The following is a 285,071-nucleotide window of genomic DNA, read 5'->3' on the forward strand; positions in this document are numbered from 1 at the left end:
ATGAAGAAATAAGAGGAGATAAGAGAGAAGTTTTTTTTCATCCCAAGGACCACATTTGCTTCTGGGGGGGACCACATGCCAGGGGTGGGCAGGGCCACCAAAAGTGGGTGGAGCAATGAAAGCAAATTTTACTTTTTACAGTGGCCTAGTTTCTACATGCACTCACACACACCCTCTCTTCCATCCATGCAAGCAGGAGGCATATCCCAGAGTTCAAGGAGACGGAACAGTGGTACCTCGGGTTACAGACACTTCAGGTTACAGACTCTGCTAACCCAGAAATAGCACCTCGGGTTAAGAACTTTGCTTCAGTATGAGAATAGAAATCGCGTGGTGGCAGTGCAGCGGCAGTGGGAGGCCCCATTAGCTAAGGTGGTACCTCAAATTAAGAACCATTTCAGGTTAAGAACGGACCTCTGGAACGAATTAAGTTCTTAACCCGAGGTACCACTGTACAGTCAGGCAAAAACACTTGGGAGTGCAAAGCAGGGACCCTAACAAATGCGGCTTGGGGAAGATTCCTGCATTGCAGGGGATTGGACTAAATGATCATTGGAGGCCCCTTCCAACTCAACAATTCTAAGATTTCTCTGGGCCAGAGAGAGACCCTGGCTGGGCCTTGGGTTCCCCACCCCTGAAATATGAGTTTTGCCCCTGCAATTCTTGAGCACGGTTAGAACAAGTTCTGTGCAAAGCAGCCCCTGCAGTTTCCTTTCAAACCTAGAGAAAGGAGAGAACAGCTCTTTCACAACTTTGCCTATTTGGCTGATAGCATTTATTGAGGAACGACAAACCTCCCTAGGGAGTGCTAAATACCCATTTTGGACGATCTGGAATGGACTTGGCTGCCTGTGACTGGGGACGGGGCAGGGCAGGAAGAGGTGAAGGCTCACTTCCTCCTCCTCCCTTTGCCCTTCTTCTTCCTCTTGGACCGTAGCAGCGATCTCACCAGGTACCCCTTCCACAAGGCTTGGATGAGGGTGGCGGCTCGGACCAGGATGGCCAGCTCCTTCTCGGCCTTCGCTTTCTGCTCCGCCTTCACCCTCCTCTCCTCCTTGATCTGGCTGTATTCCTGATCCAGCAGCGCAAACTTCTCTCTCAGCTCTGCCAGCTGTTCCTTCTCTACCACATAGACCACGTCAATCTCCTCGATCTCCTCCTGGGGATGGACAAAGGCCTGGCATTTAAGCAACTGCCTCAACATCTAACGGAACTGATCTTTGACATATTCTGCACCAATTCAGACATATTGTGAGCTATAGGAGGCGGCAGCATGTGATGCCCCTTGCAGCAAAGTGTCTTGTGGTGCCTTAAAGATGATGGCCCCCTCTGCACTATGCTTTGAAGGCAGTCATAGGTGGTGCCCACGGCAGGTTCTCAGATTCTCAATTCATGGAGACCTCTCCTTTAAGTTGCTACAAGATTCTTGAATTGTGAACCAAGAAAGAGACGGGAGACCAGTGGTTCTGCCCACCGACCTGTTCTCTCACAAGCCTAAATAGGGCAAAGAGTTTTTAAAGCCCCTCTTACCCAGTGTGAGCAGCAGAAAGGGCCTTGGCAAACCTCCCTTCTTTTGTAGCCTGAGCGTGCTCCCTAGCAAGTTGCCAATGACGCATTGGCGCAATAAGACCCTGTATTTGGTTTCTATGTTAGCCATCAATGAAAAATCTACGGTACTTAAGTCGCGGACAGACAACATGGTGCCCTCCAGATGTTGTGGACTACAAATCCCATCATCCTTGACCATGCTGGAGTCCAAAACATCTTTGAGGGCACCATACTTTTTTTTTTTTGCACACCTGTACAAGCTCACATTCCGGCTTGAAAAGAAAACATGAACTGAAGGATGCTTTTGTTGTGGTCCAATTAACCAAACCAGCAATGCCAGACCAGCTGGCTGAGCAATTCTAAATAATTTGTGAGGCGGACGGAACAGCTCGGTTTCCTAGGTAATGTTGCAACCATGGAGGTAGGAAAAGGAACCCAGCTGATGTAAGGAAAGTGGGAGAGTTATCCTACATCAGTGCCCTGGGAAGTTTTGCTGCTTAACGTTTGTGAAATGACCTCTTATAGGCAAAAAGAATTGGCAGAGAAAAGGCTCAGACTTTGGTTGACAACAGTACCTGCTTTTCTAGCATCTCAATATCATACTTCTGGACCCAGTTCTCTATTTCCATCTCCACTTTGAATTTTTTCTAGAATAAATAAGAGAAGAAAATCATTTCCAAAATTTCAGGGTTAAGCTGGGGCGGCTGGCTATACTAGTCGATGACATTTCCATTGAAGGCAACCAACAGTCTCTGGAGAGCTTTAAGTGTACAGATATTCTGGGCCTGGTAACACTGTCAGCTGGTTCACACTTTGGCACCATGAGACTGCGTGAAATTGCAGGCTCCTGGGGATGAGCTCAGCTCACAATTACTTGGCTCCCCACCCCCAACCTTTTGAGGGCCACAGTTTACTACGGTGAGTAAACCAAGGTTTGGCTTAGCATGTTGTCTGAGCAGCAACTCATGGTTTTAAAGCTCCCTCCTCAGTTACAACTTGTGATTAGTGAGGAAAGAGCTATGATTCTGAGTTTGGACAACGCACTCAGTCAAACTCAGCACATTTATGTAGCCTTGCTAAGTCAAGTAAGTGGCTGGCTCCAGTTGCATAGTCATTTAGCTATAAAGACTGCAACCAGCTGAGCATATTAACCTGGGATAGGTGCTGTTTATCCCATTTATATGCACCAGAGATGCCCATCTTCTGTACACTTGTGGTTTCCATTCTAGAGCCAGCAGCAGGCCATGGCTGGGTCTTTTCTGGCATGAACTGACTCCTGCAAGACTTCTCTAGAGCCAGAAATGGTTTCGCAGTTGAAGTGTTCATGTAGGTGCACAAAACCCAATGTGTTCTGAAAATGCATGAAGGCCTCCCCAAGGAAAGCTCTTAAAAAAAAAACTTGTTAAGCCTAGCCACCTTCAGAGTAAATCGACTTGTTCAATAGGTAGAGTTTAAATGCACAACAATCCTTTCCAGTCATAAAGAAATTGTTGTCCTTTAAGTTTGGCTGGGAGACAATTTAAAAATTGGAAAGTATTCTTAATTCAGATACTGAGTGCCGCCACCCCTGGAAGAATGTACAGTAGACCAGTTTGATAACATTGGTTGCAATGGAGGAAGGGGATTGGCCCAGGTGGCTGTTTGATTCCAGCTCTATCCCAGGCTTGCACTTCTAAGCCACCGTGGCCAAATCAGTCCACTAGATGTATGCTACAACCTGCCATGTGTTAGAATCAGGGATGTCCAACCAGTAGATTGCAATCTACCAGTAGATCCCAGCTGCTCCTGGTAGATCGTGGGATCCTTATCGTGTACAAAAAGTTAATGGGGGAAAGCTAAATACTGCACAAACCTCCCCCCCCCCCAAAGCTCAACTCCTCTGGGCACTTCCCTCTTAAAAAAAGCTCAGCAACTCTGGGCAATCCACCCACCCCACGCACACTCCTCCTTCCAATTTCAATGGGTAGATCACTGCCAGTTTTTTTAAATATATATATTGGGAGTAGATCACAGTTTCTTGGGAGTCGGACAAGCTTGTACTAGATGATGCCCTTTCTTCCAGCATCACTTGGAAACACCATCTCTATATTAACTACAGAGGAGCTCATTTTCTAGGGCCGGGTTCCCCAAAGTTGGGTCCCCGGCAGATTTCGGACTGTGTTCCCCATCATCCCTGACCACTGGTCCTGCTAGCTAGGGATGATGGGAGTTGTAAACTAAAAGTAGCTGGAGACCCAGGTTTGGAAAACCCTGGTCTAGTGCAGTTTTTGCCAACCTGGTCTCCTGGTTGGACCATGTTTGGACTGTGATTCCCAGCTGCATTAGCTGGGGCTCATGGGACTTGCAGTCCAAGATATCTGGAGGGCATTGGGCTGTTGTTCTAGTAAGAATGCTTAGACTGGCAGCACCTCTGCTTACCTTCCGGAGATTAAGTTCAGACTCCCGGTCCTCCAAAATGAGGGCATTTAGTGCAGCTCTGAGCTGATTCAGCTCCTGCTGCAACTTGGCACACTTGCCCTGAGACCCACGTAGCTCCGTCTTCTGCGCCTTATCCGCTTCTGCTCGGGTGCGCAGGATTTGGTTTTCGGAGACCTTGGAGATGTTGTACAAGTGGGTTTTGAGGTCCTTGATTGTGGCGTTCTTCCTGGAGATCTGAATGGCACCAAGATGGGTCAGAAGGACTTTGCAATCCAATGCACAAACACCAATTCATTTCAAATGACAACACAAGTCAAGAGAACAATTTAAAATAATGCTGCTGAGGATCTGGGAAGTAGAGACCGGACATGGCTGAAGCCTGCTGGAAGTAACGTGGAGGGCCTTTTTGGTATCGGCACCCCAACTATGGAGAACCTCCCTAAAGAGGCTCCCTCAGTGCCTTCTCTATGTCTTTCTGGCAGCTCTTTATTCACTCAGGCTGTGTTTTAAATCTGTTTTATTTCCTTGACTTTAATTAGGATATATTGTATTATTATTGATGGGCAGCTGCATAAGTTTTAAGAAATCCTCAGTATCAACCAATGGCACCTCCAGCCTTTATTATACTGGAGCTGTCTACCGATCCTATAGCTTTTGCAAAAGGCACAGCTGAAAGCAGAAACTGGGAGATAACTCCTGTTCTAACAGTTAAGAGGTAGGTAGCCTGTCTGACGTAGTCGAAACAAAAAATAAAAAAAATTCCTTCCAGTAGCACCTTAGAGACCAACTAAGTTTGTCATTGGTATGAGCTTTTGTGTGCATGCACACTTCTGTTTCAGTGTATCTGAAGAAGTGTGCATGCACACGAAAGCTCATACCAATGACAAACTTAGTTGGTCTCTAAGACAGCTGCTGGAAGGATTTTTTTAAATATTTTTTAAAAAATTGTCCTGTTCTAGCAGTGGGTGTTAGAACAGCGACACGGGTGGTGCTGTGGGTTAAACCACAGAGCCTAGGGCTTGCTGACCAGAAGGTCGTGGTTCAAATCCCTGCGACAGGGTGAGCTCCTGTTGCTTGGTCCCAGCTCCTGCCAACCTAGCAGTTGGAAAGCACGTCAAAGTGCAATTAGATAAATAGGTAGTGCTACAGCGGGAAGGAAAATGGTGTTTCCGTGTGCTGCTCTGATTCGCCAGAAGCGGCTTTGTCATGCTGGCCACATGACCTGGAAGCTGTGCGCCGGCTCCCTCAGCCAATAATGCGAGATGAGCTCCGCAACCCCAGAGTCGGTCATGACTGGACCTAATGGTCGGGGGTCCCTTTACCTTTAATAGTGGGTAGCCAATGTGGTACTCTACAGAAGTCGCTGGTCTACAATTCCCATCATCCCTCACTACTGGCCATGCTAGAGCAGCTGGGAGTTGTAGTCCAAGAACATCTTTTTTCTCCTGCCAGCAGTCTTTCTGGTTGTGTGAAATTTTGCAATTCTTTTGATACAATTTTGGGCTGGATGAATGCTCGATTGTCTGGACCAGTCAAATCCCCAACTGCCTGCCCCACTGCTGCCACCCCATTGTACCTCATCATCACGACTCTTGATCTCCGCTGCCAGTTCCTCCTCCAAAGCTGCAATCATCTCCGTGTTTTTCTGGTCTCGCTGGTTTATTTCATGTATAAACCGATTTTTTTCTCTTTCTTCTGACGGGGTAGTCAGAAGCTTCTCAAGCAGGAACCCCCTGAGCTCCACAAGGCCTTTAATGAACTGTGAGACAGCCAGCTGCCTGAAATTGGCAATATCATGTATTGCCTGATAAGCTAAGGGATGAGCAAAAAACAGGCGTACAATATTTCGGACAGAAGACCTTAAGCCTTGTATGTGCAAGATGAGGTAGCCACTTGGTTCCTCAGTGTCACTGAGCCACCCCCTGGCAGTGCCCCTTTGCAAAACGCCTTCCTCTTCAAGGCGGGTGAGCGTAGCCTCCATAACGTTTGAAAGCCGCAGGTGTTCCTTAAGAGCCCCTGTAAGTTCAGGTCCCAACACTGCACTCATATCCTCAAGGTTCCTGATGATGTAAGAGAATGCGCTGACCAGCTCCACCTTAAATATGGTATCGTCCATCACAGATATAATCCTCTTGGTCTCAACAGTGGATAGCTTTGACCGACCAGGCTCTAGGATCTTCAGGGGTATTCTAAGATTCACCTTTCTGGTCAGGTTGGCATCTGATGGAAGGCTGGACAGTTGGACTACTTGGGTTGCCATGTTTTCAGCCAGGTATCCTCACAGGGTGCGCTTTCACATCCACAAGTAGCTTTAGTCTTCAGTACCAAATAAGCAGGTGCTCCAGCGCATCCGACGCGTCAATATCTGTGAGCAAATGGACTATAAAAAAACCCGCACATGCACACTTTGGTCCCAGAATCACAGATACAGAATACTGTATATTCCTGCGTATAAGACTACTTTTTAACCCAGGAAAATCTTCTCAAAAGTCGGGGGGGGGTCATCTTATACGCCAGGTCATATTTCTTATATGGCGAGTATATCCCAAACTCTATATTTTAACTGGAAAAGTTGGGGGTCGTCTTATATGCTGGAATATACGGTATATAAAAAAGAGACTTGACTCTAGGGCTGGATGATATCTGGTTTTCAACATCGTGATATATCTCCAGCTAAACATTGCAATATGTTGATATATCACAATGTATGGAGCTATGTAGAGGAATTGGCTGGCTTCACGGTTTTTCCCGCATCGTGACTGTTGCACAGCACACACAAACACACATCAAGATTCACAATATATTGCCAGGTCAAAAATTATGAAACTGATATCATGATATGGACTTCAAACTGGTTTTGGATGATATATCGCCCAGCCCTAACACACATCATGATGCATGATATATTGCTAGGTCAAAAATTATGAAACTCAATACGGACTTCAAACCAGTTTTGGACAATATATTGATATATCGCCTAGCTCTGCTTGACGCCAGGGTGGATAAAAATCAATGATTTTTTTTAAAAAATAAAAAAACAGATTTTTTTTGATTTAAATCAGATTTTTTTTAAAATAAAATGCTTTTTGAGGAAAATATATTACCATCCAAAGGTTATTCCATCATGAAATAAAGATTAGTTTTTTTAATTATGTAGAATAAGGTTGCATATGTTTAATTTTTGGGGTAAATAAATTCCATTAATCCATTCACAATGTCATGCTCTTCCAGAGGTTTTTGTAAGATTATTGGGCAGTTTCTCTGCCTACAAGATATTATCACAGATACTTGGTTTACTTTTTGAATTTGACTCAACAGAGATCACATGCCTCTTCTTCACAGCAAAAATGTTATAACATGAACAGAGTTGAGAAAAAGACATTAATCCTATTGTTCTACAAACCTATGAATACAGAAACAACCCCTTCAATGCTAAGTTTCAAGAAGTTCAGTGAATAGAATAGAAACAATATTTTTCTGATTGTTTGGAGTGGACAGTATTTAATTTTTTCATGTGTAGGCTGGGCTGACAGTCTAAGTTTCTTAAAATATATATATATATTGTTTTTGTTTAGCCAAATTAGTTAACAAACATGGATGTTTGTTTAAGCAAATAACATATGCTGTAATGTTATTGTTTCAGTTGAATAAATCTATTTAAATTGTTATTATTAAGGTAATGATTATTTTTCTCCTTCCTAAGTACAACAGTAAAGTTGTCCAAATATGAATGACTAACCTATTAAACTGGGGATAAAAAACTAATATGAAAAGTTGTTATTCTAAAAATCTTCATCTACTTGCATATTAAAGTTATACCAGCAAGAATTAGTCTTTATGTAGAAAACTATGATTTAAATCAATTTGATTTAAATCAAATCCACCCTGCTTGACGCCAAAAAGGAATTGCTTCCATGATTGCAGGAGAAGCAAAACCTATTTGCCATTTGTGGTCCTCACACAACCCAGAACAGAATAATAAGGAAATATGGTGCTTTATATGCCCTAGAACAGACAACTTAGAAGGGGATAAGTGATGAGAGAAACTGAAGAATGGGAAAGCAGAAGAGCTGTAATAGGTAAAGGGATGGTTTATGGTCCATGAGAGGTGAAAAAACGTTTAACTCAGGCTTTACCCTCAGCCAGCCCCAGCCCCCTTGCTGGCCTTCTTACTTAAAACTAGTTCAGCTCAGTGGTATGGCATCTGTTTTCCTGGGGTGCCACACCCCAAACTTCTCTACTGAGTCGCTACTGAAACAAAGCCAAAGTAACTGCTTAATTCATCTCTCGCTCCTTCCTTTCTCTTCATGCTTCTGGGGCTCATCACACACAAAACCCCCCCAAAACCTAGCCCTATACAAATTATTTATTCTGAAGTCCCACAGGGTCCAGGTAGTCTGATGCATAAAAGGATAAGCCTTCTCTTGCTGTTGCTCTCCAGCCCCAAGAACTGGTGCTATACTGCTGCCGAACATGGAGGTTTCATCACAGCTAATAACCCCTAACAGACCTCTCTCCATAGATTTGTCTAATCCTCTTTTGAAATCATTAAAGCTTGTATATATTGTCACAGCGCACAGCAGCTACCCAGTTCCACACCTTAACTTTCTTTCCCACATGTATATATATATACATTGTTGTTTTTCTCTGGTCAGCACACTCAAGGCAGCTCCCAGTTGCAACCTCCTCCAAGCAACAACCCTGCCAGGGAGGTTAGGCTAAGAGATACAGAGAGCTTCCTAAATTTATGCATGTTGCTTATTAAGTTTGTACAGATGCCCATCCATAGATTTCAAAGAAAGAGAATAGTTAAATGTAAAACATAACCTATAATAACAACAATATAATATGCAGTACACAATATAATAATCTATTATTAAAACAATTTAGACTTTCCTTAAACTCACCCCAAAACAAGTCTTGCACCCCCCACCCCCAAAACAGGTCACTGCTACCACCGCCTCCTTTTTTTAAACAAGGCCCAGCTTGCCTGTTGCTTGGCAACTCCAATTAGCGTGGTGGTGGGAGAAGCCACCAATCACATTCTCCGACGCTTCTTTGCCTATCGTTGGCATCATATAAAAGGGATGTCCAATAGCAGTGCGGAAACTATAAAATGAGAGTATTCTGAGCCCGCCCCCAACCCTCCTTCGACATTCCACTCGCTACCAAGGGGTCATAGACGCAATAAAGCCGCGTTTTACGGTTCAGATTCCTTCTTAACCATAGAGGTGAAAATTTCTAGAACGACACACATACGCTTGACTTGAGCGTCCATGGGTGGAAAAAAATTGAGGCTTATCTCTATGGTAACAACTTTACTTCGAAGGAAGTTCGATTTTACAACGGAAGTGCCCTAAAGACGGCGCTGGTGGCTCTCAAATTTTCCCTGACTGTATGCCATAGAAAAATTCCTTCAGTAGCACCTTAAAGACCAACTAAGTTTTTATTTTGGTATGAGCTTTCGTGTGCATGCACACTTCTTCAACTTAGTTGGTCTTTAAGGTGCTACTGAAGGAATTTTTTTATTTTACTTCGATCCAGACCAACACGGCTACCTACCTGTAACCATGTATGCCATAGACTTAGAGACTTTGGAAGCAACCAGTTCAAAGATTGGGCAAAGGACACTACGCAGGTTGGGGCAGAGCAACTCCCCTGCTTAGTCTTCACAGGGTGGAAACAAAATAAAAAAATTCCTTCAGTAGCACCTTTTATTTTTTTATTTTGCTTCGACAGGGTGGAAAGTTTGCTTTGGGTGCTCCTTGCCACTCATATGGTGACGTTCAACATTTGAAGACCGAAAGTTTTAAAGTTTGTGTCTTACCTCTATACCAGCTCCTTAAGAACTCAGGGGTGGGTCAATAGGGCTATCTTTCGCCTATCACAGAAGAGCTCGGTTGGGTTTTGCGCACGCGTGTAGGGCGGAGCTAAAAAGTTTACTGACGTAAAGCGGATGGTTCGTGCACACTGGTTGTTTTTCCTTGTAGAAGGCATGGGCGAGGGATATAGAGGTAAACCATCATAAAGTACATAAACAACTTCCGGTTTCTTCTTATATCCCGCCCTATGACGATCGGGGCAGCAGTTCTATCTAGACGGAACCTGCAATCCTGTAAAACACTCACTTGGGAGTAAGCACCAGTGAAACCAATGGTGTCTTCTTCCGAGTTGACATCGCAGTGCCCGGCACGTGAAGTTAGCCTTACTGCACTTACGTAGGATGCTGCCTTTTATTATTATCATTACTGTACTGTATTCTAGATTCAGGTAGGTAGCCGTGTTGGTCTGACGCAGTCGAAATAAATAAAAAAAATTATCCAGTAGAACCTTAGAGACCAACTAAGTTTGTTATTGTTATTATTGTTGTTATTATTGAGTCAGACCATTGATCCCTCTTGCTCCCAGCCATTTCCGGAGACGCCAGGGATTGAACCCGATGCCTTCTGCATGCAAAGCAAATGCTTTGCCACCGAGCTACTGCAAGGAAGATGGTCCATCAAAGAAATAACACAAAAAATATATAATCATTGATAATGCTAACCTTTACTTGAACTTTTCTTATTTTAACCCATGTGCAACTGTACTCACTCCACGTGCCTATTTTAGAGTTTTGTTTCCCACCTCTGTTGTTATAATTGCTCTCTCTGTTTTATATTCATTATAAGATGATTCTTTTTAAGCTTGCAACTTTCATAAAGCAAAGGCACCACGAGAAAAACAAAACAAAAATTAGGGCAATTAGGAAGGTGTTCCTCTCTCCCCGCAGTTTCATATGGCGTGTTTTATTTTATTTGCGTAGTTTTATGTGCGTGTGTCGCTATCTTTAAAAGAGTGGTATTCAGGCTTGAGGGGCCGCCTTGAGGCCAGGTGAGGGGCAGCAGCGACAAGGGAGGGAAGGGGGCGGTTTCAGACAACAATCGTGTCCCGTGTCGTCCCCCCAATACTCCCGCCTTCCAAAAAGGCTGTGGCCGGCCTAGGAATTGCTTCCGCCGGTAGCAAGAAGTAGGACAGCGGGGAGGAGGAAGGGAAAGAGCCCCTTCCCCTCCAGCAGCCTCGCAGGCAAGGAAGGCTGAGCCGCATTATGCTCTGTAAAAGTTCGGACCTTCCATAATTGATAGTAAGAATAAATGGTAATCATATAGTTGGGGGAGGGGCGGGACAGAATGGCTTATATACTAAACGGGGCTTAGAGGTTGGAGTTGAAGTGATGGCGACACGATCCAGGTGTTAAGTGCCGAAGGCTGGGCAGCACTCTGCCCATGCCTAGAGGCGTTCTTCTTTATTAAGAGGGTATCGTCTGGCAGGTAAAGGTAAAAAATAGCCTCTTAAGAAGCAATTCCGTTTTGGGGTGCAAAATTTGAACAGTGGCTACAAAGAATGGCTTTTAACATCTGGTTAAGGGAGGAGGGGGTTGAGGGGGTGCAAAATCGAAACCCAACAGTGCTGGCGAGAAGGGTACCCCCCCTCAAAACCCCAGCCCAGCAACAACAACAACAACAACAACAACAGCCCACCTTTTACTGTTTTAAAAGTAAAGGGTCTTATAGAAGCGTGCAAAACAAAAGACCCCTGCGCTTTTATTAAACTGGATTAAGGGGGAAGGAGGGGATCTCGTTGCAAAACCGAGCGAGCCCTGAAAACAGGGTGGGCGGAAACATTTCCGAGAGCAAGATAGTCCAGCTGCAAATTGCGAGAGGCCTCCCCCCTCTTTCCCTTCCCCAAGTTTTGAAACGGATCGCCCTGTTTTTTGCACGCAGCGATGGATCACCGAGGCGCTGTTCAAAAGAGAGGCAGGCGCCTGGCGATGCTGGCTGGCCCCAGGCCGGCTAAAGAAGAGCAACATCTCTCTGGTTCGCCTCCGCTCGGCCTCCGCTCACTCTCTCCCCGCCTCCCTCCCTTTCCCTCCAGGGATGATCCTCCTCCTAAGTCGGAAGGGCTGCTGAGGTCAGAGACAGACGCCAGCTGAGTTTGGGACGCAGCAGCGACAGCGAAGGCGGTTTTGCGCGGAAAGTGAATGACGGCGCAAGTCGTCAGCTGACGCTTCTTTTGCAACAGTAGCACCCTCTCTGCCCAAAAAGCCAGGCAGGCAGGGTACCTGGTGGGGGCTCCATGATGCGGGCCAGGGTTCCGCCGAGATGGGTGCCGTTTCCTCCACGCGCCCGGGACAGTCCCAGGTCCGCAAGATGCGCCTGATCTTGGACGAAGTGGCGACGGGACCCGGGGTTTAAAGGGATATCCTGGAGCAAAGCAAAAGTCTTTTTTGGGGGGATGGCTGTGAATCCGGAAGATGACGACGTCCCCCTCATTCTCACCTTGGATGAGGGCAGAAGTCAGGGTCCCGAACCGGAGGGGCTACCCAGCGAAAGTAAGTTCAACTCTCTTCTTTCATTTGTTTGCTGTCCAGTTTGCATCTCCTGCAGTGAGGCCAGCCTCGCGCGTCCTTTGGCAGCTGCGTACACACGCCATACTTTTTTAAAGCCCATTTTCTCCACCAAAGGATCCTGGGAACTGTGGTTTCTCCACCTTCGGAGCTACAATTCCCAGCCCCCTTGACAAACTACAGTTCCTGCCGACCTCTCAAAAGAATTATGAAGGCTCACAGCAATACATATCAAGATAAAATCAGAAATCAGGTATGTACATGCACAAAAGGGGGAAAAACGGCGCAAGATGAGATTGGCTGGAAGCACTAAAGGGTGGGGGGAGGGTTGGTGGTGGTAGGGAGAATATATGTTTGTATCTAAGTCAATTTTGTATTTTAGTTAAGTTTGTATTTCAGCTAACCTTAATTCAGTTTTGAATATTTTATTTTAATGTTTTGTTTATTATTTGGTTATTGATTGCAAATTTTGCAACAATTTGTTTTAGAATTTTTGTAAATTTTTGTGAACTGCTAATAAAGATAGTTTTCCAGCTTAAAAAAAAAGACAAACTACAGTTCCCTGGAAGCTTTGGTTGCCACGGCGAAGCATAACTTTAAAAGTATGGTGTGTACACAGCTTAGTGGTAGGGCAGACATGTTGACAAGTTGCTATTTTTTAAAATGAAGCTTTATAACAAGATTTTGCTGAGATCTCGGGATGCAAGTGCAACCGAAAACAATTTGAGCAAGGGCAAATAAAAATTAGAACATGCAGAACCACGCTAATGATGAGCAGAACTGATGTTTCCTTATGAGTTAAAAGCCTGGGCAGGTGGGGGGGGGAGGAATTATTGGCCCCTTGGCTCGTGTGTAACAGACTAGGTGCCAGGTGAACAGTTCTGCAGAGCGTGTTCCAAATTCAAGGCACTGCTGCAAGAAAGGCCCTTTCCCCAATGGCGTACAATCTTTTGATGGGGGCACCCAAAGGCCCATAGCTCCATGGTGGAACATCTGCTTACTCCGTGGAGGCTGGTCCTTTAAAGCAAATGGGAAACAGCCCCACCAGCCTCAGTTTGCCTTCAGGCAGCCCTCACCTTCCTGCCTTCTTACAACCAGTCAAGGGGGTGGTTTTGCCTGCCATTACCGGTAGTTGCTCTGGCTCCACTCATTGTTAGTTCCACTGCCTTCTACCTTTCTAGCCTCCATTGTCTGCTTTGCATTCAGAATTCTGGTGCCAGCTTCAATCCCTGGTGTCTCCGGGTAGGGATCGGAAGGGGATCCAAGTCAAAAACCCTGGAGAGATGCAGCCAGTCAGTGTAGACCAGACATCCCCAAACTTTGGCCCTCCAGATGTTTTGGACTACAATTCCCATCATCCCTGACCACTGGTCCTGTTAGCTAGGGATCATGGGAGTTGTAGGCCAAAACATCTGGAGGGCGGCAGTTTGGGGATGCCTGGTGTAGATAGTACAGTGGTCCCTTGGTTCTCAAACTTAATCTGTTCCGGAAGTCCATTCCAAAACCAAAACGTTCCAAAACCAAGGTGCGCTTTTCCGTAGAAAGTAATGCAAAACGAATTAATCCATTCCAGACTTTTAAAAACAACCACCAAAACAGCAATTTAACATGAATTTTATTATCTAACGGGACCATTGATCCATAAAACGAAAGCAATAATCAGTGTATTGTGCTATAAAATAAATAAGACAGTATTGTAGATGATAAAAATAAAAATTATTATTTTTCCTTACCTGCACTGATGATAGTCATTGTTTGGATGGGGGGCTTTTATCCATTTCTGCAGTCACACAATCAATCAATCAATCAATCAATCAGTAGCTGAACTGGGTTCCACACAGTCGCAAAAACAAATTCACCGAAAAAGCCTCAAAGACAAAAACGCAAAATAAATATCAAAAACAAAAGCGCCAAACTTAATCAGTTCCAGAAGCCCATTTGACTTCCGAAATGTTTGAAAACCAAGGCGTGGCTTCTGATTGGTGCAGGCGCCCTGGAAACAATAGCCGACAGCCGCATCAGATGTTCAGCTTGAAAACCGGAACACTTACTTCCGGGTTTTTGGAGCTTGAGACCAAGGTGTTTGAGAACCAAGGTACCACTGTACTGAGTTAGATGGCCAAAGCTTTGTGTCTTCCTGTGCTATGCCTAGATTGGCCACTGATGGCGAGCTGCCTAATGGGGAGGTCCATAGAGTAGTGGCTGCATGCTTACCGTTTTTTTGTGTACATGTGTCAGGGAGTCATAGCAAGTGAATCCCAATTTCACATTGGCATGAGCCTGCACAATAGATAGGTTTGTGCGTGCTCCTTACATATTCAGCTTCCAGAATCTTTATATTCTGCCTTTTGATGGAATTGATCTTCCAGGCAGCTGACTCTTGTGCTCGAGTCCTGCTTGCAGGTTTCCCACAACCATCTGCTTGGCCACTGTTGAGAGCCGGATGCTGGACTAGATGGGCCATTGGCCTGATGCAATAGCTCTTCCTATGTTCTTAGATTGCAATAATGTGTATAGATACCCATAGACAGATCCCACACTTGCACCATCCAGCCATAGTTAGTTCCATGGCTGATGGGTGGGGTCAGAATGTTCAAACTCTCTGGGTTGGAAACTCAGATATATATAAGCTAGGTGCCAAATGCTCCTTAAACCAGGGTTACAGCCGCCAAAACAGAATGCCGAGTTGCCCTTTGGGGCTCACAAGCCGTATTTTTCAGCACGACTTCTGGGTTCCTGAAATTCATTCTGATTGAGCAGATAAAATATCACGGACAGAATTCTACAGGATGTGTTGCTAAGTGTGTGAAAACAGGCAAGGCCCGAGGATTTCTGTATTTTAATGTGATTTCTGTATTTTAATGTTTGATGGATTTCTGTATTTTAGAATTTCTGTTTTGTTGGAAGCCGCCCAGAGTGGCTGGGGGAACCCGGCCAGATGGGCGGGGTATAAATAATAAATTATTATATTATTATAAGGACCCACAGGCATGCACCTCCAGATGGTGGAGACGTCTGGTGCCATCCTGTTGTCCAGGCATCTTCACTTGGTCACAAGTGGCCGGTAGCCAGGTGCAAAATGGGCCTGGCACCTGGTGAATTTCGAACATTGCTCTGTAGTCCCTGGGCAACTGTCAATTTTAGCTGGGTGCTCTTTCTAGAGGGGTGTAGGGGGGTTAATAAGCTTGTTGCGTCTTGATTCGTTACTGGCAGATGGATTAGGCTGATCTCCCCCTTGCTGAAAAGCTGCAAACCTCTCTTCCCTCTCTTCCCCAGCCCTTCATTCAGCAGAGAACCTCTTTTGACCTAAAGTTTCACTTCCAGTTGGGCAAGATGCCGTTCGACTTGTAGTGCAATGAAATACTTTTTGCTGGTGTAGTCCCATTAGGTACAGTGAGAATCCCTGGGGTACCTGGACTGAATTGGGGTTTTCTATTCTGCGTGAGATAGTTAATTAGAATTGGAGGTTAATTTCAAATGTACCCAGACACTGGAATGCATTTTAGTGGATAATGTGGGCAAACTGTAGTGTGAGCTTTGGCTCGCTTGCTGGAGTTATCTGTCCGCTTTGCAGTGGCCGTAACCACTTCCTGTAGGAGCCAGTCCCTGTGGGTTCTTGTGCTAATATGCCTGCTTCAACCTCAATATAGTAATAAAAATAAAACAGGGCATTGTGTCCTGCTTTAACTACCTGGGACTTAGGGAGGAAAGTATTTGCGAATATTAATTTTGCTTGGGGACGCGAGGTGGTCATTGTAAAATTGATCCTTGGTCTTGGGTCTTCAGGGTTCGTTCCATGCTCACTGCAGGGACGTGGGTGGCGCTGTGGTCTAAACCACTGAGCCTCTTGGGCTTGCCGATCGGAAGGTTGGCGGTTCGAATCCCCATGGCGGGGTGAGCTCCCGTTGTTCTGTCCCAGCTTCTGCCAACCTAGCAGTTTGAAAGCATGCCAGTGCAAGTAGATAAATAGGTACCACTGCGGCGGGAAGGTCAACGGCATTTCCGTGCAATCTGGCTTCCATCACAGTGTTCCGTTGCGCCAGAAGCGGTTTAGTCCTGCTGGCCACATGACCCAGAAAGCTGTCTGTGGACAAGCGCCGGCTCCCTCGGTCTGAAAGTGAGATGAGCGCCGCAACCCCAGTCGCCTTTGACTGGACTTAACCGTCTGGGAGTCCTTTACCTTTTTTACCTTTTTACCATGCTCACTGTGATGAATGAAGGAGTCTACTTTTCTAGGAGGGACACAAAATGTAAACATAGTCCAGTGTGTGGCAAGTACCTGAGGGCCTTGGAGCAGTTGGTTGCAGTTAAGATAGGAACCAGCTGATGTTGCTGTCAACAGATACCTTTGCTTATCAGGCCTATTAGCAGCGAGCGGGGCCTAGACATGCCGAGGATCCAGGTCCAGAAGAAACACAGGGACATGATTGCAGGAAGGGTAGCAATAAATTCTCAGTAGCATTCTCAATAGGGATTGTATGCAGAAGAGACCAGTGGAGCAATGTTTTGTAAGAAAAGAATGGATCTTGGAAATGATGAAGAGTAAGGTGAGATGTGGAAAAGACTGAATATGGAAGAAGAGGGAAATAAGAAAACTATCTTCCCCTCCCTTCTAAAGCTGTAGACGTGGGAAACTAGGAATACAATTGCAAGTGTGTGTTTGAGGTGGGAAGTTTTGAGAGGCAAGAAAACACTGGAAGGACCTTGGCTCCATTGCACGTCCCCCTTAAATTTAAACAATGTGAGGGAAGCATTTAATATTTTACAAATATTCCAGTAAATGCTTCTCTGTAATGTAACATGTAAACCAATATGAACGGAGTCCAAGAGAGGAGGAGGAGGAGAAGGAGAAGGAGAAGGAGAAGGAGAAGGAGAAGGAGAAGGAGAAGGAGAAGAAGGAAGGAAGGAAGGAAGGAAGGAAGGAAGGAAGGAAGGGAGAAAGAAAGAAAGAAAGAAAGAAAGAAAGAAAGAAAGAAAGAAAGAAAGAAAGAAAGAAAGAAAGAAAGAAATTCCAGGGACCAGCCTGGATTATCCCCTCCTGGCTAACTTCCCAAAGGTACACCTAATATTAGCTTTTGTTCAGACTACCAGCTGGTTTTTAGAAGTATTCACCACACATGCAAACACGAAAGAGTGAGGTGTGGATTCTAAGCACCAAGGCTTCCCAAACTAATTTCATGTCCTCCCTGTTCAAAAAGCACAGAAATGCAGTGTTCTGGCTCATAAGCTCGACTTGGAAGGAGCTTGCGCTTGGAACCCCTCAGGCACTGAAAGTGGAAGGAAAAAAGAGAAGGCAGCAGCAATCAGCCACAGAGAACCACTGGACAGATGTTTCTGTTTGGTTTTTATACAATACTACGTATGGAACTGGGATGGGCAAAATGAGATTTCAAGGCAGGGGGGCTACCAGCAGCAGGATAAATCTTCTGCCTGCGCTTCCTTGGGCAAAGGAGTTTCTTACGAGCATCAGAGTGACTAAGGCAACTAAATCCAGCAGGCCCATGTTTTGCTTTCATGCTGGCCAAACCCATCGTTTCTCTCTCTCTCTTTTTTAAAAAATAAATAAATCCAAAATGCCCTGAAAACTGACAAGAAGCAGAAATATGGCAATCAAATCTTGCCAAACGGATGTGTTCCCTGGGAGGCCATGAAAATCTAATCTCTGTTTGTTTTCCAGCCGTTGTTCCGCTCTGTGCGTCAAATGTTCCGAGTCAGCGTCAACGAGCGAAAAGCAGCCAGACGCAGTAAAAAAAGCAACAACACACGTTGTCATCTCAGAACTGCAGTTTGAATGTCTCCTAGTGCTTTGGAAACCTTTTATCGCCTCACAACCACCTGTTCCCGCAACGCGGAGCAGTTTAACGGCCGTAATATTAACATTGCTACCCGCCCATCCCTCCGTGCAAAACAGAAAAGGGAAAATTCCTTTTCTTTTTCATTTTCAACTATAGCAATGGAATGCACTGAAGTATAGTGTTTTGAAAGCGCCCAAGTCAGGCTGCCTCTGCGTGCAAGGATCCTTTTTCAAGTATCCTGGATAAAATTATCAAGGACAGCTGAATATGAATTTTGGCCTGCTGTATGAAAGCAACAGCCTATCTAGTCATACCAGTGTTAGAAACTCAAGATATATAAGCTTTGTTGTTGTTGTTTAGTCGTTTAGTCGTGTCCGACTCTTCGTGACCCCATGGACCAGAGCACGCCAGGCACTCCTGTCTTGCACTGCCTCCCGCAGTTTGGTCAAACTCATGTTCGTAGCTTCGAGAACACTGTCCAACCATCTTGTCCTCTGTCGTCCCCTTCTCCTAGTGCCCTCAATCTTTCCCAACATCAGGGTCTTTTCCAAGGATTCTTCTCTTCTCATGAGGTGGCCAAAGTATTGGAGCCTCAGCTTCACGATCTGTCCTTCCAGGGAGCACTCAGGGCTGATTTCCTTAAGAATGGATAGGTTTGATCTTCTTGCAGTCCATGGGACTCTCAAGAGTCTCCTCCAGCACCATAATTCAAAAGCATCAATTCTTCGGCGATCAGCCTTCTTTATGGTCCAGCTCTCACTTCCATACATCACTACAGTACTGGGAAAACCATAGCTTTAACTATACGGACCTTTGTCGGCAAGGTGATGTCTCTGCTTTTTAAGATGCTGTCTAGGTTTGTCATTGCTTTTCTCCCAAGAAGCAGGCGTCTTTTAATTTCGTGACTGCTGTCACCATATAAGCTAGGAACCAAATAGCTTCTTAAACCAAGGTCACGGTCAACAAAATGGAATGTCTAGTAGCCATTGGGGGGCAAGATGGCTCTAAAAGCAGGCACCCCCAAACTTCCGCCCTCCAGATGTTTTGGACTACAATTCCCATCTTCCCCAACCACTGGTCCTGTTAGCTAGGGATCATGGGAGTTGTAGGCCAAAACATCTGGAGGGCCGCAGTTTGGGGATGCCTGCTCTGAAGTCTTATTTTTCAAATGATTGACTGACTGTGATTGATTCGCAGTTGAATATCTGGCTAGTTTAGATGATAGACTTGAGCTAGGTTAGAACTTTGGAAGCTCAAAGAAGAAAAGCCAGTTGATCCTGTCCACATATCTATTGGCCTATTATTCTAACCTCTTTTCTTTTTTAATGGTGACACAGACCATTCATAATGTAGGGATATTCTTCACAACTGTGAGCAGGGCAGTGAGGTAGAGTAAATGAAGACAAGCTACAACAATTAACGATAATGTTCTTCACTGTTCCTGCTTAGGCTGCACAGGAAAAGCATTTTGGGTTCCTGTGTGGAGAAGGGCTTTCTTTCACGCATTGGCGTTGTACTGCATATTAAAGTCTTACTTCATAGACCTATAAATGCAACACATGTGCTGAATCACCAGGGAGTTTTCGCCTTTTCAAAGAAGCAGGTGTGTAGAGTTTTAAGTGGCTTGCTGTACTAGAATTTAAACTAGGCCGACAATAAATGAAATAAAAAATAAACTTGCAAGGGAATCAAGTTCTCTGTATTTGCAAACATCCCCACAGAGAGATGTGCCTTGGAAGTGTACCGTAGCTGGGATAGATCTTTATAGTGATGTTTGATTGAGTAAATGAGCTGGGAATTCCGTATAAACAACATCAGCATCTTCATGAATTTAAAAGGTAAAGGACCCCTGACAGTTAAGTCCAGTCGCAAACGACTCTGGGGTTGCAGCGCTCATCTCGCTTTACAGGCCGAGGGAGCCGGCGTTTGTCCACAGACAGTTTTTATGGGTCATGTGGCCAGCATGACTAATCCACTTCTGGTCCAACGGAACACCGAAACCAGAGCAGCGCACGGAAACGCCGTTTACCTTGCTGCCGGAGCGGTACCTGTTTATCTACTTGCACTTTTTGGCGTGCTTTCGAACTGCTAGGTTGGCAGGAGCTGGGACTGAGCAACGGGAGCTTACCCCGTTGCGGGGATTCGAACCGCCGACCTTCTGATCAGCAAGCCCAAGAGGCTCAGTGGTTTAGACCATATGAATTTAGGACAGAGGAAAAAACTGGGAGGTCTTGGATTAATACCTCAAGAGGTGCAAACTGTTTGAAAATATCTATATATATTGCTACCTTTTGGTGTCTGCCTCCCTGAAAGTTTAAATTCTGAAAGATGCCACGGGAGTTTTCCAAAATAAATCACTGTGTTGTGGTTCTGTCAGCCAAACAACAGCTTTCAAACAGGTCGATCTGCTTCTGTCAGCTTGTCTTTCCTCTGTGTGTGTTCAGAAGAAGAAATCCTGACTTTGCAGTGCCGGAGACGAGCAAGCCTGTTGCGTGATCTCTTTTTGACAGACCCGCCCAAGCTTGGCCCATTTAGTACAGGGTGGAGAGAGAGAGAGAGAGAGAGAGAGAGAGAGAGAGAGAGAGAGAGAGAGAGAGAGAGAGAAAGAAAGTGAATGTGTATGCTGGACAGAATCGATTGCATTTGGAAGACAGGAACTATTATATTTTCCCTTTGGCAATCATTTCTGCATAGGTTTGAAGAATTCCTGCTTACTTTGGCGCCAAATTCTTACAGCGAGCTACAAGTACTCCCCATCTGTTTGCATGTATTTTCACTTGCTGCTATTCAGCAAGGCTTGGTTCTCCTCGTGGTTTTGTCTTTCCTGCTCCTCTTTGGCAACTGCTTTGGGGCTTTTTTTACAATACCTAAGTTGATCAAAGATTGTTCTGCCTATTTATAAAAGGCAGAAGTCTTAACTGGGAGCGATGATGTATCAGAAAGTCTCAAAACACAATTGGGAAAGGCTGGAGGTGTCTGTGCAGGGACTGATAAAGAAGCCGTGCCCAGTGACATGATAATTTTGTCTTTGTCCTCCACCTCTTACTCCATCTCGTGCTCCATCATATGGACGGTTTATTTTATTGTAGTATTTGAATTTATTGCACGGTCTATGTGGCTAGGCGCCGAGACCTAAATTGGGAACGGTGCATGTAACGTTTTGTTTGAATCTCAAAGGCAGGGGTTTGTTCAGCCTGTTAGCCAGCTGAAGCTCGTGAGTTAGTAAACATTTGCTTTTCCCTTCCTTTTTTTTATGACGGCATATGGAAGCTGTTCCTATCTAGAGGCCTGCCAGAACGGCTTCCAACACTCAGATGAATGGAGATGCTTGCATCCCTCAACTATCATTCCGCAGGCCTGGCGTAAGCGAGACAGCTGGCTTGGATGGACCTCTTGGGATAAGTCACAGGGGCGTGGAGTCAGCGTTGCCATCTGTGCGACGGATCGACCCCTGTTTCCTCGCAGCTTCTCTCTCTGTGTTCCACAAACTTTGCAAGGCTTTAGCTCGGGGGTGGGAAATGGTTTTTTTTGTTTTGTTTGGGGGAGATGTGGCCCAGAGGCAAAAGTGGGCAGAAGAATGTGTGTCAATTTCACATTTGTACATTAGGCTGGTACACACACACACACACACACACACACACACACACACACACACACGTTTCCTCCACCTTGGCTAGCAAGCCGCATTGTCAGTGTTCAAGGATGCAGGCTGGTGTCATTGTGGATGCCTTTATAAAAAGTGAATGAATGAAGATTGGCAATTCCACCTAATAATAATAATTTATTTGTTAGCTTGCTTGCTTGCTGCCCATCTGACTGGGTTTTCAGATGTCTTCTAAAAGTCAAATAGCTGTATCTCCTTGACATCTGATGGTAGGGCATTACACAGGGAGGGAGCCACGACCGAGAAGGCCCTCTGCCTGGTTCCCTGTAACCTCACTTCTCGCAGTGAGGGGACCACCAGAAGGCCCTCAGAGCTGGACCTCCGTGTCCGGGCTGAACAATGTAGGTGGAGACGCTCCTTCGGGTATACCGTGTTTCTCATATTATAAGACATGTCTTATATTTATTTTTTCCTCAAAAAAACACACTATGGCTTATTTTCAAGGGATGTCTTATTTTTTTCCTCCTCCTGCTGCTGCGGCCAGCATTGCTGCTGCGCCTATCACTATGTCTTATTTTCGGGGTATGGCTTATATTCCTTGAATGCTTAAAAATCCTGCTATGGCTTATTTTATGGGTATGTCTTAAAATATGAGAAACAGGGTACTGGCCCAAAGCCGTTTAAGCCCTATTAGGCTTAAAGCGTGACAATAAAGAGACCTTTCCCCTCTCTTTCCCCCTTTTGACCCAGATGGAGGCAACTATGACTTGGTCAGCGACACGTCCAGCCCAGCCGCTGGGGACTGCCACCCTCGACCGAGCTGCGGAGGACAAAATTGGGAAATGAACTACCAGGAGTCGGCAATTTACCTCCAGGTGGGCCCTTTTCTTTGCATTACCTGGCAGAGAAAGGCGAGGGTGTGAAATAAGAGGGTGTATGGCTGGCAAACTGAATTCCTTGAAGCACTCCGGATTCCAGCCACTTTCAGTGGTCCTCACTGAACCTGCTTGCTGTTTGTTCCCCCCCCCCCTTGCTCCTTATTCCTGTCCCTGCAAGGAAAACGTGATGTTGCATTTGTCACTTGGACGTAATAACATTATTAGAGAGTTGTATCCAATAATGTAGGGACCCAGGTGGCGCTGTGGGTTAAACCACAGAGCCTAGGGCTTGCCGATCAGAAGGTCGGCGGTTCGAATCCCCGCGACGGGGTGAGCTCCCGTTGCTCGGTCCCAGCTCCTGCCCAACTAGCAGTTCGAAAGCACATCAAAGTGCAAGTAGATAAATAGGGACCGCTCCGACGGGAGGGTAAACGGCGTTTCCGTGTGCTGCTCTGGTTCGCCAGAAGCAGCTTTGTCATGCTGGGCACATGACCCAGAAGCTTTCTGCGGACAAACGGTGGCTCCCTCGGCCAATAATGCGAGATGAGCGCCGCAACCCCAGAGTCGGACACGACTGGACCTGATGGTCAAGGGCCCTTTTAACTTTATCCAATAATGTAATAACATTATTAGAGAGTTCCCTTTTTTTTGCCCCGTAGATCTGCACCACTGTGCAAGCTAAGGAAGATCTTCGCGGCCTAAAAACATGCCCAAATTATGCTGGTTTGGGCTGGCAGAACCCAGGCATTATCTTCAGTGGTGGGTAAAGATAAACACAGTGGATAAGACAGATAAAAGAGAGAACTGTACTTTTCTGTGTATAAGACGCCCCCCTTGTATAAGATGCCCCCTTTTTTTGGGGGGGGGACTCCAAATTGAGAAAATGGGGGGGGGAATTGCCCAGAGTTGTTGAGCTTTTTAAAGGGGGGCATTGCCAAGACTTGTTTTTTTGGGGGGGAGGGGGTTGCCGAAAATCGCTCACCCGCGGGACCAACACAGCCAATCACACGCACACCGACAAAGCGACCAATCGTCTGCATGCTCGCCGACATCAAGCGCCAGTCGCCCACCCAATTGCCGCATCAGCCTATAGCCTGTGGAACTTGCCGCAACAACCAATCACCCGCCAAAACGCCCAGGGAAATCTACGGCTCGCGGCAGCCGCCCAATCGCCCTTCCGACCTCAACACTATCCATGTTTAAGACAACCACAATTTTTGAGCTTAATTTCTCAAGAAAATAACCTAGTCTTACACATGGAAAAATACGGTACTCTTGTCCCCATGGGCCATCCAAAATGCAAATCCTGAAAGTCAGATCAGAGCGCAAGAACCCTCTCCCCTCTTGCGGTTTCCAGCAACTGGTATTCGTTTGCATTAGTCCCTCCAACTGTGGAGGCAGAACAATTGTCATCATGGCTGGTAGCTATCGATAGTCTTATCTCCCACCCCCAGTCATCTTTTAAAACAATCCAATCTGGTGGCTGTCACTGCCTCCTGTGGAAGTGAGTTTCATAGTTCGACTATGCACTGCGTGAAGTATTTTCTTTTTCTCTTTTTTAAAACAAGTATTTATTTGTTTTTTCAACTTAAAATCTTACAGAGGTATATCAAACATAACATTGACTAACTTACTTCCTATTTTCCTAACTTAAAATACAACGCCACACAACGCGTGGCCGGATCAGCTAGTAAATAATAAAAAACAAGATTCCAAGGAATCTCCTGGACTTCCATCCTCCCCCATGTGGGTTCTATTATTAAGCACTTTCTCCCGCATAATAATAATAATAATAATAATAATAATAATAATAATAATTATACCCCACTCTGGGCAGCTTCCAACAAAATATTAAAAATGCATTAAGACATCAGTCATTAAAAACTTCCCTAAACAGGGCTGCCTTCAGATGTCTTCTAAACATGAGATAGTTGTTTATTTCTTTGACATCTGATGGGTGTTCCACAGGGTGGGCGCCACCACCAAGAAGGCCCTCTGCCTGGTTCCCTGTAACTTTGCTTCTCACAGTGAGGAAACCATCAGAAGGTGCTGGATCTCAGTGTCTGGGCTAAACGAAGGGGGTGGAGACGCTCCTTCAGGTATACTGGGCTGAGGCCGTTTAGGGCTTTAAAGGTCAGCACCAACACTTTTGTGCTCGGAAACATACTGGGAGCCAATGTAGGTCTTCAGGACCGGTGTTAATGTGGTCTCGGCAGCTGCTCTCAGCCATCAGTCTTCTATGATAATCCAAACCCTTTACTTCTTCCATTATGTCCAGAATCAACCTTAAACTACAAGTGCTATTCCAATCCGACTATCGATTTTAACTGTTTACAGTGGTCTTTAAGATACCGTAAGTTATAAATTTCCCCAATTCCTTATTAAAATTTTGGTCTTCCTGATTTCTGACTCTTCCGGTCATTTAAGTCATTTCAGCATAGTCCATTAACTTCATCTGCCATTCTTCTCTGGTAGGAATTTTATCTTCTTTCCATTTCTGGGCCAGTAACATCTGTGCAGCTGTGGTCGCATACATAAATAGTTTTTTTTTCTGCTCCTCTGGGATTTCGGCACCTAGAATTCCTTAAAGGAAGGCTTCAGGCTTTTTAACAAAAGTTATTTTCAACTTCTTCTTTTTTTGCAACTCATTGTATATCATTTCCCAAAATCCCTTTACCACCTTACAATTCCATCACATATGACCAAAGGTGCCTTCTTTTTCTTTACATTTCCAGCATACATTTGAGCATGTTTTATACATAAAAGAAGTATTTTCTTTTATCTGGCCTGAATCTGCCAACGTCCACCTTCACGGGCTGTCTACAAGTTCTAGCATTACGAGATAAGGAGAAAAGCTTTTCTTTGTTCGCTTCACAAAGTGGTCTGCCGAGACCCTCATGTGAACCACCGTGAAGTGCAAATATATAAATGTATATGCGCCAACAGCCTTCACATATACAAGGAGTTTCAAAAATGTGTACAAAATCTCATGCTCGAGGTCTTAAAAGTCCAGTATAAAGTGCAATAATCAAGTCCGATAGTAAAGTGCTATGATGTATCATGCGTTCTTATCTCTTCCCATGCGTTCTTATCTCATCCGACGGGTGGCCAGCTTCTTCCCCGTTTCACAGGAATGGTTTCCTTAGGGGGCGGACTGGACATTTAAGACCTCGGGCATGAGATTTTGTACACATTTTTGAAACTCCTTGTATATATGAAGGTTGTTGGTGCATATACATTTATATATTTGCACTTCACGGTGGTTTACCTTTTCATTGTTTTGCTAACATTACCGTATTGTCTGTTTGTTGCTGCTAAGACCCTCATGCGGGCCCTCATGTGGAAGAAAGGTTTTGGGAACAGCTGACTTACATACCACACTGGGCTTGCTGCCTCTAGCGTATTTATATGTGTGTGGATTTTGTTGATTAAAACCCTAAATCAGGAAGGAGAAAACAACGACAAATTCTTCACGCACCCCAAGGATGCCAAAGCGCTCTCTGCCTACCTCTTTGTACACAACCATCCCTTCTACCTAATGGAGCTGACCACAGCGTTGATGCTCTTGATGCTTTCCCTCTGTGAGGCGCCTGCGGTCCCTATGCTTCGCCTCGGCATCTATGTAAGTATCTTCAGAATCGGGCGGAGGGGAAGGGCTTTAGCGGACGTGGGCAGGAAATTGAAGATTGGCTATGCAATGCAGTTGATGGGCCAATGCAGCCGCTGGTGGAATCTAGACACATTAAAAAAATGTGAAGATGCTTTTTTTTTAAAAAAAAACAAAAACACCCACGTTTTGAAAAAAAAAATATTGAATTTGCCATAACTCACCGTTGCCGCCTAGTGTCACATTTGTGTAATGCACTTTACACCACACTTAAAACATTTTTATTTGCAGCTGTATAGCTGAGTCTGTCCTGTCTGCATCTTCGAACCATGTTTATTTGTAAAATTTGGGTGATATACAGGGGTACAGTGTAACTAAAGGGCCTTGTGTTCCCAAATGCTTAGCTCCAGAGCATAGAGAGCAACTCCTTCTTGATGTTCATCCGGCACACCTTCTCCAGAGTGACCCTAGAAGCCCATCCTCTGTGGCCGACTCACCTCCTTTCTAATTATTATAAGCCTCCCATCTGCCAACAGCTGCTGTTTGAATAAAAAAAATATGGCGTGTTAAATGCGTGACAACATTTAACAACAACAATACCCCACTCACCCGACTGGGTTGCCCCAGCCACTCTGTGTGGCTCCCAGCATAATATAAAAACACGGTGAGACATCAAACATTAAAAACATCCTGATACAGGGCTCCTTTTAGTTGTCTTTGGAAATTCATGTAGTTCTTTATCTCCTTGACATCTGGTCGGAGAGCAGTCCACAGGGTGGGTGCCACTACCGAGAAGGCCCTCTGCCTGCTTCCCTGTAACTTCACTTCTCACAGTGAGGGAACCACCAGAAGGCCCTCGGAGCTGGACCTCAGTGTCTGGGCTCAATGACGGGAGTAGAGATGCTCCTTCAGGTGTACAGGGTTGCATTTAACATTGTGTATAGTTTGGTCTTTTAAAATGGAAAGGATCATTTTGCTAATCTATACCCATGTTTTCCAGTTCTGGTGGTGGGGGTGGGGAAGAGGAACAGATTTCCACAGAATGATGGATTCCTACTTGAGTACTAGGTTTTAACGAATTTAAATTGGTGAAAGAACAAAGCCAGTTTGTTGAACTGATGATGTTGTTCTTTGCCTGCCTGGTTACAGATCCACGCGACCTTGGAGCTGCTTGCCCTGACTGTCGTGGTGTTTGAGCTCTCTATGAAGATGAGATGGCTGGGCCTGCACACCTACATTCGACACAAAAGGACCATGGTCAAGGTAGACTGCTGGTAACCTTCTCACCTAACTGATCTGCACTGTTGCAGGAACCAGAGTGCAACCTCTACAACATTTATTTTTTACTCAAAAGCAAATCCCACTCTTCCCCCACCTTATCTTTTAATTTAAACAATTTATCGCCTTCTAAACCAGTATCTCGGTTAAACACGAGAGTAAGAAATACCTTTACAGTAGTACCTCGGTTTAAGTACACAATTGGTTCCGGAAGTCTGTACTCAACCTGAAGCGTACTTAACCTGAAGCGGACTTTCCCATTGAAAGTAATGGAAAGTGGATTAATCCGTTCCAGACGGGTCCGCGGAGTACTTAAACTGAAAGTACTCAAACCGAAGCGTACTTAAACCGAGGTATGAATGTAAAACAAGACTAAAACCCCAACAGTGATAAAGACCCATTCATCCAGCTTGAAAAGCCTGTTGGAACAAAAAAATTTCTTCAACTGTTTCTGGAAAGTGCAGCTAGCGAGAGCTTGTTGTGTGGGAATGTTCAGGGTGGCAGGAGAGGATATATTGTTTATTAATATCCTTCCTAACTTGCGCTAGCAAGTTCCTTTACTTAGCAGAGTTTACATTCCCCTTTACACAGCAGAAAACCTGTTGCAAACTCGTGTGAGTTTCTTAAGACAATACACAATTCAATCTGGTTTGCCCAGATTGAAATGCGTTCTAATATTTTCCTGGTAAGACCCCTTGAATCCCTCCTAAAAGACTAAAGACACTACAGTCTTATTCATAAGCAATAAAAAGAAAATTTACTCACGATCAGGCAGAGCACAGTGTGATCCCTGAAGGCAGGCTGAAGGCTTAAAGTTTACAAACTTATACAAACAGGTTTACCCCATCTGTGGGTTGACCTAGTGACTGCAGTTAGCAGTCTGGGAAGTTCGCAGGATGAAAGGAAGATGGAAAAGAGATATTGGCAGTGTAACTTGGCCTTTTAACAGGTCTGAAAAGGTCACGCCCACCCACTAGTCACATGCAAGGAAGGATGCTCCAGGCCAGGAGGAACAGGAAGTTTCGACTGGCTGGACCAAACATTCCCTTGCACGTCCACTCTAGCAAAACAAGGAATGCTGTATTTGACTGCTCCCAGTGGATTACATCCCACATGTTGTATCTCGATAGGAATACTGTTCCTGTAGCCTGGATCTGTTCTGTCAGTTGCTTCTGAGCTATGTGGTTTGGCAATTTGGGGAGGGGTGTGTGTGTGTGTGTGTGTTGGCAAGATGTCCCATGACCCGTCCTTCTGAATCTTGGTTTATCTGAACTAGCCATTTGCATCTGCAGCTCTTTCTCTTCCTACAGATGTTGATGGGTTACTCCGCAGAGCAAAAGGTGGTTTGCGATTACAATTATCAGTCTTAGGTCCAAGCCTTATACTGTCATTTTTGTGGACTCTTGTTGCCGTGCATACCCACCCTCCCAAACCACTGCAACCTTACTTTTGGCCAATTATTTTCAATATATGCTACTTTCTCTATGACTTTGTTTATTGCTGGATCAGAAGAACATGGGACTATGCCTTCTACTGAGCCAGACTGTTGGTCCACCTAGCTCAAATGTTGTCTACACTGACTGGCAGCTGCTCTCCAGGTTTCCAGACAGGGAGTCTCTCCCAGCACTATCTAACAATGCCAGGGATCGAACCTGGAACCTTGAGACGCTGACCTTTCCGCAATTACGTAGGGTCTTTGTTGGACTTAGGTTTCAACAGAAACAGCCTTCAGTGTACTTAGAGGGGAGAAACCTTGGAATAGCTCCTATGGAATGGAAATGCACTTATGAGTGTAATCAGGTTAAGAACATCATGCATTTTTTGTTGATTTGCGCACATATACGGTGCCCAGAGAATTTTTTAAATCTCCTATTCTTAATTGGTTCTCAGACCGATCCCGCCAGGAAGTGATAGTTGAACTCTTCGCTGATAAATACCCACAAATTATGCATCTGGTAGCCAAATTTTCTCTGGCAGCTGAGAAGCTTCGCTCCAGTTACGTTAATGCGTTGTAATTCAAAAATTTTATGTTACAGTTTTTTATGCTGTAGACTTTTACTCTGTAGACGTTCTAGGTTATATGTGTGTTTTCAGAACCCACCCTATTCCTGCGATACTCATTTGTTTAAACCTTTTTTTTATTATTTTGAACTTTGACTTGTTATAGCCCGGCATGGGACCTGCTAGTGAAGGGCAGGTAATAAATTTTATTGCCACCATCTCTTGTCTTGTTTCCTTGCAGAGCTGTGTTCTATTGCTGCAGTTTATAGAGGCAATCGTGGTGTTGGTGCGTCAGACATCCCATGTCCGGATCACGAGAGCCTTGAGATGCATATTTCTAGTGGACTGCCGCTACTGTGGAGCTGTCAGAAGGTAATGGGCTGGCTGGCCTCCATTGAACTCTGTGTACAGGGCCGGCCCTAAGGCAAGGCTGGGTGGTGCAATGCGCCAGGGCACCGTGCCGTGCCCGCGGCATCTGTGCTGCGCCCGCCAGACAGCCCGGCCGCCCTCCCACTCGCCCTGCTCCTTGCCTCCCTCCCGCTGCCGCCGCGGGTTCGAATCCCGGCCTCAGCCTGGCGGGTCAGGTCGGGGGCATGAGGAGGACAAGAGGCCGGGCGCTGCGCTGCGTGGCACCGCCCCCCCCAGCAGACGCCTCCGCCCCGGAGGACAACCAGGCAGCCCGGCCCACCCGCTGCGGCGCCCCTGAGCCCGGCCCACCCTCAGCGCCTGCCCCGCCCAGGCCATGTCCCTCCTCTGCGTCCGCGGTGAGTTGGAGCGGCGGCGGAGGGACCTTTGCGCCACGGCGCTCGATGTGGTTAAGACGGGCCTGTCTGTGTAGCACTCCTGGCTAGGATTGGGCGTAGAGATGGGAAGACCTGGAAAAAGACCGGAAAAATGGGGGGGGGGACAGGTTTCTCCCCGGTTTTTTCCATTCCCCCTCCCAGCCTTTTCCCCCCGAAAAATTGAAAAAAAACTCAGTTTGATATAGTTTGAATATTCCACACACCCACACCCAACTTTTCTGGAAAAAACTGCTTTGGGAAAAAAAGGGGAAAACTGCCCCCCATTTTTCCACCCCCCCGCCTTCCCATAATCTGGTTTTCAGCATCACAGTGTAACCCCAGCTAAACACCGCGATGTACCAATATTTCATGATGTCTGAAATAAGGATGGAGCTATGTAGAGGCGCAAAGGGAAAAACCAAGGGTTCTGCAGACATTGTTGAACTACAACTCCCACTCTCCCTATTTGCTGTGCGGAATTGGGGCTGATGAGTGTCAGAGTCCAACCACATTTGGAGGCACCCCATTGGCTGCCCTTGTCTTACAAGCATGGAAAGGAATATTAAGGAAGAACGTTTTGCTTTGAGCCAACTCCTGACTCAGCTTTCATTTCAGGAACCTGCGGCAGATTTTCCAGTCTCTTCCTCCATTCATTGACATCCTCTTGCTGCTGCTTTTCTTCATGGTCATTTTTGCTATCCTTGGTATGTACCTTTAAGAGTTATCTGTTCACGAGCAGTTTCACCCTCGCAGATGTTTTCAGCAAAGAAGGCAGCACTCTGTTAGAAAGGCACAGGCTGCCAAGCAAATAGCGTCTTTGCCAAGGTGAAAACAGGTTTGGGGATGGCGACAGAAGATGGTGTAAGAGGCTGAAGCTAAGGAGCTCAGGTCAGCAAACAGATAACAGTGTTGTTGTTTTTTAAAAAAACATTCTAGAACAGTTAAACAGTCTAAAAACCATTACCTTTAAAAGCATCTAAAATCAGTTTCAGATAAAAACATTCTAAAAGCAATTACAGTTAAAAGCAGGCTTCCAGCCAACGATTTCGTGGTGGCCAGTGACGGTATTCTTGAGCCACCAAACGCCTGGGTAAACAGGCGTGTTTTCAAATTCCTCCTGAAGGTTAGTAATGATGGAGATGTGGGAATTTTCAGGGGGGGGGCAGCAGAGGATATATTGTTTATTAATATCCTTCCTAACTTGCGCTAGCAAGTTCCTTTCTGTAGCATAGTTACATTCCCCTTTTTACATGCACAGCAGATAGCTGGTTGCAGGCTCGTGTAAGCCTCTCACTATTATAGAGATAGATTGAACTGTACATTCCTGGTAAGTTCCCTTGAACTTAAGATTGACGCAACAATCTTATTCAAAGTCAATAAAAGAAGTTTACTCACATCAGTTCACAGTTGGATTTCTGAAGGCAGACTTAGTTACAAATATGTACATGTGGATCTACCCCATATGGGGGAATAATCCCAGTGCTTTTGCTAGCTGAGAGCTAGCAGAGCAGTCCTAGCTAGAAGCTGGTCAAACAAAGAAGGAAGTCAAAAAGGAGGAAGGGTGCTGCGTGTCCTTTTGTTACCTGGACAGGTTAGGTCACACCCACCTATCACATGCAAAAGGAAGGATGCTGCAGCCAGGAGGAAAAGGAAGTTTCGACTGGCTGGACCAAACATTCCCTTGCATGTCTTCTCTAGCATTACAAGGAATGTTGTACTTGACTGCCTCTCATGGATCGCAACCCACAGGAGTCAGGGCACCTCCCTGAGAAGGGCATTCCACAAGCCAAGGAACCCTGTCGTGGGTCTGCATGGGAAATAGATTCCGCAAAGTGTGTGCTGATTGGAAAGGACTCTCCTATTGTGGGCCAGAACCAACTGGGCCGCCCCTGGTGGGTGGCAGTGCCAACAAGGTGTCAAAATAAACTTACGCAGGCCAGCTAGATGAGATGCTGGGAGACTCGTTAAAGTGATGGTGCAACATTGCTTCTACTTGCCAGCTGGTTGAATGTCCAGTTTATGCCTTTTATCATTTTGATGCTTATTTCCCCCCCTCTCTTCTCCCTCTCCCCCCCCCCCCAGGCTTTTATTTGTTCTCTCCTAACAAGTCTGATCCTGTAAGTAAAGCGTCAATTCACGGGGCTCTTGAAGGTTTGATCTTTGGGGGTTATTTGTAAAGCATGATGGGCAATGTGTAAATTGGCAACTGTCTGCGACTCTTGGCTGCAGCCTCCGTGGATGGGGAAGGGGAAGGGTTGCCATCCTGCCTGAGACTAGGTGGCAGCAGCTGTCGCTTTTGCGGCCAGAGGGTCTTCTAATTAGGGAAGGAAGCTCTCGCTGCTGCCCTTGCATTTTTGTAGGGGACTTCCCTGCAGTTTGTATTGGAAACAAACTCCATGGGGATTATTACAGACACAGCCTCTAAGGGAGCCCTTGGAAGCAATGTGTTGTTTTATGATGCAGGGCATGTTGTGCGACAACAATCAGCAGTAGTTCCGTCATCTCACAGATGTTCTTCTTCTGCAGTATTTCAGCACCTTAGAGAACAGCCTTGTGAATCTTTTCGTTCTACTGACTACAGCGAAGTAAGTTGCTTGAGCTTGAGAAATGTTTCCTGAGTCACATGTTATTTAAAGCACATGACTAACAGTTGTGCCCCCCCCCAAAAAAAGAATCCTGGGAGCTGAACATTCTTTTAAACCCATCCAAGTTGGTGACCATCACTACCTCCTGTGGCAGTGAGTTCCATAGTTTAATTTTGCACTGTCTGAAGAGGGGGTTTCTTTTATCTGCCCTGAATCTTCCAGCAAACCATTCCCAAGTCACTCATGCTTAGGAATAAGCTCCATCAAAATAAGTCTTTTCTCTTATCCAACCTGAATCTTCCAATGCTCAGTTTGATTGGAAGTCCACAAGTTCTGACATTATGAGAGAGGGGAGAATAACTTTTCTCTTCCCACTTTCTTCATGCTGTATATAATCCTACAAACCTCTGTCATGCCACCTCTTACTTGCCTGCTCTCTAAACTAAAGGGTTGTTTGTTAAGTGTGCTGGGAATTGTAGCTCTGCGAGGGAACAAGCTACAGCTCCTGTGACTTATTTTGAATAAACTAGATTATCTCTCTTTTGGGTTGCAGTTTCCCAGATGTGATGATGCCCTCTTATGCCAGAAGCTCCTGGTCCTGTGTCTTTTTTATCGTGTATCTTTCCATTGAGCTGTACTTCATTATGAATTTGGTAAGTCGCTGCAGGCTCAGACCTTCTCATTTAGACGCTTCTTTGTCCATCACCCTTGAGCTTCCAGTTGGCCACTCTCTTTAGAACAGGGGCGAGGGACATTTTGGCCCAACTACAATTCTCATTTGCGCCTCCCCACACACCAAGCATGGCTAATGGTCAAGCATGATGGGTGTTGTAGTTTAGCAACTTCTTTAGAACAATTGTTCTTTCCAGGCTTTCTGTGATTTCTTGGTGCTTAATTGCAAAAGTCGGGGGCAGCCTTTGATCTCTGGAATAGCTGCAACTTCCAAAGGAGGAGCTGTGTTCATCTGCAAAAGCAAAAATGAGGGCAGTTTGTAGCATCGTAAAGGGACGCAGGTGGCGCTGTGGGTTAACCCACTGAGCCTAGGGCTTGCCAATCAGAAGGTCGGCGGTTCGAATCCCTGCGAAGGAGTGAGCTCCTGTTGCTTGGTCCCAGCTCCTGCCCACCTAGCAGTTCGAAAGCACGTCAAAGTGCAAGTAGATAAATAGGTACCGCTGCAGCGGGAAGGTAAACAGTGTTTCCGTGTGCTGCTCTGGTTTGCCAGAAGCGGCTTAGTCATGCTGGTCACATGACCCGGAAGCTGTACGTTGGCTCCCTCGGCCAATAGAGCGAGATGAGCACCGGAACCCCAGAGTCGTTCACGACTGGACCTAACGGTCAGGGGTCCATCTACCTTTACCGTTAAAGATGAGCACACTTTGTTTTGCCTATGCTTTTGCGAACTAGATTTCCCTGTCATCAGAGAACACTTCTAAGTATCTAGTCCAGGAGGGGTTATGCTGAAATGAATATGCAAGCCTTGTATGGTGCCACAAGACTCTTTGTCATTTTCATGCATAAATGGGATGTATGGAATAGCTACTACTGGATTTTTGTTTTATGGATAGGCCCATTTCCTCATATTTTGATACTTTTTATTTTATGCAAATATCCCAACAAAGTCTGTCATGAGACACTGCTTATTTTTAAACTGTTATGATTTACCAGGTGCTCTCAGAATCCAGCATGCTTCCCTCCCTCCCTGGGATAAGGTGGCTTTCCATCATAGGGCTTCTCTGGGAGGTTCCCCTTCAAGTATTCTTCAGCCACCCAATTGCCTGGGTAAACAGGAGTGTTAAAAAAATTCCTCCTGTAAGCTAATAATGATAGAGACAGGTGCGATTCACTAGGGGGGAGCATTCGGCAACTGAGGAGCCAGCACTGAGAAGACCCTGCCGGGGTCAGCATGTGAAACTGATCCCACAAAGTGTGCACTGATTGGCAAGGGCTCTCCAAGCTGCAGAGTTTCCCAGCCCTATCTGAGGATGCTGGAGGTTCAACCAGGAACATTCTGCATGCTAAGCATGTATTCCTCCACTATGATTTGACCCTTTCCATGATGGGCAAGGCTGCAGCTACAGAGGGAGGTATTTGAGCCTGCTACACCTCAGATTGGAGAACTTTCTTCAGTACAGATGGGGTTCCAAAGTTTGTCCCAAACAATGATGTGACCTCTCCCTGCAGCCAAATTCAAGTGCCGACCTCAAAGTCACAGGGTGGATTTGATTTAAATCAAATCAATTTAAATCACGATTTAAATCACAGTCTAAATCACTAGTCAGTAAGACTTTATGTAAATCATTTTTTTTTACAGAAGGACTCATTATTGCTGGTATAATCTTTAATATTTACAACCAGAGGAAGGTTTCATTTTTGGAATAATAAATTTTCAGAGTAGTTTTTTACAGTTATATCAAAAAATACTGATTTGGTTATACTATTAGAAATACATTGACAGATAATTATGAAATTATTGTGAGGTTTAATAAGTTAACTGTTTATATTTGGACAACTTTTCTGCTGTACTTTATTGGAAGGAGAAAAACAATCATTTCCTTAATAACACTTTAAACAATTTATTTAACTAAAGCAGTAACATTATAGCATAGGGATCCATGTTTGTTAATGGATGTGGTTAAACGTTTGTTTGGTTTTTAAAAAAAGCTTAGACTGAATTTTAGCACACATGACTTAAAACAAATCCTTATTTCCTGATGGACTATAATGTAACTTAAATAGAAAACTATCTTTAGAAAGGTTTTTTCCTCCAAAAGCATTTTATTTTAAAAATCCAATTTAAATAATAATTTTAAAAATCTGGTTTTTTCAAATTATTTTTTAAAATCACTGATTTTTATCCACCCTGCTAGATAGATAGATAGATACTTTATTGTCATTGTACTTTAAATAGTACAACGAAATTGAATGCCCTCCCTTAAAACAAAAACACAATTACAGTCATACACATACAGTGGTACCTCGACTTACGAAGGCAATCTGTTTCGCGGCGCTCTTCGGAAGTCAAAAATTTCGTAAGTCCATTTCGCGCTTTTCGTATGCGCAGACCGCGTGTGCCGCTTCTGCGCATGTGCAGACCGCGCACGCAGCGAAAATACTTCCGGGTTAGCGGACTTCGGAAGTCGAAACCTTCGTAAGTCGAGGCATTCGTAAGTCGAGGTACCACTGTACTGTACATACACATCCCCCTATTCTGTTACACTGTCTTTGTTTAAAGTTGTGGCTTCCAAAGTTTTTACAGTGTTGGAGGAGAAAGTCGCTTATTGTTTCCTTTTCCTTTTGTGTTGCTAACAGTGCTTCCTGTTCTGTTGATCAATGACTCGTTGCTGATTAATGGGGAAAAGTTCCTCCTAAAGGTGCTCTTTCCTCGCATTCTGGTGCTGCGTAGAACTTGACAGCTGCCAATTGCAGACTGTAGTTAGACTTCTCCTCCCCCTCCCTCTTCGTTTAGCTACTTGCCGTGGTGTTTGATACTTTCAATGATATCGAAAAGAAGAAGTTCAGATCACTGCTGCTTCACAAGCGCACAGCCATACAACACGCCTACCAGCTGCTTGTCAGCAAACAGGTATGTGGCTCTCTGCATGTGTGCACGTGTGTGCATGTGAACGAGGCAGCCATTCTTTGTCCATGGCAGCCAGCACTCTTGCTAAGTACCACTGCTCTTATCAGCTTTGAGTGTTCCAGGAGTCTGCTGCTTTCAGTGGATCTGAAGCTCCAAGGTCTTCATGGATCTCAATATATACAGAAGGGTATATTTTACCCTGCTGATGATGCTCATCGACTCTTAAGGCTGACATCAAGGCAATATAATCAATAACAACAGTAACAATCAATAAATGATAAAATCAGAGCAGTTTTTAAAAGTGTTTTTACAGCCAAGATTGCTTTAAGAAATGGTTTTTTTAATACATCACACAAAAATCTGCCTCAAAATCCTGGCCTTCCAAAAAATTATTTTTTAATCTATCGCAGAAAAATCTGCCTTAAAGTTCTGGCCTTCCAAAACAAAAAAGGTTGTCACATTGTGCAGCAAATGAAAATAAACTGATTAGAAGACATGCAGGTGAATGTGCTGTTGATAGAAAAACTGCTGTAACTGGCAGATCAATTGTGTTGCCAAAATATACAAACAGCCATTGGATTTCTTGCTAGATTTGGTTTCTTCGTGTGCACTTCTGCTGAGTGTCTGACAATGTTCAGCTTCATTTATACTTAAAAAAGAGAGAAAGAGCACTTATTTATTTAGCTTTTATAAGCGTTCAAACAGTAAGCGTAACAGATTAGTCTGATAGGCAATTACAAGAAATCAATATCATTGATATAGGCACAGGGTCAATACAGTAAGGTAGCACAAGGAATTACATATTTAGATCTGGGAACGAAATAGAAGATAATATGTTTAACCCAAAGGCTGCCTTTGTGTTTGATAAACAGTGTCTTTTATCATTGGTCTCAATTGCACACACAGTGAGCAGAGTGTACCTTTCTATCTTGATGTCATTGACTGGTTGGATGCCGTGGAACGATGGGGGGAACCAGCTGGGGAAAGAAGACTCAAGAGCCAGAGGATTGGTGGTGGGACAACGATGAGTGGTCAGAGGGGGAAGAGAGAGCAGACAGGGAGGAGGAGATGTTGGACACCAAAGAGGCAACAGGGTTTAGTGAGCAGGAAGAGTCTGTGGCAGAGAGCAGTCCAGAATCAGAGGCAGAAGAGGAGGCTGGAGAGGAGGGAGGCCAAGAGGCAGAGACGAGGAAGAGGAAGGCTGCTAGAGAAGCCAGGGAGTCTCCCCCTCCTGCTGCGACCAGCTTCCCTCTTCCCTATTCTCATAGAACCAAAAGAGGTATGAAGAGGGTAGAGCAAAGATAGGCAAGACTAAGGAGCCTCAGATTGCTTGGGAAGGAGGAGACTTTGGGGGCAGTGGGAAGGCAGGGGACCTTTAGTCCTTGCAACTGCCTCATTGGGGCAAGAGCCACTGGGAAGTTTTGCTGTGCTCAATAGGCCTAGCTCCCTGAGCTGCCTTGTTTCTTTGAATAGTTAACTTCACCGAAGATGTGCGAGTCCTTGTGGACCTGCTCCTGGCAACCGCTCCTGTCGCCCGACCTGATTCTGAACACATAGGGCATATCGACTTGCACATATTATCCTCGTTTCTTCCCCTGGCTGTAAAAGGAAGACAGATTGAGAAGTTTTGTGGGCAACTGACTTAGGGAAATCCTTTTCTCCCTTCTAGAGACCCTCTGGAATCTCCTTCAAGCAGTTTGATGGGCTGATGCGGTTTTATAAACCTCGGATGAGCGCTCGAGACCGTTACCTTACCTTCAAAGCACTGAATCAAAGCAATACCCCTTTAGTCAGGTGGGGACCCCTCTATTTGTGTCGGGTGGTAGGGGTGGGGAGTAACTGAGAACAGAAATGGATTCCATGAAGAATTTAAAGACCATCAAAACACTCCTAATTCTGAAACAAAGGATGGTGTTCAACTGAGCTTTACTTGGCCTGGTGGCAAATTGGCAACAAGTGCAGGTTTCTGAGCAGCAATGTTAATACGCAGGTAGCTTATGCGTTTACACAGTAGAAGCTTTCATTGAGGTAGGGGAGAACCTGGTTTTTGCAAAGTTCCCCCCCCAAAAAAATAATATTTATTGATTTTCAAACATTTCAACACACACACACAAAAAGCAAAAATAAACATAAAACATAATCAAAAGAAAGAAAGGGAAAAAAGAATCAATTCTTACATTAACTTGACATTGTGGACTTCCTCGATTCCCCCCCACACACACACACTGGGTCCATTTTTAAATCTAAATTAAGCAATTTTCCTTTATCATCTTAAATCATTCTAACGCAATTTTTCCATTATCTCACAACCATTTCTAATCTACACAAAGGAAAAAAAACCATCGACTATCTTTAACCTATAATTCATTAATTAATCCGAATCTAAATTTATTTTCTCGTCCATCTCTAATTCCTCCTTTAGCCTCACAATTTATACCCCATAATTTTTCCATACATTCAAATATTATTTCTTCTATCATAATAACCTTTGTTGTTGTCGTTTAGCCGTGTCCGACGCTTCGTGACCCCATGGACCATAGCACGCCAGGCACTCCTGTCTTGCACTGCCTCCCGCAGTTTGGTCAAACTCATGTTCGTAGCTTCGAGAACACTGTCCAACCATCTCGTCCTCTGTCGTCCCCTTCTCCTTGTGCCCTCCATCTTTCCCAACATCAGGGTCTTTTCCAGGGAGTCTTCTCTTCTCATGAGATGGCCAAAGTATTGGAGCCTCAGCTTCACGATCTAATAACCTTTAACCACTTTTATCTAATTCTACCCCCCCTTCCCCTGGACTCCGGATTTCCCAGGTGCATCAACCAGCTCCATAAAACGTTCCAGTTTCGGACCATCTTAATCAGGCATCCCCAAACTGCGGCCCTTCAGATGTTTTGGCCTACAACTCCCATGATCCCTAGCTAACGGGACCAATGGTTGGGGAAGATGGGAATTGTTGTCCAAAACATCTGGAGGGCCGAAGTTTGGGGATGCCTGATCTTACTCAGAAAATAACCCATTGTTGCTCCTCACCCTATTCCCACTCTTTCGCCTGGTTTTTGCAAAGACTTAATGAAAACTTGAGGGAGCTTCAGCGAAGAACTCTCAGGTCTTTGGACTGGATAACTTAGTGAAGAAATAATAATAATAATAATAATAATAATAATAATAATAATAATACCCATCTAACTGGATTGCCCCAGCCACTCTCTGCAGCTTCCAACAAAATATTAAAAACACAATAAAACCTCAAACATTAAAAACTTCCCTGTACGGGGCTGCTTTCAGAGGTCTTCTTAAAGTCACATAGTTGTTTATCTGTTTCAGATAAACAACAACAAATGGAAGGGCGTTCTACAGGGTGGGTGCCACTACCGAGAAGGCCCTCTGCCTGGTTCCCTGTAACCTCACTTCTCACAGTGAGGGAACCACCAGAAGGCCCTCAGAGCTGGACCTCAGTGTCCGGGCTGAACAATGGGGGTGGAGACGCTCCTTCAGGTATACTGGACCGAGGCCATTTAGGGCTTTAAAGGTCAGCACCAACACTTTGAATTGTGCCCGGAAACGTACTGCAATGTGATTTCACATGAGCGATGCCCTGATTGTAAAATCCAACTCTTACAGAGGTCAATCTTCTCTTTCAGTCTAAAGGATATGTACAATTTCTATGAAGTTGTTGGTTTAAAATGGAAGGTAAGTGTTGTTGTTGTTGTTTGTTTATGGATGTGGGGTAGCTAAGGATGGGGGAGACATTCTATTCAGTTCACCTTTGAAGGTGAAACCTACCTTAATTGGTCTTCCCGAAACCATACACAAATCGAAACGCAGCCATCCTTTGAAACTCACACTTCTCTGAATTTCGCAGTGCCGAGTAAAACGTGTACAACAATGCATAAACCAGGGAGAGGTGTGCACTGAAAATAAAATGCATCGTATTAAAAGGAATTGCTTTGCAAAAAAGTGTACGTGAGGCAAAAACCGCATGCAAATATGTATTTTAGCAGCAATTAACACCAAATTGCTGGTGAATTTTCACGAGGACTTTTTTTAAAAAAAACCATTGCAGACTGATGTGGAAATGATGGGAGCTGAAAAATGAGGAACCGAGAGAGAGAGAAATTGACAGATTTGCCCATTCTTAGGAAAGGGGAAGGATGAGGGCATAGATTTATATGCTGTCAAAGAAGAGTTGTGTTGGTGGAGATAGCGGAAACTCGTGGAAGAGGCGTCTTGTGCAGTTTTGTTTTAGCTCTTGTTACTCCCAATAATGCTACTATGTGGAAACCAAGACATCTTAAAAAAAAAGGTTGTTCTGTGGCCTGTTCCATTTCCAGGCTAAAAGGAACCGGGAGCATTGGTTTGATGATCTTCCACGGACAGCATTCCTTATTTTTAAAGGTAAAGGTCTGGGGTTTCAGAGCCGGTGCAGCTAGAGTCTTGGACTAGGACTTGGGCCTCGAACCCCCACTCCGCCATGTTGAAGTGGGTGACCTTGGCCTAGCCACTCACTCTCAGCCTAACCTACCTCACAAGGTTGTTGTGAGGACAAAAAGAGGAGGGGGGAGAGCTATGTACGCCGCCTTGAGCACCTTGGAGGCAATGCGGAGAGATAAAAATGTTCTCATCCTACATGGGAAGAGGAACTGGCAGGACTGGGTTCAAGCTAATAATAATAATAATAATAATAATAATAATTTATTAAAAATAATAATACCACACCCATCTGGCTGGGTTTCCCCAGCTACTCTGGGTGGCTTCCAACAAGAGATTAAAAATACATTAAAACATCAGTCATTAAAAACTTCCCTAAAGGCCTAAACAGGGCTGCCTTCAGATGTCTTCTAAAAGTCAGATACAGTGGAACCTCGGTTTACGAACACCTTGGTTTACGAATTTTCGGTTTACGAACTATCCTAACCCGGAAGTTAGTAAACCGAGGTGCCCGAGGCCTACTGAGCGTCCGTTGCCTTCGGGGAGGCCGGGTCTTCGCTCCGATGCCTCCTGGAGGCCCAGAGCGAAGGCTCGGCCTCCCCGAAGGCATCGGAGCGAAGGCCAAACCTCCCCGAAGACACTGGAGCGTCCGATACCTTCGGGGAGGCTGGGCCTTCGTTCCGATGCCTCCCAGAGGCCGGGGAGCGCTTTCGCGTCTGCAGCCCAGTCGCGGAAACACTCCCCGGCCTCCGCGAAGGCATAGGAGCAAAGCGGCTTAATCCGTTCTAGACGAGGAAAAACACCCCCTAAAGCATCGGATTTATATGCTGTCAAAGAAGAGTTTTGGGGGAGATAGCGGAAACTCGTGGAAGAGGCGTCTTGTGCAGTTTTGTTTTAGCTCTTGTTACTCCCGATGGTTACTTTCCTCATCTAGAATGAATTAATCAACTTTCCATTACTTTCAATGGGAAAGTTCGCTTCGGTTTATGAACACTTCGGTTTATGAACAGACTTCTGGAACCAATTGTGTTCGTAAACCGAGGTTCCACTGTAGTTGTTTGTTTCCTTGACATCTGATGGGAGGGTGTTCCACAGGGCGGGCGCCACTACCGAGAAGGCCCTCTGCCTGCTTCCCTGTAACCTCATTCTTGCAGTGAGGGAACCGCCAAAAGGGCTGGATCTCAGTGTCCGGGCAGAACGGTGGGAGTGGGAGTAGGGTTTTAAAGGTAAGCACCAACACTTTGAATTGTGCTCTGAAATGTACTGGGAGCCAATGTAGGTCTTTCAGGACTGGTGTTACATGGTCTTGGTGGCTGGCCCCAGTCACCAGTCTAGCTGCCGCATTCTGGATTAATTGCAGTTTCCGGGTCACCTTCAAAGGTAGCCCCATGGAGAGTGCGTTGCAGCAGTCCAAGCGGGAGATAACCAGAGCATGCACCACTCTGGCGAAACAGTCCGCGGGCAGGTAGGGTCTCAGCCTGCGTACCAGACGGAGCTGATAGACAGCTGCCCTGGACACAGAATTAACCTGCGCCTCCATGGACAGCTGTGAGTCCAAAATGACTCCCAGGCTGCGCACCCGTTCCTTCAGTGGCACAGTTGCCCCATTCAGATGGATTCACATCCCAATTGTGAGTCAGTGCAGTTGTTTTCCTCATCCAGCAGCTAGCATGCTCCCAAGTCTTTGTATGATTCCACTGCCTAGTGGATTCCTGGATGCGTTCACTTCAGCTTGAGATGGCTTATGCCAGGTTTTCCCAAACGGGTCTTCAGCTGTCGTTGGACTACAACTCCCATCATCCCTAGCTGGCAGGACCAGTGGTCAGGGATGATGGGAATTGTAGTTCAAAAACAGCTGGAGACCCAAATTTGGGAAGTGCTTGCAGGTACAATAGATTTAGCAGCAGACTAAGGTTTTTTTTTATTAAAAAACCCCACTGTTGATGGATGGAAAGTCGTCGTGGGAAGGAAGGGTCTGAAATCAGGATTCTAAACATGTTTTCCCCTTAACACATTCCTTCTTTCAACAGGCATTAATATACTTGTGAATTCCCGGGCCTTCCAGTATGCCATGTGTAAGTCTGATGCAAACTCTCTTCATTTCCCCCCATTAGCTGCCCAGAAACGGGGTGTTCTCCAAGAAAATCAAATATTCTAAACCTCCAGTAGCTTGTGGAGCTGTGTCCTTCAGATGCCACTAAGGGGTGTGGGAATGGTAATGCAATAAAATACAATATATAAGAAATAAGATGCATTTGAAAATCGTACAGCGTCTAGCACAGTGCATTACCATTGCAATGACAGAGATAAAAATCACGAAGTGGCTCATGGGGGAAAATAGTTTGGGAACTACTGCTCCAGAGCTACAGGGCTAGTGAGAATCAGCTCAGCAAGTAGACGATCAGTAGAAGATCTTTTAAGAACTGGTGCCTGACTTCACTTGTTCGGAAAATTTCTTAACCACCTGTCATCAAATTATTTCAGGGTGGTGTTTGCTGCACCTCTTCCCTCCTCCTCTCTTTTTCCTTTTGTGTCATGCTGTTTAGACTGTAAACCTTAGAGGGAAGGGTCTGCCTTGTTTTGTTATACAGTGGTACCTTGGTTCTCAAACTTAATCCGTTCCGGAAGTCTGTTCCAAAACCAAAGCGTTCCAAAACCAAGGCACGCTTTCCCATAGAAAGTAATGCAAAATGGATTAATCCATTCTAGACTTTAAAAAAACCCCTAAAACAGCAATTTAACATGAATTTTACTATCTAACGAGACCACTGATCCATAAAATGAAAGCAATAATCAATGTAAAGGTAAAGGGACCCCTGATCATTAGGTCCAGTCGCAGACGACTCTGGGGTTGCGGCGCTCATCTCGCTTTAGTGGCCAAGGGTGCCGGTGTACAGCTTCTGGGTCATGTAGCTAGCATGACTAAGCCGCTTCTGGCAAACCAGAGGAGCACACGGAAACGCCATTTACCTTCCTGCCGGAGCAGTACCTACCATATTTATCTACTTGCACTTCGTGCTTTCGAACTGCTAGGTTGGCAGGAGCAGGGACCCAGCAACAGGAGCTCACCCCGTCGCGGGGATTCGAACCACCGACCTTCTGATTGGCAAGCCCTAGACTCTGTGGCCCACAGGCCACCCACGCCAAGGGTACTGTACTATAAAATAAATAAGACAGCATTGTAGATGATAAAAATCAAAATTATTTTTTTTCTTACCTGCACTGATGATAGTCATTGTTTGGATGGGGGGTGGGGTGGCTTTCATCCATTTCCACAGTCACACAATCAATCAATCAATCAATCAATCAGTCGCTGAACTGGATTCCACACAGTCACAAAAACAAATTAACTGAAAAAGCCTCAAGATCAAAAATGCAAAATAAATAGCAAAAATGAAAGCGCCAAACTTAATCTGTTCTGGAAGTCCGTTTGACTTCCGAAATGTTCGAAAACCAAGACGCAGCTTCTGATTGGTACGGGTGCCCCGGAAACAATACCCGCAACCGCATCGGACGTTCGGCTTCTGAAAAATTTTCAAAAACCGGAACACTTACTTCCGGGTTTTCGGCATTTGGGAACCAAGGCGTTTGAGAATCAAGGTACCACTGTACTGATGTTATGTATGCCGCTCTGGGGTCCTTTGAGGGGGGAGGGGCTGAAGCGCTTTTAAAAAAGCTTAAAAGCTAGGTTAAAAGTGCTTAAAACCAATCCAATTTTGGGTGACATCTTAGCTGAATCCATGTGTTTGGATGCTCTGTGCTGTGTCTGAAAGATGGGCTGATGGGGTTTTGTTGCGTTTTGTAGATACTCTGTTGGCAGTGAACGGCCTCTGGATCCTAGTGGAAACCTTTATGTTGCGAGGTATGAAATAATACAGCTCTCTTCTGTTTGCTAATCCTCGTGCCTATCAAGGTTTCAGTGCCCGCATCTGATATGGTGTTTTCCCTCCCTCCCTCCCTCTCTGCTTTTTCAGATGGGATCTTCTCACGAGATGTCCCTTGGAGTTACATTGTCTTCCTTACAAGTAAGTTTTGGCGCTCCCTGTTATGATCTCTGAATATACTCATTCAGAGTATATAACGCTATTCATTAAAAAAAAACAACCCCAGAGTGGCTTACAACAATTGTGCATAAAACCATAGAAGCAAAAGCCATATAAAAAAGTTAAAATCCACACGTAACCTTTCGCCCCACAAAGGTCCACACTCTTAAAGCTCCTTTATTTTTGTCCCAGAGCTTTCCCCGCGAAAACGAGCTCTTTAAAGCTGAAGCACAACAAATGATAATTTGGGTTTCCTGCAGGTTTTTTGTTTGCTCTGATTCGGCTTTAAAGAGCAGGTTTTCACGGGAAAAGCTCTGGAGTAAAAACATAGTGATAGGACACAGAGTTTTAAACTGTTAACCATGCCTGGAAAGCACAGAGGGAAGGTAAGTTTGGATAAGCTGAAACTCTTATGGAAAGATATACAGTGGTACCTTGGTTCTCAAACTTAATCCATTCCAGAAGTCCGTTCCAGAACCAAAGCATTCCAAAAGCAAGGCGTACTTTCCCGTAGAAAGAACAGTAATGCAAAATGGATTAATCCGTTCCAGACTTTTAAAAAGAACCCCTAAAACAGCAATTTAACATGAATTTTCCTATCTAACGACCAGTAATCCATAAAATGAAAGCAATAATTTACTGTACATACTATAAAATAAGACAGTATTGTAGTTGATAAAAATTAAAATTATTACTTTTTTCTTGCCTGCACTGATGATAGTCATTGTGTGGATGGGGGGGGGGCTTTTATCAATTTCCGCAGTCACACAATCAATCAATCAATCAATCCGTCAGTAGCTGAACTGGGTTCCACACAGTCACAAAAACAAATTAACCGAAAAAGCCTCAAAAACAAAAACGCAAAATAAATAGCAAAAACAAAAGTGCCAAACCTAATCCGTTGGACTTCCGAAATGTTCAAAAACCAAGGCGCAGCTTCTGATTGGTGCAGGTGCCCCGGAAACAATACCCACAACCACATTGGACGTTCAGCTTCTGAAAAACGTTCGAAAACCAGAACACTTACTTCCGGGTTTTCGACGTTTGAGAACCAAGGCGTTTGAGAACCAAGGTACCACTGTATTCTTATTTGCTCGCAATAGAAAATTTGATCATGGATTTCAAAATTGGAATGCGTACTGAAAACAATCATCAACCTTTATTGCTGTCTATCAACTTAAAGTTGGAAACTAAAATAAGTAATTGTAACATCCTAGGACCTTGCCAATATAAACAAATGACCCAACTAAAATGGTCCCAGGAAATGAGTGTAGCAGTGGGGCAAAAACTTACAGCTGACTTGAGAAAACAGGTGCTATTAAATTTAAAGAACACCAATCCCCATAGGAACATTTTGAAAATCTATAATGAAATTTTTCAAATCTTCGCAGAGCTTAACATTCCACCTAAAATCTGGTACCTAAATACAGCGCTAGCCCTTGGTTTGATGATGAATGTTTTCAACTTAAAAGAAAATTGCGCCAAGCATTCAAAAATAACCGTACTAAATTAGAACTCTCCTATTTAGATGAAAAAAGAAAATTTCACCATACTCTGGCCGAAAAGAAACAAAAATATACTACTAAAAAATGGTTACGATTACTCGACTCAATTCAAAGCAAAAACAACAAAGCGTTCTGGGTGCTAGTGTATGGAGGCCTGAAAACCGACAATTAAAATTTCCATCAATCACAGAATCTAAATGGTTCCAGTACTTTACATCCATATTTAATGATCTACATAGTGAATCAAAAGGAAACGAGGCCATAGATAATAAAAATCAACAGACTGAAGGAGTGGCCAAGGGCAGAAGAGGAGGAAATCAGGGAGATAGTTAGGAGCTTTAAATCAGGGAAATCACCTGGGCCAGACGGTCTACCGATAGAATTATTTAAGACATACATAGACTGAAGGGCAGAACCCTTACCTCAACTATTTACTCTCATTGATAAACATGGAATCATGTCTGACACGTGGCTTAGATCAATAATTATTCCAATTTTTAAAAATGGCGATTTATTCCCAATTGCTCACAATAGAAAAGTATTCTGCATGTGTTTAAAAGTTTGCATGGAAGGTTTCTGCTGAATCTCTATTGGCAGGGCATGACATGATACTGGGTCAGCTATATGAAAGGCTTGGTTTCTTGTTGTTTTCCAATGAGCCTTGCCAGCTCGGGGAACAACCCAGCTTCTTAAGCCTGTTGTCTCAGTGGTGGTATCTGCATTGGTCAACAGCTATCTGCTTCGCATGCAGAAGGTCCCAAGTTCAATGCCCAGCATCTCCAGGAAGGACTAGGAAAGGACTTTTGCCTGAAAGTCTGGAGAGCTGCTGCCAGTCAGTGTGGACAGTACCAAATTAAATGGACCCAACTTGCATAAGGCAGTTTCTTATGGTCAAGTGGAGGGTTTTTCCTGCTTATACAGTGCTATTGTGTTTTTGTATGTGCTGGGAGCTGGCCAAAGTGGCTGGGGAAGCCCGGTTAGATGGGTGTGATAAAAATAAAATAATAATAATAGTTATTATTATTATTATTTATTACGCTTTGTTAGAAGGTCCTTGTTAGAGGCCCAGCTCTTGATGTCCTTCTCTTCTGAGGAGAGGTGGGTTGAAAGGCAGGATAACTAGAATCATAGAGTTGGAAGAGACTACAAGGGCCATCCAGTCCAACCCCCTGCCAAGCAGGAAATGCCATCAAAGCATTCCTGACAGATGGAGGAGTTGATAAGGAGAACGAGCCATACAATCAAGCAGAGGCTGGGTACTTTTTTCCTTTTCTTGCACAGGGTTCCCGCTTCATGCTAGTGGTATATATCATAGAATCATAGAGTTGGAAGAGACCACAAGGGCCATCCAGTCCAACCCCCTGCCAAGCAGGAAACGCCATCAAAGCATTCCTGACAGATGGCTGTCAAGCCTCTGCTTAAAGACCTCCAAAGAAGGAGACTCCACCACACTTCTTGGCAGCAAATTCCACTGTCGAACAGCTCTTACTGTCAGGAAGTTCTTCCTAATGTTTAGGTGGAATCTTCTTTCTTGTACAGTAGTTTGAATCCATTGCTCCGTGTCCGCTTCTCTGGAGCGGCAGTGTTTTCTAGGTTGTCAAGAAAACACTTCTAGATTAGTCTTTGGGAGAGGATGCTAAATGACAGCTCTCTGCTTTCACCGAGTCCTCGAAGAGCTTTTGGTCTCTATTAAAGGAGCTCCAGATTCTTCCCATGTTGGCTGCTGGTCCACTTTCCCCTCAGACATGGGTTGCTTCCCTGAGCCAAGGAAGGTGTGTGTTGTTCAATTTAATGCCAAAGGTCACATCTGGTCTTTAGCCTGTATGTGATAGATATTATGTTCTCCGCAGTCTATGGGGTCGAAGTGCTCCTGAAGATCACTGGATTGGGGCCTGTTGAATACCTGTCATCTGGCTGGAACCTGTAAGTGTGTGTCGTCATTCTGCCTTTATATTTTATTGAGATTAATGCAGTAATTGTTTTTAAAAAAAGAATAGAAAAAGGGGAATTGAAGAGAATGTATAAAAATACCTTCTAAAAAGCAGAGGAAAACAGCAATAACAAAATAACATAAAATGTAATTTTATGAAACTAAACAGTTATATATGTAGATGAATAAAGTACCAGTAATTGTTTCGACAAATATGTACGTTTCAAATATCATTACATTTGTCCAGGCGCGGCTCCCGATTGGCTGCAGGAAGCTCCCGCAGCCAATCGGAAGCCGCAGAACCCGCGTCGGATGTTCGGGTTCCAAAGAACGTTCGCAAACCGGAACACTCACTTCCGGGTTTGCGGCGTTTGGGAGCCAAAACGTTCGACTCGCAAGGCGTCTGGGATCCAAGGTACAAACTGTATATAGTTTGTGCGTCAGAGACTAAAGCAGGGATAGGGAACCTCAGGCCTGAGGGAGGGGCTGGATGTGGCTCTTTGAGTCTCTCTATTTGGCCCTCGAGAATCTCTCCCAGGCCACACCTATCACACCCACTGCTTCACACCCTCTGTGAGCATTTTTGCTTGGTTAGAATGTTTGCGAACTCTGCTAATGTGCCTTCCTTGCCTGAATGGGGTAATTTTTTCCTTCCGGCCCCACCCACCACCTGCTTGTTGCCCCTGGGGGGGCGGGGGGCGTTGCCTATAGCAGCTCTTGGACTGAAAAAAGGTTCTCCCCAGGGATACAGGCTTACAAGTTCATCCCTGAAGATGTTTCTTCTTTTTTTCCACCTCTCTCTTTTCCAGCTTTGATTTCTCTGTCACCTTGTTTGCATTCTTGGGTCTCCTGGCACTGGCGTTAAACATGGAGCCGTTCTACTTCATTGTAGTCCTGCGGCCTCTGCAGTTATTGAGGCGAGTAATTGGTTGAATATGTACAGAGGGAACGGCAAACCGAAGCGCTGGAATGATTCATTGCTAACTGAGGTTTGATGAAGGCCTTGGCTGACGGGATGCCGAGAGGACAGTCTGGGGTCAGGAGAAAAGGGAGAGCGGTCGTATTATTGTTCATTTTAATTGCATATGGACTCCGTTGTTGCTTGCAAACGGTTTAGAAGCCATTTTGGCATGTAAGCGGTATAGAACAGAGAATGTTAATAATCATTTTGTGTCCCAGTTCTGGGCGCCACAATTTAAGGAGGGTGTTGACAAGCTGGGACGTGGGCAGAGGAGGGTAACCATGATGATCAAGGGTCTGGAAACCAAGCCTTATGAGGAACGGTTGAAGGAGTTGGGAATGTTTAGCCAGGAAAAGAGGAGATTGAAAGGAGATATCCATCTTCAAATATCTCAAGGGCTGCTACATGTAAGAGGGAACAAGCTTGATTTCTCCTGCTCTGGAGGGTAGGACTTGAATCGATGGCTTCAAGTTGCAAGAAAGGAGATTCCGACTAAACATCAGGGAGAACTTTCTGACAGGAAGAGCTGTTTGGCAGTAGAACGGCCTCCCTTGGGAGGTTATGGATTCTCCTTCCTTGGAGGTTTTTAAGCAGAGATTGGATGGCCGTCTGTCAGGGATGCTTTAGCTGAGAATCCTGCATTACAGGGGGTTGGACAAGAGGAGCCTTGGGATGCCTTCTGACTCCACAATTCTGTGATTCTATATTGTAAGGGGACCCAGGTGGCGCTGTGGGTTAAACCACAGAGTCTAGGGCTTGCTGATAGGAAGGTCGGCGGTTCGAATCCCTGCGACGGGGTGAGCTCCCGTTGCTCGGTCCCAGCTCCTGCCCACCTAGCAGTTCGAAAGCACGTCAACGGCGTTTCCGTGCGCTGCTCTGGTTCGCCAGAAGCGGCTTTGTCATGCTGGCCACATGACCCGGAAGCTGTCTGCGGACAAACGCCGGCTCCCTCGGCCTATAGAGCGAGATGAGCGCCGCAACCCCAGAGTCGGACACGACTGGACCTGATAGTCAGGGGCCCCTTTACCTTTATATTGTAATAATTTGCATTGTGTCTTCCTTTCGTTGCCCCAGATTAGTAATGCATTTAAAGATTGGGGTCAGTCGGGCACCGTGGGAAGTAAGCATCCTTCTGCAACTCATGCATGTTGCTGCCCGCTCCCTTTTTGTTGTTGTTGCAGGCTGTTTAAGCTGAAGAAACGCTACCGGAATGTCTTGGATACCATGTTTGAGCTGTTCCCCAGAATGGCCAGGTAACTTGAGAGCGGAAGGCACAGGAGACAGTGATGGCCACCAACTTGGATGGCTTTAAAAGAGGATGGGACAAATTCATGGAAGATAAGGCTACTAGCCATGATGGCTGCGCTCAAGAGGTAGTTATGGCCACAAACTTTACATTAGCTTTAAAAAAGATTCACGGAGGATTATGCTATCATAGGCTACTAGCCATGAGGGCTGTCTTCTGCCTCTGAATACCAGTTGCTCGAATCAGGTGTGAACACCGCTGTTGCACTTGGGTCTTACTTTCAGGCTTCTGATTGGAGCATCTTGTTGACCATCTGAGAACAGGAAGATGGGCCTTTGGCTCTTTCTATGTTCTTAAAGACCACAATAAACAATGCCAACATACAAAAACTCACCAGGCCCTTCTGATGGCATGTAGCTCTAGGTCAGGCATCCCCAAACTTCGGCCATCCAGATGTTTTGGACTACAGTTCCCATCTTCCCCGACCACTGGTCCTGTTAGCTAGGGATCGTGGGAGTTGTAGGCCAAAACATCTGGAGGGCCGCAGTTTGGGGATGCCTGCTCCAGGTCAAGAGGGCGGTGAAGCCTTTCTCATTGGCTCCCTCTTTTTCTCCTGGGATCCCTTCCATGTCTTGCGCGGTCGAGCTTTAGAGTCCTTGGGCTTCTCTGCTGAAGGCATAAGAACGGAGCAGATTCCCTTAGATCACAAAAAAACTCCCTAACAGAAAAGCCTAGCTGCCTATGATTTTAGCTTCGCTTAACCGTGGCTTTTTTCTCCTTTAGCCTAGGTTTAACATTGCTCATCTTCTATTACTGTTTCGCCATCATTGGAATGGAGTTCTTCTCAGGAAAGCTCTTCCCAAATTGCTGCAAGTGAGTACCCAGCTTTTTCCTTCTGTCTGGAAAGTATTTACTGTGCCCAGAGTTGGGAGCCTTAAAGAGTAAAAGATAAAGGGAATACCTGACCATTAGGTCCAGTCGTGACCGATTCTGGAGTTTACCTTGCTCTATTGGCCGAGGGAGCCAGCGTACAGCTTCTGGGTCATGTGGCCAGCATGACAAAGCTGCTTCTGGCGAACCAGAGCAGCACACGGAAATGCCATTTACCTGCCCGCTGGATAAATACCTATTTATCTACTTGCACTTTGATGTGCTTTCGAACTGCTAGGTTGGCAGGAGCTGGGACCGAGCAACGGGAGCTCACCCTGTCGCGGGGATTCAAACCACAGACCTTCTGATCGGCAAGCACTAGGCTTTGTGGTTTAACCCACAGCGCCACCCACATCCCATACAGTATAAGGAAGTGGGGAGACATAGGTTCAAATTCTGCATGTTTACCTTGCAGGATTGTTTTGAGGATTCAAGTGGGCTGGGCAGGGCAGAGGCTGGTGGGTGGGTGGGTGGAATGGGAAGAACTCTTATACACCACCCTGTGCTCTTTTCGGAAGAGGGTGATAAAATGTCATTAGTTGTCAATTTGTTTCTGGGCCCAATTCAAGATGCTCATGTTGGTGTTCAAAGCTCTAAACTTGGGCCCCAAATATCTGAAGACTGCCTCTTTCCCTGCAGAACCCATCAGGTGTTAACATATGCAGAGAGGAGCCCTCTTGGTAGTTCCACCTGCCCCTGAAGTTCGGGGTGATGGGCCTTCTCTGTGGGAGCCCCTAAGCAGTAGAATTCCCTCCCCACTGAGGTCCTCCTGTCACCTTCACTAAACAGTTTCCAGCCACTGCGGAAGGCGCACTGGCCTTTGACACCTGAGATCTGTGTTTTCAGGACCTGCCCTATTCCTGTGATTGTGATCTAACTCTTTTAAATTTTTAATTGTTGTATGTCACTCTGACACCTGCTGGTGAACGGATCATCATCATCTGATGATAATGATATTAATAATAGTAGTCATCAGCACCACCGGTCCTTGAAGCCACTGAGTTGCGTTGACTCTTTAATAATAATAATAATAATAATAATAATAATAATAATAATAATAATAATTAATTGCACCCCACCCAGCTGACTGGGCTGCTTACAGCATCACGGCCTTATGGATTCTGTTCTGGGACATAGAAACATTCTCCAGGTTACCGCCTCCTGCTCTACTGTCTTGAATTAGATTTGTAAAAAAAAAAAAAAGACCACCTCATCCCTTATATACCCGGCCAATTTCTGTGCTCAGCTGGAGAGGGCCTCCTGCAAGTACCATTATATCAGGAGGTCCATTTTGTGTGATGTCATAAACAGGGCCCTTAGTGTGGTGGCACCTATTCTTTGGAAGGCCCTCCCTTTGCATATCAGACTGGCACCGTCTCTTCCTGTCTTTAGAAGATTTCCTCTTTTAACAAGCCTTCCAAATGGATATTTTTTTTATCCCAGTGGGCATCTATATTAGATGTGAGTCCCCCCCCCCATAAGTGTGCACAATGTTGTTTTTTATTTTGTTTATATAGGTGCTTGTTTTATATACCGTATTTTTCCGTGAAAAAGATAATACTTTCCCCATCAATATAGTAGGCAAAAACTGCAGGCCGTCCTATACATGGATAGCAGAGGGGGAATGGGCGATTGGTGGCAGCAACCATCAGGAGACTGGCAGCAGCGATTTGGGGTGTGATTGGCTGCCGATTGGCTGCGGCTGCGGCAATTGTGCGGGATATTAACGGCAGCGGCAAGGCGTGTATGCAATTGGCTGTGTTTGTGTTGGCAACCCCCCCAAAAGCTCAACACCCCCCCCCCCATTTTTGTTGCGGTACCAAACAAATAGGGGTCGTCTTATACATGGGGCCGTGTTATACATGGAAATATACTGTAAGTTTTTATTGTATTGTGAAATTGCTTTGAAATGTTTCATGGGAAGCGATTCATAAATAAATGGATAAGGGTATATTTTCAAGCTACTGCGAGCCATTTTGTAATATTTATTATTGCTGTTTTATTATTTTTTCAAACATTTTCACAATAATCTTCACACCAAATAGTTGCATTGTTTTATGAATTCACTTCCCACCCATACTTCCGCAGAGTTTTTACTCAGACCCTTTCTACTGCATTATATCTTTTATCTACTACACAAAGTTTCTCTGTTACCATCATTTTATCATTTTTCTCCCCCGGCTTTTATCTCAAATCCTGCCTGTAATTTCATTTGACTATACTGTAGTATTTTTTTTTTTAAAAAAAGTTCACAAAAACATTTTGTACCTGCTTCTCCATTCAGCACCAGCACAGTGGCAGATTCCTATCGCTGGGTCAACCACACCGTGGGAAACAGGACGGTGATGGAAGAAGGCTACTACTATCTCAACAACTTCGACAATGTTTTGAACAGTTTTGGTAAGAGCACAAATCCAAGCGCCCTCTGCTGATGTAGCCAGGAAATGCCACTGGGGAATTTGGTAGGGACTTCTGCAAGAGACTGATGCTGCCTGTGAGCACGGTGGATTAAAATCAATGATTTTTTAAAAAATAACAATAATAAATTATTTGTTTAAATCGAATTTTTTATTTAAATCAGATTATTTTTATTTAGACTGATCAGATTTTTAAAATAAAATGCTTTTGGAAGAATTTTTTTTCTAAATACAGTTTTCTGTTTGTTACATTATAGTCCAAAGGCTATTCATCAGGAAATCTGCCAATGTATTTCTAATAGTATAACCAAATCAGTATTTTTTTATATAACTGTAAAAACTACTCTGAAAATTTATTATTCCAAAAATGAAACCTTCGTCTGGTTGTAAATATTAAGATTATACCAGCAAGAATGAGTCTTTCTGTAAAAAAAATGATTTAAATAAAGTCTTACTGACTAGTGATTTAAATCATGATTTAAATCGATTTGATTTAAATCAAATCCACCCTGCCTGTGGCCTCGGTCCAGTATACCTGAAGGAGCGTCTCCACCCCCATCGTTCTGCCTGGAAACTGAGGTCCAGTACCGAGGGCCTTCTGGCGGTTCCCTCGTTGCGAGAAGCCAAGCTGCAGGGAACCAGGCAGAGGGCCTTCTCAGTAGTGGCACACACCCTCCCATCAGATGTCAAAGAGAAAAACAGCTACCAGATTTTAATGTTTAATCAATTATTTTATTTTTCTGTTGGAAGCCGCCCAGAGTGGCTGGGGAAAGCCAGCCAGATGGATGGGGTATAAATAATAAATTATTATTATTATTATTATTATTATTATTATTATTATTACAGATTGTGTTGGGCAGGCTTAAGATTTTCCTTTGGCCTTCCCCACCACCAGCCTCCTTTTAAATAGGATAAACCATTACCAGCTCGGGATGGAGGGAGAATTTGTTTAGTGTGCTTTTTGCAGTGGATTGACCCAATCCAGCACTCCCAAGCTGAATTGCAGTTCAGAATGCAGCTCCAAGCAGGAGTGCAGATTTTATCTGGGTATCGTAAATCAGTCGCAGTTTGCAAAAAGCACATTAAAAAAAATAACATATTTTATATAAAACAATGTGTGGAATTGGCTGCATATAACATTCTCCGTCTGCTTGCAGACAGGTGAGTTTTAATGTGGTGTAACAGAGGGATCCAGTGGAACAGTTGTGCTACTGGGAACTTGTTATGCAATGGATTGGACAAAGATGACAGCAACCTGCTTATGTAGTCTCTTGTGCAAAGCGAATGACTTTCACATGGATACAACCCCTATTTTGAAAAAGTTCAAACTTCTCATAAAACAATGCAGACAAGATGCATATAATTTAAATGTAGATTTTTCATGCATTCTTAAAAAAAATAATGCACAAAGTGGGATGGAGTAGACCTATAATTGAGCTGTGCTCGGTCTACTCCTGGTCTAGTCTTAGATTCCTTCACCCATCAACTGTGCTGCCTAGGTCTGATGTGAATTGTAGTCTCAATACATCTGGAACACATCAGGTTGGAGAAGGCTAATCTACACAGATTACTTGGCAGCAGGAGTCTATACAGTCATACCTTGGAAGTCAAACACCTTAGTTGATGAACAAATCGGCCCCCGAACACCGCAAACCCGGTTTGCGAAAGTTTTTTGTGTTCCAGTTTCCGAACGTTTTTTGGAAGCCGAACATCCGATGCGGCTTCTGATTGGCTGCAGGAAGCTCCTGCAGCCAATCGGGAACCGCACCTTGGTTTTCTAACAGTTGGGGGAGTTGAACGGACTCCCGAAACGGATTAAATTCGAGAACCAAGGGACGTCTGTACATGATTCCTGCAAAACAGGCCCGGCGTGGGAGTTGTTCAGAAACATGGACCAGCCCCGTGATGGCTGCCCCTGTTGCTTTCCTTGATTGGATAGTGAGCCAGCCCCACATGGCCAATCAGAGATAATGACCTAGTGCTCAGTTCTCACCCAGGCAGTGAGCCCCGATTCACCACGCGCAATTGGCTCACTTTCGCCCAAGAAGGTCCATTCGCAGGAAGTGACCCAGTGTTCCAGTTTCATGTAGCCCCCAAACTCAAGACTACTGAGGGGGAACAGAGCCACAACAGTGACCATACAAGTGTTTGTTCTTCCCCTCTCTTTTCTTTTTCTTTTTGCAGTTACCCTGTTTGAGTTGACAGTCGTCAATGACTGGTACATCATCATGGTAAGTAGGTAGCACTCAGCCGCTCCCTGCCAGGAGCTTTCTTCTGTAATGATGTGGCTTGCGATTCCTTGGTGTCTGTGCTACTGCGCACTGGTTCATCACTAGCCATTTGATCATTGAGCATTGCAGGGAATATGCAAAACAAATGGGCACATGGAAGCAGTGCCTGATTTATGTATAAGCGAAACAAGCCTTAGCTTAGGGCCCCATTCCACTGAGCCTAGGGCTTGCTGATCAGAAGGTTGGCGGTTCGAATCCCTGTGACGGGGTGAGCTTCCGTTGCTTGGTCCCAGCTCCTGTCAACCTAGCAGTTCGAAAGCACGTCAAAATGCAAGTAGATAAATAGGAACCGCTACAGCGGGAAGGTAAACGGTGTTTCCATGTGCTGCTCTGGTTTGCCAGAAGCGGCTTTGTCATGCTGGCCACATGGCCTAGAAGCTATATGCCTGCTCCCTCGGCCAATAATGCGAGATGAGCGTGCAACCCCAGAGTCGGTCACGACTGGATCTAATGGTCAGGGGTCCCTTTACCTTTTTATATATAGGGTGCCTACATTCTGCATGGATGGTTATGTGCAAATGGCTTTAGATACCTATTAGGTCCATAAATTACCATATAGCATATATTCAACACAAAAAACAGCGACCATTTGTTGCTGGCAAAGGACAGCTGGACATATAAAGGGCCCCATTACCTTCAGTAGCTTAGGGCCTCATCAAACCTAAATCCGGCCCTGCATGGAAGTGAAAAGTAGAGGGAGGGAGCGCAATATGATGCTGGTAGGAGTGCTAGACTAATGCTGGGAAGACCTGGGTTCAAACCTGCCACTCTCAAGCATAAGGTCCACTGGGCAAACTTGGGCAAGTGTCCCTTGGTTCAAGCAGAGTGTCATTGAGGGGTTGAAATGAGTGTGAGAAGAGAGGGATCCCACATACAGTCCACGGAGCTCCTTGAAGGAAGACTTGGAAAATTTAAAAAATCTCCTAAATGAAGATTTAGAAATGCCCTATTATTCATGAGAACGAAGGCTGATCAGCTGCCCGTCTCCCTGGGTTAAAACAAATGAAAAACATTGCTACCCAAGGGAGGAGTTAGGCTAGGGGAAGATTTTCAGCGGTTGAATGGAAGCTTGGAGGGGGAAAGAGAACTATGATTCAGGCTTTGGAACATAGCTAGTTTCCTTGTACCAAGTCATATATTGTATTCCTGTCAACCCCAGTACAGTGGTACCTTGGTTCCCAAATGGCTTAGTTGCTGAACAACTTGGCTCCCGAATGCTACAAACCCGGAAGTAAGTGTTCAGGTTTGTGAACGTTTTTTCGGAAGCCGAATGTCCGACGCGGCTTCTGCGGCTTCCGATTGAGTGCAGGAAGCTCCTGCAGCCAATTGGAAGCCGTGGCCTTGGTTTTCGAACGATTTCGAAACGATTCCTGGAATGGAAAACCAAGGTACCACTGTATTGTCTGCTTTGACTGGCAGAAGGTCGCCACCTGTTTCCTGATTTGTTGCTTTTTCAAAACGTGAGGTTCTGGCGATTGGACCTGGGCCCTTCACCCTGCAGGTCATGTGATCCACCACCAAACCTATAGACTCTCCTCTTTGCACTCATGATCTCGGGAAGATGCCTTGTACTGAGACACACCACTGGTCTGCCTAGCTCAGCATTGTCTACAGTGGTTGGGAGCAGCTCTCCAGAATTTCGGGCGGGTTTCTCTCGGGTTTCTCTCTACCTGCCTGAAAATGCTGTTGGGAATTGATCCTGGGGCCTCCTGCATGCAAGGCGGGTGGCTCTGCCACTGAGCTACAGCCATTCCTCTATGCTGCAGGTGCCTTGGCTAGCCCAGGTTTTTGAGTCAGGATAACTCTGGTAATTGGGTGTCTTCATTATAACACTGAGATATCAAGTAACATAAGGAACATGGGGAAGGGGCCTTTTTAGGGGGCCAGAAGGATGCTAGATTCAAACTTTATTTAGTATTGTCCCCTCTCAAGCTGTTCCTAAAAAGAGTTATCTGGGGTGGGTCTCTGTCTTGGCATGCTTTCCTGCCAAATATTTGTGACCCATGGAAGGCGGGGGCAGGAAGAAACTTAAACACGTATAGCAGAGTTTCCAAAAAATTGATCAGAGGCAATTGAACTTCATCCAGCAGAGCTTTACTGGCACTGAAGGCAAATGAGCATAATGGTCACAAATCCAATACAATCAGGATTGGCACCGTCCATAAAAATCCAGTTGCAGCACTTAAAATAAAACTTAGGTAAAGGTAAAGGGACCCCTGACCATTAGGTCCAGTCGTGACCGACTCTGGGGTTGCGGCGCTCATCTTGCGTTATTGGCCGAGGGAGCCGGCGTACAGCTTCCAGGTCATGTGGCCAGCATGACAAAGCCGCTTCTGGCGAATCAGAGCAGTGCACGGAAATGCCATTTACATTCCTGCCGGAGCGGTCCCTATTTATCTACTTGCAACTTTGATGTGCTTTTGAACTGCTAGGTTGGCAGGAGCTGGGACAGAGCAACGGGAGCTCACCGCGTCGTAGGGATTCGAGCCGCCGACCTTCTGATCGGCAAGCCCTAGACTCTGTGGTTTGACCCACAGCACCACCTGCATCCCAAAATAAAACTTACAGTAACTTATAATAAGACTTAACCTTAACACTAACCATACAGAACAGAACACCAGAACAAAGAGATAGAAAGAGAAAGTTGAGTGAGTGAGACCCAGGCTCCTCCTGGCCTGACTATTCTAGTCAGTACAGTACAACCTTGACAGAAACATAACAGAACCAGTTTAAACCAGCTGTACTCAGCTTCCCAGAGAAATAACCAAAACACCAGAAACCTTTTTCCGGCTTCTCCCACATAGAAATAAACCACCTAGAATCCTCCTGAACTACTCAGAATGGGAAAGCTCTCTGCACATCAGGTCAATACTTTCTGCACTAAGAAATTAAAACTGACAATATTTTCCTTTCCAGGAAGGGGTGACATCAGAGACTTCGCACTGGAGCCGCCTCTATTTCATGATTTTCTATATTGTGACCATGGTAAGCAGAGTTGCCAACTATGCTATTTTGTGAAGCAGTTCTGTCACTACAGCCTGTATGTGTGATGCAGGCGTGGGGCCTCCAGGCCATAGCTGCCAAGTCTCACGTTTCCCCCGGGAAATCCCCGTTTTTCCAGCTGTTCCTAGCTGAAAAAACGGATTTTTTTGTTTTTCCCCGGTTTATTCTGGCACGGCAGCCATTTTGGAACTGGGCGGAGCATGCTCAAAAGCGACTTTTGAGGCTGCTCTGCCCAGTTCCAAAATGGCTGCAGTGCGACTTCTGGTGCGGTGGCCATTTTGGAACTGGGCAAAGCAGCATCAAAAGTCACTTCTGAGCATGCTCCGCCCAGTTCCAAAATGGCGGCAGCGCTACTTCCAGTCTGCTATTTCCGGCCCGGTCCCTTATTTCTCTGACAGCAACTTGGCAGGTATGCTCCAGGCTTTGTTGGACTCCAGCTCCCATCAGCCCCAGACAATGGTCAGGGATGATGGGCACCATAGTCCAGCAAATTCAGCAGGTCCACACACTCCCTGCCCTGTCCTGTAGCCTTCAAAGTCACTCCCAAGGACCAGAAATATAGTTTGCCAGCAAAGTAGTCAGACTTTGCTTTTTGGTGCATGATCATCTGATGAAGGGTTGTAGCATCATTTCTGGTTGATCCTAGAGTAGGGTTTCCCAAACTTACGTATGTCTCCAGCTGTTTTTGGACTACAACTCCCATAACTATTATTTAGAAGACATCTGAAGGCATCCCTGTTTCGGGAAGTTTTTAATGTTTGAAGTTTTATTCTGTTTTTAGTCCTCTGTTGGGAGCCACCGAGAGTGGCTGGGAAAACCCAGCCAGATTATTATTACCGGTATTATTATTATTATTATTATTATTATTATTATTATTATTATTACTACTACTACTACTGTATATTCTGACGTATAAGATGACTGGGCGTATAAGACAACCCCCAACTTTTCCAGTTAAAATATAGAGTTTGGGATATACTCGCCATATAAGAAATATGACCCGGCATATAAGACGACCCTCGACTTTTGAGAAGTTTTTCCTGGTTTAAAAAGTAGTCTTATACGCAGGAATATACAGTATTATTATCCCTGGCTAGCAGGACCTTTGGGCAGGGATGGTGGGAATTGTAGTCCAAAAACAGCTGGAGACCCAAGTTTGGGAAACCATGATCTAAAGCCTGGTTTGTTCCCAGAGCTCAGAGTGGGCTACATTGTGCTAACCCCCAATGACTGAACTGTCACCTTATCCTACTCCATAAGTCAGCTTGAGTAGAACAGAAAATAAATAATTTGGATGAGCTGTTTTTGCATTGCGCCGACCTTTTCCTTCCCCCACAGGTGGTGATGACAATAATTGTAGCCTTTATATTGGAGGCGTTCGTGTTCCGTATGAACTATAGCCGGAAGAACCAAGATTCAGGAGGTCAGTGGGGTCACCTTTGAAACCTGTTTGTTTCCGCCCTTATTTATAATAATATTTTCAGACCACCTCCCAGGCACCGTATCAAAACGGTGCGCGCGCACACACACAAAATGTGTGAGTGAAAAAAGCATTTAAAAAATCTGTAGAAACCGTACAGAATAATCATAAAGAGGCTGGCTCATCCTAAGAGAGTGGAAACAAATGAACATAGAATCATAGACTTGTAGAGTTGAAAGGGGGACTCCAAGGTCCATTGTCCAACTGCCTACATTGCAGGAGTCACAGCAGGAATCAACTTTTTAAAAGCACCTTCAAAAGATTCTGTAAGTTAAAAGCAACAATGCCTGCTGAAATATTGGGACTAGTGGCACTGAATGGGTGTAGCAGCACTTTTGAGCCATTTTATTTATTGATTGATCCAACAGCAGTCAGCCTTCTATGGGCCACACGGGACAGGAAGGCAGGACTAGCCGTCGCCTGATGTCATCGTACATCAGGTCCCCCAAATGTCAAGCCAAAATTCTTCAGCAATGAAGAGTCGCGTGCGGGTGCATTGTGAGCGAGCTCCCCCATTCTTCCTCTGCAGCCACGTCTTGAACTCCCCCCGCCCCCCGCTGGGCACTGTGTGATGACTTCGTGTGTGTGCCCCGGTGGGCATGGCTTGCCCAAAATGGCCTGGTGGGCCAAGTCAAAGAGGCTTGGGCAGGCCTGATTTTGCCTGAAGTTTCCTTGCCACTTCCCCCTTCCATTACCCAGACAAGCCTTGTCCTTGCCTTTCTCCTCTGCAGAAGACATGGGCATTGTTTTCGAGAGAGAAGTCTCTAAGGAGGAACTGACAGCTGTCGCAGAGCTGTATGGAAGGAACTGCATTGCATCGGCTGCCAGCCAGCTGCTCAAGGTCATTTCCCAGATGGACAGGCACAGGGTGAGTAATGGGGGCTGGAATTCCAGCATCTTCTGTTCACCACTTTCCAGGTATCCTCTCTCACCTCGCCACCACTTGGCTGGTCTTGTTCAGAATGGTAAGGCTTAAGTCACTTCTGATTTAGAATGCTAGAGGGTATCCCTCTGTGGCCACTGGTCCTCAAAGAGGAAGGGAACGGAGCAATTCAGATTCCCCCTCCCCTTCACAGTGTGGTGTACTGGTTAAGAGTGGTAGACTCGTAATCTGGTGAACCGGGTTCGCTTCCCCACTCCTCCACATGCAGCTGCTGGGTGACCTTGGGCTAGTCACACTTCTTTGAAGTCTCTCAGCCCCACTCACCTCACAGAGTGTTTGTTGTGGGGAGGAAGGGAAAGCAGAATGTTAGCCGCTTTGGGTAGTGATAAAGCGGGATATCAAATCCAAACTCTTATTTTTCTTCATCACATGTTGCATATTTTTCCAGCACACACTGGAATGCCACAAGAAGTATGTAGTAGATTTTTTCAAGAACCACACCATTGTGATGTTTATGGCAACTTCATTTGCCCTTGGCCATAGCAGTGGCTGCTTGGGAACCCACAAAAGTGGTGTCCCCAAGCCTATAAATTACACAGGATTATACAGAGAGGCATTCCCTCACCTTAGCTTTACCCAGGCATAGAAATTAAGTCCCATTCTCAGAGGAAAATCATGCCTGCATAATACGGGCTAGATGCCTGATTCATCTAGAACAACTCACTCGACTCGAGGCTGAGTTTTTTCTCCACAAAAGTTCTCAATACCCTTTTTTTTACAGTTGGAGTAAGCAGATTCTCCTAATAATATACTTTCAAGTACTTTTTTTTTTACATCGCTTCCAGCGTTCAAAACTCGCATTGTTCTAGGCGTATTTCGCGACAGGGAATTTCATTAGTGCGGGCAGTTTCTGAGCTCTGGGGGCAGTACTGTGCCTAAGATTTCCAATTAAAACTGCAGAGTGGAAGGAAAGGAGGACCTTTTTTCTGCTTCCCCACTTCCAGCTACTCTCTGAAGACTGGAGAAGAGACCCTCTTAGGGGGTGAGTGGGCAGGGGAAGAACTAGACCATGTGAAGAAGGAACATAATATTTTAGCTGCAGTTCATTCATTTTCAGCATTGTAAAAAAACGCACCTAGACATTCCATTGTTGCGCCCATAACCTAGGTTTCGGGTGCCATTAGCTCCTAGCTTTCATATCTCAGTTTTGAACACTGATCGTTTCACACGTAGACTATCTATCAAGCATATACAATAATTCCCACTACAGGCACCAGGTTCCCATAACTTCAGCTTCCTGACAAACACAGGTAGGACTGTAATACAGTGGTACCTCGGTTTATGAACACAATTGGTTCCAGAAGTCTGTTCATAAACTGAAGCGTTCATAAACTGAAGCGAACTTTCCCATTGAAAGTAATGGAAAGTGGATTAATCCATTCCAGACGGGTCCACGGAGTACTCAACCTGAAGCGTACTTAACCCGAAACATGGGTGTAATTGGTTCGGGAAGTCTGTTCATAAACTGAAGCGTTCATAAACTGAAGCAAACTTTCCCATTGAAAGTAATGGAAAGTGAATTAATCCGTTCCAGATGGGTCCATGGCGTTCGTAAACCGAAAATTCGTAAACCGAGGTGTTCATAAACCGAGGTTCCACTGTATTCACATCTTAACAGTGTGTACATGCCCCCCCCAAACACACACAGAGCTGCATGGGGGGGGGAACAAAACCTGTCCCCCTGTTGAAATGAACATAAATGAAACAAATTTCATTTATTTGTATCTAGTCATCAGAAAATTCCAAAACTGACATTTAACAGAAGTGAAGTAGCACAAGGTAACTTCAGTGGGAGTTAACTCCGATCTTAATAAGGTACAACATGGACAAGTTTAAATGCTGGATTTTCCCAAGCAAATCACATCAATGTTTCCATTTAATAAAAAGGAAACCTTGTTTTTGTTTTAACTAAAATTAAAATTAAATGCATTTATGCAAATCTGAAGAAAATCGTGTAAGACGTAAATGCCCCTGGCTTTCAAGAATTTATCTCCTCCTATCTGAAAGAAAGCCTGCAGTGGTCGCAGTTCTGCATTTGTCTTGAGTTCCCTGTAGATAAAGTTAAGAGATGTGCTCAGGTCTCTCTTGGTGGCGAGATCCCTGTGTGCTCCTAGCAGCACCCGTGTTCGCTACGATCCAACTCTGGCACCCTTCAGTGGCAGTTGCCTTCCTCTTACTGCTTCCCTTCCATCACTTTAGCAAACGTCCATGCTGTTCCTGGGGCGGCGGTCAAGGACCAAAAGCGATTTAAGCATGAGAATGTATGAGGAAGAGATACAGGTAAGATGTGCGAAACTGCTCTCATCCTACTTATGGTTATGCAATGGTCCCTGTAGCTTGGGGGACTCAGGGATCTTCTCGGAGGTTCCGCCAGCCCTGTAAAGGTAAAGGTAAAGGGGCCCCTAACCATCAGGTCCAGTCGTGTCCGACTCTGGGGTTGCGGCGCTCATCTCGCTCTATAGGCCGAGGGAGCCGGCGTTTGTCCGCAGACAGCTTCTGGGTCATGTGGCCAGCATGACAAAGCTGCTTCTGGCGAACCAGAGCAGCGCACGGAAACGCCGTTTACCTTCCCGCAGGAGCGGTCCCTATTTATCTACTTGCACTTTGACGTGCTTTCGAACTGCTAGGTGGGCAGGAGCTGGGACCGAGCAACGGGCGCTCACCCCGTTGCAGGGATTCGAACCGCCGACCTTCTGATCAGCAAGCCCTAGACTCTGTGGTTTAACCCACAGCGCCACCTGGGTCCCTGGTGTAGAACTGGCCAAATCAATACTGCCTAGGAGAGTGGGCAAGTTTCCCCAGCCTCATGCCTTTAAAGCAGAGGTGGGGACTCTCTGTCTTTGCCAGGTGCTGTTGGGGCTACACTTCCTTTCTATCTTCCCAGACCATTGGCTATGCTCGCTGTGGCTGATGGGAGTTGGAGTCTAGCCAGCTGTTTTTAATGTTGAAATGCGCCCTATATAATAATAGTAATTTATTATTTATACCCTGCCCATCTGGCTGGGTTTCCCCAGCCACTCTGGGCGGCTTCCAACAGAAATATTAAAATACACCAATTTCTTAAAGATTAAAAGCTTCCCTAAACAGGGCTGCCTTCAGATGTCGTCTAAAAGTCTGGTAGTTATTTTTCTTTTTGACATCTGGTGGGAGGGCGTTCCACAGGGCGGGCGCCACTACCGAGAAGGCCCTCTGCCTGGTTCCCTGCAACTTGGCTTCTCGCAGCGTGGGAACCGCCAGAAGGCCCTCGGCGCTGGACCTCAGTGTCCGGGCAGAGCGATGGAGGTGGAGATGCTCCTTCAGGTATACTGGACTGAGGCCGTTTGGGGCTTCAAAGGTCAGCACCAACACTTTGAATTGTGCTTGGAAACGTACTAGGACCGTAAGGTAAAGGATGGGCAATAAATGGCTCTCTCCATATGAACCTACCTGGACCCTCAGATCATATTCTGAGACCTTCCTTTGTGTGCCCTCCTTCATAAGAGGTCCAGAAGGTAGTAACACGAGAAGTGGTCTTTTCTGCAGTGGCTCCACACTTGTGGAATGCTCTCCCCAGGGAAGTTCAACTGGCACCCTCATTATACACTTTTAGGTGCCAGGAGAAGACATTCCTCTTTAATCCAGGCCTTTGGCTGATTGACATACATTTTAACTGTGTTGTGGAAGGGAGGAATTATTGGTTTGTTTTTGTTCTTATTTTTATTATGTGTTTTGTGTAGTTTTTTGTTGAGATGTGCCTTGAGATGATGGTGATTAATAATAATAATAATAATAATAATGCTATTATTATTACAAACAGAATATTGGGTTCGTGCACAATTCATTGCAGACATTCACGATTTGAGGGCAGGCTGCGGGTGTGGGAAATGAAATGATCCCAGTATTGTTGCCTCTTCCCACAGGAGTGGTATGAAGAGCACTCCAGGAAAGAAGAAAGGCAGTTTCCCTGGCAGGAGGACGACCGGCCGCTCCATCAGCCCCCGCCGTTTCCAGGCCTCCGCCAGCGCTCTCAGACCATTATCTAAGCCCAGCTCACCTAAGCTGCTGCTTTGTCTGCTGTGCATTAACCACCCCGTTTACTTACTTTGCAAAGTACATCTCAAATTAATGCATAGCGTAGTCTGGCAGAAGGAGGTCTCCTGGCACTCTTGTGTAACAAGTGTTTCGGCTCTCCCTTTTGCAAAAGCTCATCCCTGTCTTTAAGGCATAACCAGAGTACTGCAAGGTGGCTGGGCATTATGCAAGGGACGGGGGGCTGGTTAACAGGGTAGCCATACTTCTGGGATTTGTCTAGTGTAAAGCAGCCAGGGGTTGATTGGGCTATCTTTCCCCAGTACAGCTGGATAAAATGGTCAGCTGGAGTTATACAATCAGGCTGCTTATACAATCAGGCTGCATCAGCAGTTCCATCAGCAGAAAAAAACAAAACACCACAATTTACTGCCACAGTTTGCCTGTCTGTAACTCTAGCTAGGCTGCCCAGTTTTCAGTAGGACTGCCCTTTTGAGGTTCAGTTCTGTCCTCATCATCTCCATAATGGTTCAATAAGCTGCTGTGGCTCTACAGCATTTTCCCTTCTCCAACAAGGTTTGTTCCCTTGTTGGGCACAAGTCCTCTACTCTCAAACTGGACGAAACCTGGAAACTGGTGAATGAAGGAATCCCACCACTGCAACTGGCAGAGGGGCTGCTCGTCGTGGTGGAAGCAGCTCAGCCTGTGGGCATGTGTTAAAAGTGTTGTAAAAAAAGCAATAACTTTGAAAGAAGGAAAACTGACCAAGGTGTAATTACTGCCGTCACTGCACAGCAGGGTCCAGGTTGATCCTCATCACTTGCTGCAATTTAAAAAATGAATAAATTTACCAGCTCCTTATTAGCCGTTGGGTCTGTCTGACAGCCTTCCACCACACAAGCAAGAGGTAAATAGAGATGCAGCAGAGTTCTCCTTTGGTTTGCAATATGAACATTTGACGACATGTAATGCTTGCCTCAGATATGACGGTGCTGTAGCCCTCCCAAATTCTTCTCCGGCTTAGAATGTTACTCTGAGCTGGAGAAGAATTCCATGCCTCCCACCTACCTACCTAAACTCTGTTGCTTATAAGGGGGGGGGGGAGGTCTTTCTCCCCATGAACTATTATTATTCCCAGCAGTACTGGGAAATGGAGCTTTCCTTCTCCTCTTGACTGTATGCCGTAGCAGCACATAATGAAGGCAGAGACAGAACTTCCTGCTGCAAGATAAACAAGTGTGAAGGTGCTTTTATTGGTCCAATTTTAACTTTAGTAGGCTCAGAATAAGCCAAGCTATTTCCCAGGTGTTGGTTTTTTTCCGGGATGTGTGTGTGTGATAAGAAGAAGAGGGCTTATTCAGAGCAAATCTGTGTTACCACTACAAGTGAGTAAAACAGCGGTGTTTGTGTTTGCAGAATCCCAGCTGACCCGATCTGTCTCAAAGACAGACGAGGAGCTTTCCCTACAGTGGTCAGGGAAGATGCTCCCTTGAGAGAGATTCTGTTGGCAGAACAAACCATTGGCCTCGCAGCACCTGCCTCTAGGCAGATTCTAAAACCCCAATAGTGGCCTGCTCAGGGAAGCCATGCCTGTTTAACTCAGTTCCAGCCTTCCTTAAGGAGAGAGCGGATATGTGCAGCAGTAGTACCAAGTGCTGCCTAAGATGCGGGTGAGAGTTCTTTCACGCACTGCAGAAAACATCAACCAGCAGTGATTGCTGCCCCTGCCTCTCTTTTTTTGGTGCATATAACTTACTTGCTGATGGAAAGCAAATTCCGACCTCGTGATGGTGAAATTGAAGTTTCGTGCCCCTTCATGGACCAGACCACTAACTAGCCCAAGGCTAGCCAGTGTGTCGGCCTCCAGATGTTGGTGAGCTCCATCAGCCTTGCATGGCCAGAGATGGTGGGAAATGGAGCCCATCCACAGATGGAGGGCGCCGTGTTGGCTACCCCTTGAACTAGCCTAAGGATCAAACCTGTGTGCAGCATATATCTGGGCCAACAGCCCCCCTCCACTGATTATAGACTCTTGGGGCCGCTATTCTTAAGAAGTGTTTCCCCCCTAACAGCTGTGTAGTTTCTGCTACTCTACAAAGCTGGAGTCTGAGGCTTTGAGGGAACCCAATTAGTCTCTGTAGAATATTGCTGCTGTGGTCTCAGAACCGAGACATGTTACCTGAGCTGTACTGCTAACTAACTGACCCGTAACTCAACTTGCACTGTATATGCCCCAGCCCCCAAACTCCTTACCAGAATAAGCTAGTGATAATTCCAGAAACTGCTTCTTGCAGGATGGAAGGAAACACAAACCTCAGCGGGTCTATCTTCTAACTTGTCTTTTTCTCCTTGGCTTCCTCCAACACTTAACTCCAAAGACAATCACTTGCAGGAACGTTAACACAATGGGAGGTTTTGTTCACTGTGAGTTTGTATGGGAAACTGTAATGATGATGTCTGAAACAGTGTTATAGAGATATTTACAGGCACATTTAATAAACCTTTTAAAGCGTTCCTTTCTTCTTTGTTTTCTGCATTTATTTGCAAAGGGCGTTGGGGGAGGTGAAACAGCTACTGAACTTCGGCGAAGACCAGGCCACTTCCTGTGGCAAGAGCGCTTCTTTTCAAAAAGTATGCAAGCCATAGGTAGAGCTTTCATGTTTTCACAACTGCACATGCCGTCTACTCAACATTTAGATACACAGGGAAGAAAAGGCTTCTTAGCACTTAGGTCTCTCTGTCTCCCTTCACCTTCCATCTGCTTACCCGTTCCTTCCACCGTTCCCCCTTTTCCTAAATTGAAGGTGGTTTTTGGTCATTGCCCCTATTTGTAAGCCAAAAGCAAGGGCTGTTCATTTCTTCTTTTGTACAGTAGTACTACTAAGCAAGCTTAGGTATTTTATGGAGAGTAACGCTTCCTCTACAGCAGGCACCCCCAAACTTCGGCTCTCCAGATGTTTTGGACTACAATTCCCATCCTCCCCTACCACTGGTCCTGTTAGCTAGGGATCATGGGAGTCGTAGGCCAAAACACCTGGAGGGCCGCAGTTTGGGGGTGCCTGCTCTACAGTGCTCATGCAGACCCCCCAAGTGTCCCTATTTTCCAGGGACAGTCCCGGATTTACAAAAGCCATCCTGGTTTCCGATTCCATTCCAGAATGTCCCATTTCCCCCTTAAGGACGTTCCTATTTTCATCAGAGAAATGGTGGAGGGTATGGAGTTATGCTATCCTTGAGCCAAGGAGATAAGTAACTAGGCAACCTTAAGAGCTAATCTGAATGCAGCCCTGTATAGTTTTATTACGTTTTTATATATGTTGGAAGCCACCCAGTGTGTCTGGAACAACCCAGTCAGATGGACAAGGCTTAAATAATAAAATTAGTGGTACCTTAGAGCAGTGTTTCTCAACCAGTGTGCCTCCAGATGTTTTGGGACTACAACTCCCATCATCCCTAGCTAGCAAGACCAGTGGTCAGGAATGATGGGAGTTGTAGTCCCAAAACATCTGGAGGCACACTGGTTGAGAAACACTGCCTTAGAGTTACAAACGCCTCAGGTTACAAACACTTCAAGTTACAAACTCCTCTAACCTGGAAGAGTTACCTCGAGTTGAGAACTTTGCCCCAGGATGAGAACAGAAATCATGTGCCGGCGTCGTAGCGGCAGCAAGAGGCCCCATTAGCGAAATCACACCTCTAGTTAAGAACCGTTTCAGGTTAAGAACGGACCTCCGGAACGAATTAAGTTCGTAACTAGAGGTACCACTGTACCGGTATTATTATGAAATAGGACATCCTTATTTTCATCAGAGAAATGTTGGCAGGTATGCTGATACACAACACACTATTGATGGTTTGCATACTCCTTGCACATAAATCCTCTTCCAGCATCGGAACTGTGGTAAAAGTAAGGTGCGTGGCCTGGACAAACTCCCAAGGACCGGACAGAGGTTTGATTCGGCCTCTAGCATTGAAGTCCCCAACCCCAGTGCAGCAATGAAGACAAGAAGAGTTAATTGTGTTTTGCCTTTATTAACATACCAGATGCTACGCTGTGCTGAGCAGAGAAAAGGGTTTAACAGGAAGGGAGAGTACTGCTGTTATTGGCACCTGATGCAAACACTTGATAAGTCTTAAGGCTGAAGGAGATTCCTTAGAAAAGTAAGCAACATTCAAGGAAGCACTGGCTACTTCCCTTCAAAAACCCTGGCTGCATATACTTTTGATGCACACAACTCACATCCATTTGGGTTCATGGTCCAGAAGTTAATTGCAGCAACTCTTGGCTTCGTATAACAACCCTAATCTCTAGCTCCCAGCACCAACAATTCATATAACAAAGCAATTTTTGCAGCCCACTCTCCCAAGGAGATTCCCTGAGCACAGCTTTCTCACAGCGGTAAGGGGAAGAACAAAAAGAGTTGGCCAAAATCTGCTTAGTTGCCTCCAGGAGGTTTTTGAAAACAAGCAAATAAGAATTGGCCACTCGAACTAGCCCCGTAGCGGCTTATATGCATTATTATTCATAGTGATGGCTCAGGGCGAGTTCTCTCTTCAGTGTTATCGTTCTGAGGTAGATTTGTTAAAGAGAGACTACACTTGTCCGAAGCTACACTTCACTACATAAGAGAGAGGTTTTAAACGTACGATCTCCCAAGCATAAAAGAAGTCTACCTCGCTCTGTTGTTTGGGATCCATTACAATTCGTGGTGAGGACATGTGACCTGAAACACAAGTTTGCTGTCGCTTAGCTTCCAACTTAGAAATGTGTCCTCACCTTATTTGCCATTTTGGGATACAGCAGATTGCAGTGGGGAATCAAACATTGGGTGGCAGAAAGCAGAACCACTGAAGTTAATGGACATACCTAACTTAGGTTGATTAATTTCAATGGGCCTACTCTGAGCAGGAACTTCACTGAATACAAACCTCCCACCAAAAGCAATAAATTGCATGGAAAGCAGCAATCAGGATTCCTTCGGGATTTCTACCACCATTGTTTCAGGATTCTCCCAGCTGACAGATTTAAGAGCCTTTATAGACACCGACATGAAAGCAGCAAACCCTTCCAGCTTTCTGTCGTTCAACTACAGGCTGCCATTTGCACCAGCTGGTACCCTGGAGCAGCTATCAGGGCTCCATCAGCATCTGTCCGCACTAATGTCTTCCCTGAGAAACCAGATGGGTAGGCAGCCATTTTAATTTCCCATGATGCTACACAGGGTGGGCATGGTAGGGACCCTATCGCAGAGCACTTTGCCAGCCCTGTAATGACTTTGCTTCTGGGTAACGGTTATATGTGATAATTTCTGCATAGGGTTTGCACAGACACCGAAGGCTTCCTTGGCAAAACTCCTCAGAACGGAGAATGGTTCTACTTGAAGGTGCACAGAGCTTAAGAGCACAGAACAACTGAGGTACAAAACGGTTGCTATAAAACAAATTGGCAATGCAAATCACAGGGGGAGGAAATATGATAAAAATACAGATGTCTTTGTTACAATAAAACCATAAACACTCCAGTAATAAATCCTTTGTGGTATACGTTTCGAATATGCCAAATACTTTCCCACCACAAACGTCTTCCATCAATGGTGTCATGTAAAACAAAGAAAATGGCAAATACCTAAAAACTAAAAAAAAAAAAAACACCTACCAGTCCAGGATAAACAAATAAGCAAACAAAACCCAACCTTGAGACTAATAGGTTTTGGTTCTTGCATACAAAACTTTAGAGGACAAAACACTTCAAAACTTCAATTGAAAACATCAATCTTGAAGAAAACTGTCAATTCTCAATAAGCCCTCATTATGATAATGCAAACTTCAGCCTGACCAAATGTCAGCATTAACTTGCAAAGTCTTGAGGTTAAATTTGAATCAAAGCCTACTGGTATCAGCTTGTCATTATTTATCCAAGACACACTAACATTTTTAAAAAGAGCTAAATCACATTTCTTTATTCATTTCCTCCCCAACCTTCACCCTAAGGTCCCAGGGAGGGTTACAATATTAAAACACAACTAAAAAAAACATATTTAAACAACTTGCAATCATAAAAATAAGGTGGATCCTAAAAGTAATTTAGTTTCCCTGATGCTATCTTAGGCCTTTGCAGACCTTTTGTTCTGAAATCTATTTGGCACATGTTGAAGAAGACTTCATAAGATTTGCCCTACTAAGTTCATTATTGGATGTTTTCTAAATATGATAAATTTTACTGTAATAAAGATTTGTGAATTTTATCTATTCTCCCCCTTAACTCCCAGAATCCTTTAAAAACAACAACAACCTAAATACATTTTAAAACATCTTTAAAATTGCTGACGTTTCATCAAGTGATAAAATTTGTAGTTTGCAGGTACACCAATGCAAGGAATAAATGCAGTGTGATACCAATAAGAGCTTATTCCCAATATTTGTCTATTGCAGATGTGGGGAACCTTTAGCTCTTCAGACACTGCTGAACTCATAGCTGTCAAGTTCTCCCTTTTTTTAAGGGAAATTCCCTTATGCTGAATAGGCTTCCTCGCGAGAAAAAGGAAAACTTGACAGCTATGCTGAACTATAGCTCCCATTAGCCCTGGCAAGCATGGTCATTGGGCTAGGGCAGGCACCCCCAAACTTCAGCCCTCCAGATGTTTTGGACTACAATTCCCATCATCCCTGACCACTGGTCCTGTTAGCTAGGGATCATGGGAGCTGTAGGCCAAAACATCTGGAGGGCCGTAGTTTAGGGATGCCTGGGCTAGGGGCTGATGGGAGTTGTAGTTCAGTGGTAGTTGGAGGATCACCATCTATTGTTTCTGGTTAGTAACATTTAAACCTAATACAGTAGTGACACTAGTGAGATGACTTCCTAGAGCGGGGATGGAGGAAACTGGTGGCCTTCCAGAGGCTGTTGGGACTTCAACTCCAATCAGGCCCTCACAGCACGACCAGCAGAGAGGGATGATGGGAGTTGAGGTCTAGAAACACCTGCAGGGTCCTCAGGTTCCTTCATCCCCATCACAGAGAAACACTTGGAAATGGATACAGTCATACCTTGGTTCTCAAACGGCTTTGTTGTCGAACAAATCGGCTCCCAAATGCCGAAAACCTGGAAGTAAGTGGTCCAGTTTTTGAACGCTTTTTGGAAGCCGAACATCTGCCGTGGCTTCCACTTGAGTGCCAGAAGCTAATGTGTTGGCAATTCAGAAAATTAACATGGATAAAAAGGGGTTAACATATGAGGAAATAGTGACTAAATCCAAAGAAGGATTCAAATTGAAGACATATGAACAAATAAAGGACAGGCTGGCAGGATGGATACAATATCACCAAATCAATGATTTGTTTATGAAGGACAGGAAGAATTTGGGCTTTGAAGAAAAGAAATCTAAATTTCAAATTGAACTTTTGGGAAGCAACCAAAAAACGTTGTCTAAAATGTATAACCTACTGCTAGATTGGCACACAATGGACGAGGCAGTGAAGGATTCAATGATAAAATGGGCAATTGATATTGGGCATAATATAGAAATGGAGGCATGGGAAAAACTGTGGCAGGAAAATTTAAAATTTACTGCCTGTACAGCCTTAAAGGAAAACGTTATGAAGATGACCTATCGCTGGTACTTAACCCCGGTCAAATTAGCCAAAATGTACAGACTGCATAATAAGGCTCGTTGGAAATGTAAAACAGCTAACGGAGAATTTTTTCATATGTGGTGGGGGTGTCCTAAGATAAAAAACTTTTGGGAAGCGGTTTATAATGAACTCAAAAAGATACTTAGGTACACCTTCAAGAAAAAACCTGAAGCCTTTTTATTGGAGCTGTTAGATAACGAAATTAAAAAAACTGACCAGCGATTTTTCTTGTATGCCACAGTGGCCGCGAGGCTACTAATCGCCCAAAAATGGAAGTTAGAAGAGGTACCCCAGATTACGGAATGGCAAACGAAGCTATTAGACTTGATGGAAATGGCTAAGCTAACTTATAGAATAAGGGATCAGGGTGACGTGAAATTCCATAGAGAATGGAGTAAGTTTGTAGAATATGCAAGAAAGAACTATAATGGAATGAAAACGTTGGCGGTAATGAGTTAAATTCTTCATTGTTGATTATCAAGAATAGTTGAAATACGCGAGAAGTGAGAACTAATATACCTGTTGGTGGGGTGGGGGGAAGTCCGAGCTGGAGACAGCTACGTATTGTTTGGACTAATATGTAATGTATAAGTTGCTGAAAATGGAAAATCAATAAAAATTTATTGGTTAAAAAAAAAAAATGAGTGCCAGAAGCTCCTGCAGCCAATCGGAAGCCGCACCTTGCTTTTCAAACAGTTTCGGGAGTCCAGAATGGAGAACCAAGGTATGACTGTATTCCCAAACCACAGGCCATAAATACCAATTGAATGCCAAGGAACATACTTATGAGTAAAATAGCAGAAGAGGAGCCTGCTGGATGAGACCAGTGCTATCTAGTATAGCATCATGTTCCCACAAGGGCCACCCAGATGTTCCAGTGGGAAACCAGCAGGCAGGACCAGAGCACGAAAACACTCTCTGTCCTGTGGTTTCCAGCAACTGGTATTCAGAAGCACCCAAAGTTAGCTGGATGGAGTCTGCTATTCAGTTTTCCTCTTGCCTTTGTGTTCCTGTGTTGCACAGCAGGACTCCCAAAGAGTTCTCAGACCCAGCAGTTAAAACACTGCCCATGTCCAGCTCCCCACCCCCAAAGAATCTCCTAGCTGTAACCATTGAGACATTCTCTGTGGTTGCCCCATTGTGTCACTCTTAACGAGGCAGGTTAAAACAAGGGAGTGGGAAAAGTTCTACTAGGTTTCCAAACACTGATGAATGAAACATTCTGAGATCGGATACCCGCAGACAGAATTGCCCAATGGAGAGAAACCAGCAGGGCCTCCCCCCCTTTTTTTTGAGGAACAACAGGACAGGGGAAAGCTTTTCGGGACGTCTTTGTCCAGACACACCGTCTGGGTGGATTAACCGAGCTGGCCACTGTGCAAGGCTCCCAGACTTCCAGTTGCTCAACACGGGTGCTGAAAAGCTTGTGTGATCCTGCGGAGCGTTGGTCAAGCACCAATCCCAAGTATAAAACTGCCTTGTCATTCCTCTGGTTCCCAGGATGAAACTGACCGGAAATTAGCAGTCAGTCAGGAAATCACATGCAGCAAGATGCAATTGTGCAAACTCAGCTTACAATTTTGTGGGCCCAGAATGAAACAAAATAAAACGGGTTTGCTGCAAAAAAGTGTGGGGGTGGGGAGTGACAATAACACAGCAGGCCACAACACACACAAGTTGTGCAGGTTGTGCAAGCATGCTCATGATGCGACAACTTCTGCAGCCTGTAGCTGTACGCTGGGCTATAGTCTTGAGTTCTCAAAGGGCATCATTTCCACCTCCCAAAAAATCCTCCAGAGAACAAAGCAGTTAATAGTGCAATCCTATCCACGTCTACATAGAAATAAGTCTTACTTCAATAGGGCTTGCTCCTAGGTAAAATAAGGTTAGGATGGCAGCCTTAATGATTCAGCCAGCTTTCTTCCCTGCTTTTCGAATGGAAATGATCCAAGGCTGGGATGTTGCAGGCGCCCCACCCCGCCCAGATATTCTTAAAGGAATGCCTCTGAGCACATTAAAAGATAATACAGGTGAAACTCGGAAAATTAGAATATCGTCAAAAAGTGCATTTATTTCAGTAATGCAACTTAAAAGGTGAAACCAATATATGAGATAGAATCATAGAGTTGGAAGAGACCACAAGGGCCATCCAGTCCAACCCCCTGCCAAGCAGGAAGCACCATCAAAGCATTCTTGACATATGGCTGTCAAGCCTCTACTTAAAGACCTCCAAAGAATGAGACTCCACCACACTTCTTGGCAGCAAATTCCACTGTCAAACAGCTCTTACTGTCAGGAAGTTCTTCCTAATGTTTAGGTGGAATCTTCTTTATTGTAGTTTGAATCCATTGCTCCGTGTCCGCTTCTCTGGAGCAGCAGAAAACAATTTTTCACCCTCCTCTATATGACATCCTTTTATATATTTGAACATGGCTATCATATCACCCCTTAACCTTCTCTTCTCCAGGCTAAACATACCCAGCTCCCTAAGCCGTTCCTCATAAGGCATTGTTTCCAGGCCTTTGACCATTTTGGTTGCCCTCTTCTGGAGATAGATGCATGACATGCAAAACAAGATATACCAAGCCTTTATTTGTTGTAATTGTAATTATTTGTCGTAAGGTGGGTCAACTATAAATGGAATGTAATTAATGAAATATAATAGCGATGTTTATTTTTGTGTTATTGTAACTATGTTTTATTGCTGTGGAATTTCCAACAGAAAGCATTTGTAAAAATTAGAAGAAAAATAAAAAATAATAAGTTGCATTACTGAAAGAAATGCACTTTTCAACGATATTCAAATTTTCTGAGTGTCACTTGTAAGCAGCTGCATCCAACACCAGTTCTACTGAAAGCAGCCCCATTGAAATGAATGGAGCTAAGTGAGTTCTGTTTGATGACTTCAATTGGTCTATTTCTGTGCAGAAGTAGCCTTGGATACCAAAGCCAAGAAGTTCCCTGGCACAATGGTGAAAGGGGGGGGGGAGGAGGCCAAGAATAAATATGTTTTCTGAAAGGCAGAAAAAGGCACCCAACATTCCTAGTGAGAGTTTTAGTGGAAACCAGAAATGACACACAAGGTGGGAGGCCAGTAACTTATAAGCATGGGAAGTGCCATAGCTATGGCACCCTTGCATGTAGAGCACATCGAGGGGTTTTTTTTGGGAGGGGGGCAAAATACTGACCAAACCCATTTAGCAGACATTGACCACATTCACACCATTCATTTAAAACACTCTGATACCACTTTAAACAGTTATAGAGCCCCCCCCCGAATTTTTATTAAGGGTACTGAAAGTTTTTTTTGGGGGGGGGGAGGCCCTTATTCCACTCCTAGAGCTACAATTCCTAAGCTTCCCTGTGAAGAGGAATTGACTGTTAAACCGCGCTCAGAATTGTTGCTCTGGGAGGGGAATAGAGGGTTCTCCTAAGAACTTTCGGCACTATTAACAAACTACAGCTCCCGGAATTCTTGGGGAAGCCATGACTGCTTAGAACTGCCACCATAGTGCTTTTAAATGTGTGGTGTGAATTCGGGTAACAAATGGGAGCATTTCTGCTGAATTCACTACAGCCTGGGATTGCTCCTGTTCCAGTCTCTAGTCCATTCCCATGTTTTCCATCCCACTTCCAAAAAACTCACAGCACTCAATGACCACCAATGACATTCAGTTGGGCTGCTTGGGGGATTTTCCCACACACACACACACACACACACACACTGAGGGTTTCTGTACCTGCCAATAGCTCCCCCTCTTGGACACAGATGCTCCTAGTAAGTACTGGCACTCACCAGTGGTGGACCTACATTTGGCCCCCCCCCAGAAGCCTGAACACTCATGGGGGCCCCTTCACAACCAGCAACGAGGCCTGGGTAACCACTGTTATCTCTTCAATGAGGTTGGTCCATGGCAGATCACCACATTAAAGGGGGGGGGGAATACATTAACTACTAAATCTCAGTTTTGCTTAAAACTGCTGTACCCTTTCAACTTTACAACATCTGTGCTACCGACTCTCAAACTTTGGAACTGTTGAAATATATACAACAAAAAAATTAATCCATTTGAATTGGGCGACTCAAATTGGGTCTACTAGACCTAAAAATGTTAAGCAATGTGGACTAAAGTTGTTTCAGGGGCCCCTCTGGGATTAGGGGCCCTGGAGCTTAAGTTTCACTAGTTTCATAGTACAGTCGTACCATGGAAGTCGAACGGAACCTGTTCCGGAACTCCGTTCGACTTCCAAAACATTTGAAAACCGAAGCGTGGCTTCTGATTGGCTGCAGGAAGCTCCTGCAGCCAATTGGAAGCCCCGGAAGCCCCGTCAGATCTTTGGCTTCCAAACATAAGTTTGCAAACTGGAACACTCACTTCTGGGTTTGCGGCAATGAGGATCCAAAACGTTCAAGAACTAAGCTGTTCAAAAACCAAGGTATGACTGTAGATTTGCCCCTGGAACTCACTGCTGGATACTGGAAATAAAAAGGTGTTGTGTGCATGGTACTTTTAATGCAATATCTCTTAGTTGTATATTTGCAGTTTCCAACCGAAACTTGAGGAAACCAATAGCCACAAGCCGTACATACTGGCAGCAGTATGCCTTACCATCTTGCAACGCAGACAGGATCTAAAAATCACTCCTTGCAAAACCCATTCCCCCCAAAAACCTGACAATGTTCTTTTCTTTTAAAAAAGCTTTTGTTTAAAACCTAAATAATGCCTTTCCTTATAAGAAACGTTAATACTGATTGGGGGAACCAATGGCCTCTCCCCAAGGCCGAACGATCCCTGACTTATAAAATAGGTCTTTAAAAGCAGGTGGCACCCTCGTGCCTTGAAAGATCGCAGCAACCTAACAACAGCTTGCCTGGAGCTCTGCGTACGTTTCCGAGGTTTGAGTTGTGGTCTTGCTTCCCTCCAAGCAGCGGGTAACAGTCAAACCTGCCAACCAGGTCCCCCTTTGGGCACTCGCCGGGGTTGTGGGGTTGTTGCAAGGCACTGTCTCCAAGCACAGCACCTCGGTCGCAAGAGGGGGACGTTTGCAACCCCACCACCACTCCGCGATAACGTCAGGAGGAGGTCCACGATGAGAGATGTCTTCTTCAGATGGAGGCCAGCCGGATCACCCTAAACTCCGTCAGCAGCGCAACGGTCAAGAAGACCAGGTAGTAGACGATGAGGCAGCAGCCGTAGCCGGGCCCCAGATGGAAGCACTGAGCGGGCACGGAGAGGAAGGAGAAGATCAAGCTGAGGCCCAGCGCGCCGGCCAGGATCCACACCAGAAGGCCCTCGGATTCCAGCTGCAAAGGGGAGACCGGAAAAGGGGAGTGAGCACACCAGATGCCATGGAGGACAGGACTAGCCCTAACACAGGGCAGCCAGTGGGCAAGGGCTGTGGCTCAGTGGTAGAACATCTGCCTTGCACGCAGAAGGTCCCAGGTTCAAAGCCCGGCATCTCCAGGTTGAGCTGGGAAATACTTCCTTGTCTGGATTCCTGGAGAGATGCTGCCAGCCAGTGTAGACATTACTGGACCGACTCAGGGTAAAGCAAAAATGTTTACCCTCCAGATATTTTTGGACTACATCTCTCATCATCCCTGGACATGAACATGGCCAGCCTGGCTTCAGTTGTCTATGCTCTGGTGAAGTCTACTGCAATGCACTGTATTTAGGGCTGCCTTTGAACCATCAATCTTCCCTGACCATTGGCCATGCTGGCTGTGGGCTGATGGGAGTCTGACAGCATTTGGAGGGCCGCAGGTCCTCCCCACCCCCCCAGGAGAAATGGCAATGAGAATGTCTGTACCCTCACGACTAGCTTGCTGCTCGTCATCTGAAGGAGGCAACCGAATCCAACACCAACAAGCATATCTGCCGGCAAAGTTCAGGAGACAATCTGGCCAGGAAAAGCAATCAATCAGTGACCGACTGCCCTCCCTCCCCTCCCCAGTCCCACAGAGGCAATGGGCCTAGCCAGCAAACCCAGGCCGAGAGCAAATTCACGCAAGGAGTGGATGAGAAATTGAGCCAGCTGGCTTCTCGCTGCTGGAAGCCCCAGGCACCGGTTTGTAACACAGAAAGCAAAATCCACTGACTTTCTCAGACGAAGACACACGGACGTAGGATCTACGTGCTGTCCAGGGCAGCTTCAATGGGGCCTCCCCATCCAGAGGCAGCATACATTTGCACAGGAGGCCGGGGGGTACTGCCTCCATTGTTTCACCCATGAGCTTCCCAGAGGGATATGGCTGATCAACAAGGTTAATAGGTCCAATGCAGCAAGACTTTTTGCGTGATAAGAGCGAGAAGCCTATAGAGCAGGCACCCCCAAACTGCGGCCCTCCAGATGTTTTGGCCTACAACTCCCATGATCCCTAGCTAACAGGACCAGTGGTCGGGGAAGATGGGAATTGTAGTCCAAAACATCTGGAGGGCCGAAGTTTGGGGATGCCTGCTATAGAGCCAAGAAGGATAAACCCTCTTTGGGCATTCCACTTGCGTACACAAGGGCAAAAAGGAGGAAACATGCAGAGTAGGTGTTGGGAATCTTTGGCCCACCAGATATCATTGGACTACAACTCCCATCACCCCTGTTCATGGGGGCCAATGGGAGTTGTAGTCCAGCAATATCGGAAGGGCAAAAAGTAGTTCTGTTATCTCTTCTGTGACAAGGTCATGTTGACTATAAGAAGAAGCCAGAAAGAGGCTGGGTTTCTCTTTCTCTTTCTACCTCCTGGTGTGGTGTTTTGTACATAGTATGCTAAGCCCACCTAGCAGTTTGAAAGCATATCAAAGTGCAAGTAGATAAATAGGGACCGCTCCGGCGGGAAGGTAAACGGCGTTTCCGTGCGCTGCTCTGGTTCGCCAGAAGCAGCTTTGTCATGCTGGCCACATGACCCAGAAGCTGTCTGCGGACAAACGCCGGCTCCCTCGGCCTATAGAGCGAGATGAGCACCGCAACCCCAGAGTCGGACACGACTGGACCTGATGGTCAGGGGCCCCTTTACCTTTACGCTAAGCGTTAAGTGTAAGTATTGTATTGTGAGTTTGTTAAGTCAAGTCTGCTGCAACTGGATTTCTTACGGACAGTGCCAATCCTGAATATATTGGATTCGTGACCATTATGCTCATTTGCCTTCAGTAGCAATAAAGCTCTGCTGGATGAAATATTAATTGCCTCTGGTCTATTGTTTGGGAATCCCGCAACGTGTTTTAAGTTTCCATTCTGCTAACTACACATTGGAGTTCTGCTCTGGATCAATACTGAATAGAGTTTCAATGGCACAAGGATACTGAAGATGATGCCACCAAAGCAGGCAGAAAAGGCCATGCGGGGGTATCCCTGCCGAGCCATCGTGAGGTCTGAGAAGGTGTCTGAAAGACAAGAAAGCGGGGAAAGAGGTGGGGAAGGAAACACATCAATATATATCAGTGTTTCTCAACCTTTTTTGGGCCAAGGCACACTTGTTCCATGAAAAAAATCACGAGGCACACCACCATTAAAAAAGTTTAAAAAATTAACTCTGTGTCGCCCTATATTGACTATATAATTATGACTGTTAGAAACACTTGCCAATTCGCCCCGCGTCGTGACCTAGCCGGCGTCCTTTCCGGCGGGTCAGTCTTGTTCATTGGCGGCCGCCAGGCACGTGACAGTGCAAATTGCCTTTCTCGTCGCCACACGTCGCGGCACACCAGCCAGCGTCTCGCGGCACACTAGTGTGCCGCGGAACAGCGGTTGAGAAACGCTGATATATATTAACTTTAGCTCCCACAGATTGGATTCGTTGAAGCAGGCTCATTTTGTGGGGAGGAAACAGTGTGGGGTGGGTGGGGGTGGAACTGAATGTTTTATCTAGCACAGCGTTTCCCAAACTTGGGTCTTCAGCTGTTTTTGGACTACAATTCCCATCATCCTTGACCACTGGGTCCTGCTAGCTAGGGATGAGTGCCTCATAGGCTTAGGAAACGGTTTTCAATCAGGCGAGTTTTTGCCAACTTAGCCTAGTATAGTCTACGCTGACTGGCAGCAGCTCTAACACAGCCTCGGTCAGAGGAAAGCCTTTTCCTGTCGCCCCCACTGTCTAACCCTTTTTAAGCTGGAGAGGCCGGGGGTTGAACCCGGGACCTTCTGCATGCAAAGCAGATGCCCTGCCACTGCACCACGGTGTTTTCCCCGTCAGAAAGCTGTGCTATACGTGTGGTCTTGTTTGTGGGGCTTCCCAAAGGCATCTGATTGGCCAACTGGGTGAAAAGGATGCTGAGACTGCATAGGCTGCTTGACTGATCTGTCATGCAGCCCATCATAAACAAAGCAGAGCTATTCTGAAGTGGTGATGGGTCACTAACTTAGGTTTCTTTTTTAAAATGAAATTTTAGTGCAGGGATTAGACAAAATCACAGAGGAAACAGGCTGTCAGGTATGTTTATATTTATATCCAACCTTTCCTCCAAGGAGCTCAAGGCATAATAATAATAATAATAATAATAATAATAATAGCTAATTCACAATTTAGTTCACAAAATGTATATACCACTTGAATTGAAAAACAAACGATGATTAGAAAGCAGTGAATATAAGAGGACTAGGCTTTCTGAGTCTGAAGTATGGGAAGTGAAATTTAAATTTGTATAATTCGGCAGAAGATTTGGATTAATTTTTTAATTGATATTTGTATAATTTGAAAATGGATTAGATGTTTAAATCTAATAAAATGTTTATTAAAAAAAGTAAAACAAACGAACAAATCCCAAAGCTGTTTTTTCCAAAAAGAAATTACTTATTATTATTAATTACCCCCACTCTTCAGCTCAAGGCCCGGTTAAAACAATTAAAGCACTAGGTTAAAACAGTTTAAAACAATTGACAATCACAAAAATAAGGCTGTTTTTAAGAATACACAGCTCAAAATTTCAAAAGCCAAGGTAAAGAGATGTGCGCCCCACCCCCCCTCCATTTTAGCCTAACCCCCACCCTGCAAGGTAGGTTTGTGACTGGCCTAAGGGGCACCCAGTTGCTGGGTATAAAACCAGCAGGAGGGGGCTATTATTCCTTTTTCCTGCTCCGGGGGCCTCCACTGCTTGTAAGTGACTGCGGGTCTGGTGGGCGGTGGGGCAGGATATAAATGCAACACATACATAAATGCCCAAAGTCCTCTTTCCTCACCAGCCCCAGAGCGCTCACCTCCAATGCTGTTCCCCCAGGCCAGCAGCGTCAGTCCCAAGACAGTGTTGCTCAGTCGGAAGATGACCCCCAAAGTCCTCAAGACGTTCACCACCTCTGTGGCAGCAGCGTTGATCCACAAGGCGCTGACCAGGAAGCCCAGGAAGGCAAATAACTGGTGTGGCATCAAGGGAAAAAGATCCGAGGGCGGGGGGCGGGGAAGTAGAGAACTATCAACAAGGGCCTTCACAAAGGGGGCAACAGACATCTCCTTGCCCCTTGGTTGTGTCTGGCTGTTAAATGGGCTGCTGTCATATACAGTACGTGACAGTAAACCTGCGTCGCCTGTTCTATTCTACCTGTAAACCCACAGAACATGTGGTACGGTAAGCCCAGAATTTACGTGGGGTTTATGTTCCAGAAGCGGCTTTGTCATGCTGGACACATGACCTGGAAGCTATACGCCGGCTCCCTCGGCCAATAATGCGAGATGAGCGCGCAGCCCCAGAGTTGGTCATGACTGGACCTAATGGTCAGGGGTCCCTTTACCTTTACCTTATGTTCCAGGGGTCATGCCTGAAGCCAAAATTGCATATACTGGCCCAGTATACCTGAAGGAGCGTCTCCACCCCCATCATTCAGGTCCAGCTCTCAGGGCCTTCTGGTGGTTCCCTCACTGTGAGAAGTGAGCTTACAGGGAACCAGGCAGAGGGCCTTCTCGGTAGTGGCGCCCACCCTGTGGAACGCCCTCCCATCAGATGTCAAGGATATAAACAACTCTCTGACTTTTAGAAGACATCTGAAGGCAGCCCTGTTTAGGGAAGTTTTTAATGTTTGATATTTTATGGTGTTTATAATCTGTTGGGAGTCGCTCAGAGTGGCTGGGGAAACCCAGCCAGGTGGGCGGGGGTATAATTATATTGTTGTTGTTGTTGTTGTTGTTGTTGTTGTTACCACCAAAACACATTGAGTTCAGTGGCGGGTGAGATTGCTAAAGTCCTAATTCCTGGATGCCTGCCCTCTTTCTCTTAAAATAATATTAAAAAATTTTTTGTCAAGCGTCTAAAAGCTGAATGCGCACAAATCAAATACACATAAGTTGTGGGCTTACTGTATCAAACTACAATTTACTCAGAGAAGACCCACTGAAATGAATGAACATGACAAGGGCCACATTTGTGCCAAGCATTTATGAAGCACTATGATGCCACCTTACACAATGATGGCTTCTCTCCCCCCCCCCAACAATACTGGGAGATGCAGTTTGTTCAGGGTGCTGAGAGTTATTAGGAGAAACCACCACCCCTACCCCCCGCTCCACAGAGCTACAATTCCCAGAGTTCCCTGTGAAAAGGGACTGATTGCTAAACCGCTCTGGGTACAGGATGAAAAGGTTCACGGGAGAGATTTGAGCAACAGTGCTCACCCAGTGATATCGGGGTGCCTCTTCGTTCCTCGTAGTGCAGAAGACAATGACAGCCAATGCAGCCCCCAAGAGGACCACCAGGCCCCAAACTGGGAAGACCCCGTGGATCTTGTGAAACCCATCTGCAAGAGAGCAAGAGAATGGAGACACTAAGTTTGCCCTTCTTATACAGGATTCAACGGGGTTGATTCATAGAATCATAGAATCATAGAGTTGGAAGAGACCACAAGGGCCATCCAGTCCAACCCCCTGCCAAGCAGGAAACACCATCAAAGCATTCTTGACATATGGCTGTCAAGCCTCTGCTTAAAGACCTCCAAAGAAGGAGACTCCACCACACTCCTTGGTAGCAAATTCCACTGCCGAACAGCTCTTACTGTCAGGAAGTTCTTCCTAATGTTTAGGTGGAATCTTCTTTCTTGAAGTTTGAATCCATTGCTCCGTGTCCGCTTCTCTGGAGCAGCAGAAAACAATCTTTCTCCCTCCTCCATATGAATGATTCATTCCTGTACAGTGGTACCTCAGGTTACAGATGCTTCAGGTTACAGACTCCGCTAACCCAGAAATAGTACCTCGGGTTAAGAACTTTGCTTCAGGGTGAGAACAGAAATTGTGCTCTGGTGGCGCGGCAACAGCAGGAGGCCCCATTAGCTAAAGTGGTGCTTCAGGTTAAGAACAGTTTCAGGTTAAGAACGGACCTCCAGAACGAATTAAGTTCTTAACCTGAGGTACCACTGTAATTTGAAATGGATGGTGTTGACCAGGGGTCGGCAGACTTTTTCAGCAGGAGGCCGGTCTACTGTCCCTCAGACCTTGTGGACAAGCCCCGGTGGCTGCTTACCTGTGTCTTGTGACCGGCAGGGGCTGGTAGCGGCAGGACGATGAGCGGCGAGCAAAAGGGATCCGGAGAGGGTCAACAAAGCCCAAAATGAGCCTGCTTACAATGGCAGCTGCTCCAGCGCTAATGCTGCTGCTGGCACTAACAAAGCCTAGCCCCCTTCCTCTGGGCTCTAGGCAGGGCGGGGAGAAGCCAGGAGGGAGGGGTGCCGCCAAACGTGCGCGCTGGCGCCACCTGAACGATCAGATCCACACTGATCCACGCAGTGATTCCCAGACTGCCCATGGCCCGGATCCAGAAGGCAACTGGGCCAGATCCGGCCCCTGGGCCTTAGTCTGCCTAACCATGCTGTTAACGGAGTAACGATGGAGTAACGACAGGCATTCATACATCACTTCAAGTTGCCCAAAACGCCTTAGAAAGCCTTGTTCAAGCATTCTCTACAAATACAGTCCATACCTCGGTTTAAGTACGCCTCGGTTTGAGTATTTTCAGTTTAAGTACTCCGCGGACCTGTCTGGAACGGATTAATCCACTTTCCATTACTTTCAGTGGGAAAGTTCGCTTCAGGTTAAGTACACTTCAGGTTAAGTACGGACTTCCAGAACCAATTACACTCATACCTCGGGTTAAGTACGCTTCAGGTTGAGTACTCCGCAGACCCGTCTGGAACAGATTAATCCACTTTCCATTACTTTCAATGGGAAAGTTCGCTTCATGTTAAGTACGCTTCAGGTTAAGTACAGACTTCCGGAACCAATTGTGTTTGTAAACCGAGGTACCACTGCACATGAAGGGCAACAAGAGAATCAGAGGGGCACACTGTCCTTGGAAGGAAAGGCGGGCGCTTACATGTGCCGGACTTGAGCGTGAGAATGCAGACGAGGGGCCCAGTGATGAGGTGAAGGCAGTTCAAGGGCCGCCTCCAGTTCTGATCTTCCCTGTCAGGGTCCACAATGGGCACAGTCAGCAGCAGCACAAACTCCACTGGCAGCTGGGGAGGAGAGAGATTAGGGGGTGGGTGAAAGTGCTATAACATGTGGAGGCGATTGCCACATCCGCACGAACGGGCATATCAACAGCCGGGACTATCTGGTGCCTTTTTTTAAAATTCAAAATTGTTATTTAATTATTTTAAAAAATGTATACAACCACACACCCTGCCTGACTTGTTAAAAAACAACAACAAAGCAGTTTAAAAACAACAACGACTAAAACAATAAAACACTTAAAAGCAACAATTTAGTAAAACAACAACCGTTTAAACATTCAAAGAATTAAAATCAGCAAAAGGCAGGCTAAACCACATGTCAGCATTCTTGATAGCTAGATAGGCTTGCCTTGAAATGTTTTTTAGCAAGTGCCTGAAGGAGGCAAAAAGTAATGTTTTTTTAAACAATGTTTTTAATAATCATTCTGGGGGTACGCAGGGGTATGCATACCCCTAAACATTTTGTGAATCTTAGTTTGGCCTCATTCAGGGGCAGTATTTTAATATGAGTAGGAAAATGAGAGTACCCCTAAATATTTTTTTAGAGAAAAGCATGAAGAAGAAGAAGAAGAAGAAGAAGAAGAAGAAGAAGAAGAAGAAGAAGAAGAAGAAGAAGAAGAAGAAGAAGAAGAAGAAGAAGAAGAAGAAGCCTGAGTTGTCCCAGCCATTCTGGGTGGCTCCCAACAAAATACTAAAAATACAACATCAACCATAAAAAAACTTCCCTGAAAAGGTCTGCTTTCAGATGTCTACCACAATAAAAAGTACTGTAGGGGGGGAAATACAAACATGATTTAAAATTCCTATGTATAGACCCAACTGTGGCCTAAGTAATATGTCACGCCTGGATTCGTACCCACTTCTGGGCTGGGGGCAAAGATGGAGGACTTGAGGAGTCCAAAAATATACTGAGCAGAGGACACAACCCCCATCAGCCCTTTCCAGCTACGGCCAAGAGACAGGGAAGGACCGCAGGTTCCTCCGTCTCTGGCCAAGGTTCCCACACGACTGGGAATCTTCCCATCAATGTCTAGACTGTTATTTTGTGCTGAGGTAACTTCTGTGCTGTTTCATGCATGTCACAAGGGACACGCAAAAGCCACCAGAAAAGTGAAGTGGCCGGGACACTGTCTGCGGACCCTTTACACCTCAGAGACCATGGGTGTGAAAGTTGGGTTTTAGGGGGCTGTTCACTGCCGCCAGCCATGAAGCAACCTTCTCCTCAGACAAGAGCTTCACACAGACTGGGGTGGGGAAGAGGGGAGAATCGTGGAAGTAGAAATGTCCCAGTGTGAGGGACATGAGGCTCAGGCCACATTCACACTATGGTACCACTTTAAACAGTCATGGCTTCCTCCAAAGGATTCTGGGAGCTGCTATTTGTCAAGGGTTTCTGGAGATTTTAACACTGCGAGGGGTAATGCTACAGTTCCCAGAATTCTTTGAGGGAAAGCGCGTATACTTCGGAGGTGCTTTAAACGTGGACGCCACATTCACACATCAAACATTTAAAGTGCCGTGATACCACTTTAAACATGGCTTCCCCCAAAGGATTCTGGGAGCTGTTGCTCGTTAGGTGGCCTGAGAGTTGTTAGCAGCTCTCCAAAGGGAATAGGGTGACTCCTTTTTGAGTTGTTTTGTTCGGCATTATTTTACATGTTTGTGCAAAGCCCGTTTCTGAATGCTAGTCACTGGCTGAAATAAATTGATGGAAAGTAAAAAAATAAAAATAAAATAAAAATGCATTTAACGAGAGTAACCTTGCAGCTCTTGAGCAGCCGCCAATAGCAGGGCTTCCTCCTCCACTTTCGGTAATCCAGAGGATTCAAGGCGTGTGTCAGAATCTGGAGGGTGCTCTCTTCCGAAGGCAGCAAAGGTCGGTATTCTTCCCCTACGCGCAGAGAGAGGGTAAAGTGAGATAGATAGAGCCGGCCCAGAAAGGAGAAATTGACAGAGCTGTCAGCCAATTGGAAAATGTTTGCAGGGAGGGTTGCACAGAAATATTTACGTGTGGAGAAGGTTGCAGAGCTATTAAAGCTGCTTCCCCCCCCCCAGTCACACCCATTCAACACACACCATGAGTTGTTCTATGCATAGGTGTCAAGTTTTCCCTTTTTTTGCGAGGAAGCCTATTCAGCATAAGGGAATTTCCCTTTTAAAAAGCGAGAACTTGACAGCTATGGTTCTATTGCATATGGTTGTAGAGCCCCAGTCAGGGTGCATGCACAGAACTCCTTCCGACACATGTTGAATGTGCAGGCACTGGGAGATTATTGGAACATGGGGCAAAGGGGAGAGTACACACTGCGCCGCCCCCCCAAATTCTTTCTATGCCTGGAGGGGTGTTTTATCACCCGCCTCTTGACCCATGAAATTTAAAGCAAAATTTGCGGACAGCCAAACACCTTAATATAGGCTGAGAAACAGCAACGAGCAAAGATGGTCCACAAGCGAAAACCATACTTTTAAAATAATACTAAAAAATAGACATTCATCTTTATCATTTTTTTGGCACCATCCCCTATTACAGTAACACACCAGAATAAAAAAGCTTCACACCGTAAGATAATGTTCTCTTAATACACAGGTCCCTTAATTATTAGCATATCCTCCAACCAATGCTCAACTAAAACAGTTAAAATCGTCAGTAGGGTTGGAATATCACTTGTTGTTTAAGGGTGAATTCTAGTTACAATGGAGATGTAAAAGATTTGGATCATCGCAAAAGATGCAGGAGGAAATGATTAATAATAGGACCCACAAAGAGGAGGATGGAAGACCAGGAGATTCCTTGGAATCTTGTTTTTATGGATCTATGTTTGATATATGATTAAAATTCTATTCTGAAAAATCAAATAATTTCATTTCTTTAATAAAAAAAAACCAGACTTAGTTTTGATCTTCTGATCAAAGGGTTGCGGCGCTTGTCGTAAGAGTTGGCGTGTTATCTTTTCAGCCTTCGGGAGACTCGGGCTCAAATGGGACTCACCGTATTCGCCTCCATTGGCGCTCGACGTGTCCCCATCTTCAGAGTCTGTTGGCAGCTCTGCAGCAAGACGAGGCGAGGAAAGAATAGTTACAGTGGTACCTTGGTTCTCAAACTTAATCTGTTCTGGAAGTCCATTCCAAAACCAAAGCGTTCCAAAACCAAGGCACGCTTTCCCATAGAAAGTAATGCAAAATGGATTAATCCGTTCTGGACTTTTAAAGACAACCCCTAAAACAGCAATTTAACATGAACTTTACTATCTAATCAGACCACTGATCCATAAAATGAAAGCAATAAACAATGTACTGCAGTCACACAATCAATCAATCAATCAATCAATCAGTAGCTGAACTGGGTTCCGCACAGTCACAAAAACAAAAGAGCCGCAAAACAAAAACGCAAAATTAATAGCAAAAACAAATCTCAGAGTAACACTCAAAACGGAAGTGTGGCACGCAAATTGGAAGTGTAACACTCTATAAACAGAGCACGTTCTGCTTCCGAAAAAAGTTCGCAAACTGGAACACTTACTTCCGGGTTTGCAGTGTTTGGGTTCCAAGTTGTTTGAGTACCAAGGCGTTTGAGAACCAAGGTACCACTGTATAAGGGTTAGGAGGGTCTGCATGCAAAGCAAGAGAAAGATCTCCTTACATATCCCTTTGCACCCCTCACCTGGCTCTGCGGGGCTGGAAGGACCCGGTCTCTCCCTCTGCTGCCTCTTGTGGAGCCACGTAGAGACGATGACCGTCAGGACGTAGAAGATGTAGAGACAGAGGTAACCTGCAGGGGGAGCCAGAACTTCACTACAGCCCATTTGCCCTGCTCATCCTGCACCACCACACAATTCAACACAAGCCCCTGTCTGCATACCCACTGTACCTTTAGAGCACATCCGAAGAACATCCTTTCCCTCAAAGAATTGTGGGCATTGAATTTTACCAAGCGGAGTAAGGGTAATCCACAGCAATCCTTAATAAACTACAGCACCCATAATTCTTTGAGGGAAATGAGGTGTTTTAAATGTAAAAAGGTAAAGGGGCCCCTGACCATCAGGTCCAGTCGTGTCCGACTCTGGGGTTGCGGCGCTCATCTCGCTCTATAGGCCGAGGGAGCCGGTGTTTGTCCGCAGACAGCTCTGGTTCGCCAGCATGACCAAGCCGCTTCTGGCGAACCAGAGCAGCACACGGAAACGCTGTTTACCTTCCCGCCGGAGCGGTCCCTATTTATCTACTTGCACTTTGAGGTGCTTTCGAACTGCTAGGTGGGCAGGAGCTGGGACCGAACAACGGGAGCTCACCCCATTGCAGGGATTCGAACCGCAGACCTTCTGATCAGCAAGCCCTAGACTCTGTGGTTTAACCCACAGCGCCACCTGGGCCCCTGTTTTAAATGTAGAGGTCCCCAATCCTACCCACATTTAAAGCCCTATGATACTACTTTGAACAGTCATGGCTTCCCCCCAAAAGAATCCTGGGAGCTGTAGTTTGTTTAGGGTGCCGAGACATTCCTATTACCCTCACAAAGCTACAATTCTCAAGAGTGGTTTAACAGTCAACCCTTCTTTCCAAGGGACCTCTGGGAATTGTAGCTCTGAGAGGGGAATAACTCTCAGCATGTGCAATGAACTACAGTTCTCAGCTGAGAGAGCAAGGCCAAATAATAGAATTGTAGAGTTGGAAGGGACCCAAACAGTCATCTTGTCCATTGCTCTTGCAATGCAGGAACCACTGCCAAAGAATCCCTGGCAGATGGCCATCCAACCTGTTTAAAATCCCTCAGTGAAGGAGAGTCCAAAACCTTCCAGGGTAGTTCATTCCACTGTTGGACAGCTCTTAGCATCAAAAAGTTCTTCCGAATGTTTAGTCAGAATCTCCCTTTGAATCCATTGGTTCAGATCCCACCCTTTGGAGCAGCAGAAAACCAGCTTGCTCTATCTTTCATTTGATAGGCCTTCAGATAGACAGCTATTAACTAATAATTAACAACAACAACAATTTTGTATACTGCCATAGATCTCAGGGCAGTTCACAACAAAAATCACAATATAAAAAACATCTCTCAGTCCTCTATTCTCTATGCTAAACATACCCAACTCCCTCAACTGTTCCTCATAAGGCTTGCTTTCCAGACCCTTGATCAGGTATCCCCAAACTGCGGCCCTCCAGATGTTTTGGCCTACAACTCCCATGATCCCTAGCGAACAGGACCAGTGGTCGGGGATGATGGGAATTGTAGTCCAAAACATCTGGAGGGCCGCAGTTTGGGGCTGCCTGCCCTTGATCATCTTGGTTGGCCTCCTCTGCGCACATCCCAGCTTGTCAATGTCCTTCTTAAACTGGTTACAGGTAGGTAGCCGTGTTGGTCTGGGTCGAAGTAAAATAAAAAAATTCCTTCAGTAGCACCTTAAGGACCAACTAAGTTTTTATTTTGGTATGAGCTTTCGTGTGCATGCACACAAGAAGTGTGCATGCACACGAAAGCTCATACCAAAATAAAAACTTAGTTGGTCTTTAAGGTGCTACTGAAGGAATTTTTTTATTTTACTTCTTAAACTGGGGTGCCCAGAACTGGACAGAGGAGTCCAGGTCAAGTCTGCCCAAAACAGACTAGGACTATTACTTCCCTTGGACACTAGGAACATGTTGATGCAAACTAGAATTGCCTTAGCTGCTTTTTGCTGCTGTATCACCCTGTTGACTCATGTTAAGCTTGTGGTCTATTAAGACCCCTAGATCCTTTTCGCATGTATTGCTGTCAAGCCAGGTGCTGCCCCACCCCTGGATCTGAGGCCCTCCAGATACGGTTGGACTCTGGTCATTTCCCGATTATCAGCCAGGCTGATGGGATGGCACCTGGAGAAAGCCACAGGTTCCCAAACGCCCTGGGACTTAAGAGGGACCTTTTGCCCGAGCTAGCACGGCACTCGCTTCCCTTGGCCCTCGATATATACTCACTCAGGGCCTCTGCCAGGCTGACCTCCTCAAAGTAGAGGGCCACGAAAGTGAGGAAGACAGCGACCATGTAGAAGATGGCATCCCTGAGGAACGGCCTGGAGGCCGCGGTGAACGGCCTCACCAGGGCTATGCCACCGGCTACGACGGTGGTGACAAAGATACCGGCACCTGGAGAAAAGGAAAGGAAGGGTAAGTTCCCACATAGCTGGAAGACTGGCAAGGCATGACTGCCAACCAATCAGGGAGCCACGATCAAGGGCCTGCTGTTAGCACAGAAAGCCCTGAACCACATAGGACCAGGATACTTGATAAGACAGCTTTCTGCCGCACAGACCCAGGCAATCTTTATGATCGCTGGACAAGGCCCTGCTGGTCATGCTATGACTGGCGGATTTCCATCCAGCGACGGCACAGAAGCAGGCCTTGCCCCGCCAACTAAGGCACATGGGGGTTTGCAGAGGGGAAACCCTGGCTACACGTACCGAACAGCGCTCCAACAGCTAAGCCCGCTGTCCGCGGGTCGGAGAAAGCCACGACGGCGCTGAAGACGTCGGGGGCGCCATTCCCAAAAGCCAGGAAGGTGACACCATGAAGGAAAGGGCTAAGGAAGAAATGGAGACAGCAGGCCCAAAGGAGGGAATTGGCCTCATTCCAGGGCGTTTGGATTTTGTGCGAGGCCAAAATTTGGCGCTGCCGCCACCTCTCGCCTTCTGATCAACTCAGTACACCAAATTTGCGATGCCCTTCTGCACCCAGTGCAGGGCTTTGCAGTTGATTAAAAAACCAACAACCTTCTAACAGATTAAACTTGGGGTGGGAAATCTCAGGCCAAGGGGGGCCCTTGGGACTATCCCAGTTACCGCAAGACCAGCCCTATTGTGTACCCCACCCTCCCTGCCAATGGATTTAGTGCCTGGCTGAAACTTTGGTGCCTGTTTGTCTGGTGAATGGAGAGGAACGGGCTGGCGTAGAAATCTCCTCCCTGGCTGGTATGCGGAATATGTACTGTAGAAAGGTTGGGAGCAGGCGTAGCCAGCATGGTCCCCTCTGGATGCTGTTGGGACTCCAGCTTCTGCTAGCATGGGCGTACCCAGCGAGGGGCGGGGGGGCAGCTGCCCCCCCCAGAAGCAAATTTTTTACCGTATTTTACGGACCATAACCCGCACTTTTCCCCTCCAAAAATTGAAGGGGAAAAGTCGCTGCGGGTTATGGAAATCAGGCTGTTTCTGCCCCCTCCGCAGCTGCAGCCAGCGACAGGAACGTGGGAGGAGCAGCTTGAGCGAGGGGGGGGGGCGGGCGGATGGGAGCTCCATCCTTCCTTCCTCCCCCCCTCTATTTCTTTCTTTTTCTCTCTCTCTCCCTCCCTTCTCTCTCTCTCTCAACCCTTCCTTCCTTTCCTTCCTTCTCTCTCTCTCTCCCTCACCCACCCCTTCCTTCCTTCCCTCTCTCTTCCCCTCTCTTCCCCCCCCCCCAGTTTTGATCCTGGGTACGCCCCTGTATTAGCCTCAGTCAGCATGGCCAATGGCCAGGGATGATGGGAGTTGCAGTGCAAAATAAAAAAACTACAGAGCACCATGTTAGCTACACCCTTGGGCTAAGGGTCCCACCTGATGCTCCGCCTTCTTTTTGCCTCTAGCCACACCCATCCCTGGCATGTGGCCCCTGGGAAGTTGCCCATTAGGGAGAATGTGCCCCCCTCCCCCGTGTGAAAAAAAGGATTCTTCCACCTCTGGATTAAACCACCGCGATCCATCCTGGGTGTGTGTGTGTGTTTCAATCCACCTTGTTCCCCCACCTGTTAGCATCAGACTACCCCCTGGGTTAGATAACAGGAGACTGAAAAGACCCCGTGAGATTCCGCACTATTCCACCCTTCTCTGGTGCCTCTGAGGACCCAGAACAAATTCACCAAAGGATACTGCAACATTGTGTGCTAGCTTCAGCTTGGTGGAGATGGCAGATAAGTTGGGGCAGAAGCTTAAAGGTGAAAGGAAAGAAAAAAAGGTTAAAAGTTTGATGCATTGCCGCCCCCATATGAAGAATATAGGAAGCTGGGTTTTTTTTCCAGAGTCCCATTATTGGTTCAGTATTGTCTACACTGCAAGATTTCAGACTGAGGTCTTTCCCAACCCAACCTGGAGACGCCAAGGGGAATGGACTTGCCACTGAGTCATGCTCCTTCGAAAAGGGGAGTTGCTCTTCAGGCGAGCAGAGTCAGGCCCAGTCCACATGAGCAGCAAACTACAGCTCCCAGGATTATTATTTTTTTACGGGGGGGGGGGGGAGAACCATGCTTGTTAACGTGGCAGAAGAGTACTTTTAAATGCACGGTGCAGGTAAGTCTTGGGACCATTTTTTAGCAGCATGCATATAATAATTTTTTTCTTCAATGAATGACAAACTGGAGAGGAAGTAGAGAGAACGGTTTCTGAATGACAGCATCCCATTTCCAAACAGCCTTATATCCTCTTATGGCGCTTCCCCACCCCCCCACCCCCCGTTTGAAGGCTAGGAAGCCACCTTTTAAAAACTTGGGGCGGAAGCAGAAGCGAGAGACGGCTGGCGTTTTTGTTACTTACAATTTCTCGGCTGTGACCCCAAGGATGACAAAGAGATAAACCAGCCACAGAGCCTGCAGGAAACCCAGAGACAATTCCAGTCGTGAAAAAGGGTGGGGGTGGGGGGGACTCCAAAACATTCTGTGGCTTGAACAAAATGTTTTTCAAAAAAAAAAAACCTGTACATAGTTCTGACAATCCAGAGTCTCAAGAAATAAACCTGCTACTGAACTTAAATGCTCTTAGTACTCAGCTGCACCCTAAATTCCCAGAACAGGTGCCAGTCTGTTCCCTTTATCTTATATTTAATTGCAGAATACTGCTTTAACTTGCTGCAGAACCAACAAGTTAACAACTTTTAAGGAGTGCAGGAAGCTGTTTTATACAGAGTCAGACCACCAGGGCATCTAGCTCAGGATTATCTGCTCTGACTAGCAGTGGCTCTCTGCCCTGTCCTACCTAGAGATGCCAGGAATTAAATCCGGGACCTTCTGCATGCAAAGCAGGTGTTCCAACGACTGAGCTGTGGTCCCTCCGCTTCATCATCACACACACACACACACACACACACACACACACACACACACACACACTCCACTTCATGGGGTAAAGGTAAAGGTAAAGGGACCCCTGACCATTAGGTCCAGTCGTGACAGACTCTGGGGTTGCGCCCTCATCTCGCATTATTGGCCGAGGGAGCCGGCGTATAGCTTCCAGGTCATGTGGCCAGCATGACAAAGCCGCTTCTGGTGAACCAGAGCAGCGCACGGAAACGCCGTTTACCTTCCCGCTGTAGCGGTTCCTATTTATCTACTTGCATTTTGACGTGCTTTCGAACTGCTAGGTTGGCAGGAGCTGGGACCAAGCAACGGGAGCTCACCCCGTCACAGGGATTCAAACCTTCTGATCAGCAAGCCCTAGGCTCAGTGGTTTAACCACAGCGCCACCTGGGTCCCTCCACTTCATGGGGGGAACCCCTCAAAGTGGTTAACAAAAAATAAAATAACTATTTAATAAAATGATAAAACTGAAAACTGGTCAAAACACACATTCTACATATCTTGGCAGGCTTGTCTAATTGTCATGCAACTGATTCATTATTAGCTCAAAGGGGTGGGTGGAGCACCCACCATGGGGGATGGGAATCCTGGTCAATAATAGTTCCCATTCATGATTAAATCGAATCATAGATTTGTAGAGATGGAAGGGACCCCAAGGATCATTTCATCCAACCCCCTGCAACACAGGATATATATTTTATGCGCAATGTGGGGCTTGAACTCCCAACCCTGAGATTAGGAGTCTCATGCTCTATCCTAATGTAGGGGAGCCACATATGCACCTTCTGGGGTGCGCAGGTGGGCAGGGACGGGGCTTGCACACTTTGCAGCCCCTTCACTTCCTCATTCAAAAATGCCCGAGGAGAACTCAGGTCAGATCCTGCAAATGCAAATCAGGCAATTTGCCTTGGGCCTAAACCCACAAGAGGAGATTCTCTGAAAAGATACCAAAATGCTAAAGTAGCAAGTTTCTCCTGCTCCACCTTCCTCACTCCTAAAGCTGCCCCTTGCCCTGACCCAGCAAACACCCTTAGCTGCAGCACCATCCCTTCCTGGTTCCTCCTCCTAGAAAAAGGGAGGTCCTCTTTCTAAAGCCCTTTCACGCCACTCATCTTCCCTCCGCCGCCGCTGCCCTGGTGCTCCTGTGGGGCAGAGAGTGGAGCAGACGAGCTCGCTCTGCCTACCCATGAGAAGTGGCCCCTGGGAAGGTAAGCGCAGCAGCTGGTGCTGGCCTCTTCTTCCAGCTCCCCCCCCCCGTGCCACTTCTCCAGCCTGCCACAAGGTCTGAGGGACAGTGGACCGGTCCACAGCTAAAAAAAATTGCCGACCCCTGTCCCAGACTCTGCAGTCAACCAGCAATGCAACTGGGGGAGCAGGGGCTCCTAAAATCCCTTCCCACCCACCCGGATTCCTCCACTTTGGTCCTTACATAGAGGGTCACTGCAAGAGGTTGGAGAGCAGCAGGGAAAACGCAGAAAACTCCGTTGAGGTAGTTGAGAAACCCGCCATCCATCTGGCAGTCTGGGTTGTTCCGGATGAAGAAGCAGCGTCGAGAGATGTTTTCCTTCCCCACCTCTCTGCACTGGGGGGACAAAAATAAAATAAATAAAATTAAGAGACCAGAAATCCCACCGTGGGGGTCCAGTTGCTGCCAGTCGTTTATTTACGGAGGGCCAACAAGGTGCAGTGGTTGGAGAGTCAGATTTTGGACCGGGGAGACCAGGTTTCCAATCCCCACTTGGCAGTGAGGCTAACTCGGCGACCCATCTCTGCCTCTCAAGTCTCCCTCACAGGATGCTGTGAGGATACAACAAGGGAGAGAGGTGGATGTATGCTGCCTTGAGCATGCGGGAGGAAAACGGGAAATGTAACTGTACAGATAAATAAAAGTTAAGACTGCTTTTAGAACTCCACACCCTATCTTGGTTAGGGCTAGAGATGTGAAGGCCCAGAAAAAAACCAGAAATTTTTTTTTGGGGGGGGGGAATGGGTTTCCCCCGTTTTTTTCTCTGAAGCCTTTTTTGTTTCCCCCCCCCGAAAAATTGAAAAAATAAAAAATAGATTATGGAATGTTTTGTTTTAACATGATGAATGAAATATTTTAAGAAAAGGGGTTCAAACATTTTATAAATCATTTTTAGAAAAATATGTATAGCATCAGATTATTCTAACTTCTGTGATGACAAGCAAGTCCTAGGTTACAAACTGAACTCTCCAATGCAAGAACAAGATACATTTCTTCCTTTAGGAGGTGCTGTTGTCACCAGAAAAAGAAAAAAAAGGTTTCAGTTTTGTTTTTGCATGCGTGTGGTATGCATTGGTTCTGTGAAAGGGTAGAGAAGCTTGTTTCAATCCGAGCAAACCTTCAGTTTTTCAAAGTCCATAATAACTGTGATAATGACAGACACAAGAGATGCAGAAGCAGAGACTGAAACCGATACTGATCATTACAGCTCAGAAAATTCTTCTGATTAAATTTCATGCCCATTCATTGAAACTTAGTGCCACTTCCTTCTTCAGTTCTTTTTATGAGAATGTTTTTTTAAATACTGTGGAGAGGAAATATGAATAATTGTTACTTCTGGATTTTTAAAAATTGTTTTGTGGAGGGTTTTTTTTTGTTCCACATAAACTAGTAAACAGTTCAGGAGATCGTTGCTCCATTTATTACAAATACAAATAAATATTATTTTAAAAGTAAATTCTGTTTGCAATAATTGTTTGGATACACTATATTTTTAATATGCTAGTTTGTGATAATTTTATGCCCATCAAAATTGTCCATAGTTATATTTTATGTTTCTAAAGTAACAGAATGACTTTCAATCCGGAAAAGAAAAAAGAAGTGCTAATGTAGCATTTTTTCAATTTTCCCAAAAATTTCCGCCCCCCCCCCCGAAAAAACTGGTTTTTTCCCCCCGAGCTTCAAAATTTCCGGAAAGTTTACATCTCTAGTTAGGGCATCTAACCCATGTTTAAACCTCAGCATCTCCAGGTATGGCTGGGGGAGAACCGTCTCCAGCCGCTGCCAGTTCGTGTAGATGGAGCAATGGTCTGCCTCGGTTATTGGAGCTTCCTACTGCATAGGGCTGTTGCTGTTTTGGGGATTAAGTGAGGAAGGGGAGAACTATATACAACATCTTAGGCTCCTTGGAGAAAAAGGTGGGATATCAATCAATCAAAAAATAATAATAATGAAAATTAAAAGGTCGATAGGAGGGCTTAAGACAAAGGGGAATCTGGATCTCCCTTATATAAGAAATCAATGGATCCTTTTGCCCTGCTTGGGAGAGGCTCTCGAGGAAGAAAATGACAGAAGTGCCAACCTCTCTTCCCCAAGCCTTTTGCACATTTCACAGGTGGGAGCGCCCTTGATTTGATAATTTTAGATAATTTGGGATCTTAAGAGGCTCTCCAGCCCAACCCTTCACTCAATGCCAGAGCTGTAAAAGAATGCAGGATGAAACTATAACAGGAAATAGGAACAGAGGGAAAGGTGTTGATGGCGACCACCAACAGCAGCTGCCGGTTAGGAAGTCAAGTTAGCATTCAGGCCCCTCAGTTTTGCAAAAGCTAAACCACAAACCTCCACCTCGGATTGATCCCAGGAGAGCACAGGAGGAGGAGCTGGCAAACCCCAGAACGCTGGCATGCTGTGTTCCTGGCTGCCCAGCCCCATTATGAGGCAGGCTGCTGCATTCTACACCAGCCGAAGCTTCCAAACAATCTCCAAGGGATGCCCACGTAATAGTGCAATCCAGTAGTTCAGCCCTGGGATCAAAAAGGACCACAGGGGTCTTCTTCAATGCAGTCCTTCTCATACCATCCCTGAGAAGGGTTACGGTAATACACATGCAGAAACACTCCCACCCCCCTGCTTGGCTCCGAGTAGAGAGGTCAGGAGTCAGGACTATTTCAGATCTGAAAGCAGCGCAAGATAAGGGTGGAGGGAGATCTATGGGGCAGGCCCTCCCGCTCCCAAGTGAAATAACCGGCTCTGCCACAAACAGGCATTCCTGGCTCCCTTCAGAAGCATTTTCACTGGCTGAGCAGCCTTGAGCTCAGCTAGGCGTCCGTGCTACGCAAGGGCCGAGCCCTGTTGCAGTCATAACACAATGGCAAGGAAGGCAATCTCCTTGGGATCTGGAAAATTCTGGGAGGCTTGCTGAAGAAACCCAAGTCACATTCACATCTTCCCCTTAAACCACGGTACTCAGGTAGCGGCTGTGGGTTAAACCACAGAGCCTAGGGCTTGCCGATCAGAAGGTTGGTGGTTCGAATCCCTGCGACGGGGTGAGCTCCCGTTGCTTGGTCCCAGCTCCTGCCAACCTAGCAGTTTGAAAGCACGTCAAAATGCAAGTAGATAAATAGGTACAGCTACAGCAGGAAGGTAAACGGCGTTTCCGTGTGCTGCTCTGGTTCGTCAGAAGCGGCTTGGTCATGCTGGCCACATGACCTGGAAGCTGTACGCCGGCTCCCTCGGCCAATAATGCGAGATGAGCGTGCAACCCCAGAGTCTGTCACGACTGGACCTAATGATCAGGGGTCCCTTTACCTTTACCTTTACTACCAGTGCTTTAAAGCTGCGGTTTCCCCCAAAGAATTATGGAAAGTTGTGCTGAGAGTTGTTAAGAGGCTATTCGCCCTCCCAGAACTACAATTCCTAGAGTGGTTTAACAATCAATGCCTCTTCCCAGGAAACTCTGATCCTTTTGATTGGAGACTCCCTGTGGGGGCAAGCAATTAATAAATGCAAATAGTCACCAAACAGCAATTTGGGTGGCTTCTTTCTACTTCTTCGACTACTCACATCCACAGCTCGTCCTGAGCTCAGGATCCTGTTGAGCTGCCCACTGGTGTCCAAGTGAAGAGAAGCTGAGATCTCGGTGTCCTCTAGGCTATTGGGATATCCTACTGCCTTGGCCCCCTCGGCTGCCATCCAGGCCACTCCAAAGAACCAAAAAGTCCACATGGCAGCTGGCCAAAAGTGTCTCCCACCAGAACTGATGAGGCCAGCCACCTTAGAAAGCGAGGATGTCCACAATTGGTCCACGCTTTACGGCATCACCTGTCCGGCAGCCAGGGGTACGGAGAGAGGGGAGGGGAGTAAGAGAAGCCCCCCTGCTCCAACCAGCAGGAAATGTCACAAATTGCAGCCGTTGATGGAAATGGAGAAGTAGCCCCCTCTCCGTTCAGGCTGGAGAATTTTCTTGCAGCGGTTTCCCTTTGTGGAGAGCGCTGGGACCTGGGGAAAAGCAAACCGGGGGGGGGGGGGAACCAAAACTTTAAAACTGGCAGATCAAACCACCGAAACGTCTGTCGCAACTACTAAGGGCAGAATCGATTTCATCACAGAAGGTGAAAAGCTAAACCCCCCCTTTTTTTTTACATCACAGTGCGTCTTGTTTTTTAAAAAGAGATTCAAGCTCCTTTCTCAACCATCAGGGTGGAACACATATCAACATTTAAAAAAATGAATGAATTAAAAATTGGGGAGAAAAAGGAGAGGAAGAAAGAGAAATCATAGAAGGAAGACTCTTCTGAAGGGCTGTTTCCGAGGGTCAGGCACCTAGCTCAGCAGCTGGCCAGTTCCACTTCCTCCTGCACAACTTTCTCCCCCTGGAGCAAAGAGGCTGGAATTTGGAGGCTGTCAACAGAGGCTAAAAGGAACTGCCCCTCGCTACACACACTGCCATTCCCCTAATTATATCTTTATATGGATTTTAATTATAAGCTGCTTTCTGGTCTAATCCTCTGCTGAAAAGCAAGGCATAAATAACTCATTTATTTCATTTATTTTTAGTAAATGTGCATTTCAAAAGGAGCCAGGATGGCAAACACCTACACGATTAAAAAAGAAAAAAGTATCTGAAAGCTGTTAAAGGACACAGTAAAATATCTAAAACAAATTTACAAACAGATGTAAGCAAAGCAGGTGTCTGGATAGGACCTGCTGAAACAGGAAAGCTTTCAGCAGGTGTCCAATACAGTACGGTGATGGTGCCTGCCTAATGTCAATCGGCAGGGAGTTCCAAAGTGCAGGTGTTGCGGCATCAAAGGAAGGACTCCTTACAAGTAGTAACTGCCCTTTCTGTTCCATCACTGTGAATCCCGTTCCAACTGGTGCTTACAGGCTGTTTTAGCACGAAGCTTCTCCTCCGATGAATCAGGAGTCACCCTCTGGAGTAGGAAGGGTTAAAAAATGTTCTGCCCAAGGGCCGCATTCTCTTCTGGGCGACCTTCCAGGGGCCACATGCATGCAGTGGGCAGGGCCAGAGGCAAAAGTGGGAGGAGCAACAGATGTAAAGCAACATGGAAGGGGGCTTCTCAAAGAGGGTGAGGTTGGAAAGGGGTGTGGCCTGAGGAGCGAGAGGGGCGTGGCCTGCAGACAGTTCTGAGGGCCAGGTAATGAGGAAAAACCTACCCCTTCCCCTAAAAAAAAAAAAAAGATTCCAGTCCTCATCGTTCCTCATAAAAAGAGCTGGTTTAAAAAGGAACACGGGAGGTTGCATTGTCCCGAATCAGACCACCCAGCTCATCGCTACTGTGACATTTCACCCAGATGCAATCAAATTCTGTTGACACTAAAAAGCATATTTTCTGGGGGAATTCCTTTCACCGCCACCTAGCTAGCAAGGTCCAAATTAGCATGAAACCAGGTGGTGTGGAAGGAGAGTGACAGAGGTCACAAAGCCAAATGATCCTGGAAATTCTGGAGGGTTTCTTTTTAAGAGAGAGAGAGAGAGAGAGAGAGAGAGAGAGAGAGAGAGAGAGACAGAATCCTTATCAGCCACTTTGTTTTCCGGCTGGCCTGTTCCAAGATAACAAACAGAGGGGATTTGAAAACCTTTCCTCGTAAGAGGGAGTTCTGGGCATCAGTTCTCCTGTTCCTAACACTATTTATAAAGCACTGTCTTCTGCTCAGACCTGTTTACAGCCGGGGTGAGGATTCCAGTGTTTCGGGTACACCTTGGGTTTTATAGCAACTTCCTGAGTTGATGAATCACATCTGCTTTTTCTCCAGCTGGTCAATTGTATTTTTAGATAAAATGTGCAGATAGCTGAAACCTCAGTAGAAATGCTGGTTGTCGTTTTTCCCTGCTGAGGAATGAAGAAAATGCAGGATAACTTCCTAATGGCGGCTAACAGATTGAGATTGAATCCTGACAAGACAGAAGTACTGTTTGTGGGGGACAGGAGACGGGCAGGTATGGAGGACTCCCTGGTCCTGAATGGGGTAACTGTGCCCCTGAAGGACCAGGTGTGCAGCCTGGGAGTCATTTTGGACTCACAGCTGTCCATGGAGGCGCAGGTCAACTCTGTGTCCAGGGCAGCTCTTTATCAGCTCCATCTGGTACGCAGGATGAGACCCTACCTGCCCGCAGACTGTCTCGCCAGAGTGGTGCATGCTCTAGTTCAGTGTTTCTCAACCTTTTTTGGGCCACGGCACACTTGTTCCGTGAAAAAAATCACGAGGCACACCACCATTAAAAAAGTTTAAAAATTTAACTCTGTGCCGCCCTATATTATAATTATGACTGTAAGAAACACTTGCCAAATATTGCTTTCCGGCGGGTCAGTGTTGGTTATTGGCGGCCGCCAGGCACGTGACAATGCAAATCGCCCTTCTCGTCGCCGCACACCAGCCAGCGTCTCGCGGCCAGCGGTTGAGAAACGCTGCTCTAGTTATCTCTCGCATAGACTACTGCAATGCGCTCTACGTGGGGCTACCTTTGAAGGTGACCCGGAAACTACAACTAATCCAGAATGCGGCAGCTAAGATTTGAGACAAAGAGTCTTCCCCTATTCATACCTGGAGATTGAACCCAGCACGTTCTACCTGCAAGGATGCTCTACCACTGAGCCAGGACTGTCTCCCTATATGTTAAGTTTTCAATGCAGCAGTTAACAAGGACTGGAGTAGGTAATGGGATAAAATGCACATGTGCAAAGTTTGATTTTGACAGTGTAGGTGTGATTGTGAGAGGGGAGAGAATCGGAATCACACGAAGCCTTTCAGGAAGTGGCCGGGGGGGGGGATTAACCACTTCCTCCCATACTGCAGTCCTGATGAAAGTCTCCCCCAATGGACCAATGTGGGAAGAAAGGGTTAGCCCTCCCTTCCATCATTCTGCAGGGGCATTGCAGTTGCTATTTAACAACAACAACTTATTACTTATACCCTGCCCATCTGGCAGGGCCTCCCCAGCCACTTTGGGCTGCTCCCAACAGAATATTAAAAACATCAAACATTTGCCTAAACAGGGCTGCCTTCAGATGTCTTCTAAAAGTCAGAAAGTTGTTTATTTCCTTGACATCTAGTGGGAGGGCATTCCACAGGGCAGGTGCCACTACTGAGAAGGGCCCTCTGCCTGGTTCCCTGTAACCTCACTTCTTGCAGTGAGGGAACTGCCAGAAGGCCCTCAGAACTGGACCTCAGTGTCCGGGCTGAAAGATGGGGTGGAGACACTCCTTCAGGTATATTTAAATAACAAAAATCAGAAATAGGTCCCCCAAAATGCATGTTTCGGTTAATGGTGGGTCCTGGGCCTAAAAAAGGCTGGGGACTAGTGGGCTACAGCACCTAAATTACTAGAGGCAGAAGAGAAAACACCAGGTAAGAGGAAAGATAAGAGAGATATAAGAAATTGATCTTTCAGTGTAACAGCATCCACACTTTGGAACTCCCTGCCTATTGACACCAGGCCGGCACCTTCACTGTACTGCCTACTAAAAACATTTTTTATTCAGGCAAACCTATACTTGACATGTAGAATACATTTTAATCTGGTTTTTGGCTGATTGTTGCTTTAATTATTTTTTGAGTGTTTGAAAGAGATGTTTTAAACTCTCTCTCTCTCTCACCAATATTTTCATATTTTTTTGCAAACCGCTCCAGGGCATTATTGCACTCAAGTGGTATATCTTTTATTTTGCAAAATAAAAGAATGAAAATTATCTATCATTGCCTCTGAGACTAGAAGGACGATGCACCTTCACACCCACCAAACCCCCTTCAAGTTATACAGAACCCAGAGACATGAAAGTCAAAAATACAATCCTATGCAGCTTGCAAAGCTTGTATCATACCACTGGCTGGAAAAATACATCCATTCAGCGATGGGTCAGCAGCCTGAGTCCGCAGTAATGTAGGCTTCCCGACACAAAGGAAATGCATTATCTCTAAACACACCACATAATTCTTTTACGTAATTCACAATCACAGGACTTGGCGAGGTCCATTAGCTTTTAATGACTTAATGTTGCTGCGCTGCCACCATTTGCACCCGCTTTTAACATGCAAAAGGGGGGGGGGTCACCTGAACCCTTCTAATAATAGGCTAGTTCAGTCTTCCCCAAATTTGGTGTCTTCCAGAAGTCTTGGTATATGGACTCACCAGCCCCAGGCAAAAATAGGGAGTTATGGCCCAAAACGCCTGAGAGATGCCAATTTGGGGGGGCGGGGCGGGGGCGGGAAGGCTGCACAGCAGAGAAAAGCAAAAATGATCAATGGTAAGAGCATCCACCGCTGCCAGTCAGTGCAGACAATATTGAGCAGGGTGGATCTAAAGGGTGGATAAAGCAATTTCCTATAGTTTTTTGTCTCCTGGCAGCAGTAGTTCCCATCCACTGCCTAGGTTGCGAACTTTCTCCCCACCACCAAAATATCAAATACTCTGGCCTGGAATACCAGCTAAATTCCAACTGTACCTTTGGGGAGGAGAGAGGAAAGGTGGGCTACAAAACGAAAATAAATATAACGATCTGGCCACAATAGAACCTCCATGGGCGGAAGCAGTTTACCTCTTCCCAGTGCCAGATCCCAGGCACAGAGGGGGCATTCCCCTCCTGTTCCCCCCCCCCAAACAGGCAGGGCTAGTAGCAAACGACCCAGTGGCCTCTACTCTAGAGGAAGCATAACGGGATGAGGCCGTTGGTCTGATCTTGCAAACAAAGCCAAGTGCCATGCGCGCGCGTGCAATCTCCCACCCACCGTTTTCTTTTCAGTGCCCACCCGCGCCCATCTCCACGGTCCCGGAAGGCCAACAACACGCAACCTTAGGAAGTAAACAAACCCTGCCCCGATTCGGATCGGCACCCGTTTCTTCGGCTCTTGCCAAGAGGCGCGCCAGGCGGAGTCCTTCGCTCGCCGTCCTTTTCTCTCCCGCTCCGCCCGCCTGGCACGACGCGCGGGGCGCCTCCGACCTGAGCGCGCAAAAGAAGAGCGAAGAGGCGAGGAAGCGCCGCGCAGGATCGCGCACTCCGTCTCCACGCCAGAAGCTGCGAGCCTCAGCGAGCAAGATCCCCCGCTCCCGGGAGATCGCCCTGTGCAGCCGGGAGCGCAAAGGAGCTGCTTCCTTGCAAAAGCGCTTCCTGGCGCACCTGTGCGCTTCAAGCCACCGGCCTCCGCTGCAACTCACCGGCAGAAGCAGAGAGCCCACCCGCTCCAGCAGTGCCGCCGATCCCCTGCCTTTAACCGGCCAAACAAGCCGCAACTCCGCCCTCTCTCCCTCGCCAGCTAAGCCCTCCTTCCCTCGCCAGCGGCTTAAAGAGACAAGTTGCAGCGCTTGGGCAGCCCCTATATCCTGTTTACTAAGATGTAATTTTCTCCGAGTTAAACGGGGCTGGCTAAAACTTAACTAGCCGTATTGACTCTGCGGGATTATTGCAATTATAAATATTATAATATTTAGTAATACTAATATAATAATTATTATAATAATAATTTAATTGTAATAATTGTTTTTGTTGTTCTTTCAATTTATTAGTCCCTTGCCAACATAAGAAATTTCAAGCAACTTGCACAATTTGAAGAGCATCGGGTGGACCACTGTGAGAACAGGAAGCCGGACTAGATAGGCCAAGTTGGGCTCAATCCGGTTTATATTGGCCAAGCAGCTCTTTCCCACAGAACATGGTCTCTCCCTGGCCCTGAAGATAAAGGCTCATACTGAATGGAGCTGTTAAATCATGGACGTAAAAGAAATGGCTTTCATATCACAGCTCCCCAAAGTGGTCAATATTGGCCCCCATGGAGTCAATGTACAAGGGATGAATAAAAAGCCTTGGGGTTGAAAGGGGACTGAGAAAGGCCTTCTCAGTGGTTGCTCCCAGAGTTTAGAGCTCCCTCTCTAAGGAAGTTGGACTGGCTCCCACTTTGTTGCCCTTCCTCCAACAGGTGAAGATTTGTTCCAACACGCTTTTGGGAACTGGTGCCGTGTTGGTTTTATTGTCATTACTGTCATACCTTGGTTGACAAACACCTTGAGACTCAAACGTTTTGGCTCCCGAATGCCGCAAACCCAAAAGTGAGTGTTCCGGTTTGCGAACGTTCTTTGGAACCTGAACGTCCGACGCAATCGGGTTCTGCGGCTTCCGATTGGCTACAGGAGCTTCCTGCAGCCAATTGGAAGCTGCGCCTTGGTTTCCAAACATTTTGAAAGTCGAACGGACTTCCGCAACGGTATCCGTTCGACTTTCGAGGTACGACTGTACAGTCATACCTCTGGTTACGTTCGCTGCGGGTTGCGTACATCACAGGTTATGAACATGCCAAACCCGGAAGTGCCGGAACAGGTTACTTCCGGGTTCGGCGATTCGCGCATGCGTAGATGTGCCGAATGACGTCATGCGCAGAAGCGCCGAATCGCGCGGTGAGCATGCGCAGATTCGGCGCTTCAGGTTGTGTACTGCTCTGGTTGCGAACGGGGCTCTGGAACGGATCCCGTTCGCATCCAGAGGTACCACTGTATTGGTATAGTTTTAATAGATTTTATATACTGTATGTATACAGTTTTATTTCTATCAATGTTTTTTAATTATATAAAGGGACCCAGGTGGCGCTGTGGTTAAACCACTGAGCCTAGGGCTTGCTGATCAGAAGGTCGGCGGTTCGAATCCCTGTGACGGGGTGAGCTCCCGTTGCTTGGTCCCAGCTCCTGCCAACCTAGCAGTTCGAAAGCACGTCAAAATGCAAGTAGATAAATAGGAACCGCTACAGCGGGAAGGTAAACGGCGTTTCCATGTGCTGCTCTGGTTTGCCAGAAGCGGCTTTGTCATGCTGGCCACATGACCTGGAAGCTATACGCCGGCTCCCTCGGCCAATAATGCGAGATGAGCGCGCAACCCCAGAGTCGGTCACGACTGGACCTAATGGTCAGGGGTCCCTTTACCTTTACCTTTATATACTGTATGTATACAGTTTTATTTCTATCAATGTTTTTTAATTATGGCTTTTAGTTTTATCTGTAAACTGTCTTAAGTCCCATCAGGGAAAAAGGTGGGGTAATAATAATAATAATTATAATTATAAGGGTGAGAAGAAATTTACAAGACATAATACAAATAATAATAATTTGGAACCATTTTCACTTTACTTCCCTTTTTTATGTTTTACCATTCCTAGTAATGGTGACTGATGATTAACAAACATTGCTTATTTCTTGATTTTACTTCATTCACATTCCTAAGAATTTAGATGGGGAGTTCAATGTCAGCTTTGTGAGTCCATCAAAGTGGTGGATGAACTCAGACGTCGGGGGAAGCCCTGCTCTATATGATCCTTCAACTATATCCCACCAGTCTCTCCCACGCTACATTCCAACTGATAGGCCAAAAACTCTCTTGGGAGAGCAGGGACCCTGTTACCTGGGCTGGTGACATAACAGCCTTAAAGGGCTTAAAAGATCAACACGGCATCTTGTGAAATTGCCCCACCAGGATCACATGAGACCCACTAAACTCAGCCACCCACGTTCACATCGCCATGGCCTATCACAGTTCTGGAAAGCTGCAGACTTTTTATTTTTGCTGAAATAGACAAGGGCCCTTCAAAACTCAAGAGTCCTGTGTACTTTGGCAAGACAGGGGTCTCCGAGTGCAGGTCTCTTTTGGAAGCTGTACTGTTCGCTTGGGGCCACGTGGGGGGGGCACGGAGTTTCTCTCCGCAACAGCAAATCCGTCCTCCCCTGAACAAAAGTCACTCCTTTCCTGAAAGCATGAACTTTGGAGTCAAAACTGCTAACTATTTCTCTCTCTCTTATAGTTAACGTAGATTAGGGTGGGAATCAAGTCATTGGGAGGCATCCAAATCCTTGTTACTGCAAGGATTTACACTTATACAGCGGAAGCTCCCCCTTCACATAAGGACATGAGAGCCTGCTGGATCAGGCCATTGGCTCATCTAGTCCAGTATCCTGTTCTCACAGTGGCCACCCGGATGCCCCAAGGGGAAGTCTGCAAGCAGGAGCTACGGGCAAGATTGCTCTCCCCTCCTGCAGTTTCCAGCAACTGGTATTCAGAATAATAATAATAATAATAATAATAATAATAATAATAATAATAAATTAATTTTTATTTATACCCCGCCCTCCCAAGGACACCAACAAAACCACAACAAAGCGTTAAAAAAAAAAGAAAAACAATTAGTTACAGTAAAATACAGGTTAAAATACAATTTAAATTTAATTTTTTTAAATGCAGCCTCATTTTAAAATGGCCCAAATCAAAACCATAAGGGAAGACAACATAGGGGTCAGACTGAGTCCAGGCCAAAGGCCAGGCGGAACAGCTCCGTCTTGCAGGCCCTGCAGAGAGATGTCAAATCCCGCAGGGCCCTAGTCTCCTGTGAGAGAGTGTTCCACCAAGTTGGGGCCAGTACTGAAAAGGCCCTGGCCCTAGTTGAGGCCAATCTAACCACCGTATGGCTTGGGATCTGCAAAATGTTGTTATTTGTGGACCTTAAGGTCCTCCGCGGGGCATACCAGGAGAGGCGGTCCCGTGGGTACAAGGGTCCTAAGCCGCATAGGGCTTTAAAGGTCAAAACCAGCACCTTAAATCTGATCCTGTACTCCACCGGGAGCCAGTGCAGCTGGTGAAGCAATTGCTGCCTTCAACTGTGGAGGCAGAACATAGCCATCATGGCTAGTAGACAGCCATGAATTTGCCTTAAAGCCATCTAGGTTGGTGGCCATCACTGTCTCCTATGGGAGTGAGTTCCATACAGCAGGAAAAGTTCTGTTGTGGGAGCAGAAATCCTTGAGCCAAGGGCATGAGCGACTTGGTGCAACTTTTGATACAGTAATATCCTAGCATATTGCAAGACATCAAATTTTATTCTAGTGTATCAATTCCAAATGGAATATGCACGCACACTTAAACATAGTTTTCCTACGATTGCCATATAAAAATTTGCTGTCTATATAAAAAGCATCACTCCAAAACAGGCTCTTGTTCACGAATATTTCAGTTGCTTTGTTAAACAATAAAAAGTCTGAAGAAGTCAATCAAGCATAGAAAAATAATAATCAAAACTTGCTGGTAAAAATAGGACCTACAGAGGAACCTTGGTTCTTGAACGCCTTGGTACTCAAACATTTCGGCTCCCGGACGCCAAATACCTGGAAGTAAGTGTTCCGGTTTTCTAACGTTTTTTCAGAAGCCGAACATCTGAAGTGGCTGTCAGCTATTGTTTCCGGGGCACCTGTGCCAATCAGAAGCCACACCTTGGTTTTCGAACGTTTTGGAAGTCGAACGGACTTCCGGAACAGATTATGTTCGAGAACCGAGGTACCGCTTTACCACTGTCCTGCTCCATGCTGCTTAAAGACACCATTTAAATTTCCCACAGTGCCTCTGGTGTAGGGTTTCTCCAAGGCATTATGGGAAATTTAAATGACAGCTCCAAGCCAGCCATCGCACTGCCTCAGCGCAAACCCAGCTTACCCTCTGCCAGCCCCACTTTGCATCGGAGATGTAGTTTGTCAAAGATGCATTTCCCACTCCCAGAGCTACCATTGCCAGAGGGGTTTAACAACCAATCCCTCTTTCCTAGGGAGCTCTTAAGTGGATGGTGTGAATGTGTCCTAAGTCTCACTTGTTGCCCTTTTTGAACTCAGCAGGGCGGACGATGGGGTCAAAAACAGGATTGGCTGGCTCTACTTGTCCCTGGCTCTGGCACTCCCTCCTGCTGGGCCTCCCACCCTTCTGCTTCATCAGTTCCAATGGTCATCAGCCAACTTGGGTCAGGGAGTCCAGTAGATCCCCCTCAGACAGCCTTAATCCCCAAAGTCTGAATTCTCTCAAAATAATCCAGGAGAAATGAACTGAGATGGGAAAAATATGTTAGGCACAAGGCAAGAATGCTTGTTCCTGGGCAGGGATTTAATCACTTAAATTCAGAGCCCCCTCTTTATAGAAGGGTTCTCCAAAAGCCATCTAGTCTCAGTGAATTTGGGGGAAGGCTGCAGCTCAGTGGTTAGAGCATCTGCTCTGCCTGTCTGAAATCCTGGAGAGACACTGCCAGTCAGTGTAGAGTTGATAATAAGGAACTAGGTCAGAGTTTCCCAAACTTGGGTCTCCAGCTGTCTTTTGGACTACAACTCCCATCATCCCTAGCTAGTAGGACCAGTGTTCAGGGATGATGGGAACTGTAGTCCACAAAAAAAAAAGCTGGAGGCACAAGTTTGGGAAACTTTGAACTAGATGGGCCAATGGCCCGACCCAGTATATGGAAGCGTCCTATGATGACAAGGGAAGCACAGTAGAGCAGTGGTTGGAGCCAGGGCCGGATTTACATATAAGCTAAACAAGCTATAGCTTAGGGCCCCACTTGAGGCCCCCAAAAAATTTAAAGGAAAAAACAACCTGGATGTACATTTCCAAAATATAAGATAAAAAACAAATAAAATTAAATCTACATACAGCAACAGTGTTTTGTGTCGCGTAGGCTCCTATGATGTACATATTTTGTTATGTGCAAATGGCTTTAGGTACATATTTTGTTATGTGCAAATGGCTATTAGGTCCATAAATTACCATATAGCATATAGTCAACACAAAAAACAGCGACAATTTGTTGTTGACAAAGGACAGCTGGACATATAAAAAGGGCCTCATTACCTTCAGTAGCTTAGGGCCTCATCAAACCTAAATCCGGCCCTGGTTAGAGCACCTGCTTTGCACGCAGAGGGCCCCGGGTTCAATCTCCAGGAAGCTCTAGGGAAAACGCCCGGGAGCTGAAAGATGAACTTACGAAAAATACCATGATAAAGTGGGCATCAGATATCGGCAGACCAATTATGACAAACCAATGGGATAATCTATGGAAATTTGACTCTAAATTCACAGCTTGTACAGCAATTAAAGAGAATATTCTTTTTTTTTTTTTTTTTGGAAAAACCTTTATTTACTTATAAAATTTCAGAAAACAAAATACATAAGAAAATACATAGAAAACACATATTATTCAATTACAAAACAAAACAAAATATATATAACAAATAAGCAATATTTTCAAATTGTACCGTTATAAAATCGGCCTCCGAGTCTCGGTAATTTGAGATTTGATCTTTACAATTTTTACAATCTTGGACCGAGAGGCTCGAGATATAAAAGCCAGATAGGAAGAAAGCAGGGGCGGAAAGAAGACAAAGTAAAGGAAAGATCCCAGATAAGTCAGTGGCAAGAGGAGGGAACGGGGGGGGGGGGCAAGACAAAAAGGGGGGTAGGATAAAATAAAAAGAGGGAGAACAAGGGAAGGGGAGGAAAAGGAAGAGGAGAGAAAATGGGAAAAGTAAGAGTAGGGAAAGTAAAGGTAAGTATGATGTGAAGTAGAATAAAGATATGACTTCCAAACACTTATCATTGGTTCCCTCTCGTTATTGTGTTCTATTAAGCTTCTCCTTTCTTTTTAATTAAGTATCTTTCTCCACTCCCATCACCTTATTTCTTATTTTCTTGTGTCTCTCAATCTAAACATACCACTCGGGTATGATCTCGGGTTTTTTCTCGAATGTAAATCTCAACATTTTTTTCAGTTCTTCGTATATGCTTGACCAATATGAGCTAATCTTACAACAACTCCACCAGCAGTGGAAAAAGTCTCCCGACTTCTCCTTACATTTCCAGCATTTATCTTGATTGTTTCTGTAAACTTTTGCCAATTTAGCTGGTGTGAGGTGGTATCTATAAACCATCTTCCATATATTCTCCCTTATTGTCATACAAGCTGTGAAGTTTATATCCTCGGTCCATAATTTCTCCCACTGCTTAACATAAATTGCCCTCCCTATATCTTTAGCCCATTTTATCATTACCTCTTTTACTATCTCGTCTTTCATGTCCCATTCTAATAAAAATTTGTAAATTTTTGCCAATGGTTTTTCCTGATTTTCCAATAATAATTCTTGTAATTTTGATCTTTTATTCTCAAATCCGATTATCTTATGTCCTTTAAAAATCGATTGCAGTTGAAGATAATGTAACCAGCTCTGACAGTATTGTTCGATTTGGTTATATGGTTTTAGCTCATATTGGTCATTTACTTTTCTAAGCAATTCTCTATATGTCGGCCAATTACTTCCTTTGGGTTCCTTACTTGTTGCAGACATTTCTATAGGTGAGGCCCACCATGGAATTTTAGGTTCTAATAGGCATCTAAATTCTTCCCATATATCAAATAGGGGTTTTTTAAATACATGGTTTGTAAATGATGTGTATTCACCTCTTTTTTCCTTTAATAGGTATGCATGCCAACCTCCAATGTTTTTAAAACCTTCCAATTTGAGTAGCTCAAGATCATCCAGCATGAACCATTCCCGCATCCAACACAGGCAAGATGCCGCGTAGTACAATTTGAGATTTGGAACTCCTAATCCGCCTCTTTCTCTTGCATCCGTTAATAATCTGTATTGCACTCTTGCCTTCTTTCCTTGCCAAATAAAATTGTTTAGATCTTTCTTCCAAATGTCAAATGTTTCTTTTTTTAATTTTATTGGCAGCATTTGAAATAAAAATATCAATTTCGGTAAAATCATCATTTTAATTGCGGCAATCCTGCCGGAAAATGTTAGATTCAATCCCTTCCAATTATCCATATCTATTTTTATTTTCTTCCAAATTTTGGCATAGTTATTATCAAATAATTCCATTTTATTATTAGAAATAATGATTCCCAAATATTTAATTTTCCTCACTATCTCCCACCCACTAATCATTTGTATTTCTTCTCCTTCTGCTTTTCTTATGTTTTTAATCATCAATTTAGTTTTTTGATTATTAACTTTTAAGCCAGCTACTTTCCCATAATCCAATAACTTTCTTTTTAACTTGGGTAGGGTCTCCACTGGGTCTTCCAGCATTATTATCAGATCATCGGCGAAGGCTCGTATTTTAAACTCACTTTTCCCGACCGATATACCCTTGATGTCTTTGTCCAATTGAATATCTCTTATTAAGAATTCCAGGGCCCATATAAATAATAGCGGGGACAAAGGGCAACCCTGCCGCGTTCCTTTAGTTATTTCAAATTCATTTGTTATGTTCCCGTTAATAATCAACCTCGCCTTTTGTTTGCTATATATGGCCTTTATTCCTTCCATAAATCTTCCTTTGATTCCTAATTTTTCCAACGCCCCCTTCATGAATTCCCATGCCAGATTATCAAATGCCTTTTCGGCGTCTAAAAATACAAAGGCAACCTTCTTACTAGGATTCCATTCCACATATTCGAACATGTCCAACAGAATCCTAATATTAGTTGACATCTTTCTTTGAGGTAAGAATCCTTGTTGTTCCTTCCCTATTACTCTGTTTAGAACACATTTAATCCTCTTGGCTAGAATTCCGGCAAATACTTTATAATCAATATTTAACAATGAAATTGGCCTGTAATTTCCTATTTCCTCTTTTCTCTCTATATCTTTGGGTATCAGTGTAATATATATGTCTTGCCATGTTCTTGGAAATTCTCCTCCCTCTAAAATCTCATCCACCATTATCTTGTACACTTCTTTCAATTCCTCCTGTAACACTTTGTAGTGTTTCCCTGAAAGGCCATCCATACCTGGTGATTTCCCCAATTGGAGTTTATTTATCTCTTCTTCTATTTCTCGGTATGATATTGGCTTATTTAAATTCTCCAATTCTTCTGACCCAATACAAATTCCATTAAATTTGTCTAAATAATCTTCTAATTTCTTTTTATTGACAATTTCCCCTTTATACAATTTACTGTAATACTTCACAAAACAATCTTGTATTTCATCCGGGTTAGTCCTAATTTTATCCCCATCCTTTATAGCTATAATTTGTTGTTGACTTCGTCTTTTCCTTAGTTGCCAGGCCAATAATTTGCCAGATTTATTTCCAAATTCAAAGGTTCTTTGTTTTGCCCACATGATTCTATTCTCTATTTCCTCATCCATTAGCTGCTTTAAATTATTCTGTAAAATTTTCACTTGTGTCTTTATATTCATATTTTTCGGGTTTCTCCCCAGCTCCTTTTCTTTTAGTTCTATCTCTGCTTTTAATTTCTCTAATTTTGCCTGTTTATCCCTCTTATATCTACTTTTTTGTTGTATATACAATCCTCGAATAAAGGCCTTACTAGCATCCCATACAGATGTTATATTTACCTCTGGAGATATGTTAAGTTGAAAAAATTCTTTCACCGACTCTTTCAGTTTCCTGGCAAAGACCTCATCCTCCAACATCCTATCGTCCATTCTCCACCTTTTAATGCTTTCCCTCACATCTTTAATCTGCACCATCACTGGGATGGGAAAAATATGTTAGGCACAAGGCAAGAATGCTTGTTCCTGGGCAGGGATTTAATCACTTAAATTCAGAGCCCCCTCTTTATAGAAGGGTTCTCCAAAAGCCATCTAGTCTCAGTGAATTTGGGGGAAGGCTGCAGCTCAGTGGTTAGAGCATCTGCTCTGCCTGTCTGAAATCCTGGAGAGACACTGCCAGTCAGTGTAGAGTTGATAATAAGGAACTAGGTCAGAGTTTCCCAAACTTGGGTCTCCAGCTGTCTTTTGGACTACAACTCCCATCATCCCTAGCTAGTAGGACCAGTGTTCAGGGATGATGGGAACTGTAGTCCACAAAAAAAAAAGCTGGAGGCACAAGTTTGGGAAACTTTGAACTAGATGGGCCAATGGCCCGACCCAGTATATGGAAGCGTCCTATGATGACAAGGGAAGCACAGTAGAGCAGTGGTTGGAGCCAGGGCCGGATTTACATATAAGCTAAACAAGCTATAGCTTAGGGCCCCACTTGAGGCCCCCAAAAAACTTAAAGGAAAAAACAACCTGGATGTACATTTCCAAAATATAAGATAAAAAACAAATAAAATTAAATCTACATACAGCAACAGTGTTTTGTGTCGCGTAGGCTCCTATGATGTACATATTTTGTTATGTGCAAATGGCTTTAGGTACATATTTTGTTATGTGCAAATGGCTATTAGGTCCATAAATTACCATATAGCATATAGTCAACACAAAAAACAGCGACAATTTGTTGTTGACAAAGGACAGCTGGACATATAAAAAGGGCCTCATTACCTTCAGTAGCTTAGGGCCTCATCAAACCTAAATCCGGCCCTGGTTAGAGCACCTGCTTTGCACGCAGAGGGCCCCGGGTTCAATCTCCAGGAAGCTCTAGGGAAAACGCCCGGGAGCTGAAAGATGAACTTACGAAAAATACCATGATAAAGTGGGCATCAGATATCGGCAGACCAATTATGACAAACCAATGGGATAATCTATGGAAATTTGACTCTAAATTCACAGCTTGTACAGCAATTAAAGAGAATATTCTAAAGATGTTTTATAGATGGCACATGACCCCAGATAAGATCGCGAAATATTACAAAACGGGAGAGGGGAAATGCTGGAAATGTCAGGATAAAATTGGGAGTTTCTATCACTGTTGGTGGACATGCCCAAAAGTGGCGGAATTTTGGAACCAGATATATGAAAAACTAAAAAAACTTCTAAAATGTACATTTTAAAAAAAACCCGAAACCCTCCTCTTAAGTATGACCCCACCAGACATACCAAAAGATAGAGTAAATATCCTGCTGTACGCATGTGCAGCGGCAAGGGTATTAATTGCGTCAAAATGGAAAGGAGCTAGCTTACCAACGATTCAGGAATGGCAAGAAAAGTTAATTGAATATTTAAAAATGGCAAAATTAACGGCAATAATCAGACACGTTCCGAGGCAAAAAAATAATAGGCGAATGGAAGTATGTTCAAGATTACTTGGAGAGAGAAGACATAGAGGTTAATTTAGCGAGATGCTTAGATTAGAACTTAAAAGGAGAAAATAAAATAAACCTAAAGTGAAATATTGATATGGAACAGATCAGGAGGAACAGCAAGAAGGAGAGAAGAAACAAAGGAACGCGTATTGTAAATAACAGGAAGTGATTTTTATTTTCTTTTTCCCCTTTTTTTCTATTTTATTCTGTTGTAGCTTTGTATATGTTTTTTCTTGTTTTTTACAAATTTACTTTGTATATAATTTGATTATTTTTCACTACTTTTTGTCCCTTTTTTCTTGTTATGTATGTTTTTTAAAAAAATGAATAAAGATTTGAGATGAAAAAAACAAAAAGGAAAACGCCCGGGTGTGGAACCCTGACTAACCGCTGCCGGTCAGTGCGGGTAATACCAAGCTGACTCAGAACGAAGGCAGCTTCCTGCGCGGGACTCCCAGGTTCAGCGGCCACAACCTTAAGCTCACCAAGTGCCGAAGTTTCCACTCAACTCACCTTGGGACGGGAGGCAGGCAGGCGGCCGGGCGAAGAAGGGACGCGCGCTCGGATCCTTCGCCATCGCGGGCCTGGGGCTCCCCCCTGGGGCCGTCGCGGGGACAGCGCGCCGGTCGCGGCGAGGGGCCGTCTCTCCTTGGCGCTCCTCCTCCTCCGGCTGCATCAGCGGTTCACGTGGGACTCCTTGGACGCGCCTCCGTCCTGGGCCGGTGGGGACGTCCCTCGATCCGGCCATGGCGCGACTCGCGCTCTTGCTGACCCTGATCCTGCCCGGTATCGCGCAGCAGCCGGCCGCCCGGCCGCCTCCCTTCTTCCCCGCCGCCGGCTCCGAACCGACCCGCAGCTGCTCCGTGGTGCTGGACCCCGTCTCCGGACAGCTGCAGACCGTGACTGGCTGGGTCCCCGCGGCCGTCGCCTGGGCTAACCTGACCGAGGGCATCCGAGAGACCGGGTAGGTAGGTAGGCGGGTAGGCAGGCAGGCAGGCAGGTGGGTGTCCGCCCATTGCAGCGGGTCAAATCGGTCCCCGGGGCAAGGCTGCGATCCTAGCCGGGTTTCCTTTTTTGTTGTTGGGACCACGCCCTGTTGGGCGAAGTCGGGCTTACTTGCGAGTAAACAGGCTGCTAGGACTGCCTTGCAAGGCGCGAGTGTTGTGATGAGCAGGGCCAGAGGAAGGAAGGGGTTTGCTTCCGAGTAAACGTGCATTGCAAGCGCCCGATTCTCGTGCACGTTTATACCGGGTGCTAGCTCAAATGAACACCGGGTGTTGTTGTTTTTTCATTGGAGGGGGTTACTTCCGAGTAAACGCGCAAAGGGATCGCGTTGCAAAAGCGCGCAGACCCGGAGTAGGTGCAAAATGAAGGCAGTGGGGTTTAAGTTCGTGCGTGCCACCCTGCGCTGCAAAAAGCGGTGCCTTCGGGGCAGGACTCCAGGGCCGCGTTTGGTAGAATGAGCAGGAGGGCGCCACAAACGCGAAAGGGACGGATTGCGACATTTTAAAGTAAACAATCACAAGACTCTGGGAGGGACATAAGAACATGAAGTCCAGAGTCTTAAGTAAGTTATCTGCAGCATTTATTTAAAAGCAGGACGCAGCAGGGAGGAGTGAGGTCTGCTGACTACTGAGAAACTCTTATGGGGTGTGCTGGCACGCATTGATTATCTCGAATTCGACACTACATGCTGTACCTGTAAACACCCACACCGATTCAATACAGGGCCAGTTGTGTTACAATTAAGATTAAGAATCCTCTATTCAACATACTCTTCAGTCTTCATTAATATACTGTATAATAATGGACTAATTTTTCCTTTACAGTGTTTATTTTTTAAAAAATAACCTGTTATCAACACAACTGACTCCATTAGATCCACATTTCATTTTTCTTAATTCATCTCGCCCTTCTTCAGTTGATCTTATTTCCCCTTTAAAAAGACCAAACCATTTAGTATGTAGTTGGAACTGTTCTATCAGATCCCTGGCTATTTTTTAAAACTGTTGTTTGCTAAGGTCTCAGAGTTGTTAGGAGACACCCACACACCCACACCATCTCCCCCCTTCCCTTCGCAGAACTACAATTACCAGAGTTCCCTGGGAATATGAATTGAGTGCCAAACCATTCTGGTTAAATTTCAGTTGTTTATGTCAGCCTGAGGGCCACATTCACTTCTGGGGAGCCTTCCAGGGGCCGTGTGCTGGAGGTAGAAGCGGGCACAGCACACTCACACACCCCTTTCTATTCAGGCAAGCAAGAGCCATGAACAGATTTCAAGGACACATACCAGGTGGGCAAAACAAAACACTCCAGGAGAGGTTGTGAAGCAAATCTGGGAAGCGATGGTGCAGCGGGGGGGGGGGAGAGAGAAGGTGTGTTTGTGAAGAGGGTATGACCTGGGGACAGTCCCAAGGGCCAGTTAGAGATTCCTGGAGGGCAGGATTTGGCTCCCCCAGGCCTGAAGTTCTTTCACACTAAAGTTTACGGGATGGGTCTTGAGTTTACATTTGACTTTTCCACACTCAACAAGCTTGACAGCTGATGACCCAAGTCATGGAGTTGGTAGGAAGCCTTCATACTGAGGACTAGAACAGACGTCCTCAACCTTGGCCTACAACTCCCATGATCCCTAGCTAGCAGGAGCAGTGGTCGGGGATGATGGGAATTGCAGTCTCAAAACATCTGGAGGGCCGAGGTTGAGGAAGCCTGGACCAGAAGCTTGAAGCTGATTTGAAGTGTGACAGAGGAGCTCATTTAAGGACTCAAGCAGAAGTGTGCTATATAGTGCAAGGAGGGAAAACTTGACAGATGGATTCCTTCGCTGGTCTTCTCAATACTTTTTATCCTCTCTCTTTCTGTCTCACTTATAGTTGGGCCTCCCTGGAACTAACCACCAATGAGAAGTATAATGACAGCCTCCAGGCCTACGCGGCAGGGCTGGCGGAAGCAGCTGTGTCTCAGGAGGTAAGTGTTGGCGTACGGCCTCCACCCTCCATGTTTTCCAGCTTTATTGAAGACCCTTATCCCATCACTTCAGCTCTCTCAGGACAAAACCATTTGAGGCATGCATTAACCTAGAAATTCACTTTCCATGATGGCACTTATGGAGGGTGAATACAGATGCAGTGGTCTCTGAACACGTGCAGAGTGCAGGACCCGAAAGCCATTGTTACATATTACCTGGAGCAGCAAGGAGCTACCCCCTGCCTGTTCTGAATGAACTTGAAAGATTCAGGAAGGGCTTCCAAACGCCGACTGAATATAGAAGGTTTTACTTGGAGTAGAGAGATTGAAATTAACATACCTAACTTAAGTTATAGGTCCCAATCCTGGCCAGTGAGGGTGAATTGAACATAGGAAGCTGCTTTATTATTATTCATCAATAATAATAATACAGTAATAATAATAATAATATTTATACCACGCCCATCTGGCTCGGTTTCCCCAGCCACTCTGGGCGACTCCCAACAGAATATTAAAAACACCGATAAAACACCAAACATTAAAAACTTCCCTACCTGACATTTAGAAGACATCTGAAGGCAGCCCTGTTCAGGGAAGTTTTTAATGTGTGACATTTTAATGTATGTTAATTTTTTGTTGGAAGCCGCCCAGAGTGGCTGGGGAAACCCAGCCAGATGGGCGGGGTACAAATAATACATTGTTGTTGTTTGTTTATTTCCTTGACATCTGATGGGAGGGCATGACACAGGGCAGGCACCACTTCCGAGAAGGCCCTCTGCCTGGTTCCTTGTTCAATATCCAGCTCAGTGTTGTCTACACTGACTGGCAGCAGATCTCCAGGGCTTCAGGCAGGATGGCATTCCCTGCCCTACCTGGGGATCCCATTGGGGATTGAACCTGGGACCTTCTGCATGCAAAGCAGACGCCCTACTGCTGAGCTGCAACTGCCTCTCGCTCTGGATCTAGCTGAGCTGCCTTAACTTTTTGTGCCTTTGCAGCTCATCTACATGCACTGGATGAACACAATGGTGGGCTACTGTGGGCCATTCAAGTACCAGACCGACTACTGCCAGAAGCTGAAGAAATACATCGAAGCCAACCTCGCCTGGATGATGCAGCTGATGGAGGCAGCGGGCGATTCTGAATATTGGTACCAGGTGCGGTATTCTGTTCTGAGGCTGGGGTGCCACCCGCGTCGTACCTTTAAATCGGTATCATTCTGCTTTATAAACAGACATGGCTTCCCCCAAAGCATCCTGGGAACTGTAGTTTGTTAAAGAGCGCTGAGAATTGTTAGGAGATCCACATACCCCATTACCCTCACTGGGCTTCAATTCCCATCATTCCCTGGGGATTGATTGTTAAACCGCAATATAGTGGTACCTTGGTTCACGAACTTAATCCGTTCCGGAACTTTAAACCAAAGCGTTCTTCAACCAAGACGTGCTTTCCCATAGCAGCCAGGAACTCAATTTGCAAATGGAACACACTCAACATGTTCTGCTTCCAAGGCAAAGTTCATAAACTAAGCTGTTCTTTTTTTATATATATAATTATTTATTAGATTTTCCAAATAAACACATTTAGGACATTATACAAAACAAACAAACAAACTCTTTTAACCAATCTTATTATTCTTAACCAAAAACATGCTCCGCCGAGCTTGACTTCCCTCCCTCCCCTCAAAAGGTTTTCTAATCAATTCTTATCTCGCAGTTCCTTTGTATCTAATCTTAGAATCAATTCGTAGGATTTATTTCACGCCTGCAAGTGTCTTCAAACCTTTACAGTTCATTTCCATATAATCCACAAATTTACTCCAATCCCTTAGAAACCTTGTCTCCCTCTGGTTTCGAATCCTGCTAGTCAGTCTCGCTAGTTCTGCATATTCAATCATCTTTGTCTGCCAGTCTCCAATTGTCGGTAAGTCCTGGGTCTTCCATTTTTGGGCTAATAGTGTCCTCGCCGCGGTTGTCGCATACAAAAAAAGGGTACTGTCCTCCCTAGTTATCTCTTGGCCTATCAGTCCTAACAGAAAGGCCTCTGGTCTTTTCGGAAAGGTATACTTAAATATCTTTTTCAGTTCATTATATATCATTTCCCAGTATCCTTTAACCTTTTCACATTTCCACCACATATGATAAAAGTCCCCTTCCTTTTCGTTGCATTTCCAGCACATTCTGTTACTCATTCTATACATAAACTAAGCTGTTCTTAAACCAAGGTACCACTGTAAAGGAAAACGAAAACATGCTGGCAAAAGCATGTCAGTTTGTGATACTGTTTTGCAAAAGCAGGCACTGTGTGATGAAAACCACGAATCAGAAAGAGGGGAGGGGGTTGACTGGTGGTGTCAAGGCCCACTTGTGGGTGGAACTGGGTAGTGAACCTTTAAACAACAAGCCGGATTTAAAAACGCAACTTAACTTTCACAAGGATATAATAGAACTAAGATGTTGTGGTGGTGTGAATTAATATATTGTGGTGGTGTGTTTTTACAAGCATTGTATGTGACTATATCATAAGCACAAATGCCTCTTAACAAAAACTAACTTACTAGGTTGCCAAATGTGCAAGTTGGCCCTTATGCTTCTGCTTATTAGGGTTGCCAACCTACTAAAACAGGCATCCCCAAGCTGCGGCCCTCCAGATGTTTTGCCCTACAACTCCCATGATCCCAAGCTAACAGGACCAGTGGTTGGGGAAGATGGGAATTGTAGTCCAAAACATCTGGAGGGCCGAAGTTTGGGGGGTGCCTGTACTAAAACTATGCTTAAAGATGCAAGGTGGCGTTTTAATCGTGACATTGGGAGAAGGCTCTAGTGCAGGCATCCCCATCAAACTGCGGCCCTCCAGATGTTTTGGCCTACAACTCCCATGTTCCCTACCTAACAGGACCAGTGGTCGGGGAGGATGGAAATTGTAGTCCAAAACATCTGGAGGGCCGAAGTTTGGGGATGCCTGCTCTAGTGGAGCCCATATGACATGCATAGCACGCAAATAACCCTAACTAGGGCCCTCAGAACTCTGAATAATTGTGCTCTTTGCACCTCTTGGCGAAAGTCCCTTTTTTGTATGCTGCAAGAGAAGAAAAGGTCCTACCAGCTACGAGAGGAGTCTTCTGGTCCTTCCAGTGCCGGAAAAACCAGTTGCTTAGCCACTAAAAAGCACACAGTATCCAGCTGCAGTGGCTCTCCTTCAAGTCCCAAGACACTGGGATATAACACCTTATAATAACATGAACATTAATGGCTGCTATTTTTGTTCCGTTTCATCTTGTGCAATTGTTGGAATGAATTAATATTCAGTCTGCAAGCTGGTGGGTTCATTGCCTTCCATATGGCAGCCTAATTGCTGTAAGCTCTCCCCCCACAAGCACCAAACTACGTCCGGGATTGTTTCTTGGCTGCCTTTAACGTTTGACTCTGTGATTCCTGTGTGTTCTCCATCAAAATGCCCAGGTACGCCTCGCCCTGCTGCAGCTCAAGGGCCTTGAGGATGGCTATAACGGCCGGGTGGCCTTCCCAATTGGCAAGTTCTCCATCGCACCCTTTGGCTTTCTGTAAGTCTTCTGTTCTTTTGCGCATGTGAGAAAATGCGGGAGTGGAGACATTTCACGGGTGCCTGGATTCTGCACAGGACTGACAATTGCACATGGTGTTTAAGCCTGGGGTCGTCAACCTGTTGGCGCCCATATTTAAACTGTCCTAGGCACCGTGCACACATGCCCTCACAACAGTTGCATGCAACACACCCACACCACAGACACAAGTACACACATAGAGTCCTGCCGCCATTGGCTGCACTCAGTTGGGGGTGTGTGTTTGCTTTAACCCCCCCTTTTTTTGCTAATTTGGAAGCCTAATTTTTTTTTACTGCAGCTGAGGAATACAGTGGAACCTCGGTTTATGAACACCTCGGTTTACGAATTTTCGGTTTATGAACGCCGCGGACCCATCTGGAATGGATTAATTCACTTTCCAAGCCCATCATCCAAGTCATTGATAAAGATGTTGAATAAGGAGACAAGCAAAGTTGAGCAACGAATTTCCCTTTCTAAGATCCCTGCCCAAGGTTTAAAATTCAGTGGTACCTCTGGTTGTGCACAGGATCCGTTCCGGAGCTCCGGCCGGATCCCGAGATGTGCGTATCCGGAAGTGCCACTTCTGCACATGCAAGCAGTGCGATTTAGCGCTTCTGTGCATGCGCATGCGGCGAAACCCAGAAAAATACTTCTGGGTTTGCCGTGTACGTATCCCAAAGGATACGTAACCAGAGGTGAACATAAGTAGAGGTACCACTGTACACGGTTTGAATGTGGGATGCCCCACCTTAATAATAATCGCTCCTGGTAGAGGCAATGATGGCAACCAACTTAGATGACTTTAAAAGAGGATTTACCCTGCCCTCAGGTCTTATGGTAAAGGGCAGGTAAGAAATCTAATATATAATCAATATCATACTTTGGAACTCCTTGCATATTGACATAAGGCAGGCATGTTAATTTTAGGCACCTCTTTTAGTTCGTCCTATACAGAGGAGTAGAACCTTGACATGTGATCTAGTCTGGTTTTTAGCTTATCATTGGTTTTAATTATTTTTTTGAATTATTAAAAAAATGGTTTTTTTAAAGTATTCTTTTTGTAAAACATGTTGAGGTTATTAATTCTTTTTTTAAAAAAAACCAAGCAGCGTATAAATTTTGTGAAATAAATAACTAAAAAGCATCGTCATGTGAATTGCCTCTGCTAGTTTGTTCCAGTTGGGGGGCGATTTGGAAGACCTGGAATCGGCCTTCAACAAATCTGGAAACCACCGGGTCCTTGGCTCTGGGTCCTGCTCAGCATTCATCAAGCTGTTGCCTGGCAACCAGGATCTCCTTGTCTCCCACGACACCTGGAATATGTACCAGTCCATGCTACGCATCCTCAAGAAGTATACTTTGCCGTTCCGGACTTCAGCCCGCAGTGAGTAGCAGGAAAAGGATGTGGGGTGGAGCAAGGGACCTTTGACCTCCAGATGTTATTGGACTGCGGTGCTCATTAGCCCCAGTCAGCATAGCCAGTGGTGAGAGATGATCCAGCAGGCTTTACAAAGGTCTTTCCTTTTCTTTTTTCTTTTGAAAAAGCAATAATCATAAATAAATAAGAATAAAAATGTGCAGCCCACCACCGAGACTATTCCATTGTAACTATCCAGCCACCCAAAATTTCAACACCTCTTGCGATGGTTTGACCCCTTTCCATTTTAATAGTACAAATTCTACAAAACCCCTCCATATCTCCTCAAAATCATTTCTCTTGCATATTCCCCGTCTTACCTTAATGGCACATGTTGATTTATCACAGGCTTCCTCAAACTTGGCCCTCCAGATGTTTTGAGACTACAATTCCCATCATCCCTGACCACTGGTCCCGCCAGCTAGGGATCATGGGAGTTGTAGGCCAAAAACATCTGGAGGGCTGAGTTTGAGGAAGACTGATTTATCATTTAATAGCTATACCCCACACCTCTTTATACCATTCTTCCATTTTATATTCTGCTTGCCCCTTTGACTTCCTAGCTATCATAATAATTCATGCAGCTGTCAATCAATTTGTGAGCAAGTCCTTCATAGCCTGCGAACCTTCCACCCCATCGTAAATTGATAATAATGCTACCTCTGGACTTTCGGTCCAGCTTTAACCCAGTGATTTCTGTTATCTCCTTTAACACCCTTTGCCAGAAAAATTGTACATATTTACACCCCCACCACATGTGAAGATAATTCCCGGTTTCCTGGCATCCCCTCCAACTTAACACCAAATATTTCTTGTTTATTTGATTTAATCTGAATGGTGTTAAATACTGTTATAAGAAAAAACTGCTCCTTTCCCCTTATGGGGTATCCATGAGCCCATATAGAGTCCTTAAGTAGATTCCCTATTGGTAGAAGAAAATAACAGAGGCCAACCAGAGAATATTGAGAAGCAAAACAGCTAATAAGCCTGATCTTTATTAAACTGTTTCAACAGGTTCCCCCACTCACCCCACGCAGGGAGGGAGGAGAGGAACCCCCGAACAATGGTGTGCAAGCCCTTATATAGTCTTTTGAAATTGCCCACCCTGTAGCTCAAGACCACCCCCCAAAACATCATACATACATCACAGAAGGAGACCATCTCCAACAAAAATACAAAAATCCTGTTTGTCACAATACCTGATAATGGCCACTGATTGCTCTACCTGGGCAGCCTGGCCATTCTTTTGTGATGGTAAATATTCAGTTCCTGAATCCAGGCCACAGGCTCACCCTATTCATACACAAATACACCCTTGAGACAGGATTTGTGAGCAAAGAGACAATGGGGAGGTTTTCCCCATTTGCCTCCCATACTGCAGAGGAGTATTTGAGCTCACTGGGGAAGTCAAAATGGCTCCAGGGTTGCTCTCCTGTACAATTTCAGACACGTGGTTTATATACCACAGAGCCTAGGGCTTGCCGATCAGAAGGTCGGCGGTTCGAATCCCCGCGACGGGGTGAGCTCCTGTTACTCGGTCCCAGCTCCTACCAACCTAGCAGTTCGAAAGCACATCAAAGTGCAAGTAGATACAGTGGTACCTCGGTTTACAAACACAATTGGTTCTGGAAGTCTGTACTTAACCTGAAGCAAACTTTCCCATTGAAAGTAATGGAAAGTGGATTAATCTGTTCCAGACGGGTCCGCAGAGTACTTAAACTGAAAATACTCAAACCGAGGCGTACTTAAACCGAGGTATGACTGTAAATAGGTAACCGCTACATCAGTAAGGTAAACGGCGTTTCCGTGTGCTGCTCTGGTTCGCCAGAAGCGGCTTTGTCATGCTGGCCACATGACCCGGAAGCTGTACGCCGGCTCCCTCGGCCAATAAAGTGAGATGAGCGCCGCAACCCCAGAGTCGGTCACGACTGGACCTAATGATCAGGGGTCCCTTTACCTTTACCTATTTTATATTTTGGACCTTAGAGTACTTATAACATTACTATCTCCAAAGTAATTTATAATTTTCTTTTATTCTTATAAGAATCGAAGGTCTTTACTGGAGTGGGGAGGGGGGGTGTCTGTTGCCAGGGAAGTGCTGATGGCTGCTTGCAATTGGGCTCCCCAGGTGACAGCTTGATCCCCGGGTATGTCCAGTCTTTCTCCTCCTACCCAGGCGCCATCTTCTCTGGTGATGACTTCTACATCTTGAGTAGCGGCTTGGTGAGTGGCCCCTGTCTCTTCCACTGCTGTCCTAGATAGGGAGTTATTTAACCTTGCAACCAGCATGCAGAACCTTCCTCTGCTGCAGATGTCATCCAAGATGGGTTCAAACTGAAGCCTCTGGAGACTTGGCTGGATATACAGTGGTGCCTCGCAAGACGAATTTAATTCGTTCCGTGAGAATGCATTGAAATTTCTTTTTTTGCCCATAGGAACACATGAATTAAAATTCAATGCATTCCTATGGGAAACTGCGATTCGCAAGACGAATTTTTCGCAAAACAAATTCGTCTTGTGAGTCACCATCAGATCGCAAGACGCATGCGTCTTGCGAAAAATTCGTCTTGCAGGGCATTCGTCTTGTGAGGTACCACTGTAGCTAGTAGCATGCAGAATAGCAGGTCCTGCACTCAGGCCAAACACGATTCAGTAGGAATATAGAAAGCTGCCTTATATTGATTCTGGCTCAGTATTGTCTACACAGACTGGCAGCAGCTTTCCAGGATTTCAGACAGGGAGTCTTTCCTAGGCCCAATGCTAGAGATAGAACCAGGGACACAACCCCCACTTCCAGATCCCAGGTCGAGAATCCAATTGGTGCTACTGGGACAGTCATAGAATTGCAGAGTTGGAAGGGACCCTGAGGATCATTTCGTCCAACCCCCTGCAATGCAGGAATATGCAGCTGCCCCATACGGGGATCGAACCTGCAACCCTGGCATTATCAGCACTATGCTTTAACCAACTGAGCTATCATTGGCCCTGTTGAAGGACACAGAGGCTGCCTTGATAGCCTTTGAAAATTCCTCCCGTTTGGGAAAACATCAAGCAAATTGCTTTATTTCTGCGCTTTTAGAAATCACTGAAATCCTTCAGATAATCTCATAGGAACACAGGAAACTGTATTGTATGTACAGGGTCAGACCCATTGGTCCATTTGGCTCTGTATCATCAACACATTGGCTGGCAGTGGCTCCCCAGGGTTTCGGACAGGGTCTTCTCCCGGCCTTATTTGGAGATGCCATAGGGCAGCCTTTCTCAACCTTGGGTCCCAAGTTGTTGTTGGCCTACAACTCCCATCATTCCTAGCTCGCAGGACCCGTGTTCAGGAATGATGGGAGTTGTAGTCCAACAACATCTGGGGAGATTGAGAGGCTGAGAAAGGCTGGCGTACGGGTTGAACCTGGCACATTCTGCGTGCAAAGCAGGTGTCCTCCCGCCGAGCTAGGACACTTCCCTCCATCGGACAACCTGGGGTTCCCAGATGCAAGGCTTGCTCAGGGCCTTTTCCCTCTGCAGGTATCCCTGGAAACCACCATTGGGAACAGCAACAGCAGCCTGTGGACGTTCATTCAGCCCGAGGAGAGCGTCTTAGAGTGGCTGCGCAACATCGTGGCCAACCGGCTGGCAACAAGTGGGATGGAGTGGGCGGCCATTTTCCAGAAGTTCAACAGCGGCACGTGAGTGGAGGGGCCGTAGCTCCATAGGTAGAGCACAGGCCCTGCATGCAGAAGTTCCTGGGTTCAATCCCCAATGGCGTCCCCAGTTTGACGGGATCAGGTAGAAGCTGGCGTTGTTAAAGTTGCGAAACAACAAAGCGCAGGACAGAGCAATGGAGATATTTCTGAACCTGCAATGGGATATCAGCTCCGCCCAAGGCGTGACGGAAAATAGCAACAACCGGGGGAAAGATAGACATAACATTTTACAAGGACAGGAAGAAACACCACAGACAGAATAATTGCCACACACAGGAAGAACAAGGGGCCTCACTAGTATTTCTATAAATCATTTAATGTGTCAACACGAATAGAAGTTATTAATATTGCAGTTGTTGCGTAAGGGATTATTATTTTGACCAGAATGTAATTTAAATTACAGTGGTGCCTCGCTAGACGAATGCCCTGCAAGATGAATTTTTCGCTTAACGAAAGGATTTTTTGAGCGGAGGTTGCCTCGCGAGATGAATTCGTTTTACGAAAAATTCATCTAGCGAATCGCGGTTTCCCATAGGAATGCATTGAAATTCAATTAATGCGTTCCTATCGGCAAAAAAATAATAAAAATTTTTAATGCATTCCTAGGGGATTTGCTAGACGAATTTTTCGTTATAAGAATTGACCCGTGGAAAGAATTAAATTCGTCTAGCGAAGCACCGCTGTACCAGTAATAAGATTTTGGAACGCAGAAATAAAGAAAAACATCAAACCATTGATTCTAGCACGTGAGGGGGCACCTAAATTATATAATTTGATATTTGAATGATAGGTATTAGTAACTGTATTATAATTTGGAATTGTTGCAATGAGGCTATTGGATGGTAATCAAAAATTAATAAAAATTATTATAAGAAAAAGAGAGAAGAAGCTTTGCTGCCCAAGATCCAGTTAGGCTATGGCAGGCATCCCCAAACTTCGGCCCTCCAGATGTTTGGGACTACAATTCCCATCTTCCCCGACCACTGGTCCTGTTAGCTAGGGATCATGGGAGTTGTAGGCCAAAACATCTGGAGGGCCGCAGTTTGGGGGTGCCTGGGCTATGGGAAATGAAGCAAGATGGATAAATCTTGCTCACGCGTGCTTCATCTTTAAAATCTTTACAACAATCCTGCAAGGTAGACTATTATCCCTGTTTGCAGACAGAAGATGTGGATTAGGCTGAGAGGGAGCAGCTTGATTCAAGGGCCCCTAGGCCACTTTCACGCCACCCTTAATTCAAAAAGCATTGTGCGCATGCTAGGCACTCACCTGTTCTGCTTCTTTGCCACAGGTACAATAACCAGTGGATGATCGTGGATTACAAATCTTTCGTCCCGGGGAAGGCCAGCCTCCAGAAGGGCGTCCTCACGGTGCTGGAGCAGATCCCGTAAGTGCTCCAAACTGTACCTTGTTGGGCAAGCAGGGATGCCCAGCTCTCGCCCTCATCTCCACACACCTTTAAATATTGCGCTTTCCCTGCTTAATAGTGGCTAGGTTTACCTATAACACTGAGCCCAGCATCTTGGCTTACTGAGCTAGGATTAGTGCAAGCAGCTGTGAACCATGACACTGTAAGGGGGCGGAGTTACAGAGAACAGACCCCCATCATAAAGTCCAGCTCCTCAACCAGTCAGAGCTCCAGCAGCGGAGCTGCACCCAAGAGCCGCAACTGCAGCCTAGAGCTCCTATACAGGAAATGGCCAGCGCAGGAGCCCTTCCCCCCAACGCCTGATTTGAGGCGTGCCAGCTCCCGTAGGAGCAAGGGGCGGCGCTTTGGGGTCCCCAAACTACTTTGCTGGGCGCGTAGCCGGAAAGCGCCATTGCACTGTAAATAAGTATGCACCAATAAAAGTCTTAAAGACACGACGGTGTGGCGCGTCGTTACTCGAGGGTAGCCACCAGCATCCCTGACAGACACTATAATATTATTTAGTCTTGCTTTGGTTTTATAGCCCACACTTCGTCACAAAGCAGAGGAGAAAAAAACATAGCTCGGTGACAGAGCATCTGCTTTGAATGCAGAAGGTCCCTGTTTCAATTCCCAGCGTCTCCAGGTAGGGCTTTCAAGGGACCTGCTGCTAGTCAGCGGCTGAAGCCCTGGAGAGCTGATGCTAATCAGGGCAGACAGGTAAAGGTAAAGGACCCCTGGATGGTTAAGTCCAGTCAAAGGCGACTGGGGTTGCGGTGCTCATCTGACTTTCAGGCCAAAGGAGCTGGCGTTTGTCTACAGACAGCTTTCCGGGTCATGTGGCCAACATGACTAAACCGCTTCTGGTGCAACGGGACACCATGACGGAAACCAGAGCGCACGGAAATGCTGTTTACCTTCCCGCCGGAGCGGTACCTATTTATCTACTTGCACTGGTGTATTTTCAAATGGCTAGGTTGGCAGGAGATGGGACAGAGCAACAGGAGCTCACTTCGTGGCGGGGATTCGAACTGCCGACCTTCTGATCGCCAAGCCCAAGAGGCTCGGTGGTTTAGACCACAGTGCCACCCGTGTTCCTCAGGGCAGACAGTACTGAACTAGATAGGGCAATCGTTTGATTCACTGTTACTAGACAGGTAGGTAGCCGTGTTGGTCTGATGTAGTCGAAACAAAAAATAAAAAAAAATTCCTTCCAGTAGCACTTTAGAGACCAACTAAGTTTGTCATAGGTATGAGCTTTCGTGTGCATGCACACTTCTTCAGATACACTGAAACAGAAGTCACCAGACCCTTATGTATAGTCAGAGGGTGGGGAGGGGTATTACTCAGAAGGGTGGTGGGAATGGGTGATTGGCTGATAGGAGTGGCAAACCTGTTGATGACTGTTAACGACTGCTAACGACTGCAATTGGTCTTGCAGGAAAAAGCAAGGGCTGAGGTGCTAAAGAAAGCTTGATCATGTATAGTGAGATAAGAATCCAGTGTCCTTATTCAGACCAGGTCTCTCCATGATTTTCAGCTTGGTAATGAGTTGCAATTCAGCAACTTCTCTTTCCAGTCTGTTTCTGAAATTTTTCTGTAATAAAACAGCTACTTTGAGATCTTGTATAGAATGTCCTGGGAGATTGAAGTGTTCTCCTACTGGTTTCTCTGTCTTGTGATTCCTGATGTCAGATTTATGTCCATTTATCCTTTGGCGTAGGGTTTGGCCTGTTTGTCCAATATAGAGAGCTGAAGGGCACCGTTGGCATTTGATGGCATACACAATGTTAGAAGACATTGTTAGAAGACAACAGGTTTGCCACTCCTATCAGCCAATCACCCATTCCCACCACCCTTCTGAGTAATACCCCTCCCCACCCTCTGACTATACATAAGGGTCTGGTGACTTCTGTTTCAGTGTATCTGAAGAAGTGTGAATGCACACGAAAGCTCATACCTATGACAAACTTAGTTGGTCTCTAAGGTGCTACTGGAAGGAATTTATTTTTTATTTTTTGTTACTAGACAGTCTACGATTTAATTCAGCTATTTAATTTGGCATTAGCTCAATGGTTCCAGCACTTGCTTTGAATGCAGAGAGCCTTAGGTCAATCCCCAGCGGCGTCTCCCGATAGGCGTGACCGCCTTCCTGAAATCCTGGAGAGCCTCTGCCTATCATTGCAGGCAATACTGAACTAGATGGACCAGTGATTTGACTTGGTACAAGGCAGCTTCCCACTGCACCTGGGAGGAGATGAGAGTCTTCCCAGCACTGAGACTTGAGTGCCCGACTTTCCCTCCGACCTCAAAATAATAATATTTCTGTCTTTCCAGGGGGATGGTGGTTTTTGACGACAAGACGGAACTGCTCTACCAAGAAGGCTACTGGGCGAGCTACAATGTGCCGTAAGGATTTCATTTCACTTTTAATTAGTATACCGCCTTTCTCTGCACACGAGGCAGTTTATAGTAGCAAAATATAGAACAAGGAACACACACATTATCATAATCCCCCCCCTTTTCCCCCTTTAATAACCATTTATTGATTTTCCAAAAATAACGGAACGGAAAAGAAAAAAATCATAATCGGATTAAACCATAATTTTTGGGTCGACTTCACTTCACCCCTCCTCTTGGTTCCATTGTAATATACTTGCTTATGCATGTCCATAAAACCTTATATACTTAACAATCCAATTTTAAAACCACCTTCATCTTATTACAAGTGACTTTTAAAAGTTAAACTAATGTAAAAATCTGTACACAAAGCTTTCAAAATATGCATTGAACAGTTGCCCTTTTTTGTAATAATTTGTCCTGCATAGTTCAGTAATTTATTTTGCCAGTCTTCTTCTTTATCTTCTTTGGCTGAGGCTTCTTCCTTCCATAGGGGCTGGCTGGTCTTGGCCTGGCATCCAGTCTTGCATATCAGAACAAAGTCTTTCGCTCAAACAATCCATCAATATCATAACTTCAGGTTTTTTTTTAACAACAATCATTTCCCACATTTTCTTCAAATCTGTATATGTCTTTCCCCAGGTCTTTTTGATAACTTTACATTGCCACCACATATGGTAGCATCTTAAACCTTTTGCCCTCCCTTCTTGTTTCTTCTCTAGCACAGTCAAAGCCTCCCAAATCATTTCACACGGGGTACCATCTTTCATAATCTGATCCGATACAAAAAATAATGATACATAACTTCAAAATGGAACAACTTACATCAAATGAAGTTGTTGCTTAGTTGTTTAGTCGTGTCCGACTCTTCGTGACCCCATGGACCATAGCACGCCAGGCACTCCTGTCTTGCACTGCTTCCCGCAGTTTGGTCAAACTCATGTTCGTAGCTTCAAGAACACTGTCCAACCATCTTGTCGTCTGTCGTCCCCTTCTCCTTGTGCCCTCCATCTTTCCCAACATCAGGGTCTTTTCCAAGGATTCTTCTCTTCTCATGAGGTGGCCAAAGTATTGGAGCCTCAGCTTCACGATCTGTCCTTCCAGGGAGCACTCAGGGCTGATTTCCTTAAGAATGGATAGGTTTGATCTTCTAGCAGTCCATGGGACTCTCAAGAGTCTCCTCCAGCACCATAATTCAAAAGCATCAATTCTTCGGCGATCAGCCTTCTTTATGGTCCAGCTCTCACTTCCATACATCACTACTGGGAAAACCATAGCTTTAACTATACGGACCTTTGTCGGCAAGGTGGTGTCTCTGCTTTTTAAGATGCTATCTAGGTTTGTAATATTCAATAATCTGTTAGAATATAATGTCGTGCCACTGAAAAACCTTCCTTCGGGAGCTAAGCGACAACCTCTGGATTGAGCCGCGATCTAGTCCGACACCAGACAATGTGTTCTAGTGCCAAACTAGGACTTGGAGAAACCTGAACTCAGATCCCCACTCGGCCGTGAAGCTCACTGGGTGACCTCGGGCCAGTTGCTTCCTCTCTCAGCCTAACCTACCTTGCAGGGTTGTTGTGAGGATTAAATGGGGGGGGGGAGAGAACTACGTGTGCCACCTTCAACTCCTTGGAGGAAAAGCAGGCTGTAAATGCAACAAATAAATAATAGACTCCCCCCCCCCCCCGCACCCCGGCACTGCTCCATGGCTTTTTCTCCACACCCAGGTATTTTAAAGAAATCTTCAATACCAGCGGCATTCCTCAGCTGGTTCAGAAATATGGCGACTGGTTCACCTATGAGAAGAATCCCCGAGCCCAGATATTCCGGCGCAACCAGACGCTGGTCCGGGACCTGGGCTCAATGATCCAGCTCATGAGGTAAGACGTCAGCCCATGCTGCCCCCTGCAGGCTGGGAGTTGCATGAACAAAGAATGGATACTACAGTGGTACCTCGGCAAAGTGCCGCGGAACCTGGATGTAAACACTTCCAGGTCCGCGCCATTTGTAAACGGAGGCGTTCGTAAACGGAGGTAGGCGTAAACTGAGGTTCCACTGTACACCGCTTTCTCCTTGCTGTTGAAACAGGGTTGGGTTGCAAGCTGGACATCACATTTTTTGGAGCAAGGCATGAATTGGAGAAAACGTTGACTTAGAAATTGGATTGGGTGTTCACCAGCTCGTGTGAAACACTGTCCCTGGTTGAGATGGAGAAGATCTTTGCTCATTATTTTGTTGGAAAGCCAGGATAATTGATGACTCCTTGGTTTGTCAACTGGAGGAGTTAATAAGGAGAATGAGCAATACAATCAAGCAGAGGCTGGGTACTTTTTTCTTTTTCTTGCACAGGGTTCCCGCTTCATGCTAGTGGTATATAGGTGGTCACCCTTCTTTACAAGATGGCTTGCGTTTCCAATTAAAAGCAAAAGGTTGCGTTTCAGTTGGCCCGTAGGCCTTTTGTCCAAACTCACTGTGTTTTGCAAATTGAGTATCTTCCAAAACCATCCAGGCCCTAGGCGATCGCTGATCCTAATGAATTTGGTATAATTCCTCCTGCTCCATCTTCTTTAGAGGTCTCTGTGTGTATATGGACCAACATAGGGGCCGACATTTTTGGGCTCTCCTTGGGTGAGTAGCTAAGAGGACCATCACAGTGAGCCCTTGCCCACTATGCCATCGCTTGAAGCCCTGACTGTTCTGTCCCCATTCACATCCTCCCTGTGCTTCTCCATGCAGGTACAACAACTTCCCGAAGGACCCACTGTCCCGGTGCCAAAGCTGTGATCCGCCACAGAATGGTGAAAACGCCATTGCTGCCCGCTCAGACCTGAACCCTGCTAATGGCACCTACCCCTTTGGGGCCCTGCATCAGAGGCCACACGGAGGCACCGATATGAAGGTATGGGGTTAAGAATATCATAACATCAAAAGAGCCTGTTGGATCAGGCCGATGGTCCCATCTAGTCCAGCATCCTCTTCTCACAGTTGACGTAGAAATTTTTTATTTTAATCATGTTTCAATATTAATTCCACTTAACCTTGATGATGATGATGATATTGATTGATTGTGGTACGGAAGCTGTACTTCTCAGGATAGAGCAGGGCTGTGTAGAATTATTAAAACAGCAGAGAGCATTATTGGCTGCTCACTCACCACCTTAGAACAAATCTACACCACCAGGTGCCATAGAAAAGCACTAGACATATCAAGAGATCCAACGCACCCTGGTCACCATTTCTTTGAGCTCCTGCCATCGGGACGGAGATATAGAACAATGCAGGCAAGAACAAGCCGTCTCAGTTTCTTCTCTAGAGCAATTTTGGCCTTAAATGGAAAGACTGCACTTTGAAGTCATCTTATTTTACTTGTTATTTTGTATTATATTTACTGTTTTTAATTAGGTTTCGTAATTTTGGATTATGCGGAATGCTTTATCTGAGTGGATGTAGCAACCGAGTAATTTCATTGTTCCCGCAAGGGGACAATGACAATAAAGATATCTTAATCTTATCTTAATCTTAAGCAAACAATAATTTTAATAACAACAGCAGCAGCAGCAACAAAACAACAACAACACTATATTATTTATACCCCACCCATCTGTCTGGGTTTCCCCAGCCACTCTGGGCGGCCCACAACAGAATATTAAAAATACGATAAAACATCAAACATTGAATATCTTCCCTAAAAAGGGCTGCCTTCAGATGTCTTCTAAAAGTCAGATAGTAGTTTATTTCCTTGACGTCCACAGGGCGGGCACCACTGCCAAGAAGGTCCTCTGCCTGGTTCCCTGTAACCCAGGCATCCCCAAACTGCGGCCCTCCAGATGTTTTGGCCTACAACTCCCATCAGCCCTAGCTAACAGGACCAGTGGTCAGGGATGATGGGAATTGTAGTCCAAAACATCTGGAGGGCCAAAGTTTGGGGATGCCTGCTGTAACCTCACTTCTCGCAGTGAGGGAACCGCCAGAAGGGCCCTCGGAGAGAATATATTAGGCTTGGTTTTGTGTGCCTGCATTTTTATGACTCCTCCGCTGCATTCCTTTCCTATCTGACCCCGGAAATTGGCACAACTGGTCCTTCGGGATGTTTTGCTATGTCTATGTTTCGCGTTAGCACCAGGGTGAAGCCGAGCATCTCCTTGAGATGTTCCAGGGACACAGATGGGAGAGGAATGTCAACGGCCCCCACTGAAGGCTCAGTTGCTAAGACAACTGAGGTTAAAGTGTGATAGTTAGGGCCAAATGGTTTGGGGGCACCCCAAGGTAATCACAGGGGAGCCAGTTTTAAACAGCTATTCTTTGATAGATATTTCCATTGCAAATGTAACAGCAAGGAAAAAATAATGTCTGCTCATGTTCACAGTAAGAATAAACCATGAATCCTGATTTAAACATTTAGATTAGATTAGATTAGATTTCTTTATTGTCATTGTGTAATTACAATGAAATTGGATGCTATCCCATAAAATCAAAAACAAGAAACAAAACAAAAAACACATTTTCAGCCACACATGCACATGCCTACACAACTCTTCAGGTCAATTATTTAGTTACAGTATTTAAGATGGATATAGCTTTTGGGTAGAAACTGTTTTTTACTCTATTTGTTCTTGATTTAATTGTTAATGGAATATTAATGGAAGCAGGACAGATAAAAGAAAGTGCTTCTTTTCACAGTGGGAAATGTTGTGGGTAGCAGGAAAGTATAGATGGATTAAATATTATCCTTCCTAACTCATGCTAGTGAGTTTATTCATACAACAATCTACATTCCCCTCTTTACATAGCAGGAAACTAGTTGGTAGATTCGTTAGAATCTCTTAACTTAAGCAATCCGATCTGGCTTTGTTCAGATTGGGTTTGGCTCCTGGTAAGTCTCCTTTTGTCCCTCCTAAAGAGAATAAAGATTAAGAGGCTTCTTTTAAAAGTAATAAGAAGTTTACTCACATTTAGTTCACAGTTGGGTCCCTGAAGGCAGGCTTTAGCTTAGAGTTACAGAAAAGGGTTTGAGTTCATCCCGTATGGGAATGAGCTGGTGGCTGAGAGCCAGCAGACAGCAAAAATATCAAGAGAGCATGGCATCAAGAGGAAGAAGAGGAAGGTGGTTGCGTGACTGGCCCTTTTGCTAGTTCTGGAAGGGCCACACCCACCTACCTGGTCACATGCAAAGGAAGGATGCTCCCGACCAGGTGTAACAGGAAGTTCAGCTGGCTGGACTAACCTTCCCCTGCCTGCAAACAGGAAATGTTGCATTTGACCGTTCATGTTACACCCCACAAGTGCGTAGGTAAACTATGGGACTTCCTGGCACAGGAGGCAGTGAGGACCACCAACCTTAAAAGATGACAAATGCATGAAGGATAAGGCGATCGGTGGCTGCTAGCCGTTATGGCAGGGCTATGCCTCCACAGTTGGAGACAGTAATGTTTTTTTTTTAATGCTGCTTGCTGGAAACCGCAGGAGGGGAATGTGCTGCTGTTGTGCTTGGGTTCTGCATGTGGGCTTGTTGGGGCATTTGGTTGGCCACTGTGAGAACGGGATGCTGGACTAGATGGGTCATTGGCCCGATCCACCAGGCTCTTCTTAGGCTCTCAAGCAGTCCCTGTGCCACATCTGATTCCAAACAAGAGTGATGATGATCAGATACACATTCAAATGAACGAAAGGGCAAAGAGACTTTCACACCATCGAGGAATGTACTGGTGGGTGTTAATTCTTCAAACCTTGAAGTGATTTTGCAGCCATAAGGATCTACTGTCACTTTCTGTCCGTTAGTCCCCACCACACAAGGATATAATTGTAAAAACGCATGTAAAATATAATTTACTAGCAGTCTAATGCCCAGGGTTGCTTCGGAATTCCAAGAAAACAAAAACAAAAAAACCCCAGGGTAGTTTTGACATATGCAGTTGAAATCAGGGGAGTTTTGAAAGGTTCGATCCACCATCTTGATTCAAAATGACATCCAATTATACCCAAACATAAACGAAGACCTGCTCCTTGATTTCAGGAGCCATCTTGTACACTTGGGTTAAAATCAGTAACAGTTCTGAAAGGTTCAGGTCCACCATTTTGATTCAAGATGGTGTCGGATTGTATCCCAAACGTAGGCAGAATCCTGCTCCTTCATCTGAGGAACCATCCTGCCAGAATTGGTTTTCAAGTGGTGGGAGGCAGCAATTTTGGGGAACACTAGCACAGGTCATTGCGTCCGTGACACTGCCTCACCTTCCTTTTGCCAGGTCACTTCCTTTGAGATGGCCAAGAACTACAGTTTCATTGCCACCAGCGGGCCAACCTGGGACAACCTACCTCCTTTCCAATGGACCTCCTCTCCCTACCGCAATCTGATACATATGGGCCATCCTGACCTCTGGAAATTCTCGCCCATCCAGGTCCGCTGGGACTGATGCCCCACGGGCTGTGTGTGTTGGTGTGTCAAACTCTTCCCATCATGCTCGACACGACCCCAGCTGGTGCTGTGGGCCCTTGTGGGTGAGCGGGTCGCTTTTCTCGAAAGGGTAAAGGTGCTTTATAATGAATGGATACAATTGGGGCTATTCATATACTGTGATTCCACAGACACGGGGGGGGAAGCGCTGGATTTGGCTGCCTGCAAATCCTAACTTTCTGTTTGTTTGCTTGTTTGCTTTTCAAAGTTTCTAGTCCTTATGGACGCAACAATAAGCCTTGAAAGAGTCCAGCCAAATGCCTGCTTCCAGCTCATTAAGCCAGATGGGTGGCTGAATTAAGATTGCTGGTGCTCAGGAGTAAAGTGAATTACTGGGGGTGGGGGGAGAAGAGGGAGGGGTGTGTGAAATCCGCAAGCCTCAGCTGCTGAACCCTACTCCCCCCCCCAGTTTAGCCAAATCGCACTTCCCCCTAAAACAGCCTAAAAATAAGTTAAGGGGGTTATCACAAAAAGTAAAAGGGGGGCATTCTTCCACCTCCTACCCCTCCATTAATTACGCCATGCATAATTCCTTGCTCCCAGTCACCAGTCTAGCTGCCGCATTCTGGATTAGTTGCAGTTTCCGGGTCACCTTCAAAGGTAGCCCCACGTAGAGCGCATTGCAGTAGTCCAAGCGGGAGATAACTAGAGCATGCACCACTCTGGGAATGTTGGGGAAATGGTATAAACCACTCCAGAAGTGGTTTTTATGTCATGTGGAAGCTGGAAAATAATGCAGGAATTAACATTTAGGGGAATGTCAGAAAAATACAATCCCCCATTGTGTGAATGCAGCCTATGGGTACAGAGACCTCCCTACATATAAAGCACAGAGTTGGTATTTTCTCTGCATGGGCATCGGGGGGGGGGGGGAGGCTGTTCAGCACGCAGTGTAACATGGGGAGCAGAAAGTGCTGACGCGGAAGAAAGTGGATCTGGAACTACTGACAGAACACAGGGTGATCTTCTGCAGAGAACTGCAGGGATCTCCACCTCTCCAGCTGTTTAACCATAGCAACAACCAAACAACGCCTTCCTCCCCTAAATATATTGCTCAATTGAAGAAAGCTTGGAGCAACTAGGAGTTGAGTTTTTGTGTGGAAGGACTGTATGCTCAGTTCTGTGTAGATGCTCCAAAAAAAGACTTCCGGGGCTCAAATTTATACCCCCCCCCCCAGTCTCTGTCTTTTGCACTAAGTCTCCAGTTGGTGGTTTAGAAAGGGGGGAGGAGGTGTCTATTTAAACAAAGCTTGCCCACCCCCTGCTTGAGCCAATGTGGGCTTTATATTCTAATTACACTACAAGCATGAAAAACGCGAGGGGAAACCCAAAACAGCAATTTGCCTTCAATGCTTAGGAGTTTCAAGGGACGTCTTTCCTCTCCTCTTTTCCCCCCCTTATACATGAGCCCAAAAGGATATGAATCTGTTGGTAGAATAAACTCTGTCCCTGTGGATCAGGGTATATGAGTGTATTGGTCAGTCATATGAAGGGAATTCGGTCTTGCCTTGTATGATCAAAAGTTATTTTTATGATTTACGTATTTTATTTTTGGTCTTAATAAATATCAACACTAACTTGACACCCCATGTTCTGCTTCAAGGTCTGATATTTTCCCAGAGGAAACAAGGCAGGAATCGTTTGAAATCACCAGTTAGGTGTATACAGTCACATCCCCTCTATCACACACACACACACACACACACACACACTTCTCTCTCCCACACACCCTTGCTTCCCTCTTTCACACACACATTTTACCTGTTTCTATCACTCACACACCTTAAGGCCAGTGTCATCTCAGGTTATGCTGGCAGAAACAGGTGCACCAATCACTTCTCAGCAACCATAGTGATAACACATGAAGAGGAGAGAAGGGGGGGATGGAGACTCCCTCAGGGCAACACATAACCGGGGGGGGGGGGTTGGACGGAGGAGAGGAGGGAAATCACAGGGATAAGCCAGGGGTGGGGGGAAGAGGAGGCATAATAGGTCATGGATCAGGACAGAGTTGGGGGATTCACAGGGATGAGGGAGAGGGATGGGGGGGGGAATCACAGGGATAAGTCGGGGGGTGGTGAGGGGAGGGAGTGGGGGAATCACAGGGATACGTCATGGATCGGCACAGGGTAGGGGAAATCACACAAATCACACAAATAAATCACTAGGGCCAGCTAGTATTGAATAAAAAGCCGCTGGTAATAATTTTTCCTTGTCCATTCATTACAACCGGCCATGGGGGTTGGTTCTTCGGCTGCCTGACACTGACTGGGGAACTGACTTCAGTCCTGGTTTCCTAGGAGAATGTTTAGAAAAATGCTGAAGGGGTGCTGTGAAGAATTCCAGGGCAGCAAGAGCCATGCAAACCCTCCCAATCTCTTTGGATTATTGCTGTCCAAACTTTTTTTCAAAAAGGGCCAGTTTCGATGAAGTCAAGGGCTGGGAGGGCCGACCAAAGTTGTTAACCTTCTTTTAGGATTGAAGTCGAGCTTTTTAAAAGGATTTTACCCCAGGAAATGAACTGCCACAGGGGCCAGATTAAACTGACCTGTGGGCTGGATTAGGCCCCCAAAACGAATTTTGGACATGCCTGCTTTATGGAGATAATCTGTTGCTGGGGGTCGGGGGGTGGGATGATATTTGTCAGGACTATGGTAGGAGACAAGAGGGCTAATCCCTTTCTACTGAAATTTATCCCCCACTTTGAAGCAGCTGTTTACCATTTTAAAAACCTCCCACATAAGTTTATTGTTATTACTATATTATTATTATTTGGGGGGGGATTATGCCACTTTATTGGATAAGAAGTTCTCCAAGGTGGTTTATTGGTTAAAACTACACCAGCTGTTATAGAACAGCACTCCCAGAGAATAACAGTTCAAATAATAAATCGTGTAAGATATAAATCGTTGAGAGAAAAAGATCCCCACAGCTGAACGTCGTTGCCTTTCTAGAAGCCACCTGAATTGGCTTTCTAAAAAGACTGCAGAGCAAGCTGAAAGGCAAGCCAGAAGTTAGGGTTAAAAGGTACACGAGGGCAAGACACTGAGAAAGCCAGAAGTCATTGTGGAAAGAAACTAGGACAGGCACCCCCAAACTGCGGCCCTCCAGATGTTTTGGCCTACAACTCCCATGATCCCTAGCTAACAGGACCAGTGGTCGGGGAAGATGGGAATTGTAGTCCAAAACATCTGGAGGGCTGAAGTTTGGGGATGCCTGAACTAGGAGGTAGCATCAAGGACAAAGGCCAAACCAGGAGGCAGGAATAAGCCAGAAGTTGGGGCTGAAGGTCAAACCAGGAGGTGGAATTCAGAAGCAAACGATGCTGCAATAAACTAGAGCTGAGGAAGACTTCTCAAAACTGCATTGCACGGGAAGCCCTCTTTATGCCCTTAGCTCAGTTGACAGATCATGAGACTCTTAATCTCAGGTTTGTGGCTTCGAGCCCCACATTGGGCAAAAGATTCCTGCATCGCAGGTGGTTTGACTAGATGACCCGCATAGCCCCCCTTCCAACTCTACAGTTCTATGATTCCATGCCACTCTTTCCTATTCAGGAGCCAGCCCACACACAGCCAAAATGTGCAGAGGCCAAAATGTGCAGTTCGGCAACTCGCCACAAGGGGCAGAGAAACCCAAACGGCCTCCTAGCAATCTAGCGATGCCTTCTGCGATCTAGCACTCTCGGATATCTACTGGCGATTTAACCAAATCCCGAGGCGCCAAGGCATATTTGCAACCCAGTTTTCCCATCCGCCCACTCCTTTGCTCCCACCCCGGGGTGACACAGAGCTCGGGGAGAGCAGGGTGGGTGAAGCAGCCGTAGGTTTTAATGAGCACACGCCCCCATGGATTTTTGGAGCGTAGCCGCAAAAAGGTTGCATGGATTGTTAAATGTTGCCAATGCAAGCTCACACTCCAAGAGATCACCCATTCCGTTATCCGCAGACACCTGCTCCTTCAAGCGCTCCAGTTCCTCCATGGTGATGTTGTTGCCACCGCACACAATGATGACGATGGATTCCAGCTCGTTGGGGAGTTTACCATCCTTTTGCAGTGTTTTGATCACCTCGCTGTAGACGGCTGCCAAGGATGCCCCGCACGCCGGCTCCACCAGCATCCTCTCGTCGTCTGCAGGCAAAAGGGTCATTTAAGTTCTCTGGATGTTGAATCATAGCATTCTAGAGCTGGGAGGGACCCTGAGATCATCGGATCCACTCCTCTGTAATGCAGGAATATGCAGCTATCCAATACAGTACGGGGATCAAACCTGCAACCTCGGCGTTGTCAGCACCATGCTCTAACCAACACTGCTGTTTCTCCTTCTTGCCTTTAAGGCAGGCATCCCCAAACTACGGCCCTCCAGATGTTTTGGACTACAATTCCCATCATCCCTGACCACTGGTCCTGTTAGCTAGAGATCATGGGAGTTGTAGGCCAAAACATCTGGAGGGCCGCAGTTGTGGGGGCCTGCTCTAAGGCATGCGTAATCAGTAAAAAAAAAAAAAGGTAAAGGCATAGCTGTCAAGTTTCCCCTTTTCTCACGAGGAAGCCTATTCAGCATAAGGGAATTTCCCTTTAAAAAAGGGGAGAACTTGACAGCTATGGGTAAAGGACCCTTGACAGTTAAGTCCAGTCGTGAACAATTCTGGGGTTGTGGCGCTCATCTTGCTTTACTGGCCGAGGGAGCCAGTTTGTCCGCAGTCAGTTTTTCTGGGTTATGTGGCCAGCATGACTAAGCCGCTTCTGGCGAAACCAAAGCAGCACACGGAAACACCGTTTACCTTCCCGCCGGAGCGGTACCTATTTATCTACTTGCACTTTGACGTGCTTTCGAACTGCTTGGTTGGCAGGAGCTGGGGCAGAGCAACGGGAGCTCACCCCGTCGCGAGGATTCGAACCGCCGACCTTCCGATTGGCAAGCCCTAGGCTCAGTGGTTTAGACCACAGCGCCACCCGCGTAATCAGTCGTAGAAGTAACTCATGCTGTGCATTTGAAGCACAATATACCACTTGATCCTCAAAAGAGGATTGGACAAATAAGAGGATTGGACAAATCAATGACTACTAGAATTGTACAGTTGGAAGGGACACAAAGGCTCATCTCGTGGAATCCCCTGCAATGCAATACAGTTCTGCACAAATTCATAATAGCACTTGGAGCAGCAAGAGCCAATGTGGCGCCTTGTAGAGTTTATTTGACTCCAGCACCCATCAGCCCCAGCCAGTATGGCCTATGGTCAGAGAAGATGGGAACTCTAGTTCACCATATAATTGCACTGACTATCCAGACGTGGAGAACGAGTTCACAATTAGTGCATTAATACAGGATGGCTGTCCTGCGAATACATACCGAGAAACTTCGCGACGGCTGCCACTGCGTCACAGTCGTCGACAACCTGTGATATGACAGGGTGCTCTTGCGCCAGCTTCAAAGCTTCCTCTGCCACAGTAGCTGCCCCAAGCGTCGTAGCAACGCTGGACCCAGAACAGGAAAAGGAAGATCAGTGGGCTGGATTTTGCTTGTTGGATTTGGCTCAGGCGAACAATGTGTAATGACAATGAGGCCATTTTATTGATCTGTTGCATCATCATCATCATCATTATTATTATTATTATTATTATTATTATTTCATATCCTTCCGTTCTTCCCCAAGGAGCTCAACTTAAGGCGTTGTATGTGTTTTTCCCTTTCCTCCTTGAATCCCCACAACAACCCTGTGAGGCAGGTTAGGCTAACAGCCAGTGACTGGAATCACCCACTGTGCTTCATGGTCAAGTGGGGATTTGAACCCTGCTGTCTGACACACTAGCCACTGCACTGGCTCCCAGTATTGTATTGTATTGATTAATAATAATAATAATAATAATAATAATAATAATAATATATTATTTATACCCCGCCCATCTGGCTGGGTTTCCCCACCCACTCTGGGCGACTTCCAACAGAAATATTAGAATACTCTAATTTCTTAAAGATTAAAAGCTTCCCTATCAGGGCTGCCTTCAGATGTCCTCTAAAAGTCTGGTAGTTATTTTTCTTTTTGACATCTGGTGGGATGGCGTTCCACAGGGCGGGTGCCACTACCGAGAAGGCCCTCTGCCTGGTTCCCTGTAACTTGGCTTCTCACAGCGAGGGAACCGCCAGAAGGCCCTTGGCACTGGGCAGAGCGATGGAGGTGGAGACGCTCCTTCAGGTATACTGGACCGAGGCCATTTAGGGCTTTAAAGGTCAGCACCAACACTTTGAATTGTGCTCGGAAACGTACTGGGAACCAATGCAGGTCTTTCCTCTGCCCTCTGTAAGCCCTCACCAGCCTGGCTATCAGCCACCTCCTCCTTCGTCTCAGTGTTGCTGCTTATATGCTTATAGAACTCCACAGGGAGGAGGATAGGGACAAAACTAGGAGAAGGTTGGCCCTGCCTGTCATTGGCTATGGCGCCCCCTACTGTTGGGCTCCCTGCCTTCCGCCCTACCAGACCCAGTAGGCACCAGCCCACATGAGGTGTCACGCTACCAGTAGTGGCTTCTGCCCTGAGGTAAGGGGTAGTCTTTTACCCTCCTAGCCCCCCCACTAACTGTGTTGTGTGCTCACCTGGTAATTTCGGGCAGTGTCACCAGCTTCTTTTCTTCCAAGGAAGCATTCAGACTGTGGGCTCCGCGGGTCTCCATGGCGATGATGGGTACCTGGTCCCAGCCCACCTCACGGAGGCCCTGGATCACCCCACAGAGCATGCCGCCCCCTCCGACAGAGAGAACTATCGCTCCAGGTGTGGACTCGCCCATCTGCTCCTTCATCTCTGTGACCATGGTCTTGTGCCCTTCCCTGCAAAGCAGAGGGGACCCAGAACATCAAAACCAAAGGTCAGGGGTGGGAAAGAGAGAGTTGGGGGAGGGGGCGCTGACTCGTTTTTATTTGTGGGGAGGGGGAGAAATCTGGTCTGGTTTTTTCCTTTGCAGAAGTCCATTTTGGCAGGAACCCCTGCCATATTCCCTGCTTCCAGCGCACCAAGCCCCGGCTGAAATTCCGGGGCATTGTGGGGGGAAATAAAATAGCCATCGGGTGGCCAAAATGGCCGCACTTCGGTTCAGGTATTGCTTCAAAATGGCTAATCTGGTACTGAACTGGACTGAATTTCTCCACCGAAGGAGAAATTACATCACATACCAGATGAGAGGGTCATCGAACGGAGGCACGTAGGTCGAGTTACAGCATCTCTTTACCATTTCTTTGGCTGTGTTTTGGCATTCCTCCAGTGTCTAGAGGAAAGGAAGTCATGTTATTCGACTAGGATTCTAAGAAAGATTTATTGAATGATGACTGTGATTTTTAAAGGCTTCCAACGTTCGTTCTTCTGTGATAAGCCAGGGAAAGGGTTAAGGCTGATCTTCCTCCCAAACTTACCTGTTTGATGCATACCACGGCTCCCTCATCTTCCATTGCCTCCACAGTGAAAGCTGGCGTGCATTGGGGCACAAAGATGGTAGCCGGGATCCCCAACTCTCTTGCACAGTAGGCAGTTGCAAGGCCGGCATTCCCCGCTGGAAGAAAGCCCATTTGACACCACATGATGCTAGACTTCATGAGGGTTGTCCCCATTCCTCAGCCACCCAAAGGCGTACAACACCTTATGTGTGTTTGAGCAAAAAACCAGAAATATAAAGAGACACAGAGCAACTGCATTTATAATAATACTAGTGCATTTCAGCCCGTTCAATAACGAGCGCTAGAATCCTGGGGTTCGGAGAAGCGCTTGCGCAGCGCTTCTCCAAACCCTGGGACCTGTCCTTGTTGTCGGCGGCAGGGGGGCAGGAACGGAGGAGGAGAAAATGCTGCTTTCTCCTCCTCCATTCCTCTCCCGCAGCCGCCAACAGCAAGGAGACATCCCAGGGTTCGGAGAAGCGCTTGCGCAGCGCTTCTCCGAACCCTGGGACCTGTCCTTGTTGTTGGTGGCAGGGGGGCAGGAACGGAGGAGGAGAAAGCGCTGCTTTCTCCTCCTCCGTTCCTCTCCCGCAGCCGCCGACAGGAAGGACGCGGGACACAAACACCTACCTCGCCGCCGCTGCTTCGCGGCCTCCCGCCGCTCCTCTCACGGGCCAGGGAGGGTTGTGAGGGGGAGGCCTCCGCCGGCCTCCACCCTCGCTTCCCTGACGTGCCCTGCAGTGAGGCGGTGTCCGGCCGGGAGCGGCGATTGGAGGAGGCAGAGGGGGGGAGCGCGCGTGCGTGCGTTCCAAGTCTCTGGTCCAATCCCTGTGTCCCTGGGGTACATGCGCAGTAACCCAGGGACACACGGGAAAACTTGGACGCAGAGACACAGGGACTTTATTATATAGGATGAAGTCGGTCATGTCCATTAATTTCAACGGGGCTCTGAGGAGTATGACCAATTCTGGATATAATCTAGGGTGTCCTGCCTAAGGCCATCTAATTTGTGGGAGAGGAGAAATCTGAACTGGGGACTTTCTGATTTGCAGCTCAGCCTCTAAGCCACCATGTTGTTGTTGTTGTTGATTAAATTTGTATACCACCCTATACCCGCAGGTCTCAGGGTGGTTCACAGTCTAAAATCACAACCTAAAAACACAAAATACATAATAAAAATAAGAACAACCCAATAATTCCCTGCACTGCTTCGGTTTCTCTCATTTTTCCAAACTTAAATTCAGCTCTCTCTATTTCCATGTTGGCTTGTGGAAACATTTTTTTTCAAATCCTAGCAAAAATTCACCAGCCTTTTAGTGTGATTTTTCCCCTAATGTACACATAAGAACATGAGACGAGCCTGCTGAATCAGGCTAGTAGCCCTTCCAGTCCAGCATCCTGTTCTCACATGCCCCAAAGGGAAGCTTCCACAAGCAGGATCCTCCCCAACCCTGGAACCCTGACAGTGTCCACAGAAAACCACATTACCTGAGGCAGAGACAAACTGCATGCAGTGTTTTCCGGCCCACTGTGAAAGCAGAAGAATAGGAATGTGTGAACAGGAGCCATTTTAACCCCACAACAAAAGCAACCCCACCACCCACTGTTCTTTCCAGGCAGGTTTGGACCAGATTCTGTCCTCTTGACCTCAAAATGAAACCTTTGCAGAATACTCAAAGAACAGCTCTTACTGTAAGGAATTTTTTTTCGTATGTTTGGTTGGAATCTCCTTTCTTGTAACTTGAAGCTGTTGGGGTTTGAGCCCTATCTTCTAGAGCAGGAGAGAACAAACTTGCTCCATCTTCCATGTGACAGCCCTTTAGTTATTTGGAGGTGGCTATGATATCTCCGTTTTTCCAGGCTAAACATACCTAGCTCCTACAAACATTCCTCATAAGGCTCCTAGACCCTTGATCACCCCAGTCACCCTCCTCTGCACACATTTCACCTTGTCAACATCCTTCTTAAATTGTGGCTCCCAGTACTGGACACAGTATTCCAGGTGTGGTCTGACCAAGGCAGACTAGAGTGCTGCTATTACATCCCTTGACCTGGACACTACACTTCTGTTGAATACTTCATGCCTGTTCACTGCCTGATTCAATTCTTCCCAGAAGGAGCCTTTCCCCCAAACAAAGATGGCAGCTGCCAGACTGAGCAGCAGCTTGCTTCAAGCTCGTTCCCTAAGCTGATTAAACAATATCCCTTATGTGCAATATCACTTCCCAGTAGAAGGTTCCCATTGTAGGAACACCAAAACTTGCCTTAACCTGAGCTACAGCCTCTCCTAGGGCAGTACAGGAAGCCAGCAGTAACCTTCGCCATTCTTTCTGGTCTTAAATGGGAATGCACCTTATAGTAAGCCGACAAGAGGCTCAGTGTTCCCTACACTGACTGGCAGCAGCTCTCTAGGGTTTTTAGGCAGGAGTTGCTGCCAGCCCCACCTGGACAGGCTGGGGATTGAACCGGGGGCCTTCTGCACTCAAGGCAGCTGCTCTGCCACTGAGCCACGAACCTTCCCCATATAGCTTTCTCCTTTCCTTACCGATTTGCAGAAGTTCCCTATGCCTCGTATCTTAAAGGAGCAAGTGGGTTGAGTATTTTCGAGCTTCAGGTAGACCTTGGTACCAGCCAATTTGGAGAGGGGGCCGCTGACCCGCAGCGGAGTGACCACATGGAAGGGCTTGTCGGAGGCCATTGTGGAAAGCTGAGGGTAGAATGGGGATTAGGTACAGAATAAGCACAGTGGAAGAATAAAGGGGGAAAGACTGTTTTGCTTCCTCAAAACTTCATTTTGACTCTTTCTTCATGGGTATATAGTTGAAGTCCATTGATACAGTCTCAAACAGCCATGGCTGTGAGTGCTGTGATCTTAGAATCACAGTCCCATTCTATTTAAATCAATCAGGTTTCTAGTCCTCATGCTACATATACATTCTCGAAAGTGCAGGCAGTCATGCTTGCTGATGCGGTAAGCTGTCCTGCAACTGCAATGAGGCTTCACTGCTTAACTCCTTGTCCCTCTTTGTAATTGGCTGCTAGTGTGTGAATTTAGAAACTGAAGTTTCATTATTATTTTTAAAAAAGAAAACAGGCAGGTTCCTGGGCCTCAGGGCTAAAAACATATGTTTGAAAATGTGAGTACACTAATCCTTTATTAACTTTAATAAAGTTTCTTTATTTTATTGCATTAAAAACCAGACTCTCCCTGCAAGCGAATTTTCTGCCTTTACCTGAACCTCAATTATCCAACTCTCCCAAGGATCCAAATTTTCAGTGCAAGCGCCCTATACCTTGCTTATCTGACGGCTAAAGGTGTGCATTACAATTGTCTAGCTCAGCCTAGCAGACCTCCAGTCAGACGATGAGGTGCACTTACTTGTCGAGGGTCTTAGAAGAGGCTCTGGAGCTTGGCTTGCAAAGTGGTCGGACGGCAGAGCTGGGTGCTTGCGGTGGTGTTTTGGAGGAAGCTGCTGGTGGACTCAGAGGGGGGCTCCTCCTCCTGGGGGTGGCTGCCTGGGTGATGTGCTTATCTTCACAACTCTGGTCTCATTGGGGGAACGGTGGTTTCTCTTGGTCCCACTTTATAAGCCGGTGGTCTTGGCTTGTTTGTTGGCCACTTATGGGAGGCGTGGTGCACTCCCCACAACCACTGCCCTCGCCTCTGAGGTCATCTCCCTTCCTCTCCTCCAACTAGAGATCCGACCTAATGGAAAGGAGCAGAATCATTGCTTAAAAGAATGACAGCCAGAGGGGAAATGGGGAATAGCGGGGGGGGGGGGGGACCTATTTCAGTCACTCTGATGGAGCAAACGAGGGACAGACAAGGCTAGCTGGTGGAGGAAGGAGGGAGGTGGGGGGGCAGTCTGGGGTGGCTGCTTCAGACAAAGGGCCCCTTCGTTCAAATGGTCGAAAGCAGGCTCAAACCAGGTTGGCAGGCTGGGTCTGGAATGACGACGAGGCAGCGTTAGGAGTGAGCAGTGCCAGATTTAAAAGGTAATGGGACCCCTGACCATTACGTCCAGTCATGACCGACTCTGGGGTTGCGGCACTCATCTCGCATTATTGGCTGAGGGAGCTTCTGGGTCATGTGGCCAGCATGACTAAACTGCTTCTGGCGAACCAGAGCAGCACATGGAAACACCGTTTACCTTCCCACTTGGAGGGGGAAGGTACTACTTGCACTTTGAGGTGCTTTTGAACTGCTAGGTTGGCAGGAGGTGGGACCGAGCAACGGGAGTGCACTGCGTCGCGGGGATTCGAACCACCAACCTTCTGATCGGCAAGCCCTAGGCTCACGTATAAGCTAAACAAGCTATAGCTTAGGGCCCCACTCTCTTGGGCCCCCCCAAAAAATTTAAAGGAAATAACCTGGATGTACATTTCCGAAATATAAAAAACAAATAAAATAAAACCTACATACAGCAACAGTGTTGCATGTTGTATAGGCTCCTATGATGTAGAAAATGGGCCCCGCCTGCTAGCCTGCTCCCTAAAATGTCACTGGCTTGCTCATTTCTATATATAGGGTGACTACCTTCTGTATGGACTGGTTGCATGCCAACATGTGCAAATGGCTTTAGATACCTATTAGGTCCATAAATTACCATACAGCATATATTCAACACAAAAAACAGCGACAATTTGTTGTTGACAAAGGACAGGTGGACATATAAAGGACGAGGGCCCCATTACCTTCAGTAGCTTAGGGCCTCATCATAAATCCGGGCCTGGGAGTGAAGGGCGGGGAAATACATTGACCCCAGCAGATAGCTGTGTACACACCAGGCGTTGAAAGCAAATTCCCTCACACCCAAAGGATCCTGGGCACTGTAGTTTGTGAAGGTAGGGCGTTGCAGACAATGAAAGACTTGTTGCTTCATGATGCTGGTTTGCCTGTAAAATTCGGGGTGGGGTGGGGAGGCCATGCTAGAAGCATACTATATTCATAATAGGCTGTGGTAAATAATACAGTGGTATCTCGACTTACGAACGACTCAACAACCGAATTTTTCGACTTACGAATGGGGCAAATGGCCACATGCTTACGAATTTCTCGACATCCGAACAGAAACCGTGGTGGTTTTAGATAGGGTTTTTTTGACTTACGAATTTTTAGATGGGGTTGCTTCGACTCACGAATTTTTCCGTTTCCAATGCATTCCTATGGGAAATCGCATTTCCAATAGCGCTTGTTGACTTACGAATTTTTTGACCTACGAAGGTGCCTTCGGAACGGATTAAATTAGTAAGTCGAGGCATCACAGTACTCCTATCTGCTTCATGGTAAAAAGCCTAGCTGCCTCCCATTTGAGAACTTTTTGCAGCTATGCCTGGGTTAATATCCCCAATGCACAGAGAAAGAATGGGCAGCCCAAAGCTAGGAAACTGATTTTTGTGGGTTATCAGCTGGACTATAAAAGTTCCAGGTTTTCTCTTGGCAATGGAAAAGCGGTCCTGAGCCCGTGCTGTGTTCTCAGAGCAAAATAACTGGTCCAGAATCCATGCGAATTCTGAAGTAGTTTTGCCTCTCACTGAGCCAGGCCTAGAACCACAGGCCCAGCTGTTTCCACGGCAACCAACTGCAAAGTCCTGTGAAACAGGAGATGCTTTCTCCCAAAGCTGAAGGGGAGGAAGAGAGGGACAAGCAGTTACATAACTAAGACCATGAGTAGGCAAACTAAGGCCCGGGGCCTGGATCTGGCCCAATCGCCTTCTAAATCTGGCCCACAGACAGTCCAGGAATCAGCATGTTTTTACATGAGTAGAATGTGTCCTTTTATTTAAAATGCATCTCTGGGTTATTTGTGGGGCCTGCCTGGTGTTTTTACATGAGTAGAATGTGTCCTTTTATTTAAAATGTGTCTCTGGGTTATTTGTGGGGCCTGCCTGGTGTTTTTACATGAGTAGAATGTGTGCTTTTATTTAAAATGCGTCTCTGGGCTATTTGTGGGGCATAGGAATTCGTTCATTTTTCCCCCTTCAAAATATAGTCCCGCCTCCCCACAAGGCCTGAGGGACAGTGGACTGGCCCCCTGCTGAAACAAACAAACAAATTCAGGAGTTTGCCCAGCAGTTGGGGCAAGAGTTCCAGCTCAAAGATTTAGGAGCTACTATAAAGAGTAGCTATGCCACTCTGCCATTGGCAGTTTGTTGTACAGTGTTCTCGAAGCCACCAAAATGAGTCTGACCAAACTGCGGGAGGCAGTGGAAGACAGGAGTGCCTGGTGTGCTCTGGTCCATGGGGTAACGAAGAGTCGGACACGACTAAATGACTAAACAACAACAACAACAACAACAACAACTACATAAAGAGTTACCTGGGAGTTGAAGTACAGTACAAAGAGTAAGTGATGGGAGTTTTTCTGCTAAGCCAGAAAAGAAAACTACACAACTGTTACAATGTTTTGGAACGCAAAATTGTAAAGGCGTTCAAACTCCTATGGTGACATACTTTCAAAAAACAGAGAGTAATGTGGAGTTTGAACACCAGGAGCTATGCCAGTCTGCCATTGGCAGTTTGTTGTACAGTTCACAGTGGGTCCAGACCAGATGTAAGCAATGCTGTGGGTATTCTTAGCAGGTTACTGTAGTTTCAAAGCCAACCACAGCGGAGTGTTTCGCTATTTAAAAGCAACACAGGACTTCCGTATGAGGCTGCATTTTAATTTTAATGTTTATTTAATTTTGTTCTTATGTTGTAATTTAATCAGCTGTTTTATGTCTGGTGTGAGCCCGGCCTTGGCTGGGGAGGGCGGGGTATAAATATTATTATTATTATTATTATTATTATTATTATTATTATTATTATTATTTTATTACTGTTTAAAACTGTCATCCGCTGGGGTAGAGGAGTTACTGTGAGACTTTGGAAATGATGTACAGGCAAGAAGGTCTACTACTGGAATAGTAGTAGAATTTGGATGGTCTTTGGTGGGTTGGAAATCCCAGAAACGGGTTGGTATCTGTGTCTAAATCCAAAGCGGAAGATGCTGCTCTGTCTGAATTGAGCAACAAGCTTCCCTATTTCATGCAGGTTCTTACTGATATGAATGTAGAATCCAAGCTACATGTGATAGTTTATGGTGGACAATCAGGCCTGCATTTCTATGGCAGGGCCTGGACAAAACATGTGGATATCAAATATAGACACATATTAGGGACAATGTGGAACAAGGATTAACGAAACTTGTATATTGTGTGTCAAGCCAGAACATCGCTAATGTAATGACAAAACCCAATAGCTTCGAAAGACAAAGAAATGATTGAAAAGTTGGGATTAGTGAAGCATACTGTATAAACACTTCGCACATGCTCTGATGCATGTTTTTTCTTAGAATTAAGAAGGGGTGTTGAGGTTCCTTTACTTGCTGTTCAGGAAAATCTGGTGTGTGTGCCTCCCTTATCTTGCACCTGCAGGTCTTGTGATTAGTGTTTGAAGGTGACTGCGACCTGGCAACCAGCCAAATAGGTCCCTGTGACCTGGCAACTGGCCAAGGGTGTGGTGATTCTTGGGTATATTAAGAGGGGGCTGCACATTGCCTCTCTGCTTTGCTGCAAGGAAGCTCTGCCAGATGCTGAACTCTGGGCTGTTTGTATGTTGTGAGTTGTACTTGCTTTGCATTTGATGCCTACACCTTCTACTAAGGCTCTAGTGGAAGCTTGTATATAGTGAAACTGCCTTAATGCTTTGGACCTGTCAGTAAAGGGCTGAGCTGACTGAAGAGTTGGGAGTCTGAATATCTTCTGGTGCAAAACTGCACTGCCACGAACCTACACACTTGGGGAGCTGCACACATTTGGCACATGCCATATGCCAATAGGTTTCTTGTGGACATCTGGCTGGCCAGCGTGAGGATGCAGGATGCTGGACTAGATGGGCCACAGGCCTGATCCAGCAGGACTTTTCTTACATTCTTAAGTCCCATGCTGGGAGGTGGGGCCCGGGAACAGCGTACAAACACAAGGTGGGATCTGAAACAAAATCTTGTATCCCTCCTCCCTTTCCCATTGAATCAGCTCACTGAGAACAGTTCACTAAGCCTTCTAATTGCTGGAATTTTAGCAGGTGTCAGCCAGACATATGCATATTTTGCACCTCCGTGAGGTCTGGGAACTTAAAACAGCACAGATTCTCAGAAAGCCGGATTTCCATATGGTTTCCATAATCCTGTGGAATCACATCTATGCACAGTCCTGGTAAAATCATCAAACAGCCAGTTGGGCTGTTTCCAAGGCTTGGGGCACTTTATGAATTGGTGGGGCTTCTCCGTTGTGGTATTCGGTGGTGGTGGTGGTGGTCCCAAGTTTAGGAAACTCGTTGCTAAAGTCGAAGAGGCTTTCTTTAGGTTGATGAGCAAAGGCTGTAAGTTTGATTAATTACCTGGGAGGGGGGGCAGTGTTCCCTTGAAGGTCTGAACCGACAGTACGATCACCCAGAGGCTGTTCTTAGTGCATCTAGGAGAATAAGGCAGGAGCCCCTAGAGATTCCCAGTGTCTCTGGGCTTCAGGTGTCTGTTACTGCAAAGGAGATTCCAGAATCCCTTGGGTACTGGTTGGCTGGAGGGGAAAGGTCAAACTCCAGGGATTGTGACATCCACTGATACCAAGGCAACAGAGCCAGGCACACACAGGGGAGCCTGATCAGCAACCTAGGGAGCACCTTGACCCCTCTAAGCCAGCTTTCATAGGAATATAGGAAGCTGCCTTATCCTGAATCAGACCATTGGTCCATTTTGCTCAGCATTGTCTACACTGTTTGGCAGCAGCTCTCCAGGGATTCGAGCAGGGGACATTCCCAACCCTACTGGGAGAATGGCACTGGGGATTAAACATGGGACCTTCTGCATGCAGAGCTGATACACCCCCGAGCTTATGGCCCTTTCACCTACCTAGATCATCGATCATAGAATCCAGCGGCACATAATTTTTATGAAATTATTTTACCTTAAAAAAAGGTAAAATAATTTCATAAAAATTATGTGCCGCTGGAGCGTAAAAGCGAACATACACGGCCTCAAAGTTCAGTGACCGGTCACAATGGGCAGCTGCCCAGAAACTCAAAGGCCTCCCACCTTCCCCTGGCAATGACCAGCCCTGGGATCTAGCGCTCTCAGATATTTGCTTGCGATCCAACCAAATCTAGAGGCACCAGGGCGTATGCAACCCAGTTTCCCCGTCCGCCCACTCCTCTGCTCCCACCCGACACAAAGCTTAGGGAAAGCAAGGTGGGTGAAGCAGCCGTGAGTTTTAATGACCACATGCCCCCGTGGATTTTTGGAGCGAAGCTGTGAATGACCCCTGGTTCCATTTTGCCAAAACGGCCTTGCACTCCACATATTCCTTCATTCTGTGGTTCATGCACAGTTCATCCTTCAGGCGATCCAGTTCCTCCAGGGTGATGTTGTTACCACCGCACACAATGATGACAATGGACTCCAGACAGCGGGGGAGTCTGCACTCCTTTTGCAGCGTTTTGATCAGCCCGCTGTAGATGGCTGCCAAGGTCGCTCCGCACGCCGGCTCCACCAGGATCTTCTCCGCATCTGCAGGCAAAAAGGGTCATTTAAGTTCTCTGGATGTTGAATTGTAGAGCTGGAAGGGACCCCGAGGAACATCTATCTGGTCCAACCCCTTGTAATGCAGGAATATGCAGCTGTCCCTTACGGGGCTCGAACCTGCAACCTTGGCATTATCAGCACCATGCTCTAAGCAACAGAGCTATTTCTCCTCGCCATGAAGGCATGAGTAATCAGTAGTAGAAATAATTCACACCATGTGTTTGAAGCGCAATATACCACTTGGTCCTCAAAAGAGGATTGGACAAATGAACAAATGAATGACTACATGCCACAATGACTTATGCTCTGCCTCCTCAGTCAGGGGAAGCAATGCTTCTGGATACCGATTGCTGGGAACCACAGAAGAGGAGACTGCTCTTGGGCTTGGGATCAGCTTGCTGGTTTCCCATTGGAGCATCTGGTTGGCCACTGTGAGAACAGGATGCTGGACTAGATGGGCCTTTGGTCTGATCCAGCAGCCTCTTCTTAATTTTCTATGTTCACTTTAAACCAGTGTTTCTCAACCTTTTTTGGGCCACGGCACACTTGTTCCGTGAAAAAAATCACGAGGCACACCACCATTAAAAAAGTTTAAAAAATTTAACTCTGTGCCGCCCTATATTGACTATAATTATGACTGTAAGAAACACTTGCCAATTGCTGTGTTGGTTGCAATCTCCTGTAATAAGGCTTCACAAGCCATCCGGCGGGTTAGTGATAAGTATTGGCGGCCGCCAGGCTCGTTTGCAACGAGCTTTGGGAAATAGGAGGAGAAATAATGCTTTCCGGCGGGTCAGCGCTGTCTATTGGTGGCTGCCAGGCACGTGACAATGCAAATCGCCCTTCTCGTCGCTGCACGTCGCGGCACACCAGCCAGCGTCTCGCGGCACACTAGTGTGCCGCGGAACAGCGGTTGAGAAACGCTGCTTTAAACAGTCATGACTTGGGATAGCTCAATTGATAAGAGTATGAGACTCTTAATCTCAAGATCATGGGTTTGAACCCCATGCTCGATTCCTGCATTGATTGGGGTTGGACTAGATGATCCTCATGGTCCCTTCCAACTCTACAATTCTTTGATTTCCCCAAAGAATCCTGGGAGCTGTAATTTGTTGTGGGTGCTGAGGGTTGTTAGGAGACCCTGTTCCCCTGCCAGTTCCTAGAGTGGTTTAACAAACAACCCTTCTTCCAAGGGAATTGTGAGTGGATGATACCAAATACATATGGCATTGATTCAATTTAATTATTTGCATTCTGCTTCTCCCAACGCCCGGGTTAATCTTGCATCAGCATTAAACCTTAGCAAACCTGTCAACAAATGCCATCATATCAAAAGCACAGTTGTATATGAATAAGGCAGAACAGACAAATTCAGCAGACTATTCGTATAGATCACAGACTCAATTGCATTGACTATCCAGACTTGGAGAACGAGTTCGTTGTTAGTGCATTAATACAGGATGAATGTCCTGCGAATACATACCCAAAAACCTTGGAATGCCTGCCACTGCCTCCGGGTCAGTGACGACCTGTGATATGACGCAGTGTTCCTGAGCCAGCTGCAAAGCTTCCTCTGCCACAGTAGCTGCCCCAAGAGTGGTAGCAACGCTAGACCCAGAACAGGAAAAGGAAGATCAGTGGGCTGGATTTTGTTTGTTGGGTTTGGCTCAGGTGAACAATGTGTAATGACAATGAGGCTATATTATGTTTATTTATCTATTATTATTATTATTTCATACCCCTCCGTTCTTCCCCAAGGACCTCAAGGCGGTGTATTTGTTTTTTCCTTTCCTCATTGAATCCCCACAACAACCCTGTGAGGCAGGTTAGGCGACTGACCTCATCCCGTGTGTTTCATGGTCAAGTGGGAATTTGAACTCTTCTGCCCCAGGTCCAAGTGTGACACTCTAACCACTGCACTAGCTCCCACTAGCTCTGCCCTCAGTCAGCCCTCGCTTGCTTGCTTTATTACAACCGACCAGGGAGTGGTCCTGGCTATCAGCCTTCTCCTGCATCTCAGCGTTGCTGCTTATAGAACTCCACAGGGAGGAGGATGGGGACAAAACTAGGAGAAGGTCGGCCCTGCCTGTCATTGGCTCTGGCGCCCCCTACTGTTGGGCTCCCTGTCTTCCGCCGTACCAGACCCAGTGGACACCAGCCTGCATCCAGGGGCGTCGCAATGGGGGGGAGCAGCACAGGTTGCGGGGAAGAGTGCGGCGCCCCCTCGCTACTGTGGCGTCGGTGCGACCGCCATCGCGGAGGCCCCGATGTTTCTGGCCTCACCCCTCGCTTCTTCCTGGTGGGGCGGAGGCAAGGGGCGGGCTGCTGACGCCCCTCGCCATTCCGCCTCCACCTGAGTAGGAAGAAGACAAAGCTCGTGGCAAGCCGATACATAGCGCACTTTGTCTTCTTCCTACTCAGGAAGGCCTACGCCTGAATACCATAGCTGCCAAGTCTCCCGTTTTCCCCAGGAAATCCCCGTTTTTCCAGCTGTTCCTAGCAGAAAAAATGGATTTTTTTGTTTTTCCCTGGTTTATTCTGGCGCAGCGGCCATTTTGGAACTGGGTGGAGCATGCTCAGAAGTGACTTTTGATACTGCTCTGCCCAGTTCCAAAATGGCTGCAGTGCGACTTCTGGTGCGGCGGCCATTTTGGAACTGGGCAAAGCAGCATCAAAAGTTACTTCTGAGCATGCTCTGCCCAGTTCCAAAATGGCGACAGCGCTACTTCCGGTCTGCTATTTCCTGCCTGGTCCTTTATTTCTCTGACAGCAACTTGGCAGGTATGCTGAGTAGGAAGAAGCACATGCCGCGCTACGGAGCGGGTTGCCGACGGCGGTGCTCCAGCACCTGGATCCGAGGCGCCCGGCAACCCACTCCGTAGCGTGACATGTGCGTCAAGACACGTGACGCATGCGCGCGATGGATGCCCCGCCCCCTGGCAGGGTGCCTTCTGGATTGCCGCCCCGGGCAGCCAGAAGGCTAGCGACGCCGCTGCCCGCATCAGCTGTCACATCTTTTACGCTCCTAGCCCACCACCAAATGTGCTGTGTGCTCACCTGGTAATTTTAGGAAGTGTCACCAGCTCCCCTGCTTTCAAGGAAGCATGGAAGCTGTGAGCTCCCCAGGTCTCCATGGCGATGATGGGTACGTCGTCCCAGCCAACCTCGCGGAGGCCCTGGATCACACCGCACAGCATGCCGCCCCCTCCGACAGAGAGAACTATCACTCCAGGTTTGGACTCGCCCATCTGCTCCTTCATCTCTAAGACCATGGTCTTGTGCCCATCACTGAAAAGCAGAGGGGACCCAGAACATCAAAACCAAATGTCAGGGGTGGGAAAGAGAGAGTTGGGTGGGGGAGGGGGCGCTGAGAGAAGAGCGCATTCAAAATTTCTCATCATTTTTATTTGCGGGGAAGGGGAGAAATCTGGTCTTTTCCTTTGTTGCAGGAAATCCCTGCCATATTCCCTGTTCCCTGCCCCCCAGGCCCCAAGTTGAAATTCCGGGGCATTGTGGGAGGAGAAAAATGGCCACCAGGTGACCAAAATGGCCGCACTTCGGTTCAGGTATTACTTCAGAATTGCTAATTTGGTACTGTTTCAAAGCTGAATGGAGCTGAATTTCTCCACCATTCCAAGTGGCAGAGGGCAGAAAAGGAAGATTTCTGTCTCTTGTTTTTAAAAGCCCTCATCTTCTCTCTTCCCCTTCTTAATATTCCTCTTGTTTACAAAAGATGTGTGTCTCTTATTTTAAAAAACATTATTATTTCATTTTATTACCTGCCCTTCACCCTAAGGTCTCTGGGCAGGTTACAACAATATAAAACACATTAAAAACAAGGTTTAAATCTTTGAATTACAACAACAAAAAATCTAAGGTGGGTCCTGAAAATAGACCATGTTGGCCTGAATATAAGTCTCACTTTCCCCCCAAATTCCAACCGCAAAAAGTGTGGTTTATATTTGTGACCTTATGGTATGGAGCGTGGGGCAAACAAATGACCCTTAGGACCAGTCGTGACCAACTCTGGGGTTGCGGCGCTCATCTCGCATTATTGGCCGAGGAGCCGGCGTACAGCTTCCAGGTCATGTGGCCAGCATGACAAAGCCGCTTCTGGCGAACCAGAGCAGCGCACGGAAACACCGTTTACCTTCCCGCTTGGAGCGGTACCTATTTATCTACTTGCACTTTGACGTGCTTTTTTGAACTGCTAGGTTGGCAGGAGCAGGGACCGAGCAACGGGAGCTCACCCCGTTGCAGGGATTCGAACTGCCGACCTTCTGATCGGCAAGCTCTAGGCTCAGTGGTTTAACCCACAGCACCACCCCTCCCCCCAGTATGCAGCCAGGACCAGCAAGGAATAGAGCGGCTTATATTCAGGTATTTCTTTCTTTTTCTCCCCCCCCCCCAATTTTAAAGGTGCGGCTTATATTTGGGTGCGGCTTATATTCAGCCCAGTACGGTACATTTCAAGTGTCAAAGGTCAGGGTAAAGACTATAAGGCGAGAAGAGCTTGCTGGATCAAGCCAATGGCCCATTTAGTCCAGCATCTTGTTCTCACAGCAGCCAACCAGATGACTGTGAAAAACCCACAAGTGGGACATGAGCTCAACAGCAGCTCTCCCTTCCTGTGGTTTCTTGCAACTTGTGTTCAGAAGCATTAATGCCTCTGGCCGTAGAGGAAGAGTGCATAGTAGCCACTGATAGGCTCCTCCTCTGTGGATTTCCCTGATCCCTTTGTCATTTCTACTGTTTCATATTTATATTTTATTGATAGTTTTGAAGTGAAGTAGAATGAAAAAGAGAAGAAAAGAAGATCTTTTTCTAAAAAATAAATGCAAAAGAAAGCAGAGGAAAACAATAACAACGAAATGACAGAAAAAATTAATTAAGGTAACAAAAATATACAGTGGAACCTCGGTTTATGAACACCTCGGTTTATGAATTTTCGGTTTATGAACATCGCGGACCCATCTGGAACGGATTAATTCATTTTCCATTACTTTCAATGGGAAAGTTCGCTTCAGTTTATGAACGCTTCAGTTTATGAACAGACTTCCGGAACCAATTACACCCATGCTTCAGTTTATGAACGCTTCAGTTTAAGTACTCCGCGGACCCATCTGGAACGGATTAATCCACTTTCCATTACTTTCAATGGGAAAGTTCGCTTCAGTTTATGAACGCTTCAGTTTAAGTACCCCGCGGACCGTCTGGAACAGATTAATCCACTTTCCATTACTTTCAATGGGAAAGTTCGCTTCAGTTTATGAACGCATCAGTTTATGAACAGACTTCCGGAACCAATTGTGTTCATAAACCGAGGTACCACTGTACTGTTCAGTGGTACTTTGGTTCTAGAACGCAATCCGTTCTGGAAGTCCGAGTTCCGAAACGTTCAAAAACCGGAAACTGAAAGTGGAAGCCTCAATATGGAAGCTGCGTTTCCTGTTCGACTTCTGAGGCGCGTTCGAAAACCGAGGCATTTACGTCTGGGTTTTCGGCCTTCGAGTTCCGAAATGTTTGACTACGGAGGCATTCGAAAACCAAGGTACCCCTGTATATGTAAGTCTAAAATCCCCCTTTTAAAGACATCTATGTAGCCATCGCTGCTTCCTGAGGGAGGGAGTTCCATAATTTAAGCACAATGTGAACAAGTCTTTTTTCCCCATCTGTCCCGAATCTTCCAAAACGGATGTCCGCTACCTCTCACTCACTCATATATCACATACCTGATGAGAGGGTCGCCGAAGGGAGGTACAAAGGTCCAATCAGCGTTTCTCTTTACCGCCTCCTGGGCTGTGCACTTGCATTGATCCAGCGTCTAGAGGAAAGGATGTCATGTTATTAGACTAGGATTCTAAGAAAGATTTGGTGCTGGGTTTTCTTAAGGCTTCCAACATTTTTTTCTCCTGGGATAACCTCCCAGACCTACCTGCCCACAGCAAACCGTGGCTCCCTCGTCTTTCATGCGCTCCACAGTGAAAGCTGGCGTGCATTGGGGCACAAAGATGGTAGCCGGGATCTCCAACAGTTTGGCACAGTAGGCAGTTGCAAGGCCGGCATTCCCCGCTGGAAGAAAGCCCATTTGACACCACATGATGCTAGACCTCATGAGGGTTGTCCCCATTCCTCAGCCACCCAAGGCGTACAACACCTTATGGATGTTTGAGCAAAAAAACCCCACAGAAATATAAAGAGACACAGAGCAACTGCATTTATAATAATATTAAGTCGGTCATGTCCATTAATTTCAATGGGGCTCGAGGAGTATGACTAATTCTGGATATAATCTAGGGCAGGCATCCCCAAACTTCGGCCCTCCAGATGTTTTGGACTACAATTCCCATCTTCCCTGACCACTGGTCCTGTTAGCTAGGGATCATGGGAGTTGTAGGCCAAAACATCTGGAGGGCCGCAGTTTGGGGATGCTTGATCTAGGGTGTCCTGCCTAAGGTCATCTAGTTTGTGGGAGAGGAGAAATCTGAACTGGGGAATTTCTGATTTGCAGCTCAGCCTCTAAGCCACCATGTTGTTGTTGTTGATTAAATTTGTATACCACCGTATACCCGCAGGTCTCAGGGTGGTTCACAGTCTAAAATCACAATCTAAAAACACAAAATACATAATAAAAATAAGAACAACCCAATAATTCCCTGCACTGCTTCGGTTTCTCTCATTTTTCCAAACTTAAATTCAGCTCTCTCTCTTTCCATGTTGGCTTGTGGAAACATTTTTTCAAATCCTAGCAAAAATTCACCAACCTTTTAGTGTGATTTCCCCCCTAATGTACCCATAAGAACATGAGACGAGCCTGATGAATCAGGCTGGCTAGTAACCCTTCCAGTCCAGCATCCTGTTCTCACAGTGGCCAACCAGATGCCTCAAAGGGAAACCCACAAGCAGGGTGCAGGCAATTGAGCCCTCTCCCCACCCGAGGTTTCCAGCAACTGGAATTCAGGCACATTACTACCTCTAACTGTGGACGCAGAGTACAGCCATTGTGGCTTCATTTGTTTTTGCAAAGCACTTTCGCCTAATGCATTTTTGTACTGTATATGTTATTTTCACTCACTCACACACAGACATGCATTTTTATGCCCGTTCCTTAAGAACTGCGTAGCAAAATTCAGAAAAGTGCAAATTCCAGAGGGCGGCTCTGGTTTTGTTCTCGTATTATTTTGGAAAGTGAAAGTGAATTTTGGAGATTCCCCTTTATATGCAAACCCAATTGCAGTTCTCCTCCATCCCTCGCCTCACCTTGCCATTCTCCAACGTGGAGCTACCTTGCAAGATTACTAACCTACAAAGCTGGCGAAGGCTTCCCCCCCTTGGAATCCTGACATTGTCCACAGAAAACTACATTACCTGAGGCACAGACAAACTGCTTGGTTCCTTTTTCGGCCATCTGTGAAAGCAGAAGAAGAGGAATGTGTGAACAGAAGCCATCTTAACCCATCAGCAAAAACAACCCTATCACCCACGGTTCTTTCCAGGCAGGTCTGGACCAGATTCTGCCCTTTGCAGAATGCCCAAAGAACTCTGCTAGATCAGAGCAAAGGCCCATCTAGTCCAACAACCTGCTTCGAACACTGACTAGGTCCCCAGGATTCCCCCAAGCATGCTATAAATCTGTTAGTTCTTCATGAAGATCTCAGCTTTTAAAGCCTCCATTTAAGTCAGTCAGTTGAGGGAGGGTGAGTCATGCATGTTTAGTGCCCGATTTGATTCTTCCCAGAAGGAGACTTTTTCCCAAACAAAGATGGCACCTGCCTAAATATACGGTAACTGATGTAATTGAATATTTAGAAATAAAATGAAAAGCAAGCAGCATTAATGTTTTTAGATGCAGAGAAAGCATTTGATAATGCCTCCTGGGACTTTATGTTTAAAGTGTTGGAATATATGAGCTATGGAGAAATTTTTATAAAAGGAATTAAGGCAATATATATAGAGCAGTCAGCAAAACTGATGGTAAATAGTGTGTTAACGGAGAACTGCAAAATAACCAAAGGAACTAGACAAGGCTGCCCGCTGTCACCTTTATTGTTTAGTTTTAGGGTTAGGGTTTTGGTGCAAAGAATAAGATGTAACCAAGAAATTAAAGGCATAAGGGTGGGACAAAGACAATATAAATTAAAAATATTTGCAGAAGATGTGGTGAAATCTGTAAATGAACCAATAGAGACAATTCCAAAAGCACTAGAAGAGATTAAAAAATATAGAGAAGTAGCAGGTCTTAAAATTAACAAAGATAAAATTGAGCTCCTGGTAAAAAATATGAATGATGAGAGGAAGAACACATTACAAGATATATCTGGCCTAAGGATTTGGGGTGGGGTGGGGAGTTAAATACCTAGGTGTATGGTTAACAGCAAAAAATGAAAATAAATTTATGGAACTGCAGGAAGACGGGGAGGGAAGTTGAGGTTTGAAATGTGAAATTATTGTCGAAAGGTTTATTTGCTCTAGATGAAAAATTAGAAAATAAATGGCACCAGCCAGGAGGAGGCTTCAAGCTTGTGGCAGTGAGTTCCCTAAGCTGATTAAAGAATATCCGTTATGTGCAATATTGCTTCCCACCAGAAGGTTCCCATCGTAGGAACACCAAAAGCTGCCTTAACCTGAGCTACAGCCTCTCCCAGGGCAGTACAGAAAACCAGCAGCAGCTTTCACCATTCTTTCCGGTCTTAAATGGGAATGTACCTTATAGTAAGCTGACAAAAGGCTCAGTGTTCCCTACACTGACTGGCAGCAACTCTCTAGGGTTTTTAGGCAGGAGTCGCTGCCAGCTCCACCTGGACAGGCTGGGCATTGAACCGGGGACCTTCTGCACTCAAGGCAGCTGCTCTGCCACTGAGCTACAAGCCTTCCCCATATAGTTTTCTCCGTTCCTTACCGCTTTGCAGAAGTTCCCTATGCCTCGTATCTTAAAGGAGCCAGTGGGTTGGGTATTTTCGAGCTTCAGGTAGACCTTGGTACCAGCCAATTTGGAGAGGTGGGGGCTGACCCGCAGCGGAGTGACCACGTGGAAGGGCTTGTCGGAGGCCATTGTGGAAAGCTGAGGGTAGAATGGGGATTAGGTACAGAATAAGCCCAGTGGAAGAATAAGGGGGGAAAGACTCAAGACGTCGTTTTGACTCTTTCTTCATGGCTATGTAGTTGAAGTCCATTGATACAGTCACAAACAGCCAAGGCTGTTAGTGCTGTGATCTTAGAATCTCAAATCTCATTCTATTTAAATAAATCAATGAATCAAGTTTCTAGTCCTCATGCTACAAATATATTCTCAAAAGTGCAGGCAAGTCAAGCTTGCTGATGGGGCAAGCTGTCCTGCGACTGCATTGAGGCTTCACTGCTTAACTCCTTGTCCCCTCTTTGTGATTGGCTGTTAGTGCTGCAAATTTAGAAATTGAAGTTTCATCGTTGTTTTTTTTAAAGAAAACAGGCAGGTTCCTGGGCCTCAAGGCTAAAACATATGTTTGAGTACAGTAATTCTGCTGCTTTATTTTATCGCCTTATGAAAAATCTTTAATAAAAGGCAGGAATGAGGAAGATTATGGCAAAAAGGGACATTGTGCAAATCATCCACTTGCATAATTTAGATACGTCTCAGAATTCATCCAAGATTTCGATAGGGTTTTACTTTTAATTTAAAGAAAAGTGTGTACAACCCTGCAGACAGACACCTCAACTCTCAGCCTACTGCTAGTGAATTGCTTTTTCGCACCCTTCTCTCTACCTGTTCTGCTCACCTTCACTTTGGCACTACCCATGTCTACTTCTGGGGTCCCTGTCAAGTTCATTTTGGGTGGGGGTGGGGGTGGTGGATACCGCAGGAGGGTAGGGAAAGGCCCTCCACTGCTCCCCCCTATCACCTCCTACCCGTATATAATGGTACCTCAAGTTACAAACACCTCAGGTTTCAAATCCTTCAGGTTACAAACTCTGCTAACCTGGAAGAATTACCTCAAGTTGAGAACTTTGCCCCAGGATGAGAACGGAAATCGTGTGCCAGCAGCGCAGCGGCAGCCAGAGGCCCCATTAGCGAAAGCACGCCTCTTGTTAAGAACTGTTTCAGGTTAAGAACGGACCTCCGGAACAAATTAAGTTCGTAACTAGAGGTACCATTAATAGGTGATGTGCCTGAAGTTTCCTATCTTAACAGATGGGTTTGCACACATGCATAGCTCTTTAAAGAAACCTGACATTTTACCCTTCACAGCTGTTCAGGCTTGGGGAGGGTGGGGAGCTGTGATCAGCCCCTTCCTTCCGTCCCTGCCAGACAGTGGATTTAGTTTGTCTTTCACATTTAAAAGGCTACAGACACATGCAGCTCTCTGGGTGCGTGTCGGTTTTCCGGGTTGCAGTTTGGCCACAGGATCCCGGCCATTACGGAGAAGAATTCAAGGCAACTTCAGCACACGGCCCAGGGATACTTCCGTTCTCATACGGTAGCTCTGGGAGTTCCCAGCTGGCTTCTCTAGTTCAGAAACGGACTTGCATAGCCAGGCTGAGAAACACCTCTGGTTGAAATCCTGGGAAGTTATTCTAGGCTTGAGAAAACAGCCCTGGGCAGAGGCTGTTGCCTTATATCAGGTCAGAGGATTTGCTCCTCTTGACCCAGTATTGTCCACTCTGACTGGCAGCATCATGGTCTTTCCCATCACTTAACCCTTTAAACAAGAGATGATAAGAGACTGAACCTGGAACTAGGAATGGGCAAATCTGTTCCTCCTGGTTTCTCATTTTTCCAGCCATAAGTTCAGCTCTCCACACTTTGCATTTTTTAAAAAGTCCTTATTAAAATTCACCAGCATTTAAGTGCAAATTTTCTCCTCATCTAAATATTTGTATACCATTTTACTTCATATGCATATATCTTTTTCTGCAGAGAAATGCCCCCCAATCTAAGGCATTTTGTATATTATTCCTCTAATACATGCATTAATAGGCACACTTTAGCATGTGCATTTGGAGACACATGATTTGGCTGAAGAACTGCATCACAAAATTCAGAGAAGTGACGAATTTCCACAGATGGCTGCGTTTCGGTTGGCATATTGTTTCAAAAAGAATGAATTAGATACATGTGCCTTTGGACGCAAACTGAACTGAATTTGTTCCTCTTTAATTTATTGCATTCATACCCTACCTTTTTTCTCCAAGGAGCTCAAGGGGTGCAGTGTACATAATGCTCCTTTTCCTCATTTGCCACAACAACCCTGAGAGGTAGATTTGGCTGAGAGGCAGGGACTGGCCCCAGATCACCCAGTAAGCTTCACGGCCAAGTAGGGATTTGAACCAAGATCCTCCAAGATCCTAGTCAGACACTCAAACCACTATGCCACACTGACTCTCCACTGGATAACCATCTTTCCCTAGGGCCCCATTGGGCTCCAAATCAACCCAAGGCAGTGCTTTAACTTTCCTGTCTGCAGCACTGCTAAGACCTCTGGGTATAGGGCAGTATATACAAACAGACTCTCCCTGCAAGTGAATTTCCCATCTTTACCTGAACCTCAATTATCCAACTCTCCCAAGGATCCAAATTTGCAGTGCCTATACCTTGCTTATCTGAAGGCTAAAGGTGTGCATTACATCATGACGCACATTGTCTAGCAGACCTCCAGTCAGACGGTGAGGTGCACTTACTTGTCGAGGGTCTTAGAAGAGGCTTTGGAGCTTGGCTTGCAAAGTGGTCGGACGGCAGAGCTGGGTGCTTGCGGTGGTGTTTTGGAGGAAGCTGCTGGTGGACTCAGAGGGGGGCTCCTCCTCCTGGGGGTGGCTGCCTGGGTGCTGTGCTTATCTTCACGACTCTGGTCTCATTGGGGGAACGGTGGTTTCTCTTGGCCCCACTTTATAAGCCGGTGGTCTTGGCTTGTTTGTTGGCCACTTATGGGAGGCGTGGTGCACTCCCCACAACCACTGCCCTCGCCTCTGAGGTCATCTCCCTTCCTCTCCTCCAACCAGAGATCCGACCTAAGGGAAAGGAGCAGAATCAATGCTTAAAAGGATGTCAGCCAGAGGGGGAAAGGAGAAGGGTGTGTGTGTGTGATTCGTTGCCAAAGGGGGAAAGCCTATTTCAGTCACTCCAATACCAAAAGAAGAGGAGCAAATGAGAGACAGACAAGGCTAGCTGGTGGAGGAAGGAGGGGGTGGGGTGGGGGACAGTCTGGGGTGGCTGCTTCAGACAAAGGGCCCCTTCACTCAAACAGTCCAGAACCGGCTCAAACCAGGTTGGCGAGCTGGGTCTGGAATGACGACGAGGCAGTGTTAGGAGTGGAGGGGCAGGGAAACATATTGACCCCAGCAGATAGCTGTGTACACACCAGGCGTTGAAAGCAAATTCCCTCACACCCAAAGAATCCTGGGCACTGTACTGTAGTTTGTAAAGGCTGCTGGTGATGGTAGCTCTATGAGGAGGTCAACTACAATTACCAGGATTCGGGGTGTGTGTGTTCCAAGCTCCTAATTAGTAAGGGGCATTTTGCAAGATCAGCAGAATCAAGGGATGCAGCTTCTGCAGGTAGAGTGAACTATGAAAGGGGGCAAGGGAGAGAATTCACGAACACAGAAACACGGGGAGATGCCTTTTCCTGAGTTGGCGCATCCGGCTCAGTGCTGTCTACACTGAGTGGCAGAGGCTTCAGGCAGGGAGTCTCAGTTCTACCTGGAGATGGTGGGGATGGGAGCTTCTACATGCAAAGCAGATGCTCTGCCACTAAGCTATGGCCCTTCCTTTGGAAGCTGCCTTATTCGGAGCCAAGCCACTGATCCATCTGGTTCAGTATTGTCTACTCTGACCGGCAGGAGCTCCCCACGGTTTCAGACAGGAGATGCTGAGGATTGAACCTGGGACCCCCCCCCCCTGCATGTAATGCAGATGCTACCCCACTGAGCTGCGACCCTTTCTCTGTGACTCCCATCCCCATCCATAAACCAAGTGTGGTTTCTGTTCCAGACCCCAGGGGAGAATGGTCTCTTTGTTCACAGGGTGAACAGCATGACCCCCCCTCCCCAAAAGCCTCTTCTTCTGTTCATGCTCCATCCACTCACTGGCTGGGTCACCCGTTTTCCTTGGTTTCGGTGCTTCCCCTATGAAACAGCTATTGGCTGTTATGAGATATCTCCCAGAAACATGCAACCCCAGTCTCCAAGCAGTGAGAGATTCCAGCTCATGCTTAGAGTTACATTTGCTTAGAATGAAGGTAAGCAGTGACTGAGCTTTCTTTAGGAAATATGGTTCTATTTTCACTTGTTTACAACCTAAGCATAAGATGTTGCTGGGGGCAGGGCGGCTCACAACATTAGTACTCCAACAGATCTTGTGTCTATGTTCATTACAAGTTTGGATCCAGCACAGAGTGAGCAGGTCTTTGTCTCCAGCTTCCAGCCTGCTTCCATTTCCACTCTCTCACACTTTCACCAAGCAACTAGGTTGCTGGAGATGACGGAAGGAAGGCCCACCCATTTGTTCTATGGCCACCGAACAACTTCTCTGGTTTTGCTAACCATGGTGCTTTATTAGTCAGACATCGGATCAAATAATTGTAGAGTTGGAAGGGACCCTAGAGGCATCTAGTCCAACCCCCAGTCACGGCAAAAGAATCCCCGAGAGATGGCCATACAACATCTGCTTAAAAGCTTCCAGCGAAAGAGGTTCTGCCACCTTCCAAGGTCGCCCGCCCCACTGTCAAAGAGCTCTCAGTGTTGTGGGTTTGAGTCCCACGTTGAGCAAAATATTCCTGCATTGAGGGTTGTTGGACTAGATGACCCTTGTGGTCCCTCCTTCCAATTCTGCAAGTCTATGATTGTGCATCTCCTTGAGGTCTGGAACCTTAAAACTAAAACGGTAAGCACAGATTCTCAGAAAGCACCGGATTTTCATAGGGTTTCCATAATCCCGTGGAATCACGTCTACGCACAGCCCTGGTGGAATAATGGAACAGCCAGCTGCTGGCTGTTTGCAAGGCTGTAAACTAGGGGGTGCTTGTGGTGTTTGGTGGTGGTGGTCCCAAGTTTAGGACATTCATTTCTAAAGTCCAAGAGGCTTTCTTTAGGTTGCTAGGCAAAGGCTGCAAACTTGAATTACCTGAGACGGGGCAGTGTCCCCCTTGGAGGTATAAACGGACCGTAAGATCACCCACAGGTTGTTCTTAGTGCATCCAGGAGAATAAGGCAGGAGCCCCTAGAGACTCCCAGTGTCGCTGGGCTTCAGGTGTCTGTTACTGCAAAGGAGATTCCAGAATCCCTTGGGTACTGGTTGGCTGGAGGGGAAAGGTCAAACTCCAGGGATTGTGACATCCACTGATACCAAGGCAACAGAGCCAGGCACACACAGGGGAGCCTGATCAGAAATCTAGGGAGCACCTTGACCCCTCTAAGTCAGTTTTCATAGGAATATAGGAAGCTACCTTATAATGAATCAGACCATTGGTCTATTTTGCTCAGTATTGTCTCCAACGGAGCCAGTGTGGTGTAGTGGTTAAGAGCGGTAGACTTGTAATCTGGTGAACCAGGTTTGCGTCTCTGCTCCTCCACATGCAGCTGCTGGGTGACCTTGGGCTAGTCACACTTCTTTGAAGTCTCTCAGCCCCACTCACCTCACAGAGTGTTTGTTGTGGGGGAGGAAGGGAAAGTAGAATGTTAGCCACTTTGAGACTCCTTCGGGTAGTAATAAAGTGGGATATCAAATCCAAACTCCTCCTCCTCTTCTTCCACCCCCATCATCTAGCCCGGACACTAAGGTCCAGCTCCGAGGGCCTTCTGGTGGTTCCCTCCCTGCGAGAAGTGAGGTTACAGGGAACCAGGCAGAGGGCCTTCTCGGTGGTGGCACCCTCCTTGTGGAACACCCTCTCATTAGATGTCAATAAAAAATATCTGACTTTTAGATGACATCTGCAGGCAGCCCTGTTTAGGGAAGTTTTTAATGTTTGATGTTTTATTGCAGGCATCCCCAAACTTCGGCCCTCCAGATGTTTTGGATACAATTCCCATCATTCCCGACCACTGGTCCTGTTAGCTAGGGATCATGGGAGTTGTAGGCCAAAACATCTGGAGGGCCGCAGTTTGGAGATGCCTGTTTTATTGTGTTTTAATATCCTGTTGGAAGCCGCCCAGAGTGGCTGGGGAGGTCTGGCCAGATGGTGGGGTATAAGTAATAAATTATTATTATTATTATTGGGAGCAGCTCTCTGTGGATTCAAACAGGGAACATTCCCAACCCCACTGGGAGATGACGCTGGGGATTAAACCTAGGGCATTATGCATGCAGAAGGTAACACCTTGAACTTGGCCTGGGAGCAAATTGGCAACCTCTGAGCACAAATGCTCTACTCTGAGAGGGTCTCTTATCAGCAATCATGCTGCAGCATTCTGCACCGTCAGCAGCTTCCAGGTCAAGCAGGAGGGAACAAAGAGCACTGCCTACAATGAAGGTTTCCCGCCCCCATAAACAGTGGACACAATTGAGCATCTCAGGATAATGGGTATCACGAGTTCTGTAGAGATGTCATGGAGGGGGTGGGAAGATTCCAAGGTGTGGTGGCGGCAGGGAGATCAGGAAGCTGCAAGAGTAGGGGGTGGAATTGAGGCCTCAGGAAATGTCAGAGTTGGAAGAGGGGGCCAGCAGTTGGGAGAGTCACGGGCTAGAACCTGGAGAATGTTCAGAGCTGTGTCCTGCCCCTGTGATGGTGGGGTGGTGGACACCTCTAGACAGGTTCCTCCTAAAGGGCCACTGCTGACCACCCTGAGGCCAGTCCCGCAAACCTCACAGGCCCAGCCGACTCTCAGAGAAGTGCACATTTTCCTGCCCAGAGCGGAAACGCCTGCCATTCTCAGCGCGGAAGCTTGTGCCTGGCCCTCTCTTCAAAAGGAAGAGGTTGGTGTGTGCAGCTTGTTGAATCAACACCTCAGCTACTGGAGCAATTCACTTTGTGCTGCTCAAATCTATGCATTAAAGAATCTGGTAGAAACAGAGATTTTTTGAAAATAATAATAATAAATTTTTATTATTTTTCACAAAGTTCTTTACATCAACATATATGGTAGATTTCATCTTTATACATTGTACAGCTCTTTCGGGCTTTGACTTCCCTCCTCCCTTAAGTAGGTACAGTAGTATGATTCACTTTACTTGCACATTTTCGAATTCTATCATTTCCCAAAAGTAAATGCTAGCTCACTAACAAAGATTATATCTATATTACATCAACATTGTAGGATCTAGTTTATACCAGTCAGAGTCTTTAAATCCTTATAGTTCTTCTTTGCATGGTCCAAAAATTTACTCCATTCTTCTCTGAATTTTGTGTCCTCCTGGTACCAGATTCTGCAGGTCAGGTTCGCCAACTCTAGATATTCCAACATCTTCACTCGCCATTCCGCAATTGTAGGTAATTCCGTTGTTTTCCATCTCTGGGCTAATAATACTCTCGCTGCCACTGTGGCGTACATGAACAGTCTTTGATCTACTTTCCGGATTTCATTTCCCATCAGCCCTAACAAAAAGGCCTCGGAGTTTGCTGCCTTTTTCGGCCATCTGTGAAAGCAAAAGAAGAGGAATGTGTGAACAGAAGCCATCTTAACCCCTCAGCAAAAACAACCCTATCACCCACAGTGATTTTGAATTCTTCATCCAACAGCGAGGCCCAGGACTATGAGTGCACCCTCATTTTATCATTGACATTGGGGGATCCCGTCCCCAATGTCAGGGGTGGGGAGCCTTAGGCCCAAGAGTGAAATGTGGCTCTTAATCTTGGGATTCTCATGAGGACACACCTCCAGCACCAGCAGGCGCGCCGGGTTCTGCCCAACATTGAGGGGCCTGGCGTGTGAGTGTGACATCACACACCTGGGTCACGTGGCGCCACATGGTGGGAGGAGTCCCAACGGGGACTGGCGCAAGAAAGAGGATGGACTGCTGATGCAAATGGGCACCCTTTCTTCCCCTTGGCAACACTGGAGCAAAGACTTCATTGCCCTTAGAAGCAGGGTCATTCATTCCTTCCACATTGGTCTCAGACTGCAAGGGAGTTCCCTGCTTTGGTCAAAAAGCGGCCGAAAGTAATTATGACCATCCTTTGTGTTGTCCCCTTTTGTCATTGGCCCTTTGGGTCCTCTTTTGATAAGAATAAGAGCCTGCTGGATCAGGCCAGTGGCCCATATAGTCCAGCATCCTGTTCTCACAGTGACCAACCAAATGCATGTGGGAAACTTGCAGGATCAGTGCCTGAGCACAAGAGCCCTCTCCCCTCCTCTGAGGTTTCCAGCAACTGTTATTCAGAAGCATTGCTGCCTCTGAATGTGGAGGCAGAGCACAGCCACCATAGCTTGTAGCCCTCAATAGCCCCCTCCTCCATGAATTTGTCCAATCCTCTTTTAAAGCCACCCGCATTGGTGGCCATTGCTGGCTCCTGTGGGAAAGTGTTCCATAGAATCATAGAATAATAGAGTTAGAAGAGACCACAAAGGCCATCCAGTCCAAGCCCCTGCCAAGCAGGAAACACCATCAAAGCATTCCTGACAGATGGCTGTCAAGCCTCCGCTTAAAGACCTCCAAAGAAGGAGACTCCACCACACTCCTTGGCAGCAAATTCCACTGTCAAACAGCTCTTACTGTCAGGAAGTTATTCCTAATGTTTAGGTGGAATCTTCTTTCTTGCAGCTTGAATCCATGGCTCCGTGTCCGCTTCTCTGGAGCAGCAGAAAACAACCTTTCACCCTCTTCTATATGACATCCTTTTATATACAGTATTTGAACATGGCTATCATATCACCCCTTAACCTTCTCTTCTCCAGGCTAAACATACCCAGCTCCCTAAGCCATTCCTCATAAGGCATTGTTTCCAGGCCTTTGACCATTTTGGTTGCCCTCCTCTGGACACGTTCCAGCTTGTCAATATCCTTCTTGAACTGTAGTGCCCAGAACTGGACACAGTATTCCAGGTGAGGTCTGACTAGAGCGGAATACAGTGGTACTATTACTTCCCTTGATCTAGATCAGGCATCCCCAAATGGCGGCCCTCCAGATGTTTTGGCCTACAACTCCCATGATCCCTAGCTAACAGGACCAGTGGTCGGGGAAGATGGGAATTGTAGTCCAAAACATCTAGAGTGCCGCAGTTTGGGGATGCCTGATCTAGATGCTATACTCCTATTGATGCAGCCCAGAATTGCATTGGCTTTTTTAGCTGCTGCATCACACTGTTAACTCATGTCAAGTTTGTGGTCTACCAAGACTCCTAGATCCTTTTCACATGTACTGCTCTCAAGCAATAGTTTAACTATGTGCCGGAGGCCTGTCTTTTATCTGTCCTGATTCTTCCAACATTCAACTTTGTTGGACACCCACAAGTTCTAGTGCTTTGGGATAAGAACCTTCCTCTATCCAATTTCTCTGTGCCGTGCCTCATTTTATACACTACTATCGTGCCACCGTTTCCCCGCCTTTTCTCTAAACTAGGAAGTTTACCGTTCCTCATGTGGTGGGTCTTTGCATCCCCTAATCGTTTGGGCTCCCCTTTTCCGAGCCCCTTCTCATGACTCAGCTGATCTCCTTTACCCTGCTTCCCTCCCCTCCATAGCTGCCCCATCTAAGACCCAGGAGATAAGCAGGAGAGAGAGAGAGAGAGAGAGAGAGAGAGAGAGAGAGAGAGAGAGAGAGAGAGAGAGAGAGAGAGAGAGAGAGACATAATCAATATTGCTACTGTACTAAGTCCAGAAACGGAATGCAAATGATCAAGCCCTGTGCCTGTGATTCCGGAAAAGATTTCTCCCGGTTCTTTCCCTTTGAAAAGGCTTAATGAGACGGCAACAAGGAGAAGTCCTAAATCCGCATAATTGCTTTTGGATGGATTGCCTAAGAGAGTGCATCACATGGGCAATCAAAGCGGAACGTGACATTACACAACAGCCTGCCACTTGGCTGACCTGTGTGTGTGTGTGTGTGTGTGTGTGTATAACCCTTTCCAAATGTCTCAGGCTGGGTTGATAGCCCACTTTCTTTTCTTCATGCACATTTGATAGATGGATGTATTTGTTCAGAGCAGGGATGGGGGTCCTCTGGCCCACATCATGCCCACCTGCTTGTCATAGGTGATGTCAGGCGTGGGGTAAGGAGAGAGGCAGGAGCCTTAAAGTGTACTCCTGGTTGTGCCCTGGCAGGAGCTGGCTCTATCAACTGATGGGCAATTAAACTGAAACCTCAGGAACTTCGAAGCCTCCGAAAGCACCTTGAGCATTTTAAAGCATCTGCAAGCACTACATGGCACTTTTTCAAAAATAGCCTCACCCAGAGCACATCACAGTAGCCCAAGCAGGGTGCAACTAACACTTGTATCACAGCAGGTAAAGGTAAAAGGTAAAGGACCCCTGGACGGTTAAGTTCAATCAAAGGCGACTATGGGGTTGTGGCGCTCATCTCGCTTCAGGCTGAGGGAGCCGGTGTTTGTCCACAGACAGCTTTCTGGGTCATGTGTCCAGCAGGAAATAATAATAATAATAATAATAATAATAATAATAATAATAATAATAATATATTTCTACCCTGCCCTTCTGACTAAACCGCTTCTGGTGCAACAGAACGCCATGGCGGACGCCAGAGAGCATGGAAACGGCATCTACTTTCCAGTCTCAGAGGTACCTGAGCATGCTTTTGAACTGCTAGGTTGGCAGGAGCTGGGACAGACCAACGGGAGCTCACCCCGTCGCGGGGATTCGAACCGCTGACCTTCCGATCGGCATGCCCAAGAGGCTCAGTGGTTTAGACCACAGTGCCACCCACGTCCCTAATATCACTATATAACTGATATATCGTGTGTGTGTGTGTGTGTGTGTGTGTGTGTGTGTGTGTGTGTGTGTATCACTGATATCATGTATCACTGCATGTTCTTATTAACTAAACAGTACTTTCCCCACCCCAGAAAATATTCTTACAGTATTAATGATTCCTGTGACTTCAAATTGCTGACTTGCAGTGGCTGTGGATGAACGCTGACATTGTAGGTGTGTGTGTATGTTAAATATTAAAAAGGTTCTCACTAGCCCCAGATCTGCTCAGATTCCAAGGCTCAAAGTGCTTTCCAAAGGGGATGGGATCAAGACTCACAGTGGCAAGTATGATAAATGACATGAGCGGTGCAAATTCTTGAAGGCCAAGCAAGAGATGACAATGTTCGATGTTGCCCTCTTTGGAAGAAAGCTGGGTGTGTGTGTGTGTGTCAATAAAGCTCTCAACCCCCCCCCCCCGCAATCCTAACAGTCATCATTCCCAGCCTTCTGAGGAGCAACTTTGCAACTCTGCAACTTTGCAACTCAAGACTGACGAGAGTCGGTTGCTAAGATTCCTTGAGCACATCCCCTTGGCACTCTTCCCGGTTCCCTCCTCCAAATAAACTTTGCTCAGCTCACACAGCTGAGGGTGGCAGGAACTTTCTGCGTGAGAAAAACTCCTCTGGAACGGGAGAGAGAAGCTCATTGTTTCCTGGGGAGTCCAGATTGAGAGGTACCTCTTCAGCGGTGGACGTGGCCTTTTGGGATGGATGTGGGAACGGGGGATCCTCATAGGCCGAATTTCTTAGGTGGGCGGTGGGTGAGGGAAGAATAGCCCGTGCTTCTTGTTATTTGTGCACTGATGTGGCCAGAATTTTAAAACGGCTGGTTTTAGAGGAGAACTCATTCCCTGAGTTGGAAAACAAAAGATTTGCAGGGAAATGTTGTTTGGCTTGAAAAGGGAGTGCCAGGCAGATACTAAATGCTGTGGAAAGAATCAGGTTCTCCAAGGTCCAGGATATCAGATGAGGATAGACGTTCCAGGCTGCATATGAACTGTAAATTTTAAAGCACGTGACTTCCCCCAAAGAATCCTGGGAACTGTAGTTTGTTGTTGCCTTGTGGGAATTGTAGCTCTGTTTGGGGCGAGCTACGGTTCCCAGGATTCTTTGGAGGGGCAAGTAATGTGCTTGAAATGCATGGCTTGTACACTAGGGTGATGGATTTTCATTTTTTTCTCTCAAAAATTATTTCCTGTAGCACAAATGGATGAACCTTTGCATTTTAATGACTAAAATGAGGTATATTCCATTGAAATATTTAAAAAGGTTACGCACAAACTGTTTTTAATTTTTTTTGTATGCCGTTTTACCATTTCATAAAATTGTATTAACAGTTCTATATATATTTCATATCAAATTTGGACAAAATACCACATTCCACAATCATAGGGTATACAAATGTCACACCTGCGCAAGGTAAAAGCCCCTTTTGGGGACCTCAAAACTCAGCCAGCAGACCCTGCCGGACATGCTGGGAGAAGAACCTACAGGAGAGGTAGCAAAACAGCGTCCTCTAGCGGCGTCTATACTGTTACTGCAGCTAAAAAAAGCTTCCTTGTGTGTTTGATGACCCTATATAATGTTGTATATATGTGACTCTAAAGCTTGGGTTCAATTTTATATCTGCTTACAGTGACTTCAAAAATGGTCAAAAAACTGATAAAAAAATTTTTAAATCATTTTGTGCATGAGGTTTTTTTTTAAATCAAATCTCTTTGAAAGTAAGATTTTATCTAATCTTTAATGAAAGCTCATCAAATTATGATACAGGGAAATGAGGTTGTAAAAAAGTCATCACCCTATGTACACAGTATGAGTCTAACTTTAGGTGATGACATGTCTGGCTTTTCAGAGGCCCCGTCCTCTACTTGCAAGAGTCCTTTGTTAGAAGGACTGTCCTGTCTGATCCAAGTCTGGTTTAAAGGTAGAGAACCCTTAGGAGGGAGATCAACCAGGGTGGACTAGTTTGAAGTCTCTCATCAATAGTTAGCCCCCCCCCCAGGGCAACAAACTCATCACTCAGACACACAAGGCATCGATTTGGTCACAAGTCTTCCCCACTGTGGCGTGATGTATTGTTAAATTATAGCATTTACTTGAGAACGTAAGAAGGGCCTGCTGGATCAGGCCAATGGCTCATCTAGTCCAGCATCCTGTTCTCACAGTGGCCAAACGGATGCCTGTGGGAAACCTGTAAACAGCAAATGTGCACAAGAGGACTCTTCCCTCCTGTGGCTTCCAGCAATTGGCACTCAGAAGCAGGGCCGTCTTAAGTATATCCGGCGCCGTGGTGCTAAGATCCCTCCGCCCCCCCCCCCGGTTTCCCAGAGTTGCTTACCTTTTTATGGCGCTGTCGGCAGCTTTGCGGGGCTGGAGGAGCCGGGCAGCGGCTGGAGGGTGGCTCCTCCGGCGGGGAAGAGGTGGAGACTCCGGGCGTAGCGCTGCTTCAGTGAGACATGCAAGGGCAGTGAGCTGATGCCAGGAGGCGCCCACCCAGCCTCCGTCTCTTCTCTGGCACCCTCCAGAACTTGCCCTGGTGCCCTGCGCCACTTGCCTCTATGGGCAAGACGCCCCTGCTCAGAAGCATTGCTGCCTCTGACCATGCAGGCAGAACAGAGCCACTCTTTTAAAGCTGTCCAAATTGGTGGCCCCGTCTAAATTTGCATCAGATGGTGTGCTTGCAGAGCGCAGGGACACAGGAAGCTGTCCTATGCAGATCCTGACTGTTGGTCCAGCTAGCTCAGTATTGTCTGCTCTGACTGGCAGTGGTTCTCCAGGGTTTCAGGAAGGGGGTCTCTCCTGGAGGTGCCCGGGATCAGGGCCGGCTCTAGGGATAGGCTGGGTGGTGCGGGGCGCCAAGGTGCCGGGTCAGCGGGGGGGGGGTGCTGCACGGCAAAGCCGCATGGAAGCTATGCTGCGCGCTGCGCCCACTAGGGCAGGGGCGCCAGAGCGATCTCCGCACCACGGCGCCCGACATGCTTGAGACGGCCCTGCCCGGGATTGAACCTGGGAACTTTCCCATCACTGTCTTTCATCTCCGTTGACAATGGAAGGCTGGTGGGCAAAAACGGTTCATTGCAGCAGCTGAGAAGCTTATGCAGCAACGCGCTTGGAGGAGGTGCAGGATATGAGAACCTTATGGCAACCTGGGAGCCTTTTATAACATTTAGTGTTAGACAAGGTTGCAATTTAATACCTCTGGAGTCCCAGAAGTCTTTTGGGAAAGATTTATTGCCACCACTACTTTCATCACTATCTAAGGACACATGATCCATGCCATATATTTAAAGCACTATTAGGCTACTTTAACAGTCACAGAGAATCCTGGGAACTGTAGTTTATTGCAGGTCCTGGGAACTGTAAGGTCTGTGAGGTCAGCACCTGTAACAAACTACACTTCCCAGAATTCTTGGGTGGTGGTGGGGAGCCATGACTGTTAAAGAGTGCTTTAAATGTATTGCACGGATGTGACCTTGGTTACTTTCCTGCCTTTAGTAATCTAGATCAGGCATCCCCAAACTTCGGCCCTCCACATGTTTTGGACTACAATTCCCATCTTCCCCGCCCTTTGGTCCTGTTAGCTAGGGATCATGGGAGTTGTAGGCCAAAACATCTGGAGGGCCGCAGTTTGGAGATGCCTGTTTTATTGTGTTTTAATATCCCGTTGGAAGCCGCCCAGAGTGGCTGGGGAGGTCTGATCCAGGAGGGATCTTCCTTTGATCTTATGTTTGAAGGCCAGAGCAGTTTCAACAATGAGTCCAATTCACCAATGGTGTGGTGGGCTCTCCCTTGGTGGAGATTGTCACACAGTCAACTGTGCTTGGCAAACAACAACAACAACAACAACAACAACAACAACAACAACAACAACAATTTATTATTTATACTCCGCCCATCTGGCTGGGTTTCCCCAGCTACTCTGGGCGGCTTCCAACAGAATATTAAAAACACTGTAAAATTAAAAACATGATAAAACATAAAGCATTAAAAACTTCCCTAAACAGGGCTGCCTTCAGATGTCTTCTAAAAGTCAGATAGTTATTTATTTCCTTGACATCTGATGGGAGGGCATTCCACAGGGCGGGCACCACCACCAAGAAGGCCCTCTGCCTGGTTCCCTGTAACTTCGCTTCTCGCAGTGAAGGAACCGCCAGAAGGCCCTCTGTGCTGGACCTCAGTGTCCGGGCTGAACAATGGGGGTGGAGATGCTCCTTCAGGTATACTAGGTCGAGGCTGTTTAGGGCTTTAAAGGTCAGCACCAACACTTTGAATTGTGCTCGGAAATGAGCTGGGACCCAATGCACTAGCTCTTTTATTTATTTACATTGGCTCTTTTATTTCCAGCACCAAGCATTCCAGCTAACCTCCATCTCTCCACTTCTGTGTTTTAGGCAATCTCCATGACTGCAACGGGGGACCATTTTGGTGGCAGGGATGGAAGACCATTCCATGTTGTGACGCCTGTCCTGGAGAGCATCACCCTTTCCGAAGCTGCGGGCACCAAAGTCTATATGAAGATGGAGAATGTCCAACCCTCGGGTTCCTTCAAAATCCGGGGCATTGGCTACTTTTGCCAACAGGTGAGTGGTTGCCAAGTACCCTGGAAGTTCCTTTGTGGAAGAACAGCAGCTTGCACTATGGGCAGCTCCCCCAAACAAAACAGCTGTTCAAATTCTCACACAGCCATGAAGCTCACTGGGTGAACAACTCAGCCTAACCTATCCTTCCCGTGTTGTTGTGAGGATAAAATGGAGCAGTGTGTGTTGGCAGGTAGAGAACCACATGCCCCGCGTTGAACTCCTTGGAGGAAAGGTGGGATAAAAAGGTACGCTCTGGTCAGACCTCACCTGGAATACTGTGTCCAGTCCTGGGCACCACAGTTCAAGAAGGATATTGACAAGCTGGAACGTGTCCAGAGGAGGGCAACCAAAATAGTCAAAAGCCTGGAAACAATGCCTTATGAGGAACGGCTTAGGGAGCTGGGTATGTTTAGCCTGGAGAAGAGAAGGTTAAGGGGTGATATGATAGCCATGTTCAAATATATAAAAGGATGTCATATAGAAGAGGGTGAAAAGGTTGTTTTCTGCTGCTCTAGAGAAGCGGACATAGAGCAATGGATTCAAGCTACAAGAAAGAAGATTCCACCTAAACATTAGGAAGAACTTCCTGACAGTAAGAGCTGTTTGGCAGTGGAATTTGCTGCCAAGGAGTGTGGTGGAGTCTCCTTCTTTGGAGGTCTTTAAGCAGAGGCTTGACAGGCATATGTCAAGAATGCTTTGATGGTGTTTCCTGCTTGGCAGGGGGTTGGACCGGATGACCCTTGTGGTCTCTTCCAACTCTATGATTCTATGATTCTATACTAAATAAGCACAGAAATAAATAATAAACTATGTAAGAGAGTCACAAAGACTCTCATATCTGCTCAGGCAACACTGTTACAGGGCTTAATAACACACGGCACACTGTGTTCACTTGCAAGCTGATCTTCCAACCTGATGTATATTATCACAGTAACACAATGTCCTATCTGCATAACATAAATATAACATGCCAAAATAAAATAAAATAAAATAGACACATTTTTGGCTCAGAAATGGCAACATTCAGAAACAAGGGGAAGGGCGTTTAAGTCACCCAGGAGGACAAACTGGGCTCAGCCCTAGAATCACAGAAACTGTGGAGCTGTAAGGGACCCAAGGGTCATCTAGTCCAGCCCTCTGCTGTGCAGGAATCACTGCTGCCATTTAATCTAAATAGAGAGCTTCCTGTGGTTCTAATAACACTCTCCAAGTTTCCATATGGCGTTCTCCTCCAGATCAATGCATTCTCACACCTTCCCCTCTCTCAAACTGAATTCCCTCTCCTGTTCATTTCAGGTTGCCAAAAAGGGTTGTCAGCACCTGGTTTGTTCATCAGGTAAATAAATATCCCCGTGCCTTTTCGGTCCTTCTTTCAACTTCCAATGTTTCTCTAGTAATTGTCAGGGAAGCCCGAAGAACACCCTGCGTGTGACTTAGTTACTCCTCTTGACCTTGATTCAGTTTGTACGGTGTATTCAGAGGGCCGGCCCTGCCATTAGGCAAAATGAGATGACTCCAAACTCAGCTGGCAGGTGCAGATGTGGTGATGGTGGTGGCAAACCCCTGGCTATTCCTCCCAATCGCCCTGACCCATCTGCACTATACATGTAAGGCAGTATTACCTCACATTAAACAGCCATGGTTTCCCCCCCCAAAGAATCCTGGGAACTGTAGTTTGTTAAGTGTGCTGAGAGTCGTTCGGAGGCCCATATTCCCCACCCAGAGCTAGTTTAACAGACAATCCCTCTTCCAAGAGAACTCTGGGAATTGCAGCTCTGTGAGAGGGATAGGGGTCTCATAACAATTCTTTAAAAACTACTGTTCCCATAATCCTTTGAGGGAAGCCATCACTATTCAAAGAGATATCTTATAACAGAAATCACTGGGTTAAAGCTGACTGAAAGTCCAGAGGTAGCATTATTATCAATTTACGATGGGGTGGAAGTTTTGCAGGCTATGAAGGACTTTCTCACAAATTGATTGACAGCTGCACAAATTATGATAGCTACCGTAGGAAGTCGAAGGGGCAAAGGGGCCCCTGACCATCAGGGGCCCCTGACCATCTGGGGTTGCAGCGCTCATCTCGCTCTATAGGCCGAGGGAGCCGACATTTGTCCGCAGACAGCTTCCAGGTCATGTGGTGAGCATGACAAAACTGCTTCTGGCGAACTAGAGCAGCGCACGGAAACACCGTTTACCTTCCCTGCCGGAGCAGTCCCTATTTATCTACTTGCACTTTGATGTGCTTTCGAACTGCTAGGTGGGCAGGAGCTGGGACCGAGCAACGGGAGCTCACCCTTTTGCAGGAATTCGAACGGCCAACCTTCTGATCAGCAAGCCCTAGACTCTGTGGTTTAACCCACAGCGCCACCTGGGTCCCTAGTCGAAGGGGCAAGCAGAATATAAAATGGAAGAATGGTATAAAGAGGTATGGGATATAGCTATTAAATGATAGATGAACATGTGCCATTAAGGTAAGATGGGGGATACGCAGGAGAAATGATTTCGAGGAGATATGGAAGGTGTTTGCAGAATTTGTCCTGTTAAAATGGAAAGGGGTCAAACCATGGCAAGCGGTGTCGAAATTTTGGGAGGTTGGATAGGTACAATGGAATAGTCTCGGTGGCGGGGCGCACATTTTTATTCTTATTTATTTATGGTTATTACTTTGTCAAAATAACATATATATAAAAATGAAAATAAAGAGGCATCTTAGTGTAAAATGGGGTCACCTTGGCATGACGAGGGGTGAGGGGTGGGGAGCAGTGTGTGTGTCACATGCCCCCTAAGCTAGTCTGGGGTCCTCGGGTACAGCATAGGCTGCTCTCCTATGACCAGTTCTTCAACTTGGGTGGGAATGTTTTCCTCTTCCCTGCTGCTACCCATTCCTCGCAGGTGGCAACGCTGGACTTGCTGCAGCCTATGCTGCCCAGAAACTTGGCATACCTGCCACCATCATCGTCCACGGAAGTACTCCACTGTCGACGGTGAATAAGCTAAAGAAGTTTGGTGCAGAGGTGGAGATCTGTGGGAAGGTGAGTGGAGGAACGACTGCCGAACGCTTCTGAATCGCGGGTAAGGTTGGAGCAGGTCTGGCTGGTGCCACCGCCGGGCACACTTGGGCAGTTGCCGGTGCCCAAGCAGACTGGGAGGGCCCATCCCAGATGCCTAACCTGGTTGGCAGGGGGACCCAGTGAAGAAAAAAGCCCTCTAGGACAATTGCTGTGGGTCCCCTCATCCCCGGAGCTGGTGCTGAATTGGATAATCAAGGTCTCCTCTCAATTTCACTGGAGGTCTTCCTGTTTGTTTCTTTTTTCTTTTTAATTATTTTTTATTAAGATTTTCGAACATATAAACAAGAAAAAAGAAAAAAAAGAAACAATGTTCTCCTAAAACATATATCCTCTTCAAACATCCAACTTTAAGAGAAAAAAGAAAAAGAAAAAAGAATAATTAACAATAAAAATAAGAATAAAGATCAACATTCCAATATCCTAATTTCATAATTCAATAATCGACCTCCACGAGCATCCTTTCTAACGGTTCAATACATCTCCAACTTCGCAGGTTCTAATCAAATTATTCAACTGTCCAACTTACATATCTAACCTATATAATTTTACACCCTTATTTCCTAACCTACAACCTACACAATTGCTTATAATCCTCTTCAAATATCAATTCTACAATATTTTTTAGAATAAATTCTAAATTTCTTCCACTCCTCTTCTCCTCTCCTCGGTCGCGTAGCCTTCCGGTCAGGTCAGCAAGTTCCATGTAGTCCAACATCTTCATCTGCCATTCCTCCACTGTAGGTATCTTCGGTGTCTTCCAGTACTTTGCTAGTAATACTCTCGCCGCAGTTGTGGCATACAAAAACAAATTCACATCTGTACTAGGCAATTCTTTTCCTACCATGCCCAATAGGAAGGATTCTGGTTTCTTAACAAAGGTGTTCTTCAACACTCTTTTCAGTTCATTTATAATTTGTAATGAACTGAAAAGGTCTTCCTGTTTCTTGTTCTGGCAGGTGTGGGATGATGCTGAAGAAAGAGCTAAGAGGCTGGCTGAAGCTGATGGCTGGGTCAAGATCCACCCTTTTGACCACCCATTGGTGTGGTAAGGTCCTTGGGAAGTAAATTTTGGGAGAAAATCCCCTTTGGGCGTCCAATAAAGAGTCTCACGCCAGATTCCTAATTAGTCACTTTATTCAGTACAGTGCTCCCTTGGTTCTCAAACTTAACCTGCTCCGGAAGTCCGTTCCAAAACCAAAGCTTTCCAAAACCAAGCGCACTTTCCCGTAGAAAGTAATGCAAGACGGATTAATCCATTCCAGACTTTTAAAAACAACCCTTAAAGCAGCAATTTAACCTGAATTTTACTATCTAACGAGACCACTGATCCATAAAAGGAAAGCAATAAACAATGTATCAGTAGCTCAACTGGGTTCCACGCAGTCACAAAAACAAAACAAATATGAGCCCCCAAAACAAAAATGCAAAATAAATAGCAAAAACAGACAGACCTCAGCGTAACACTCAAAACGGAAGTGTGGCACTCAAAACAGAATTGTGGCACTCAAAACAGAAATGGGCACTCACATCGGAAGTGTAACACTCACAAAGGAGCACATTCGGCTTCCGAAAAATGTTCGCAAACCAGAACACTTACTTCCGGGTTTGCAGTGTTTGGGTTCCAAGTTGTATGAGTTCCAAGGTGTTTGAGAACCAAGGTACCACTGTAACATATTTCTGGACAGAGTCCAAAGGAGTCTGTGATAGCAGTCCCATTAGCACACACTCTACATAGGAATAAATACATCATATTGGCTGTTTATTCTCTAGTCTAGCCAGTCCCCTTCTGTCACCCCAGCACCTCATAATCTCTTCATCCAACCACAGTCCTTAAAAAAAAACTTTGCATAAAGAGCCCTCCTTGTGCCTTATTTGGACTTGATTTTCACTCTGTCAGATAGGTTCCTCCTAAACTAGTTCTTACCCATTTTGTATTTAGGATGCACTCTTGTGTACTTGAAACTGACCTCACCGATAATGTGTCTTGCAGAATTTCCACCTCAGAATCCATAAGTAGTTGTTGTGTACTGGGCACTCTGTCAAGTAGATAGGGCTCTCCACACCCATCTAACTCAAAAGTCCTTGTTGGGGACATAGAGTTGTGCCCTTTCCACCTACTGCTGGGGCCCAGTTGGTCCAATTTCCATTGGTTCCAAAACAAATGAGGAACAAACGGGTAGAAAGGGTCGTGCTTTATGTCCTTGCTGTTTGAGCTCATTCATTCTTCATTTCCCCTAAATGCTATATTTTGTTGTGATCAGCACCTTGGAGAGGGACATAGGGGTGAGATTCAGGACCATGGATAGCGGTCCTTAAGCTGAGGTACAAGATACAAGTTGTCTCAGCACTGTCCTGGAACATCAGGAAGATTTTTATAGCCTGCCTCGGGCAGTGGATACTGGGGGACAGGGAGCAGTGACAAGGTGCCAGAGGATGGAACTGTGTGTGCCATGTGGATTCCACTGCACTCCCTTAAATCCGTTTCTGTCCTCAGGGATGCAGCAAGTGCCCTATGAAGCCTTTGGGACTTTTTAGTTTAAAGGAAAGGCAAGTAAGAGGCCAACATGATAGAAGACAGAAAGTGGATAGAGAATTTTTCTGCCTGTCTCATAACACTAGAACTCCTGGGCATCCAATGAAACTGAATGTTGGAAGAATCAGGACAGTACTTCTTTATGCAGAGCATAGTTAAGCTATGGAGCTGGCCACCACAGAGGCAGTGACGGCCACCAACTTGGATGGCTTTAAAAGAGGATTGGACCAATTAATGGAGAAGGCTATAAATGGGTGTTAGTGATGCTGGTATGCTTTGCCTCTACTGTCAGAGACAGTAATGCTTCTGAATATCAGTTGTTTGAAACCACAGGAGAGGAGAGTGTTCTTGTGCTCATATCTATCTTGTGGGATTCTCATAGACATCTGGTTGGCCACTCTGAGAACAGGATGCTGGACAAGATGGGCCATTGGCCTCATCCAGTAGGGTCCTCTTATGTTCTTAGATGTCCCATCGCCAAGTAAGATTTAGCTACCGGTCTAGTCAGCTTCTGCGTCCTCTTCTCCTTGCCTCTGGCAGCAAAATGTCTCGGGCCGTCCGTGGCTCAGAGCATCCTTCCCACAAATGCCAGTCTCTCAAAGATGTCTCCTCTCCACACAGGAAGGGCCACAGCACTCTGATCAAGGAGCTGAGGGACTCGCTGGATTCCAAGCCAGGAGCTATTGTGCTCGCTGTGGGCGGAGGTGGGCTGCTCTGTGGGGTGGTGTCTGGTCTGCAAGAGGTGGGCTGGCAGGATGTGCCCGTCATCGCTGTGGAGACAAGAGGTGCTGACAGCTTCAACGCAGCCCTCAAAGCAGGACGGCTCGTCACTCTGCCTGACATAACCAGGTGAGTAGTGTGCACTGGAGATGGCAGCAACCCCAGCTTGAAGGAAAGAGCATCGGTCTTGAGACGAAATGTTCTCTTTCTTTCTTCTCATCCCTTTAAAAACAAAAAGAGTTTGGACCCTGAAAACTTCAGGGTTATCCTGAGCATGCTGGTGCTTCCTTCTTGTTCCCCAGGGTCCCTGTTCGGGGTTCACCTGTTAGCACTCCCCACCTAAGTTTGCCATTAAAGGGACTTCCCCATCTCACTTCAGAGAGTTGGAAGGGGCCCTGATGTTCACCTAGTCTAGCCCCCTGCAATGCAGGAATATGCAGCTGTCCCGTACAGGGATCAAACCTGCAACCTTGGCATTCTTAGCACCATGCTCTAACCAACTGAGCTATCAAAACTAATCTCCCTCTTCTACCTCCTCCTATTTTTTTAGCTGTGGTACAAAAGGTAGGCTGGTTCCAATAAGTTGCCTTACTGAATCAAAGCAGGATCTCGGTCTCTTCAGTGCCTCAATGGAGACCTCCTGGTAACTCTTGTTATACTGTCTAGAGCAGTGTTTCTCAACCTTTTTTGGGCCAAGGCACACTTGTTACATGAAAAAAATCATGAGGCACACCTGGAAGAAAGTTCCCCTCTGCCGCTCATTCCGGCGCCCCTAGAAGCAGCGGCTGTGGCTCTAGTGCGCTCGTCTCCGCTAGCCTGAAAGGGAGAGGGGCTTCGGAGGATCCACCACTTACGGAGCTTCCGGACAAACGGCGACAAGGACAGCTCCGTCGGAGGAGACGACGAGGCAGCGGAGCGCGCTGCCATCGCCGCCACCGCCCCACATTCAACCACCGCGCAGCAAGCGAGCGCGAACTTGCGAGAGGTGGGGTTGGGGAACAGAGCGGCGCCGGGCCATCTCGCGAGAGCAAGCGGCGAGAACAGTTGCCCGAAAGGAGCCCCTGGGAACTGTAGTCCTTTCTCTGGCTCCCTTTCCCTCAATGGTGTGCGGGGGTGGCGGAAGTGGAGCTTTCTCTCGTCAGCCAGGTTTGCGCTCTCGCGAGCCTTGAGCCGAGGCTTCTGGCTGGTGAGGGTTTGCCGTTGCCCGGGAAACAAGCCGCACGTCACGGCACACCAGCCAGCGTCTCGCGGCACAGTAGTGTGCCGCGGAACAGCAGTTGAGAAACGCTGGTCTAGAGTTCCATCCTGAAAAGGGTCGTTTGTTTGTTTGTTTGTTTGTAGCATTCATACCCAACTTTTCAGCCAAAAAGTCTCCCAGTATGTAGAATCACAGAGCTGTAACGTTGGAAGGGACCACATGGGTCATCTAGTCCAACCCCTGCAATGCAGGAATCTTTTGCCCAATGTGGGGCTCGAACCCATGATCCCAAGTTTAAGAGTCTTGTGCTCTACCAACTGAGCTATATGACAATCAGTTAAAACGAGACAGCTCTCTCTGCCCACAAGCTTACAATTAAAACAACAACAACCCACGTCACACAAGGGGAAGGGGGGCAGGCTGTGTGGAGAGGGGGCTGGAATCAAACTTGGGCAACAATTCTTGAACAGTTGTTATAATGCATGGGTAGGCAAACTAAGGCCCGGGGGCTGGATCCGGCCCAATCGCCTTCTTAATCTGGTCTGAGAATCAGCGTGTTTTTACATGAGTAGAATGTGTCCTTTTATTTAAAATGCATCGCTGGGTTATTTGTGGGGCATAGGAATTTGTTCATTATTATTTTTCAAAATATAGTCCTGCCTCCCACAAGGTATGAGGGACAGGGGACCGGCCCCCTGCTGTAAAAATTTTGCTGATCCCTGTTATAATGAGCAACTGGTGCAGTTCAGGGGCAGGAGCTACCTGATGCAGCTGGTTTTTTGGTGAAGCTGATAGGATGAGCCCCACTTCCCACCTCTCCCACTGAGGCAGCCTGATGGGGATTGGAGTCCCAGTGGAGCTGGTCTGTCACCTCACAGGCGATGATGACGATGGTGGTGATGGCGATGATTTGTATGCCACTCATACCTGTAGGTCTTGGGGTGGTTACAACATAAAATCACAATATAAAAACACAAAACACATAACCAAAACAGAAACAGAAACAACCCAATAACCCCTCACCAACACATTTTTAAAGTTACAGGTAGGTAGCCGTGTTGGTCTGAGTCGAAGCAAAATAAAAAAATTCCTTCAGTAGCACCTTAAAGACCAACTAAGTTTTTATTTTGATATGAGCTTTCTTTCTTTTTTTAATAATTTTATTGGTTTTTATACAAAGAAGACAAACATAACATAAAATGTAGACTCTGTCCCTCCAATTTCCCTCCACCCACAAGACCACTTCCGCCACCAGTAGTACCTGTGAGCATTGGGAACCAAAGGGGTCCATTTTTGGCTGGGTTTGACCTCCCCCCTCCTTCCTCCCCCCTCATCCCCTCCCTGCCACTGAGAGGACAGGGATGGAGGTTCTCTGAGGCTTGGTTTTCCCCCACTTGATTCTTCAGCATCACTCCAATTTAACAAAAAACAACAACAAAAAGACGATAAAAAAGAAAAAAGAAAAAGAAAAAAAGAAAAAAGAAAAGGAAAAAAAGAACTATAAATTCCCAAATATTAATTTCTTAACATTGTAATTGTGACTTCCTCAAATCTCTTCCTCCTGGTTTTCCTAACTTCTCTAATTAATTATGGTGGGTTTTCTACTCTAATTCAAAATCTTATTCTTACCCTATTAACTTAATCCTCCTCCTTCTTCTTGCCGGCCTCCCACGAGCCCTCTTCTGCCACAAGAGGGACTCGCGGGGCCCAGCACTTCAAAGGTTCCATTTTTTGTGTCTGGGTTTCCCTCTACCCCCTCCCCTCCCCCCAGGGCACCCCCTGCCACTGGGTGCCACCGAGTAAAGAGAGAGTGACAGGCAGCTCTCCACTCAAACACCTATCTTAAACACAAACTTTTTCATATTAATCCAAAAATTCTTTCCTCAGCCCATCTTCAAACTCCCTCCAGAAAGGTCAAATTTTTACAACACTCTCCTTCCCCCCTCCCGATATCTTTCCCCCCAATTGGATCAGCATTCCTTAAGCAAGCCAAGATGTCAGAAACCGTCATTCAAAAACCAAAAAGCCTTTAAGCTAAAATTCTCACCCCACACCAGTTCTTTCCCCCTTGCAACTCCAGACCCCTATTCCCCCCTCCCCCTGCTTTTCCTCTCCCACAATGACATAACTCCCCATTTCAGTCCCTCCAGTTTCCTTCTTTCCATTAATCTTCATTTCAGTTTGCTTCTCCTTGTCACTTTGTTCTTCTTTTTCAAATCCTTGTTTTACCTCATCCGCAAAGTATTTTTTATGGTCCAGATCACCTTCTTCTTTGTCATCAAATTGTTGCTCCTCATACTCTGTCTCAGAGTTAAAATTATCAGAGTCAAAATTGTCCAAATCCAGATCTTGAACCTCATTTTCTAATAATGATCCATTAGGATGTTGTCGTTCCTTGTAAATGTCCTCCCATATTTGTAGATAGTTCAGCACAGCCACCTGGAAGGCTTGAGAATACTTTGTTTTCATAGTTCTCTTAACCGCAGACAGGCAGAAGATAGAGGGGAAAGGGTGCTGGAAAATTCCTTGCTTTTACACGGTCGGCTCCATCTTGGCTGATCTTCTCTTTTGTCTTTAACTCCATCAAAAATCCAGTCCCAATTCCAAATTTTTACTTCCACAGCATCGCAATAGATTTCCTTAGTCTTTTAGCAACTTGACAGCTTTTGACAGCTTTTGACAGCTGTCAAAATACTTTCCCCTTATTGATGCTGAACCTCAAGGGGTGCCGGACTCGGGAGCTGAGAAGGGTTGAAAAAGTCTTTCTTTCTCTCGGGTTCACAATCCAAAAACTTTTTTCCTTTTTCGGCTTGAGGATATTTAATGCGCCTCCTAATTAACCAATAGGAAGAGATCGACTTCCGTTTTTTTTTAAAAAAACTCTCCTATTCTCGAGATTAATTTTTTTTAAAGTCCAAATGTAAATTTCACTTACTTTGTATAAGTCTCTCTTTTTTTTTTGGAAGAATCCGCCGCTTGCCGGGTGAGGACTTGGAGCTTCGCCTCTCGGAGGTAAAATGGATCCCAAAATGGCTCCCGCGACTCCACTCCGCTGGCTCTCGATCGCTCTACTGAGCTCTCGGGCAGCGGAGGATTCGCGGAACGGAGCAGCTGCTGGGTCGTGAGTCACCGGGACGCTCTTCCTGGTGCTTTTGTGGGGAGTCCGCTCGCTCTGCGGGCTTCCCCCCCCCTCCGAGAGGCCAGGGACTTCGGAACGCGAAGTCCCTGCGTCCTCCTTCCTCGGCGCGACGGACCGGAAGCCTATTTTGGTATGAGCTTTCGTGTGCATGCACACTTCTTCAGATACACTTGAAACAGAAGCAACCAGACCCTTATATATATTCAGAGGTTTACCACTCTTACAGCCCATCACCCATTCCCATCCCATCACCCCCCCACCCTCTGAATATATATAAGGGTCTGGTTGCTTCTGTTTCAAGTGTATCTGAAGAAGTGTGCATGCACACGAAAGCTCATACCAAAACAAAAACTTAGTTGGTCTTTAAGGTGCTACTGAAGGAATTTTTTTACATTTTTAAAGGACATTGGATGCCAATCAACCAAAGAGGGACATTTTTGCCTGGCAGGCACCTAAAACTGTATAATGAAGGCGCCAGGCAGACCTCCCTGGGGAGAGCATTCCACAAAGGGGGAGCCACTGCAGAAAAGACCTGTTCTCGTGGACTGCTCGTGGAGGCGGCACACACGAGGACGGGCTTCAGAAGGTGATCTCAGGGTCTGGGTAGTTTTTTTTAAGGTTTTTTTTGTGCTAGAATACGTACAAACAAATAAACAAGGGAAAGTACATATTGCGCCTCCACTTTCAATTCATAGAGTTTCTCCCCACCCCCCAACGGATTAACTCATGACTCCTACCCTCCTGCCTTCCCTGGGTATGGGTGCAAACTTACCTTGCTCTTTACTGTCCATTCTGCAGTGTGGCCATGTGCCTGGGAGCCAAGACAGTGGCACAGAGGGCTCTGGATTGTGCCCGCGAGTGTTGCATCATCTCTCATGTGCTAGATGATGTGGAAGCGGTGAAAGCCATCGAGCAGTTCCTGGGTGAGTTTTCAAGGGTGTGGCAAACAGTGATTTCCCCCTGTGATTCTGATGAAAATTGCCACCCCGAACAATTAATATTAACTTTATTTTATTTTTAAATCACTGACCACACTTGCATGCTCCACATTGAATGCAATCAATGTTAACCCTGAAACACTGGAAGCATAGAGCTGTGGTGAAGGCAGGCAACTGATAGGCAGACAGCTCCCTCTAGTGGCTTGTAGGAGCTCTCGTTTTTATACTGCATCAGAGAATCTGTCAGTAGAGATCAGAGAGATAACTCATAGCTTCCCAAACCTTTTCAGGCCACTGTCCCTTTGCTTTCATAAACTCATCCCCAGTTCCCCCAACCTTTCCCTACAAAAAGGCATTATTCAGAACAGAATGAGTGGATATAACAATAAATAAAACCAACTAATAGATCCTCCTGGGATTTGGGATCAGTGCAACTGGTCAGGAGCTGCTGCTATTTATTTGGTTTTTCAGATTAAAATTTTACAGTCACATATTCAACATGCAACATAAAAACAAGATTCCATGGAATCTCCTGGACTTCCCTCCTCCCCTTTGTGAGTCCTATTGTTAATCATTTCCTCCTGCATCTTTTATGATAATCCAAATCTTTTACCTCTCTATTGTGTCCAAAATTCACCATTAAACTACAAGTGTCATTCCGATCCTACTAACAATTTTAACTGTTTGCGATGGTTTTTAAGATAAATTATACATTTCCCCCATTCCTTATTAAAATTTTGGTCTTCCTGGTTTCTGATTTTTCCGGTCATTTTAGCCATTTTGGCATAATTCAGCAACTTGATCTGCCATTCTTCTCTGGTTGGGACTTTATCTTTTTTCCCATCTCTGGGCCAACCACACAGCTGTGGTTGCAGACAAAAATACAGTGGTACCTGGACTTACGAAGGTGATCCGTTCCGTGGCGCTCTTCGTAAGTTGAAACCTTTGGATGTTGAAGCGTCCATTTTGCGCAAGCGCAAAGTGCGATTTTGTGCTTTGCGCCTGCGCAGACAGAGCATGCCGCTTCTGCACAGGCGTAGAACACACGCGTGGCGAAAATACTTCCGGGTTTGCTGACTTCGTAAGTCGAAACCTTCGTAAGTCGAGGCATTTGGAAGTCGAGGTACCACTGTAGTCTTTTCTGCTCCCTTGGGATTTCAGCACCTAGGATTAGAAAAGGTTATTTTGAACGTTTTTTTTACTCATTATACAGTGGTGCCTTGCTTTATGAATGCCTCGCACAACGAAAAACTCACTAGACGAAAGAGTTTTGCATTGCGCGAGGCATTCATAAGACGACAAAATTTTCTATGACCGCCACTTCGTCTTACAAAGCGGCGGCCATAGAAAGCAACAAAGGAAGATCAGCTGTCAGCGCGGGAAGCTGACAGCTAATCTTCCTTTGCCTGGGGGGATGGAGCCGAAACGCGGCGGTGCGGCGGCTGCCCCTGCCTGTATTCCCCTTGGCTCGGGGAAGACAGGCGGGGGCAAGCAGCGCCCGCTGCGATTCAGCTCCGTCCCCCGGAGCCACCGCACTGCCGCGCAGCACCGGGGAAGACAGGCGGGAGGCGGTGGCGGGAGAAGCTCTTCCCCCGCCGCCGCTTCTCGCCGTGAAAAGCCAGCATGGGGTGCAGTTTCGGAGGTTTCTGAAGCTGCACCCCATACCAGAGAAGGCAGGCTTCTCTTCCCCCACCGCCGCTTCTCGCCGCGCACAGCCGGCATGGGGTGCAGTTTCGGAGACCTCCGAAACTGCGCTCCGTGTCGGGGGAGGTGGCAGCGGGAGAAGCTCTTCCCCCGCCGCCGCCTCTTGCAGCGTAAAGCCGGCATGGAGTGCAACTTCGGAGGAGCTTCTCCCCCCGCCGCCTCGCACACAGCCGGCATCGGACGGGGCTTTGGAGACCTTCTCCGAAGCCCCGTCGCATGCTGCCGCCAGTCCCCCAGAGCCTATAGGAACGCATTGATTAAGTTTCAATGCATTCCTATGGGAATCTGGGACTCGCTAGACAAAAAATTCGTTACACAAATTGACCTGTGGAATGAATTAATTTCGTCTAGCGAGGCACCACTGTATATCATTTCCCAAAATTCTTACATTTCCACCACATATGCTAAAAGGTGCCTTCTTTTTCCTTACACTTCCAGCATACATTTGACCTTGTTTTATACATTTTTGCTAATTTACTGGGAGTTAAATACCAACGGCACATCATTTTCACTTACAGTACTCCCTTATTTCTCATCCCTTTCCAGATGACGAGCGCATGCTGGTGGAGCCTTCCTGTGCTGCCACCCTGGCTTTCCTCTACTCAGGCTACCTCCAGCAGCTGCAGGAAGAGGGGCGGCTGAGCCGGCAACTGGACTCCATTGTCGTTATCGTCTGCGGTGGGAGTGCCATCCATGCGGAGGAGCTCCGGGCCTTGAAGAATCAGCTGGGGATGAAGTGAAGGAGGGCAGCTCTTGACATGCTGGCAAATGAACCTATCGCTGGCCAGGATTTTTTTAGTGCACTTAGAGCAGGGGTGGGGAAGCAGCTTTTCCAGCCTGAAGGCCACCTTTCCTTCTGGGCAGCCTCCCAGGGGCCACGTGGCAGTGGGGGGGGGCAGAGTCAAAATCGGGGAGAGCAAGGGATGAAAACTTTCCCTTTACACAGGGGGCTATTTTCTACACACACACACACACCTCTCTATACTCCATCCATCCAGGCAGGCAAAAGGCATTATTAGTGCTCAAATGTATTTTCCACCCATGCAAGTATATTGGTTGATGTTCTTTCCTCTCCCAGAGCTACAATCCTTAGAGTTCCCTGTGAAGCGGGAGTTGTTTACCACACAAAGCAATAGGGGTCTTCCCACAATTCTTGGCATCCCTAATGAACTACAGTTCCCATTATTCTTTAGGGGCGGGGAAGCCCCAGCTGTTTAAAGGAGTATGGTCCTGCCATTATATGTATAGTGCAGACAAGCCTCTTGGGCTTGCTGATAGGAAGGTTGGTGGTTCAAATCCCTGTGATGGGGGTGAGCTCCCATTGCTCTGTCCCAACTCCTGCCAACCTAGCAGTTCGAAAGCACACCAGTGCAAGTAGATAAATAGGTACCACTGCGGCGGGAAGGTAAACGGCGTTTCCGTTTGCTGTGGTACTTGTCATGGTCCTTGTCACAGTCTGTGGACAAAAGCCGGCTCCCTTGGCCTGAAGCGAGATGAGCGCCACAACCCCATAGTCACCTTTGACTGGACTTGCCCGTCCAGGGGTCCTTTACCTTTTACCTTTACCTTTAGTGCAGACTCTTGAGAGGCAAAATCTACAAGCACCATTCTTTTCAATTCTCTGTGTAGGTTGAGAAACCAGCCAGCTCCCCTCTTTCAGTGTTGTAAGTCTCCCACTACCTACCCCACCATAAATCTTCCAGAGGATGCCTACGTGGTGTAGTGGTTAAGAGTGGTAGACTTGTAATCTGGGGAACCGGGTTCGCGTCCCCGCTCCTTCACATGCAGCTGCTGGGTGACCTTGGGCTAGTCACACTTCTCTGAAGTCTCTCAGCCCCACCCACCTCACAGGGTGTCTGTTGTGGGGGAGGAAGGGAAAGGAGATTGTTAGCCGCTTTGAGACTCCTTGAGGGTCTCAAAGCGGGATATCAAATCCAAACTCTTCTTCTACGTACGAATGACTCGAAATGGCAGATATTGGCTAAATCAGGCATCCCCAAACTTCGGCCCTCCAGATGTTTTGAACTACAATTCCCATCTTCCCCGACCATTGGTCCTATTAGCTAGGGATCATGGGAGCTGTAGGCCAAAACATCTGGAGGGCCGCAGTTTGGGGATGCCTGGGCTAAATGTTGCGGGGAGGCTTCCTAAGGTATAACTTTTTCAGCAGGGGGCCAGTCCATGTCCTTCAGACCTTGTGGGGGGCAGACTATATTTTTTTGGGGGGGGGGGAATGAACAAATTTCTATGCCCCACAAATAACCCAGAGATGCATTTTAAATAAAAACACACTGATTCCCGGACCGCCCGCGGGCCAGATTTAGAAGGCGATTGAGCCAGATCCAGCCCCTGGGCCTTAGTTTGCCTATCCATGCTCAAGAGTCTGGGAAGCAATCTGTTAGAGTTGCTGTTGTGGCTTCTTGCGTCACAGACCCTGCAATGGGCTGGTGTGTGTGTGTGTGGACCAGCTGACCGCAGGGGTCCCTTCCATCTCGAGAATTATTTCATAAGCATATGATTCCAGCGACTTACCTCGCAGGGTTGGGGTGAGGATGAAGAAGGTGACCAGATGTTGTAGAAACCATCGCTGCAAATAAAAGCCAGCTACTTCTAATTTGTCCTGCATGTGACTTTGCAGGGGTGGGTGGGAGGGTAACAATTTCTTTTTGCATGGTTTGAACAGGTTATAGATCCACTCTCCACATGCAGCAAAATGAAGCACTGGCGTTCTGGATCCCTTCAGACTGCATGAGTGTGGCAGGGTGGGGAGATTTGTCTGTGCCCCCCCCTGCCAAAGCGCCCTGCAAATTGTTGTTGTTAGAATTTATATACCACCCTATACCTGGAGGTCTCAGAACAGTTCACAGAACAAAAGCAAAATATGAAAGCACAAAATATATAATCAAATAAAAAACAACAACGCAATAACCCAAACTGCTACTACCATTATCCTTATCAGGGCCGGCTCAACTATTAGGCAAAGTGAGGCATTAGCCTCAGGCAGCATATCCTGGTGGGCAGGGGACTGCAGTCCTCTGTTCCTCCTCAATCCCCTGCCCATTCTGTTCCATTGTGTGTGCCTTGCACCCCCTAAGCTAGCCTGCTGCCCTCAGGCATAGAGGTGGATGATGATCTCCCACTGCCAGTGCTGGAGTCCGAATCAGCTTCCAGTCCAGTGAATTTCTGTATTGGGGATTGGGGGGGGGGTGTCTTCTTGTGTGCCTCAGGCAGCAAAACATATTAGGCTGTCCCTTAGCACTACTATCTCTACTGCAACACATTAGAGGGGGGGATTCTCATCCAGGTGGCTGTGCTAACTTTCTGCATGAAAATGCCAAGGTTACAGTTTTGATGCTCATATGGGACAGCTACCTAGTCCTGCATTGCAGAGGGTTGGACTAGACAATCTTCAGAGTCCCTTCCAACTTTGTGATTCTAAGAATTTCCTAGCTGTGCTTCCTATTTCAAGGGCTTCCCTGAAGAGAAGGGCTGCAGCTCATTGGCAGAGCATCTGCCTTGCATGCAGAAAGTCCCAAGTTCAATCCCCAGCATCTCCTGTATGAAAACCCTGGAGAACTCCTGCCGGTCAGAGTAGACAATACTGGCCTGGCTCAGTATAAGGCAGCTTCCAAAGGAAGCTTAGTGTTGGAGCTTCTCTGCTTTGCATGCAGAAGTTCCCATTCCTGGCATCTCCAGATAGAACTGAGGCTCCCTGCCTGAAACCGCCTCTGCCAGTCAGTGTAGACCAGGGGTCAGCAACCTTTTTCAGCCGTGGGCCAGTCCACCGTCCCTCAGACCATGTCCCTCAGGCTGGACTATATTTTGAAAGGGGGAAAAAATGAACGAATTCCTATGCCCCACAAATAACCCAGAGGTGCATTTTAAATAAAAGCACACATTCTACTCATGTAAAAGCACGCTGATTCCTAGACCGCCTGTGGGCCGGATTTAGAAGGCGATGGGGCCGCATCCAGCTCACGGCCCTTAGGTTGCTTACCCCTGGTGTAGACAGCACTGAACCAGATGAACCAACTAAGGAAAAGGCATCTCCCTGTGTTTCTGTGTTGATTAATTCTTTCCCTCTTTGTCTTTCATGGGGGAATTCACCTCTACCCCTTTAGAAGCAGCATCCCTCGATTCTGCTGAGCCTATAAGGTGCCCCTTATTAGGAACTCCTGAAAAGCATCTCAGATTCAGGCAGCAGGGCTCCCCATTGTTCCAAGGAAAGCTTGGCCGGCTCCTCTTTACCCCCCCCCCACACTTGCCTTCCGGATCTTTGCCTCCCCTGGATGGATCACAGCTTGCTCACTCTCACCTGTTTGCAAGCCCTCCATTGTGTAGGGGTGTGAAACTGATCTCCGAGCAGCAGCTGCGTCCTGTCGCATTTGGTGCAGAGCTCGTGGGGTGGCGGGTGGGTGTTGTTCCTCGTTACGCCACGCTTGGCCAGGCAGGTGTCATTTTCACACAGGCTAGCAGGGAAAAGCACACAAAGTGCATGTGTGTGTGTTTGCGTGCAACAAGGGAGGAAGAACGTGCTGCATCCAAGGGTCAATCAGTCCATTTCGATTTCTCCACGTCTCCTATTTCCCCAGCCTTAAAATCAGTTCTCCACATTTGCAGCTTAGGTTGCAATTTTTTCTTTTTTCTTTTTTAAAAAAAGGCCTCGCGGAAATACATCAAGCCTTTAGTGCAAATTTCTCCTGATAGTTGCATTTGTATGTGTAATGTTGCCAAATATGCACATTATTTTTATTTTTGCAAGGCAATTGCCCCTAAAATAATGGCAACAAGGATAACAGCAGCAACAGCAACAACTCACCCTTCACCCTAAGGTCCCAGTAATTACAGCAATAATGAATACAACACTGTATTCTGCTCTGGTACCACTGTATTCTGCTCTGGTACCACTGTATTCTGCTCTGGTCAGACCTCACCTGGAGTACTGTGTCCAGTTCTGGGCACCACAGTTCAAGAAGGATACTGACAAGCTGGAACGTGTCCAGAAGAGGGCAACCAAAATGGTCAAAGGCCTGGAAACGATGCCTTATGAGGAGCGGCTTAGGGAGCTGGGTATGTTTAGCCTGGAGAAGAGAAGGTTAAGGGGTGATATGATAGCCATGTTCAAATACTGTATATAAAAGGATGTCATATAGAGGAGGGAGAAATATTGTTTTCTGCTGCTCCAGAGAAGCGGACACGGAGCAATGGATTCAAACTTCAAGAAAGAAGATTCCACCTAAACATTAGGAAGAACTTCCTGACAGTAAGAGCTGTTCGGCAGTGGAATTTGCTACCAAGGAGTGTGGTGGAGTCTCCTTCTTTGGAGGTCTTTAAGCAGAGGCTTGACAGGCATATGTCAAGAATGCTTTGATGGTGTTTCCTGCTTGGCAGGGGGTTGGACTGGATGGCCCTTGTGGTCTCTTCCAACTCTATGATTCTATGACAACATGATTAAAACACAGCTGCCAGTTTGTTCCCAGCCCCAGGCCTCAGCTACATTGGCAAAGCAAAAAAACACTTTCTATGTATTGTATACGCGTTATAACACTGTGACACCAGATGGCACTGTGGAGTTCCATTTTTGACAACCCGATATCTCATACAAAGTTTGAAACACGTTTAACTGAAACACTTCTTTGATGTGTCTAGGTGCAGCCCTAGTTCAAGGTGCTCACATTGTTAGTGTTTAAAACCCCAAACCACTCAGGTCCCTAATATCTGAAAAAAACCCTCCTTCCCTTACAGACCCTCTCAAGTGCTGAGTTTAGCATTTCTCTAATGAAAATAGGGATGTCCCATTACATAATGATAATTTACTATTTATACCCAACCCCGCTGACTGGGTTGCCCCAGCCGCTCTGGGCAGCTTCCAACATACAGTGGTACCTCGGGTTACAAACGCTTCAGGTTACAAACTCTTCTAACCCGGAAGTAGTTGCTCCAGGTTGCAAACTTTGCCCCAGGATGAGAATGGAAATCGCAGCAGGAGGCTGCATTAGCGTAAAACGTGCCTCAGGTTAAGAACGGTTTCGGGTTAAGAACAGACCTCCGGAACGAATTAAGTTCGTAACCCAAGGTAAAGGTAAAGGGACCCCTGACCATTAGGTCCAGTCGTGACCGACTCTGGGGTTGCGGTGCTCATCTCACATTATTGGTCGGCGTACAGGGAGCCGTACAGGTCGGCGTACAGTTTCCAGGTCATGTGGCCAGCATGACAAAGCCGCTTCTGGCGAACCAGAGCAGCACGTGGGAAATGCCATTTACCTTCCCGCTGTAAAGGTAAAGGTAAAGGGGCCCCTGACTATCAGGTCCAGTCGTGTCCAACTCTGGGGTTGCGGCGCTCATCTCGCTCTATAGGCTGAGGGAGCCGGCATTTGTCCGCAGACAGCTTCTGGGTCATGTGGCCAGCATGACAAAGCTGCTTCTGACGAACCAGAGCAGCGCACGGAAACACCGTTTACCTTCCCGCCGGAGCGGTCCCTATTTATCTACTTGCACTTTGATGTGCTTTCGAACTGCTAGGTGGGCAGGAGCTGGGACCGAGCAATGGGAGCTCACCCCGTTGCAGGGATTCGAACCGCCGACCTTCTGATCAGCAAGCCCTCGACTCTGTGGTTTAACCCACAGCGCCACCTGGGTCCCCCAGGAGCTGGGACAGAACAACGGGAGCTCACCCCGTCGCGGGAATTCCCAAGGTACCACTGTACATTAAAACATAATAATACCTTAAACATTTTTTTAAAAAACCTTCCCTATACAGGATTGCCTTCAGACGGCTTGGGGGTTGGATAACTCCATACCCTCCAACATTTCTCCAATGAAAATAGGGACATCCTATGGAAAAGTGGGACAAATCAGAAACCAGGACGGCATCTCTAAATCAGGGACATCCCTGGAAAATAGGGACACTTGGAAGGTCTGTTAGGGTGAAGAGCAATGTGTGTTTTTATGTGTGTGTTTAAAGCAACTTACAATGACAGAAATAAGATGGGACCAAAAATATACACTTCAAGTGTCAAAGGGGTGCATCTTCAGCTGAAATTTCTGTTTCCCCTAATATTCTGTTTTCCCTAATATTTGCGTTCATGTGCACACTTTGTTCTCAAAGCGTGTGATGCGCTACACTGGTGTGGCAGGAGAGGAGAGCAATCGTAGCTGGAAGATTCAAGGTCAGTGAAAGAAACATATAGACATTTCAGTGTAGTATAATATAGTATCAAGTCTCTCTCTCTCTCTCTCTCTCTCTCTCTCTCTCTCTCTCACACACACACACACACACACACACACACACACACACACCCTGTACTTTTCCGTGTATTAGACAAGGATTTTTTATTTAAAAATTATGTTAAAAATTGGGGGTCATCTTATACAGTATATATATATACACACACACAACCAGAAACAGTATCCACGCCTCTCTTCGAAAGCATTGACTATTCTCTTGCAGTTCTCTATGACATATTGTTGTCAACAGGGATTTTAAGTTCTGACAAATATGAAAGAGCAGAAAAGAGAAAGGCTTCTTGTGTCGATGAGGAGATGAGACTGTGTCTGTCTCCAGTTAGACCTAATATAAATGAGATTAACTGGGGAAAGCAAGTTCACGCCTCCCATTAAGTTTTTATAGATACTTAAGGTGCATGTGTAAGAGGCTCGTTTATAATTATATTTTGGGAACAATTTGTGCTCTTCGTTGTTGTACACAGGGCCGTCTTGAGGAGATCGCGCGCCGTGGTGCTGAGGGGCGGAGATCGCTCCGCCGCCCGCCCCGCCCTCGTAGGGCGCAATTGGTTTCCGCGCGGCAAAGCGCCCAGGCCAGCTCCCAGCTTACCAGCCCCCCCGCCCTGGTGCACTGCGCCACCGGGGGTCTACGTAGAGCCGGGCCTGGTTGTACAGTGGAACCTCGGTTTATGAACACCTCGGTTTATGAATTTTCGGTTTACGAACGCCACGGACCCGTCTGGAACAGATTAATCCACTTTCCATTACTTTCAATGGTAAAGTTCGCTTCAGTTTATGAACACTTCAGATTATGAACAGACTTCCGGAACCAATTGTGTTCATAAACTGAGGTACCACTGTATACTTTCTGGATGTCCCATGAGTATATTATAAAGTAGTTGGGTTCTGTGTTATAAACCAAGCACTGCTAGTTGTTGTTTCGTTTGGTTTTCCAATATATTTCTTATCAATAATATATAAAAAAGGTGTGGCACAAGCAAACGTTTGTTCTGAAAGTGTGACCCAGAGGGATAGGGGAAAAAGAGAACAATTGTCTTAGTTACAGTTTATGCAATTTTGTACACATTGCTTTGTTAGAGAACTGGATTTCAAAATTCAGGGAAGTTTGAATTTTGTTGTTTCGTTTTGCCTACTGCTCCCCCAATCCAGTTCAAGCCCTGATCCACCCCACTCTGATCCAGGATGATCCAGGGTAAACCTGGCCTAGATCAGAGCCCCAAACTGAATCAGGAGCCTTGCACAGTCATTAATTAAGGTTTAAAATTCTAATAAAACCTGTGGGCGGGAGGTGGAGAGAAAAACAGGAGACTCAAGCAGACTCCCTGCCTGCGCATATCCTTCTCCCCTGCTCTCTTCTGCCCACTGTTTTGCCAGCCCCACATTGCCCCCGGGTAGCTCTGAGCCAACCCACGACAATTCAGGGCTGCTTCAACCTGCTCCAAGTCAAACCAAATTGGCCCATTTCAGTTCAGAATCTGGGATTCAGCCAGAGTGAATTAGACAGCCCTAGGTGAATATTATGTAAACAGCGACAATGGATCTGCTACCAGATGCAGATAAAAAGGGTGGCTCTTGGTGATGTCAAAGATCAAGGGGCAAAAGGACCAAATCCTCTGCCAGGGAGAATTTGGATGGGTGAGTTGAGGGAACCGAGTTGAAGAAAACTCAGGAGACAACAGTAGCGGAGGTGGGTCCATGCAGTGCTTTCCAAATGAGCCCGCCTTCCTATTTACTTAATGAAATTTCTATTTACATTTATTTCTATTTATTTAAATTGATGCGCTGTCCCAGCGGTTCTGCCAGCCCCCTGGCTCATGCACTGGTGCGAATATTATTATTGTTTATCCCCATCAATATTTATCCACAGTCAGATTGTTTTGACTGCAACTCTGCGCTTTAATTAGCAAGCGTGCCTTCTCGGGCTTGTTTCTTTGCTACTGTCTTCATGCATTATTGTCATAATTACTTTTAATTACGGCCCGTCCTCCGCCGCCGCCGGCTGTTGCGTTCGGCGCTGGGTCGTAAGGGAAGCACTCCAAACTCACACGCCTGCTTAGAACAAGCAGCGGAAAGCAAGAAGTCTTCCTTTTGCCAGGCATATACTATTCCCTGTTTAGAGCTGTGAGGTGGCGGGCTGGCAGCTAATTTTAAACATGGTTTGAAACATACCGTAGTATTGTAGTCCGACTTTCTTCTAGTGCTCAAGACTGTTCGCAATACTAATAAAAATCACAGGTAAGGAGCCTTCTTCAGCCCAAGAGTCACATTCCTTCTAGGACAACCTTCCATGGACCACATGCCAGCAGTGGGTGGGACCAAAGGTAAAAGTAGGTGGAGCAACAAATGTAAATATTACCTTTGCACAGTATTTTTGTCTTTTTCATTGGATGTCAGGGACCGTCTGGATGAGGAGTGGCCTGAGGAGAGGGGGCGTGGCTAGGGAAAGGGTGTGGCCTGCAAACAGTGTGAGTATCAGTGGTGCTGTTATGGTTACCATGTTGAACTAGGACCAGGGTTCAAATCACCACTTGGCCATGGAGTTCACTGTGTGTCATGGCCTGCCAGCCTGACCTACCCTGGAAGTAGTGTCCAGTCAGAAATGGGGGGGGGAATGTCCTGGATAATCCAGACATATGGCAAGCCATGTTGGCAGTGTTGCTTTTTCCCGATACTCCAAAAATATATCAAAAATGGCAACAAATAAATAAATGGGTGGGGGTTAGCAAAGAAATCTCAACAACTTTGGGCAAAACTAGAAAAAGCTCAACAACTTTAACCCCCCCCAAAAAAACACACACCACATCTCAACTTTGGCCCCCCCAAAAAAGAAAAAAAGAAAAGAATGCTCAACAACTTTCATGTCCTGATTTTCACTTTTTGAAATATGGCAATGCTAGCAGGTCCTCCTCCTTGGAGGAGAGGTGAGATGTAAAGGCAATAGGTAAAGGTAAAGGGTAAAGGGACCCCTGACCATTAGGTCCAGTCGTGACCGACTCTGGGGTTGTGGCGCTCATCTCGCGGTATTGGCTGAGGAAGCTTGCGTACAGCTTCCAGGTCATGTAGCCAGCATGACAAAGCCGCTTCTGGTAAACCAGAGCAGCACACGGAGACGCCGTTTACCTTCCTGCTGTAGCGGTACCTATTTATCTACTTGGACTTTGATGTGCTTTCGAACTGTTAAGTTGGAGCTGGGACCAAGCAACGGGAGCTCACCCCGTCACAGGGATTCGAACCGCCGACCTTCTGATCGGCAAGCCCTAGGCTCAGTGGTTTAACCACAGCGCCACCTGGGTTATAATAAAGGCAATAATAAATTGATAATTAGATGTGCCAGACCAGGGGGAAGATGCCAAATAAAGGGAGAGGTGGTCTCTGAGGTATGTGCACCCAGGGTTATAAAGCAAGTGTGGGCAACCTATGGCCCTCTGGGTGCAGGCAGCCCTTGGTCCTAATGTCATGCAAGTGGCAAGGAGGGAGAACGAGTATCAGAGAGAGAGAAAAAGAGGGTTCCCTGCCCATTTTGGTCCAACCACCAACGGGTGGCCTCTGTCAAATTACCCACAAATGGACCCCCCCCCCCACTTTAAAGACAAAAACCATCACCTTGAATTGGGCCTGGAAGCAAACTGCCAACCGGCGCAGCAACTGCTTTTGTGGTGAAATATAACATTGCCCTGTATGTTCTTCCTTCATTCCATACTAGCAGCAGCAGCTTCCAAGCAGTCTCCAAGGGCAGCCCTACTTGAAGTGCATTGCAGTGGTCAATCCGAGACGATGAAAGTGGCTGCAAGAACCGTGCAGGAGACCTTGCCTCTGCATCAGACTGAAAGGAGAAGGAGCTGCTCTGAGCTAGCATTGTTGTTGTTCGAAGCATCCCGGGATCCAGGAGCACCCTTACAAGCTACGGGCCTACTGCAATGGGGCAGAAGCTACCACCCTGCATTGTGAACCAAGAAAGGATCAATGGGCCAGCCAATCGCCCTCCCCCCAAGAAAGCCAAAGGCACAAGTGGCAGTCTCCATGTGCTGACAATAGCCTCTTTATGGGTGATCCTGGGAGAACGGCAAAGTCCCATCTAGGGACATTTTCTGCCTGCATCTTTGGGTTTTTCTTTTTTCTCCCCCCCCCTTTGGTTCTTGATGAATTGCAGTGGCCAAAGCACCCCGGGAGATGTTTTCAGGAAGATGGAATCTCATAAATCAAAACTCTGGGCAATTCCACCCCCAGTTCCTAAAAAAGAAAAAGGCACTCCCAAGAAGGGTTGGGGGCTGTTGAACCCTATTACTCGAACTCCATTAATTATAAAGCAGTCAGCCGAACATAGTCTGGACCATTTTTTATCTTAAGTCTCAAAACTGATTACTTTCCGCCTTCCGCCACCCCTTCACCTTCGAAAGAATAAAGCAACACCAGACTTAGAAAAGGGAAAGAGTTGCCATGGGGGGGGGGCGCTCAGGCTGAGCACAGATCTTCGAGATTGGGTGAAAGTGTGTGACCGAGTCTTTTGGGACTGTACCATTTCAGAATGCAGGGGGGTGGGATGAGATTCCAGGTTTGATTGCTTCCCTCCACCCCTGTGTCAAAAACTCATTGTATATGGAAAACTAGGGTGTCAGGAGGACAGCTAGGCACAGGAACTTGAACCCCTGAATTGCTAGCTTTCAAATGGCAGGGTATTTTTTGATGTGGGGGTAAGTAGTGTAGGCAGCAATTTCAGAAGTGCAGCCTTCATGATAGCCACAGCAAACATCTGCTTCCAACAAATTACAATATTCTAAGATTACACAATAATTTAATAATAATAATAATAATAATAATAATAATAATAATAATAGATGTGTTGCAATGTTCAGTGCAGATATTGAGGTGTTGCCTTTCAGCTAGATCTACTATTTTCTACGTTGTTTGTTGTTGTTGTTGTTGTTGTTGTTGTTGTTGTTGTTGTTATATTTGTATTTATTTATTTACACCTTGCCCATTGGCTGGGTTTCCCCAGCCACTCTGGGTGGCTCCCATCATCATCATCACCATCACCATCATCATAGCGATAAAAAATGAAACTTTAAAAACTTCCCTGGCCTAAACAGGGCAGCCTTCAGATGTCTTCTAAAACTCAGCTAGTTGTTTATTTCCTTGACATCTGGTGGGAGGGCGTTCCACAGGGCGAGAGCCACTACCGAGAAGGCGTACGTGGGCAAATGATTCAGAGTGCTCCAATATCTTATTTTGGAGTGACTTAAATTGTGTTTTCCATGACGTTCCATTGTACAAAACAGAACTTGCACGCCATTCTCTTGAAACCGAAGCACCTTGTGCTTTTTCGGTGTTTCTAAATGCTTAGCTTTGGAGCATACCGGTGTTCTTCCTCAGTGTTCTTCCAGTGTACCTTCTCTAGAGTGACCCTAGGAGCCGATCCTCAATGGCTGACTCACCTCCTTTCAACCTGATTGGCACCAGTCAGCACAAAGGGTGGGAAGATTTCTTCTCAGTGGCTAAACCCCCCCCCCACCGCTTCCTTGCTTATTAGGCGGCTCTAATATACTGGAGAAAGGGACCCTGCTGCAGAAATAGTAGCAGGTATTTGACACCCCCCATTGACCCCATACCACTACACCATTGCATAGGGGAAAAGGGACTGCAGACTCTCAGTCCTCTGCCTGTAACCTGAAATGGAACTACTCAAGGGTTTATGTTTAGATATTTTTAGTTTAAATATAAAATAAAAATAAAAATAAAACATGTATACAGGCCTTGGTCCTGTATACCTGAAGGAGCGTCTCCACCCCCATCGTTCAGCCCGGACACTAAGATCCAGCGCTGAGAGCCTTCTGGCGGTTCCCTCACTGCGAGAAGAAAAGCTACAGGGAACCAGGCAGAGGACCTTCTCGGTAGTGGCACCCGTCCTGTGGAACGCCCTCCTGACATTTAGAAAATACCTAAAGGCAGCCCTGTTTAGGGAAGTTTTTAGTCTGTGATATTTTAATGTGTTTCGATGTGTGTTGGAAGCCGCCCAGAGTGGCGGGGGAGACCCGGCCAGGTGGGCGGGATATAAAAAATTATTATTATTATTATTATTATTATTATTATTATTATTATTATTATATATGTTTAGCGTACACCTCTTCAGACTCTGTAGCTTCACAATAAACAAGTCTTGGTTCCCTCAGTTTTCGACCAACACTGCAACCCAGGGGTTGCTAGCATTGTCATTATTTATTATTAATTAAATTTGTATACTGCCCTTCATACATGTTCGATCCCTGTATGCGACGGCTGCATATTCCTGCATTGCAAGGGGTTGGATTAAATGATCCTCAGGATCCCTTCCAACTCTACAATTCTATGATTCTATCTCAGGGCATTTCCCAGCACGGCACTTGTGAATCTCAAGGCGTCCTTGAGGTCTTCCCTTGGTGCCCACAAAGCCATCAGTCCTCCTCCCCACTCACTGCCCCATTGATGGTGAGGTGGTGAGGGTAGTTAACCTTTTTTTTCCTTGAAAGGTCCATTGAGCTGAAGAAGGAAATTGAAAGAGTGCCGCTCTTTCCCACTTCCTCTTTCAGCTCTATGTGCTTTCCAAGACCCTGATTAATTCTACTGGATCTGACTTTTACACAGACACCATATAGAAAAGGGAAGCTTGTGTACTGGCCTGTTCTCACTTTCTTGGGGTGGAGTAGCAGAATCAAGGCTGGTGACTCCTACTGAAACCCAGCCTTTCATAGCCTAGTGCAGGTACCCCCAAACTTTGGCCCTCCAGTTGTTTTGGACTACAATTCCCATCTTCCCCGACCACTGCTCCTGTTAGCTAGGGATCATGGGAGTTGTAGGCCAAAACATCTGGAGGGCCGCAGTTGAGGATGCCTGGCCTAGTGTCCTCCAGGAATTTTGGACTACAACTCAGTTCAGCCCATCACAGCTATGGCAGAAGGCTGCTGTAGCCACTACACCATGCTGTCTTCCATTCAAACTGGACAGCACTGACTGAGCTAGACTGATGGCTTGGGCCCAGTATAAAGCAATTTGTCATAGGGACAGAGTTAATATTCAAAACAGCAGCCAGGTTTTCATAAACCCAGTAGTTTACAATGCCACAGAGTGGGCTGGGAAGTTAACATTCCAATCAGGAGACTGGTTGCCCGATAATCCACTTAGGGAAAAGCAATTTGGTCTGTTTATTTCTTTTTACTGCAAGAGAGGAAAGTGAGGGGTTAGCGCTCTGGAATGGTCATGCATTTTCAATGTGAGTTGGGGGCTGATGTCCACCCTAGGTCTCATTTTTCTCTCTGGAAAAAAAAGAAGGAACATCAGCACATCATTCCTAGAAGCCTCCCTGCCACAGGAATATACCGGGTACCGGAGCAGGTTATTCCACCTTTGCCTATACTGACTGAAAGCAGCTGTCCAGAATTTAAGGGAAATCATCTTTCTCAGCCCTAGTGTCAGGAGCGAGCCAGCAATAAATCACACTGAGGAAGTGAAGTTTACTCTTTATTAGAAGAAACAAGGTCTCTTAGTTGTGCCAAGCCTATCAAGCACAGCAACTCTCTCGGTAGGTCTTGCCCCATGAGGCAGTTGTGGAGGCTGAAGGTCCCCACCTTCCCATAGCTGCCTAAGTCTGTTTCTCTCCCAGATCCTTCCCAAGCAATCTGAGATCATGCTGGCATGCCTGTCTTTGCTCCTCTCGCTTCATACCTCCGCTAGACCTAGGAGATTAGGGGAGAGGGGAGCTTGTTGCAACAGGAGGGGGAGACACCCTGACTTCTTTAAGAGCCTGACTTAACTCTGCCTCTTGGCCTCCCCCATCCCCCTGCATCAATTTCTGATTCTGGACCTCTCCTTGCCACACCCAGCTGGGGATTTATGTAGTCATTTATTTATTATTTTTTAAAGCTTGCCTTTCTCCTAAGTTGGGATTCAAGGCAGCTTCTAACATTTAAAGCAGGAGAGGCAGTGTGGTGTAGTGGTTAGAGCACTGAATTAAGGCCTGGGAGAGACCAGGGTTCACATCCCTTCACTTAGCCATGAAGCTTACTGGCTGTGGGCTTGGGCCAGTGAGGCAAACAAATAACACTCAGTGAGGTTGTGAAGCAGGACTGGTGAGGGGGTGTGGCCTGACGAGAGAAGGTGTGGCCAGGTGAAGAGTTTCAAGGAATGCTTTGATGGTGTTTCCTGCTTGGCAGGGGGTTGGACTGGATGGCCCTTGTGGTCTCTTCCAACTCTATGATTCTATGATTCTATGATTCTAAGGGCCCAGTCCAGCTCCTGGGGCTGAGATCCCCCATTTCTATCATAGATATGTACCGTACCTTACAGCAAATGTTCATCTCAGGCTCCACTTCAGGATTGCTGATGTTATTGTTGTTGTTTTGCGGAGGTCATATCTCTGGCCTCGTGCAAAGAGCAGTCAGGCAGCACAACGATCTGGATTCTGTTTGCTTTACCTACGGATCTGAACTACCGGTAGCAATGTTCCTTTAAAGCCATTTTCTGCAAGCCCACTGTTGCTCCACCTCAGCCAGAAAAACGCCATTGGCTCAACCCGAGTGGGGCCACAACCCCTGCTCAGGCCTAAGGCAGAGGTTTCCGAAATGTGTGCCTTGGTCGCATGCTTCCAACCTCCCCACGAGCCCTTTCCATCGGGACCTTCTGCGTTTCAAAGCAGAAGGTTCTGCCACTGAGCTATGGACCTTCCACTCATCCTAGAGGAGAACCAAGCACCTCACCCAGCATCCTGCTCTCACAGCGGCCAGCCGGGTGTTGACAGGAAGGCAGAAAGTTGAATTACAGATGCAGTGCTGCAAGAAAACAACTATTAGAGGCCTTGCAACTCAATTGGCTGATTTCCAAACTACCAACCGTTCAGGTCCTACTATCGGACAGGGATGATCAAATTACTACAGCCGTAGCTGAATTTTTGAGTGCTGTCCATGCAGAAAGGCTGGGCCATTACAAAGAGAGTTAGTGCTCCTTAATTGGTAGGTGATGTGGCAATGTTCGGTGTAGTATTTATATATATCTATACTCTTCCTGGAGTTAAGGAACTGACTGGGATAAGCCTTGCTCAACTGAGTCTGTATTTTATATAATCTGTATATAAATTTTATGTGATAATGTGTGGTTTGATATGCCTAATAAAGGATATTTGAATTGAAAACGTGGTGATGGACACCAGCTTATCTTAGCGAAGCTATCTCATCATAAGCTATGAGAGTTCTGTTACACGCAGGTGCTGCTTGTGGGCTTCCTAGAAGAGGCACCTGCTTGGCCGCTGTGAGAACAGGATGCTTGACTAGGTGCCTTTGGTCTTCTTATGGGGATCAGGCAACGTCATGGGAAGGCACGCTTGGCAAATCCACACCGTGATCAACTCCCACCCGGAAACCAATGTCCCCACTGTGGAAGGACAGGTGGATCCAGAATTGGCCTCCACAGTTACGGACCCATTGTTAAAATCATGTTTATGGAAGACAATCTTACTCGGATACGAGTGATTGAAGAAGAAGAAGAAGAAGAAGAAGAAGAAGAAGAAGAAGAAGAAGAAGTGGTTGCCGCTAGTCATGATGGCTCTATATTAACTCCAGGAATGACCGGAGGCAACAGAGGCGGCCAGTTTGCTACTATGACTGTAAAGTAAAGGTAAAGGGACCCCTGACCATTAGGTCCAGTCGTGACCGACTCTGGGGTTGTGCGCTCATCTCGCATTATTGGCCAAGGGAGCCGGCGTATAGCTTCCAGGTCATGTGGCCAGCATGACAAAGCCGCTTCTGGCGAACCAGAGCAGCACATGGAAACGCCGTTAACCTTCCCGCTGTAGCGGTTCCTATTTATCTACGTACTTGCATTTTGACGTGCTTTCAAACTGCTAGGTTGGCAGGAGCTGGGACCAAGCAACGGGAGCTCACCCCGTCACAGGGATTCGAACCGCCGACCTTCTGATCAGCAAGCCCTAGGCTCAGTGGTTTAACCACAGCGCCACCTGGGACTGTACAAAGCTCCTAACAGCTTCGGACCAGTTTACCTGCAAGATCACCTTTCCCCATACATGTCTTCTCAATTGCTTCGATCTGCAGAACAGGCACTGCTTCAGGTGCCATGAAATACTCCTTTTCAGGTTTGTAAGAAATGGATCTCCCCCCCCCCATGTGGCATCACTGACCCTTTGGAACTCCCTGCCTATTGACGCCATGCAAGTACCTTCATTGTACTCTTTTCAGCATCTGCCAAAAACATTTGTTTGTTTAGGGAAGCTATCCAGACACGCGGAACGTTGACATGTGCTTTTATCCGGGTTTAAGCTTATTGTTGATTTTAATTACTTTTGAATGTTTTAAATAACTGTTTTTAACTGGGGTTTTGTTTTTATAAAAAAAATTATAATTTCATTGTTTTATTCTTGAGGTTCTTCTTCTTCTTCAGTAGAACATTATATAATTTTTTAATGAAATAAATAAATAAAACCTTGTCTCTGAATACCAGTTGCCAGGGATCACGAACTGGAAAGGCTATAATTCCTGTGTTTCAGTGGTTGGACTTGATGACTCTTGGGGTCCCTACAATTCTACCACTCTCAAGTCCTGCTTGTGGGTTTCCCAGAGGCCATCTGGTTGGCCTCTTGGTGTTGCCAAGACGGAGAACTCGTCAGGAAACAGGGTGGGAGCAAAACAGGAGATATTTGCTTCAGTGGACCAGCCTCCACACTTACATAAGGAGGTCTGAGCTAACCAGGCATCTTGTTTCAAAGGCCCTGTGTCAGTCTTGGAAAGCATAATTAAAAACAACCATGTTGCATTCCTCTTTCATTTCCCCCCCCCCCCCCGCCCCAAGCTGTTACACAAGTCTCACTTATCCTCCTAGGTTTTGCCATTGCTGGTCTCTCTTTCTCCCGCCCACCTTTTCCTGCATCCTCTTTCTGGGGAAGAGAAGTGACAGTCACAACATCTATTATCACCACTGAGCTGGTAACTTGCTGATCGCTGTGTAAGATTAAAAACTGAAGGTTGCCCAAAAAACAGAATACACTGCATCTGATACGAACAAAGAGGACACATATTTGCACCCCAGCGCACAAATCTTTGCAACTCACTGCTGTAAGGCACAGTAATGGCTCACGGTATAAGCGCCACGGTGTATATGCATAGTGCCTTCTTTAATAATAATAAATAATAATAATAATGTTATTTTTTATTAAGTATACATGGTGCCTTTTTAAAAAGCCTCTTAACATTCTGTGTCCTGGAAGTTCAAATTCTGCTCCAAGAAAAACTGAATTCTGCAAGATGTATAAATGACACAAACAGAGAAAATGTACAGGATGTTTCTCCTTTTGTCCATTAATTTTGTCCATTAATTTTGTCCATTAATTTTTAATTTTATTTTGCTGGCATTTGAGGGGGAAAGTAATTAGTTGCACTGGGTGGTGAACCCTTCAAGCTGCCCTGAGATAGGGCAGTATACAAATTTAATAAATAATAATAATAATTATTATTATTATTATTATTATTAGTGCCCTTTTTTAGGGAGAAAAAGATGCCACGAAGTTACTGCAACCATGAAGTTGTTGCAGTAAGTGCCACACTTTGAACATTTGTGGTGGTGTTGGTGCCAATACTGTGTACCCAGAAAAAAGCACCGACTATTATGATCATTTATTTAATTTGCATACGGCCCTTTACCTGTAGATCTCAGGGTGCTCCACACCCTAAAACCACAGTATGGAAAACACAAGATACTTTTGATCCCGCAGATTTGTGCAAAAGCCAGAAGACTGCACAATCAAATTAACAATTGCCCGACTTGTGCTTTTGCACACTTTCTGATGGGGGGGGGGCGTTTCATTTTTAACCATGTATGTAATTATTTGCCTGGCGTGCTCTGGTCCATGGGGTCACAAAGAGTCGGACACGACTAAACAACAACAATTATTTGCATACATGCATACATGCCCTGACTTAATGGGCATGACAGACTCAACAAATATGGGACAAACAACAATAGGGGGGGGGTGTGCCTATTGGACCAAAGTTGCTCTCAGATACAAAATCAAATGCGGATGAGTGTGGGTTACTAATCTGAAGGGCGGGAGAGTAGATTAACGACTAAATAGTCCTCAAATGTGGGTGAGCTGTATGCCTGAGATTAAGACACTTCCTAGAAAGTGGGACGGCCAGAAGAACATCAGAAGAGCCTGCAGGATCAGGGCAGTGGTCCATCTAGTCCAGTATCCTGTTCTCTCCATGGCCACCCAGATGCGCATGGGAAACTAGCAAGCAGGACCCAAGCAGAAAGGAACCTCCCCCCCCCCCGCTCCTGCAATTTCTGGCAACTGATCAGCTGTTATCCTCTTGCTAAGACCCGTATCTTACAAATGTGGAGCTTGTCTCTTAAGGGGGACTCCCCCCACCCCTTAACAATTTGTTGGCAGGGTTAAAGCTGTCTGTTTAGGACTCATTCAGGAGCAAGGCTTTCACTCACACACTCCAAAGGTTAAAATAACATACCCAAAGTAGGAAGATCATTTATTTTCATTGCACTTATCGGGGATACATGTGTGTTTCGCATAGAAACATTGCAGACTGTATCCCTCTTGGGTCTGAGGCCTTAATGGTCTGCCAATTTACACACACACACACAAACACACACAAACACACACACACACTGCCACCTTTCTCATGTATATCTGAGCCGACTGAGGACACGCCAAGCATCTGACGAGATGGACTCTGGTCCATGAAAGCATCTGCCACAGTAAATCGGCTCGGCACCTTCAAGATGGCAAACACATTTCCTGGCATCTTATCTATCACCATTCCTTTCATCACTGTTCTTCAGGGCTGTGCACACAACCGCTTGTGTAGCTAAAACAGACGTCCCTATTTTCATGGGAGAAATGTTGGGCGGTATGATGCACATTATGTAGCTAAAACCCACACACAGGTTAAGAAACCAGAAGCGTTTTTACTTGGAATAGTCAGAGAGGAATTACCCAAAAAAGATATTATGTTTTTTCTGTATGCCACAACAGCTGAGAAGATTTTACTGGCTAAGAATTGGAAGAGTGAAGACCTACCTACAGTGGATGAATGGCAGATGAAGATGATTGAATTTATGGAACTGGCTGAATTGACCGGGAGACTTCGTGACCAGAGAGATGAGTCGGTGGAAGAAGATTGGAAGAAATTTAAAGTTTATTTCAGAAATAATTGCAATATTGGAAATATTTAATATAAGATTTGGAAGTACAGGGAGGTTGTAGAGGAGGATTTGTAGAGGTATTGTAGTGTATTAAGATTTAGATCAGGCATCCCCAAACTTCGGCCCTCCAGATGTTTTGGACTACAATTCCCATCATCCCTGACCACTGGTCCTGTTAGCTAGGGATCATGGGAGTTGTAGGCCAAAACATCTGGAGGGCCGCAGTTTGGGGGTGCCTGATTTAGATACTGGATAAGTGTTAAATAAAAATTGAAATGTTGTTAAGGAATTAATAAGAGGTGAAATTAGTTAAGGTAAAAATAAGCTGATTGAAGTATGATATAGAAATTACTAAGGATGATATACAATGAAACGCAGCAAGGAGGGACATGAGGAAGTCAACAATGTCAGGACACGTGAATGACAAATATGGTTGTTTTTCTTTCTTTTTTGTATTTTGTATTTTTTTCTTTTTTCTTTTTGTATTTTGTATTTTTGTGTTTTATGTGATTTTTTTGTATTGTTGTATTTTTGTGGTTTATATGTTTTTTCAGTTTTATAAAATAAATAAATATATTTGGAAAAAATATAATAAAACCCACACACAGGTTGAAGGTTATCAAGAGGGCATGGGAGGATGTCAAAATTTGCAGAAGTATATCTCCCCTCCCCCTCCCCCAACTGGGGAAAAGAAACTCTCAAATCAGCTCATTAGGAGGAGAACATGCTTGCTACTTAGGGAATACTGGTGTGTGGGGGGGGTTTTGGGGGGGGGAGGGGAGCAGAAAACCAGGGAGGAAGATAATGGACTATCCTGCAGGAAGTCCTGGCTGACTTGACTGGGACCTTAGACAGGAGAATTCCATGCTGCAATATTTTATTGCAGCTCCCACAGGTCAGGTAGCCACCATCAACCTTTGCAGACACAAGGCCCGCCTTTAGCTACAACCTGTGCAATGAGGCCACTTCTATTTTAATTTTTTAACCAACAATCTATGCCCCTGTTTTTTGCTTTTTTAAAAAAGGATGACTGGATGCAAGAGAGGTCAAGGAAGAAATCTCAGTAAGGTTATCTTGTCATTCAGGAAAGAGAAAATCTACACCTCCTGGGATTTCTTCCAGCAGAGATGAGGAAGCCGTAGTCCTCCGAATGTAGCCGAGCTACAGCTCCCAGCACCCCCAAGCAGAACCCACGCTGGCCGGACCTGATGGGATTTGGAGTCCAGTCACAGAGTCTCCATTCCTGAATGAGATACACCTTTGGCCTGTGTTGTCTGGGATGTTTTTAAATATTTGAAAACTGCCCCCATGTGCTAAATTGGCTCAAAGAAACCCCAAACTTGTTTTAGATAAAGCTACCGTATTTTTCCGTGTATAAGACTAGGTGTTCCCCCCCTAAAAAATAGTGTCAAAAATGAGGAGGCGTCTTATACACGGATACATCTCACCCCATTTTCTTAAATATGAGTCCCCCCAAAACAGGGGGTGTCTTATACATGGGCCGTCTTATAAACAGAAAAACACAGTATCTTGTAATCAGGGACTGTACTCCTGTGAACATTTCTTCAGAAGTAAGTCCCTTTAAGTTTAAGATCTCTGGGGTTTACTCCCAATCTGCTGCCTATGTGTTAAAAATCGAGGCATTTCTCTCCCACTCTTTGAGGCAGATCCCCATCTTTTCATGATTACTCTGAGAAATGCAGCACCCATTAAGAACAATTGCAATTAACAGTAAATTTTTGCACTGAATAATAATGAGAATTATTCCAATTAATAATAATTATTGTTATTGTTGTTCTTAACTGCATTAAATGATAACATAATTAGCAGTAGAATGAGAATCTTTCCAGTACTCCTACTTATGCTGTTACCTCCATTGCAAATTGACACTTCAGATGACTAAGGTACAATAAATAACCAATAAACACAAAAACATACTTTATTTGTTTCTTCTTTATACAAAATAAAGAAACTAGGAGCAAAAAACTATAATACATTCTTAAACAGGTGTGTTGCCTCCGAGGAAGGTTTAGACTGGATTGGCGTTTGCTAGCGGCATTCCAAAATTGGGTTTTTAAAAAACTTTTATTGGTAGTTGTGGTTATATTTCCGCCAAAATAATTATAATTATAATATAATAATATTAATAATAATAATAATTAAGAAAACAAAAAAACACCCTCCCCAAGTCCCTCTCAACGTATTTAAATAAGTCCTGCAAGTCGTTCCAGCACTTACCACGAGGGGGCGACGTGTCACCAATAAAACATTCCTCCTTTTCCGGAGATCTTTTCCAAAAGTCCTTTCTCCTGCCACCATCGAACACGCACAAAATAAACCTTTTAATTAAAATAAACTGGTTCTCTCTTTTTTCGGATTTAGGAAAAACAAAAACCCAAAACAACCCCAAAAAAACTCAAGACGCAATCCTGGACGGGGCTGGGACAGGTGTTGGTCGTTCTCTCCCCAACCTCTTTCTCACATCCTCCAGTCTGTGAAACAGGCGAGTCCAGCTTTGGTCCAACGAATGGGCGAGTTCCAGAGATTTCGCTGCGAGAGGTTCCTCGAACAAAGACGGCGAACCACCTCTGCGCGCTGCAACCGGGGTGGGTGGGTTGGTTTGTTGGTTGGCGGGCCCGCCAGCCGTGTCCAAGCGTCCCCACTGAGCCCACCCGGGGCCAGACAGCGGGCCGCGCGCGGTCCTTGAGCGGCCCCCGAGGGGGAGAGGAGGTCTGGCGAGGCGCGATTTGGCATCACGGTGGTGGCGCTTTTGGTAAACGGAGTTTCGCCCCGACGGAGCGGACGGAGCTGGACAAAAAAAGGGGGCTACTCTTTTTTTGGTCCGGTGAGGTCAGGCGCGCGCCCTCCGCCAGGGGTCGCTCTACCACACGGCCGTCTCGTTCAGCTCCTGGTTGGGGTGCGAGAGGGGCCCGCTGTAGCCGGACATGGAGAAAGGGGGGCTGGGCCCCCCGCTGAAGACCTCGCCCGGGATAGGGTGCAACGAGCCTGGCAGCCCGGGCTCCGGGCTGGGCGTGTCGGGGTGAGAGATCATATCCGTATACCTTTGGTTCTCGGAAGCGTGGTGCCCGGGGAGAGGGGGTTCCAGGGGTCCGAGCGGGGTGGAGCCGGCTCCCGAGGTCGGGATGTAGCTGGAATCGGCGGGGGACTGCGCCTGCGAGGGGGGGCCGTGCGGGAAGAAGTCGTAGTTGCCCCCAGGCCCGTAGTAGTCGCCTTGGTAATCTGAGCGGGGGGGGGGAGGAAGGGAGGAGAGAGAGAGAGAGAGCGAGAGCAGGTGAGATAGGATCTAAAACAGGGCTGACGAGATCCTATAAGGAGAAAAACCCTCCTCCCCTCAGTTAATCATTTAAAAATCCCATTGATTGAGAGGTGGTGTGGTGCAATGGTTAGAGCTCTGGACCGAGGTTGGGGAGGCCCGGATTCAGCTCCTCACTCAGCCATCAGTGGGCGACCTGTGGCAAATCACTATTTCTCAACCTACCCTACCTCACAGGGTTGTTGTGAGGATAAACTTGAGGAGTGGGAAGACAGGGCAATGTCTGTGGAGGGAGGGATAAGCAAACAAACAAACAAAAGCAATAGATCAACATATCGATGCCAACGGGATTGGCAGCCCTGCGTTAGGAAGAGGACGACACCGGTGGCTTCCTGCCATTTCTTTCCTGGACGACCAGGGCAGGTGGGCAGCCGCGCCCACATAACTGCCTTGCCAGTTGAGACCATTGCGTGTCATGCAGCTCGGTGCTGCCCACAATGGCTGGCAGAGGCTCCTCTCCGGGGTTCCAGGCAGGGAATATTTCCCAGGATGGGACCTAGGACAAAAGCCGAGCTGCGGCCCTTCCGCAAGCATAGCCGGCCACTGACACCTTCCCATTTACGTCGAGGGGGGGAAGTCCTGCTTCGCGGGCAACCGAGTTCAAATATCAGCTCCGCCACTGAATCCAGCTCGACTCCTTTCCGGAGAAACACCTCGGAGAGGTAAAGCTGCAGGCCCGCGCATTGTTGGGAGCACTGCTGTTCTGCTCAGAAGCAAACCCCCTCTGTTCCACACCCCCGACCTCCCCCAAATAAGCAGAGGGAGGCTCACAAAGACCTATGCAGAGGCCAGGACAGTCGAGAAGAAATGAAGGACACAGAGGGGTCAAACGCCAGTCAGGATTCAAACTTAAAACTATCCACAGTGGGCCAGATGAAGGCCAGGCCAGGCCATAACCCCACAGAGAAGTGCAAAGATCATTAACAACCACGATTATTGCAAATAATAGAAATGTGGCATAGAAATATAATATTATTATTGGTAGTAGTACAATAACAGCATGGTATTTTATTTGCATGCATTATGAACAACAGCAAGAACAACAGCATGCTGTAATAATAATAATAATAATAATAATAATAATAATAATGATGATGATGATAATAATAATAATAATAATGGTATACTACTAATAATTTTATTATTTGTATAACATGGGTAATAACAACAACAATGTACTATAATAATAATAATAATAATAATAATAATAATAATAATAATAATAATAATATACTGCTACCACAGAAACCTAGGCGTGGACACGGCCTCCAGGCCAGAATCCCAGTTATAGCTCGATGCTGTACAGGTAAACTCAAAAGTTCCACTGAATGCAATAGCGCTCCCCCCCCCCAAAAAACCCCACAGTGAGTGGGTGTAGGATCGCAGCCTGGGCGCGCAAGTCGGTTGTGCCATTTCCCGCATGAGGATGAGGGTCTGTGATCAGCTACTGTGGGTCGGATCGGTGTGCGCGCGCACGGGGGGGGGGCGGTTTGGGGTCACCGAAAACAACACACCGTGAATCTACGGAGATTATTCTTATATAAAGTGTGGGGTTTAAAAACAAGAAACAAGTAAATGCATTCAATAATAAATTAAAGAATAATTTTGGTGAGTTTTGTATTAATAATTGGGAGAAATTAATGGATGATGACACGACTATGAGCTGCTAGAGCTCAAAAACAAAACCTCCATCCCCAGAGGCAGCATACCTCGAAATAAATACGGCAGAAAGCGGACGGTGAAAAGCCAGCTGCTTCCCCCCTCCCCTTCAAAGCGCTTTGCTGGCGGGTTCCGCGGATGCGGGAAGCCAAAAACTGGATTTTTTTGGCCTGACGCATCAGGCAGGCGCCTCCACCCTCCAACTACCTACTACCGCCTGCCTAAACTGTCATGGAGCAGTTTAAAACGCCCCACAAACCTCTCCCGATTTTATGCTTCAGAAACAAACACCCCCGACGACACACTCAAGCGGTATAAAAGCATCCTCAAAGGACATCCGCCGCCCCTCCCGCATCGAATTCTATTCGATACGTCACAGCGTTCCAAACAGAACGTTCGTGGAGAAAGTAGCAGACACATCAAAGCCCGGAGCCGCATTAACGTTCGTTTGTTTATGGACTGCTATCAGATGCGCGCCTGATTCTATACGCCCCTTCCATACGCTCCGAGCCTGAAGAAAATGCGCGCAGCAGGGAAAGAGGGGCTTGTAACAATAGCAATAGCTTGTAACAATAGCAATATTTTTTTTAAAAAAAAATATTAATAATCTAAAATCTCCGGAAACTGGAGCTTCACATTCAAATTAGTTAATCTTTACTAGCAGGGACCCGGGTGGGAGGAGAAAAAAACTTCTCAAAATGCGGGTGGGACTTCAACGCAGAGTAAACGCGTTTAGGATTGGGCTGCAAATTTAGTTTCGGAAAACTAGGAGGAAGGAAGGGCAGAAGCAGTCGCTTTAAACGGGCTGGAGTTAATCAATTCTCTCCCCGCCTGCACCTTCCTCCCCAACCCCCATCATCCTCCGCCAGTGGCAGATAGGATGTTAATTCGATTAAAGATACACCCATTCCTCCAGGAGGAAAGGCTCACACAAGCCTAGAACAAAGGTGTTCAGACAGAGCCAAGCCCGCACGCTTATCCTCTAGAGGGGAAGAAGTTACATTATCTTGCCGCTCTAATTATTATTATTGCTTTTCATAATAATAATTTAAAAATTAATTCATCACTCGCCCTTCACCAGCAGGTCTCGGGGCCAGTTGCAACTATTTAAAATTCAGAATAAAAGACACAGTTGAGGACATTGATTCACAAGAACAGGGCGGGTTCTGGAAACACACACTAAAGTTTGCATGCACGCAAAAGCTCATAACAATGACAAACTTAGTTGGTCTCTAAGGTGCTGCTGGAAGGAATTTTTTTTTTGTTTCGACTACGTCAGACCAACACGGCTGCCTACCTGTAACTAAAGTGTCAAAGGCCACGGTCTTCAGCATTCAAGCAAAAAGCTGCGTAGTGAAGGCGCCAAAGTTACGCACCTCTCTGAGGAGGGCATTCCACAGCTTAGGAGCTGCCACAGAAAAAAAGGCTCTCATCCCGGAAGTATACGTTTATATTACGCACATTCACACAGACACTTTTTTCTCCATGAGAAGAGGGAATTCTCTGCACATAATTTGGCATAAACACACTCTCTCAGAAATAAAGGGAGAAACTTCTGGGAACAGCTAGAATTCGCCAGCGAACAGGGGTTTCTCTTAAAGAAGCCCGAAACACCCGCAGGGCACCACGTTGTAGCAGTGTATTTTAATATATATTATTTGACTTTACTTCTCATGCTAAATTCCCGGCGCACAGGCTGTTCCCGTTCCTCTCCAATGCTTAAATTGTGGCTTTATTAGTTTGCACGTTTTATTTATTTCTGACACCAGAATATAGTTCCATAGAATGTACATTTAATTATTTACTTAATTGTTTGATAACACCCGTGTATACATCTTCCTAGCAGCATCCTCGCGCGCGCAACCTACAACTATAGCGCTAAAGGGACGCGTGTAACACGCGAGCAAATCCTCTGCGGTGCTTATTGGAAAATATGTCCCGCTGTTTTCAAGTGAGTTTACTTCCCAAACCTGCCTAGCATCATTCCCGTCACTACCCGAACCCCCCCCCCCTGGCGATTTAAGGCGAGACGGAGCACACAGCCATACAAACGGCCTGAGGCCGAGGCCGACCAACTACAGTAAACTCAAGCATTGCCTGCACTAACTGACAGCGACTCTCCACGGTTTTAGACAAGGGATCTGGAGGTACCGTTTGGGATTGAACCTGGTGCCTTCTTCATGCCAGAAAGATGCTCTGCCACGGAGCTACAGCCCTTCCACGGGTACCAAACTGAATAAAATTTTGGGGGACCAGGCAAGTCCCGCCCTGCCTAATCGATCACGAAACACGGCGCGCGCACCATCTGAATGGCAATGCCTGTCAAGTTTGGAGAGCACAGCCCCCTAAAATATTTTATGGGGGCAAGGGATCTTGACCCCTAGGAGTTGGGTGAGCCCCTTTCCTGTCTTTGGAAGTGTTTGGGGGGGGGAGGAAGAGTGCCAAATAACACCCCCTAGACGGAGTATAAGGAGCAGGAAGCCAGATAGACCTCGGAATCCTCGGAGAAATAGAGTTTCCAGTTTCCTTCCAGCCAGGCGACCCTTGCTCAAAGAAGTAAATAAATATTTTCCCTCCTGGGCTTTGGTTCCTTTTTGGGGGGGGTCGTTTTTTATCAGGTTTCGCCTTCAGGGAGCTGGAAGGTGACGGGGTGCGGGGAAGCGGCGGTGCCTGGAAGACAAATGTCCGGGGCCCTGGCCAGAGGCGGCGGCCGCCTTCCATACGCGCCTGGGGTTCGGCCGTAATTGGAACAAATGCCGTCTGAAAAGAGTACAAAGGCGAGGCAGCTGGAGCTTTGTTCGTCGCAGCGCAGGGCAAGGGAGCGCGGGGCGTCAAAGGGGTCGGGCACAGCCGGACCCTCCCGCACAAAGCTCCCTTTCTCGGGCGGGGCGGTGGCGGCAAGGAGGAGGAGATATCCAGGCAGGGACCACGCCTCCTCCCCGTCGAGGGAAACCGTCGGGGCGGAGGGAGAGGCTGGCCTGAAAAAAACGTCGGGGAAGCCGTTGGAAAGAAACCAGCTGGGGGAGGCGGGGGTAGGGGAACCAAGGGGGAGGGTAAGAAGAGGAACCAACAAGGGGGGGGGGCAACTATGGCGGAAGAGGAACTAAGAGGGGAGGAACAGCGGAGGGTGCAACCGCAGCAAAAAAGCAGGGGAATCAAAGCAACCGGCAGGCAGCCCTGGTTTCCGAGCGCCCTCGGATTTTCAGTGATTTTAGCGAAGCCAGGAAAAGAGCGGGGTAAAGAGATGGCAGGGGAAGAAAAGCGGAAGACAGGGAGAGGTGGAAAAGGAAGAATCTCTGTATGGAAGGGAGAGGAAGTAGATGAAAAACTACAAAAGACGGAGGGAAACGAAAGAAAGAAAATCTTACTCTGTCTCCCTCAGGAAGCAGGAGGTTGAGGTTCTAAAGAGGCTGGCTCCAAAGGGTTGGTCAAAGTTTTACTCAAAGTAGCCCCTGTTATTTGCTCCCGTGATTATTTATGCAGTATGTGTATTTATATACAGCTTCCTGAGCTTGTCAGAAAATGGCTTCTAAGCTGTTTACAAATGTAAACCCAATGATAAAGGTTATATCGGCCCAGTTAAAACGCACAATGAATGAAACCAGTTCATCAAACCATCCATAATCACAATATACAAGAGGACAAATTCATTAAAACAGCATAACCGTTAAACCGGTTGAAGCAACAATGAAAACTGTCAAACCAGGAGGTTGTGGCCAGGAGATCAAGGCTAGCTTGTCTGAGCTGGTGGGATGCCCAAAAGGGCTGGAGGCCGCCTCTCGCAATTTCAGCAGCGAGAGTATTGACTTCAAGTTAGTCCATAATAAACGCACGTTCACTCCGAAGTAAAATCTGGCTGTGTTCAAGACATTCAATCCCCATTTAAAACACAGCACTCAAGGAATCATGGGAATTGTAGTTCCTCACTCACAGACCTACTGTTTCCGGTACCCTGAGGAAGGAAAAAAAGCTCCCAGGGTCCTTTTGGGGAAAGTCATGTGCTTTAAATGTAACTAGTGTGAATCTGCATCAGGTAGGATGCCCAGGTAAATGTGCCTAGGATGGTGATCCTTGTTTGATTGGGATTAAAATATGCTTTGGGAACAAAACTCAGGAAAAAAAGTGATTGGATGAAAGGAAGGAAAAGTGCCCACCACGATTCCGCCCTCCCCCAATCCGAGAGGGGAAAACCTTCTTACCTCCGTAGTAAGTATAAGGGGTGGAGCCTAGCATTTCGGATTCATCCAAGCGGCCTCCCAGAGGGCGCATGCGTCGAGGACTTCTGAAGAAAGCGTGTCTCCGGGCTCCCAGCGCGCTCAGTTGTTTCATCCGTCGCTCCTTGGACCGTCGGTTCTGGAACCAAACCTGTGGGGGCACAGAAGGAGAGAGGCTACGGTGATGCCCTCTGGCCGGACTGAACCCCAGCAGACACCCAAAAGAACTAAACTCAATTCTCTCCTCTTAGGCAAAGACCACAAGAGGACCTAGATGGTCGCCAGATTCTGCACGCAGATTTGCAGGCGCAGACCACCCCCTGAAACCAATTGGTTCACTAGGAAAACAGTCGAAGTCGGCCTCCATGGTGGCAGGGCCAATTTGTATGGTAGCCCAAATTTTAGGTCTTTATGTGTGTATGCGTTTATCTCAGATTCTAATCTCTAAGCTGTTGTTGTACAATATTTTAAATGTATTTTTTATTCTTGTGAAAGTTGTCCCAGTTGTGCTTTTCGAGCTGCTCTTTGACCGTAATAAAATTATGTATGTATGTATGTATGCAACCAAAAAAAGGCGGACGGATGGAGAGACAGGAAATTAGGATTTAATAAACACGCCATACAATCAAACTCAAAATATACATAAAGGGAAGAGAAGATGGAGAAGTAGGGAGGGGAGGAGAAAGTGGGGGAGGGCATGCAATGACAAAAGCCCCCCCCCCAGTTGCAGAAAAAAGTAAGGATTTTCTTTGTACGTCCATAAAGAGGAAACCTGGTTTGGAGGACAGGGGTTCAGGATCTGCCCATGAAGACTAAATAGTTGAGGGGGTTGGTCTATCTAGATGGCCCTTGGGGTCCCTTCCAGCCCTACAGTTCTATGACTTTAGGACACTGAAAAGTCCCTATGTATTACTGCGCAAATAAATGATGTTATATTGCCATGGGCTGGTAGTAGGATGGGTACGCCCACTAATTTGTGGGATGAAAGGTTGCTCGATGGCTCTGCTGCTATGGCTGCTGTTTTGTGCCCTAATTAAGCACCAGTCTACTATAACATAGAAATGCCTGTAGTCATAACTACTAGGAGTAACAACTACTAGAAGCAGTGTGTGCAGTAAATGGTACAATTAGCAGTGTGGGAAAACCATCCAAACAAATATTTAAACTCATCACTTTCCCTGCATGTTGACCTAGAATATCTTAGAGATTTCCCACTGCATTTTTTAATACTTCTTGTTGGTGCTTGTATTGGTTTTGCTCCAGTATTCTAAAAAAAAAAAAAAACCCCACTGGTGCTTTAAAGTACCAGAATGGGATTTCCTTCCTTCCTATGTTACCCATAAGACCAGGCATCCCCAAACTGCGGCCCTCCGGATGTTTTGGCCTACAAATCCCATGATCCCTAGCTAACAGGACCAGTGGTTGGGGAAGATGGGAATTGTAGTCCAAAACATTTGGAGGGCCGAAGTTTGGGGATGCCTGCATAAGACTATCCCTGTTAGATGGGATCAAAGGTCCATTCAAACCAGAGATGGGGACTCTGTAGGCTGCAATTCCCATGATCCTTAGTCATGGGTCATACTGGCTGAGGCTGATGGGAGTTGGAGTCCCACCTAAAAGGCCACCATTTCCCCATCTTTAATCTAGAGCAGGCACCCCCAAACTTCGGCCCTCCAGATGTTTTGGACTACATTTCCCATCTTCCCCAACCACTGGTCCTGTTAGCTAGGGATCATGGGAGTTGTAGGCCAAAACATCTGGAGGGCCGCAGCTTGGGGATGCCTGATCTAGAGTATCCATTTAGATAGACCTTGCAGATGCTTTTGAGAATCAGATAAGCAGAACATGAAGACCACATCCTTCTCTTTTTCCCTGGCCTCAGCAGCTGAACTTAGGAGGTATAGTGCCTCTGAACTTGGAAGCTCCACTGTCATTCTCTATTAAACTGCTCCAGAGAGAGAGCCCGCACTTGCAAGATGCTCGGTCCTAGGTAGGGTGTTTCATTCAACATGGACAGGAGGAAAAGGCAGGGGGAACTAGAGGAATCTGATCTGTAAGCTGCCCAGAGTGGCTGGGGAAACCCAGCCACATGGGCAGCTTATAAATAAAATATAATACCGTACTACTACTACTAATAATATCAGGATTTGCTTAAGTAGACTCCAGGTGGCCTGATGCTACCGGACCACCAATTTAGAAGGGCACCTGCGGACGAGGAATGGGGCTGTACTACATGGCATCATTGTAGCTTTGCAAACGAATATTGATCCCATGGTTCAAATCCACAATCCTTGAAAAACCCTATTTGCGGAGGAGTGGGGGCACGGCGTGGCTGTCCTTGCATTATTCCTTTTCAGCCTTGCCCTCTGAATTGAGGTAAACATCAAAGGATTGGATCCAGTGTAAACCCTACACAGAATAGATACATTTCCATAGGCCTACTTTGAGTAGGACTATCATTGGTTACAACCCATCCTTTCCATCTTGGAGGTCTCCCTCTCTACATTTCTGTGGCTAAATCCTGATGGCTGTATTTTTTATTCATACCTATATGATTTTATGACTTTTTCCCAGTCTTCTGCCCACTTATCCGGGAGTAAGCCCCACTGAACTCAATAGGATTTACTTATTAGTAGATATGGATCGTATTACACTGTTTCTTTAGTCAGTAAATTTTTTAACCCACTTTTCATAAGCTACCTTATGTGATGATATTCTAAAATTCATGACATTAATCCATATTGCCATCATAATGTATTGATAGGTAACTGGAGCCAAGTTGATGGATTTGAGGGCTGTATCCAGCTAAGTTAGACTAGAGCCATTGCAAATGATAGACTTAAATTAGCCATGTCCATTAAATTTCAACGGGTCTACTATTGATACAACTGACGGCCCTGTGGCTCCATTAATGTTAAATTTACAACTCGGGGTCTGCAAGTGACAGAGGTGGCAATTCTATATCCATGTTTACTTGCGAGTAAGTGAGCAAAGAGTCTGCAAATCCTATATTGTTTACTTGGAAGCAATGGAGATGGATTTACTTCTGAGGAAACAGTCATAAGTCAAGCAAGAGTCCCTGAATCTCGCCAGAGCTACTCATTGTTCTTTTGGCTTGCACCCCATCCCAATTTAAAACATAACGCAATCATACAGGAGTGTGATAAAAATTGCTGAAATGCCCTACATAGGAATGCTACCAGCTACCACTGTTCCATTTTGAGTTCCTTCAAATTCTACAAATCAAAACAAAAAAAGTAATATAAATTTGCTATGCTGTCACTTGCCTCTATTTTATTACAATATTGCATTTATGTAATGTTTCCCATTGTTTAAAATGGCTTATCAAACCCTGCCCTAGATGGCTTGCAATGCTGGAAATATTTCAAGCAGAACAGAGTTGTGTTAAACTGAGACATACTCAGCATAGAGCCATTGAAATAAAGGGGCATGACTAATCCAAGTCTATTTAATTAAAAGAAGAAGAAGAAGAAGAAGAAGAACGGAAGAAGTTTCAGTGTGTCTGCTCTGAGTATGACTTACTTGAACAGAACAGATAAATAGTAACCTTACAACAACATCATGGCTGTCTTAACGCCAGCTCAAAACCATGCATGTTTTCTCAAGAGGAAGTCCTACTGATTTCAGCAAGACTTAACTTCATAATTATTCTGCCCAGGATTGCAGTCTAACCTCCAACCTCATGGGGGCAGTGTAAATTGCTGGAGGAAGGGCCATAGCTCTATGGTGGAGCATCTGCTTCTCTGGCAGAAGGTCCTGCTAGGTCTGGGTTGGGAATGTCTCCTTCCTGAAACCCTGGAGAGCTGCTGCCCAGTCAGTGAGGATATTGAACTAGATGCACCAAAGGCCCAACTAGGTATATAAAGCACCTGTCTATGTGTTGATTTCAATGGGAGAGCACTAAACTGAGGGCTTCATTCTCCTGTTGAAATCAAGGGGACTAGTGAGTTAACTGAGCTGAGGCTCCGTTACTTTGGCCACCTCATGAGAAGGGAAGACTGCCTGGAAAAGACCCTGATGTTGGGAAAGATGGAGGGCACAAGGAGAAGGGGACGACAGAGGACGAGATGGTTGGACAGTGTTCTCGAAGCGGACGGGACTAATACTGTCTTTGCACTTTAAGGACCAAGGCCAGGCATCCCCAAACTTCGGCCCTCCAGATGTTTTGGACTACAATTCCCATCTTCCCCAACCACTGGTCCTGTTAGCTAGGGATCATGGGAGTTGTAGGCCAAAACATCTGGAGGGCCGCAGTTTGGGGATGCCTGACCAAGGCTGCAGTTCTCTGCACATTTACCCCAAAGTAAATCTCATTGAAATGACTAGGAAACGCTTCTGTGCAAACATGGATAGGGTTGGGGCTTTACAATTCTAGGCATGCATCCTTTTGAGGAAGCTTGATTGAGCATTCGTAGCACTTATTACTTCAAAGTAAACATGAATAGGCTGGTACCCGCCCCCTACGTACACACATTCATTTTAAAGGGACTCGAGCATACATTTCCCCTTAACTGATTTTCAGCCAGGTCTGCTGGGGAGTAAATCCCATGAATTTGGTGGGGTTTACTTCCTCATAAAGTGTTCCTCAGGTTGGGCTTTCCTAGGCAGCTAGCATGGTGGGACAATAGGAATAATGGGGTGTACGAAGTCCTTTTGATGAAGCATGAAATTTTTCCCCTTTCTACCAAAAAAGAGAGGGGGGTGTCACATAGCCTGCAACCAACCAACCAACAAAATAACCTATACTTTAGTACTACCCATCCGGATTTCCACTGTCCATAAAAACAAGTATTCTAATATTCCACACATAAGTAAACGAAGATTTCCCAAAACATTTCAGGATGAAGAACGAAGGTAAAATGATGGCCACCTTCTGGTAAAGAGGACAAGAAGCCTGAAGGTTTCTGTGGCTGGACAGCTTCACCTTCCAACTTTCCTGGTTTTTGCTGGGTGATGAGAGTGAGTGTGACATCATCTACAGCCCAGGTGACATCACATCACAGGAGACCCTTTGCCGATGTCAGTGGTGACAAGCTATGATACAATCTGCAACATGTAGAAGATCGCCCCCTTTCGGTAGACAAGGGTGCGTGGCTGGATATAGAGAACGCTGCATTCCAAAGAGCACTGGCTCCATCATCTCTAAGGGCCCCCAAAATGCACAGAGATGAGCAAACCCATCTATGGTCTAGTGCAGAACAGGTACCAGCTGATCGTCCCATCGAAGCTCGGACTCAACAACCGGGCGCGGGGGGGCGGGGGTCCTCTTACCTGGATGACTCTCATGTTGAGTCCCGTTTCTTGAGCCAGCTGCTCCCGGATATGCCTGGTGGGCTTCGGGGTGGCAGCAAAAGCTGCTTTGAGGGTCTCCAGCTGCTTAGCCTTGATGGTGGTCCGGGGTCCCCTCCGCTTGGTCCCCGAGTTCTGCTCTTCATTCTCGTTGTTGGTGGTCTCTTTATCGGAGGAGGTGGAGTTGTCGGTCTCCTTTGTGTCGTCCTGCATCGGGTCCTGGATGTCTGGAGACAGACTTCGGTCGGTACAAGAGGACACTGGCAAGGAAAGGGGAGAGTGGGTGTCACTCTTTGGGAAGAGAGGATAAGCAGCTGCACGGGTCATTCTCTTCCCCAAAGGAATCACTTGGCAGGGCAGAGTTCATCCATCACCAGACTTAGGTATGGAAAGACCCCTGCCTCCTGCAAGGACTTTAAAAATATATATTTCACCATCAGCTTTCATCCTGTTTGGACCTAGGGTAGGAGAGAAGACAGGCCTGGAAAGGAAGGTGGACCTGTAAGACCAGGGTTCAAATCCCCACTCAAACCATGAAGCTCACAGGGCGACCACTGCCTCTCAGCCTATCCTACCTTGCAGGGTTGTTGTGAGAGCAGGGAGGAGAACTTTGCGCGCCACTTTGGGAAAGGAGGGTGACACAAACAATGAAATCTTACTAAGGAAGGAGCCACCGAGTACTGCTTTCAGAGAAAAGGCAGTTGTGGTTGGTCTCCCCCGAAAGAAATACTCAGAAGGTTAAAAGAAAAGACAGGAGGGAGAGGACACAGTCTGCCCTGAGGAGCACCGAGGATCCCAAAGGCGGAGGGAAACGCAATCAATTAATTGATTCATTAATGAATCAAACAAACAAACAAATAAAGCCGTCTGAAAAGCAGAGGCCAGCGGCGCTCCACCCCCACTCCTCGTGATCCATTTCCCCCCATTTTCTCCCCTAGATCTAACCCAACCTAAAGCACCTGGGTCCCGATCCTGAAGAAGAAGAAAAGTGGGAGGGATATGGGCAGGTCTGGATTTGGAAGGGGTGTTGCAGGACCATTGGGGCGGGGAAGAATCCCAGACTATGTGCTCTCTACATACCCCAATCAGAGACGCACGTTTCTGGGAAGGCGGTTCTGTTGGAGCTAAGGGGAGTTGACTTCTGAGCAAAGGGAAGCATGTCCCAGTTGCAGGAGTTGTGAAATAAAATGAGGTTCGTTTTTCAAAAACGTAACACCGTCAGCAACCTCTTCAGTACGTTGCCTTCTAATCTGCTGCTGCTGCTGCTACGGTATTTGCATTTATATCCCACCTTTCCGCCAAGGAGCTCGAGGTGGCCACATGGTTCTCCCTCCACAACAGCCCTGCGAGGTAGGTTAGTCTGAGAGGCAGTGACCGACCAAGGTCAGTCAGTGAGCTTCATGGCCGAGCGAAGATTCGAACCCTGATCTCCCAGGCCCAGCACATTAACCGCTACACTACACTCGCTTTCAACCTACTTTCAATAGGGTTTTTCTTGCCTCTCCGCTCTAAAAGTTCTAATTCTATTCCTGCTGAAGGGCCGTGGCTCATTGGTAGAACATTTGCCCTGCATGCAGAAGGGTGCTAGCTGCTTGAATTTCCGGGGTCTCCCGATACAGCTGAGACTATTTATTCCCCTGCCTGAATCGCTAGAAAGCCGCTGCCAGTCAGGGTAGACAATATAAGTCTGCTTCCTACGTTCCTGTGAGGTTTGCCTTGCTAAGCCAGGCCCCTCTTGGAGGCCCCACTCTCACCAATAACTTTCCCTGCTGGCCCTATTAATCGACGCCCACCCCGTCTAAAGAGAGAGAGGCCTTTCTGAATTTTGCTTTGGGCTTATTGATACCGCTGGAAGGAAGCAAAAGGGCTCTGGGAGGCGTTGGAGACACCTCCACTGGTCTCCCTAGAGGCGCCTGCCTGGACGCTCAGGAGACAACACCCGAGATTGGAGGGTCTTTGGTCCTATCCTTCCCAGCAAAAGCAGTTATTGTATTCCAACGAATGCAACGTGTCTCCAAGGGGTGATTGGACCGCCAGATGCCTCCCCCTCGACGGCTGCTGCAGAGAACCAGGGTCATTTACCCTCACAGATGGAAGTGGGAAGGCACTCGTAAACAGGGTGACTTCCAAATTCCCTCTTTTACAAAAACAAAACAAGGAAGGAAGGGGACAAATTCGACAGACCCCAAGCGATATTTTTCTGGGTAAAGCTTTAAGAGTAGACAAATACACGGCCTTCCTTCTCTCCTTCACTCTCCCTTGTTGCTAGCACACCCAGCCCTAATGCTGTGCAATCCATTTCAGCACCGACGGGTTAATTCCCGAAACAGAAAGAGCTGGAACTATGGTCTTCACTGCCGCGGCTCATTCTTCTGTCCCCCCCCCCCCGCGAAAATCCTTCCTTCACTCTACTCGTCGCTCTTTTGTCTCCCTCCTGTCCCCGCTTCCCTTTGTCTAAAGTTAAACTGTAAGCTCCTCCAGGCAGAGACCCACCTCGCGCAGAAATCCTTCTGCACGGCGCCTGGTGGGATATAGAAAAGGACCTTCCAATAGGCGGAAGAAAGGCGCAATAGAAATGCAGCGTCGAAGGTCCTCAGAATCATTCTGAAGGTCTGGGTTGGGGGCTGCGCTTGTCCTCATCTGTCCCTTCTGACCCATCCATCTCCGCTCCCTTTGCTCGTACTCCGTCCAAAGTAGGTTTGCAAGCAACTCGGGGCAGGGACCTGCTGCGTTACAGCACAAGCCTCTGAGCCTTTGCTGGGAAATCAATTCCACCCAGTTCAAAGGCTCCTACTTCCCAAAGGAGTGTGGCTAGGTGTCCACACATCAGAAATCAATCAGCAAAAAATAAAATAATAACAACAGGAACAGCAAAATCACTAGGACCACTCACGGTCCTATTAAGAGCAGCAGTACAGTTGTTATAGGAGACCGCCCCTATCTAGCAGCAAATGCACGCTATCCAACTGCAGGCCGTTCGAGTTACTTTGGCAGCTGAGGCAAAAAGCAAAGGAACCTATGAAGCTGTCCGATACTGAATCAGACACAGATTGGTCCATGTATTGCCTCTGCACTGACCCACAGCTTTCCAGGCTTTAAGACAAGGCATCTCCTCCAGCTCTATATGGAGATGCCGGGGTCTGATCCCAGGAACTTCTGCACACAAAGCGGATCCTCTACCACTGAGCTAAGGCGCTTCTCTTCTTCCCTGGCGCGCGCGCACACACAGAGAGAAATCGCGAATCAAATAGCTAACAAAAGGCTGCTCTTTCCTGACACTCCATATCGGCTGCCAAAGGCGACTCCTTCCCCCTGCCCTAGGGTAGGGCCGGCTCCGTCGGCTCACCTGAGTTGAGACTGCCTTCTTTCAAGCTGGCCGAGCTCAAGTAATCGTCCTTGCAGACGAATTTGTTCTCGTCGATGATGTAAAGCTCCTCGCCCGTCGAGAGCTGCTTGTTACACACCATGCAAGTGAAACAGTTCAGGTGAAAGACTTTGCTCCGGGCTTTGCGCACCAGGTCCGACGGGGAGATGCCTTGCGCGCACCCGGCGCACTTGGTCCCAAACCTCCTGGATACAAAAGAGATAGCGTAAGAGGGGGGCGAGGGAAAGGTGGGGAGGTCAGAGAAAGAGAGGATGAGGACCCAATAAGGAAAGGAAATGAATCTTAGCGGGGAGCCGCTCTCCATGGTATTTTTGCGCGTTGGGAACTTCTAGACAGGAAGAGGCACGGTCTCCGACAGGCGGTCAGATCCTGGATCTCGGACCTTCCCGGTAGACGCTGCCAAAAATTTGGGGAGGGAGGGAACAGAAGGGTCATTTTATTGCCTGGCCCTGGAAAAGTTTTGGCGACGGGGAAGGAACAGGATCCGACCAACGCAATCTTTCCCGCCTCCAGTCCAGAGGAATTGGGCCATCGCGGCCGACTTTGCGCAGGAGAACCCCCGTCGGATCCAGTCCCGGGTGCTTGATCAACCTGAGGCCTGTAGCAGCACTCACTAGGTCCTTTTTTATTGTTTGTTGGCAGTCTGAGGTGCGTCCGCCCCCCCCCTCCCGCGTGTGTGTGATGCGTTGGACTGAATCGGGGCCACAGTGGAAAGACCCGAACTGGGGTCCTTAGATCTAGGCATTAGGAACCACCCCCTCGCCGTTGCAAAAAGCAAAGCGCGCGCGCTGCGTTAGGGGAAACGAAAGCTGTGGAAATGCTTTTAATTTTCCCTATTGCAACGAGTTGTGTGGGTAGCTGTTGAAATGTGAAATCGCCAGTTGAAATGTGGTCCAAAATGTGGTTGAAATGTGGTCCAAAAACCATAATCGAGGTCTCTGTATCGATGTGTCAGTGTGTCTGCCCCCGCATACACCTCGAATTTGGGGTATAGAGCGCGCAAGGCTCCAAGTCACCACCACCTCCTCCTTCGGTAGGCACCATTTTCTCCCCAGGATGGCCCACGGTGACGTTGATTTAGTGAAAACATTACAACCCATAAATCATTTTGGTGCGGTTATTTTGTATGGCGGTCGCCTCATCTGCACCTTATTAAAAAAAAATTTTTTTTAAACCGTTCAAGGGGTTTAAAGTTTTTTTAAAAGTGGGGTGGGGGAGGGAAGGGGCTGGAAAGTCTAAGAACTCGGAATGGCCATTACAGGCCGGTTTACATGTGCAAAGCCAGCTTAGCCTCCATTCATTCATATGCGTTTGCCTTGGGGGGCCCTATGCCCACAGAGCTGAAGTCACTTTGGCTCCCCCTCTCTCGCCCTACAGCACCGCACCTTCCCGTGCCTGCCATTTCCATACCTAAACAGATAGGCGCTTTACCTCCAATTAATGCCCGAAAACAAAAGGCTGGGGTGGATTTGCATTTGCAAAATGAGGGTTTATTTGTTGATTTTCATTTTCCCGAAGACAATAAGGAAGGGAGGTGGGGGGAGGAGTGAGAAATGCGGGTGGGCCACAGTCAAAGGAGGCGAAGATTTCCACCTCCTTCTCCGAAGGTTTTTGGCGGCGGGACAACACCTGAAAGCAACTGGCTTTTAAGATCTAGGGGGCTTTGAAAATATTATTGGATAAATAATAATAATAATAATAATAATAATAATAATAATAATAATAATAATAATAATAATAATAATAATAATAGGTGGGAAACTTGGACCCCTTTCCACTGGACGAAAAAATAATGTGCCTCTATGAATAGCCACAAAAATGGATTCGCCTAAATGTTTATATATCAGGAGGTGGGGGTGGCGAACAGGTACCGCTCCCCAAATACCCCCGAAACTGTCATCCTTTGCTTATATAGGCTGTAATTGCAGCCCCACTTACCTGGGAGTAAGCCCGGTTGAAATCAATAGGACTTTAACTTCTGCGCAGACAGCTGTAAATTGTGAAGGAGCCCGTTGAAATCAATCGGACTTACTCCCGAGTAGGGTCGGACTGCATATATTTAAGCCTCGGTTGCCCAGACTAACGGGGTGGAGGGGGGGCTGCTGGTTATATTTTCAAGGAAAATATAAAATCAAGGGGATTGCTTCGATTTGACATTGTTGGGGTGGGGAGGGGGGCGTTTGGACGTCCAGACGCAAGAACTTCAGGACCAGCTTCTGGGCCTCTGTCATGCTGACAAATATACCGTGCCGCCGGGAAATTCATGGGCTTTGGCGCGCCTAAGCCCACCTCGGAGCGCAGCCTCGATGTCAAAACAGCAGACATCCGTTTACTCGGAGGAAGGAAGCCCTAGTGAATTCAATGGGTGGGTGTTCTTCCTATGGAAAGCGTGCACATAATGATAGGCTGAATCCTCTTTCGACCCTTTCTCTGAAGGAAGGAGGCTCTCCTTGCCTGTGTCAAAATGGATATGGAGTACATATTCATTTTTATTTCAGTCTTTCCTGGGTAATTCGGATACCCCGATTTCCCGCCCTCTCGGATAAATCCATCGCTGATGGAGAGAGCAGGTTTTGACCTTGCTACTCCCCGCCCCATTTGCCAGTATTTTCCAATACCAAGCTATATAAAGACCTTTAAAATAACAATAATAATAATAAAAAATATCGCAGGACCCCCCCTTCCTTTCTGTCTTTGGGCTGAGTTTCTAAATCAAAGGATGCAAGCCTTTTCCTCTTACTCGGTAGTAAATCCTATTGCCCCCCCCATGGGATTATCTTCCCTAGGAACCGAATTTAGGATGGCCCGATCCTATGCCCCTTTGTTCAGCAGCAAGCCTCCATTTCGATGGAACTTACTCCTGGGTAAAGGCCGCACGCCTAAAGAGCACGCTTGGCGATGCCTGGCTTAACCCCAAGGAAACAGCCATAGCGGGATCAGGCCTTTGTGTGGGGTGTGAGTGGGGGGCGTTGTTCAGAGTCAGGGCCCTTAGCGTCTATTTACACACTGGCTATACAGAACTAGCAACACTTTTTGGAGAGTCGAGAGAAGAGTAGAACCACAGTCCTGAAGGGGATGGACTATGGTGGGCAATTTTCCGGGGTGGGATGGGGGGGGGCTTCAGGGGCCGCACTTCTAAACTCAGAGGTGTCCCACTCCATTTAGTGGGGGCTCAGACCCTAAGGAAGTGGGGTTACGACTACAGCCCACATCATCCAGGAGGGACCATTGGGGTGTTGGTGGGGGGTGGGTTAGAAAAGAGAGGGGGGAGGCTTAAGGGTGGGGGAAGGAGATGGAGAGACGTCGCCCCTCACCTGAAAAAGTCGTTCTTACAGTAGAGCTTGCCTTCCCGGGAGAAACATTTCTCGGTCAGGTTGCATTTGCAATCGCAACACTGGACGCACTTGATGTGCCAGGCCCGGTCCAGGACGTTGAGCAAGAACCTGTCCAAGATCGGCCGCTCGCAGCCGGCACAGTGAACCATCATAGCCGCGGCCGGATGGGGGTGGTGGGGATTTCGCCGCGCCGCGCCCCGCTGCCAGCCCACCTCGCCTCTCCGCGCGCTCCCTCTCCGGCGCGCTTCTCGGTGCGCTCTCGCTCTCTCTACTTGCCGTCGGGGCAACGCGCTAGCTCCTCTCTCCGCCTCGGTCCGCCTGTAGGGCGCCGTCCGGGCAGGTCAGCAGCGACGCATCCTCGGCCCTGCAGGGAGCATCGACGGCAGCGGTGGTGGCGGCGGAGAGAGACGAGGCCCAGCAGGCCCGGCGCTTCCTCCCCTTCCGCGGTCCTCTCCGCCGGCGTGTGGATGGCTGCCCGGGACTTTGCTCCACTTTCATGCTGTTCCCATCGCCCAGCTTTGTCTCCCGGCTTTAGTAATTCGCGCATCCTTATTCAGATTTGGTGACGTCGGGCGCTACGTCGGATGGGCGGCGGCCAATGGCGAGCCGGTGGCCATGGCAACCTCTTAATTTATAGCATATCTAAATTGGCTCCAGCCTTGCGCTTGGCACAGAGGGGGAAAAAGAAGGCAGCCCTATTGTTGAGGGGCGAGATTTTCACCTGGCTTGCCGGGGTACTCTGTGAGTATTTTGCCTCCTCAGGAGCCTTGGGGAGGAGGGGGTGCTCGCGGATCGGGGCCCACGGGGGGCTGGAGGACGCGCGCGCGCGTGTGTGTGTATCGGTAGTTCGGTCCTGGGGAGACCCCCCTCCACCCCAAAAAACAAGCCAGCTTTAGCAATAAAAGGAGCCCTTTTATGCCCCGCTCTTGAGAAATCTCTAAAAAGGTGTCAGGATAGTTCTGCTCGCGGTTTCCTTTCGGGAGGGGGCTTGGGCAGCGAGCGGGCAGACGGCGTTACCTGTCTGAAAGAGTTGCGCGCGAGGATCTGGGCTGTAAAGTTTGTGTGAAATCGAGCCACTTATTCGGGAGTCTGTATGTAAAACTATTATATTTATTATGTTACTGATGACGAATCCACCCCGGCAGTAAAATGAAAAGGGACCGGTAATCCTCGGAATGCCCATCCTACCACGTTCTGCTCCGAGTAGACCCGTTGAAATGAACTGACTTGCGTTCGTTGTGCCCATTCTTCCGAGTGGGTCTACTCTGAGGAGGACTGGCATGCAACCCCTGAATTTTTCTCTCTTTCTCCCTCCCCCTCATTAATAATAGTAATAGTAATAGGGAAAATAAAACCTTTTGGGACCCCCCCTTCCTTTTATTCTCGGGAAATGGACTGGGAATCCTAGAATCTCCCCCTCCCAGTGAATAATACTAATGCGAATAATTATAGCAATAAAACTTTGCCAATTAGTCCAACCCCCGCAAGCCGCTGCCCTCCAATTCCAGGGTCTTGAAAATTGTCCAAGGAAGCAATTGCAGAGGCAGAAAATGAAAGGGATAAAATAATATTCGCCCGAAACGAGCGTTCGAATAGGATTTCCACCTAGACTCGAATGCGAAAGTTGCTACTCGGAGGCTGGGGGAGTGCGAAAAAGCGAGAGTGAATAGACCGCGTTATCTTTCGTGTTCCCATTTAACTTCTCCTGTGTGGATTGGATTTCTCCGAGCCTCCCTATCGGTGGGGCGCGCGGGGGGGGGGGCTTACTTGGGAGTAAGGTCCGTTGAAACACCACATGGCCCAGTTAGGAAGGTTTGGGAGTGTGTTGGCAGGTTAGAAAATAAAATAAAATTCCTGATCTAGGAAGACTTTGGAAGTGCATGATCCAGGAGGGGGTCGTTGGCCTCGTGCGCCTGTTGCCTAGGAATTTGGAGTGAAGGCTGGGCACCCCCCTTCTTTTTGTCATGCAAGGTGCACGGACAATAGGGGGGACAGGAGAGATTAACTTACAAGGTTCTCTCTCCTCCCCCAAACCATTCCTTGCTCTCTAGAAATGGGAGGGTTTGACAAGCCTCTCACAAAGCCACCGTGAATGGTCCGAGCCCCAAATACATAGTTAGTCATTTCATTAAGTCTGATAATGAAGAGAGAACTCTTCCCCCCACTCATTTGTACGACAACATTAGAAGTCTGGGTGGGTGGGGGAGCTGAGAAGCAGAGCCTCAAAGAAGAGCTGGGGGGGAGAGGGCAGAAACCCAAATAAATGCCCCTTCCTTCCTTTTCCCCAGAGCTCGCAGCTACACCTATAGATGCCATCTGAAAAGACAGAAAATGGGAATCGTTCGATCTTCCTAAAGAAAATCTACATATTTCCTCGACGTGAGCTCGGTGCGTTAGGAGGCCGGGCGGGGACTCAACGGGGATCCTTCCCACATCCTTACTCTAGGAAGACCCCCCCTTTTTCAAATCGAATCTAATTTTTCGGTTTTTGTTTTTTTTAAAAAAAACCCAAGCCACTTAATTTGTCTATTGGCCAATTTTTAATTTTGGAGGGGGGAGGGAGGAAGCGCGCTGGCTGGATAAGGCCCCTATTTTAAAATACGCGTCGGAGCAAGAGGGGAGGGGGAAAGGATGGCAAAGCTTCGGTGTGTGAGGGTCGTGTTTGTGTGTGTGTGTGTGTGTTTGTGAAGCCGGTGGCGAAGGGAATGTTAATGGCCCTTCCTGGACCCAACGCAGAAAATCTGTTCAAAACAAAGGACTGGTGTGTTGTCCTGTGAGTCCAGCAGCCAAGACTTTTGTTCCCAATGTGAGTGAGAGAGACCAGCTGTAGAACAAGGGAGACACTGGACTTTGACCGGTGTGGAGAGTTCTAAAAATGGAATGTTATTCAGTCTCGCAAACCTATTTTTTTATTATTAAAGCAGAAATCGTTTCCTGTCTTGACTATATGCAGTGAGATTTTAAAGAAGGGAAAGGGTTGCGTGTGAATGATTGTAAATTGAGAACCTCACCAGGTTTCCACCCGTTTGAAGGGGTTCTCTGTGTCCAAGGAAAGGTCTAAGAATCGTAGAGGTTTGTGGGTGGGGAAGTAAATTCGACTTAAAGCAGAGTACTTCGGTTTTAAGATTCTGGATTGTTTTCTTTGGGTCTCTGTGTCAGATAAGGCCACCCCCCCTCCCAATATTTAGCACGGTGCCGGAGGTCTTTGACAAACGTGGGTGTATTATTCCTAGCGAAATCTTTTCCAATCTAAACGGAAATTCAATTATATGTACCATCCAGACACATATATCACACACACACACACACACACGTGCACTTATCTCCATCCCTATTATTAACATACCGCTCACACAACTGCCATGTAAGAGGGGAGGTTAATCCGTATCCTACCTACTGACTATGTTGCTGGCATTTAATGTTGGCGTTAGTATCTCCCTTTCCCTTCTGGTCGCAAAATCTTTTTGAATCTTGAATCTTGAAGAGACTCGGAAACCCTCCCACGCAGAAACCCATGGCCTCGAGAAGCATTTGGAGGGCGGGGGGAGATCCGTGGATAAACACTCTAGATATTTGTTTCCTTCCAAACACAAGGCAAAACAAAGACCTTTAGGTACACATACATTTCCAAGGGCGCCCTGTGCGCCCGCCCTTGCAAATATTTTCTATTGGGTAAAATATATCAATAGGACTTGCATTTATCTGCAGATTGGTTTGGGGTTTTTTGTTTTTCTTTTAGGGAACGATTTTAAAAAAATTATTTCCAGTTTTAAAACTAGGTTTTTACCTGCGTAGGGAAAATCCGAGTCCCGCATATATACACGTATACAATACAGTATGTGGGGTTTTTTTTAGTGTGGTTTTGCCTGTGGCGAGTGTTTCCTTACCTATGCATAAAACCCCGAGGCGTTTATATTTATCACGCACCGCAGAAGTTTAGGTTGTTATGTACCAATAAACGAGGTGTGTGCTGAGCGCCGAGACAGGGTAGCGCGCAAGTTCACGCACACACTTCGCCATAAATCTATATGGAACGAAGGAAAAACGAGTAGAGAGCAAGACATCCAAACCCTGATGGTGTGTGAAAGAAGGGGCTTTGAACTGAAAAAGTCCGCAAGCCTGAAAATTAATGGACACCCCCTCCCCTCCCCCCAAAAGCTTTCAGGGATCATTTATAAAGCATTAGACTAGAGAAGTGTCCTCGAAGGTGGTTGAATCTGGATTCCAGTTTGTGCAACTTCAGTGCAATTCGGCATGAAGAACGTCCTACCTAGAGAGCCTTCCTTATACGCAGATATCAGTGGAAAGATACGCAGTTACTTGGTCATGCGTTTGTGAATGCGTAGAATACCCTGAACCGCATCTCCCGGCCACGTGCTTCCTTCCTCCTTTATCGTCTATAAAATATTTGATACATGTAGGGGTTCTTATCGTTTTCACCCAACCTTAGCAGCTGCTTCTTCCAATTTATTCTTTGGTGTTATGGGAAGGAGGTGGAGGAGGAAAAGAGCGGCGAACGGCAGCAACAACCACCTTGATTTCTTTTATTTATTGCCGCAATCCTAATCGCATTGCATTTACATTGAAATAAGTCCCGCTGGTTTACTTTGCGCTCCTTCCTTCAGCGTGGCTGGGATCGCAGCCACAGCGCAACGGAGGGGTCCTTCCTTTATGGCGCTAGCATCCCTCTCGAATATGTCTGGCCATATTAAACCCAATCCTCTCTCTCTCAGAAACGCGCACACGCACAAATCCTCCATCCCCTAACCGGACCCCCGGTCCTTCATCACTATCGGCTACTCAAAAATCTTCATGGGGGAGACGAAAGCCCCTCTCCCACCCAGCTACGGTTCCTTACACATCACCGGGCATTTATACATCAGAACTGATAATGCCCACAAATCGATAATTTCCCTCCCTATCAGCATCTGGGAAGAGGAGATAACTCTTTTCTCCCACCCTTTCAGTTCTTCCTCATCCAGGATAGAACAGGCTTTTCACCCCTCTTCCTCATTTTAATGCACTGGGAAGGAAAAGGTGTGTGTGTGTGTGTGTGTGTGTGTGAGAGAGAGAGAGAGAGAGAGATATGGAGATCTTTTCTCCTTCCATTCCCCGAACTATACTACATTGAAACCCACACCCCCATTCCACTCGCACAAATCTTCAGCTCTTTTTCACTCCTCTTGCACTTGGAAGAAAGAGGCGCGCGTGTATGTTTGTGTAAATTATATATACCTCCATTCCCCAAACTGTAATACATTAGAACCTCCCCTCTCCCCAATTCCATCCACACAAATCTTCAGCTTTTTCCATTGGAAAGAAGGGGTGTGTGTGAAAGAGAGAGGGGGGCGATCTTTTTGCTTCCGTTCCCCAAATTGTACTACATTAGAGCTCCCCCATAACCCCCCCGAAATCTCCAGCTCTTCCTCCATTCCTCCCCCGCTAGGCCTATTCCGGGGTCCCGAGCGCGCTGGAACAGATGGTTAGAAAGAATCAAACCCTACAGTCTCTCTCTCTCTCTCTCTCTCTCTCTCTCTCTCTCTCCATAGCTGCCAAGTTATCCCTTATTTTAAGGGATTTTCCCTTATGCTGAATAGGCTTCCTCGCGAGAAAAGGGAAAACTTGGCAGCTATGTCTCTCTCTCTCTCTCCTTAGTTCATAAAGCGACTGCGCGTTGGCAACTGCGGCGGTGACAGTAATAAGAGGCGCGCGCGCCGTTGATGGAATTTACTATATTAAAAAAAACAGAAAGGAAAAGAAAAGAAAGCAGCAAAGCGCCCCTTTGAAGAGAGTAAAGTGTATCAACATTACAGCGCAACAGACGGCGAAGGGATAAAGGAAACAGCGAAAAGACAAACAAGATAATCATCTGTTTCCAATCAGTTAAGCTCTGTAGAATTTGTAAGGCTGCACTCTGCATATCCCCCCTGAGTTTTGTAATTAATTACCTATCTGTTTGGCATTGCGACGGGTTTTTTCTTTTGTTGATATTCCAAATTATTCCCCACTCCCCATCGCCCCCGCCAACCTTACAGGAGTGTTGTTTAAAAGACACACGGGGGGGGGAGGAAGGGAGGGGGAAAGACGTGGGCGTGCCTGTTAGTGGCTTCGGGAGCTCCAAGCTGTCTTTTATGAGGGATGGGGAACGCGTGGCCTTCCAGATATTGGGACTCTAATTCCCAGTAGCCCCAGCGGCAGCAGCCAGGACCAGGGCCAATAGGTCCGGGATGATGGGAGTTGCACTTCTGCGGGGTCTGGTTCCCTAGTGCTGTTTGCTGCGTAGTCTAAAGCGCGTTTCCAGCAAAACCCTCAAAGGAATGTGTCTCTGTGTTGTGTTCAATCTTAGTCCTACTCAGAGTAGACCCGCTCAATTTAATAGACAAAAATGCCTTCGGCCCATTGATCTCAGTGGGTCTACTCTGAGTAGGAGTTAAAGCTAGACTGAAAGGCTCCCCCCCCAAAAAAAAATCCAGCGCAGGCTTGTTTGTTTGCTTGCATGACGCTTTGCAGGGCGCAATAAAGCAGGTCTCTGCCCCCAAGGAACTTACAATCTAGAGAGAGAGAGAGAGAGAGAGAGAGAGAGAGAGAGAGAGAGAGAGAGAGAGAGAGAAGAGAAGAGAAGTATGACTCCGAAATCTGTAGAATGGGGCCTAATCTTTGACATTTTTCTCCTCGCTCCCCTGTATATGCACCCCGCCCTGCACTGAATTAACAGATCTCACAGCGTCCAGAGTTCTCCCAAGCAAACGTGCGCAGGGCCGCAATCCCCGGCAGGGTTAGTGTACACCGCTGTGTTCCACCGGCTTTTCTTTCTAAGCAGCCTCGATCAGGAAAATAAAGCCTTCACTTTCCATTTATTTTAGCTAGGGTGCATGTGTATGTGTGGGCGCTTGCTTGCTTTAAATCCCTCCCCTGTTCCAAAGGCGGGAGGGAGAGTCTCTAAATAAAAAATAAAATAAAAATTTAGATTGCATTTCCACACTACTTGGAAGCAAGTCCCAGGGAGTCCAAGCGGGGCTTTTTCCTTCCCAGGCTGGAGACAGCCTTAAAAATGATTAACCTTGGCAGGATCGTGTCTTTGATTCCTGCACACACACACACACACACACACACACACACACACACACACACACACACTGTAGGTGTGGAATGGAATGTGCTTGTTTCTGCAAAAGGTGGCGAGGAGTTTTGAGAAAAGGGCAAGGGAAGAATGGGTTTGGCAACAATGAGAGTGTTGGGGTGCCTGTATGAATGACTTCTGATTTTCCTCATTAAAATCTCCTTCTGGAAAAATAAAAGAATATGTAGGGAAGGAAAAGATGTTGGAGGGAGAGGATTTTATATACATATAAGATTAAACAACCTCACCAAACCCAGCGAGGTTCTCGGGGCTTGTGGGCTGTGGGGCTCTTTCTGAGTGGCTGCGTTACAAATTGTAAATTTAAATTGCTCGCCGGATTCATTACTGCCTCCCTTTGATTTCAGTCAGCCGTGAAAAATTGTTACTGGTGTACCACTGCGAAAGTGTTTTGCCGCAAAGAGCAACAGCCCTAATCACCCAGCTTTCTCTCTCTTCCACAAAAGTGTAATTATTTTGTTTTGGGTGTAAATATAACCTACGGTACAAAAAGTCCAGCGGCGTCTGAATGCATTACGGAGCGCATTTAAAGGAGATCCGTCCGAAATTAATACCAAGGTTAAACTGGAAAGAGAAAGAGAGAGAAAGAAAGAAAAAAAAGAAAGCAGGCAGCTGGACAAGACACCATTTTTATAATTTTTTATAAATAAAAGGAGAATGCGAGCGGGGGAAAGAAAAAGAAAGAAAGCGAGAAAGGAATTTTTTTTAAATAAAATAAAATAAAACGTAAAATAAAGCTGAAAGGGGTTCATTCACACACTTTCACAAGCTTCCCTCCGCGAACAAAGAGGTGGAGAAGGAAATCCCCTCTCCAAAGCTGGGGGTTGAATCTCCTGCCGGGAGGCCCTTCGCGAAAGAATGGGCGCTTTACGCAAAAGGGGGTCTGGTCAGTTCCTTGCGCAGGAGACATTCCCACCAGCTTGCGCTCCGGAGACCTCACTCCAGGCTCTTCCTGGCTCTGAAACGAATGATAGGAGGCGACCCTCGCGTCTGTCGCCTCCGAAATAAATAATGCCCCCCCTTTCCCTCCCTCCACCCCAGCTACAGACGTAATGCCCGGACTCGCTTTCTCTTAGGGACGCCCACCGGCGTGCGCAAAGAATCTTGGCGCCTGTTCAAGAATGTCATTTCTAATACACACCGGGGTTTGTAGGTGCTGGTTCAGACATGCATTTTAATCACATGGCGACTGCCAAAACCAACCAACCAACCGTGATGACTCGCGTGTGTGAATGAGCCTCCACGAATCCAGACCTCCAAATCTCATACTTTCCTTTCCCATCCCATGACAGCAAAGTCCACCGTTTCTGTTCCATTTTTACACACCGTTCACCAGCCCACACTTTTACCAAAACAGCGGCCACTTAGAAATTATTTCACAGCTTTTCGAAAGGAATCTCTAGTCAGCAGAGCTTGGAGAGAAATGGAGCGACTGTACCCGCTCGTGCGAACCGCTCATCAGCACCGGAAAGTGCTATAGAGTTGAGCTGGGAATAGGCTGGTGTAGAAATCTGAAGAACGTAATAGAATAAATAAAGAGAACAGTAAAATACAACAACAACAACAACAACAACAACAACAACAACAACAACAACAACGGCTTGGGGCATTGGATATCGAATTCTTAATGGATTTCGGGGAACGTAATTTCATAAGTAAACGGATTATGGTACACTCAGACACTACACGCCTCTGAACTCTGGAATCGTTTCTCTGTATATCTTAGGATCAGTTAATAAGGGTTTGCCGCGGAAGGTACACTGCGAAAGTTTGATCTATTTATTTATTTTTAAGCTGGAGGGGTATTTCCATTTACTCGCCTTGAGTATGGGCGCGTTTATGCATCCTGGTCCCGCTTCCCACGCGTTCCGCACACGTGCAGCTTGCGCGGGGTTACCTCGCGAGTTCTTGTGATTTCCCCACACTTCCCACGCCCGGGAATTGGGCTGGGATGCGTGGATCCAGTGAACTGCCCGTTCCGTCCACCTTTCCCCTCAAACTTCTAATTCCATCAAGCCTACTGGAAAGGGAGGGTGTGTGGGTGAGAGAGAGAGAGAGAGAGGGAGGGAGGCGCGCCTCGAGGAGCAGGCGGGCCGAGTTTATGGAACCCTGCTAATTAATTGTGTCATTAAAGAAGCATCGTCTACCCACCCAAGGAAAATAAAACTGGTAGCTTGGTATACGAGGAAGCGGTGCTAAAGAAGGAGCGCGCTCATTTCGTGTTCCTCCTCCGCTCCCACCCCACCCAACCCCTTCTCCAAATCCCCCTCTCCCCCCTTCCTGCCCTCAGTTCTTCTCTCTAAGCTGCACAGTCTCTCCGCAGTTGGCTTGGAAGGAAAGGAAGAGAGGGATGAAGAAAAAGAAAGGATACTCGAAGTCGGAGAAACTGCGTACCTGGAACAAGGACCCGCCGGGTGCCGTCGGACGGCAAGAAAGAACTGCAGAAAGGATCCCCCCAATCTCTCTCTTTCCTTTTTTTTAAGAGGAGAAGCGCAGCCTCGAACCCTAGCGGCTGCCCACCCACCCACGCCTCGAGGGGTTATAAAAAGCTAAGAAAAAGAGAGAAGCAGTAGAATCACGACTGATCTCAGACGAGACTTCTGTGATCGACGGATTGTTGCTCCGTTCGTCAGCCAGCCGAGGGGACCGGGGAAAAGGAACCGGTCATGTGCAACACGCGGGGGGAAACTGTGCCCGCGTGTGCTGAGCGTGTCTCTGTGCGGCAGCCGCTACTGGCCACTAAAATTAGAGGCGACCTTTTCCAGATCCGTCTCTGAAAAGAATCTGCTGTCGGGCTAGACGCGACTACGCTTCTCATCGCAGTAACGAAGTAGTGAACGTGCACGTGTGAATGTGCTGCTCCATATCAAAGATGGGGGAGAGAGGTTTCTGCACGGCAGGCAGAATGAGAGGGTAGACATCTGGACCCTGCCATTTCAGAATGTGTGTGAGAGAGAGAGCGAGAGAGCAGGAGTGATCTGTGTATCTTTGTGCGAGTTAAGAACGTTTCTTTTTAAAAACAACAACGTTTTGCATGAAATAAATTATCGTTATCAGGCTGTGCTAAATATTACTCTCAGATATGTTTATTACATGCAGATAGTTTAAAAAACTTGTGCACCTTCATATCACACTTTTGAAATGGCTCAGTCCAGGGATCTAGCTTCAGAAGTTTATCTCTTTCAACTTCAAACATAGTTCTAGTTACAGGTAGGTAGCCGTGCTGGTCTGCCGTAGTCGAAACAAAACAAAACAATTCCTTCCAGTAGCACCTTAGAGACCAACTAACTTTGTCATTGGTATGAGCTTTCGTGTGCAGGCACACTTCTGCATGCACATGAAAGCTCCAACCAACCACAAACTTTGTTGGTCTCTAAGGTGCTACTGGAAGGAATTTTTTTTTTTTATTTTGTTTCAACTTCAAACATAGATCGGTTTTTCAGCTGGAACGTCCACGTGTCGCCAGACACAATGATTTTCCATGGAATTGGTTCACACCTTATCTGCCAGCAATCAAGCGATGTACAGAAACGTGTGAGCCAGCCTGACGGACAAGCATTCTGGGTTGGGTGGGATACAAGGTGAATCCGGTTCTGCTTTAGATATTGGTCTCTACTTTGAGTATTGGTCTCTACTCCACACCATACATTTAAGGCACTATGACAACACTTTAAACAGCTTCACCCAAAGAATTCTGGGAATTGTAGTTCGGTAAAGGTGCTGAGAGTTGTTAAGAGACTCCTGAATTCCACTCACAGAGTTACAGCTCCCAGAGTCCTTTACCTTTTTTAAGAAAAAAAAAAACCCCTCGTTCCCAGTGAACTCTGGGAATTGTGAGGGGGAAGAGAAGGTCTCCTAACTACTTTCAGCACCCTTACAAGGCCACAACCTCCGAGGTTCTTTGCGGGAATCCATCACTCCTAAAATGGAATCGTAGTGCTTTAAACATATATAGTAGGTACAACCTAAAGAATGTAAAATGCCAATGTTTTAAACCTCTCTCACTGACTTTGGCAAGAGGGTGGACTTGATTCCCACACTTTGCCCCTGCCTCCTTCTGGATGAGGTTCTGGAGAGCCTGTGGATGCCATACCAGGGTTCATGATAAGCTTTGCACATTCATTGTCACAAGGTTGTGAGCTGGGCCTCATTTGCACAGAAGCAGCTGTGTCAGGGCTGAACCACTGCAATCCACTACTAGTGGGAACTTCTATGATGGAATGCTGCTCCACATGGGAACAAACAATGACAACATCCATGTAGGTAGAAAACTAGGGTCTAGGACAGGCATCCCCAAACTGCAGCCCTCCAGATGTTTTGGCCTACAACTCCCATGATCCCTAGCTAACAGGACCAGTGGCCAGGGATGATGGGAATTGTAGTCCAAAAATCTGGAGGGCCGAAGTTTGCAGACCCCTGGTCTAGGAGAAAGATTTTGCTTGATCTATCCATTTTCTTTACTGAAAGATGTGGTGGTGGTGGTTGGGAGCAGCATCAATAATGATAATAATAATAATTTTTCAGTTTAAAGTTTTACAATCGATTATCCAACAATCACCCTAAAAACAAGATTCCAAAGAATCTCCTAGACTTCCCTCCTTCCCTTTGTGGGTCCTTTGGTTAACCATCTCCTCCTACATCCAAATCTTTGACATCTCCATTATATCCTGTGGGATGGAACACTGGGGCAGACAAGTCACAACAGTTCCTAGAGTGTCCACTAACAGGAACTCACCTGGAGGGACACCTGACTACAGGTCAGTTCCTGTTCCCTCAGACATGCAAATGAGTTGGATTAGACAAAAGCCCTAGCCTGCAATCACTCGCCCCCTCTTAGCTACTTCCTCCCTCGATGAGGACACATCTCCAGAGAATCTCTAGTTAGCATGGTTCTCACTCTAGGCCTGCAGCCAAGAGTGAGACCAAATGGAGTCTTACTTTACTAAGTAGTCTCTAGATGTATATATACTTGTAACTTTTCTAAGCAAGCCTGCCTTTCTGAGATTATGCTGTAACTCAGGATGAAACTGTAAGTAAACTCTATCTTATTTTATAAACACTGTGTTGTGTATTTCTTTTAAGAGGGACAAAGGGGACCTTTGCCAGGAAGTGTAATATTGAACTATAAAGTGTAATATTGTTATAGAGATTCTAGCGAATCTAACGCACATGCTTTGCTGCGCACAAAAGGGGAATGTCACTCTGCTGATATTGGAAGCTTGCTAACACAAGCTTGGATAGGATCTATCTAATAATATATCCTAATCCACATCCCTAACATTCCCATATATCCAAAATTCAACATTAAACTACAAGTGTTATTCCAACCGGGAGGAGCATTTTGTTATGCTGGTAACCAGCAGTGCTGGTTAGCTCCCCCATTCTGAAGTGTCACAACCTGGGAACCTCAATGAGAACTAGACCCTTGTATGAAAGACGGAATGAGGTCAGTGTGCACATGAAATGGCTCATGTATGTTCTGTTACCCCTCCATCACAGAAGTGTGCTTTCCCTGTCCATCCCCTGACAGAGAAGGCAGCAAAGTGAATTATATATCCTACCTGGGAGTATTTTCCATTGAAATAAGCAACTTTTTTATTTTTTAAAAATCTAAATAAATGCACCAGACGTTTGAAGCTCTGGAAACCAACCCATTTGACCTGGCAAACAGCACATACACATCCTAGGTGGAAACTGAATGTCAAGCATGTTGGGTTTCTTTTTAGTGATGGAGGTGGTGAAAATGTGGTTATGCTCCTGCACATGCTTGGAGACACCCTCAACCTCCTCATATCCCACAGTTAAACCTTGACATTACAAACACGTTCCGCTTCAAATCTGTATTTTGCTGGTTCCTATTGAATCACGGACACTTGGGGGGCTATGTAAATGGAACAGTCTGAAATTAGTGGTGTTAATGTTATACAGATGTTTAGCCGACACCCCCCCCCCCACACACATTGCTCTTTGGGTTGAAGGGAACTGGAAGCAGTACAAGCAGAGGCCCAACACTTCTGCTCCACGATAATCAACCTGCAAGAACTACCAAGCCCAGGTTCCCGACTCGCCATCACTGGAGCGCCTTAGAAAGTTCACAAACATTACTGAAAAGTAGGGGGAAGTAAGTCCCCCCCCCACTTCTCTCCTCTCCATCCAGTGTTCAGTAACACCAGGTGGGTAGTGTTAAGGGATCATAACTGGGCCCCATTATCCGAACTGGAGTGTGCACCTCAGACTGGAGAAGCAAGCCTTGACCCCAAAACCCTGGAGGGAAGGCACTGATTTTTATTGGATAATTCTGGCATAGAGCTTCCGACAGGGAGTGGGGAAGGCTCAAGTGCTTTCTCCCCCTCCCCATTCCCCAAGAGAGCTCTGTGGCACTCAGGTACTGTACTGGTTTCCCACAGGCATCTGGGTGGCCGTTGAGAACAGGATGCTGGACTAGATGGGCCATTGGCCTGATCCAGCAGCAAAGCTCTTCTTATGTTCTTAAGTGTTTCCCAAACTTGGGTCTCAAACTGTTGTTGGACTACAACTCCCATCATCCCTAGCTAGCGGGACCACTGGTCAGGGATGATGGGAATTGTAGTCCAAAGCCAGCCATAGGCTCATGTTTAGGAAACCCTGCATTCAACAAATTCATGAAGGATTTGGTTAACATTGGCTGCTTGTTATGATGGCTATTTCCCCCCCCCCCCCCCGCTGTGGTGGCCTGCTTGTAATTACAAGTGAAGATAGGTCCTGCTTGTGAGTTTCCCATAAGGCATCTGGTTGACCTCTGTGAGAACAGGATGCTGGACGATATGGGCCACTAACTGATCCAGCAGAGCTTTCCTTTTCCCTCAGAGGCCAAGCTCTCACTGCTTTAGGCAATCCCTGACCAGCAACATTTGAAAAGAATGCAGGCGGGACTGGATCCTGGGAAACAAACATAGGGTTTTTATCACACCTGATGAAGTTGTGTGCATCTACATAGTGTATACCTGTGAACCCATCAGAGGACCAGAACACCCACCCATTCGTTTTCCTGTGTAAAGTCAAGGAACCTTTCTATTAATTTCACTTGAGTCTTTCCAACTTCCCTCCCCCAATTGAACAGAGTTGTTCATATGGCCCCAGCACTTACTCTGATCACTTATGCTGCTAACCTCGATCTTCCTTCTTTAAAGCTGATCATTTGGTTTGGAGGACCATAAGTCTCAGGTCTCGCGGGAGTTGGCTTTTTGTGTGTGTAGGGGGCGGGGAGAAAAAGTAAATAGCCACAGGGCTTTTCTTTACCTTTGCTCGGATTATTTCCCAAACTTCCGGTTCCTTCTTCCGACGAAAGTCTATAGACGAATTCCAGCGCAGCAAAATAACCCGGACAAAGGAAGCGCTGAAGGAGCCCCTGAGTAATGCGGAAGCTCTCTCTCTCTCTCCCTCTCCCTCTCCCTCTCCCTCTCCTCTCTCTCTCTCTCTCTCTCTCTCTCTCTCTCTCTCTCTCTCTCTCTCTCTCTCTCTCTCTCTCTCTCTCTCTCTCTGTATATATTACCACGATGTAGGAAGAGCTTTTCAGATAAAAATATAAATTGCAAGATGCCTCTCTGATCAGACCATTTGTACAGAAATAAATCTTCCCCAACACACACACACAATCACAAACTTTACTTGCAGAACTTAGTTTACACGTTCCGAAAAGAATAATTCTGTTACATTTTGTTTTAGTCTTAGAGATTCTTTCGACACTGTTCTCAGTGTGAGGCTTAACAGTATATTTTACTAAAATGTAGCCTTTCCAGCTAGAAATCCACAATACTCTATGTCTCTCTCGCTCCCCCTGACCCCTCCTGCTTCAAACTACATACTTGCTGAACCACACCCAGCTAAGCACTGCTAAAAACTCTGTGATCCTGAGGGGGGGGGGGCACACAACTTCATTAACATATGCAAACAGTTTGTAACTCTCTCTATCCAAACCTTGTGGTTTGGTCCTAAGGGCTAAGGTCTAACTCAAGTCGCCATGTACACAAGCTTCATGGAAAAATACTTAAACATTCTTTACAGTGTTGGACACAAGTTAATTAGAATACGCAGCCTTTTATGTAATTTTAAACACAACGTCAACATTCTCTTCCCCTTCCTCTGTGTTTCAGACCATTGTGATCCCCGCCCCGCACCCTCTACATCTCATATTTTATAGATAGGGCCACTGCAAGAACTAGACGCTGTGTGACGGTGGTTACAAAAAACTGAATGGGTCAGTGTAGCGAACCTTGGCGCACATACAAAAGGCGACTATTAATTTTGTTGTTATAACTCTGCTGAACTCTGGCCTTCAACAAAGAGATCACTTATTAGTCAAAACCATCATTAAAAACGACAGCAAATACTCCTTAAAACACACTTCTCCTTTCAACTTTAGGTTGAATTTAAAGGGGCTTTTAAAACTCTGCTGAAAACGAAGTCCCCAAATCTGAAGTGGCGTCTCTCTCCAAAAGACCCCCGTTTTTTCTTTTTCTTTTTCTTTAGTTTTCCGAGAGAGGAAGGGTCATTCTTAATTGTAATGCAGAAGTGTCCAGGCTGTCGGCTACCTGGAAGTCTTCCATGACTCAGGGAGCCTCTAATTCTTGACCACAAGTGAAAAACACTGAGGATACCTAGAGATGCCTTAAACCCAGCTATGAAGATGAAGTTCTAGCCTGGTAGGGCTACGATTTCACCTTTCACGCTCTCTCTGTCTGACCAGGCTTGGAATATGACTGCTACACTACTGCTCCTCAAACAAGGGGAAAAGATCTCGCCACCCAAACCCTACCTAACAGCTTCTTGTTAGGGTGATTTTAACCACTTTTTATTTTAAATAATAAGGCTACAGGAAGGGACATACATTGGCAGAGATTGGTGAGAAGTCTGGACTTGCTGATTTCATTAAAGCCCCCCCCCCCAATACCCAGTGCTTTTTTTCTGGGGGCACGCAGGGGTACGCATACCCCTAAACATTTTGTGAATCTAAGTTTGGCCTCATTGAGGGGCAGTATTTCAATATGAGTAGGAAAATGAGAGTACCCCTAAACATTTTTTTTAAAGCACTGCTAATACCTATCCAGCCCCCCTCTAATTCCAGCACCCTTAGTCAGATATCTTCTTACTTTAGCTGTGTCAGCTGATCCTCCATGTTTAGGAGTAGTGTACCTGCGACAAATATTTGCGGCGGCGTGGGGGGAGCAAAGAGGAGACGTGTCCGTTAAGTCCTGCTTCTAGCTTCTCTGAGGGCCTCCCGTCGGCCACTTCCGGAAACAAGAAAGGTGGGTGGACCGGATGGCGCCTTGACGTCACCCAGCATGGCTCTTTTTATTTCTAATGTTTAATACCTTAAAGTATTGTTGAGGCTCATTCAACCATCACACACAGATCATTGAACCCAAACAGCTATTTTAACGCCCAGGCTGCAAACTGGCAGCAGATAACCCCATATTGTTACAGGAACACAGGAGACGGCCTTTTATCGAGTCAGTCCATGGAGCTACCATATCTAGCTCAGCATCGCCTACACTGACTGGCAGCGGCTCTCCGGGGTTTCAGGCCTTTTTCAAAACCACCCTGGAGACGCTGGGGATTGAACCTGGGCATGCTCAAACCACTGAGCTTTAAGGCCTTCTGCTTCCCCAGCTGAAAAAAACACCAAACAAATTCAACAGCATCATCTTACAACCATCACGAAAAGCAAGATGGAGTCAGGGGTGCCAAGTTGAATAAAATAACTTTTTTTTGGGGGGGGGGCAGGTAAGCCCCGCCCCACATAATCAATCACATGATGTGGCACACCGCACACGCACACTATTTGGATAGCAATGCCCATCGACCTGGGGGGCGCGGCGGCAGACAGACCCCTCCAATATTTTATGGGGCGGGGCCGAAGGGACCTCGGGTCCCTAGGAGCTGACTTCTAAGGATGGAGTAGATTTAAACAAACACCACCCGCTCCAAAAATCCCGAACGGAAGGGGGCCAATCGTACGTCATTGGGCCAAGAGTGTCAGAGACTTGTGGGGCCAACACCATTGGAGCCAACTTCTAGGAGCCAATATAAAATATATGAGCGGGCTGCCGCCCCCCCCCCCAGTTGATGGGCATTCCCATTCAAATGGTGTGTGTGCATTGCGTTATGTGATCGATTGTGCAGGGCGGGGCTTACCTGGGCACCCACAATATTTTATTCAAATTGGCACCCGTGGCCACCACAGAAAAGGCTCTGCTGCGGGCATGCCAACCCTGTCACGCTGTAGCTGGAATGAAGGAAGGTGAGCAGTTTTCCCCCCATTCGTTCCGATGGGCCGTGGACTAGAAAAAAAATCTATCTGCCCATCTATCTATAACACACAAACTCGCTCTCTCTCACACACACATACGAGCTGATTCTGGCGAGCTAGGCGAATGGCCCATGGAACATTCTGAGTTGCCTGAGCTGGGTGTGAGTGGAGAAAACGGGAGCTGGGAGCGGTGGAGTGTAAGAGAAATCTCGTTCTTGTTCTCCCTGCCAGGCTCCCGCTAATGACTGCGTGTTGATCCTGCGCGGCGGTGCCCTCGTTTGCCTTTGTTTAGAAGGTGAGAAAAAGGGAAATCCGTGATCGACGACTCGCCGGCTCTCCAGCAGTAGGGGAGGGGGAGGGAGAGGGAAAGGCGGAGAGGGTTGGGCGAGCTAAGCAGTTGCCCCTCCAGGGGGAATCCGCAACAAGGGTAGCAGAGGTAGGGAGGCGGAGGAGGGGCTTTCTGGAGTCCTCTCCCTTCTCCCCGGAGCTGGAACTGCACCTCAAAGGGCCGTCTCAATGTGACTGGGAGCTGGCAGGAGGGGGGACGTCCTGTGTGTTGCTGTTTCTTGTGGCTTGCGGAGATTGTTGCATGGGTGGGGGAGCGGGTTGTAGAGCAGTTCACGTGGACGAGGTGATGCCCACTCCTACAGTACTCCTCCTCCCCACAATAGCAGCACCCCGCTCGCGAGAAAGCCCAGCGGGGAAGAAACGAAATCGGGACTGAAGCATAACGACAGGGAATTTTTTTTTTGTGTGTGTGTGTATGTGAGAGAGACGGGTCTCCTAAAAAAGCACCCAAGGGAACTGGAGGACTTGTGGCGGGGGCAGGATGCTGGGCGAGGTGGAAGTTCTCGTGCAGAAGAGTCCCATCGAAATAAAAAGAAACGGTTATGGGTGGGCGGGCGGCTGCGCAGGAGAAGCTCCGGCCGTATTGTTGGATTTTAATGTAAGCTTCTTTCTCTCTCCAAAGTGACAGAGCACGTGCCTTGCCAATGCTTCCATTCCTGCCATCTCCATTCAGGAAGAGATCCTGGGTTCAAGGGCTGAGAAAGACCGCTGCCAGTCAGAGTAGACAATAGCAGGCATCGGTGGACCAGTAATGGGACGCGTTTCTCTCCCTCCTCCCTTCGGCCCATTACAGTATAAGCGGGAAACCAAACTAGATCTCTCTCTCTCTCTCTCTCTCTCTCTCTCTCTCTCTCTCTCTCTCTCTCTCTCTCTCTCTCTCTCTCTCTCTCTCTCTCTCTCTCTCTCTCTCTCTCTCTCTGCCTCTCTTGGAACGAAGCTGCTTGCAGGAGTGGCGTGGTGGTGACGGTGGTGAAGGAAAGGGTTATTATTATGGGTAGCAATCTTTTGCGTTAGATTCAATGAGGCCGGTTCTCTGGGAGGCCGATTGCGCTCGCAGTACGTGCTTTGCGCAGAAGTAAATCCCATGGCGTTCAACGGGGTTTACTCCCTTGTAAGCGGGCAAAGGATTGCAGCCTTTCATTGCTCTGGACATAGAGCTCTGCCTGGGATCCGGCGGACGAGCTCTCTCTCCTTCGCCCCCAGCCGCTGTTAAATCGCACAGCCCGTGCAACGCGCTCTTTCTCCCGGCTTAGTTTGAACCCCTCGCAATTTCACATTAAATATACGAATGACGCTTCACGTCACATCCTCACATATTTGTCTTCGGGATTCGTTCTCCTGTTTCCTCCATTTTCCCCATTGTTAAAAAAGTGAAATAACCAAATCCTTCCAACGAATTTTGTACCTGTAGAAATCTGGCAAATTTTGTCTGAGACCCCAAAATAATATTTTTGAAAACCTTCATATTGTAGTTCATTCCCTCCTCCTCCTCCTTTTTTTTTTAAAAAAAAACCCAAACAAAAAACCCAGAACAACCAGGCGGTGAAGACCTAGGGATTTAAAAATCTGCTGCATCCCAGAAGAAAATAGTTTAGTATTAGTATTTCAAGTACAGAAAATCCCATCCATTTAAAGAGAGTTTGTATTCCCTTGGACCACGCCATTATTAGTAGAAATAACAATATTTTAATATTCATTATTGTGTTCAGAAACATGGGTTTCCTACTTTAAAATATTTGCTTTAATATTTAATATTTAAGGTTGCCAGGGAATGAGCCCCTAACCAAAGCAGACTCATGAAGAAACGCGCGCACACACGCCCCATTGGTCTGTAATTTAAATCTTTTGTTTGTCGTGAAGCCCTAATCTGAAATAGATCTAATAATTATTATTCCTTTCCATCACAGCTGAACACCGCCGGAGCGCTGCTGGTATATAAATACCTGAGTTTCCTCGCCTGGCTGACAATAATACCCTGCGCCTTAAAAGAAATAAATAACATACCGCCCGCTTTCTCACTGCCCCAAAGAGGAGGGAGGGAGGGACATATCCCACCCCTTCCAGATAGCTTTTTGAGGAGGGGCGGGGACGAGAATGGACACAGATCCACCATACTTCTTTGCCTTTATTGCCGGCACGCTCAAGCAGAGTGCACGGGAGCTGACCAGGGTGCTGAAGTCGTTCTATTGACCGTAATGAGGATTCCATAAACTCACCCCTGCCTTCCCTTTTGGGGTCTGTGCGTGCATGTGTTTAATCTCTATTTTAGCCTCATTATTTCAGTTAGGCGACAGTGAAGCCACAGAATGCTCCGTGACGTCCCTAACTTTTATTGCCTCTTGGCTTAGCTCATCCCCCCACCCTCTGCATAATGTTTAAAAATACTGGGTAGGCAGCGTGTCATTCATTAGCTGAACCACGCTAATACCCTTAACGGAAAAGGGGAGGTAATCAAAAACAAACGCCGGGAAGTTGTATAACTACAACCCGGAAACATAACGGACCGCTAGTCGCAGAGGGAGTTTTCAGAGGGCTGGAAATGTAAGGTTCTGGAATACAAATGTGCAAACTTTGGGTCAGGAGGGCCCATATGATGACAATCCTACTGCTGCTACTACTACTAAAAACAGGAAGGTTAACTCTTACGTGTTGCTGATATCTTCGGGGTGCAGCAGAAGCACTGAGGCGCAGGGAAGACTTCAACTTCTCCCCGCTTGAATTTCCAGGGCCCAGCTAGACGTTACACTGCAGACGCCAGGACTTTTTTTTCTTTCGAAGAGGGAAGGCGACTGTTGAAGGATGGAGTTTTAGCTAAGGAGCAACTGGAGGGGAAAGGCTACGTGACCCTTTCCTCCGGATCATTCCTTCCCTCCCACTCTGCGTTGGCAGCCGCAGGTGAAACAAGCGCTGGCCTGGCTGGAGTAGAAAACGACTGGAGGCGAAAGGGTTAAGTATTCCCCGTTGCCACGCTTCCTTGGAAGGAAGGGAAGAAGGAAATGTCAGGAGACCTTAACACGCGTCTGTCTGTAGCTTTTCATCTGGTCTTTCATGTGGAATGTATTACTCTCATCCACATCCCTGAACACTCCCACATTTCACGAGTGTCATGAAGAGCATCCAATACACTAAGCACAAGAAGAGACGGAGTTTAGGGCAAGGAGGGAATAAATAACGCACTTCTTTCTTTTGCAGAAATTTGTGAGATACGTGTGTGTATATAATGCAGAAAGTTCCAGGTTCAATCCCTGGTGTCTCCAGGTTGGGCTGGGAGAGACTCTTGCCTGCAACCCTGGAGGGTCTCTGCTAGTCAGTGTAAGACAACATTGAGCTACATGGACCAATAGTATGACTCAGTATAGGGCAGCTCAATTTTCTTGGTTCCTTAACTATAAGGTCCTCGACAGAGGGACCGAACGCCCACCAATAACGCTCTCTGCTTTCTCCTGGTTTCTTGTAGCGTGACCCACCCTGCTTCACATCCCTGGCAAGATGGGCTAGACTGAGTTGCTCTGCCCATTCCCATCAGAGCAAACAGTAAGTGGTGTTGGTGAAGCCTCAGCTAAGTTTGGGAACATTGCTGCAGGCTGTGATCCTGTGCACACTTATCTGAGAGTAAGCCCCCTGAGCACAGTAGGAGGTAAAGGTAAAGGGACCCCTGACCGTTAGGTCCAGTTGCGGACAACTCTGGGGTTGCAGTGCTCATCTCGGTTTATTGGCCGATGGAGCCGGAATACAGCTTCCAGGTCATGTGGCCAGCATGACTAAGCTGCTTCTGGTGAACCAGAGCAGTGCACGGAAACAAGTACTGTATGTACATGTGGATCTACCCCATATGGGGGAATAATCCCAGTGACTGCAGACTAGCAATCCTGCAGTTCACACAATGAAAGGAAGATGGGAAAGAGAGGGGAAGGTGTGCTGCGTGACTTGTCCTTTCGTTACCTGGACAGGTTAGGTCACGCCCACCTTCAGTTACATGCAACAGGAGGAACAGGAAGTTTCTACTGGCTGGACCAAACATTCCCTCGCATGTCTTCTCTAGCATTACAAGGAATGTTGTGCTTGACTGCTCCCAGTGGATTACATCCCACAAGCATTACTGCCTCCGATTATGGAGACAGAGCATAGCCATTGTGGCTTGTAGCCATTGATAGCCACTTCCTCCATGAATATGTCTAATCCTATTTTAAAGTCATCTAGGTTGGTGATAATAACCGCCTCCTGTGGGAGTGAGTTCCATAGTTTAACTATGTGGGATATTTACAATGCAGTCAAACCAACAATGCACGTTTGCTAGATAAGCATGTGATAGGAGCTGAAGCTCATAAAGTTTCTCTGTAAGTTTGCTAGAGAGCTCTGAGATCCATTCCCACTGTGCCCTGACAGGGGAGGGCATAGCCATATAATCTCCTCACCTAGCTGGGCACTTGCTCTTTGCTCCTTTGCCTCTCTTCACTCTTACTCTTCATTTCATCACCACGCCGGAAATGTGAAGAAGAATCTGCTATGCCTGAGCTCCAGTGCTCAGACCCATCTTAAACTAGACTTAAGCATGTCTTTCTAACTGAATTACCATTTTAAGCCCACCTGAACAAAGGTGCTGTATCTGTTCCTCTTCAAGTATTCTGAGTGAGTAAATGTTATTTTTACCTTTTACAAGATTGTCTGTGTGATTATTGTTTAAAGGGGAAGAAAAAGGGAGCCCAGGTGGCGCTGTGGTTAAACCACTGAGCCTAGGGCTTGCTGATCAGAAGGTCGGCGGTTCAAATCCCTGTGACGGGGTGAGCTCCTGTTGCTTGGTCCCAGCTCCTGCCAACCTAGCAGTTCGAAAGCATGTCAAAATGCAAGTAGATAAATAGGAACCGCTACAACGGGAAGGTAAACGGCGTTTCCATGTGCTGCTCTGGTTTGCCAGAAGCGGCTTTGTCATGCTGGCCACATGACCTAGAAGCTATACGCCGGCTCCCTCGGCCAATAATGCGAGATGAGCACGCAACCCCAGAGTCGGTCACGACTGGACCTAATGGTCAGGGGTCCCTTTACCTTTACCTTTACCAGGAGAATCCGGTCTGCCTTAAAGCATCCTGGATTACTTAAATGCAGTGGCGCTCCATGGGGCTCTGAGGAGTCTGCCTGCCTCCTCCCACCCAACTGCCCTACAGCTGAGGGGGAGGCGGTGGGCAGACCGTTTGGGGCAGTGCAGGCACCCAAGCCACCACATCACTCCCAGAAGAGATGTGTGGCTCGGGGGCACTGCAGGTACTGCGGTGAGTGCTGTCTGGCATTTTTTCACCCCCTCATTGGTGACACCCAGGGCAACCCGCCCCCACAGTCCCCTTCCTCCACCCCTGCTTAAATGAAAAGGCTAGGACTATCCTATCTAAGCTTCCCTTTTAAGCTCACAAATGTGAGGAAGGGTAATATCTAATAAATGTATCCCCTCCTAGCATCTATTCACATCCTTACAAACTATGCAGTGTGTGAGAATGTACTTTCTTTTATTTGTCCTGAATCTTCCAACCTTTGGCTTCAACTGGATGCTTGCAAGCTCTAGTGCTATGAGACAGAGAGGAAAAAACACCTTTCCTTTATCCACTTCCTTCATGCCATGCGTCCTTTTATAAACTTCTGTTCTGTGGCATCTTCTAAAAAGTCCCAAACGCTGGAACCATTTTTCATAGGGGAGCTGCTTCACCTGCTTGGTCATTTGGGTCACCCTTTTCTGAACCTGTCTGAGCAGCTGGTGGTGAACTGTCTGGTAGCCACAGAGAGCAGTTCCCAAAAGCTGAAAGGTAAGACTGGAGCATTTCCGACGTTGGGTTGCAAGTGGTATTCGTCACCTTTCAAGAATCAAAAGCAATTATTTGGGGTTTACTTATAAAGCCTGCCAGCCACTTAGACTGGCTTTGCTACCCACTTGTGACTGACACCAAGCAAGGCCAAGAAGAATCAAGGTTGCCAGTTACGCTGCGTGGGCATCTCCTCCTGGACTACTCTTCAGCCAGGAAGAAAACTCTTAACGTGCAGAGGATGAGTCAAAGATGGAAGAAGTCCTACAAACACCATGCTTGCAGGCATAGTAATCAGTCACTGTAGAATTAGGATGCTGGATTAGATGGTCAATTGGCCTCATCCAGTTCTCAGTGACTGGTCCAAGGTCACCCAATGAGCTTCATGGCTGAGCACTTCCCCAACCAAGTGCCCTCCATTTATATTTGAGTAGAGTCCCCATCAGCCTCAGGTGGCATGGTTGTGCTAGCTGGGGCTGATGAAAATTGTAGACCAAAACACTGGAAGGTACCTGAATTGGAAGCAGGGAGGAGGAGGCTGCTCTAACCACCATACGACACTGCCTCTAATTTTAGGTCAATCTCAGGATTTTAATTTTTAATGTTAAGAAGGAGGTTCCACCACTCCTTGTACTTTTAGAACTATGCAGGATCCTGCCTTGTTGAAGAACATAAGAAGAGCACTGCAGGATTAGACCAAGGACTCATCTAGCCCAGAATTCTGATTTCACAGTGGCTAACCAGATGCTTTAAGGCTGCAAGCTTTTTTATTTAGTTGATTTATATCCTGTCCTTCTTCTTCCAATCCCAGGCAATGATGACACTGCCCATTTAATGCACATTTAAAGCAGATATTGTCCCCCAAAGAATCTTGGGAATTGTAGGGAATAGCACCTCTGGGAGGGGTAAACTACAATTCCTAGGATAATTGGGGGGGGGGAATCATGTACTTTAAATGTGCTTTAAATTGTACTTTAAATGTGCGTGTACACAGTTCTATCTATCTATCTATCTATCTATCTATCTATCTATCTATCTATCTATCTATCTATCTATCTATCTATCCATGCCACTTAAATGCAAGATTAGATTGCATTTTATTAATACTCAATTCAGTGAATTCACTTTAAACACACCAGGCTGCCTGCATTTATGTTCTCGTGGCTCTGCAATGATTCATTGCCACCTTAAGCCTCCCCCGCAGCAAAAGTGCCAAATCATTTCCACCAGCCCAACGGAATCCAGGGATACCTTTTTATTCAGCTGCTTTGCTGACCGCATGTCAGAATGATCTCTGAACCTCTTATAATCTCAGTCAAAGAGAAGAGGGAATGAAAGAACATTATACAGCAGCAGAGTCTAGACATTTCATATGTGGGAAGTCTGAGCGCCATTCAGAGCCTCAGAAACAGGAGAGGAGGCTGGCCGATTTTCCTGAAGCTTTACACGTGGGGAGTTACTGCAGCTTCAGGAGTTCTTCTCATGTAAGCGCTAAATGCTTCAGACAATGTCCCAAGTGCTTAATGCTTTTAAAGAGAGAATACCAGGTGTTAAGGAATGTATGCTAATCTTCCTTGACTTTTTTTTAGTCCCAGATAAATTGGGGAACAACTTCCAGTTACTTAGTGGTGAAGAAAATGCACTCTTGACATACTTAGAGGACTCTGATTATTACTTCCAGTCTTCTAGGACGGAGTCTTGGCATGGAAAAAGGAAAGTCTCCAGACAAGAGGCCATTACTCTGAGGACTCTCAAATCCTGAATTCCAGTGTGGCCCTGAACCTAACACACCTCCCAGGGCAGCTGTGAGGATAAAATGGAAGCTCGCTGAGCTCCTTGGAGGAAGAATTGCATTTTGAAATAAAGTAGTAATTCAAAGATATTACAAAAAGGTTATTACAAACACACACACACACACACACAAATACATGCGGGCACATGGGTGGCACTGTGGTCTAAACCACTGAGCCTAGGGCTTGCAGATCGGAAGGTCAGCAGTTCGAACCCCCGCAATAGGGTGAGCTCCCATTGCTCTGTCCCAGCTCCTGCCAACCTATCAGTTCGAAAGCATGTCAGAGTGCAAGTAGATAAATAGGTACCGCTCTGATGGGAACGTAAACGGTGTTTCCGTGCGCTGCTCTGGTTTCGCCAGAAGCAGCTTAGTAATGCTGGCCACATGACCCGGAAAAACTGTCTGCGGACAAACGTCAGCTCCCTCAGCCAGTAAAGCGAGATGAGCGCCACAACCCCAGAGTCGTTCGTGACTGGACTTAACTGTCAGGGGTCCTTTACCTTTTTACACACACACACACACACACACACACACACACACACACACACACACACACACTTGCCATTGGTTCCTTTATTTTGAGCATAAGCCTGGATAGCGCAGTTGGTTAAAGCAAAGTGCTGATAACACCAAGGTTGCAGGTTCAATCCCCGTATGGCAGAGCTGCATATTCCTGAAGTTGGAGGGGGTTGACCCCCAGGGTCCCTTCCAACTCTACAAGTATATGAGTCTGTAAGGACGTGGTCTGAGGGCAAGCTATGCAGCATGGTTGTCTTGATTTCCTCTTCAAGAAATCTGGGATTTGTAGTTTGGCAGTGGCACTGACATTTCTGTTTAGCAATCCTTAGACTCATAGAACCACTACAGTCCCCAAGGTTTGTTTGGGGAGAGAGAATAATTGTTAAACCAATGGGAGTATATGATGTAGATGCTCACTTTAATGCTATGATAATTGTACCAGATGACCTGCTTTTTGAGCTTCCAACCTTGTTTGCTTGCAGGGAGATGAGATGATGAGTGGCTCTTTTATGACCATTCATTCTCATTCTTTGGCAGGGAGATTGGATGACGTTGTGTCAAAGCAAGTGCCATTCCACATTTTCTGTTGCATTTCCCCTTCACTCTCCTTATCATGCAAAGTCTGATCTTTCGAGGAAGTAGGGTTGCCAGGCACAATAGAGGACAGGACTTCTGTGCCTTTAATTGCCCTGCTCTCTTTTGAGTCTGGAAACCTTAAAGAGAAACCATCAGACCCTTTGCTTAATTTCCAAGCAAAGGGTCTGCTGGTTTCTGCTTAATTTCCAAGCAAAGGGTCTGCTGGTTTCTGCTTAATTTCCAAGCAAAGGGTCTGCTGGTTTCTTTTTAAGGTTTCCAGACTCAAAAGAGAGCAGGGCAATTAAAGGCACAGAAGTCCTGTCCTCTATTGAGTCTGGCAACCCTACGAGGAAGCAGAAGATAAGAATGGAAGAAGAGACTGCTGGATCAGGCCAATGGCCAGTGGCCAACCAGATGTCCCAATGGGAAACCCATAAGCAGGATCTGAGCACAGGGCCACTCTCCCTTCCTGTAGTCTTCAGGAAGCATTACTGCCTCCAACGATGGAAGCAGAGCAGCCAATCCTCTTTTAACACCATCCAAGATGGTGTCTGTCACTGCTTTCTAGGGGTGCCAACTTGAATAAAATATTGGGCCGGCCCAGGTAAGTCCCACCCCACAAAATCAATCACATAACGTGGCACACAAATACCATTTGAATGGCAATGCCCATCAACTTTTGGGGGGAGACCTCAGCCCCTAGGAGTTGTCTCCCCTGCTGCCTCCTGAGGAAGAGAGTTCCATAGTTTAACTATGTGCCAGGTGAGTAAGTCCTTTCTTCTAGCTGTTTTGCATCCTCCAACATTAAGCTTTATTGGATGTCCATGAGTTCTAGTGCTGGGAGGGAGAAAAACTTTCCCCTATAGCTACCTTCTCAAAGGTATTCAAAATGCTTTTGAATTATGGTGCTGGAGGAGACTCTTGAGAGTCCCATGGACTGCAAGAAGATCAAACCTATCCATTCTGAAGGAAATCAGCCCTGAGTGCTCACTGGAAGGACAGATCCTGAAGCTGAGGCTCCAATACAGTACTTTGGCCACCTCATGAGAAGAGAAGACTCCCTGGAGAAGACCCTGATGCTGGGAAAGATTGAGGGCACAAGGAGAAGGGGACGACAGAGGACGAGATGGTTGGACAGTGTTCTCAAAGCTACAAACACGAGTTTGACCAAACTGCGGGAGGCAGTGGAAGACAGGAGTGCCCTGGTCCATGGGGTCACGAAGAGTCAGACACGACGAAACAACACAACAACAACCTTCTCATGTGACTACCGACGTATAGAGTGGAGTGCAGTGGAGACAGACACCCAGCATCCCTATGGAATTCCGAAGTTCACTGAGCAACCCTGGGTGAGTCGTTCTCTCCCTGCTTAAACCTATCCTGAAGGCTTGTTTTGAGGATAAAATGAGGACGCGGTGGGGAGAAAAGCTTGTGCGCCACTCTTTGTGTTCAGGATGAGATACAGTAGAAACATAGGCTGCACTCCTAGGCACAAGCACAACAGTGGGACTTACTCCCGGGTAAAAAGGTATGGGAGGGCATCAGAAATAAATCACAGTAATCCGTAAGTCTCATGGATAATCTTGCAGCCCCACTACCCTCCCCACCAACGCCCAGGTTCCAGATCTGAAGCATAGCTGCCAAGTTTTTGCTTTTCTCGCGAGGAAGCCTATTCAGCATAAGGGAAAATCCCTGTAAAAAAGGGATAACTTGGCAGCTATGATCTGAAGCCGTACCCCTGCTAATTCCTGCCATTGAATTCTCACTGATTTTGATGGAACCAAAAGGCAACTTTGATGGTGGAATGTCAATAAAAGCATACCCTACAACATTCCTCTGATGAAAATTGGGACATCCCTATTCCATAATGATAATTTTACTATTTATACCCCATACATCTTACTGGTTTGCCCCAGCCACTCTGGCCCCCTTCCAACATATATAAAAACATAATAAAACATTAAACATTTTTTTTTAAAAAAAAAACCCTTCTCTGTACAGGATCGCCTTCAGATGGCTTAGGGGTTGGATAACGCCATATGCTCCAGGTTTCTCCAATGAAAATAGGGACAACCTAAAAGTCAAAGTGACAGCTCCTACTTTGTCAGAGGGTCTTTGGGAGAAAGAGAGAAAGAGAGAGAAAAGGGGAAGGTTTCAACCAAAGGCCTTCCCAGAGAGTTGTGAGGGAAGAGTAAAAACACAGGTCCATTAAATTGTAGTTAGCCTCACTTTTCTCTGTGTGTGTGTGGTTAGGAATATGAACTTGATGAGTTAATTAAGCCAGAGCCTGTAAAAACCAGTTTATTTGCATAGCAAACTCCTGGGCCAGCGTGTAGCCGGAGCAAAAAACGTGTACAGGCAGACAATTCCGGGGAAATTACAACCTCATTAATATGCTAATCTGGTTGCAGGCCTGGAACGCGTTTTGGCTTTCTGGTGCTTGCTTGGGGGGGCGGTGGGTGTTTGGTTGCCTAGCAACCCTTCTCTCCAGGTAACCCTTCTCTGGCTTGCCCTTGATATCCCCAAAGGATTGCAATGTGGGAAAGAGGTAAAAAGCAGCAGGAATTTATATAATAAAATAAAATATCTCTCTCTCTCTCTCTCTGCTCACTGTTGTGTGACAACAAGACAGAAAGTCAAATGCAGGCATGCACTGGCTAGTGAGCCTGGAACCCACACATTTATGTATTGCTTTGGGGGTGAATGGACCGACACCATAGTGAAACTGCCCCTAGTCCTGAAGGGAACTAGCTTCCTGGAATTCTCCAACCTTTTTGCAGATAGCAACGTAGGAAAGGCTCTGCTGGATCAGGCCAATGGCCCATCTAGTCCAGCGTCCTGTCCCCACAGTGGCCAAACAGATGCCTGTAGGAAACTTGAACACAAGAGCAGCTCTCGCCTCCTGTGGTTTCCAGCAACTGGTATTTCAGAAGCATTGCTGCCTTCAACTGCGGCTTGCAGAGCACAGCCACCATAGCTAATAAGCATCGATGGCCCGCTCTCCTCCACAAATGTATCTAATAAAATTGGGGAGCGGTGGCAAGCAGGAGCATTTCACGGAGTATTCAGGGCAGGGGAGGTTCTCCAACAGTTGGAGACTGTTGGGGGGTGGGGACTCTGAAAAAGACAGAACATTTCTCAGAAATCTTCGGCTCAGTGAATCCTGAATGAAACCTGATCACAGAAACATAGGAAGCTCTCCCAGGTTCCAGACATGAGTCTCCCCTTGTCCTGCCTGGAGATGTGGGGGGTTGAACCTGTGACTTTCTGCATGGAAAGCAGGTGTTCTACCACTCAGCTATGGGTTTCCTCTTAATACAGGGGTCAGCAACCTTTTTCAGCTGTGGGCCGGTCCTCCGTCCCTCAGACCATGTGTTGGGCCGGACTATATTTTTTTTTTGGGGGGGGGGGAAATGAACAAATTCCTATGCACCACAAATAACCCAAAGATGCATTTTAAATAAAAGCACACATTTTACTCATGTAAAAACACCAGGCAGGCACCACAAATAACCCAGAGATACATTTTAAATAAAAGGACACATTCTACTTATGTAAAAACACGCTGATTCCCGGATCGTCTGCAGGCCGGATTTAGAAGGCGATTGGCCTGCACCCGGCCCATGGGCCTTAGGTTGCCTACCCCTGTCTTAATACATAGAAACTTAGGAAGCTGCCTTTCACTGTGTCAGGCCTTTGGTTCACCTAGCTTGGTATTGTCTACACTTGTCAACAGTGGTTCTTCAGGGCTTCAGGGAAGGAACATTCCCAGCCCTACCTGGAGATTCTGGCGAGTGAATCTGGGACCTCCTGTATGCAAAGCAGATGCTCTACTATTGAGCCATTGCCCTATAAAGGTCCCAGGTTCCAGATATTGAAAGTGACACCTACTGCTACATCACCTAGAGGTGTATCCCTCATCCATGGATGAGGAAACTGTGGTCCTCCAGATGTTGCTGAACAATGACTCCCATCATCCGTGGCTATTGGCCATGTTGGCTGGGGCTTTTGGGTGTTAGAGTCCAGCAACATCTGGAGGGCCTTAGTTTTCCTATACCTGGCCAAGGTCCGATGTACTCTAACCAAGTCCACAAGTCGCTGCTGGCCATCTCATCTCTTTGCCACTGAATGCTCCCATGAAGACCTGTAGAGAGGGACTGACATTCTGCTGGTGCTGATAGAAGCTAAAATATTTGTGATTCGCCTTACTCCCAACTGTGGGAAGAAATGTGCCAGGGATTGCACCCACCCTTTGACCTTTCTGCCGTTCTAAATCAGTGTTCACATTTGCAGATGTGCTCTGCCTGGGGGAAAGGCGGGGGCATAGGTGCCACCTCCTAGGGGCCAAGGTCCCTTCTTTCCCCCAATGAAATATTTGAGGGGGCCAGGCCTCCCCAAAGATGATAGGCACTGCCTTTCAAATGGTGTGTGCGTGGCATGTCATGTGATCAATTATGTGGGGCGGGGCTTACCAGGACCCCCCAAATATTTTATTCAAGTTGGCACCCCTGGGTGATGGTCTAAACCCCCCTATTGGAGTGAATAGCAAGGGCTGGTTAGCAAAAAAACAAAACAAAAGCTCTCTAAAGCTGATGATCTCATAAAGTTGGGGACTTATTTGGGCAGACACCACTGGCTCTTTCCCAATCAATATGCAACCAGGGGTACCAACCTTGGTCTGTAGGAGTTGGCTCCTATGGATGCAACTGTGTTCTCTAAACATATTTGCCACATCCTTCATCTTTCACTCCATTCTCTCTCTCTCTCTCTCTCTCTCTCTCTCTCTCTCTCTCTCTCTCTCTCTCTCTCTCTCTCTCTCTCTCTCTCTCTCTCTCTCTCTCTCTCCCTCTCCCTCTCCCTCTCCCTCTCCCTCTCCCTCTCCCTCTCCCTCTCCCTCCCTCTCTCTCTCTCTCTCTCTCTCTCTCTCTCTCTCTCTCTCTCCCACACCCACACCCACACCCACAAACCCTTCCCAAATTAAGATGAATGACAGGAATCTGTTTTGACTGAGCTTGATTGTGTTAGTTCTGTGACCACGGAGTCACAGTGAAAAGCTGGAAGAGAAGTCCACTCTTCTAATCCAGGCTTTCAGCAAGCTGACAGTTGGCTTTCCCAGGGATGGGGAGGAATTTGATTCAGGTTGCATTGAAATTCAGAGCTACCTCATTTGTACTTTCTCCGAAACAATTCGTGAACCGAAACACAGCCATCCTTTGACACCTGCACTTCTCCAAATTTTGCAATGCAGTTTTCCCCTCAAAGGAACGTGGCACAAAAATGCACAGAGGGAAAGTGTGCATAAGAATGTGAAAAATTTATTAATGAAAGGGACATTCCCAAAATGCAGTCTATTAGAGAAACCCATTTTGAAAAATTGTGTATATTAGGTGTTTACTACGATGAATCCAGCCTAAAATGCTGATGAAATATCATGATTTATGTTTTTTAATTGCAAACCGATGTGGAAATATGAAGAACTGAACCGAAGGTTCTTTTGGGGGTGGAAATGAGAATTTGAGCGAAAGCAAATTTGGCAGATTAGCCCATCCCTGCTTTTCATTTATGACCTTAAAAAAACCACTTTGTCATTATTAGGAGGACTGGGAAGCTGGATCAAGCCAGGAGGCTGAGTCTTTCAGCTCCTTCAGCTCTTATGGCCTGCTACTTGATAATGACAACAATGTCAGGTGACCCATTTCCCTTTGCCCATTCTTTTTGAATTTAGATTGGCCCAAGTTCTTATGCATTTTCAAGCTTCTCCCCCCTTTTTTGGTTCCCTCCCCAGTAAACATTTTAGTTTGTTCATTTTCTTTATGAGTAAGGTAAAGGTAAAAAGGTAAAGGACCCCTGGATGGTTAAGTCCAGTCAAAGGCGACTATGGGGTTGTGGCGCTCATCTAGCTTTCAGGCTGAGGGAGCCCACGTTTGTCCACAGACAGCTTTCTGGGTCATGTGGCCGACAGGCCTAAACTGCATCTGGCACAACGGAACACCGTGATGGAAGCCAGAGCACAAGGAAATGCCATTTACCTTCCCACCCATGCTCAAAAGAAAGGAACCAATGGCAAGTGTGTGTGTGTGTGTGTGTGTGTGTGTGTGTGTGTGTGTGTGTAAAAAGGTGAAGGACCCCTGACAGTTAAGTCCAGTCGTGAACGACCCTGGGGTTGTGGTGCTCATTTCGCTTTATTGGCTGAGGGAGCTGACGTTTGTCCGCAGACAGTTTTTGCGGGTCATGTGGCCAGCATGACTAAGCTGCTTCTGGCGAAACCAGAGCAGTGCACGGAAACACCGTTTACATTCCCGCCAGTGCGGTACCTATTTATCTGCTTGCACTCTGACATGCTTTTGAACTGCTAGGTTGGCAGGAGCTGGGACAGAGCAATGGGAGCTCACCCTGTTGCGGGGGTTCGAACTGCTGACCTTCCGATCTGCAAGCCGTTTACGTTCCCGCCAGTGCGGTACCTATTGATCTGCTTGCACTCTGATGTGCTTTCGAACTGCTAGGTTGGCAGGAGCTGGGACAGAGCAATGGGTTTAGACCACAGTGCCACCCACACCCCACTTTATGAGTATTTATGAACAGATTAACACAAAAAATCCAAAGTGACGCACACTTAAATTAAAAACACAGAACATACAGCACCCCATAGAATAATAATAATAATAATAATAATAATAATAATAATAATAATAATAATAATAATCACCTTCCTCCTCCCTTACAGACCGCATTCCCAGTTTTGGATCCTGTTGGATATTGAGGTGTCATTTTCTAAATAATAACAATATAGAATCTGGCAAGTCAGTCATTAACATTTGTGCAAAACTGGATTCTGTCTGAAACTCAAAAGGGCTGAAATTTTGCCCAATTTCAAATTTGCCTGCAATTGCTCTTCGGCTCTGCTCTAAGCAGGCCTTTTGCCATCAGGCAATGTGCTGGTTTTGGATGTATCTTTAATGATGTGATTATCTCCAATCTCCCGGAGGGCAGTTGTAGGCTAGAGAATGTAATAAACTGCCAAGGAGAATGTTTTTATGATTCTCTTTCAGTGGCTTGAGAATAGCTGATAGGTATAGCCTGTTCATCTTCATTTCCCAGCATAATCTAGCTCACTGATTCATGGAATCACCGAAGTGTAGAGTTGGAAGGGCCACAAAGAGTCATCTAGTCCAACCCTCTGTATTGCAGGAATCACAGCTAATGAATCCTTGACAGATGTCCAGGTAAACTTTGTTTAAAAAGCTGCAATGAAAGAGAGTCCACCACCTTCTGAGGTTGTCCCTTCCACTGCTGAACAGCTCTTATTATCAGAAAACTCTTCCTAATGTTTAGCTGGAATCTCCTTTCTTGTAATTTGAATCCAGAACTCCAGGTGGAAGTGTGGCTAAGGCAGAATAGAGTGACAGCCAAATTCACCCAGTGAGCTTCATGGCAAAGAGGGGATCTGAACCCTGATCTCTACAGTCCTAGCCCAATGTTCTATCTATGACACATGTGGACTCTTGTGAGAGCTCTACATCACAAGTTGACTCACTACTATGTGTTGGTGTGACAGAGCATAATATCCAACTGCCTACAAAAGGTGTGGACTAGCTTTGGCCCTCCAGAAGTTGCTGAACTACAATTCTCATCGGCTCTGACCAATGGTGAGGGATAATGGACATTGTAGTTCCAGGTGGCGCTGTGGTTAAACCACTGAGCCTAGGGCTTGCTGATCAGAAGGTCGGCGGTTCGAATCCCTGTTACGGGGTGAGCTCCCGTTGCTTGGTCCCAGCTCCTGCCAACCTAGCAGTTCGAAAGCACGTCAAAATGCAAGTAGATAAATAGGAACCGCTACAGCGGGAAGGTAAACGGCGTTTCCATGTGCTGCTCTGGTTTGCCAGAAGCGGCTTTGTCATGCTGGCCACATGACCTGGAAGCTATACGCCGGCTCCCTCGGCCAATAATGCGAGATGAGCGCGCAACCCCAGAGTCGGTCACGACTGGACCTAATGGTCAGGGGTCCCTTTACCTTTACTAGTTCAACAACATATGGAGGATCAAAGCTTTTCTACACCTGCCTTAAAATCTGATAGACTAAAGATTTTCAAACTATAGTCACTGGTGGTCCAAGATCTATACTAGTGGTCCAGTGGGGGCGCTAGAGCGATCTCCGTGTCACGGCGCCAGGGCGCCTGACCAGCTTGAGACAGCCCTGGAACCAGCAATGTCTGTCAACAGTGTTAGCTCACCCTGAGCTTCTTGGCTCCTCACTGCCAGCATGCAGCCCTCAACAGATGACCCCTGAGGAAATCCCTGTGGCCTTAGTTGATGTCAGACTCCACCTCCCATCAGTCCCATCCAGCACGATCAATGGTCAGGGATAATGGGAGTTGTAGTTCAACAACATCTGGAGGGCCACAGGTTTCCTATTCCCGCTCTATGGCGTAGTGATAGATCCTTTGAGTTTTGGAAGAGGTGTCTATCCACCTGGATGCCAAGGCAGAGAAAACCCTTTGCCCTCTCATTATTTAAGAAGAAGCAGAACATCCTTTGAGGGCTTGCCCTTGCCCCATGGCTTTCCCTAGGAAAACATGCTCTTTAGTGATAGATCAGAACAAAGGTCCGTCCGGCGAAAACCTGATTTACATTTACTCCAATTCAGCAGTAAAGATCAAGTTTCCCTGGGGGAAGGCAGTGGGGCAAAGGCAAGTTTGCGTGAGCCCAGAGCAGGCATCCCCAAACTGCGGCCCTCCAGATGTTTTGGCCTACTACAACTCCCATGATCCCTAGCTAACAGGACCAGTGGTCGGGGAAGATGGGAATTGTAGTCCAAAACATCTGGAGGGCTGAAGTTTGGGGGTGCCTGGCCCAGAGTCTCAAGCCTAGTGCATTGCCCAGTTAAGTCACAAGTTAAGTATCTCAGGGTCAAACTATACCTGAATGCATTTTTATTTTATATTTTTGCCTCTAAATTGCAGGTGTTAAATGTAAACCACTTTCTCTTTCTCTTTCTTTTGGAGCGTGGTGTTAATTAATGGGATCAGGGCAGGCATGGAATGGAAATCTAACCATCTCTGCCATTGCTGAGATCCCCAGGAAAAATCCCTTTTCTGAAGCTGGTATTTGGTTTGGTGGTGAGGGTTCCTCATTGGCACCCATGGTGGGATTTCCTAAACAATGTAAACAATACTTTCTGAAGAGGGATTTCAGAGTCGTCTCATGGTGCAGAAAGGAGACTGTGGCCATGGATTCTATGAAAAAGGTTAATACACCGCCAGTGGGTAAATTTTGCTGTGAGGAGGAGAAAAGGTTTCACCTTGGAAGGAATCAAAGGGTTTCGTATATTTCTCTAGTCAGCACTGAGACAGAGTTAGCCTGTGTTAGGCTGGCAGGGAAACGGACACAGTGACAGAATTAGTTATAAGCAGCTGCTGGGCTATTGGTGTTTAACTGGCAGATTCTCCATCACTGGAGAGCAGAGAAGGGGAACAGGTGGCTGTCCATATGTCACTGGACTCAGACTCCCAGCAGCCCTCCAGGAAGCAGGGCCGATGGGGAGGGTTGATGGGGGTTGTAGTCCAACCATATTTGGAGGACTACAGCGGCTCAGGGCTATTGCTTCAAGTCCTGTCTATGGGCTTTCTGGAGGCACCTGGCTGCCTACTGAAGTATGCTGAACTGGATAGAGCTACTGTCCAATCTTCTTAACCACATTGTTATTGAGTTTTATTCCATTTACGAATCACTTCCTATAGGATCTCTGTAAGCAATTTCACAGTAGGAACATCTGTGAGGAGGGTCATGGTCAGCAGCATACCCTACAACAGGCACCCCCAAACTACGGCCCTCCAGATGTTTTGGCCTACACCTCCCATGATCCCTAGCTAACAGGACCAGTGGTCAGGGATGATGGGAATTGTAGGCCAAAACATCTGGAGGGCCGAAGTTTGGAGATGCCTGCCCTACAACATTTATTCGATGAAAATAGGGACATCCTATTCAATGATGATGATGATAGCAACAATAACTTGATTATTTATACCCCGCTTATCTGACTGGGTTGCCCCAGCCACTTGGATGGCTTCCAACATACATAAAAACATAATAGGAGATTAAACATTTTAAACCTTCCCTATACACGGCTACCTTCAGATGTCTTCTAAAGGTTGTATAGTTACTTATCTCCTTGGTTCGGGTGGGGGGAGGGTCACATAACTCCATACCTTCCAACATTTCTCTGATGGAAATATGGACGTCCTAAGGAAAAGCGGAACATTCTGGGATCAAATCAGAAACTGGGATGACTTCTATAAATCAGGGACATTTGGAGGGTCTTCAGCAGTATTGTGCAGAAGGTCCCAGCTTCCATCCCCAGCAGTGCCAGGTAGAATTGGGAGAGAACTCTGTCTGAAACCCTGAAGAGCCTCTGCCAGTTAACGTAGGCAAGACTGAACTAGATTGATCCATGGGTCAGTATACGGCAGTTCCCTCTGGTCCTAAACCAGGGGTCCCCAAACTACGGCCCCCGGGCCGGATGCGACACAATCGGCCTTCCAATCCGGCCCGCGACGACCCCCGCCGCCCGCTGCCGCCGCCCGCTCTCACGGCGCGCGGCGCAGCGACGATCTAAAAAATCGGCAAAAAATCGCCGAAAATCCTTTGTGCGCATGCGTATGGGCCTCTCCCGACCCGGAAGAGGTCATTTCTGGTGCACTTCCGGGTCGGGGGAGGTCCATACGCATGCGCACAAGCGATTTTCGGCGATTTTTCCCCCACCCGTGTGCGTGTGCGCATGCGCATGGGCGCGCACTCCCCCGCCCTCCGGCCCGCTGCGCGCGCACTCCCCTGCCCTCCGGCCCGCCGCACGGTAAGTCTGGGGACCCCTGTCCTAAACAAAAGTGTTAGCCCCCCTAATCATTTTTGGTTGCCCTTCTGAAGGAGCAGAACACATTTCCTGCTCCAGAATTATCACTGTGGCCTCAACAACACAAGGTGCGCCTTATAGCTCAAGGTAGTGAATGAATACAACCTGGGTCATCAAAGTGTCAAGTGAAGGGTGTGTCCTGGGTTAGTTTTGCCTCCCAGCCCCACTGTTCCACAGAGCTGTTCGCCCTCTGCTTCCTGACACTGGTGAAGTTATTAGGCCTCATTATGGATAGGAGTTTAATCTACTGCAAATAGCCCTGCCATTAGAGTATCATAAGAAGCAATTATCTCTCCCCCCTCCGCCCCCAACTTGCCGCCTTGCATGTGGGGGAGCTCAATGCGGCTTTGAACTGCGGAGGAACTTCATGCCCAGCTGCAGTCAGCTGAAGGCCCCTTCTGCGCAGGGCTGTACTTTCTACATCCTCATGGAAGTCTCTCTCCGGTGTTTTGTACCACCTTCAATTACCTGTCCAGGTAACATAGGAAACCATCTCATACTAAGTCAGACCATTGGTCCAATTAGTTCAGTATTGCCTGCACTGACTGAAAGTGGCTCTCTGCAGGGTCTCAGGTGGGGATCTTTCTTTTCCAGCTCTACCTGGAGATGCCACGGGTTTTGAACCTGAGACCTTTGGCAATTTGGCATGCCAAGTAGATGCTCTGAATGCTGAGCCACGGCCCTTACTCTAAAAGAAGAGAGAGAGAATAAGGTCCTAGTCCTCATGGTTCTAAATAAAGGACTGAATTAAGTAGGAACACAGGAGGCTGCCGTATACCAATCAGTTCATTGGTTCATCTAGTTCAGAATTGTCTATGCTAACTAGCAGCAGGTCTTCAGGATTTAAATATATGGCAGCTTCAGAGGTCCACATGAGCTATGAACCAACCTTCACCATGCCTGTAGCCATCCTCTAGAGCAGGCATCCCCAAACTTCGGCCCTCCAGAGGTTTTGGACTACAATTCCCATCATCCCTGACCACTGGTCCTGTTAGCTAGGGATCATGGGAGTTGTAGGCCAAAACATCTGGAGGGCCGCAGTTTGGGGGTGCCTGCTCTAGAGTCTAGCTATTGTGGACTACAACTCCTATCAGCCAGGCTCTGCCAGCTGGAAGGCTGATAACAATTGTAGTCCCAAACCATTAGAGGCACTGGGTTCATTAAAGGTGGGCTAAACTTTATTTATTTACCAATTAATTAATTAGTTAATTGCCTGTCTTTCACCATGAGGTCCCAGGACGGGTTGCAGCATTAAAACACAACATTCAGGCTGTTTTAAATGTTATGTTTTAAAGATGGAAGAAACTAGCCCCAACAAGAGAAGAATGGCAAACCAAGCTGATGGACTATGCCACAATGGCAAAATTAACTGGGAAGCTCAGAAATCAAGAAGACGAGAACTTTAATAAGGAATGGGAAAAGTTTATACAAATTTATTTATGAGACCACTGTAAGCAGGTTAAAACATTAGCAGTATTTTAACCACACTCGTAAAGTAATGGAAAGTATGGATAATTTAGAAGGATAATTTTTTTGGATAAGTATTGATATGCAGTTGTAAATCATATCATCAGGACCCATATATATAATGTTATATAGAGAGAGAGGGGGGGGAGAGAGAGAGGGAGAGAAAGGAGTTGTGTTTTAATGCTGTAACTCACCCCTCACCCTTACGATCATAAAAACAAGGTGGGTCCTAAAAATACACCCCACAAGTGTCAAAAGCGGAGGCGAAGAGAACATCTTCCATAATCTGTATAACGAAGGTGCCAGGCGCACCTCTGTGGGTAGGGATTTCCACAGCTCAGGAGCCACCACAGAGAAGGCCCTCTCCTGGGTTGCCACCACCCTGAGCCTTTGAGGGTGGAGGAACTGCTATGAGGGCCTCCTCTGCCCATCTCAGCACCTACGAGGGTCTGCGGGTGGTCTTTGATACATGTGGGGCCTGAGTTAATTAAGGCTAATGTAATGATGAGGAACTCAACACAGATTCTTTCTCTCTCCCTCTCCCCCCCTCTCCTCCATACTACACACATACAGGTACCAGCCGTGTGCTCAGTTTTACCCCAAAATGCATCCACCGTCTCTAAGGCAGCCGGAAATTCCCATATGAGGCTGGGGCACGCGGTGGGGAAGAGTAGGGTGTGGAAGAAAGGGCGGGGGGAGAGAAGGCTATTAAAAAGAGGTGGAAGCTTGGTAATTACTGAGTAAGAGACATCTCTGAGTGCTAATGGGAGAGTCTGACCTGGGGTAGCCGGTTGTGCAGAGCTGCGAAATTCTCTAAGCATAGAGAAGAGGGCACAAGGGCTACATGCCCGGGTTACGCTGAAATGCTGGTTTCACAAACAAGATGAAAATTGGATGCAAACATCTAATTAACCTTCTCTCTTATTTTCATACGGGGACAGCAGTCAGCGTCAGCGCCATCCGCAAGGCTTTGCCCACACACAGTAATGTGGGCTGGTGTGGAGAGTGAAGCTGGGATGCTATTGCCTCTCATCTCTCTCACCGCTTATTGTTATTATTTTCTAATGCTATCTTTTGTTCTGTTCCCTATTGATTTATTGCACCACTGTCTCAAGGAGATTTGCATGCAAGATAATTAAAAACACAACAGCAGCAACGACGTTTCATTATCATCATTGTTATTGTTGTTATATTTATTGATATTCCGCCTCCCCCCCCCCAAACTGCGAATGACACAACGTACAAAAAGCGAAAAACATATAAAAGGTCATCGTTTAAAAGGAACGCTAATAGAATTTACACAATATATAAAAACAAGTATCTTACAATACGGATAGGAAAAACAGCACAGCACTATTAAATGTCATTTCATTCAATACAGTCAGTTCCCAAAGGCAGTTGGAACAAGACAGTCTTCGCCTGCCGACGGAAGAACAAGGAGGGAGCCCATCTAGCTTCTCTAGGAAAGGAGTTCCAAAGTCTGGGAGCAGCCACCAAGAAGGCCCTCTCCTGCATCCCTACCAAGTGTGCCTGTGAGGGCGGCAGGACTGAGAGAAAGGCCTTCCCCAAATATCTCAGAGTCTGGGCAGGTTCGTATGGGAGAATAGGGTCTTTCAGATAGCTCGAGTCTAAGCCACATACCGGTAGGGCTTTATATGTCATAACCAGCCCTTTGAACTTTAAACAAGACCCACCTCTATGATTCTAAAACCCTAATAAATGGACACTCATGGTAAACTCCCATTTATCCAGCTGGGAAACCCTGACAGCCACCCCTGTGAACCTATGGACAAAATCCTAGATGCATCTGTTCAGCAGTTTAGCCTCACTGAGGCTCGATAGGTCTTACTAGTAGGTAACCAGGTATACAGTTTTTTTTATTAAATATATATATATTTATTTATGGGACGTGGGTGGCGCTGTAGGCTAAACCACAGAGCCTAGGGCTTGCCAATCAGAAGGTCGGCGGTTCGAATCCATGCAACGGGCTGAGCTCCCGTTGCTCGGTCCCTCCCTGCTCCTGCCAACCCAGCAGTTTGAAAGCACGTCAAAGTGCAAGTAGATAAATAGGTACCACTACAGTGGGAAGGTAAATGGTGTTTCCGTGTGCTGCTCTGGTTCACCAGAAGCAGCTTTGTCATGCTGGCCACATGACCTGGAAGCTGTACGCTGGCTCCCTCGGCCAATAATGCGAGATGAGCGCCGCAACCCCAGAGTCGGTCACGACTGGACCTAATGGTCAGGGGTCCCTTTACCTTTATAATTATTTCATAAAATTTATGGAATGCAGTCTATGTCAACTCCTTGCCAAGCAAGGAGGAAAGAAAGGCAGTGTTGCATAGTGGTTAGGCCATGTGTCAGGCTAGGGTCTATGGATATGAGCTTTGGGTTCCTTTGAGAGAAAAGGCAGGATGGGATTTGTTGTTGTTGTTGTTGTTGTTGTTGTTGTTGTTGTTGTTGTTGTTGTTAACATCAATTCATTGACCACCTTTTAAATCAGCACTTCAAGGTGATTTACATGGATGATAATTTAAAACAGTCAAAAACACCAAAACAACAAATACATCTGAAGCAAGACTAAAACCCTGAAAAGTGGACACTCATGGTAAAAGCCCATTTATCCACCTGGGAAACCTGCTCAGAAAAATAATAATCCCCTCAGTTGTTTCCAGAAAGTGAAGATCACAGGTGCCTGTCACATATTCCACACAACTGGTGCAGCCATGCTAAAAGTCCTGCTTCTCTGAGAGACTGCAAGGGGGGGGGGGGAAACTTCTAATATCTTTGGATCTTTCTGGAGAAACTCTCCCTTAAGCATCTTAGCCAATGTTTCTTTCGTTCCGGCTCTCGAAGTTGCTTGTGAAGCAGGATTGTCACTCTTTGAGGAGAATAGGGGGCCTCTTAAAAGCTCTTAGCACCCTTAAGAAACCACGGCTCCCATAATTCTTTGCGGGAAGCCATGGCTGTTTAATGTGGTATCATAGTTAGGGTTACCATACGTCTGGAATTCAGCTGGGATTCTGTCGTCGCAGGCAGGAATCGCTTAAATGTCCAGGTAAGATATATCATACACCTGATAATAAATGTTGGAAACGTAAGGAAAAAGAAGGAACCTTTTATCACATGTGGTGGATGTGTCCCAAAGTAAAAGACTTCTGAGAAAAGATTTATAATGAGTTGAAAAAGGTGTTGAAAAGCACCTTTATTAAGAAACCATTTTACTTGGAATAGTTGGGGAAGAAATTCCAAAAAAAGATGTTATATTCTTTTTGTATGACACAACAGCAGCGAGATTATTATTTGCCAAAATTGGAAGATTCAAGAGATACCAACTAAAGATGATGGACTTTATGGAACTCGCTGAACTGACTGGAAGACTCCACGACCAGAAAGAAGAGATGGTGGAAAAAGACTGGAAGAAATATAAATTATATTTGAAAAAAATATTGTAATATTTGATATTTTGAAATTCTTTTGGAAGTTGATTTAGGCTATCGGTGTAGAAGTAGGAATTTTGTTTAGTTTATAAAGAATTTAGGAGTTTTAAAGCATGAGAAATTTTTGACAAGGAACTGTTGTTGATTATGTTTAATTTATGTTTTTAAAATTTGGTAACTGCTAAAGATGGGTAAAATTGAAATTCAGATAGAGGGGACCTGAGGAAGTCACCCAAAGAGGTTGAGGGAAATTATAAAATGATAAGATTATATATGTATTTTTTTAATGAGTTTTTCTGTATTGTTCTGTATGTGGGTGTTTGTGTTTTTACAAAATTGTTTGTGTTGTTATAAAATGAAAAAATGTCTGAGAAAATCTGGACGTATAGCAACCCATGTCAGAAGTGTAAATTTTGGCGAAATTCCTTAAAAACAGCTCAAAAACTTCATTTTTCTTTTGAGACTTTGCGAAGAAAGCTCAACAACTTTTCTGTCTGGATTTTCACTTTTTAAAATATGGCAACCCAAATTGTAGTGCTTTAAGTGTACGGTGTGAGCTTGGCCTCAGAGTGGTTTAACAATCAATCCCTCTTCCAGGGAATTCTGGGAATTGTAGCTCTGAGTGGGGAACAGGGATCTCCAAGCAACTCTCAGCAAACTACAGCTCCCATAATACTTGGGGGGTGGGAGAGCAATGGCTGTTTGAAGTGTTATCATAGTGATTTAAAGGTATGGTGTGAATGTCGCCTCAACTGTGACTTCTGTGATAGCAGGCAATCAGTTCTGAGTGGCTTGTGGCCCAGCGGATGTTGACGGTAGCCAGTCTGCTCAGCACGCCAGCCCCATCTTCCTGCTTGCCCCTCAACCTCTCGCCCTCCCCTCCCCTTTCTCTCTTTCTCACCCCAGCTCCCTATGGGGCATTCAGCCAGCCTGAACGGTCCCCAGGCGGCGATGATGAAGACGGATGACTGATTGATTCTCTCCCCTCTTGCCCGCCCCACTCCCCATGCCCTTCTGGCAGAAAATTAAAAGCCTATTTGTTAAAGGGTGAAAGCCCTCAGGTGCGGGCCCCCGGCTGGACAATTTGTCTCCATGAAAAGGAAGCTATTATGAGAGAGTCTGCTAGCAGGCAAGAGGGGCTGGGGGGGCAGCAATGGGGATTTTGCCAGGAGAGTGAGCGAGCGAGCAGAGGGGAAGGCTGCTTTGGGAGACAATGGGGGTACGAAAAATTTAAAAAGCTGCCTGTGATTGTAAGGGGGCTTTCCATTGCTCAGAGGGGTGGGGGTGCCAATTCTCTGCCTCTTGATGAGGCCTGCCCCACAGCAGAAGTGGACTCTGCCAGAAGCGGGTCTCTTTCCACAGCTGGCTCCCTATAACAAATTATCTACAGTTAGGGACAGGCGCTGGAATAACATCTCCCTCCCTCCACTGCCAATTATCATGGCAAGGGCTATGGAATACCAAAGACAGAAACACACTGAATATTGTTGTTGTTTAGTCGTGTCTGACTCTTCGTGACCCCATGGACTATAGCACGCCAGGCACTCCTGTCTTCCACTGCCTCCCCCAGTTTGGTCAAACTCATGTTCGTAGCTTTGAGAACACTGTCCAACCATCTCATCCTCTGTCGTCCCCTTCTCCTTGTGCCCTCCATCTTTCCCAACATCAGGGTCTTTTCTAGGGAGTCTTCGCTTCTCATGAGGTGGCCAAAGTATTGGAGCCTCAGCTTCAGGATCTGTCCTTCCAGTAAGCACTCAGGGCTGATTTCCTTCAGAATGGATAGGTTTGATCTTCTTGCAGTCCATGGGACTCTCAAGAGTCTCCTCCAGCACCATAATTCAAAAGCATCAATTCTTTGGCGATCAGCCTTCTTTATGGTCCCGCTCTTACTTCCATACATCACTACTGGGAAAACCATAGCTTTAACTATTCGGACCTTTGTTGGCAAGGTGGTGTCTCTGCTTTTTAAGATGCTGTCTAGGTTTGTCATTGCTTTTCTCCCAAGAAGCAGGCGTCTTTTAATTTCGTGACTGCTTTCACCATCTGCAGTGATCAAGGAGCCCAAGAAAGTAAAATCTCTCACTGCCTCCATTTCCTCCCCTTCTATTTGCCAGGAGGTGATGGGACCAGTGGCCATGATCTTGGTTTTTTTGATGTTGAGCTTCAGACCATATTTTGCGCTCTCCTCTTTCACCCTCATTAAAAGGTTCTTTAATTCCTCCTCGCTTTCTGCCATCAAGGTTGTGTCATCTGCATATCTGAGGTTGTTGATATTTCTTCTGGCAATCTTAATTCACTGAATATAAGAACATAAAAAGGGCCTTCTCGATCCGGCCAATAGCCCATCTAGTCCAGCATCTTGTTCTCCCAGTTGTCAACCAGATTTGGTCTGCATTGGGTAAGGGATGTATCTTAGGGATGCCAGACCCCCCGCCCCATCCCACCTCCCAGGGCCAACTTGAAAGTCTCCAGGTTTGCCTGCCTACACCCATTTCCCACCCCAGGTGGTAAGGATAAAAGACTTGAATCTGCAGGTGGGAGAGAGCACCTTCCCTAGCCAAGCTCCCATAGTAGATGAGAAGGAACGATCCCCGTGCTCCTGCTGGACCTGGGAATACCTGGTTTGGTTGAGGTTTCAATCTTGATTTCCAAACAGCGATGTATTTGCTCATTTTTTATTATTATTTAATAAAATTTATAAGCACAACAACAACCCTAAAGCAGTTTAACCCCCACAAAAGACAAAACGATAAAGTATTTGATAAAAAACAATGAGAAACAATAGTTTACATCGTTCAAAATATTTTAATCAACAATAAATGAAAAAACAGCTTAAAACACGCATTCTAGATATCTGGGTTGTTGTTGTTTAGTCGTTTAGTCGTGTCCGACTCTTCATGACCCCATGGACCAGAGCACGCCAGGCACTCCTGTCTTCCACTGCCTCCCGCAGTTTGGTCAAACTCACGTTTGTAGCTTCGAGAACACTGTCCAGCCATGCCTAAACAGAAATGCTTTCTGCAGGTGCAGAAGAGTGTACAGTGAAGGTGCCTGACTGATATTCAAGAGGTAGAGAGTTCCAAAGTGTAGATGCTGCCCAGGATGGCCCATCCATGAGGCTAGGTGAGACAACTGCCTCAGGCAGCAGTCCCCAGGGCAACAGATCCAGATGTCAATCTTTCTTCCCCACTTGTTCCAGGTGTAGATCGTCTCCTTCTTACCTGGCAAGGAAGGTGTGGGGTTGGTGTATGATAGTAGCGTGGCAAACCCGCTAATCCTTAGGTTTAGCTAGAGTAATACTGGCAAACCAGTACAGTGTTAGGAATAGGAAGGTGAGGTATGGGTCAGTTGTGTTGGGAGAAGCTGGATGGACCTGGAGAGGTTCGGTTTAGACTGGTTTGATCTAGCCTGACAGGGGAAGATCGGAATGGGTCATGCTGAGGTGAGAAGAGCACAATGAATCCTTATGGGGAGTTTGGAAAGTTACTGAGGATCACAAGACTGAGAGGAGGGGGATGTTTGATGAGAGGGACATGTGACAGGTACTTGATGTGTGGGATGTGCAGTCCACCACTTCCTCTATGGTGGAGAAGTTAGGGTGTTGGCAGGAAGTGACCTGTACCTGTACATGTTTATGCATGAGGTTTGCTCTGTGATTGGCTGGAAGTTACATCGTGAGTTAATGTTTACCTGTCAAAGCTGCTGCTAATAAATACAGACCCCCGAGCTCTGCCTGGGGTTGTTCTTTTGGAACTCAGCCTTGTCTTATGTCTCATTGTTGGATCTAACCATTGCTACAGAAGGAGGCACCATTCTAGGTTTGCCTCAGGTGCCAAAATGTATTGGCCTGGCCCTGATTCTGCCACACTATAATCTTCTCCTGAGTCAACATTCAGCTTCATCGGATGTCTGTGAGGTCTTGTGTTACGAGAGAGGAAGAAAAACGTTTCTGGACAGCTATAGATAGACTTATTCCCAGTTAAGGATTCGGCCATGTGACTACCCACTTACCATTTGAAGTACATAAGGTACTTGCCTATCAGATTCCCCTTCTACTTAGTCTGAAGTGTTGCTCCTTGTGGAACTCAGCAATGTAGAGGTTGGGGACAAGACTATAATCAGTTGCCTCTGCCTGTCATTGGCTCTGACTCCCCCTACTGTTAGGGTCCCTGCCTTCTGCCCTACCAGTCCTAATTGGCACCAGGCACAACTAGCGAAGTGGTCCTGTCCAGAAATAGCTTTTTCATGACCACATCTGTTATCTGTATGAAGTAGGTTTGGCTACGAATGAAGCCCTCCTTCGCCTGCAGCCTCATTTCAAAATGGGCAGAGCCGCCACAGAATGCATTTGCCTCCAGGGGGCACTTCCAAATGGAAGCTTTTTGTGAGTGACAGGTGCTGAGCACCAGTGGGATTCGGAACACCTGACCCCCACATTCTACACTGTCTGTGCTCATCCCTATCCAGTGTGAGTTGCTTGCCCAGGAAAGACCAGTGGCAGGATGAGTGCCATTGGTGCCTTTTGGGCTATCAATGCCAATAGAAGCAGCGAGCTTAGATTAAGGCAGGGCTGAGGTTTATTTGCCTATTTATAAATTTGTTATACTGCTTAATAGAATTAAAGAAACAAACAAAAGCAGTTTACGTAGAGGATAATAAAAGTACAAATGATCACATTCAATAATATTCTGAAATGGGAGGGACTGCATTCAACAAGGACTATAGCGCTAACGGAAGGGGAAATTTTTACTGTTGTTGCAAAGCAAAGGAATCTAGGGATTGTCTGAGCCCTTTTATCCCAGCTCGATCACCAATATCATCGGCAGAAGCATCACTGGTCATTCCAACTTTTCTATGCCAGCTTTTAAATGCCTGCTGAAAACCTCTCTATCCTTAAATGCAGGCGATTAAGAATGCATCCTTCTGCAATAGTTAATTCATGACTGTTTTTAATGTATTTGTATGGTTTTTATAGGGCTGCTGTACATTCAGATTTTTCAGGAATTCAAAGGAAGAATTGACAAAAGGCAGCGCTTTGTCCTGGATCAGGTCAATTGAAAAATCAACAACTTTCGGGGTGTCCTGGCTTTTACTTTTTAAAATACGGCAACCCTAGTTTTTATCATATGGTATTATGTTTTATTGCTGTAAACCACTTTGATTTTTTTTAATGACACAGTGATGTATAAGTATTTTAAATAAAAAATATGAACAAACTCACTGCACAACAGATAGCACAATCTATCATGCACAAAGGCATCACAGTTTATTCCATTTTCCTAAAATTTAAATTCTGCTTGTATTCAAGCTTTCACACAAGATAGAAGCCACTTCCAGAAACATTGTGGAAGAAGAAAGAGTTTGGATTTGATATCCCGCTTTATCACTACCCGAAGGAGTCTCAAAGTGGCTAACATTCTCCTTTCCCTTCCTCCCCCACAACAAACACTCTGTGAGGTGAGTGGGGCTGAGAGACTTCAGAGAAGTGTGACTAGCCCAAGGTCACCCAGCAGCTGCATGTGGAGGAGCGGAGACACGAACCCAGTTCCCCAGATTACGAATCTACCGCTCTTAACCACTACACCACACTGGCTCTCAAGTTTAGTGCTCATTTCTGTGTTATTTGCTTCCAGGAAAAATCCATTTGCAAATTAAATGAAAATGAGTGCTAAAGTTGAGCTGTACTCCACTATATTTCTGGAAGTGGCTTTCACATTGCACGAAAGCTCAGATATAATGCAGAAATTAGCAGTTAAGGAAATGCTGTGAAAATGAATGCAGCCCAAGTTACCAGCAACCTGTTTATGCATTCTCTTGTGCAGCAATGTTCTGCTGGTGCAATGCATTTTACCAGTGGAACAAGTATAGTACTAAGAGACTACATTGGGCCTCTGTTTGTCTCAAGAGAAAATGGATTGTGCCCAAGGTCCTGCTTGTGGGCTTCTCACAAACATTTGGTTGACCACTGGGAGAACAAGATTTTGGACTAGATGGGCTTAGGCTTGATCCAACAAGCTCTTCTTAGGTTCTTTTTTGTTTTTGTTTTACAAAGCTGTAGCTCTGAGAAAGAGCCTAGTTTCTCCTGGCTGTGGTTCATCCACTCACAGCTGAATAGACCGTAGACACAGCCCATTGTGGACTTCTCAGTAGAGTTATTAAATTAGAAACAATGCATTTATTATTCCTTCCTTCTCTTTCTAAACATTGGAAACTTGGAACCATCCAATGAAATTGGTTGCCAAGAGGTTCAGAAACAAGGAAAAGAAAATTATGCCTTCATCCAAGGCATTAAACTGCAGTGATGGTGGTGGCAGGAGGGTGGCTTTGTGGCTCTGCCCCCCCACTCCTACTGCTACTGGGGGTAAGGATATTACCCTCATGCCCTTGCTGTGAGCTTCCCAATTTTTTTCAGGATAGGAAAAAGACATAGATGTGCTCAAAAGCACAAGAAAAACAAATATTTTAAATCAATGTGGCAAGATATACACAAGCCTTCCTAAGAATCACAGATACTGTCTTATCCTGAGTCCTTATCCTGAACAAGTTGTAACTGCTTAATCAGTCAATTCTTGTAAAAGACACTTGGTGCTATCTAGGCCAACTGGATAACCCTGTTTTTCATGAAAAACAAGTTTTAATGTTTTTAGATGCAGAGAAAGCATTTGACAATGTCTCCTGGGATTTTATGTTTAAGGTTTTGGAAAATATGGGTTGTGGAGACACTTTTATAAAAGGAGTTAAGGCAATATATACTGATCAATCAGCAAAACTGATAGTAAATAATGTATTGACTGAGAATGGTAAAATAACTAAAGGAACTAGACAAGGCTTTATTGTTTATAACAGTTTTAGAAGTTTTCGCACAAAGAATAAAATGTAATCAAGAAATTAAAGGAATAAGGGTGGGACAGAGACAATATAAATTAAAAGCTTTTGCAGATGACGTGGTGATATCTGTAGAGGAGCCAATAGAGTCAATCCCAAAAGCACTGGAAGAGATAATTCTTTAGGGAGAAATAGCAGGTCTTAAAATTAATAAAGATAAAACTGAGCTCCTGGTAAAAAATATGAATGATGAGAGCAAAAATAAATTACAAAGTTCATCAGGCTTAAAGATCAAAAAGACGATTAAATATCTGGGTGTGTGGTTAACAGCAAACAATATAAATTTGTATCAAGATAATTATTTAAAAACTCAGGAGGAGATTAAAATAAATTTGCAAATATGGAGTAGAATGAAACTTTCATTACTAGGTAGGGTGCCAACCATTAAAATGAACGTATTACCAAGGATATTATTTTTGTTTCAATCCATACCAGTGATAGGCAAGCCAGATAGGTTCAACAAATGGGAAAAAATATTTCTAAATATATCTGGCAAGGGAAAAAACTGAGAATAAAATATAAAAAAACTGATAGGTGCGAAAGAGAGAGGAGGTTTCTCCCTGCTGGATATGAGATTATATTATGAAGCATCATCTGTGCTGGTTGAAGTAATGGTTGTTATTGAAGAATCCACATATTTTAGATTTGGAAGGTCACGATAATATTTTTGGTTAGCACACTTATTTGTGGTATGAAAAGGTGAAAGAACATAAATGTTTAACAAACCATATAATCAGAAACAAATTGTATAGAGTATGGGATAAGTTGCTGGAGACCAAAACACCCTATGGCTTTCACCTTTGAAAGCCATAGTGGTGAAAAACATGGAAATTTATTAGGAGAAGAAGATGGAGAATTTAAATTAAAAGAATTTAAGGATTTATCAGAGATGTTAATAACATGGTTACAATACAGTGGTACCTCTACTTACAAATTTAATGCATTCCGAACGCACATTCGTAAGTCGAAAAAAATTGTAAGTCGAATCCCATAGCATTGGGAGAAAAAATTTGTAAGTCGAAGCAACCCTATCTAAAAATTCGTAAGTAGAAAAAAATCCTATCTAAACCACATCCAAGATGGCGGATGGAGCTCCATTCGTAAGTAGAAACATTCGTAAGTAGAGTTATTCGTAAGTAGAGGTACCACTGTATAATCATTTGAATGAAGTATTTAAAAAGGATATGAAGCGGGGGTTTGGGGAACAAACATCACAACTAGAAAGAGACCTGTTAAACTGTAATGTTAAAGTGATATCTAAAATGTGTAAGATGTTATTGGATTGGGAGACAAAGGACGAACAAGTGAAATCTTCAATGATACACTGGGCAATAGATATTGGTCATAATATAGAAATGGATGCATGCGAACATTTATGGATATGGATATAACATTTACAGCATGTTACAGTTTAAGAGGAAACTATAGGAAAATGTTATATAGATGGTACCTAACACCTAGTAGATAGGCTAAAATGTATACATCCAAATCAAATATATGCTGGAAATATAAAGAGAAAGAAGGTACCTTTTTCATATGTGGTGGTCTTGTAATAAGGCTTACTGGTATCATGAATGGAAAAAGATGTTTAAGATAACATTTATTTAAAAAACCCCAGAAGCTTTTCTTTAGGGAATTATGGGATCAGAGCGACCTAAACAAATAGAAATTTATGTATGTATGCAACCACAGCTGCAAGAATGTTATTTGCCCAAAAATGGAAGAAAGAAGAGATCCCTATGAGAGAAGAATGGATACAGAAGTTAATGGACTACACCGAAATACGTAGAGAAACTTACCGGGAGA

The 285,071-nt window shown here is 46.3% G+C and overlaps 8 protein-coding genes across 15 annotated transcripts; 3 read left to right on the plus strand and 5 right to left on the minus strand.

Moving 5' to 3' along the window:
* Window positions 1–743: 743 nt before the first annotated feature.
* DRC10 (dynein regulatory complex subunit 10) lies at window positions 744–12,191 on the minus strand. Of its 4 annotated transcripts, none has more exons than XM_088659669.1 (5): window positions 12,065–12,191; window positions 5,543–6,331; window positions 3,967–4,200; window positions 2,124–2,195; window positions 744–1,159 (listed from the first exon to the last, which is right to left on the minus strand). In XM_088659669.1, exons 2-5 carry the CDS (start codon window positions 6,224–6,226, stop codon window positions 890–892), a joined length of 1,260 nt encoding a protein of 419 aa, XP_088515795.1. In that variant the 5' UTR covers window positions 6,227–6,331; window positions 12,065–12,191; the 3' UTR covers window positions 744–889. The 4 variants fall into 4 exon arrangements, with proteins under 4 accessions (XP_088515795.1, XP_088515796.1, XP_088515794.1 ...); XM_088659670.1 differs by lacking the exon at window positions 12,065–12,191 and adding an exon at window positions 9,794–10,012; XM_088659668.1 differs by lacking the exon at window positions 12,065–12,191 and adding an exon at window positions 8,957–9,183.
* On the plus strand, window positions 10,949–68,155 carry TPCN1 (two pore segment channel 1). 4 transcript variants are annotated; one of them, XM_060269636.2, is made up of 28 exons: window positions 10,949–11,086; window positions 11,878–12,334; window positions 22,499–22,623; window positions 26,072–26,248; window positions 27,383–27,496; window positions 29,754–29,884; window positions 30,910–30,998; window positions 32,377–32,411; window positions 32,821–32,879; window positions 33,433–33,532; window positions 36,346–36,462; window positions 38,129–38,253; window positions 40,098–40,146; window positions 40,788–40,851; window positions 42,915–42,959; window positions 44,690–44,746; window positions 44,859–44,909; window positions 48,283–48,355; window positions 49,172–49,279; window positions 50,505–50,576; window positions 51,353–51,442; window positions 53,784–53,899; window positions 56,101–56,147; window positions 59,124–59,192; window positions 60,549–60,633; window positions 61,422–61,558; window positions 63,833–63,913; window positions 65,533–68,155. In XM_060269636.2, exons 2-28 carry the CDS (start codon window positions 12,238–12,240, stop codon window positions 65,653–65,655), a joined length of 2,436 nt encoding a protein of 811 aa, XP_060125619.2. In that variant the 5' UTR covers window positions 10,949–11,086; window positions 11,878–12,237; the 3' UTR covers window positions 65,656–68,155. The 4 variants fall into 4 exon arrangements, with proteins under 4 accessions (XP_060125619.2, XP_060125620.2, XP_034953958.2 ...); XM_060269637.2 differs by having other exon boundaries at window positions 10,987–11,099; XM_035098067.3 differs by lacking the exons at window positions 10,949–11,086; window positions 11,878–12,334 and adding an exon at window positions 21,298–21,506.
* A 9,611-nt stretch (window positions 68,156–77,766) lies between these two features.
* On the minus strand, window positions 77,767–105,288 carry SLC8B1 (solute carrier family 8 member B1). The gene is made up of 16 exons (XM_060269640.2): window positions 105,176–105,288; window positions 99,565–99,999; window positions 96,184–96,336; window positions 94,216–94,268; window positions 93,555–93,613; window positions 92,119–92,223; window positions 91,637–91,804; window positions 89,355–89,462; window positions 88,683–88,739; window positions 87,454–87,584; window positions 85,555–85,696; window positions 83,865–83,986; window positions 82,460–82,613; window positions 80,569–80,649; window positions 79,082–79,146; window positions 77,767–78,575 (listed from the first exon to the last, which is right to left on the minus strand). Exons 2-16 carry the CDS (start codon window positions 99,724–99,726, stop codon window positions 78,378–78,380), a joined length of 1,758 nt encoding a protein of 585 aa, XP_060125623.2. The 5' UTR covers window positions 99,727–99,999; window positions 105,176–105,288; the 3' UTR covers window positions 77,767–78,377.
* An 11,229-nt stretch (window positions 105,289–116,517) lies between these two features.
* Window positions 116,518–139,321, plus strand: PLBD2 (phospholipase B domain containing 2). Of its 2 annotated transcripts, XM_035098403.3 has the most exons (12): window positions 116,518–116,767; window positions 118,680–118,773; window positions 119,772–119,930; window positions 122,235–122,335; window positions 123,526–123,740; window positions 125,902–125,996; window positions 127,296–127,456; window positions 128,766–128,861; window positions 131,220–131,291; window positions 133,013–133,165; window positions 134,022–134,184; window positions 137,531–139,321. In XM_035098403.3, exons 1-12 carry the CDS (start codon window positions 116,550–116,552, stop codon window positions 137,696–137,698), a joined length of 1,695 nt encoding a protein of 564 aa, XP_034954294.3. In that variant the 5' UTR covers window positions 116,518–116,549; the 3' UTR covers window positions 137,699–139,321. The 2 variants fall into 2 exon arrangements, with proteins under 2 accessions (XP_034954294.3, XP_088515798.1); XM_088659672.1 differs by lacking the exon at window positions 133,013–133,165.
* Window positions 139,322–141,547: 2,226 nt separating this feature from the next.
* LOC118075967 (L-serine dehydratase/L-threonine deaminase-like) lies at window positions 141,548–147,862 on the minus strand. The gene is made up of 7 exons (XM_035098404.3): window positions 147,709–147,862; window positions 146,652–146,691; window positions 145,146–145,282; window positions 144,909–145,000; window positions 144,336–144,566; window positions 143,093–143,217; window positions 141,548–141,870 (listed from the first exon to the last, which is right to left on the minus strand). The coding sequence occupies exons 1-7, from the start codon at window positions 147,859–147,861 to the stop codon at window positions 141,569–141,571; spliced, it is 1,080 nt and encodes a 359-aa protein (XP_034954295.3). The 5' UTR covers window position 147,862; the 3' UTR covers window positions 141,548–141,568.
* Window positions 147,863–154,412: 6,550 nt separating this feature from the next.
* On the minus strand, window positions 154,413–166,705 carry LOC118076200 (L-serine dehydratase/L-threonine deaminase). The gene is made up of 8 exons (XM_035098824.3): window positions 166,379–166,705; window positions 163,623–163,784; window positions 162,092–162,131; window positions 160,659–160,795; window positions 160,456–160,547; window positions 157,781–158,011; window positions 156,207–156,331; window positions 154,413–154,708 (listed from the first exon to the last, which is right to left on the minus strand). The coding sequence occupies exons 2-8, from the start codon at window positions 163,773–163,775 to the stop codon at window positions 154,413–154,415; spliced, it is 1,074 nt and encodes a 357-aa protein (XP_034954715.1). The 5' UTR covers window positions 163,776–163,784; window positions 166,379–166,705.
* An 8,373-nt stretch (window positions 166,706–175,078) lies between these two features.
* Window positions 175,079–195,058, plus strand: LOC118076381 (serine dehydratase-like). The gene is made up of 8 exons (XM_035099092.3): window positions 175,079–175,229; window positions 178,950–179,138; window positions 180,435–180,474; window positions 182,034–182,173; window positions 183,169–183,257; window positions 185,367–185,594; window positions 190,601–190,725; window positions 192,991–195,058. Exons 2-8 carry the CDS (start codon window positions 178,959–178,961, stop codon window positions 193,182–193,184), a joined length of 996 nt encoding a protein of 331 aa, XP_034954983.1. The 5' UTR covers window positions 175,079–175,229; window positions 178,950–178,958; the 3' UTR covers window positions 193,185–195,058.
* Window positions 195,059–214,861: 19,803 nt separating this feature from the next.
* Window positions 214,862–234,272, minus strand: LHX5 (LIM homeobox 5). Its single transcript, XM_035098715.2, has 5 exons — window positions 234,100–234,272; window positions 230,747–230,970; window positions 227,383–227,660; window positions 222,076–222,241; window positions 214,862–216,123 (listed from the first exon to the last, which is right to left on the minus strand). The coding sequence occupies exons 1-5, from the start codon at window positions 234,270–234,272 to the stop codon at window positions 215,765–215,767; spliced, it is 1,200 nt and encodes a 399-aa protein (XP_034954606.1). The 3' UTR covers window positions 214,862–215,764.
* Between the last annotated feature and the right edge of the window lie 50,799 nt (window positions 234,273–285,071).

Source organism: Zootoca vivipara, chromosome 16 (assembly GCF_965207765.1).
Source record: "Zootoca vivipara chromosome 16, rZooViv2.hap1.1, whole genome shotgun sequence".
NCBI lineage: Eukaryota > Metazoa > Chordata > Lepidosauria > Squamata > Lacertidae > Zootoca > Zootoca vivipara.

What these genes read in the sequence shown, in the direction of transcription:
- LOC118076200 (XM_035098824.3), bottom strand. Translation starts at nt 163,775, where the DNA reads ATGGCCTCCGACAAGCCCTTCCACGTGGTCACTCCGCTGCGGGTCAGC. An exon ending in TAGGGAACTTCTGCAAAGCG is followed by an intron (nt 162,132 to 163,622) that starts GTAAGGAACGGA and finishes CTGCTTTCACAG; the next exon opens with ATGGCCGAAAAAGGAACCAA. An exon ending in TTCGGCGACCCTCTCATCAG is followed by an intron (nt 158,012 to 160,455) that starts GTATGTGATATA and finishes TCTGCTTTTCAG; the next exon opens with TGATGGGCACAAGACCATGG.
- LOC118076381 (XM_035099092.3), top strand. Translation starts at nt 178,959, where the DNA reads ATGACTGCAACGGGGGACCATTTTGGTGGCAGGGATGGAAGACCATTC. An exon ending in ACTCTGCCTGACATAACCAG is followed by an intron (nt 185,595 to 190,600) that starts GTGAGTAGTGTG and finishes TCCATTCTGCAG; the next exon opens with TGTGGCCATGTGCCTGGGAG. An exon ending in AGCCATCGAGCAGTTCCTGG is followed by an intron (nt 190,726 to 192,990) that starts GTGAGTTTTCAA and finishes ATCCCTTTCCAG; the next exon opens with ATGACGAGCGCATGCTGGTG.
- LHX5 (XM_035098715.2), bottom strand. Translation starts at nt 234,272, where the DNA reads ATGATGGTTCACTGTGCCGGCTGCGAGCGGCCGATCTTGGACAGGTTC. An exon ending in TGTAAGAACGACTTTTTCAG is followed by an intron (nt 230,971 to 234,099) that starts GTGAGGGGCGAC and finishes TTTTGTATCCAG; the next exon opens with GAGGTTTGGGACCAAGTGCG. An exon ending in TCAACATGAGAGTCATCCAG is followed by an intron (nt 222,242 to 227,382) that starts GTAAGAGGACCC and finishes GTGCCCCCACAG; the next exon opens with GTTTGGTTCCAGAACCGACG.
- PLBD2 (XM_035098403.3), top strand. Translation starts at nt 116,550, where the DNA reads ATGGCGCGACTCGCGCTCTTGCTGACCCTGATCCTGCCCGGTATCGCG. An exon ending in GAGGGCATCCGAGAGACCGG is followed by an intron (nt 116,768 to 118,679) that starts GTAGGTAGGTAG and finishes TCTCACTTATAG; the next exon opens with TTGGGCCTCCCTGGAACTAA. An exon ending in ACGGTGCTGGAGCAGATCCC is followed by an intron (nt 128,862 to 131,219) that starts GTAAGTGCTCCA and finishes CTGTCTTTCCAG; the next exon opens with GGGGATGGTGGTTTTTGACG.
- DRC10 (XM_088659669.1), bottom strand. Translation starts at nt 6,226, where the DNA reads ATGGCAACCCAAGTAGTCCAACTGTCCAGCCTTCCATCAGATGCCAAC. An exon ending in TCAAGAGTCGTGATGATGAG is followed by an intron (nt 4,201 to 5,542) that starts GTACAATGGGGT and finishes GGTGCCATTCAG; the next exon opens with ATCTCCAGGAAGAACGCCAC. An exon ending in CTGAACTTAATCTCCGGAAG is followed by an intron (nt 2,196 to 3,966) that starts GTAAGCAGAGGT and finishes TATTTATTCTAG; the next exon opens with AAAAAATTCAAAGTGGAGAT.
- LOC118075967 (XM_035098404.3), bottom strand. Translation starts at nt 147,861, where the DNA reads ATGGCCTCCGACAAGCCCTTCCATGTGGTCACTCCGCTGCGGGTCAGC. An exon ending in TAGGGAACTTCTGCAAATCG is followed by an intron (nt 146,692 to 147,708) that starts GTAAGGAAAGGA and finishes CTGCTTTCACAG; the next exon opens with TGGGCCGGAAAACACTGCAT. An exon ending in AGCCGTCGCGAAGTTTCTCG is followed by an intron (nt 141,871 to 143,092) that starts GTATGTATTCGC and finishes TTTTGCCTGCAG; the next exon opens with ACGACGAGAGGATGCTGGTG.
- SLC8B1 (XM_060269640.2), bottom strand. Translation starts at nt 99,726, where the DNA reads ATGTGGACTTTTTGGTTCTTTGGAGTGGCCTGGATGGCAGCCGAGGGG. An exon ending in AGGCACCCCGATATCACTGG is followed by an intron (nt 82,614 to 83,864) that starts GTGAGCACTGTT and finishes ATGCCACACCAG; the next exon opens with TTATTTGCCTTCCTGGGCTT. An exon ending in CTTTGGTGGCATCATCTTCA is followed by an intron (nt 79,147 to 80,568) that starts GTATCCTTGTGC and finishes CTTTGCCGGCAG; the next exon opens with ATATGCTTGTTGGTGTTGGA.
- TPCN1 (XM_035098067.3), top strand. Translation starts at nt 21,398, where the DNA reads ATGACGGCATATGGAAGCTGTTCCTATCTAGAGGCCTGCCAGAACGGC. An exon ending in CTCTTCCCAAATTGCTGCAA is followed by an intron (nt 51,443 to 53,783) that starts GTGAGTACCCAG and finishes TTCTCCATTCAG; the next exon opens with CACCAGCACAGTGGCAGATT. An exon ending in ATGACTGGTACATCATCATG is followed by an intron (nt 56,148 to 59,123) that starts GTAAGTAGGTAG and finishes TTTCCTTTCCAG; the next exon opens with GAAGGGGTGACATCAGAGAC.